At 43.6% G+C, this 236553-nt stretch overlaps 3 protein-coding genes across 11 annotated transcripts; 2 read left to right on the top strand and 1 right to left on the bottom strand.

Moving 5' to 3' along the window:
• Positions 1-30546: 30546 nt before the first annotated feature.
• On the top strand, positions 30547-34835 carry RHO (rhodopsin). Its single transcript, XM_056528326.1, has 5 exons — positions 30547-30907; positions 31185-31353; positions 32492-32657; positions 32783-33022; positions 34668-34835. Exons 1-5 carry the CDS (start codon positions 30547-30549, stop codon positions 34794-34796), a joined length of 1065 nt encoding a protein of 354 aa, XP_056384301.1. The 3' UTR covers positions 34797-34835.
• A 9259-nt stretch (positions 34836-44094) lies between these two features.
• On the top strand, positions 44095-61907 carry LOC130277613 (protein B4). Of its 8 annotated transcripts, none has more exons than XM_056528324.1 (5): positions 44095-44247; positions 58216-58487; positions 58561-58714; positions 58916-58971; positions 61662-61907. In XM_056528324.1, the coding sequence occupies exons 2-5, from the start codon at positions 58281-58283 to the stop codon at positions 61857-61859; spliced, it is 615 nt and encodes a 204-aa protein (XP_056384299.1). In that variant the 5' UTR covers positions 44095-44247; positions 58216-58280; the 3' UTR covers positions 61860-61907. The 8 variants fall into 8 exon arrangements, with proteins under 8 accessions (XP_056384299.1, XP_056384297.1, XP_056384298.1 ...); XM_056528322.1 differs by lacking the exon at positions 44095-44247 and adding an exon at positions 45244-45264; XM_056528323.1 differs by lacking the exon at positions 44095-44247 and adding an exon at positions 48705-48724.
• Positions 61908-64626: 2719 nt separating this feature from the next.
• On the bottom strand, positions 64627-216432 carry PLXND1 (plexin D1). 2 transcript variants are annotated; one of them, XM_056524952.1, is made up of 36 exons: positions 215115-216432; positions 145058-145234; positions 136544-136675; positions 135718-135818; positions 132876-133008; positions 129533-129713; positions 127561-127669; positions 127377-127473; positions 115523-115621; positions 113914-114003; positions 112040-112133; positions 109488-109651; positions 109206-109357; positions 108052-108151; positions 106677-106816; positions 106330-106503; positions 106023-106113; positions 101919-102191; positions 101687-101836; positions 98575-98689; positions 98331-98438; positions 97886-97998; positions 96987-97094; positions 93309-93439; positions 90928-91126; positions 88577-88723; positions 83947-84103; positions 82187-82290; positions 80731-80794; positions 76508-76542; positions 74466-74570; positions 74040-74203; positions 73624-73771; positions 66382-66522; positions 66175-66249; positions 64627-66095 (listed from the first exon to the last, which is right to left on the bottom strand). In XM_056524952.1, the coding sequence occupies exons 1-36, from the start codon at positions 216267-216269 to the stop codon at positions 65979-65981; spliced, it is 5643 nt and encodes a 1880-aa protein (XP_056380927.1). In that variant the 5' UTR covers positions 216270-216432; the 3' UTR covers positions 64627-65978. The 2 variants fall into 2 exon arrangements, with proteins under 2 accessions (XP_056380927.1, XP_056380929.1); XM_056524954.1 differs by having other exon boundaries at positions 215121-216431.
• Positions 216433-236553: the final 20121 nt, after the last annotated feature.

Raw genomic sequence — 236553 nt, 5'->3', positions numbered from 1 at the left:
AAACGCTCAAGTTGTAGATCAGTGTTTCCCAGCCAGTTTACCCCAGCCGCCAGTTTTCATCTTTTTATTTATTTTTCATTGTTATATCATATGTAACGATATTGTCTGACATATATGCTGTACAACAAAACAAAATAGAGAGCACTATATCTAACTGGAAACACTACATGACTTCCTCCAGGACATACAGCAGCAGATAAGAACTGGAAGGATTAAGATTTTTAAATAGAAGTTACCGTATTTTTCGCAGTATAAGACTCACTTTTTCTTCCCCAAAACTGTGGGGGGGGGGGGGGGGGGGGAGAAAGTCGGTGCGTCTTATATGGCGAATACACCCCTATCGCGGCGGTCCCTGCGGCCATCAACGGCCGGGACCCGCGGCTAATACAGGACATCACCGATCGTGGTGATACCCTGTATTAACCCTTCAGACACGGCGATCAAAGCTGACCGCTGCGTCTGAAGGGAAAGTGACACTAACCCGGCTGTTCAGTCGGGCTGTTCGGGACCGCCGCGATTTCACCGTGGCGGTCCCGAAGACCCCGACTGAACAGCCGGGTTAGTGCTTACAGGACACCGGGAGGGACCTTACCTGCCTCCTCGGTGTCTGCTCCGTGCCGGGATCCCCTGTATGGCCGGCGCTCTCCTTCCTCGTCGTTGCGTACGTGCGTAACGACGTGATGGCGGCGGCGACGGGAGAGCGAGGATACCCGGCCGGCAGCAGAGATGTTCCGGAGCGACTGGGACGCGGCGACAGCGATGGAGCGACATCCAGGGCAGCGGTGACGGTCCGGAGCGGCAGGGACACGTGAGTATTACCTCCTATCCAGTGGTCTTCAACCTGTGGCCCTCCAGATGTTGCAAAACTACAACTCCCAGCATGCCCGGACAGCCAACGGCTGTCCAGGCATGCTGGGAGTTGTAGTTTTGCAACATCTGGAGGTCCGCAAGTTGAAGACCACTATTGGTTCAGAATCTTAATTTTTTTAGATTTTGACCCTATAAATTGGATGCGTCTTATACGCCGGTGCGTCCTATAGGGCGAAAAATACGGTATTCAATTGCTTTGAAAAAAAAAATAATTTTATTTTCAAAATACCCCTTTAACCCTCATAAACTTTGTAAAGTGCTGCAGAATCTTTTGGAACTATATAAATAAAATTATTTATTATTATTATTTATTTGTTATTATTGGGCTCTTTGGTGAACATGATTCCGTTAGCCTTACCAACTAGAACTTTCTGGTAAAAAGAGGATTTATAATAATTTTTTTTTTTTTTTTATATAATCTTTATTTATTTTACAGTTTTGTAGATATTTAGTACAAAATAACAATAAAGAAATATATATTCAGTACAATATTACCCCCTCTTTTCCCTCCCCCTCTTGAGCAAAGAAAAAAATTTAAAAGCAAAATTATTTTCATCTTCTAACATCAGTTTTCCTAAATCTTCATATACCCAAGTGAAGTGAGCCTTTTTTTTTTCATACATTCGATCTCACACTTCCCGATTTTATTTTTTATTTTTTCAATAGGAGTAACCTACGTACACTAGTAACACTATTAATTTAGTATATGCTATTAATCTAAGAATAAACATACCATCTTTGCCCATTTTTTTCACATCTCCAAGAATCAAAGCCAAATTTAGATCTATATTCTTTATTATTCATATTCTTTATCTTATTCACAATTACCCTCCAAAAGTCCTGCAGTTTCAGGCAAGTCCATGGCAAATGACAAAAGTCCTGCTTCCACTACTGAACATTTTGAGCAACAGTCATTATTTCTGCACCTGATTTTATATAACTAAGGCTGAGCTCACATTTCCTTTATGCACAGTCCTGTTCTGGGTCCATTTGGCTCTTTTTTGCACTTTTTTTTCCCCCACAGAATGGCTCAGAGCACACACTGCCGGGTCCCAACAGATCCCATTGACTTGAAAGCAGTCCATCAGGCATAAGTTAAACTCCTGTTGTTCCGATGTACTGACCATCAGACCTTCATTTTCCAGGAGCACAACGGCTGTGTGAACAAGCCCTTATTGGGGTAGTAATATTATCTATGAATAATCCTTAGTTGCACTATTTTATGCATATTGTTTAATGATGACCTTTTTTTTTTTTACCAGATCTTCCACTTCCCTCTGGGACTGGACCCATTTCTTTCTCCCAACTCTTCTTCATATTGACTTGAAATTTTGTACACATTTCCTCTCATAACAGTGTATATATCACCTTAAGTGTTTTCTTGACATTATGTTCACCTATTATGTAGTCTACGAAATCATGTGATTCCACAATAAAACGTTTATCTTCAGTGCATTTCTATGCATTATAAATCTACATATACCAAAACAAGTGTTTCTCCATTACCCCATATTCCTCTCTAATCGTTTCAACAGTAAGTAACCTAAAGTTTGTGAAAAGGTGGTCTATTTTTGTTACCCCTTTATCCAATATTTCTTATGCTCTATGTTCATAAATTCATTTAAATTATTGTTATTCCAAATTTGTGTAATTTAAAGACTTCATTTTATTTTGTCTTTCTCATCTCCCTCAAAGGCTTTAAATACATTTTCCTAAATGTTAACTTATTACCCATTAATTGATTCCCTTCCAATATTTCTAACAACCCTGTGATCTCATCTCCTATATTACTAGCTATAAAGCTACAGATGTGGGAGTTCCTCCAGTTCTTTATGTCCTGTATTTTTAAAGCTGAGAAATAATGTGCAAAGTTCGGAAGTGCTAAGCCCTCTTTATTCTCAGGTAACATAAGTGACTCCTATTTGGCTTTGGCTTTTTTTCTCCCTCAAATTAGTTTGTTTAGTTGAACCTCAAACCCCTTAAAGGAGTAGTCCAATAGTGAACAAGTGGTGAACAACTTATCCCCTATCTTAAGGATAGGGGATAAGTTGCAGATCGTGGGGGATCTGACCGCTGGGGCACCCCGCGATCTCCTGTACGGGGCCCCGACAGCCCGCGCAAAGGGGGCATGTCGACCCCCGCACGAAGCGGCGGCCGACACGCCCCCTCCATACAACTCTATGGCAGAGCCGAAGCGCTGCCTTCGGCAATCTCCGGCTCTGCCATAGCGATGTATTGAGGGGGCGTGTCAGCCGCCGCTTCGTGCGGGGGTCGACACCCGCTATCTGTCCGGAGAGCCTGGCCCCCGTACAGAGAGATCGCAGGGGGCCCCAGTGGTCGGACCCCCTGCGATCTCAAACTTATCCCCTATCCTTAGGATAGGGGATCAGTTTTTCACCACTGGACTACCCCTTTAAACCACTTCTCCCCTATAAATATTGGTGTGGAGTAGAGGTAAACCACCATATTAATAATGGTGGCTCTGTCCACCATAGAACTGGGTAACCATGCTCATATAGCAATCTTTCTTTTCATTTTATTTAATAAGGGCTTGATATTCAATTCAATATACTGATTGGGATCTTTTGATATTTTAATGGCCAAATACTGTATGGCACCTTCTTGTTCTTCCCCAAAATTTTAAGGTTGGACAAGGGGACATCTATTTCTTCATCTAGTGGTAGTAGGGATGAAGTTTATTTAAAATCTGTAGAAGTTCCCAAATTCCTCCAGTGTATTAAATAGTTTGGGGATAATATTTGTTGGGTTAAAGGGGTAATCAATTGAAAACATCTTATCCCCTATTTAAAGGATAGGAGATAAGATGTTGGATCACGGGGGTCCCGCCGCTGGGGACCCCTGCGATCTACAGGCCGGCAGTGGTGGTGTCCGGAACAGGTAAGCTTGCTAGTACATAGCCATCACGCCTCGTCCCATAGACGTGAATGGAGGGGCCCTGGAAGCTTGCATTGCCAGTCATCTGGTTCGCTCCGTGCACCAAATGACAGGGGTGCTGCTCCGGAAATCGCGGGTGTCCCCAGGGGCGGGACCCGTGTGATCTAACATCTTATTCCCTATCCTTTGGATAGGGGATAATATGTTTCCAGCGGAGTACCCCTTTATGAACAACAGGACAATGTCTGCCTACATACAAATGTTCTCATTTTTACCCCCATCTCAAATCCATCAAATTCAATTCCTAACATAAATACTTTAATACATGGTGATAAAATCCAAGCTCTGATTAAATCCTTGTGAATGAATAGTCCCTAGGAACTATTAGGGTCTGTTCATGTTAGGAATTGAATTATGCACCTGCAACATTGCTTGCTATTTTAATGATGGATATTACATCGATGTTTAATTCAGGTATTGCTCTTCTTATGTAAGATGGAAGGAGAGCGCTCTGGGTTTTGTATGTATCTTTTTTCTTATCTGGTCCATATTGTATTTTCCATGCTGCCTTTTTTTTTAGTGTGGTTTGACCTAGTCATGTGACACGTTTTAAGAGTATTTTGATGTGTCTTGTAGTATGTAATTCACTTCATGATGAAGTGTGTGAAACGCGTCAGAGATTGCTGTCTTGTACCTGTTCTGTCCTGGCATCGATGTTAATAAAGCAAGAAGATTTTCCTCCATCCCAGAGTGCTTGCCATTTTTTGTTTGGATTCAAAAACATGAAAGGAAATAATTTTATTAATGGCAAATGTTATCCAGATGTAGATTTCCACTAGAGGAAAAAAATAATAGAATCCTCGACAAATAAAATCCCAGTCAGTCTTTTTTTTTTTTTTTGCTCCTCCTCAGGCTTTTATGACGCCTGAATTCTTAAAGGCCTGGATTGCACTACTATTAAATAATAATCTTCACTAAGATGGTTCCAACTTTATGAAAGAGCAACAACAGATCAGCTTTGCAGGATGGAGCCTTGTCATGGAACAATTTTTATTATTTCCACTATAAATTTTCAGTCTGAAATCCAGAATGTTTCCTGGCAATGTCATTGAGCTAAAGAAAAACTTTAACACTCTGAGGCAAGATGCATTTATTGTCCGGAAATATGACTTCATTAAGAAACCTATTTTCTATCAATAAAGTAACAAAAGTGTCCAACATTTCTATGTACACCTGTGCATTACTGGTTGAAGTAAAGAGCCAGAAAAAAGATCCACCATTGCTTGGTTAATGCAGAATGGTTATTCCTCACGGTTGCTGGGACCCCCACGATTTCTGTGCAGCACCCGCATTCTATGCGGGGGTGCTGTTCCAGCCTCGGAAACCTCTGTTTCCGGGACTGGAGATTTGACATCATGCCACGGCCTCTCTTGTCATCACGTCACGCCCCCTCCATTCATGTCTATGGGAGGGGGCGTGACACCCATCATGCCCCCTCCCATAGACATGAACGGAGGGCACGTGGTGTGACGTCTCCAGTCCCAGAAACAGAGGTTTTCGAGACTGGAGCAGCAGCCCTGCATAGAATGTGGGTGCTGCACGGAGATCGCCCGGGGGGGGGGGGGGGCTTGCGCCAGCAGTGGGCTCCCTGCAATTGGATAGGGGATAAGAGGTCTTTGGCCGGGAATACCTCTTTAAGGTGCTAGTGCTGGTTCTAGGCTGGGTTTCAACCTGTCAGTTTTTTTGAAAAATTGCCACCGCAGTTTTTAAGAAAACAAAAATGACCAAATGGAAACCCATCTTATAAACTCAAAGAGAAAAGCAGTTACCCGCACTCAACACTAGACTTCAGTAGGACGACTCTGCTACATCGGCTTCCACAGACGTCTCTGGTCTCAGACGCGCTGCAGGGCACTCAGAGGCGACTGCCGGCTGGTTTCATGCTGATTGCGCCTCGTATCAATCATTGCACTGTGCACATAGTAAAGAAAGGGAAGTTCCGATCATGTGATTAGTTCAACTACGGATAGGGATGAGAGACAAAAAGCAAAAAAAAAAAAAAAAGAAAAACTAAACACAAAAATAGCTGGTGAAGACCAAAACCTCGGTAGTGCCTATAGGTGGGATTCTAATGGACAAAGTAGATCCATACAACTGGCAGAAGGAGAGAGGACATTTCTATTCTGTCATTGGGACCTATGGGTCCCAGCGCTTCCGTGTGCAAAATCCAATAGGTTTCAGCACATCACAATAGGGTGTTCTTGTCACAGCCAGATCCTGCTTGTCTAATTACTTCTAGACCTCCAAATTTGAGACCACTTGTGTTGCCACCGTGCACTTCTCTCACATGCTCAATTAGCCGTGGTGCTCCGGAGCCTGTTTGAAATAAATGAAGGTGTTCTCGTATTCTAATAAGGAGTTGCAGTATAACTCCAGTCTTTCCTATGTAGAATCTTTGACAGTCACATAGAATAAAGTATATCGGCTGTCACGCCCCCTCCCATAGGCTTGCATCGAGGGGGCGGAGCTGTGACGTCACAATGCTCCGGCCCCGTGATCGACAGTAATCAGACCCGGAGCGAACACGGGGACTGATTTTAACGGGGTGTGGCGTGCAAGATCACGAGGGTCCTCTTTGGATAGGGGATAAGATGTCTAAGCGCCGGAGTACCCCTTTAACCCCTTAAGGACTCAGCCCATTTTGGCCTTAAGGACTCAGACAATTTAATTTTTACGTTTTCATTTTTTCCTCCTCGCCTTCTAAAAATCATAACTCTTTTATATTTTCATCCACAGACTAGTATGAGGGCTTGTTTTTTGCGCGACCAGTTTTCCTTTGTAATGACATCACTCATTATATCATAAAATGTATGGCGCAACCAAAAAACACTATTTTTGTGGGGAAATTAAAACGAAAAACGCAATTTTGCTAATTTTGGAAGGTTTTGTTTTCACGCCGTACAATTTATGGTAAAAATGATGTGTGTTCTTTATTCTGAGGGTCAATACGATTAAAATGATACCCATTATTATATACTTTTATATTATTGTTGCGCTTAAAAAAAATCACAAACTTTTTAACCAAATTAGTACGTTTATAATCCCTTTATTTTGATGACCTCTAACTTTTTTATTTTTCCGTATAAGCAGCGGTATGAGGGCTCATTTTTTGCGCCATGATCTGTACTTTTTTTTGATACCACATTTGCATATAAAAAACTTTTAATACATTTTTTATAATTTTTTTTTAAATAAAATGTATTAAAAAAGTAGGAATTTTGGACTTTTTGAATTTTTTTTCGTTCACGCCGTTCACCGTACGGGATCATTAACATTTTATTTTAATAGTTCGGACATTTACGCACGCGGCGATACCAAATATGTCTATAAAAAATGTTTTTTACGCTTTTTGGGGGTAAAATAGGAAAAAACGGACGTTTTACTTTTTTATTGGGGGAGGGGATTTTTCACTTTTTTTTTTACTTTTACATTTTTTTACATTTTTTTTTACACTTGAATAGTCCCCATAGGGGACTATTCATAGCAATACCATGATTGCTAATACTGATCTGTTCTATGTATAGGACATAGAACAGATCAGTATTATCGGTCATCTCCTGCTCTGGTCTGCTCGATCACAGACCAGAGCGGGAGCCGCACGGAGGAAGGAGAGGGGACCTCCGTGCGGCGTTATGAATGATCGGATCCCCGCAGCAGCGCTGCGGGCGATCCGATCGTTCATTTAAATCGCGAACCGCCGCAGATGCCGGGATCTGTATTGATCCCGGCACCTGAGGGGTTAATGGCGGACGCCCGCGAGATCGCGGGCGTCGGCCATTGCCGGCGGGTCCCTGGCTGCGATTAGCAGCCGGGATCAGCCGCGCATGACACGGGCATCGCTCCGATGCCCGCGGTTATGCTTAGGACGTAAATGTACGTCCTGGTGCGTTAAGTACCACCTCACCAGGACGTACATTTACGTCCTGCGTCCTTAAGGGGTTAAAGATTAGTAATTCTATGAGCGTCCTTCTGCCAGTTGTATAGATCTACTTTGTCCATTGTCCATTAGAATCCCACCTATAGGCACTTCACCAGCTATTTTTGTGTTTTAGCTTTGCTTTTTTTGCTTTTTGTCTCTCATCCCTATCCGCAGTTGTCTCTTTTGAGTTTACTATATTGGGGGACATTTATCAATGTTTGCTTATGTTTTCCTTTATTTAGTTATTTTTTTTCTTACAATTATTTTGCTTATGTGCGACTTATTTATCAACTGGTTTCAGCATTTTGATACATTTCTTTCACATAAGCAATTTCTTTTTTTTTTTTGCTTTGGTAGTGGCTTTTTCTGCTCCATGTCTGAGCTGGAGTAAATTTAGTAGGTTTTTTCATGTGATGAGACTTTTTTGTGACTTTCGCACATAAATCTCTGACCACTGCAAGTCAAAAATCACTTTTTGCTTTGGTAAGCAAGTTGTTTTTGATTGTGCAGTGCCCTAAGCAAAAAAAAAAAGTCGGACAAACAATAGAGTAGTCGCACATGCCTCAAATTTGCGACAATTTTAAGCAAAAAAACTACTAAATCCCTTGATAAATGTCCCCCATTGTGACGAAGTTCTCTAGTTCCCAGCACCACCTACCTTGCATGCCTAGCACCCCGTTCTCCAGCAGTGACATACAGAAGTGCTGTTGCCCTACAGTCCTTGTCACCTAAGCCACAATAGTGCCACTTGATCTCCCACTGTATGGAAACCAATCTTTGTTCAGCTTTCCTAAATGTAAAAAATTTGAAGTATTTTTAATTTTTGAAGCATATTACTTCGAGTTTTCTATCCTGGCTCTTTGAGGTCTTTCTTGGTCTACCTGTAAATTTTCCAGTTTTGTTTGTACTTGAAAAACTGGGGGAGATTTATCAAAACCTGTCCAGAGGAAAAAGATGACCAGTTGCCCATAGCAACCAATCAGATCGCTTCTTTTATTTCTCAGAGGCCTTTTAAAAAATGAAAGAAACAATCTGATTGCTATGGGCAACTGGTTAACTTTTCCTTTTACACAGGTTTTGATAAATCTCCCGCTAACATCTTTTGTACTGTGTGCCGCAAAGAATTTTCAACTGAAACAATGGAAATCCAATACGGAGTGTCCACGGTGGATTTCCATAAAATGGAGAAAAAAAAAAAGAAGGCTCTTGGGGGGTGTTGCTGATTGACTGGTATTTAATGGTCACAGGCCATGCACAGGACAAACTGTTTTATTATTGTAAAGCAGTGGGACAACGCGTTTCAACATGAACTTACAACTTTCAACATAACTATACGGTGTGTGTGTGTGTGTGTATGTATGTGTATATATATATATATATATATATATATATATATATATATATATATATATATATACACACACACACACACGGTGGGCCATTTATATGGATACACCTTAATAAAATGGGAATGGTTGGTGATATTAACTTCCTGTTTGTGGCACATTAGTATATGTGAGGGGGGAAACTTTTCAAGATGGGTGGTGGCCATTTTGAATCCAACTTTAGTTTTTTTCAATAGGAAGAGGGTCATGTGACACATAAAATTTTTGTTGGGAATTTCACAAGAAAAACAATGATGTGCTTAGTTTTAACGTCACTTTATTCTTTTATGAGTTATTTACAAGTTTCTGACCACTTCTAAAATGTGTTCAATGTGCTGCCCATTGTGTTGGATTGTCAATGCAACCCTCTTCTCCCACTCTTCACACACTGATAGCAACACCGCAGGAGAAATGCTAGCCCAGGCTTCCAGTATCCGTAGTTTCAGGTGCTGCAGAATGAGCAAAACAAAAATTTGAACAGGACCCTCAGTTTACGCAGAAGATTTTGTTCAGTGATGAGGCAAACGTTTATGTGAATGGTGAAGTTAACAAACAAAACCACCACTATTGGTCTGACACTAACCCACATTGGATAGATCCCTCCAAGACTGTTGGAACACAAAAATTGATGGTATGGTATGGTGTGGTATATGGTGTACAAGGATAGTGAGGCCATTCTTCATTAATGGAAACCTCAAGGCCACTGGATATGCGAAATTGCTACTTGATGATGTGTTTCCCTCTTTATGCACGAGGCACGTTCCCTGAGTTTTTCCAGCAAGATGGTGCACCACCACATTATGGGTGTCAGGTCCGAGCATTCCTAGATGAACAGTTTCCTGGAAAGCGGATTGGTCATCGTTGGCCAGTTGAATGGCCCCCAAGGTCTCCCGACCTGACCCCCTTTTATCTTTGGGGTCATCTGAAGGCAATTGTCTATGCTGTGAAGATACGAGATGTGCAGCACCTGAAACTACGGATACTGGAAGCCTGTGCTAGCATTTCTCTGCGGTTTTGCTATCCGTGTGTGAAGAGTGGGAAAAGAGGGTTGTATTGACAATCTAACCCAATGGGCAGCACATTGAACACATTTTAGTGGTAAATCAATGTTTATTGCGTAGGAAACACAAAATCAAAAACACAAGTGTCACCAATAAACAACATTGGCAATAGAAAAGTAAGGCAAGGGTAAACAGTCACCGCCTATGTGGACAGCAATCTCAGACTATATGGTATCAAGCGGCAAAAGCATACCCCAATATCAATTCACAAAAAAAGAAAAAGAAAAGACAGGAGTAGACAGTAAAGAAGACCAAAAGTAGAACAGAAAGACGAGAAGAAGCACAAACCAGGGAAGAAAAGACAAGGGAAGGCGGACAAGGGAGGACACGGGGATGGGGGGGGATAAGGGTAAGGTATAAGGGAAGCTGCAATCAGGTAAGCCAGCGGGAGAGCTCAGGGGACTCTCTAAAAGCATCCCAGGAGCACCATGTGCCGAAGAACACTTCATTGGCATCCCGGTCAAGAGCGACCAACTCCTCCATCCTACGAAACTTGTTGAGTGTCTCCACGAACTCCAGCCTGGAAGGAGCCACAGTGGACTTCTAAAGACGCAGAATCACAGTTTGAGCTGCACTCAAGAAGTGACGCAATAGGCCGCTTTTAGCATGGGGAATGGAAGAGGGATATAAGGACAGGAGAGCAAGGGTGGGTGAAGGGGCAACAGACTCAGCACAGATCCTGTGGAAAAGGTCAAACACTGCATCCCAAAACGTTTTAATAAGGGGGCATCCCCACCAGATATGAAGGTAAGTGCTCAATGCTCCGTTACAGCGCCAGCACACCGCCGATGCCGAAGGGAACATCGCGTGGACCCTGTCAGGGCATCTGTACCACCGTGAGAGGATCTTAAAGTTCCGTTCCTGAGACCGGGAGGACAAGGAAGTTTTATGGGTGAGGAGAAACAACTTAGAGATCTCAGCATCTGAAAATGAAATATTCAAGTCAGACTCCCACTTCGACAGGTAGGGAGGCTTAACGGGAGTCTCAATCTCCATTCGAAGCTCCGTATATCACTGATATTGTATGAGAAGGGGGAGAGGAGAGCACAAACAACTGTTCAAATAGGGTAAGCTGTCTATGAAGCTGGGGTCTGGGGCGTAGGGAGAGATAAAAATGGCGAAGACGTCCATACAAGAGCCATAGACTCGAGAGTGAGGAAAAGGAGGGGGGAACAGGCATTACATCATTCCCCACCAGCGCCTGCTGAATACGGGGCAAAGAGCCCGCAGGAAGACCTAACAAGGAGCAAAGGCCAGCAGCATCAGCGAAATGGGGGTTGCCAAAGAGGGGAGTCAGAGGGCCAGGGCGGCTGGAAAGGGACCAGCGAGTCATAATAGAATCCCATATAGGGAGTAAAACCCTAGAAATAAAGGGAAGGTCCAAGCCTGAAGGTCTGTGTGTCGGGTCGACACAAGGCAGAGCCGCCGGGTGAAGAGGAGACAGAGCAATTTCTAGTGCTTAGTGTGGGAATGGTGGCAGAGATCCAGGATCCTGGTGCAGACCGTGGCCATGTAATAAAGACGAAAGTCAGGGAGTCCTGCTCCACCTCTCTCCTTGCGTCTAACCAGAACGGCATGAGCTAATCTCAGGCCCCCAGGGGACCAGAGGAATTTAAAGCAAATAGACTTGAGACGTGCCAGAAAGGCGGCCGGAATATGAACTGGCAGGGTCTGCATCAGGTACAGGATACGAGGGAGGATGTCCATTTTCAACGCAGCCATTTTCCCAAACCAAGACAGAGTGAGGAGGCACCACTGTCCCAGTTCTTTCTCAATTTTGGACAATAGGGGAGGGAAATTGGAGGGGAATAGATCGTTCAGGTCCGCCACTAGGTTAACACCAAGGTAGCGGAGTGCACGATGTTGAAATTTAAATGGGAATTGGGAAGTGAGCCAAGAGAGAACATCTGGAGGCATGGATATGTTAAGCAGTTCAGACTTATGGGTATTAACCTTGAAGTGAGACAGGGAGCCAAAGACAGAGAATTCAGAAAGGATAGCCGGAAGGGAAGTGTGAGGAGAGGTGACGTATAAGAGCAGGTCGTCAGCATAGAGGGACAGCTTATGGGAGGCTCCACCCAGGGAGAGACCGGGGATCGAGGGATTCTGTCGCAGCGCCACCGCCAGATACTCCATAGAGATGACATATAGCAACGGGGAAAGAGGACACCTCTGTCGCGTCCCATTTCGGATGGAAAATGGGGACGAGAGGGTACTGTTGACACGGACCTGCGCCGTCGCCCCACCATAAAGAGCCATGATGGAGCGAAGGAAAACAGGCCCCATGTCAAGGCACTCCAGGGCTAAATGCAGAAAATCCCAACTCACTCGGTCGAACACCTTTTCTGCGTCGACAGAGAGTAAACTCAGGGTGATGCGAGATGGTCTGGCGGCGGCGATGAGAGAGATGGACTTGTGGGTGTTATCCTGGGCCTCTCTGCACAGGACAAAGCCGACCTGATCAGAATGGATCAAGGTGGGAAGCAGGGGGGAAAGGCGAAGAGCTTAGCATAGAGTTTGAGATCGAGATTAAGCAAAGAGATAGGGCGATAGTTGCCACAGCAACCGGGGTCTTTGTCGGGCTTAGGTATAACAACTATGTGAGCCATCAGGGACTGAGGAGGAAACGGAGCCACTTGAGCCACAGCATTGAAGGAGTCCAACAGGGGCCTCACCAAGAGTTCACTATGTAATTTATAGAATCTGGCTGTAAACCCGTCAGGGCTGGGACTTTTCTCATTTTTAAGATTTTTAATTGCTTCCAGAAGCTCCTCAGCCCCTAATGGCGCCTCCAGCGCATCCCAGGTCCCGGAGGGCAGAGACGGCAGTTTGTGGTCTGCGAGGTACGCCCTGATCTTATCCCTGAGGTGGTCATGGGGACAAGTCAGCAAAGTGACCCTTAATATTGTACAAGGATTCGTAAAAAGCACGAAATTCTTCCACATTATGAGCGGTGGTATGAACCTTGCCATGGGACGGGGAATTAAGGGACAACACATAGAAAGAAGATGACTTAGGGTGCAATGCCCTGGCCAGCCAAGAGCCACAGCGGTCCGCATACTCATAATAGCCCCGGTGTGCCTTCTCCCGTAAACAGAGAGATTTCTTATCAAGGCAGGACAATAGTTTCTGCCTGACCGTGGAGATCTGAGCTTGGGTGACATCGGAGTAGGCCCTCTTGTTGAGGGAGTCTAGAGACGCCAACTCAGCGAAGAGGCCCGCCAGAGCATCAGAATCCGCCCATTTAAGTCGAGCCCCATGAGAGATAAAGATACCCCGAAGGGTGCAGTTCAGGGTGCAGTTCAGGGACTTGAGAGGAGTGGAGGTGGGATCCGAAGCATGTGCCTCCAGAAAGGTAGAGATGGTCTGGCGGACCTCAGCGCTTAAGGAGGTTATCATTAAGCCTCCAGGAATAGGAACGAGGAGTATGCGGAGCGACATGAAACTTCGCTAGGACAGGGGCGTGGTCCGACCAGACCATGGTGTCAATAGAACATTTGGGGGACAAGGAGAGAAGGGGGTTGCTCACAAAAATCATATCCAGCCTACCATAAGAACAGTGTGCGGAGGAAAAATAGGTGTAGTCTTTAACAGTGGGGTGTAATACACGCCACAGGTCCATAAGGTGTCGGGAATGAAACTCCCTACGTAACCTACGGAGCGCTGCAAAGGAGAGGGAAGACTTACCGGGTGAGGAGTCTATGGCAGGATCCCAGACCCAATTGAAGTCACCACCCAATATGATCTGTGAGGATCCAGCGAATCTGTCCAGGCGAGAAAGCAGCTCAATCGCAAAGGCGACCTGACCCTGGTTTGGAAAGTAAACAGAAGCCACTGTAAACACTTGGGAGGCATAGGTAAACTGTAAAAAGAGGTATCTACCGAAGGGATCAATCAGAATCAGTAATGGTGGGCTAAAAGGATCTATGAAACCCAATAGACACCCCCTTGGACTTGGCATCAGGGTTCTTAGAATGGTACCATATGGGATAATTCCGATCTTTCATGGGAGGGCTGAAGTGGGAGTGGAAATGAGTCTCCTGGAGAAGGGCCACAGACACTTTCTTTTTGTGAAGGTGGTATAAGATCTGACGCCTCTTCTCCGGGAGATTTAGACCTCGAACATTAAAAGAGCATACCGCTAACGTATCCATGGGGCAACAGCAGAGGGAGAGGGAAGGGGGGGAGGGAAGACACAAGAGGGGGGAGGAGGACGGGAACCAAGAGGAAAAATACAAGAACGAGAACAAGAACGAAGAAGGAAAAGAACAAACAGAGGAAAAAAGAGAGAAAAACAACCAACAGTACTAGACTAGGGGAAGACCCAGTGATGGGTAGCCCGCTACACATCATCCCTACTGTGGGAAGTAAAAGCCTATCAGGAGCCATGTGCAACAACAACATACCCGCTCTCCGTAGCTGAAGAGTGCGCCTAGCCAGGTCAGGGAATAAGGAAACCGGAGCCCCATCCGTGGTCCCTTGCAGCAAGCATGATTTTATCTTTCATCTTGAAGAAATGCACCCTGCATATAACATCCCTAGGTGGGGCATTTTCAGGGGGTCTAGCTCCCAGGGAGCGGTGTATGTGGTCAAGTTCAACCGGAGCAACTGCATCTGGAGGTAACAGCGCAGCGAAAATCTTCTGTGCAGCAGCGTCCAGGGCAGCCGGCGCCACAGACTCGGGGATGCCCCTGATGCGTATATTATTACGCCGATGTCGGTTTTCTAAATCCTCCTGGTGGGAGAATAGCTCCATGATCTGGATAGAGTGCTCTTGTAAGATCTTAGCATGGGAGTCCATACAATCTTGCAGGGTCTCTTGTCGCTGATCCAAATCAGTAAGGTGCTGGCCCAAGTGACGCAGCTCCCCCTTCACGGATTCCATCGCAGATTTATAAGTGTTCTCCAGTCTGGAGATACACCGCTCAAAATCCCGTTTCGTGGGGAGTGCCTTAAGATAAGATCTTATGTCCCAATCTCCACCAGAATCTTCCTAATCAGAGTCACCCATCCCCGATACCTGGGAGAGCGGTGGGGAGGCAGGCCCCGGCCGCTCGGAGTCGCACGCCAGTGAGCGAGAACGTGTGGAGGCCACAATCTTGGGGGAGCTCGTGCCGGCATCTGAGGCCTTCTGACTGCCGAAATACTTGTCAATACCACCGGAGTCCAGCGGAGAGGGATTCAGGCGCTCCTTGGGTTTCCTGGTGCGGGGCATGGGGTGAGTCTGCGGGATTTAGCAGCCTTAGGAGCGGGGTAGAAGCAGGCGGGAGAGCGCAGCGAGGTGAAGCACGTCCTCACTCCTCCATAGGCAAGCCACGCCCCTTGAACACATTTTATAAGTGGTCAGAAACTTGTAAAAAACTTATGAAAGAATAAAGTTATGTTAAAACCAAGCACATCATTGTTTTTCTTGTGAAATTCCCAATAAGTTTAATGTGTCACATGACCCTTTTCCTATTGAAAAAACAAAAGTTGGATTCAAAATGGCTGACTTCAAAATGGCCGCCATGGTCACCACCCCTCTTGAAAAGTTTCCCCCCTCACATATACTAATGTGCCACAAACAGGAAGTTAATATCACCAACCATTCCCATTTCATTAAGGTGTATATATATATGTATATTATATGACATTTTTTTTATTATCATTGCGTATATTTCCTGAAGGTTCTTAATGCAACAATCTATATCTATCTATCTAGAAAAAGCATGAAAGCAGCACTCCAGGAAAAAAAGGGGTGAACGGGTGCCTACTGTGTCAGGTCCAGGTTGGGGACCCCTCCAAAACACAAATCATAAATGAACAGTTGCACACCAAGTGTCAAAAAAGAAAGGTGGTTTATTAAAAAAAACGTGTTAGGCAACGTTTCAGCTGGCTTACCCAGCCATTTTCAAGCAATAAATGACTCTCAGTGTTAGGTAAATATAGGGTATACAATCATTAAGATCCAATACATTAATTAGTGTACAAAAGTGTAGAAAATACATAAATAGCAATAAATATAACAATAGTGAGGTGTTTAACCCCTTCAGGACCAAGCCCATTTTGGCCTTAAGGACCGGAGCGTTTTTTGCACATCTGACCACTGTCACTTTAAACATTAATAACTCTGGGATGCTTTTAGTTATCATTCTGATTCCGAGATTGTTTTTTCGTTACATATTCTACTTTAACATAGTGGTAAATTTTTGTCGATCCTTTTTGGTGAAAAATCCGTAAATTTGATGAAAAATTTGAAAATTTTGCATTTTTCTAACTTTGAAGCTCTCTGCTTGTAAGGAAAATGGATATTACGAATACATTTTTTTTTTGGTTCACATATACAATATGTCTCCTTTATGTTTGCATCATAAAATTGACGTTTTTTTCACTTTTGGAAGACACCAGAGGGCTTCAAAGTTCAGCAGCAATTTTCCGATTTTTCACAAAATTTTCAAACTTGGTATTTTTCAGGGACCAGTTCAGGTTTGAAGTGGATTTGAAGGGTCTTCATATTAGAAATACCCCATAAATGACCCATTATAAAAACTACACCCCCCAAAGTATTCAAAATGACATTCAGTCAGCGTTTTAACCCTTTAGGTGTTTCACACGAATAGCAGCAAAGTGAAGGAGAAAATTCCCAATCTTCATTTTTTACACTCACATGTTCTTACAGACCCAATTTTTGAATTTTTACAAGGGGTAAAAGGAGAAAATTTTTACTTGTATTTGTAGCCCAATTTCTCTCGAGTAAGCACATACCTCATATGTCTATGTTAATTGTTCGGCGGGCGCAGTAGAGGGCTCAGAATGGAAGGAACGACAAGGGGATTTTGGAGAGTACGTCTTTCTGAAACGGTTTTTGGGGGGCATGTTGCATTTAGGAAGCCCTTATGGTGCCAGAACAGAAAAAAAAAAAAAACACATGGTATACCATTTTGGAAACTAGACCACTCAGTTTATACCCCACAGGTGTTTCACGGCTTTTGCAAATGTAAAAAAAAAATTATAATTTTTACCTAAAATGCTTGTTTTCCCAAAAATTTTACATTTTTAAAAAGGGTAAAAGCAGAAAATACCCCTAAAATTTTGAAGCCCAATTTCTCCCGATTCAGAAAACACCCCATATGGGGGTGAAAAGTGCTCTGCTGGCGCACTACAGGTCTCGGAAGAGAAGGAGTCACATTTGGCTTTTTAAATCAAATTTTGCTCATTTAGGAAGCCCCTATGGTGCCAGGACAGCAAAAAATATTCCCCACATGGCATACCATTTTGGAAACTAGACCCCTCGGGGAACATAACAAGGGGTTAAGTGAACCTTTATACCCCACAGGTGTTTCACGACTTTTGCATATGTAAAATACCCCTAAATTTGTAACACAATTTCTCCCGAGTACGGGGATACCCCATATGTGGCCCTAAACTGTTGCCTTGAAATACGACAGGGCTCCAAAGTGAGAGCGCCATGCCCATTTGAGGCCTAAATTAGGGATTGCATAGGGGTGGACATAGGGGAATTCTACGTCAGTGATTCCCAAACAGGGTGCCTCCAGCTGTTGCAAAACTCCCAGCATGCCTGGACAGTCAACGGCTGTCCGACAATACTGGGAGTTGTTGTTTTGCAACAGCTGGAGGCTCTGTTTTGGAAACAGTGGCGTACCAGACGTTTTTCATTTTTATTGGGAAGGGGAGGGGGGCTGTGTAGGGGTATGTGTATACGTAGTGTTTTTTACTTTTTATTTTATTTTTTGTGTTAGTGTAGTGTAGTGTTTTTAGGGTACAGTCGCCTGCGACAGAAAGTTTGCCGCAGCTCAAACTTGCAGCCAGATACTTGCTGTAAACCTCCGCCCATGTGAGTGTACCCTGTACGTTCACATTGGGGGGGACATCCAGCTGTTGCAAAACTACAACTCCCAGCATGCGCTGACAGACTGTACATGCTGAGAGTTTTAGTTTTGCAACAGCTGTAGGCACACTGGTTATGTATCACTGAGTTTGTGACCTAACTAGGTGTTTCACAACCAGTGTGCCTCCAGCTGTTGCAAAACTACAACTCCCAGCATGTACGGTGCATGGTGTACATTGACTGCTGAGAGTTGGAGTTTGCAGCAGCTGGAGGCACACCGGTCGTGAAACACTGAGTTAGGTAAAAAAAAAAACTCTAAGTTTCACAACCAGTGTGCCTTCAGCTGTTGAAAACTACAACTCTCAGCAGTCACCGACAGCCAACGGGCATGCTGGGAGTTGTAGTTATGCAACCAGCAGATGCACCACTACAACTCCCAGCATGCACTTTAGCTGTTTGTGCAAGCTGGGAGTTGTAGTTATACAACAGCTGAAGGTACACTTTTCCATAGAAAAAATGTGCCTCCAGCTGTTGCAAAACCATAAGTCCCAGCATGCCCATAAGGGAATGCTGGGAGTTGTGGTGGTCTGCCTCCTGCTGTTGCATAACTACAGCTCCCAGCATGCCCTTTTTGCATGCTGGGAGCTGTTGCTAAGCAACAGCAGGAGGCTGTCACTCACCTCCAATGATCCACGCCGGAGAGTCAGTCCCTCGCCGTCGCCGCTGCTCCTGGGGCCCCGATCCCAACATTCACGCCGGGGATCGGGGTCCCCAGCACCCGTGGTGCACGTGACGCACCCGTTCACGTCCTCCGGAAGAGGGGCGGAGCGGGTTGCGGGAGTGACACCCGCAGCAGGCGCCCTGATTGGTCGGCCGGTAATCCGTCCGACGAATCAGGGCGATCGTGAGGTGGCACCAGTGCCACCTCACCCCTGCAGGCTCTGGCTGTTCGGGGCCGTCAGAGACGGCCCCGAACAGCCTGTAATTCCGGGTCATTGGGTCACTGGAGACCCGATTGACCCGGAATCGCCGCAGATCGCTGGACTGAATTGTCCAGCGATCTGCGGCGATCGCCGACATGGGGGGGCATAATGACCCTCCTGGGTGATATGCCGGGATGCCTGCTAAACGATTTCAGCAGGCATCCAGCTCCGGTCCCCAACCGGCTAGCGGTGGGGACCGGAATTCCCACGGGCGTATGGATACGCCCTCGGTCCTTAAGGACTCGGAATGCAGGGCGTATCCATACGCCCTATGTCCTGAAGAGGTTAAGACGCATATATACATGGGGTACATAATCCAGAGAAGCGATCCTGTCCCCAAGTGTATCAGCGTTAACAATATAGGGTGTACAGTATTAATTACATAATATTAGTGCACAGGTGGAGATTAAAATCATCATTAACTGGGCGGAGAGATGAGTCCACTCACCACGAGGACGCCATTGCCAGGGGAGACAGCACACGCCGATATTCAGAGGCCGGAAGCTGCGGCTCTGTTAGGGAATCACATGACCTTGCTAGTAAAGCGCTGTAACGCATGCGCAGTACATAAACATAAACACCGTCGGCCATCTTAGTTGTGGGCACACCCATCCACATCATCGCAGGGAGCACAGCAATCTTCAGTGCGCGATCAAGCACAAGGTGTAGCCAGGCAGTAGGCGGGAGCCCATCTCTGTCTGGCAAACCTATACCTCCTGCTGTCCTGAGTGCCAGTTTCCCTGATGTCACCGGGTTTTGGGGGCGCTGTTTGACACCATGTGAAGAAGTGCATCCTCTTTCTTTAAATGTAATTCGGGTGTCTTTCATACATATTGATGGCTTCATGATGTAATGCATCCTTTGTAGTACAGTTCTTATTGTGAAGGCGTGTGCTGTTCTCAATAAAAAATCAAGAAATAAAGTGTAGAATTCTTGAGTGAGTGAATCCCATCTCCAGTGTCCAGTAATCTAGAAAAATAAAAATATTTACATAAGTATATTGTCAAAAATACAGAGGGTCAGCAAGCAAGAATACAGTCAAATTGGTTATGCATTGTAAATTTCATGTAAACATGGAAATCTACATTAAGGCCAGAGGGTCTCAAAGTGTGAAGTTCATAGATCCATCGTGACTCTTTACGTTTGAGCATTGCCACTCTATAAACGTGTCCCTTGAGAAACCTAAACAAAAGTACCTGACAGTAGCCAATAAGGGCTCTTTTCCATGTTGCACCTGCGTCAATTGCACCTTCATGATGAAGGGAAAAGAATTCATTCATCCAAAAACTGGTAAAAGGTATGCAAATCGATACTATCTTACATGTGATTCGAGCCACGTTATATATATCTAGCAACGCCCCTGCAATTTATTGTCCGTGGGTGAGACCACACTAGTTGCCAAGACAAGACTAAATTAGCATCGTTATTCTATTCGCAAACAACGGACTGATCTGCCAGTCCCTAGTCATTTTATGGAATATGGGCATTGTGAGAAAGACCTAAAATTTCTGTTAATTGATCATGTGCCGATACCCAAATGAGGTGGCAATAGAGTGGCAATGCTCAAACTTAAAGAGTTACCATGGATCTATGAACTTAACACTTTGAGACCCTCTGGCCTTAATGTAGATTTCCATTTAACACATGAAATTTACAATGCATAACCAATTTGACTGTATTCTTGCTTGCTAACCCTCTGTATTTTTGACAATATACTTATGTAAATATTTTAATTTTTTTTACTGCCGGCAGTATGGGCGACAATTTTTATATTCCGGAGTTCTCCTTTAACTACCCCCATTTGTGAGGGTCGGGGTTTTTGTTTAAAGTCCCATGCAAATCAATAGGAAATGTATGTTCCCACATAACTTCCGTACAGCTGGAGATATTTCAATAATACCTGGTACACATCTTACTTATATGTCAAATAAAAAGATATGATAGTTAAATTAACCCTTATCTACACCCTTATATAAAAGATGGGTTTTTGTTTCAAGTCCCATGCAAGTTTATGGGACTTCCAGTACCTTACTCCACAAGCTCCATTCTGCATCTCCTGGTGAATGTGTCACACCCCATCTCACAAAGATACACCCACATTTTAAGCCCCACCCATTTTATTATCTACCCTTTTTGTGCATCGGTCTTGCTTGCAAATCACACCCAGTCCCACAAAGCCACGCCCCCTTCTATTTCCAGCTTACAGTATCTTCATCACAAATCAGTCCCACTTGAGGACAGGATATGAGGATAGGAGGTCGGGATAGGAGGTCGAGATATGAGGATGGGATATGAGGTCGGGATAGGAGGTCGGGATAGGAGGACGGGATAGGGGGTCTGGATAGGAGGTTGGTATATGAGGTCGAGATAGGAGGACGGGATATGAGGTCGAGATATGAGGATGGGATATGAGGTCGAGATATGATGACGGGATATGAGGTCGAGATATGATGACGGGATATGAGGTCGGGATATGAAGTCAAAAGCTTCCTCCTTTGTTGATTTTCCTCCCCAACAAAGATTAGGAAGGAAAAACCGGACAACGCCGGGTACTCAGCTAGTATATATATATATATATATATATATATATATATATATAAAACTTAATGTGTGTATGTGTGTGTATGTATATGTTCCAGCATCACTTCCAAACGGCTAAAGATATTAACATGAAACTTGGTCACATGTTACTTATATGTCAACAACAAACATAGGATAGTTAATTTAACCCTAACATACCCCCATTTGCGAGGGTTGGGGTGTTTGTTTAAAGTCCCATGCAAATCTATGGGAAAAGTATGTTTCAGCATAACTTCTGTGCTTCTGTAGATATTTCGATAATATTTGGTCGTATGTTACTTACATGTCAAATAAAAATATATGATAGTTAAATTAACCCTTACCTACCCCCTCATGTGAAGGATTGGAATGTTGTTTCAAGTCTCAAGTATAATGGACTTCCAGTACCTCACTCCACAAACTCTGCTCTGCATCTCCGGGTAAATGTGTCAGTCCGGCTGGTAAGCCACACCCTCCCCACATGCTATGCCTCATGTTGCAAAGACACGCCCACCCTTTAAGCTGCACCCCTTTTTATTTTCTACCCGTTTTGTGCATCGGTCTGGCTTGCAAATCACACCCACCCACTACCACAAAGCCATATCCCCTTCTATTTTCGACTTACAATATCTTCATCACAACTTAGCCCTACCTGAGGACAGGATATGAGGACGACCTATGAGGTCAGTATATAAGGTCGGGATATGAGGACGGGATAAGAGGTCAAAAGCTTCCTTCTTTGCTGCTTTTCCTCCCCAACAAGGATTTGGAAGGAAAAACTGGGCAACGCCGGGTACTTAGCTAGTATATATGTATACATATATAATTTTTTTACTTACATATATGATGATTTAACATATTTTTAGAAGTGTTGTCACATTGCTTTCCATTAATAAAATCTTTTGTCCTATGCACCGTCTGTGACTGTTTATGTACTAGTCATTTGGCAACACCACAAAGACCCTTCTTTCATTTCCATTTTGAATATTGTCTACATTGATCCGCCTCAGGCTGCCATTGGATTCGGTCACAGTGCAGCAGCTGACTTATTCTTTTTTTCTGCCTACCATAGAGTTGTGCCTATTAGTAGCGCAAATCCAAAAGGTTAGTACTCCACATAGGTGTGGTGGTTGGCCTCACATAGCCTAAAATCTATACAAGGGAGTGCCCCTTTTTTCTCTTATTTTGTTTCCTCATTGTTTCAGTTGATAATTCTTTTTGTCAAAGAAGCATCTTACAGTCCTACCAGTATTTGTTCTAGAAATGCAAATGACTTGATCTGATAAAACAGGTACAATTTCATTTTATGTGTTTGAGGTTATTTATGGAGCCAAAATATTTAGCTATTGTGTTTATACCACGAAGTACAAAAGATGGGTAACTACCCTTTAAGTGTGGGGGTCACCAAGGGGAGTAGATACAGGGGCTCAGCAGACAGTATCACTCACGGTAGCTGTTGATAGCAGAATTTTGACATAAAGTTTTGTCATTATACTAAATTCATAATCTGGGGTTGTAGTTCACATTCTGTGACATCTTTTCCCTCCGGAGTCCATGAAGGAGAATGTGCAGCTATTTATCCTCAGGATGATTGACAGGATTAATGACTTAAGAGCTCCATGGACAGTAATTAAAGGGGTTTTACTGATGCTGCAGGATCTTCTCCAGGGATTGCAGTTAACATGTTACCTACCGCAGCAAACTAGGAACCTGCAGTAATGCCGGGGCTTTATAAACTGAGTGCAGTGTAACCCAATGGAAGATAAGCAATCTAATATACATACAAAGGGGAAGGTTTATTGTTACGGTCAGGAAAGACCCTTCGTAGCTTCAGCACTAACAATGAAAAAAGTCAAAAGAGGAAGCGCAGGGAAAGGATAGCGGAGGAGAGAGCAAACACTTGCCATGATCAGACCCATACAATGGGCACTCACTGAAGCTCAACAAAATCTATCTATCTATCTATCTAGACAGTCCACAGAAATCAATGGCGCAGCACTCCAACAACGTTCCAATCGCTGGACGCTGGGCACCCGTGGTAGTATTACTGGATGTGCTGCATTTTTTCATTTTATATTATCTATCTATATATAAAACTCAATGTGTGTGTGTGACTGTGTGTGTGTATGTGTATATGTTCCAGCATCACTTCCAAACGGCTAAAGATATTAACATGAAACTTGGTCACAAGTTACTTATATGTCAACTACAAGCATTTTTATATGAGTTGTTTTCTGCATGTAATATATTGATTATTTTCCATGTATTGTTTTATCATTTTACTGATACATGAACATGTATCTGCAGTACTCCTTCCATGTTACGTGCTCGATATAACTCAGCACGGCACCAAGAAGTATTATTCTCTATCCCTACAAATGATATTTGCACACCCCTCCCACATCCTTCCCTCCATGGTGACATCATAGTGACATCACCAAGCCTTCTGTCCTTTCCGCGCTTTTTCAAAGGACATAGGCCCTCATTTACTATTGCAAACCCGACACGTTTTGTCGGGTTGTGCGCCAGATTCTGGTTGCGCCAGAATTTGCGCCAGAATTGAAAAAGCCCTGACTAACTCTCCATTTTGCTAAGAAAACCCGAAAAAAAAAAGGGGCAGGGCCGTGATATCACACTACTTCGGCCCCTGTGATCGCCAGTAATCAGACCCGGAGCGAACGTGCTCCTGGGAATGATTCTAATGGGGTGCTGCGTGCAAAATCACAGGGGTCCCCAGCGGCAGGACCACTGCGATCAGGCATCTTATCCCCTATTCTTTGGATAGGGGATAAGATGTCTTAGCGCCGGAGTACCCCTTTAAATGACTTATCCTGCACTGATCCGGAATTATAGCCTGTATTAGGCTAGGTTTCCACACAGGTTTTATATCCCCCGGTATTATTCAGTGTCTGTGCTGCGATGCAGACTGACACTGTGGCCGTAGTATGGCTGGAAGCCGGGACGGCTCTTACTGGGAATGGTCAAGTGCAGGGTGGGGATCATTCCCCACAATCCAGGTTGCCTTTTGTTGGCCTTAAAGGCGGCTTGCTTCACCAGCTGAGGGGGATTTGCTAGTTGCAGCTCACACTGCCAGAGAGAGCTGAACTCAGGGAGTTCTTCCCTGAGAGTTTGGAAGCTGGTGAACAGTCTGCCCGGAGGCCTGGAAAAGACTTGCTTGATGCTGCATGGCATGGACTCAGGTGTGAACAAACACCTAAGGAATACAGGTGGACTTTTATTACGTTTTTCTTTGAACTGCATTTAAGACTGTTTTTGCTGTTTGCCAAGTGTGAATAAAACAAGGAACTTTGATTTGAAAAGTACTGTTTCCTTGCCTCTATACTGCAACCACACCTGTCTGCAAGAGCGAGTCATCACATTTGGTGGAGGATGAGGTCAGCCAACGCAGTGAGGTCAGCAATTGAGTTGCAGCATGCTGTTTGCTAAGAACTAAGCCTTAGGATGACCTGTTGGGAGTGGTTGCTAGGGGCAATGATCCTGCCGACAAGTGACTGACAGTACAGCGGGAGCGTTTTCTCCAGAGAGTCAAGGCAAAACAGTGACCGCAGTGTTGCCAAAATGGAGGCTGTTATGAAAGCACTCATGGAGGCCAACAAGTACCAGCAGGAAACCAACCAGCTGCTGTTACAGCACGCTGTTACAAACTGCATTGACAACCCGGGCCAGCCCTGATGTCCGGAAAGTCGTGCGGATGGAGATCCCCAAGATGACCCCCTCGGATGATGTCGAAGCCTACCTTGTGGTTTTTGAAAAAGTGGCCATGAGGGAGAAGTTACCCTGGAACCAGTGGGCTGAGGTCATCGCTTCGTTTATGATGTCGGGGTCCCAGCAGGCGTACTTTGACTTGCCCGATGACCAGGCTGCTGATTATGACACCATCAAGGGTGAGATTCTGGCAAGACTGGGGGTGAATGTGTGGGTCCGGGCCCAGCGGGTAAGGCAGTGGGAATATAAGCCAGCTGAGCCAGTCCGGCCACATTATTAAAGGAGTACTCTAGTGCAGAGTATTCCTGCTCCGTCCTGCCCGGGCTGCAAAATAAATGAAAATGAACCAACACTCACCTCCCTGGGTTCCCGCGGAGCGCCACTACAGCTGATCGGTCCTCCGGACCATCTCCTTCATACTTCCGGGTGTAACGAAGCGTCACATGGCGCTCAGCCTATCGCCGGCAGCTGCTATGTTCTGCCTTGGCCGGTGATAAGCTGAGCGCCATGTGACACTTCGTTACACCCAGAAGTATGAAGGAGATGCACCGGAGGACCGATCAGCTGTAGTGGCGCTCCGCGGGAACCCAGGGAGGTGAGTGATGGTTCATTTTCGTTTATTTTGAAGCCCGGGCAGGACGGAGCAGGAATACTCTGCACTAGAGTGCTCCTTTAAGACCTATTGCAATGCCTGCTGAAGTGGCTGCAGCCGGAGGTGTTGAGTCCCGCTGCCATGCTGGATTGACTCCTGGCCGATATGTTCTGGAGGGCTCTGCCTTACTCCCTCCAGAGCTGGATTGGCCAGGCGTCCCCTAGCAACACACTGGGAATGGCAGACCTCGTAGAAAGGTTCGAGGCCACCATAAAACTGTGGGAGGGGGCGGTTAAACCCAGGAGGTCCCCACCCTTGTCCAGGCAGCTGGAAAGCCCTAAAAGCCCTGCCCCATTGCTATGTTGGGACTGTCACGAACCAGGACATGTTAGGGCTAATTGTCCACAGCAGCAAGAACCTATGGACACCAACAATGCACTCCGCCCGTCCCTATATGCCCAGAGACTGTGTGCCACCGGTGTCCCCAGGGCAGGGGACTGTGATCACCTCTGCCAGGTAAAGGTGGGAGATAGTGTCGTGGTGGCACTAATAGACTCAGGTAGCATGGTGACTTTGGTGAGGTCCAACCTGGTGCCGCCTACTGAGTATAAGGGCCGACAAACGGGAGTCTTCGGCATACACGGGGACTTAAAAGACTATCCCACTGTCCTGGGGACTTTGTCAACAACGACTGGCCGCTGGACTCATGAGGTGGCCGTTGCCACAAAGTTACCCTATGCCCCAGGCCTCTACTGGATTCTCGCCCTTTGAACTTCTGTACGGCAGACATCCACTTGGTCTGTTAGACATAGCCAAAGAGGTGTAAGAACAACAGCCCACGCCGCACAAAAGTGTGGTTGAGTATGTCACTCATTTGCTAGCATGGATGGAAACAGTGTTGCCCTTGGTCAGGGAACATATGGAGGCATCTCAGCGGGCCCAGAGTAGAGGCTATAATCACCAGGATCGGGTACGGAATTTTAACCCGGGAGATCGGGTTTTGATTCTGGTACCTATGGTTGACAGTAAGTTTCTGGCTAGGTGGCAAGGTCCCTACGAAGTGATCGAAAAAGTAGGGGAGGTGACGTACAGGGTACACCAGCCCGCACAGAGAAAGCCAGAGCATGTGTACCTGGAGGCCTGGAAAAGACTTGCTTGATGCTGCATGGCATGGTCTCAGGTGTGAACCAACACCTAAGGAATACAGGTGGACTTTTATTACGTTTTTCTTTGAACTGCATCTAAGACTGTTTTTGCCAAGTGTGAATAAAACACGGAACTTGGATTTGAAAAGTAGTTTCCTTGCCTCTATACTGCAACCGCACCTATCTGCAAGAGCAAGTCATCACATTATATACACAGTGACCCCCACCCACAGAATATTAAAGGGGTACTTCGGTGGAAAACAATTATTTTCATATCAACTGGATCCAGAAAGTTATACAGATTTTTAAATTACTTCTATTCAAAAATCTTAACCCTTCCAGTACTAATCAGCTGTTGTATACTCCACAGGAAGTTTTTTTCGTTTTGAATTTCCTTTCTGTCCGACCACAGTGCTTTCTGCTGACACCTCTGTCCATGTCAGGAACTGTCCAGAACAGGAGCAAATCCCCATAGCAAACCTCTCCTGCTCTGGACAGTTCCTGACATGGACAGAGGGGTCAGCAGAGAGCACTGTGGTCAGACTGAAAAGAACTACACAACTTCCTCTGTAGTATACAGAAGCTAAAAAAAATTTCTACCAGAGTACCCCTTTAAGTACAGCTCTGGCATACAATACACAATATAACTAAGGATTAGTACAGGATAAATGATGTAATATACAATGCATTGGGACAGTTTTCAGAACCTGTCACTTATTTCACATAAAATAAAAACAAATCTATTTTTTCTCCATCATTTTGTATTCAGTGCAATGTAAAAATAGAGTTTTAGAATTGTTTCCTAATTTATTAAAAATGTAAACTAAAATTTCATTTCAACATCTTTAAGATGTTTCTACACCTTGATAGGAGTCATCTATGGTAAATTTAGTTGATTTGATATAATTTGGAAAGAAACAGCCCTGTGTATATAAGATCTAACAGATGACATGACATGACATGACAGATGATGTATATCAGTAAAAACAAATGAAGTCATGAGGAGAAAGAACTTCCTGTAGAGCTCAGAGACAGGATTGTGTGGACCACAGATCTGGGTAAAAGAACAAAACTTGTACTGAATCGAAAGTTCCAAGGAGCACAGTTGCCACCATTATCCTTAAATGTAAAACGTTTGGAGCATCCAGGACTCTGCCTAGAGCTTGCCACCCCTCCAAACTAAGTAATCAGGGGAGAAAGGCCTTCAAAGGATCTTCACAACATCGAGAGGCCGCTGCATCAGCCACCCTGCACCACTACAGACCCCAGCAAGTCTACAGGCAAGCCAAGGTGTTGTGCCCTCAGTATAACCCCCTCCGGTAAGCAAAACTGCTGTTTTTAGGGGAATCTGTGTCTGGCCATACTGGACCAGGAGTGCACCTTTTTTGTTTTTATCTTTCTGTTGGTAAGAGAGATGACCAATTGTCCAATGGCTAAGCTCCAAAAAAACCTGTGTGCAGATGGCAGAAACTTCTAGAAGTTTTGTTTTGCTTAGCTATACACGTTTATTCCCTTTGTATGTATGAGAACTAAACCAATAAATGGAGGAAAAAAAGCAAATTGGACATAATGTCACACCAAACTCCAAAAATGGGCTGGTCAAAATTATTGGCACCCTTTCAAAATTGTGGAAAAATAAGATTGTTTCAAGCATGTGATGCTCCTTTAAACTCACCTGGGGCAAATAACAGGTGTGGGCAATATAAAATCACACCTGAAAGAAGATAAAAGGAGAGAAGTTCACTTAGTCTTTGCATTGTGTGTCTGTGTAAGCCACACTAAGCATGGACAACAGAAAGAGGAGAAGTCTGAGGACTTGAGAACCAAAATTGTGGAAAAATATCAACAATCTTAAGGGTACATGTTCATCTCCAGAGGTCTAGATTTTCCTTTGTCCACAGTGCCAACATTATCAAGAAGTTTGCAACCCATGGTACTGTAGCTAATCTCCCTGGGAGTGAACGGAAGAGAAAAATTTATGAAAGGTATCAATGCAGGATAATCCGGGGATGGTGGATAAGCAGCCCCAAACAAGTTCCAAAGATATTCAAGCTGTCCTGTCAGCGCAAACTATCCATCAACATTTAAATGAAATTAATCACTATGGCAGAAGACCAAGGAGGACCCCACGGCTGACACAGAAACATAAAAAAGCAAGACTACATTTTGCCAAAATGAACTTGAGTAAGCCAAAATCCTTCTGGGAAAACGTCTTGTGGACAGATGAGACCAAGTTAGAGCTTTTTGGTAAAGCACATAATTCTACTGTTTACTAAAAACAGAATGAGGCCTACAAAGAAAAGAACACAGTGCCTACAGTGAAATATGGTGGAGGTTCAATGATGTTCTGGGGTTGTTTTGCTGCCTCTGGCACTGGGTGCCTTGAATGTGTGCAAGACATCATGAAATCCAAGGATTACAAAAGGATTTTGGGTCGCACTGTACAGCCCAGAGTCAGAAAGCTGGGTTTGCGTCCGAGATCTTGGGACTTCCAGCAGGACAATGACCCCAAACATACGTCAAAAAGCAGCCAGAAATGAATGGCAACAAAGCACTGGAGAGTTCTGAAGTGGCAGCAATGAGTCCAGATGTAAATCCCATTGAACACCTGTGGATAGATCTTAAAATTTCTGTTGGGAAAAGGCGCCCTTCCAATAAGAGAGACCTGGAGAAGTTTGCAAAGAAAGAGTGGTCCAACATTCCAGCTGAGAGGTGTAAGAAGCTTATTGATGGTTATAGGAAATTACTGATTTCAGTTATTTTTTCCAAAGGGTGTGCAACCAAATATTAAGTTAAAGGTACCAATAATTTTGTCCAGCCCATTTTTGGAGTTTGGTGACATTATGTCCAATTTGCTTTTTTTCCTCCATTTTTTTGTTTAGTTCCAATACACACAAAGGGAATAAACATGTGTATAGCAAAACGTGTGTTACTGCAATCCTTTTCTGTGAGAAATACTTCATTTTTTTGAAAATTTTTCTACATCTGTAAGGTAGTAGGGACAGTTTGGGGGGGCAGAAGAAGTTGAAAGGTTCCCTTTAAGTGGGTGAATTCTATATGTAATGCAGCATTTAAAGATGGACATATGCTTACATTTTCATGTGGCCCCCAAATCCCACAATTTTGATCATTGATTATGAGGGATATGAGACATATTATAGTGCTGGTCTGAATTGAGGCCCCTGTTTCATTGTATGACCTGGATTTGTGCCCCTGTCACTTTCCTTTCCTGTGTTTAATGGTGAGACAGGTGTAGTCTTAATACGTTTATGAGAAGCCAATTAACACTTTGCAACCTTAGCTTGGATTACAAATGATTAATAGAGACCTAAATCCTTTGGTGCTGACACTGGCAATGGCAGATTACTGAAGGTGGCACGTTATAAAGAGCTGGGGTACTGCGCTCACTCTGTAGAGCAGCTTTGTCAGGAACACAGGCTTTCTTGGGTGTCCCGGAGGGAAGGAGAAACACAAAAGGGGTTTCTTTCTAGATTGGGGAGGAGGCCTTTAAAGAGCTGCCACTATGAATGGAACAGAAGGCCCAAATTTTTACGTGCCCATGTCCAACAAGACTGGGGTGGTACGAAGCCCATTTGAATACCCTCAGTATTACCTGGCAGAGCCATGGCAATATTCAATTTTGGCCGCATACATGTTCTTGCTCATACTCCTCGGGCTCCCTATCAACTTCATGACCTTGTATGTCACCATCCAGCACAAGAAACTCCGAACACCCCTAAACTATATCCTGCTGAATTTGGCATTTGCCAATCACTTCATGGTCCTGTGTGGATTCACCATTACAATGTACAGCTCAATGCACGGATATTTCGTCTTTGGTCATACTGGTTGCACTGTTGAAGGCTTCTTTGCTACCCTTGGTGGTAAGTAATTCTTCTGGATATTCACACCCTAAGCTGGGCAATAGGTCTGGGGTCTCTTGGTTTATGAGGTGACAGATCCTTTAGTTGGGAATGTCACCCATGATGTAAAATACAAATAGTTATTGGCATGGGGTGAGTGGTTGTAAAAACTTTCAATATCTCAACCTTTGAGGAAGTAGATGCCATCTGTACCTTTATCATCTAAGACTTTGATGTGGTGTATTATGAAAGACGTTTTCCAAGATTATTTCTCAACTTCTGCTTTTCTCTCTGACAGGTGAAATTGCCCTTTGGTCCCTGGTGGTCTTGGCCATTGAACGATATATGGTCGTCTGTAAGCCCATGAGCAACTTCCGATTCGGTGAGAACCATGCTATCATGGGTGTGGCATTCACCTGGATAATGGCTATGGCCTGTGCTGCTCCTCCACTCTTTGGATGGTCTAGGTATGTCTAGATCCATATATAACTAACCATTTAACACTACACCCGTAATGTAATGTTACTGAATTATTTAAATTTAAAATAATAGCTAAAATGGTTATCCAGGAATAGAAAACAAGAGCTAATTTCTTCCAAACACAGCACCACACCTGTTCTAAGGTTGTGTGTGGTATTACAACTTGGCTCCATTTATTTCAGTGGAACTAAGCTGCAATACCACACACAACCTGAGGACAGGCGTGGTGCTGTTTTTGGAAGAAAACAGATCAGATTTTTAATCCTGGATAATACCTTTAGGGTCTATTCACACGTACAGTATTCTTCACAGATTTGATGCCCAGCTTTCATGAGCAGGATTTGAAGCTGTGTTCAGTCATTCAGTCTACATTGAAGTCTGCAGCAGAAAATCCTGTGCATCAAATCTGCGCAGAATAATGTACATGTGAATAGACCATTAATGTAGCTAGACACAGGTTTGTGTGATACAATCTGTTGAGCTTGTGCATCTAAGGTTTTCACGTGTGATAGATACTGTCTGCTTTATTATTATTGTATTTTAGCCTATCTTGTGTAAGGGTGCATTCACAAGCTATTACTAGCAGCGGGTTTCCCACTGCAGGAATCCTGCTGCGAGTTACACTACCATTGATTTAAATGGGTCCACAGACAGTCTGCAATAGTGTCAGATTTGCGGACTGTCCACGGACCCATTCAAATGAATGGTAGCGTAACTGGCAGTGAGTTTCCCGCAGTGGGAAACCCGCTGCTAGTTACTAGCGTGTGAACGCACCCTGATACTATCTACATGATCTATCTATGACCGCTGAAGGCCTGATCACTGGGGCCCCCACAGATCAAGAGAACATGAAAACTGAGTCCCCTTCTTCATTGGTACAGCTAATGGCATTGCACACGTGTGATAGCTGTGGATAAGAAATAAATGTTATTTGTGGTACAACCCCTTTAATCTTTCTTAATCTATCATGAGTAGTACTGTCCGCTTATCTAGTGTATCTAATCCCATCACATATAACATACATACACAAATAGATCACTATTTACTTGATTGTGAAAAAATATGCAAACATTTTTAAGTCATGCCTCTGCCACCAAGTGGTATTAATTTCTATATTGTTCTCAGATACATCCCTGAGGGAATGCAATGCTCATGTGGAGTTGACTACTACACCTTGAAGCCCGAGGTCAACAATGAGTCCTTTGTGATCTACATGTTCATCGTCCACTTCCTCATCCCCCTGATTATCATTTCCTTTTGTTATGGCCGCCTGGTGTGCACTGTGAAAGAGGTGAGCAAACAAGTGATAGCCCGAAGGTATGAGGATCTCAGTTTTGGTATTGCCACCACTATGAGTAAGTGATGCCTCTTTGTTGAGATATGTGCATTCATTTCACTCTTGTCCTCAATCCACAGGCTGCAGCTCAACAGCAAGAATCAGCCACCACCCAGAAGGCCGAGAAAGAAGTCACAAGAATGGTCATTATTATGGTTGTTTTCTTCCTGATTTGTTGGGTTCCCTATGCCACAGTCGCTTTCTTCATCTTCACCCATCAAGGCTCTGAATTTGGCCCAGTCTTCATGACCGTACCAGCTTTCTTTGCCAAGAGTTCTGCCATCTACAACCCTGTCATCTACATTATGCTCAACAAGCAGGTATGTATAGCTTAAAACCACCTTAAAAGTCTTCGGTACAATCTGTAGTCCAACCCACAGTCTCTTGATTATTTATAGACACAATGTTATGGATTTCTACACTCAGGCTGGGTTCACATGAGCCTACTGCAGATGTATTTTTACTTCCATGGCCATTAGTCTCTACCCATCTGTGGGTTTGATGACCTGAAGTGACAGCTGACAGTCAGACCATGTCTATAGGGTTATGTTGGGCTGTCTATTGGCAATATATTAAAAAACAAATGCTAACTTGCTTGAGCTTGAAGTAGTCGACCCCATTTTTGAGTCCCACACAGATCATACTTACATTCGAGAAATAGACCAAACATATGCAAACTGAGTCAACACCTCTGCTGTATTAAATAATACATATTTCTTTAACACCATCATGAAAAATACATGTGAGATATAACAATTGAGATCCAAATTAAAGCATGGAGGAAAGAATTGATCTATAAATTGCACATCAGTATGTTAAAATGGGTAGACATCAATATCAATACCATCCAGAGTATTTTATTTCAGATATTATTACCTCTTTATAGATGGTTTCAACATGTGCAAAACTTGTGACCATTCACCACTCCTGAGTACATGAGCCACAACTATTGGTAGTAACGGACCAATCCAAGTTTAATTTACACTGAATTCAATGAGCCTGCCGGGAGAAGGTCAGGCTGTACGTTGTCATCACTTTTCACTTTTTGCTGAGGGACAGCTGACCAAAGACTGAAAGCCTTAGCCTTAGACTAATGTGAGCTGAGCCTAAAGACTATGACAAATGAGGAAAAAGGAGTCCTCACAAAATGGGATATAAAGCCAGTAACTGAGTATATTTGCCTTATTGAGGCTCCTATCCCACAGTCAGCAATTTCCTGAGTCTTGTCACAGTTTTTAGTTACTTGATGTGTATTCTGCCCTTACTGTGATAGAAAAAATCTCTACATGTACTTACTGACTTCCTGGTGAGATGGTGCTAATCCACAGTAGTCAATATGAGCAAAAAGAGCTGCAGCGGAAATCATGGAGGAAGGACAGAGCAGCAGCCTAAGAAAATGCAGCTAAGTTGACATCACTTATTATAGATACACAGCAAAGTAGAGAAATGAAGAGGAGAGCACCACGTCATGTGATACCAATGCTGGAGGGATATATAAGCAGAGGTGGCTAGGAATCCTGTGAGATACTCAACACCTGCGGGGTGTATGCAATAAAGCTGTAGTAACAATGTAATTAACACAAAGAACAATAGTATGCACTCACCCCAACTATGGTGTCTATACATCCGGAGGTCCGGGCCACCGGGAGGACATAGGGCTGGAAGCGAAGTGCTCAGAGGCTACGCAGGTCATTTCACACATCTATGCGAGCTTCTTCCGGCCTCTCTGGAGGCTGGAAGAAGCGCGCATTAACGCGTGAATGACCGGCGTAGCCTCTGAGCACTTCGCTTCCAGCCCTATGTCCTCCCGGTGGCCTGGACCTCCAGATGTGTAGACACCATTCCAGGCTTCTGCCAACCACATTCATTCCCCCCAGTTACCTACTTATTGAAGAACTCCTGTCCCCATTTCTCCAGCTTCCTCAGATGACCACAGTCACTGACATCTCTGCTTTTCCTCCACAGTTCCGTAACTGCATGATCACCACCCTGTGCTGTGGCAAGAATCCCTTTGGTGATGATGAGACCTCCTCTGCTGCCACTTCTAAGACAGAAGCTTCTTCTGTGTCTTCCAGCCAGGTGTCTCCTGCATAAGACCTTTAACCAGACCTGTCTCAGGGTCCGCTGCCTCACACAGCTCCCACCACCCCATTTCCGTCTTCTTGCTAAGGTGGCGAATTACGCAAAGTTCCCTTTCCATTATATTAAACGTATCTGTTCCTCAAGAAAGAAGAATCCTTCCGAACCCCTTCGCTGCTGAAACCGACTTGATTGCTTTGTGATGCAATAGGGCCCTTACGGCAGCGAAGGGGTTGTCTTCTATATATACGAAGAACTCCTTTGAGACTGTACATATCTTAAAGAAAAGAAGACCCCACTAATTACTAAAAACACCTCCCAAGAAAACAAGACTCTCAGCCTGACAATGCTCCTGTAGCCGCCATTTCCCAGGGGTTGATGCGCAGTCTCGGGCCAGTTCATACCTCTAATTTTTTTGCAATGCAACAGAAGAGAAGAATATTTTTGTAACATATTTTCAGATTTCCAGTCATTGTCTTCTGCTTTTCTTGGTAAGGTCTGATAGTGATGGCTAAACCGACCCTTTGCACCTGTAATAAAGAGCACTTTGCAAGTATAAAAAAAAAAAAAAAAAATGAAATGTCTTTTTGCATAATTGAAGTTCCCACCGGACAGACCTGACCCTGCTACCCCTAAATCTGGAGATCTCTTCTGACATTTGTACTAAATATTGGTATAGAACTTCTGGCTGGGAGGAGACTACCAGAGAAACGTGGGATCATGCACCATGTCCTACTAATAGCACATCTTTAAACATCAACCCCAGGTAAATTCAATTCATTGGCATCTTACAGAATCTAAAGACATTGCTCATGAGCGCCTGTATGTCTATGCCACCTGGAACAACCCTTGTAGGTTGCCCCAAGAGATGTCTATGAGCTCGGCTTGTGCAGGAGAGGACCCTCCCTCTATTCCATGTTTAAGGAGCACAAAGAACAGCATATGGAGCAATCCATTTATGCTCATAGAGCTTACAGTCAGGACTCATGTACAGATAGTGGTTCCATTAACTTCTTCAATCAACCATAACTATTTTTTTTTCTCTTCAGGCTGGGGCCCTAAATAAGAATTTACAGATTTCCCCTAAAGTATGGCCTAAACCCCCTCTTTAAATCAAAGCCATGCCCAGTGGTTTACTTACTCCATTAGCTTCCTGCTGGAAAGATCATGGGTTTTGTGGGGCGCTGGTGGGCTCACTGTCCAGGAAATGCAAGCCAGCGAATCTGGGGCAGCTTTCATACCAACTCCATTAGTCAGCAAAGGTCATTCAAGATCACTGTAGGCCACCATTGTTGCATGTCCTCTATTCGCTTCTTCTTGCATTTCCACTTGGCAGTGACAGGAGGTGCAGACACTTTGGGCACCATGTTCTCCTTCCCCAGGTTGATGCTTTGTAGATGGATTTTGTATGAACGGAGGCAGATTTCTTCTATCTTGTAAATGCAGCATGTTCCATGCACAACAGAAGGGGTAAAGGTTCCCCTCTGTAATATCAATAAAAAAACAAGATACGGTGTCCATTTGTGATACTGTTACAATTCTGATGTAAATAGAGAATTTACCTGCAAGATTTTGTGTAGGCGTGCATGTATGCGTAGATTTCCTCTGCATCAACATGTACATGCACACTGTATACATGTGTGGATATACTGGGGGGATTATGAATGCTGTAATAATATTTCCTAAGTGTAGTAATTTATTTTCTGTACAATGTTATAGAAGATATTTCCACATAAAACGTTTCCTGCTTAAACGTGTGTCTCTTGATGTTTCTATAATTTGATACTACCAACCTATGCGATTGGTCCAGCTCTACAAGGACCTGGAGGGTGAAAGAACCATTACACTACTGGAGCCACAATGTCTCAATGGCCTCCAGAGGGTCTTTCGCTACTTGAAGGGGCAGCAATATTATAGAGGTATCATAATAATTCATCTTATTATATAATTCACAATAAGAGGAAGAATAAGATCGCACTCACCAGTCCTATATATTCGTGCTTTTATTTCTGTGAACGGGGGTTACATCTCATATGGCAGGTAAAGGAGCGACACGTGTTTCACGCTACATGCGCATCGTCTGGCTCTACTGATGAAATGACAAACCGCTCCTTTTATACATACAACTTCCTACTATTGATCACTTCACCTGTGCAACAATTGACTTCAACCAATAGGTTGCATTTACCTGTACTTTCGCACACCGGCCGGTCCTCCTTGCTACCGCGTCATGACGGGGTGGTGCGGCCTCTCCACAGCCCACTCCCAACTCCGCCCTCCTCCAACAGGATCGTGATCCCGTTGGTTCAAGCGGAGCAGAGTCACTGACAGAGAGACCGCGTCTCCCGTTGCGCGGCAACCATGGACACGGGAGCTGTGAACTCTGTACAAGTAAAAGAAATCTTGCTTTATTTCTTTAACTAGATTTCAAAGTTCACTGTGGTCCTATCTATCGAAGTCTCTCTGTAATTCCTCGGTGCATACTACAGCTAAAGGTGGAGCGATCCGGCCTCAACGACAGCTAGCCCCGCCCACCCAAAAGGGGAATCCCCTACTGGATGGGCTGTGCCGGCATCACTAAGGTGCTGAACGCACCACCCAGTCGCGCAGAAGCACCAGGGACAGGAGACTCCGAGAAAATAACTGGTCCACTGTGACAACAGAGGGTGAGTGAAAGAATATATTTTAGGGTAAAGTGCATTATAATATATGGAGCAGGTTGTTCAATTACATTATTAAAAACATGGAACTTCCAAAGTGTCTAGTATGAGTCGTTAGCTCGAACATAACTGATCTTTAGTACAACAATAGCAGATATAGCATTTAAAGAAAAACTGACATGTTCGTCTTATCGTTCAGACCCAATGGCCCCTCTGCCTCAGTTCTTAAAATCCATTTCGCTTCACATTGGAGTAGAGTTTTTTGCCTATTCCCTCCATTATATGATATGGGTACTAGTTCTAAACCAGAAAAACGCAATACTGTTGAATCACTATTATGATATTTTTGCACATATTCTATCAATCGAGTTGATCCAATGCCTGTGCGGATCGACCTACAGTGTTCTCTCACCCTTATGTGTAAACACCTTATGGTCTTTCCGATGTAGAACAATCCGCATGGGCACTGGATCACGTAAACTACGAATTTACTCTTACATGTGATAAATTGTCTGATAAAGCAATCGATCCCTCCCAATTGTCAATTGTTGCACAGGTGAAGTGATCAATAGTAGGAAGTTGTATGTATAAAAGGAGCGGTTTGTCATTTCAGCAGTAGAGCCAGACGATGCGCATGTAGCGTGAAACATGTGTCGCTCCTTTACCTGCTATATGAAATGTAACCCCCGTTCACAGAAATAAAAGCACGAATATATAGGACTGGTGAGTGCGATCTTATTCTTCTTCCTCTTATTGTGAATGATTTGGACTATTTCTGGATTTCTCAGAGATCAGCACCCCTCACCTACTCTGTGCATAGTCCAGCCGTGGGATCTCAGCTCTCCATTCATTCTGATGCATTTGGAATAAGTGTTGTAATAGTGGGCAGTGCCAGTTATTGCTCTATATCAGGACTGTTCCAAGACTCTTATACTTTATCATTAACTAGAGCACACCCATATACCTTTTCATATGGAGAGTGAAAATGAAGCAAAGGATCCCAATGTGGGGACAGCAGTGAACGGGGGACGTATAGATGAAGGGACTTTTTTTCTCATCCTGTGAAAACAAAGATGAGCTACAGATATTGGTAAAACACTGGAACATAAGATCTGTATACTGGCGGAAAAAGAAATCTTACTATTTTGGTCCATTCGTTCTTTGAATTCTTATAAAGAAGCAAACCTGGTCCCTAGAGGCCTGCGTTATTATAAAGAACCAACACAATTTACAGAAGATGTGGCCTTTGTTAATAAATGGAAGGAAGCCTATTTAGCTCATCCATACAATTTGATGTGTCTCATCCTACAAAGAGATGAATTGGAGTATGAAAAAATAACGGAGGAACTGGGCAGAGCTAAAACAGAGTTATGCACGAGATACTCTGAAGATCAGATGCTTGCCTTTTTGAAAAAATTTGATAAAAAACTACAAATTACACAATGTGAAATAAAAGAAATAAAAAAAGAAAAATTTGTTCGAGATAAATTAGATTTTGATAATGGCAAAATATTCGAATGGAATCCTAAGAAGAACATCAGACGAAAAAAGAGACAACCCTATAAGAAGTTTCTAGATTTAGGAACTACAGATTCTGATTCAAGCCAGTCTGATGATGTGAGAAATCAAAAAAGATTTAAAACAACACCCAGGAGGCCCTTTAGGAGGAGGATCCGGAGAGGACGGAAGAAGAAGATCTGCCCGGGTGCAATATGCGCAGAAGCGCAAATAAGTAACGGGGAAGGACTAACACCTCCCCAAGACCCCGCAGATATAACCATAGTGAATTTATCTGGCACCGATACCCCTGATGATAGTTTGTCATTGCTGAAAAAAGGATTAAACTATTGCTTGCACGAGAATTTTGACCCAGTTGATTTCCAGGTGGACATTTATAAGGCAGTTCGAAAAATGAACCTAAAAAAATATTTTTCCAAAATACCTGATAAAAAAATAGAAACAAAAGTGGGTGAAACTCCCTCAATAATTGGATCTGAAAGCTTTGGGTCTTTCACAAATTTTGAAGCAGATGTTCTAGAGGGGGCCAGGCTTTTAACGTCTTTAACCAAGAATGAAAATGTTGATTTGGGTGAAGCAGAGAAGGGCATTAATTTTTTCCAGGGGGAAATAAATCAACTTTTAGTCCCCCTTTACAACCGGGAGGTACATTGGACACTTTTACAAAATTGGTAACCCAAGAGGTAAAAAGTTTGGTATACACTCATCATGGGAATAATCTGTCTCAAAGAGAAGCAAGAGCTTTAAAATGGTTGAAAAACCAGAAGCACCTTATCTTCAGGAGAGCAGATAAAGGTGGAAACCTTGTCATTTTAAACAAAACCCAATATGTAGCTGAGACAAATAGGTTGTTAAATGACAAAGAAGTGTATCTCCCGTTAACCGAGGATCCCACATTCAGTTACCAAACTAAATTGAAGTCATTATTGTGTAAATATGTTACAAAAGGTGTCATATCTGAAAAAACTGCCAAAAAATTATGCCCACTATTTCCTAGAAAACCCCACTGGTACTACATCCCCAAATTACACAAATCGCTGACCCAGCCCCCGGGACGACCCATAGTCTCAGGGATTGGGTCAGTGACAGAAAGTTTATCTAAATATATAGACTGATTAGTCAGGCCCCTACTCAATGAACTTCCTTCCTATTTACAAGACACAGGAGCATTTCTGAGAGCACTTAAAGGGGTACTCCGCCCCTAGACATCTTATCCCCTATCCAAAGGATAGGGGATAAGATGTCAGATCGCCGCGATCAAAAAAGGTTTGTTTTTTTATTTAAACACACAGATATGGATACAGTGGTACAGAGGGTAGTTAGAAAACATTGGTCGCTTCTTCAAAGTGACCCTGCTCTTAAAGAGTATGTAAAAGAGGGCCCTCTTTTTTCATATAGAAGAAATCGCTCTATAGGCAGTGAGTTGGGATCCAACCAATTCAGAGAAACTAAATTGGATTGGTTAAGTAAATCTAACCCCGTTGGGCTTTTAGTCACAATACCCAGTGTTACTTCACACTTACTCTACTGCAGTTTTTCCCAACCAGGGTGCCTCCAGATGTTGCAAAACTACAACTCCCAGCATGCCTGGACAGCCTTTGGCTGTCCAGGCATGCTGGGAGTTGTAGTTTTGCAACACCTGGAGACACCCTGGTTGGGAAACACTGGTCTACTGGACCCTTTTCACATAGACACGCTATAATGCAGTTACTTCTGTGAATGTTTATTACTGCTCTTTATTTTGCAGTCCAATTATATGTTATTTAATGTTCTTTGTATGTTTAGTTCACAAATAGAGCAACTGATGGAGTGCACTTCATACAATCATAGATGCAGAGCCTCTAGTGCAGTGGTCTCCAACCTGCGGACCTCCAGATGTTGTAAAACTACAACTCCTAGCATGCCCGGACAGCCAACGGCTGTCCGTGCATGCTGGGAGTTGTAGTTTTGCAACATCTGGAGGTCCGTAGGTTGAAGACCCCTGCTCTAGTGTTATTCAAAGTGCATATATATAATTAGGTGTTACTGTTTTTTTTGTGTAAACTGCGCATTCATAAACATAAGATGTATAACTTTGCCTTGATGTCAGGACCCTTCTTGTATAATTGCACAAAGTCCTGTGTATTACATCGGGTCCCTATATTAGCACCAGGTAATGTATTCACTGTTCACTTTATTGCAGATGTCCCAACACTGCGCTATTGCATTAGTGCCCGTCACTCCATTTCCTAATCCACACATGTACACAGCTTCCTTTGTTATGCATTGGCGGCAGATTGTATTACACTATGCCATTGCACTTCGCTGTTTCCTAGGTAGTGGTAGCTGGTTTCAAGTATTTGGGCTCCGTTCACATTGCCATAGGTGATCCTACATGCTTTAATTAATCAGGGATCACGTTGTAGCGTGTATTCTTCTAATATCGCTTCACGGGCCACCAGTGACGGGCACTAATGCAATAGCGCAGTGTTGGGACGTGAACAGTGAATACATTACCTGGTGCTAATATAGGGACCCGATGTAATACACAGGACTTTGTGCAATTATACAAGAAGGGTCCTGACATCAAGGCAAATTTGTGCATCTTATGTTTATGAATGTGCAGTTTACACAAAATGTGAAACAGTAACACCTAAATATATATGCACTTTGAATAACCATAGAGGCTATGCATCTATGTTGCTCTATTTGTGAACTAAACATACAAAGTGTGAAGTAACACTGTGTATTGTGATCTGACTTTGCCTACATGCTATCTACCTAGCTATCAACTACCAATCCACCTAGCTACCAACTGACCTAGCTAGCTAAAAACCAACCTACATACCTTATAGGCACTGATTTGAATAGGGACCTTCCATATGATAAAATATACCTTTTATTAAGTTCCATTTAACTTCTTAACAACGTAGGACGTAAATGTACGTCCTGGTGAGCTGGTACTTAACGCACCAGGACGTACATTTACGTCCTAAGCATAACCGCAGGCATCGGAGCGATGCCCGGATCATGCGTGGCAGGTCCCGGCTGTTGATCGCAGCCATGGACCCGCCAGTAATGGCGGACATCCGCGATCCCGTGGATGTCTGCCATTAACCCCTCAGATGCCGTGATCAATACAGATCATGGCATCTGCAGCATCGTGGTCACTTAAATGGATGATCGGATCGCCCGCAGCGCTCCCGCGGGGTTTCCGATCATCCAGCACGGCAGACGGAGTTCCCCTCACCTGGCTCCGCTGCCTTCCGGGAGTCTTCTACTCTGATCTGCCTCCCCGCAGACCAAAGCAGAAGATGACCGATAACCCTGATCAGTGATGTGTCCTATACATAGCACTGAACAGGATTAGCAATCGAATGATTGCTATAAATAGTCCCCTATGGGGACTATTAAAGTGTAAAAATAAAAGTATAAAAAGTAATAAAAAAAAAGTAAAAAAAATGTGAAAAACCCCCTCCCCCAATAAACACGTAAATTGTCCCATTTTCCCTATTTCAACCCCAAAAAGTGTTAAAAAATATTTTATATACATATTTTGTATAGCTGCGTGCGTAAATATCCCAAATATTAATATAAAATGTTAATGATACCGTACGGTGAATGGCGTGAACGTAAAAAAAAAAAAAAAAAAGTCCAAAATAGCTGCTTTTTTATAAAGTTTTATATAAGCAAATATGGTATCAATAAAAAGTACAGATCACGGCGCAAAAAATGAGCCCTCATACCAACGCTTATACGGAAAAATGAAAAAGTTATAGGTCTTCAAAATAGGGGGATCTTAAACGTACTAATTTGGTTAAAAAGTTTGTGTTTTTTTTAAGCGCAACAGTAATAGAAAAGTATGTTATCATGGGTATCATTTTAATCACATTGACCCAAAGAATAAAGAACACATGTCATTTTTACCATAAATTGTACGGCGTGAAAACGAAACCTTCCAAAATTAGTAAATTGCGGTTTTCTTTTTAATTGCCCCAGACAAATAGTATTTTATTTGTTGCGCCATACATTTTATGGTAAAGTGAGTGAATGCATTACAACGGACAACTTGTCACGCAAAAAACAAGCCCTCATACTAGTCTGTGAATGAAAATATAAAAGAGTTATGATTTTTTGAAGGCGAGGAAACGAAAACTTAAAAATAAAATTGTCTGCGTCCTTAAAGGGGTACTCCGCCCCTAGACATCTTATCCCCTATCCAAAGGATAGGGGATAAGATGTCAGATCGCCAAGGTCCTGCTGCTGGGGACCCCGGGGATCGCTGCTGCAGCACCCCGCTATCATTACTGCGCAGAGCGAGATCGCTCTGCACATAATGACAGGCAATACAGGGGCCGGAGCATCGTTACGTCACGGCCCCGCCCCTCATGACATCACGGCCCGCCCCCGTCAATACAAGTCTATGGGAGGGGGTGTGGCGGTCGTCACGCCCCCTGCCATAGACTTGCATTAAGGGGATGGGCCGTGATGTCATGGGGGGCGGAGCATTGACGTCACGCTGCTCCGGCCCCTGTATCGCCCGTCATTACGCACAGAGCGAACTCGCTCTGTGCAGTAATGATGGCGGGGTGCCGCAGTGGCGATCCCCGGGGTCCCCAGCAGCAGGACCTCGGCGATCTAACATCTTATCCCCTATCCTTTGGATAGGGGATAAGATGCCAGGGGCGGAGTACCCCTTTAAGGCCCAAATGGGCTGCTTCCTTATGGGGTTAAATATTGACTTACACTACAAAATAAACAGGCTGTCACCTATGGTTTAGCATGCATTTATCATATTGCACTTGAGTATAAGTAGTCTCTCAGGAAAAACTCCATATAAAGTGCAAAAACTGTGTATAAAAACACACACGATATATACACAAAGGGGGAGATTTATCAAAACCTGTGCAAAGGAAAACTTGCCCAGTTACCCATAGCAACCAATCCGCTTACCACTTTCATTTTTAACAAGGCCTCTGCAAAATGAAAGAAGCAATCTGATTGGTTGCTATGGGCAACTGAACAACTTTTCCTTTGCAGAGGTTTTGATAAATCTCCCCCAAAGAATTCCAGCAGGAGGTATGGTCCAGGTTTATCTTCTATTCTGTTCTCACTATCGGTCAGAGCTGAGGTTTTTTTGTTACATGACATAAATTCCTTTATGTATCAATGTTCTCATTTATGCCACTGTTCACATGTAACTCTGTTTATTTACTGTATCTGACTACATTTATTCTGGGGATAAAGGAATTTATGTCATGTACAGAACAGAAGATAAACCTGGACCATACCTCCTGTTGGAATTTTTTGTGTGTATATTTTGTGTGTTTTTATACACTGTTTTTGCACTTTATATGGAGTTTATCCTGAGAGACTACTTATACTCAAGTGCAATAAGATAAATGTGTGCTAATCCATAGGTGATCGGTGGCAGCCTGTATATTTTGTAGTGTAAGTCGATATTTTATTGGAACGTAATAAAAGGTATATTTTATTGTATGGAAGATCCCTATTCAAATCAGTGTCTATATTATTAATGTACTGGGAGACCCACCATTTTAACCTGAAAAGTGTTAATACCTACCTAACAATCTAGCTAACAACCTACCTACCTGGTTACCTACTTCCCTGGCTATCTAACTACCTGGCTACCTACGTAGCAAGCTAGCTGCCTGCCTACCTACCTGGCTATCTAGCAACCTGAATATCTACCTACCTAACTATCCATCTACCTAACTACCTACCTAGCTATCTATCTACCTAGAAACCTAACTACATGGCTACCTAGCTAGCTAACAACCTACCTAGCTAATTGCCTACCTGGCTACCTTGCTAGCTACCCACCTAATGTTGCTCATAACCAACCTTGCTACCTACCTAGCTATCTACCTAGCAACCTAACTACCTACATGTATGGCTATCTATTTAGCTAGCTAACAATCTACCTAGACACTTAACAAGCTATCTAGCTAACAACCAGCCTAGCTATGAACATACCTAGCTACTGACATAGTTGCAACCTACCCATGTAGCTAGCTACCTACTTACCTGCCTACCTACCTACCTATCTAGCGAGCTAACAACCTACCTACTATCAGACGTATTTATCTACTGAGGGGGTCTATGGTGGGGGATAGGCCTACTTAATGGGGGACCTACTATCTTTATTATGAGAGGGCATTGCACTGGAAAAATGCAGAGTCAAACATGTTTTTCCTGCAGATGCTAAAGAGACAATTTTTACCTGGAAGAAGTTGACATGTCAGTCTGATCCAGATGCACAAGAAAAGGAAAGAGGACATCGCTGATCAGAAATGATGTTACCTGTGAGTCCCTAGATGTAACTATAATCACCTATATGGTATACAGATCCTGTGTACAGCTGGTACCTACCTTTATATGATCCTAGATACAATTACTTATATGGTATACAGGTCCTGCAACAAAGTCCAAGACCACAGCACCAAAAATTATAAACTGATATGTGCAAAAGAGCTGTAGTTTATTGGTTCCCCAAAAGTTTTTTTTGAGGAACCAATAAATAATAGCTCTTTTTTCCAATTTTGGTGCTGTGGTCTTGGACTTTCTTGCATGTTTAGTATCCGGATTGGCTATGTGGATGACTAGGGGACAATGGATTTATCTAGTGCTGTCTTATCTGTTTATGTATGTGTGCATGCAAATATATATATATATATATATATATATACGCACGCGTGCGGTGTGAGTTTGTGCTTTAGGGTGCACACCCTAATGCAATAGGCTGCGCATGCCTATGATTATAATGCACTTTACCCTAAAATACAGAGAGAGGAATTACAGAGAGACTTCGATAGATAGGACCACAGTGAACTTTGAAATCTAGTTAAAGAAATAAAGCAAGATTTCTTTTACTTGTACAGAGTTCGCAGCTCCCGTGTCCACGGTTGCCGCGCAACGGGAGACGCGGTCTCTCTGTCAGTGACTCCGCTCCGCTTGAACCAACGGGATCACGATCCTGTTGGAGGAGGGCGGAGTTGGGAGTGGGCTGTGGAGAGGCCGCACCACCCCATCATGACGCGGTAGCAAGGAGGACCGGCCGGTGTGCGAAGGTACAGGTAAATGCAACCTATTGGTTGAAGTCAATTGTTGCACAGGTGAAGTGATCAATAGTAGGAAGTTGTATGTATAAAAGGAGCGGTTTGTAATTTCATCAGTAGAGCCAGACGATGCGCTTGTAGCGTGAAACACGTGTCACTCCTTTACCTCCTATATGAGATGTAACCCCCGTTCACAGAAATAAAAGCACGAATATATAGGACTGGTGAGTGCGATCTTATTCTTCTTCTTCTTATTGTGAATGATTTGGACTATTTCTGGATTTCTCAGAGATCAGCACCCCTCACCTACTCTGTGCATAGTCCAGCCGTGGGATCTCAGCTCTCCATTCATTCTGATGCATTTGGAATAAGTGTTGTAATAGTGGGTAGTGCCAGTTATTGCTCTATATCAGGAATATTATTATATAACTCAACAACCCATATCTATATCATACAGCACCTGATAGTATCCTATTGTGCCTAAATAATACCATCATATATTGTCATTTAGCACCAGCACCCATATGCTCACTAGTAACATGGGATATATATCAAAATGCCAGTACATAACATTAGCACAGTGATCAAACAATCCCACCTTACAATGCCATATAGTAGGAAGCAGGATACAATGCCATATAGTAGGAAGCAGGATACAATGCCATATAGTAGGAAGCAGGATACAATGCTATATAGTAGGAAGCACCTTAAAATGCCATATAGTAGGAAGCAGGATACAATGCCATATAGTAGGAAGCAATGCCATGTAGTAGGAAGCACCATACAATGCCATATAGTAGGAAGCAGGATACAATGCCATATAGTAGGAAGCACCATAAAATGCCATATAGTAGGAAGCAGGATACAATGCCATATAGTAGGAAGCAGGATACAATGCCATATAGTAGGAAGCACCATACAATGCCATATAGTAGGAAGCACCATACACTGCCATTGCATAATGCCCACATGCAAGTTGTAAGGATGAAGTAAGATGTCTAGAAATAAATTGGTGAGCAGGTGGCACATATGGGAATGCACTAGTAGTCTCCTTTGACCCATGCTGTACTGACCAATTGTTAGTCAGTGAACATACGTTATGATCAAATCTCACAGTACTATGTGTACACCCGACCTATAGGCTGATAATGAGGACAAGCACATCACTGTCTCCTTTGTGTGAATAAGCACTATCATATCCATGGGCATCATGCGGAAAATGGGATGCTGATGTATGCTGTTGTGGGAGCAGCGGACGCCATTCACATCTATGGCTCAACAGAGTTACCTAGTGACTGCTTTACCGACATATGCATGATTTCAGCCCCCATTTTGAGTTTGCTTATAATAGCGGATATGTCCCAAAAGGATTCACTGGGGGTGACTGTGTTCAGCCATAGAAGTGAATGGGGTCCACTGCTCCCATTAACAGTATACCTCAGCATCCCATTTTCAGCTATGATTAACAGGGGAAGGAACACAGCATGATCGTACCCTCAAATGTGCCTCGCTGGTTGGGGGAGTGTGGCTTCACTGAAAGAGATCATGGCTTGGATAGCACCAAACATGAGCCAATATTTTGAGCCAACTTTTTGTAAAGTAATTCCAACTAACGAACTAAGGCTAGGTTCATACTGCATTTGAACGGGATGCCGGGGGAGAGCAGCAGATGCCATTTGTTGCAATGGCTCCAATGGAGTCACCTAGGGGGAGATTTATCAAAACCTGTGCAAAGGAAAAGTTGCCCAGTTGCCCACATCAACCAATCAGATCGCTTCTTTAATTTCGCAGAAACCTTGTTAAAATGGAAAGAAGCGAGCTGATTGGTTGCTATGGGCAACTGGGCAACTTTTGCTCTGGACAGGTTTTGATAAATCTCCCCCTTGTGACTTAGGGGGACATGTATCATTGCCTTTACACCATTATTCACATCTACAAATTTTGCGCAATTGCAGTTTTTTTGCATTTGTGCTGCGTTTTTTTGGCGCCGGAAAGAGGCCCAGAGAGTCAAAAATAGCACTCCTGAGCCTAGGCTGTAACAGGCTGGTGTTATTTAGGCTGGGGAGGGCCAATAACAATGGCCCTCGTCTACCCTGGTAACATCAGGCTGTTGCTGCTTGGTTGCTATACTGAAAATATGGGGAACCCTATGCTTTTTTTCTTTTCTTTAAATAAATAAATAAATAAATAACATGTGTGGTTCCCCATATTTTCAAAATTTATCATCGGGCTTGCACAAGTATTGTAAATTTGGTGCAATTTAGACCAACCAAAATGATCTACAAAAAACGTCTACCTCCAACAACATTGATACATGTCCCCCTTAGTTCGGGCCGTATAAGCTATTTGAGGGGAGATTTTTACATTGTCTAGTCTGCTTAAAATAGTGTATATGGCCCGAATGGAGTCACTAGGTTAATCTGTTCGGGCCTTTGAAATGAATAGATAATGCTGCTCCCTGTCACAGTGTATGTGAACAGGATACCTGTGACAGAGGCACTAAACACACGATGGGGGAGAGTTATCAAAACCTGTCTAGAGGAAAAGATACTGAGTTGTCCATAGCAACCAATCAGATCACTTCTTTCATTTCTGAAAATGCCTCTGAAAAATTAAAGAAGTGATCTGATTGGTTGCTATGGGCAACTAGACAACTTTTCTTCTGGACAGATTTTCATAAATCTCCCCCTATGAATCTAGCCGTAGGGTACATACATTTGGTGTATAAGAAAAGCTGGATGTATGGTGTATGGGAAGATCAGTGGGCTGCTGCAGAAAAAGAGAATACCAAACAGTACTTCCTTTTTTTGCATGCTGATATATGTCTCCGTATGGCTATATAGTAGCATGTGTCTGGTGTAGACATCGGAGCTATATGTTGGGCAACGTCCGAAACGTGGTGTGTACTTAGCCTTCGTAAATGCCTCCAACTGACTATGAATAGGGCAAATGTTGGCTTGTCAGCTCCAAGTATACAAGGATAATACCATGTTCATTATTGGACTCTGGCGCACATGTACAGTTAATAGAAGGTGAGGGATCCAGCTTCACAGAAATGTGGCTGTTAAAATCCAAACTTTAATATAGTCAATGAAACATGGAAAAAATGAAAAGAACTAAAAGCAGACACGCCAATGCATTTCGGGCTATTACAAGCCCTTAATCATGGCAAGGTATCATAAGTTTGTACTCACTTATATACTGGAGATACATGTGTAGTTTAACCAGAGCCGTGATCTTACTGACGGGATTGGGGGGGGGGTGATGACAATTTCGGTCAGAAAAAATGAAATCACCTGGAAAACAAGGGCTGAATGACAAACCATCACAAAAGCCTGATATGGATAACCTATCTTATGTGTTCTGGCATAGTGTATCATACTAAAGATAACAGAACAAAAATGAAGGTGTTCAAATACATTTTAGCACTAGAAACAGGGAAATATACCCGCACTATGTAGTGAGCTAGTATGATGTTAAACAATTAGGTTATAAAAAGAAAAAACGCACATGGAGAAAAAGACGCACAATATGGTCATGAGAGATCTGAATATGTACTGAGTTGTTATAACAATGAAAACAACCCATTAGTAGGTGCGTTCAGTTGTCCAGATCCATCATATATAGCCACCATTTTTTTTTTTATAGAAGGCAATCATGCTGTAAATAAGCCTCAAACAAGTGCAGTGTTTTCTGTGTCCTGGTAACCTATAAAGAGTGATCATAGTGCTTCTATGCTCCTCTGTACCATAGGTCAGGGCTCCGGTTCAATACGTTAGATCAGTGTTTCCCAACCAGGGTACCTCCAGCTGTTGCAAAACTACAACTCCCAGCATGCCCAGACAGCCAACAGCTGTCCGGGCATGCTGGGAGTTGTAGTTTTGCAACAGCTGGAGGCACCCAGGTTGGGAAACACTGCGTTAGATCACAGGTAGATATCGCACCAAATGCATCCCTATGTTTCTACATGGACACACAGCCATGGCCAATTTCTTAAAGGCACACAACCCCTTTTTGGTGCTATGCAAATAATCTTTGATACAATAAAGTGATCTCCAAACCGCAGCCCACAGCTGTCTGGGCACGCTGGGAGTTGAAGTTTTGCAACATCTGGAGGGCCTTAGTTTGGAGACCACTGATCTAATAAAATGAGAAGCAGGTGGTCTGTAGCTGTTACAACCCAAATCATCATTAGGCCTGACTGACAGGTGTATATAAGGTGCACATGTTTGAACAGGAGATCAGTGGAAGGAATAGGAATCATGGCTCCTAAGAAAGCAGTGGCTGCAGTAGTGGCTGTAGAGAAGGAAACTGAAAGTGAAAGTGCATCTGCAAGTGGTGAGATACAAGGAGCTAGTGTAATCCTGCAGTGATAATATGGGGCCACACTACTGGTAGATCCTGACTGCTTTTATGGAGGCAATTTGTTTGTCTTATTTATGAGCTATATGTGGAATAATATCTGCAATGGGTAAGGTCTGGGTCATGTTCACATGTGGTAGCTTTAGTACTGAGTCTACAAGTGGTTACAGTATAATGAACACCTACCTAATAGGGGTGTAAGGAAAAATGCACTGAAAAAGCTGGCCATGTATTTTAATGGCTGCATATAATACCAAACTACATAGATTTAGCTTGAAAACTACATCACAGCCTAGGTTTGTAAGAACACCCTTAGGTTAGGGTCACACTGGTGTGGTGGTTTGTTGGTCAGGAAAAAACACATGCAATTTTACTGTGTATAGATGAGGTGAAGTAGTTACTGGTAACATGGTTTACTGCATAAAGTGTTAACTATAGCACAAAGCGGTGACCAATATGCCACCTCCATGTATCTCTATAGGAGTCAGTGTTTGTGTATTTCTCCCATAGGGATGCATGTCTGCCACTGCTTTGTGCTGTGGGCCACACACTTCATTCATGTGGAGAGCTGGGGTGCCAGGCAGGAGATTGTAGGGGGTTCCCAGCAATATGACTCTTATTCTCTATCCTGTGGACTTGGACTGCACTACTCCTTTTAAAACACAATCAAAATGTGGTATGGGGTGTGAGATGCAAGGCAGATGGCATTAACCCCTTGTATTTGTGATGCCAGGGTGTGGTTTATCTTCAATACCATCCAAAGGTACACAGCTGGATCCTGGGCTAGGCACAGGGGCAATAATTACTCAGTAAAGCTACTGTTATCTGTAACTTTGTGTCTGAGGTTAGACAGGTGGGAAAAGTCTATACAGTGCAGCCAGTGCCCATGGAGGTTACCAGTGATTCAGACCTTAAATGGGCACTGTCAAATACAAAAAAATTTTGAGATGTTGTAAAGAATACAAAAAAGGTTTTTGCAATTGCTTTCATTAGAAAATTTTCAGTATTTTATACTGAAAAAGACAATTAAGACAAGGGGGTGGCCTGTTACCCGCCTCCTGCACGTCCGATCGGTCATTGATTGCTCCAAGCCTGAAATCCAGGCTTGAGCAATTGACTGCTGATAACACTGATCATTGCCATGTTAATGCACGGCAGTGATCTGTGTAGATCAGTGTGCAGTATTATAGCCACTAGAAGGGGCTATAACACTGCAAAAAGTGTGTAAAAAGCTAAAGATCATTTAACCCCCCCCCCCTTTTCCCATTAAAATAAACATGTGGTATAGCAGTGTGGGGAAATGTAAACTATAAAAATATATTAATTAAACCGCACGGTCAATGGTGTACACGCAAAATAATCCCAAATTCCAAAATGGCGTATTTTTGGTCACTTTTATAGCGATCAAAAAGTCAGAAATACAAAAATGGTGCCTCTAAACTTCAGATCGCTCTGCAAAAAAATGAGCCTTCATACCGCTCCGTACGCAGAAAAATAAGTTATAGGGGTCAAAAGATGACCATTTTAAATACTGTATTCATTTTCCTGCATGTAGTTATGATTTTTTTTTTTTCCAGAAGACAAAATCAAACCTATAAGTAGGGTATCCTTTTAATCGTATGGACCTACAGAATAAAGGGTGTTTTACCAAAAAATGCACCTTGTAGAAACAGGAGCCCCCAAAAGTTACAAAATTGCATCTTTTTTTTCTTCAATTTTGTCGCACAATGAATTTTTTTCCATTTCACCATGGATTTTTTTGGGGGGGGTAAAATGACTAATGTAACTGCAAAGTAGAATTGGTGGTGCAAAAATAAGCCATCATATGGAATTTTAGGTGCAAAATTGAAAGGGTTATGATTTTTAAAAGGTAAGGAGGAAAACAAAAATGCAAAAGGGAAACTGAGTCCATAACCCCTTGGGGGCAGAGCTCATTATAACCCTAAGGACAGGAGCATTTTTTGCAATTCTGACCACTGTCACTTTAAGCATTAATAACTCTGGGATGCTTTTACTCTTTCTGATTCCAAGAGTTTTTTTCGTGACATATTCTACTTTGTTAGTGGTAAATTTTTGTCAATACTTGTATCATTTCTTGGTGAGAAAATCCAGAATTTGATGAGAAAATTGAAAATGTTGTATTTTTCTAACTTTGAAGCTCTCTGCTTGTAAGGAAAATGGACATTCCAAATTATATATTGATTCACATATACAATATGTTTACTTTATGTTGGCATCATAAAGTTGACATGTTTTTACTTGTGGAAGACATCAGAGGCTTCAAAGTTCAGCAGCAATTTTCAAATCTGAATTTTTCAGGGACCAGTTCAGTTTTGAAGTGGATTTGAAGGGCCTTCATATTAGAAATACCCCATTATAAAAACTACACCCCTCAAACTTTCTGAATGTCATTTTGACTACTTTAACTCTTTAGGTGTTTCACAGGAATAGCAGTAAAGTGAATGAGAAAATTCAAAATGTTTTTTTTTTTTTTTTGCACTCGCATCTTCGCATTCGTTCTTGTAGACCCACTTTTTGAATCTTTACAAGGGTTAATAGGAGAAAAAGCCCCCCAAAATTTGTAGTGCAATTTCTCCCGAGTACAGAAATACCCCATATGTGACCCTAAAAGGAGCTGGAGGCTCCATTTTGGAAAAACTGATGTACAATACATTCATTTTTATTGGGGGGTGGGGGCAGTGTAAGGGGATGTATATGTGGTAGTGTTAGGGTACATTCGTACTGGCGGCGGTTTACAGGGAGTTTCCCGCTAGGAGTTTGGGGTGCGGTGGAAAATTTGCCGAAGCTCAAACTTGAAGCAGGAAACCCTCTGTAAACCCACCCGTGGGAATGTACCCTGTACCTCCAGCTGTTTCAAGACCACAACTCCCAGCATGCACTGACAGACCAACAGCTGGAGGCACACTGGTTGGAAAACATTCAGTTAGGTAACAGAACCTAACTCAGTATTTTCCAACCAGTGTGCCTCCAGCTGTTGCAAAACTACAACTCCCAGCATGTACTGATCACAGAAGGGCATGCTGGGAGATGTAGTTATGCAAGATCTGAAGGGCCACAGTTTAGAGACCACTGCACAGTGATCTATAAACTGGCCCTCCAGATGTTGCAAAACTACAAATCCCAGCATGCCCAGACAGTAAACTGCTGGGAATTGTAGTTTTGCAACTTCTGGAGGGCTACAGTGTGCAGGCCACATTGACTTGACAATTGCTGACTGGCTGACTTGACAGACTGTGGCTTATTTGTGGCTGCAGACTGGACTTGAGGCCTCCTATGACACTGGACACTCTCTAGGACTCTATTTGACCTCAGCAAAGCTAGCTCCACCCAAGGCTTATATGGGGGAGACTAGCAGGGAGCCCATAGGTCACCCCTGGGATCACCTGGTCACTGGTGCCTCCTGGGTAACAATCACATGTCACATCACATGGTAAACAGTCTTAAAGTGACAACGCTTTCCAAACATTACATGGTATAATACATTAGAAATATATTTACATGGGGGGACAGATGCAAGAGGGCCCAGGGGACACTGTAGGGAGGCTGCCTGACAGGGCAGCAAGGGTATGGGGTAACACCTTCCATACTGGATGGCCAAAAATTCATAAGCTGAACCTGGCCTTTAATAATTACATTTCCCAGCTGGTGCTCCAGTCTGTATTGAGCATCAGTAAGTTGAGGGCTTGTCTGCAACTATCAGATCTTAAAGCATACCTGTAATAGTGCAAAAAAAAAAATTGATGTTACTCAGTACCTGATCTACATGTGTCTAGGACCTATATATCCCTAACCAATATAATTTATGTTGCCCACTTGCTTTGTGCTCTTGCCTTATGGAGGGGGGCGTGTCCATCTCTCTCCCTCACTGTGGTTGAATTGGTCTGCAAATCACTGCACTCTGTAACTCTTGCCTCTCTGGGCAGTCTGCAAATCACTGCATAGTAGTTTTTATGCAAACATTTTTCTATCTGTTCCTAGTAAAGATGAATGCTAATCAACATGGCTGTCAAGGTTAGCTCTCATAGACTTCTGAATGTCTGATAAGCTTCTTTGTCATTCAGAAGTCAAAGAAAGTTTGGCTGTTCAAGCATGCTGGGAGTTGTAGTTTTGCAATAGCTGGAGCTGCAGTGTTGCCTTTAGCTGTTGCAAAACTACAACTCCCAGCATGCCCACACATCCTTTGCCTCTAGTTCTGCAAGAGCTGGAGGCACACAGCTGGAGAATACACAGCTCAAACAGTCTTACAAAAATTTTACCCCAGCTGTTGCAAAACTCCAACTCCAATCATGGAAGTTGTAGTTTAGGAACAGCTTAAGGCTGTAGTGTTGCAATGGTGATCTCCTATACTGGATACCAACAATTTATGGCTGGTATCCAGTATGCTGCAAAATAGAGTAGTCTGTATGCATAAAGACAGAGGACCCCCCCCCCTCCCCCTCGTCAGATGTATGTGCCATATCAGTAGTACTTCAAAATATAAAGTTATTCATAATGACAGTGCTTCTTTAAGTGCTAGGCCCTAGTAGAGATGAGCAAAGTTAGTGATTCGATTCATCATGAACCTTGTGGCTCGGCAGTTGCTGACTTTAGCCTGCATAAATTAGTTGAGCTTTGAAGCAGGGGTGTGGAAATTTTATTTAAAAAAAACTACTTGTCCACGGGACTAAAATGGAGCTAAATCTACTTGTCCATAATTTTCCACATACCAGGCTGTATGAGGGCAAATTTTTTGCGCCATAATCGTTTTTTGTATCGTTACCATTTTGGTATTGATCTGACTTTTTAATCGCTTTTTAACTTTTTTTTTTTTTTTTTTCTGGGATATTATAAAGATTGCAAATCTGTGGTTAGGCTTTTTTTTTTCTTTTACATTTACCGTACAGGATACACAATGTTATGTTTTAATAGGTTGTACAATTACGCACGAAGTGATACCAAGTGTTTGTTTTTATTATGTTTACGTGTTTTTTATATAGGAAAAGGGGGGTGATTTGAACTTTTAACATGGAAGGGGTTAATGCAGCGGTCTTCAAACTGTGGCCCTCCAGATGTTGCAAAACTACAACTCCCATCATGCCCAGACAGCCAACGGCTGTCCTGGCATGCTGGGAATTGTAGTTTTGTAACATCTGGAGGGCCACAGTTTAAAGACCACTGGGGGTTAATGTGTGTCTTTCAAACATTTATTAACTTTTTTTTTTTTTTTTTTTTTAAACACTTTATTACACTTATATGAGGAATCATTAGATTCCTCAGACAGATGAATAGAGATCTATTGATCTGTGTGCTCTGTGCTCCATTGATGGAGCCTAGTCCAGCCAGGCTCTATCAATGACGGAAGCAATTTACGTAGAAGGCCACTATAATCCAGGCGCTGCTTTATCCAAAGATGCAGGGAGGTATTGTAAAACCAGATACTCTTATTTGTATTACAGCATACAAGATCAGAATCGTGACGTGTTTCGGGGTCTATTGCCCCTTCCTCAGATGATCTGAAAGACTGACACATGAAAACTACAAAAAGAAATACACTTTACATACCAAGATAGTATCGCTATATTCATACAGAATGGAGCCTTATATTTACAAGAAAAAATACAGAAAAGTATAAACATGGGTTATATCTGTCACCACATCAATAGGAAATGTGTCCCGGTAGTTTTACATCAGAGCGAGGCTCCATTGAGGAAGCCGTCATGATTGTAGACAGTGTAACATGTGGGGCCAGTTGTAAACATAACGGTCCTGATGTACACAGAGCGCTGGCAGGTTATTCCATCGCAGCACGCGCCAGCGTCTCACCGACAAGCGTCTCCATGGACGCGTTGCTAGGCTGACGGCTCTGAACACAGAGGCAGCCAATCGGATTGCCGGAGGCGCGGCCTGCGCCAAAGAGCTGTCAGGAATGCGAGAGGTACGGACACATATTGTGTCTCTGATCTTACAACTTTGGGGTGTCATTCTAAAAGAAGGGGAAGAAAAACAGCTATATTGGCAAACAAAAAGGAAAAGAAAACAATTGTTTACTAAAAGGTAAGATGATAGTAGTCTATTTGGCTGCTACCTATAGTGGATATTAGTGCTCCAGAGGTGTTGCCAAGGGCAACAGCACAGTGATCCCAATAAAATATAGATACACTATGCAGGCTGGGTATTATGGCCTCAAGTTTGGCATAAAAAAAACATGCTTTATGAACCATAGGTCATAGTATGTGGGGACATCTTACTCAGTAAATATATCGCATAACAAACAATTATAAATACCATGTCATAAATATAAACAGATCGTGATTTATTTATATTTATAACATGGTATTTATAATTGTTTGTTATGCGATATATTTACTGAGTAAGATGTCCCCCACATACTATGACCTATGGTTCATAAAGCATGTTTTTTTTATGCCAAACTTGAGGCCATAATACCCAGCCTGCATAGTGTATCTATATTTTATTGGGATCACTGTGCTGTTGCCCTTGGCAACACCTCTGAAGCACTAATATCCACTATAGGTAGCAGCCAAATAGACTATCATCTTACCTTTTAGTAAATAGCAATTGTTTTCTTTTCCTTTTTGTTTGCTAATATAGCTGTTTTTCTTCCCCTTTTACAATGACAACCCAAAGTTGTAAGATCAGACACTGTGTCCGTACCTCTCGCATTCCTGACAGCTCTTTTGGCGCAGGCCACGCCTCCGGTAATCCGATTGGCTGCCTCTGTGTTCAGAGCCGTCAGCCTAGCAACGCGTCCATAGAGACGCTTGTCGGTGAGACGCTGGCGCGCGCTGCAATGGAAGAACCTGCCAGCGCTCTGTGTACATCGGGACCGTTGTGTTTACAACTGGCCCCACATGTTACACTGTCTACAATCATGACGGCTTCCTCAATGGAGCCTCGCTCTGATGTAAAACTACCGGGACACAATCTAGCCCACCAGGGAGCATTCACATGTCCCTTTAGATGCCGCTGTCAGCTTTGACAGCGGTGATATAATGGGCTAATAGCCAGCTGCGGCGATCTCCGCATGCTGGCTATTAGCGGCAGCCCCCGGCTACTGAGAACAGCCAGGGGGCTGCAGAGTATGGAGCGGGCAGGAATCCGTACCCCGCTCCATACATACTGCAGAGCGCCGCATGCATCTCCCTGTGCAGACATGCCTCCTCCCCTCAGCTCTCCGAAGCTACGGGGGAGTGAAGGCTGAGGATGCAGGTCGGCACGGGGAGCAAGAAGCCACGCCCCCTCATCTCCCCCTGCAGAGCAGGGGAGAGAAGACATACACAGCTTCTCATCTCTCCTGCTCTGCTTCGGAGGACACAGGTTTTTATAGCCGGGGGCTGCAGAGTATGGAGCGGGCAGGAGTCGGCCGCAGCTCCATACAGACTGCCAAGGTCCAGGCGACTTGTCAGGTCCGGCCCTGCTTGCCCGAAGCCAGGCTAAGGGCCAGACAAATTCACCTGCCCGGCACCCATAACTGCTTGTCCCGGGTGTCGGGCGATAGGAATTCGACATCCCTGTTTGAAGTGCTCCAGTGGCTGGAAAAGTCACTGAATCACTAACTTCGCTCATCTCTAGGCCCTAGTGCTCTTATTAGTGTGTAGGAGGCCCTAGAAATTGCAGTTCTGAGACCAAAACCAGGTGTCAATTATAAAATGTAAAGACATTATGCCACTTCTGGTGTTAAGCATCTGTTTAGATAAAAAAATACATTTTTCTTATAATCCACACTTAATGCAGCTTTGCCATTCAAGTCAAAATTATGTAAGCACACCCTCACAAAATCTTGTGTGGATGTAAATATTACAATTTTGTCTTTAGAGGAAACTAAAGCAAAGCCCAAAGTAGTAAAGCTGAAGACCCTTGGCCACCCTCCAACACTCACCATGGTGGTTGAAGTTCTCAAAAAGAACCCTGAGAGGAAGGGAACATCAGTGCCGGCCATCCGCAATCATATCCTGGCTGCACATCCCACTGTTGACGCCATAAGGCTAAAGTTCCTACTGAGGTCTGCTTTGAACAAGGGTATTGAGAAAGGGATTCTCATCAGGCCTCCAAACTCCAATGCCACAGGAGCCACTGGCCGTTTCAAGGTAAATATTATACATTGTTTGCCCTCAACCTTCAGAAATTGTGGCTGCCATATGATTATCTTGTGATCTACAGCTGGCTAAGCCTGGATTGAAATCTAAAGGGAACGTGTCTGAGAATGTGGATCCTAATGTTCAACCAAAGGAGAAAACTGTGAAGTCCAAGGAAAAGGTCAAGAAGGTGGTTAAGAAGGTCTCAAAAAAACCAAAGGCTGATAAAGAGTCAAAAGGTACTTTGTTATTGCTTCCCCCCCCAATGTTGCATAGACTCTCCAGTAGGTGTTCCCTGATATAGTGATAGGACATTATTGCTGTTAAGCTTATTTGCTCTTGGTCAGTATAGAAGTGCATTACTCTGACCAAGGGCTTATGGCTGCTTCTAGACATAGTTACCAACTAACTTTGATTACGAATCTGCATTTCTCTTACAGCAGAAGAGAATACTGAGGAGGACAATGATACAGACAAAAAGGAAGAGACTCCTGAGGTGAGAACATCTGAAGTTCACCTTCACTATTGTGTAGTCTCTACAGCATTGATCTAAAATTCCAATCTTTACCTTCGATCTGGTTTTGCAACAGTTGGGGATAATTCGCAGCCTGTTTTAAACCGGGGATCTTTAACTGTTGAAACACCACATCTGCATTACATCTCAATGAAGTCTACAGTGCGGAACTTGGTTACTAAAAATTCTGTTCAATTAACCTAATGTTAACACACCTTGTTAGCATGTGTAATCTGTAGGACAAAATCCATACCCTAAACATTAGTGTACATGTCACTTCCAAACTTTAAAGGGTAGCTCCCACCATCCTATTTTTTTTTTTTTTGGCTAGCCCGTCCATCCCCCCCCCACTATGGCACTAGCCCGTTCACTCCTCGCCCCGCATACCCCGTTCCCTCATTACACTTGCAGTTACTGCAGAGTCCGGCGGCGGCGGAGGCGATGTGCGGGGGCGATGTGCGGGAGGAGTGGCCTCCCAGCCAGTGGCCGGGGAGCCAATGCGCTCGCTCCCACCTGTCTGATAGGCAGGGAGCAAGTGCAGCCTAACTGAAAAAGGACTGATTGCCACTCCAAAATCAGTCCTTTTTCAGTAGCCGGTTTTTAAATGTAAATTAAACCTTTTTTTTAATGAAAGAAAAAATAAAAGTATATTAGATGTTGTAGTACATAAAGTACTACAACATATCAAAAAATAAAGTTGGTGACAGTGCCCATTAAACTCATAAAGGACACAGCCCATTTTAGCCTTGCCTTTTGTGCATTCAGGGGAAAAAACCCCAAAACTGATTTCTCAAGTCCTGAATGCACATACACCCTCTAAAAGGCAAGGCTAAAATGGGCTGTGTCCTTTATGAGTTTAATGGGCACTGTCACCAACTTTATTTTTTGATATGTTGTAGTACTTATGTACTACAACATCTAATATACTTTTATTTTTTTCTTTCATTAAAAAAGGTTTAATTTACATTTAAAAACCGGCTACTGAAAGGACTGATTTTGGAGTGGCACAGTCCTTTTTCAGTTAGGCTGCACTCGCTCCCTGCCTGACAATCAGACAGGCGGGAGCGAGCGCATTGGCTCCCCAGCCACTGGCTGGGAGGCCACTCCTCCCGCACATCGCCTCCGCCGCCTCGTTGCCGCCGCTGTCTCTGCACGCCCGCTGCCGGACTCTGCAGTAACTGCAAGTGTAATGAGGGAACGGGGTATGCGGGGCGAGGAGTGAACGGGCTAGTGCTGTAGCTGGGGGATGGATGGGCTAGCAAAAATGATTTCTCTTAACTAATTCTGCCCTCAGAGGAGGGGATGGTATTGCAGCTCAGTTCCACTGAAGTGAATGGAGCCACACTGTAATACCGCACTCATCCTACGACAAATGCAGTGCTGTTTTTGGTAGAAATTGGCTCTTTATTGCCTATTACCTATGCTCCCCCTCTATGCCCCGACATGGAGCTAGAGGAAGTGCACTTTTCTAAACAGGCTAGCACTCAGGTAGGCTGATCTTACATAATACAGTTTTCAGTGGCATGAGAAGGGATGACTGATGCACTAGGCTTTCAAGGTTCTATGGGAAATGAAACAGGAGCAAGAATTAAACTGTTGCTGTTGAGATGCTAATGGGAGATCACACTGTGGACATACAACTATAGGTACACTATTTACACAGACAGCTTCCCTGACCCTTTTATGGGTGGTGAGGAAAGCCTTGATTTGCCATTCAGGAACAGTGTATTGCCAGCAAGCAGACTGGCTGAAGAATAGCACTGATGGCTCTTTCCTGCACATGGTAAATCCCACTTTCTGTAATTTGTCCCAATCTAGCTGTTACCAAAGGCGGACCTCCCCTAACAGGCAGTATACTGAGGAGAAATGAGACCCCCCTAGTGGACAAGACACTAAAGTGTGTGTGGGGTGTGTCCACTTCAATATATCTGACATTTATGATTTGTTGGGAGCAGGACTTTCAAACCCCCAAAGTAATGGCAATCCTGCTGTGGGGTCTTGAGCAAAAGTTGGCTGGTGTCCTTGATGTAATTTTTTTTTTTTTTAAGATTTTACACAAAGAATATATTCCAGCATGCTATCCGTTTTCCTGTCTCCCCACTTTTTATTTCCAAACATTGCTTATTGGGTAACAAACCTTTCAGAATGCCTAATGGACATTTCAGATTGCTCCAATTTATTCTAAGTGTCTTGTATAAACCTGGCTACCCAGTGGGAGCAGACCACGTTAACTCTATATGGAGTGACTGCTTGAATCAACTACATGATTTGGGGAATAATAAATGCCATAAGATGTGGTGGACAGATTTTAGAAGTATAGGCACTTTGGACATCTTCCTCCCACTGCCTTGATAGCCAGGCATACGTGTCTTATGTTCATGTGTAAATCTGCTGCAGTTGCTCCACAGCTGAAATTCTGTCTGCAGATGTTCTGCAGCAGGAAACCTGCAGTGGATTTACATGTGACTACCCTGGGGGTTTATTCACACAAAGATCTGCAGCATCAAATATGAAGATACTGTGTGAATACACGCTTTAAGCTGTTTTCTGGGGCAAGCAGTCCCTTTCGGTAAGAAGTTACAGATAACTTGGGATTTTGATCTGCTATTGCATGAAGCACTTGTCTGTCTTGCATGTCATAACAGTATTTCTAACAACTTATGTTTTTGAAGCCCCAGGGAGCTGCCAGTAAGCCAAAGAAGCAAGCCACAGGGAATAAAAATAAAGCCCCAGCACCTGCAAAGAAGCCAAAGTCCAAAACTGTAGCTGCTGAGGAAGGTGAGAAGCCTAAAAAAGTGTCAGCCAAGAAGGCTGGATCGGCAAAGACCAAAGAGACTGAGGAAAAATCTTCAGTGAAAGGGAAGAAGTGACATCACTGGGGATAGAAAGGTTTTAACTTGTGTAAATGTGACTTTAACTTATGCTGAATAAAGTGTTTAATACTAAAATTTGTCTTGGTAGTTCTTACTCATGGTGCCATGTACTTCCTGTCACAGCACCACTTTCTGTGATCGCACTGTAGGAGATTTGTACTTTAAGGGTACATTCCCACACGGCGTATTTTGCTGCGTATTTTCCTACCCATTGACTTCAACAGAGAAAATAAAATACGCAGCAGCAAATATGCCGTGTGGGAATGTACCCTAAAGCATACCTCTTAGATCCCACAAAATTACACAATGCCTAATCCTGACCATGTACATGTAATATTTATGCCCCTATAGTATAAAAATAACTCTTAGCTCTGTTATAAATCCTCAAAGGGGGCATGCCCCTCCTTGTGGTTGGCTCTTGCAGCCTTTTCCATGACTCATGGACAAGCCTGCTGCAGGACTGGTTAGTGTCCCAGTAGGTATGGGGGAATTTCAGGAGCAGTTTTCTTCTTTCTTTATTTTTTTGGGCCAATGTTGCAGGAAAGTGATTTAACTGTCGTGCAGGGGAGGGAGATCACTGCAAGGGGCAGGGAGGACTATCGGGCTATCACTGTTCAGGCTTCAGAAGACTGGGAAACTTTCCCATTCACCTAAGGAGCTCTAATATGGCTGGGAAAGCGGAGTGTCAGACAGTACAATGCAAGGTTACCAGTACAGCCACCCAGCCAGCTTTCCCAGTCTCCAGAAGGTATCCTGTCTGGTAAAGCAGCTGTATTGGGGACATAAAGAGAAGCTGCAGATACCACATAGCTGCTGTATATCCTAAAATGGCAGATTTAATTTAAAATATAATCTTATTGAATATATTCTTGCATACTTAAGGTGTGAAAATCTCCTCAAACATAAAGCTGTAGGCCAAATGCAAGAACTGCATTGCTTTCCCTCTTCCACAAGGTTTAGGTAGTATCAGAGGACTTCAGGGGAAGACAGGATCAATCAGCGCTGTCCAGAACAAGAGCAGAACCACGGATACTTCAGGTAAGTAGCTATATTGAATCAAGGATGCAATGTGTTTCACTGTACATGCACAGCTTCATCAGGCATGTCACGTGGGTAACGCCTGGTTAAAACCCCGGCGGTGTTAACTCCTTAATAGAAGAGTCCGATATGCTTTGTAGTTAAACATGAATACCATGTGAACAAACATGACATCCTTTGATATTGCATTATCGCATGTATTAGGTTTTTAGGTGTTAGTGACATGTTCTTAGTTAAATTCTGACACATAAAACATACTAAAAAAAATACATGCAATGATGCTCAATAACAAAGTCACACGTTACCATGAAACGAGTATCAATGTTTAACTCCTGTATGTATATATATAATAAAAAAAATTTCTCTAGTCCTTTGAGTAGTCAGTATAGGATTATTGTTTATAATGTGACATCCTTTGAAATTGAGCATTATTGTGTGAATTTTTTGTACCTTTTATTCTATGTTTTTTGCTGTTGTGTTGTACTAGTGTTTAGAATTTTAACTACAAAGCATATCGGACTTCTATTAAGGGGTTAACACCACCAGGTTTTTAACCAGGCGCTATCCACATGACATGCCTGATGAAGCTGTGCATGCACAGCAAAACGCATTACATCCTTGATACAATATAGCTACTTACCTGAAGTATCCGTGGTTCTGGACAGCACTGATTGCTCCGGTCTTCCCCTGAAGTCCTCTTCTATTCGTTTCACTTCCCATTGTGGGGGGTGTGTGACACAACAAACTGGTAAGTCATCTTCCTCCCTGTGGGATTACTTGAGTCCTACACATGAGTGCCTTCTTTCCACTTTCACAAGGTTTAGGGAGGAAGATTGGACACTCAGTGGGTGCAAGACTAAACCATAAACTTGTCAAAGATGAGACTTTAAATATTTTATTACAAAGATCACAATGCCACCATAGAACTTTAATACATAAACTGAATTCTGCTTTATATACATCTACATACAGTGTGCATAACTGCCTTAGCTGTAGGGGCCTCTGCCACGAGGCAATAAAGGGTTAGTCTGAAAGTCAGACTCTGATCTACCACCCAAATTTATTACTCTACAAGTAGTGGTAGCCATCTGGATGGTTCAGCCTAGTAAAATACATGAGATTCCATTCTACAGCTTGGTCACAATATACATTACCATTCTCTGCCTAGAAGTGTCCTGCAATGCACCACAGATTCCAGGTAGGTTAAGATCAAATGTCAAACTTTCCTAGATCTGTCATTGTATCATTAAGGCCATTTATTGTGAACAGGATGCAGTACTAGGTGTCATATGTCAAATGGGGATATTTTGTATGAAGCTGCGTAGGGTTGCACCTATATTCCTTTGGTTTGAAAGGAACCAAAGCAAGTCTGTGTAGCATGTAGATGCAGCCACTTACACAACTGCACATCACTCCTGTACTTGCAGGGCCCCCAAATGTAACTTCTAATGGCTGCTATGCAACTTGAACTTGCAACCTGCATACACTTAAATGGGGGCTTCACAAAGACGCTTATTTCTAGAATGGTAATTACCAGAGGCTTTACTATTCTGCATGTCACACTTCTGCAGATCAATTGTAAAACCTTTCACTGGACCTCTAGCATCCCCCTAGAGCAATGGTCTCCAACCTGCAGACTTCCAGATGTTTCAAAACTACAACTCCCAGCATGCCCGGACAGCCAACAGCTGTCCGGGCATGATGGGAGTTGTAGTTTTGTAACATCTGGAGGTCCACAGGTTGGAGACCACTGCCCTAGAGGGTGACTTATACATAAATGAATCACCAATGTCTATTCTTGACACTTGACTGGTTTGGCACAATGGTCCTGGGCAAATCTGAATTTATCCCCTCAATGTACATCACAAAATGACTTTCCCGACCCTAGGCCATCAGGGATAATGAAACTGAATGTATCTAAAATGAGCATGGGTACCCGGTTTGTAAAACAGGACCTAAATATCTGCCCCCTGCCCAAAATATAACCATTCCTGTACATTGACTGCAGGATTACTTCCTCTCCCTTTAGCAGATTTCATATATTGCACCTTTTATTTAAGCAAAAAAAACCTGTGCTCATCCGTATCCTCTCTGCACAGCAGATCTTTATGCCATTTACTACTTGACTCATTTTATCTTTGTGGTTCGTTGGTGAAGTGAACGGTTCATGACACCAGCCACCGGTCATCATGGGTTGTCCATATTGCAGCAATTCCACTACATTGGATCAACTACATTGACTGGATTCGGCACCAAGGAGCAGCCATATTTTAAAGTGGTATGTTGATAGTCAGCAGGTAGAAGCTTCCAAGGACCAGCAGCTAATGGTTTGGCCAAATAATAAGGCAACGGGGAAGCTGTAGGGTAAAAACCCTAAGATATTGCAGAGTGCTTCCTTCTACGCAAGGGGAAAAAAAGTGCATGAAACCCGTACTACATATCTGGCTAAATCCGACCCATTTCTAACCAAAAGCAATACTACTGCATAATCGGGTATAGACCAAGTACAACGTCCCCTATTGGTAGAACTATCTGGAATGGATTTGAGTGCACAGTAATAGGTTTGTGTGTCTCGCATGTCCCTGGATATCACTACACTCCCTTTAAATATCCTGAGATCTATGACTATAAGGCACTCAGTTATGCTTGTATTTATTACCCAATGTCAAAAGTCCGTTCTACTGTCAGGGAATTACAGTTGTAACTCCAGTGGTTGTGCCCTTGCAGTGTTTTTCAGGTCTGCAGTGCAAAATTCCAAGAAAGCAGTAAGGATATAAAATGTTCCGTAGGACTACGTAAAAGTATGACGTTTCTTGGGAATGGCGCAGTGAGTACGTCCACAATATGACCCCAGGAGTTCAACCTTTCTTGGTCAAGTATCAGGCCAAAAATGTCCTTGTGTGGCCTAGCCATCAAGGAGATGTGGTGGGCAAGATGAGATGTTCAGTGCACATCTCGAGCGTCACTTATCTGTCATAAAATCAGTGCCGTAATTGGGGTCTCCATCACCACTTAAGGCCAAGAATTCTGCAACAAGAATTAAATTCCAGGAGAAGAGGGGGATCCATAGTGGTCTTTCTACGCTTCACTGCTACATGTGTAGATATCATCCTCCATCAGGACAATCACTTGCTCAAATTTGTGCTGCAGCTGGCCCCGTTTCGTTACGGGATTCGCTTCCAAGGCATTGATGATCTGTGGGGTAAAGACAGTTTAGGACCTATGGCTATCTGGCTGGTAACAGGTTAAAGAGAAGGCATTGAACAATGATTACCTGTAAGCGATATTTCTTGGCGTACTTGTAGATTTCAGCCAATGCCACACTGGTGTTAAATTTATTTTGGTACTTCTAAGATAAATGGGGAGAAGATGTAAGTGTGAGTTATAATGAAGGTGTTCCATGATGTCCCCTATAAGGAGACCACTAGATGTCTCCTATCACTTCATGATCCTTAGTGCTGGTTAACAAGCAGTCTCTTACCCGTGACTCCTCGGCGAGATGTGCGTTCATCTCCTGCTCGCTGAGAGGACTCATCTCCTTGATTTGCCGGTAATATTTCTGCACAATTTTCCTATATTCTGGAATTTCCTTAGCGTACAGCAGCTTGTTTGTGGGTGAGTCCTGGGAAAGTGTTAAAAACGTACATTTCAGTGGTGACTACAGCATTATTAAATTGAATGAGGATGCAGTGTTCACATATTATATCTATACAGATGTCTTTCCCCCCTTAAAGGATTTTTTTCAAATCAACTGGTGCCAGAAAGTTAAACAGATTTGTAAATTACGTCTATTAAGAAATCTTAATCCTTCCAGTACTTACGAGCTGCTGTGTGCTCCACAGGAAGTTGTATTTCTTTCTGGAGTTCTTTTCAGTCTGACCACAGTGCTCTCTGCTGACACCTCTGTCCATGTCAGGAACTGTCCAGAGCACAAGCAAATCCCAATAGCAAACCTATCCTGCTCTGGACAGTTCCTGTCATGAACAGAGGTGTCAGCAGAGAGCACTGTGGTCAGACAGAAAATAAATTCATAAAGAAAAAACTTCCGGTGGAGCATACAGCAGCTGATAAGTACTGGAAGGATTAAGATTTCTTAATAAAAGTAATTTAACAATCTGTTTAACTTTCTGGCACCAGTTGATTTGAAAAAAAAAATTTCCACTGGAGTACCCTTTTCAAGGGGATGTGTTGTCAGAAAATGAGTTATTGTTTAAATCAAGTTGTTATGGTTTCTTTAACAATTCCCATAATTTTATTAATGTTTTGAATAGTCCTGAAATCTTGCAGTTTTTATTCTGGCCCATAGGCCCTATTAATAATCTGACATTCCCTGATCTGTAGAGAACATTGTTCAGAAATTCCCTCCTATTCTTACAGTTACAGACATGATTACAGTATAAGATGACACCAGTAGAAAGATAAGGCTGGCTCAGGCCATGTATAATAGGTAATGGTCATGTCTCCCCTTCTACCCCTCCTTGCACAATGACCTCTGCACAGAGCATGAAGGATGTCAATGAGTCCTCTCTAATCTATGGTTTAGATATGTAAATCATATTTCTAAATGATTGAAAGCTCAGGCTGGCTCCCAATAATATGCAAAAAAATTATATATGTTAAATATTAAAATTAGAAACAGACTACAAGAAAAAAACCATGTTTCCGTATCTGGCTCTAATCGCTAAAAGAGAATCTAGATGAGACATTCTCTTTAAACAGTAGTATTGGAGTGGTGTGGGGAGGAAGGGGAGTCACTTCCAGACTGACACTCTCTTCCTGCTTGCGCTGCACTCTCACACTGTCTTGTTATTATCTGTGTGTGGCCGCATGTACTGTTAGTCTGCAGTGTTTGATGTCCCCCCTAAAGGCAGTTTCCTGCAAGTATTTATCAGTGTAGGTCACTGAACTCACCAACAAAAACATTCCAAGCTGTGCAGGGAGCCTGGTGACCCACAGAAACAAAGTCCACCCTGCAGGTTCACCAAACACCTACTTTTGCCATGTGTAGTGAGTGAGAACATAGCTTTAGGGTACATTCACACGGATGGGATCTACTGCGAGTTTTCCTCTGAAAGTTTCAGCTACAGCAGGTTTTTGGAGTCAATGTAATCTGCAGCAGATTTTCAGTAGCAGAAAACCTGCCATGGTTTAAACTCACAGTAAGAAACCAGCAGTAGGTCCCTCCCCTGTAAACATACCCTAAATTATTCTGACAAGAGCTAGATTGTGACGTCTAGACAATTCGGCCAGAACAGCTTCAAAACAGCAAATATTGTTGGGTTTTCCCAGTTAGCAGGGGTGAGTACCCAGAGCTCACTAATACGCATAGGAAATGATGGCTAGTCCATCTGATGAAATCCCACAGAAAACCTACTCTAGCATTTCTGTTAATGCTGGCTAAGGGTGCGTTCCCATCTGGCGTATACGCAGCATATTTCACGCTGCGCAAAATTTGTGGCAGCAGCAGGAAATACGCTGCGTATTCCTCGCTCACTATACACAGGGCTTTCTGGCAGCAGCCCTATATGTGCAGTGAGTTTTGGAGGCACGGCCGTGTGTCGGCGTGACTGTGACGAGTGGCTCTGCATCCAAAACTCACTGCACACATAGGGCTGCCGCCGGAAAGCCCTGTGTGTATAGTGAGCGAGGGAAACGCAGCGTATTTCCCGCTGCTGACGCAAATTTTGCGCAGCGTGAAATACGCTGCATATACGCCAGGTGGGAACGCACCCTTAACAAGACAGAAAGATGTCACAAAGTGCATCACAGATAACTGTTTTTTCGGGCTGTGTAGCTGAAGACTGACGAAGAAATAAAGACAAAAAAGACAACCGGGAGGCAGCGCCTCGTGTATTACCCTTGGCAGGTGAGGGAACCAAAAAGTATGCTGAATGTACACCCAGGACTTAAGTCAGGGTGGCCGCTCACCTTAAAGTAGAAGAATTGCGCATATCACCCCTTGATTGGGGTACCAGATAGAGTTGGATGAGCTGCCGAGCCTGATGGTCACAGGAGCGTGTCAACGCCCTGTAGAAACTGGAATACTTGTGAGAAAAAAGACCAATGGATCCAGGCGCTGCTCTATCCAGGTATACACAGGATGCAGGTAAGTGTTCTTAATCCAGCAATTTTATTGAACACAAAACAACAAAAGGATCATGACGCGTTTCGGGGTAAATTCCCCTTCCTCAGATGATCTAGGTGCTGCTACAACAAGCACCCTTTATATAATGGCAAGGTGAAGGAGGTACAGGTCAGGAAGGGGTGGGCTGAATGTGATGTCACATCCAGTCCACTTACAAAAAACTTAATTTACATGTAGAAACAGCAGAAAATAATTATTGTCTAAAACATACAGGTGTGCGTTCGATTATGATAATAATATAACATCAATATAAACAGTACTAAGTGATATAACATGGGTGGAATCGGCAATGTGACAAACACATGCGGGAGCTCTGACGAGGTAAACAACATAGCCATGTGGCTGAAAAATAAACATAAACAATGGCATCGGTCTATTGTAAGGCGCTCCACTCGCAGCACGCACCGGCATAGCAGTGACAGGAGTATCCACGGACGCGTTGCCAAGCAGACGTCTCTGAACGGAAAACAACCAATCACAGTCCACAGGGCGCGGCTTGCAGCGGAGCGCCCAACATAGTGAGTAAACAACATAGGGAACAACACCATCTATGGAAGAAAAAGGTAAAGTAAATACAAAAATAAATAAATGAAATGAAGGCAAGAGATATAAGTAATCCACAATATCCCATGTTAAAGGGTGGGAATAAAAAAAAAAATAAAAAAAAAACGCCTTAGGATGTCCATATCGGGCGTTTCTAACAGCAACAACCACAAACTAAAATGTACCTTCTGAACACACATAATAAATTATTTAACACGCCAGAATAAATTAATTGATAGAAAATAATTAATAAAAAATGCGATGATCCCTATAAACAGTACATGATTACATAAAAAATGAATTGATATATATAAATACACAAAATAAATGTACATTAAAATACTAATAAAATTAAGTCTGGATCTTAATAATAAAATAGTATAAATAAGGAGTCAACGCTGTGACAGCTACTAACAAAATGTGATGATAAATACTTAGACAAAAGGCGTCCCCATCCAGTATGTCTACACAATCATATACCCATATCTAAAAGATTTAAAAAAAAAAATAAATAAATAATGATAATTAATGGAAAAATAAAGCTATTAAGATGTTATAACCGCTGAATGTTGCAATATCACAAGGCAGTCTCCACCAACTCATTCAAACCAGACGGTACAAGGGTACGGAGTTTAAAGATCCAGAAATTCTCTCTCCTTCTCAATAAGCTGAATCTCTGGGAATTATCAAGTGCAATATTTTCTATAGCCTGAAGTTTCATGCAACTGAAATCAGACTGATGGTGGGTCAGCAGATGCCGAGATACACTATGCAAGGTGAACCCTAAATTTGCATTGCTACGATGTTTGTTGATCCTCTCCCTGAGGCATTGGGTAGTACGACCCACGTACTGTAGGCCACATGGACACTCAAGGAGATAAACAACAAACCGTGTGGAGCAATTAATGAATGTTTTAGTTTTAAAACTTTCATGGGAGACAGTGGAAACAAATGTTTTACTGCGACTCACAATTGAGTCGCAGCACTTACATCTGTTGTGCCCACATTTAAACGTCCCAACTGTGGTTAAAAAGGTCTCTGAAACCTTCTTGGGTGCCTTTAGTCTACTTGGCGCTAAAATATTCTTTAAAGTGCGGCCTCTTCTGAAAGTGATGCCAGGCTTAGGTGGTAGTAATGAATTCAAAAAAGGATCCTTACATAAAACATGCCAATGTGTATTAAAAATGTTCCTAATGGCCTGATGGTCCTGATTAAAAGTAGTAATACTACTTTTAATCAGGACCATCAGGCCATTAGGAACATTTTTAATACACATTGGCATGTTTTATGTAAGGATCCTTTTTTGAATTCATTACTACCACCTAAGCCTGGCATCACTTTCAGAAGAGGCCGCACTTTAAAGAATATTTTAGCGCCAAGTAGACTAAAGGCACCCAAGAAGGTTTCAGAGACCTTTTTAACCACAGTTGGGACGTTTAAATGTGGGCACAACAGATGTAAGTGCTGCGACTCAATTGTGAGTCGCAGTAAAACATTTGTTTCCACTGTCTCCCATGAAAGTTTTAAAACTAAAACATTCATTAATTGCTCCACACGGTTTGTTGTTTATCTCCTTGAGTGTCCATGTGGCCTACAGTACGTGGGTCGTACTACCCAATGCCTCAGGGAGAGGATCAACAAACATCGTAGCAATGCAAATTTAGGGTTCACCTTGCATAGTGTATCTCGGCATCTGCTGACCCACCATCAGTCTGATTTCAGTTGCATGAAACTTCAGGCTATAGAAAATATTGCACTTGATAATTCCCAGAGATTCAGCTTATTGAGAAGGAGAGAGAATTTCTGGATCTTTAAACTCCGTACCCTTGTACCGTCTGGTTTGAATGAGTTGGTGGAGACTGCCTTGTGATATTGCAACATTCAGCGGTTATAACATCTTAATAGCTTTATTTTTCCATTAATTATCATTATTTTTTTTTTTTTTTTTTTTTAAATCTTTTAGATATGGGTATATGATTGTGTAGACATACTGGATGGGGACGCCTTTTGTCTAAGTATTTATCATCACATTTTGTTAGTAGCTGTCACAGCGTTGACTCCTTATTTATACTATTTTATTATTAAGATCCAGACTTAATTTTATTAGTATTTTAATGTACATTTATTTTGTGTATTTATATATATCAATTCATTTTTTATGTAATCATGTACTGTTTATAGGGATCATCGCATTTTTTATTAATTATTTTCTATCAATTAATTTATTCTGGCGTGTTAAATAATTTATTATGTGTGTTCAGAAGGTACATTTTAGTTTGTGGTTGTTGCTGTTAGAAACGCCCGATATGGACATCCTAAGGCGTTTTTTTTTTTTTTTTTATTCCCACCCTTTAACATGGGATATTGTGGATTACTTATATCTCTTGCCTTCATTTCATTTATTTATTTTTGTATTTACTTTACCTTTTTCTTCCATAGATGGTGTTGTTCCCTATGTTGTTTACTCACTATGTTGGGCGCTCCGCTGCAAGCCGCGCCCTGTGGACTGTGATTGGTTGTTTTCCGTTCAGAGACGTCTGCTTGGCAACGCGTCCGTGGATACTCCTGTCACTGCTATGCCGGTGCGTGCTGCGAGTGGAGCGCCTTACAATAGACCGATGCCATTGTTTATGTTTATTTTTCAGCCACATGGCTATGTTGTTTACCTCGTCAGAGCTCCCGCATGTGTTTGTCACATTGCCGATTCCACCCATGTTATATCACTTAGTACTGTTTATATTGATGTTATATTATTATCATAATCGAACGCACACCTGTATGTTTTAGACAATAATTATTTTCTGCTGTTTCTACATGTAAATTAAGTTTTTTGTAAGTGGACTGGATGTGACATCACATTCAGCCCACCCCTTCCTGACCTGTACCTCCTTCACCTTGCCATTATATAAAGGGTGCTTGTTGTAGCAGCACCTAGATCATCTGAGGAAGGGGAATTTACCCCGAAACGCGTCATGATCCTTTTGTTGTTTTGTGTTCAATAAAATTGCTGGATTAAGAACACTTACCTGCATCCTGTGTATACCTGGATAGAGCAGCGCCTGGATCCATTGGTCTTTTTTCTCACAAGTATTCTAGCTGAAGACTGTTCAGAGTGCCCAATCTAACATTATTGGGTATGGGTCACGCCACAAGTCAGCGTTTGGAAGTAAACGTTCCGAATGCTGTTTTCACGCTGCAGGGTCGGCCACATCCATTGTGACATCATGGTCATGCCCCCTCAATGTAAGTCTATGGGAGGGAGTGTGACTGCCGTAATGCCCCCTCCCATTGACTTGCATTGAGGGGGTGTGGCCGACCCCCGCAGTGCGAAAACAGCGTTCGGAACATTTACTTCAGAATGCTGGCCAGTAGAGTACCCTTTTAACACCTATGATACAAGGCAGATTGTGCACTTAACAATAGTAGATGTGGAATTGCTGTACCAGGAATCGCAACTTGCAACAATGGCAAATCCAGCTGCAGCGACAAATATTGGTAACTTGTGAGTCCTACCCGTTCCGGCTAATGTTACGTGTACAAGCGGCCTAGTGAGTGTCAGGTATTTATGTATTAAGCAGCTGGGTTTTTCTGGCCATGCTCATAGTTATATTGGTTATAATGGAAGGAAAATAAAGCCATTACTATGACTACTAGAACGCTTGCTTACATATGAAAGACACAGCATAAAAGTCAATAAATGTATATTACAATAACGATGGATTCAATATTTGCTGACTACAAAGCATGAGGAATTAATAAGCACACACACACACATATATATATATATATATATATATATATATAACAAAATATATTGTCCAGGGTTCGTGAGTAACATCTTGTGTATTTTCCCAGAAAGGATTGGTAAAAATAAACATGTAAATAGCTGTAGATGTGGGTTCTGGGCACCATAGGTTTATGCTTCCAAAAACAAATTAGATTCATTAAGGAAAAAAATAAATAGATGGTCTGTTCTGCTCTCCAAATGTTTAACACCACAAGGTTTAGCACTGCATACATGGGACTCCATCTTACCTTGCCCAGTTGCATATCAGAAATGGAACAGGCATCAATAAAAGCTTGGGCGATGACTGACAGACAAGCGTCCATGTGGTCTGACTTTTCCATGTCAAATACAAACTCTGGATTTTTCAGGATGTTTACCCAGAAGCGCAGGGGAAGGCTGGGAGGGTAAAGAAGAATAATGTGAGTTAAAAACACATTACAAACCTAGCAATTGTCACCTCTTGTTTACATACAGAAGATCGTGTAAGATGTACTGATCGTGTCCTGCTTACACAGATGCAGGGCTTGTTACAGTGTATTACGGTTCTCTATTTCAATAAGTTGTGTGTCTGTCTCAGCTGGACATGATCGGGACAGGTTGTTACTGTTACTGTAAATGTTTCCATTCACTGGCAGCAAGCAAAGTTTTTTCTGTAACAATTTACCTGTTAGTCTTCCATATGTGCAAGGTGTCTGGGTCAGAGATCCCCCTCTTCTCTGCCTGTTCCTCAAGAAAGTCAAAGAAGTATTTAATGGCCAAGGGCGGCCGGTCATCGCGGATGCTGAGGATGGCTCGGAAAAGGTCATCCAGAAATTTCTGCAATGTTCCCTAAAAATCAAAAGTAATATAGATGACCCCAGAGAACTGAACCACCAATGAATGTAATCCTATTTAAAGCATGTCAGGAATCCCCAATATAAAGAATGCCAATGGGTATCCCTACAATGTATGCTACACTGCACCTTTCTCATCACAGCCATCTTTAATAGTAGTGTGGAGGTGTTCACCCTCCTGACTCTTTATTCATGCTGTGTCATTCTCCACTGCTGACAGAAGTGTTGGTGCTAATGACAGGAACAGATTTTCGTACCTTTGTAGAGAGGAGGCGGGTGAGATAGATTTCGGGTAGAACCTTCTTCCTATGACTCTGTCGGTGAGATTTCTTATTTTCCAGGAGGTCATCAGTCGGAAGGACCTGGAATATATTTGTCATGGTCAATATAACTGTAAACATGAAACTTTACTTATTAAAGGGGTTCTCCGCTGCCCTGCCTTCCTCCGGAGCTCCACTCGCAGCGTCCGGAAGTTTATTACGCGCCCCCTTCCCATAGACTTTCGTTGAGGGGGCGGGCATGACGTCACAAGGGGGCGGCCTCGAACACGGAAGTCCGCACACAGCGTTCGGAGTAATAAACTTCCAGACGCTGCGAGCGGAGCTCCGGAAGGCAGAGCATCGGAGAACCCCTTTAAATAGGTTCTCTACTTAAATGTATTATTGGAAAACTCTAATAAGAAAAAAACATGATTTGGGCACTTACAAGCCTTTTGTCTATCATCTACCCTCAGTTTGGCATCTGCCATGAGCTTTAGACCCGCATAATCTGACAGACTGGTTGCTTAGAAGAAAGTATGTGGTTGCTAGATATACACTGCCTGTCTAAGGATGGGGCTTATTAAAATGTTTCCAAAATTGGTTATTTATGGGAGCTTTTGTGAACGTTCCAGTGAAAGGGGTTTGAACATATACACATCAAGCTGACCTGTCATAGAGATGTTATATAGGCAATGTGCCCACCATGCAGTATATGTGTTACTTCTGTTACTATCTGTAAATATGAACATTCTGTGTGACCACAACAATAATTCAGCAATAAGAATGAGGGGGGCATCGTTGTGACCTGGAATTCTTCCTTTGACCCTGAATTCCTGTGCCCCTTTCTGGAGCTGACATGGTGTAGGCTGCTTCCAATTAAAAAGCCTTGTATACTATCTGGAAGATTATCTGGTATCCTGCCGTCTGCTTTACTTTTCTTTCTATAAATATACATGTCGCTGCTACCTTCTTTATTGTGGCCGCTTCATATTTCCTCCCTTATAAACTCCTTTCAGGAATCTCGCCCCCCTACACACAGCAGGATGCAGCTCTTGGTATAGGTAGACTCAAGTCTTGCAGAAGTTGCTATCTTAATTGCTGCAAATGCTGTAGTTCAGCTATGTCAATCAGCCGCCTTCTGCAGTGCATTGTGGGAGTTGTATTGCTCTTTTTGTCTTTTTTGTACCTCTGATTATTTACACAGTACTGTAAATACATTGCATTTAGTGCTTATTACACAGGGTATTTCTCAGCAAAATAGCCCACGTGCCACCATAATCAGCTGGCAAACAAGCAAAAATGCTCATTACTCAACTAATCTCTTAAAAGTTATGGTTAGACTATGTTCACACACACAGTAAAATTGGCCATTTTTTAATTGTTAAATGCTGGCAAAACTGCATTTTACAATAAACATTTGGGTAAACATCTGCAGATTTTCCATTATTTCAATCAGACATAAGACAGTGTCCACACACATTAGCGCAGATTTGCCAATCTACCTGTAACCACAACTGTCTTGCCCACAGCAACCAATCACAACTCAGCTTTCATTTTACCAGAGCTGGTTTGGACATTAACTCTGAGTTGTAATTGGATGTTTTGGGCAAACCAGACAGTTTAAACGAAATGAAAAACTGCCACAAAAAGGATGTGTGAAAACAACCATCCTAACATTGAGTTTTTTATGCAGCTTTGGATGTGACTAGACTTGATTGCACAACAGCAGACCATGTCTAGTACAGACAATGAAACAACCCAACTTAAAGGGGAACACTGGTACTCTTCTGTACTTGTGTATCTCCGGCTCTTCCATAGACAGTGCATGGGGGTGACCACTGCTGCTCCATGCATGAGGATAGCCTGTGGCATGAGGATAGCCTGTGTTCCGAACAAATATCTTCAGAACACTGTGGAGCGTCAGGCAGGAGATTGCGGGTGGGATCAGAGGTTGAACCCCCCGCGATCAGACACTTATCCCCTATCCTGTGGATTGAGTATAAGAAGAAAAGTACCCTTACATGCCATAAATTACTTACCAAATGAAAATACTTGTCTGTGTCTAAGTCTTTCACTGCAATAAAGAAGAAGACAATAAACATACATGTAAAATCACTTCCATTATTGCAGATATTACAGTGTCACATATTTCATGCACATATTTTGAACCTGCAAATTTCAATGTAAACTAAATGACTGAATACAGCATCAAATCCTCAGGTTCAAAATCTGTGCATCAAATATGCGCAGGATACTGTACACGTGAATTCCCTATAAGAGCTTGTTTACATGGACGGATCCACAGCATATTTTACTCTGCAGACCTGCTGGAGATGGACCCTACAATGTGCCTCCAGATGTGCCTGCTCGGAGCGGCAACACTGCGGTGTGCGAGTCGCCGTGCACATGCACAGTATACAGTACTCACACACATCGCGGCTGCTCTCGGCCTAGCTCAGGGAGTAGGGGAGCAGCCACGATATGTGCGAGTACACCGTGCATGCTTGTGACGAATCACACATCGCCGTGTGTCTGCTCGTAGCAGCGGATTGCCGCTATAAGCAGGCACATCTGGAGGCACACTGTAGGGTCCGTAGTCGGCGGATCCGGAGTGTAAAATGTGAATGAGCCCTAAAAATGTAAATGACTATGATAACTGATTGCCCTTGAAATGGGTTAAAGCCCCCTAGGTACAATTAGAGACAGGTTATTAACAATACATCAATAAGCACTTAAAGGTGTACTCCGGCAGGAAACACATTTTTTCTAATCAACTGGTGCCAGAAAGTTATACAGATTTGTAAATTACTTCTACATAAAAACTTATCAGCTGCTGTATACTACAGAGGAAGTTGAGTTTTTCTTTTCAGTCTGACCACAGTGCTCTCTGCTGACACCTCTGTTCATGTCAGGAACTGTGCAGAGCAGGATAGGTTTGCTATGGGGATTTGCTCCTACTCTGGACAGTTCCTGACATGGACAGAGGTGTCAGCAGAGAGCACTGTGGTCTGGCAGAAAAAAATTATACAAGTTTCTCTGTAGTATAGAGCAGCTGATAAGTACTAGAAGGATTAAGATTTTTAATAGAAGTAATTTAAAGCTGCAGATGTTAAGCTGTGTTCAGTCATTTAGTTTACAATGAAATCTGCAACGTAAAACCTGAGCATCAAATATGTACAGGATACTGTACATGTAAATATACCATAAGATTCCCAAACTAGGTTGGGAGAACCTGTCTCAGATAGCATTTTAGGAGAGAGAGAGAAAAAAATACATCAAGATTTAGTTTTTTTGGATTAGAGCCAGATACTGAAACATGTTTCTTTTTTCAAATCTTTTTCTATTTCCTGATATTATCCTATTATCCTTTATTAGTTTCATTTAGTTTCATTAATTTTTTTGTACATTATTATGGGAGCTGTCATCTTGCCTGAGCTGTTTTTAACAGCATTTAGAGATATGCTTTACAGCAGGAGCCATTGACATAGGCAAAAATAGACAGGAGCCGTCCCATTCAGAAATGAATCCAGCAGCGCCCCCCAGAACATTTCAGATCACCGGCTTAAGGATGCAGTAGGGATGGAAAAAATTGTAGTTAATATTTATATTTAAATATGTAGCCAACAATATTAAAAATGTATAAAGGGGCCATTTAATTGTAAAAATAATATATATTTTTTTATAATTAATTTTGTGAAACTTTTAATCAGTAATGTATTTTAATTATGTGTTTAATAAAATGTGTGTTTTTACTTTTTTTTAACATTATTTAGGCACTACTACTACTCCCAGCATGGAACAGACTGTTCCATGCTGTAAGTAGTAGTGCCTGTACTAACAGATCACCCCGGGTGTCACTTCTGACACCTGTTGTGATCATCCTTTATATTGTAGAGATGTGGAGCGGCGGGCGGACCAGTGATGTGAATAGAAATTCCCATCACTGATTCATATTTGCCGCTGATTGGCCGGATGGTGGCAGCCAATCACCGATCTGAGCGGCATATATGAATCAGTGATGTGAATTTCTATTCACATCACTGGCCGGCCGAATAGTGCAGAGATGCGGAGAGCAGAAGAAAGACACTCCGTGTCTCAGAAGGATGATCGCAGTGGGTGTCAGGAGTAACAGGCTGTGATCTGTCCTTAACTGAAGGTTCTACTGTTCCCAACATGGAGCACACTCTGCTCCATACTGGGAGCTGTAGTACCTGCATTAATAGACAGGTCGCAGCGGGTGTCACTTCTGACACCCTTTGCGATCCTCTTGTATAAGCTATAGAAGCAGGCGGCACGGCTGCATTCTCTGCTCCCCTGCCTGTACTGTATCCTTCTGTGATGTGAAGTTATCTTCACATCACAGATTTGTATATGCCACTAAGATCGGTGATACCATCTGGCCAATCACCGCTCTGAGCTGCAAATATGAATCTGTGATGTGAAGAGAACTTCAACTCACAGAAAAGTATAGTCCCAGGCAGGGGAACGGAGAAGTGCGGCCGTGCCGCCCGTTTCTATAAATTGTACAGGAGGATCGCAACGGGAGTCAGAAGTGACACCCGGGGCGATCTGTCTATTAGTACAGGTACTACTACTACTACAGACTGTTCCATGCTGGGAGTAGTAGTAGTACCTAAAAAAATAATTAAAAATTAAGAAAAAAAAAGTTTAAAAAAAGTAAAAAACACAGACACACTTTATTAAACACATAATTAAAATACATTACTAATAAAAATTTTCACAAAATGTATTATAAAAAATATATTATTTTTACAATTAAATGGCCCCTTTTAAATATTGTCGGCTACATTTTTAGGCCCCTGCCCGCTTACATAAATTGGTCCCTGTTTAAAAATTAACAAAATTTTGTTCTAAAAAAACTATACATTTCGTTAAATACAATTTTTACCATCCCTAATGTATCTTTTTTTATTTTTTTTAATGGTACCCTACAAAATGTAATAAAAAAGGTATCTCCATCCATTTTTTGGATAGCTTAAGTCCAAAAAAGAATAAAGATCGCCTGCAAAAACGCCAAGTTAAAACCCGCATGCCATTTTTCTTGGCTTTTTTTTCACTCCTATAGACTGCTATGGGAGAAAAACGCTACGATTTCAGTGAAAAAATGCCATGGTCTCAACATGCAGCGATTTTGAAAAACTGGCAAGGAGCAGGCAAACGCCAAAGAGGAGTTAAAAAACTATAAAAGGATTAAAAGAACGCCAAGTGGAAAAGGCATTTTGTGTTTTTCAATTGACTTGCAGCAAACATAAGTCGAAACTTAGCCTAAAGGAAACTATCTCTGTTTATCAGCTTCAAGGTGTACAAGCTGTATAAAGGGAGGGGTCTTTGTCCCTTGATCATGTTCATTCTTTAAAGGGGTATTCCGGCATTAGACATCTTATCCCCTATTCAAAGGATAGGAGATAAAATGTCTGGGGGCCGCCACGCTCCCTCCCACAGACATGACTCTCAGGAACAGCGCCAAGCACAGAATGCCGGATGCTGCAAGGAGATAGCGGGAGACCCCCCGCATTCAGACATCTTATCCCCTATCCAAAGATGTCTAACGCCGAAATACCCCTTTAAGTGGAGTCCAGAATCCGGAAATTCCACAGTGTGCACAGAGCAGCAAAATCCTATTGAAAACAATTGGAACTGCTGCAAGCTGAATTCTGCTTAGAATTTCTGTAGTGTGCATGGGCCCTTTAGGCGCAGGATATCATCTTCATACAGCTTCAAATCTATGAAGTGAAAACTTAAATGCTTAATTGATTGATCACCAATTAACCTAGCTCTGTTTGCTTGCTCATATGTATATATATATATATATATATATATATATATATATATATTTCGTGAACACTAGGCGCACTTCATAGCTATCAAGCTCGCGGCGTCCCTCATCCCCATGCTGTAGTCTGCCGGTTGTCAGCAATAAAGAGTCACCGTTCCTTCATCTCCAGTGAGTGCCATCATCATTCTTTTAGCTCGTATTCTTTATTTCTCTTGTTGTGCGCTTTTAGGGGGTGTGGTTAGCAAAGGCCCTGGAATTTATAACTTTTTTCCCCCCGCATACATGTGCTCTAGTAACCAGCTAGCTTTTTACCCCTTTTTTTTCAACATCCAGGGCTTCCTGTCATTTGCACAAATTTATGATATGATGTGCGCAACTAGAAAATCCAAACACTTGCACAGAAAGTTTTGCATCCCACAAAAATCTGCCTTTTACAAATGAATTTCCACTGGTACAACATCTCACCTCGGCCAAGGGTGTTATCCCGCTGATCCTTTAGACTCATCGCCAGCGATGCCCCATCACAGACCTGGCACATTTAAAATAAGTATAAAAAAGTTTATAATTATGATAATTATTATTAAAACACCATAGAAGTTTTCTATTAGTTCTGTAGTACCACTGGGCCACTACCAAAGGAATGGTTAGAAGTGTCATGTGCCTTTGTTTGTGACAATATTTTATAGTTTATGATGTTACGTTATGTTTTTAGTATGTTATATACAGGCAATGCCATAGCTGAGAAAGGGAATCCCAATTAGCAGAATTGTAGGTACCTTTTGGAAGGGAGGTTAAGGCCTAACTCAGCTCTTTCTTAAAGAAGAAGTTAGTTAAAATGGTTAGGAGCGAAGTGCAGTAGAGTGGAGATTGGGATGCTGGAGGGCACCTGGCTAGCCATACAGATAGAAGTTTGTGAGGAGATGTAAGACAAGAACCTATCTGTCCTGGACAAGGTCACAGGCCTAAGGCTTGATGTAGCACCTTGGTAGCTTAAGTGTTGTACATTTTGAGCATCAGCACCCAAGTGCTGCAAATTTTTGTGACTCTGCACCCTGCAGCTGGGAATTGCAGTACCTTATTCTAACCATGCACATCTAATTTTATGCCTCAATCACCTATATCTGTTATACAAATCCCTCTTTTCATTAGCTCACAGTGTTAGAAATCCTCTCAGGGGAAGGGAGCATGTCCCTCACTTGTGGTGGTGGGAGGTGATTGGTGTGTCTGCTCATGCAACTTTGTCCATGACTCATCTCTTGACTCATGGACAAGCCTGATGCTGCAGGTCTGGTTAGTGTCCCAGTAGGTATGGGGACCCCTAGTGGTGGGATTTTCAGGAGCCATTTTCTTTATTAAATATTCTAAAAAGTTTACAAAAGGTTTTCTTTATTAAATATTCAAAATAAATTACAAAAGGTTTTTAATTTTAATTGGTAACAAAACAACATATAAAGTTTTTGGATCTGACAGTGCCCATTTAAGGCTCACTGGAGACTTCCATCATGTGTGCAACTCCCTTGTCACTGCCAGCCATGCAGTATTGTGATCTGCAGACACATTTGCCAAGTCCCATGAAGTCTTTAGGACTTCCTGCTAAACTGTCTCAAGATTCTTTTAGCCACAGTGCAAGTCACGGAATCAGAAGCGGCTACGAAATGTCAGCACATATCCTGCTGCTGGGACCACACTTAGAGGTAAGCTTTTAATCAAACCTATGTGAGTTTCTTGGGGGGCACTGATGCACATGTATTTGATACAGGAGAGTCAAATAAAAAAAGAGTCACTGAGGGGCAGAGAGCGAGTATGCAAGGAATCAAAATATCTTAGTGCTATATAACTATGTTACTTAGATTAAATGATCAAAATGGATGCTTTATTTATCTTTTTTTCAGTGGACAAAGTGGCATGCAAAAAAAGGTACCTTATAGTGCGACAATGTGTTCAGTTTCTTCCTTCCGTCCTCCATGATGGATGAGTCATCAAGGTCTCGAAGGATGTAGCCCCTTGAACTGAATGCAAACCATTCTATGGGAAGGAGGACAAATAAAGATTAAAGGAATACGGTCATCCTGTATACCCACACTAAACCCGATACACTGGGTTACAGTGTGGGTGAACAGGAGCTGTGTCCCTCCGAAGATCCTCTTCTATCCCCATTTCGCACTGGAGGCGACCCCCTGGGTGATTTGAATATTCATTGGCGCTGGTCACGTGAGCGATTAGTAGGTGCAAGCTCTCACGTGACCAGTGTCAATGAATATTCAAATTCACCCAGCGGGCCCGCCTCTTGTGCGCAATTCAGCAGGGATAGAAGAGGATCTTCAAAGAGACACCGCTCCGGACCACAAGTATGTATTTAACTCATTGACCCCCTCATCTGTCTCCTGTTCACCCACACTGTAACCCAGTGTATTGGGTTTAGTGTAAGTAAACAGGATGACCATTTTCCTTTAAAAGGAAGACATAAGTTTCAGTATAGTCATATGTAAACTTTTTATGGACAGCATGATATAGACTGGCCATGCACATTAATATAATAGTTCCTTTCATAGCTGTGGTTATAACCAAATTGTAAAAGTCATGCCCATTTTACTCTACAAGAAGATGTCTTTAAAACAAGTGTGCATGACAAATCATATAATGCATTTGTATGAAAAACTATAGTGTGTGTTTATCCCCAAACCCCAGTATGCCTGTATACAAAATAAATAACATTCATGTGCGTGTTACCTTCATATGATATGGTCTCTAAAATCCAACTGTTTGCTCTGTGTATCATCATACCAAAGTATGTTCTAAACTGTATCTATGTATGTGTTACGTGGAGAAATATATTGGGGGACATTTATCATTGTTGCTTTGGTAAGCGGGTTCCGAAGTCCTTTTTTTTTGCTTTGGTTTGCTTATATGTGACATAATTATTATACTATCACAGGGGGGTGATAAATTTGGCTCACATAAGCAAATAACAATAAATTACTTTAGAATGCCATTTAGTAGTGTTTTGTTTCTTCTCATTTCAGACCTGTATATGCAGAGGAATTCTTTGGCTTCAGTGAATTAAGTAGATTACTTTTTTTTATATTAATAAAATGCTTAACCAGGGCTTTTGGGGGGAGTGTTTTTTTGGAATTAAAGTTTTTTAAACGTGTTGTGTTTTTTTTGTAAATGTATTTTACAGGCTTAGTAGTGGTAGCTATCTTATAGATGGAGTCCATTACAAAGATGGGGCTTAGTGTTAGCCCCCAAAACAGCTAGCGCTATTCTCCCAGTTATTACCCCGGTACCCACCGTCACAGGGGTACTGGGAAGAGCCGGTACCAACAGGCCCAGAGCATCAAAAATGTTGCTGCTGGACCTAGGTGGTAACAGTCTGGCGTTATTTAGGCTAGGGAGGGCCAATAACTGCAATCCGAAATAAAGTCAGCATTGGAAGATAAACTGTGAGTGCCCCTTCCTTTCTTTCTATGTGAATATTGCCCTTACTTCATTTCCATGGAGCACCACAGGGCTCTTTCAGGACATACATTCATACCATCACGCTGATTACTTGCATGCTGTGTACTGCTGGAGTCTGACTCTCAAGCCACCTGTGCCGGCGGCTTTCTCTCTTTTGCATTCGTTAGTGTATCTCTACTTCATTGACATACAATGCCTCCTTTGGGAAACCTCCTTATTTACCTAGGTCCACATCTTCCACTTGTGGCCACTGTGAGTATGGCAGGTTCTTGCAGAAAGCTTCCAGTATTTTCTCCTTACACTGACTGACTGTATCTGTGTCCAGCACACGTACAGTCAATGAGTCCATGCCACAGCCCTGGAAGGAGACGTTGATATTCTGGGAAGAGAAGTGATGAAAGGGGATTAGTCGCTGACCAATAAGACTGGATGGAAGTGTCACTCTTATAGTACAATGTGGAGGCACTTGAACATGGATTTGGAGGGAGATATGCTAATGGTCGGTAATTGAGAGGGAAACATAAGGAAGTCCTTAATGTGTCACTGTCAGCGCATGGCTCTGCTCTCCCCACTTAATGATTGGTGGGGGTTTAAACACCCAGACAACGACTGACCAATTTTTTTTTATATTTCTGTGACATGTCAAAAGTTGTGTTATATGACAGTTACACTTTAAGAGGTGGGTCCCGGCAACTCCTCTCCACTCGGCCAGCTGTGTGATGTGTCTCTCTATAGTGATGTATAGGGAGAGATGCTTCACTCAACCCGCCCCGAGGACTACTTACCTGGGTCCCGGCAGCATTTTTAAACTATGATTACTCTAAAAGACCGGAGTATCAGAGTAATTCATAGTGTCCTGGCCTGACAGTGCCTGCGAACCACAGGAGAATAAAACTGATGAAAATTAATCTTTAATAGTTTTCATAATGAATGGAGATGTATCAAAACCTGTGCAGAGGAAAAGTTGCTGAGTTGCCCATAGCAACCAATCAGATCGCTTCTTTTATTTAAAAAAAAAAAGCCTCAGAAAAATGAAAGAAGTGATCTGATTGGTTGCTATGGGCAACTCAGCAACTTTTCCTCTGCACAGGTTTTCATAAATCTCCCCCGATGAGTTTTGAAGGTGGGGAAGAGGTGAAAAGTAGTGTGTATTACAGAGGTTCTTATATTCACCTGTAATATTTATATATGCCCACCCTTTCAACCACACACTCTGGAGTATAATAGAATAGAGTTACATACAGGGTCAGTACTGGGTAGCTCAAATAATACATGCATACAGTGTGTGTGTGTATATATATATATATATATATATATATATATATATACACAGATGATACCGGAAGAAGCAGCACAACTAAAGGTTGCTCGGGTGCCGGGTGCAAGCTGGTATAAGCTCTGGTCCGGAGACTTGAAGTAGATATCCAAAAATAAGTAACTCCAGCAGCACACCAATGTAGTGAAAAACAGTTGTGAAGTTTATTCACCCAAAGTCTTGCGACGTTTCGGCCGTCCAATTACAGCCTTTCTCAAGCATGCTTGAGAAAGGCTGTAATTGGACGGCCGAAACGTCGCAAGACTTTGGGTGAATACATTTCACAACTGTTTTTCACTACATTGGTGTCCTGCTGGAGTTACTTATTTTTGTGTATATATATATATATATATATTTTTTATTTTTTTTATTTATTTATTTATTTTTTTTTTTTTACTTGGCTAACACATTGCAGTTCTTGTCATGTATGTCTTGCAAGTCTCATTTATTTACTTGCTATTATGAAACATTCTTGTGTAATCACATCCCAATGGGATAACTCAATTGTTATATAACCTGAATGTCTGGAATCTGATAGTGTAAAGTCTCTAACAGACGTGATATCACAAGAGGTCATCGGAGGGGAGCTGGTTGAAAGGACGTCACCCATTACTGGATATAATATAATATACAACTTGAATCCAGGCATTCTTTTGTCACCAAGACAATGGGCCTCATTTACTAAGTGTGGAATGTAGTTTTCTTTGTGGGTTTTTCTTTCCGACAGGTATTTCTCCATGATATTTGCTAATGTATCTTTTATTTGGTGATTTTCCCTATACACTTTGCTCTTTTTCCAGAGCTCAAATCTACCACATTTTATGTGGAAACATTAGTAAATTTGTAGGTTTCTTTAGAAAATGTAGTTTTTTTGGAGACACCTCCCTTTTCCTGATGGTCACGCCCCTTTGTAGGGCTTTCAGAGTAAAGTGGAGAGTTAGTAGGGATTTGGGGATTTTTTGTCACAAATTCCGGCGTATGACACATGTGACACCAAAAACCCTACAAAATCTACTCGGAAAAGCCTTAATAAATGAGGCCCAATGTATCACACTGGCATGCTGGGAATCAATAGTTACAAGACAAGAAGAAAATACGTCCTTATTTACAAAGGATGAAACCTGACAGATCTAATATTTCTTAAAGGGGTACTCCACTGGAAAACATTTTTTTTTTTAATCAACTGGTGCCAGAAAGTTAAACAGATTTGTAAATTACGTCTACAAAAAAAATCTTAATACTTCCAGTACTTATCAGCTGCTGTATGATGCACAGGAAGTTCTTTTTGAATTTCCTTTCTGTCTGACAACAGTGCTCTCTGCTGACACCTCTGCCCATTTTAGGAACTGTTCAGAGAAGGAGCAAATCCCCATAGAAAATCTATTCTGCTCTGGACAGTTCCTGACATAGACAGAGGTGTCAGCAGAAAGCACTGTGGACAGACAGAAAGGAATTTAAAAAAGAAAATAACTTCCTGTGGATCATACAGCAGCTGATAAGTACAGGAAGGATTAAGATTTTTTAATAGAAGTAATTTACAAATCTGTTTAACTTTCTGGCACCAGTTGATTTAAAATTTTTTTTTTCCATTGGAGTACCCCTTTAATGCTGTGGGTTTGCTACAATTGTACCCAGCATAGACAATTTTCTGTGAGCTAAACAGGCTAGACTGATACAATCGTTTTTATTTACTAAGAGTGTAGGGTTGTATTTGTTGTAGGTTTAATAATCCATGTATTTATTTCCTCATTTATATACTATTCTTTGCGTTTGTGTGGGTTTTTTGCCACAATTTTGGCGCACATTGGATTTTTCAGCACACGTTGGAAAAATAATAATTCTAAATTGCCTTTCAAATGAGTATTTGTACACACCTTATAATTAGGGAATCTATTACCAAGCAAAATCAATTCAGTAGTGAAGAGATTGGGTATCGTGGTTTTGTAAGGTTATTTTGGTCACAAATTTTCCCCAGAGAATTCTCTATTTTTTAGTCGGAAACCTTAATAAACATTTAGGGTTCTTATGCAAATTAGTTTCCACACGCATTTTGTTTTTTATTTTGGTTGGTTTTGTGGGTTTTTCCAGCGCATTATATCACATGCTGGTGCATGATGGCGCAACCCATGTCGCAAACAGCACGTGCAAGAAAACCTCCTTAGTAAATGAGGGCCAATGTATCTGTGAAGGTAAAATGTATCACAGAGGACTGTCTAGACTGGATATGATTGTAAGAAACTTTAAGATATGATAGTATTATTATATTCGTATACTGTACATCACTAATGGTAAGCAGAAATATTGAAAATAAACTTTTCATTATACAATAACCTTGTGAACCTCTCCTATATCTAGTTATTCTTCTTTTACTCTCCTGAGTTGACACTTTTCCTGGACCTTCTATACTCTCCATGGAAAGTCTACTTAGGAAATGAACAAGCGTCCCTTCTGTCTGTACCTCTCTCCATGTGAGGCAGAAGCCATAAATCACAGCTCTCCTGGGGAACAAGCTCCTCCAGGACTGTGCGGATGAGGCCATGGGTTAAATCTTTCCTCTGTCTGGGATATTTCAGGGAATGTTAGGAGAGACCATCAAATAACAATGGATTAGTTCCGTCATATATCAAAGGAAACCTTCAAACCTTTCTGAAATAACAGGCAATATTTTTTAGCTCATTTTTCATTATGTCAATTTGTGTTTACTCAACAATTCCCACCCACTTTGATGACATCACTTCACTTCTTTTACAGTATTTCTTATACAGTTGCACTGGAAAAGCAAGTTTTGTCATAGTATGGAAAAAAATCTACTTTATTCTACGGAGGCTTACATGAGATTTGGACAGCCCAGCTAAGGATGGTCCCATGCACTTTACCAATGTCAGGTGAACATTCACAAGTGTTCCCTCTCCATATTCCCCACAACATTAAAGGGGTACTCCGGCGCTAAGACAGCTGTCACGCCCCCTCCCATAGGCTTGCATTGAGGGGGCGGATGGTGACATCACACGGGGCGGGGCCGTGACGTCACAATGCTCCGGCCCCCGTGATCGCCAGTAATCAGACCCAGAGTGAACATGCTCTGGGGACTGATTATAATGGGGTGCTGTGTGCAAGATCACAGGGGTCCCCAGCGGCGGGACCCCCACGATTAGGCATCTTATCCCCTATCCTTTGGATAGGGGATAAGATGTCTTAGCGCTGGAGTACCCCTTTAACTAGATGGAAAGCAAGGAGCGCCAGACCAAGGCTTTCCTATAGGGGCCCCATTTTTTTTTTCTACTAAGGTGGTCCCTTCTCATCCATGTATAATCCATAATTAAAATGTATTTTCCTTTCCATGTAATAAAGGAAGTGTTCCCACAACGATATATATATATATATATATATATATATATATATATCTCTGTGCTGCTTCTCCTGTTTTATGATGCATGAAGATCAGTCTGCATTTTAACATGACAAGTATCCATTAACCACATCTAAATGACACAGGTCTGCCATATCCTAGCCCATCCTGGGGGTGGCGCAACTTACCATGGGTTTAGCTTCAATATTCTCTCTCAAAAGCCATTCCTCATTCAGTGTGTATCTCGCCTTCCCTGTGATGGCATCGATGGATCCCTTGTTGATTTGCTGTTTTATAGCACACAGCAGTAAGAAAAATGGCTCTCCTACCGTCTCCTGTGAAAAGATAAGCTTATTAATCCTACAGAACACATGGTGTGCTTTATTCTGCACTGCTACATTAGCGGTAGATGCATAAGCAAGCAGATTTGTCATTTAAGAGCTTATGGGGTATGGTACAGCAGTAAAAATGGTTGTTACCCAACTTTCCAGGAACAGATGAGCCGGCTAAATAAAAGTTTGGCCATATAGACGGAAGAGGAAGACTTAAAGAGGCACTCAGGTGGAAAACATTTTTTATAAATCAACTGGTGCCAGAAAGTAAAACATATTTGTAAATTACAATCGGAAAGGGTAGCGTGCACTCACCGCGGGTAAACTGCTGCAAGCCCGAGGTCCCGGATCACCACGGCATAGACGAGGACGGTAAGAGGCGCTCAGAGACTACACCGGCAGTTTCGGACGTAGGAACGTCCTTCTTCCAACGTCCGGAAGAAGGACGTTCCTACGTCCGAAACTGCCGGCGTAGCCTCTGAGCGCCTCTTACCGTCCTCGTCTATGCCGTGGTGATCCCGGACCTCGGGCTTGCAGCAGTTTACCCACAGTGAGTGCACGCCACCCTTTCACATTGTATTGTTTGATACTTTATCTATTGTGTGCACCCCGCAGGTGCTGCATATGTTATACATCGGGTCCGGACGCTGCCAGTGATTACCAGCGGTATCGTATATTTGCATGCTTAGCTGTACGGTGTGCTTTCTCCTCCTTAAGCGGTTTATTATATTTGTAAATTACTTCAATTTAAAAATCTTAATCCTTCTAGTACTTATCAACTGCTGTATACTACAGAGGACGTTCATTTATTTTTGAATTTATTTTCTGTCTGACCACAGTGCTCTCTGCTGACACCTCTGTCCATGTCAGGAACTGTCCAGAGCAGGAGAGGTTTGCTATGGGGATATTTTTCATGTAAGTGAGATGCTCCTAAATGTATGTTAGTGTTGGGATCAAATAATCAGGGGTCAAGTCCTGGGGGAAAAAAGTGTGGGCACCCTATCACTCAAGGGCTGGTCCTGCAGGAATCCTACTAATGGGAACGACGCTCCTGCTGTGGAAAAGTGCAGGACTTGAGCCCTCCATAAAAGTGCAGGACTTGAGCTCTACATAAAAGTGCAGGACTTGAGCTCTACATAAAAGTGCAGGACTTGAGCTCTACATAAAAGTACATAAAAGTGCAGGACTTGAGCTCTACATAAAAGTACATAAAAGTGCAGGACTTGAGCTCTACATAAAAGTACATAAAAGTGCAGGACTTGAGCTCTACATAAAAGTACATAAAAGTGCAGGACTTGAGCCCTACATAAAAGTGCAGGACTTGAGCCCTGCGTATAATGTCACCAGCAGTAAGACACATGTAACACCATTATATAATAGAACAATGTGCTGTAATAATATATCCCACGTTGCTAGCAGCTGTGAGGTAAATGGAGGTGATCCAGCAATGGCAGCACAGACGGCACGTGGAAGTGGTAATCCCACAGATCCTTCCCCAAAGTCTAAAAGGCCAATATTCTAAGACAGGATGTCTGGGTGAAGTGGAGAGAAATTTGTTGTTACTCGGTGTGATCCCCTCTACCGCCCCATCCTCCTCAGTGCCTGGGATCTCCATGTCACAGTGGTAATTACATTTGGATTTGTTTTCACAATCCAACTGCCTGGAACTAATCAATTCCAGGCCGCTCCCAGACGCCTCTCCTCACAGCTCATGCTTATTAGTGGGGGGCTTCACTATCATAACACAACCTGCCACTGGTCACCTCAGCGTCAGGAAGGCAGCAGCAAGGAATATATAAATATGGAACCTAGAAAATGCTACTGAAAAATGGTATTGTTTCAATTATTTGGACAAAGGATTTTTCCATCACTTCATGTTGTGATTATTCCTGTAGCATGGAAAGTGGACAAATTCTTTTAACAGCATTAACTTGTAGGAAGTTATATATTATTGTGACAATTCGGTCAGGCTTGTGTAGACCGTTGAAGACACGGCATCTATCGGGACATAAGCTCCAGCTTATATATAAAGGCAGGGTGGCTTGCAGTGATTTGATGGTGGGGTCATGTGATGATACCTCACTTTCCATACAAGTGTGATCTGCATATTTAACCCAAGAGACGGCATAGCAGAACCCTGCAAAAAACACAGTAAAGCCTCCACCATACAGACTGCACCATACAGACTGCACAGTATGGTCTCATACCCTCAGACAACTGTACATGCAGATGGACATCCAATTGGTCAGCATCTTCTCCACCACCGATTCTGTCCTACGCAGCATCAGTTTGGGATTTTTGGAAGCCGACGAGTCTATGAGGTCGACCAAGAGATCTTTCATAATGCTAGTGTAGTACTCCAACTTCCCATGCAGGGCTATGGTGAGAAGAGAGGCCAGGTTACACCTGAATAGGGTATAAATTATTGAGAAGAAAGGGTCAAATGAGCATGAATATGGGGTAAATAAAAAAATGGGTACCTTTTATTATGTACGTTATTTTTCAACCTTCTGCAGTTTTTTCTCTGGGTGGCATAGACTTTTGCAACAAAATACAACATATGTACATCCAATTAACAGCCTACTGCACTAACATAGGTCGCCCAGCCTCTTCCCTCCTTGACCTCTTGGCATCCATTTTGAGAAGAATGTCCTACTTCTATAAAGCTCACCCCTCCACAGTGAGCTATACCACTAACCTAAACCTCACTTCTCCATTATAGGCTATACCACTACCATAAGCTTCCACTCGATTTAAACCTTCAAACTTGACTGACCCAGGATTGTACCTAAAATAGGTTTGGTTTACTCAGATATGTCCCAAAGTGGTTGTTTTAATTTAGTAGGAGTTCCTGTGTAAATCTAAGCTAAGGCTTAAAAATGTCCTGAGTATAGGTTAACAAATCTTACGTGGTATCAGCTGTTTGATGTCTACAAGTTTCATTCCTCCTCAATAGACTATAACCCAACCTACTGGCATATACGGTAGTAAAAAAATGTTTTTCAATTAATTAAAAAATACCTGGTCATCACACCTCAACGACAGCAGCCTCAATGACAGTGAGTCATTGTGGAAATTGTATCGCCCCATGCCCAGGCAGTTCCCGGCAGGTGACTTCTTCAGGCATTTAGCCCTGCTTCCAGCAAGCAGGGTTAAATGCCTCAGGAATTCAAATATAACAGGGCAATCGGCTTTGCCCTGTAACTAAACTCCTATAGGCTGCAGCTGTGCGCTGCAGCCTATAGCAAGCCGTGCAGGACAACAGTGTCCCGGCTCAGGCGCGTGCAATGACGTCACTCATCGCTTGCACCTCCGTCCGGACCGAGGATGCGGTCCAGTACCAACAATGACCGCTGAGCCCCTTAGCCTGCCGGAACGCACATGGGGGCGGAGTACGGGTAGCAGGGGATCAGAGAGGAGGGGAGGTTTGGTAATAATGTGGTACATGAGAGGGGAGAGGGTTGGGCTGAAATATCATGACACGGGGGGCATCAGAGAAGGGGTATAATGACACAGGGCATCAGACGGGAGGGGGGAATATAATGGCACAGGGAACATCGGAGGGGGGTTATATAATGGCCCTACTTAATAAAGTGCACACCGCTTTACCCATGGGGGTATGTGCAGAGCATTGCACCCTTGTGCCTGTAGTACAGACACAAGGGTGCAATGCTCTGCACATACCCCCATGGGTAAAGCAGTGTGTATGTAGTACATGTACACTGCTATACACATGGTAGTATGTGCAGAGAATTGCATAGTGTTTGTAGTACTACAGATTCTGCACTACAGACATGGGTCGGGTGTAATGCTCTGCAGTAAATTTTTAATTTAAATAAACTGCTCCACCAATAAAAATTAGCTCCCCCCTTTTTTTTTTACATATCTGATACTGCCGCATGGCTAACTGAACTATTAAAATTCAATGTTAGTAAATCATTAACATTTTATTTTAATAGTTCAGACAGTTACCCATGCGGCAGTATCAAATTTACGCTGGTTTCTGTACAGGATCATTAATAATGACAGCAATGGGCGTAAACGTAGAAAAAAAAAAGACTCCAAAATTGCTGCTGTTTGGTCACATCACATGCTAGAAACTTTTAATATGACCATTGTACATAATTTTTCAAGTAGAATCAGCTGAACCCCTTTTTTTGGAATTCTGACTTTATTCCGATTAATCCATGAAATAATCGACAACTAATCGATTATTAAAATAATTGTTAGCTGCAGCCCTAGTCTGAACACTTAGACCCTGACCGATCAAAACTTTTGACGTGTCTTTATGACGTGTCAAAGGTTTTTTCTAATGACTGGGGAACTTTAAACCCCAGCACAATACTGTTTCATATAAATTAAAAACTAAGTGTCAAAAGCTATTAAAAAACATAAAGATTAAAAATTCATTGAAATGTAATTGATATGCAGGAAATCATCTATGTGAGATCTTGGAGGTAATTTTCACTTGCAGATTTTTTCCTTCTACAAAACACGTCCATCGAGTCCTCCGGCTAAAGTAATAAAATAACAATGTTTTTTTTTTATCTTCTGTTTGGAATACACAATGTAAAATGCAGCCAGTTACCTGTCTCGTACAGCAAAGTCCTTTTGTGCCTCAACCGCATGGATAAAAGTGACCAGGAAGTGACGGTTGCTGAGTAGAGTGGACAATGTCGCAATTCCTTCCTCCATGTTTGTGCGGCAATTCTCTGGAACCTGCCACAGTGATAGTGTGATTAAGTATTGCAAGAGATTTGTTGTGGAATTATACACACTATGATGTTTGGTAGACAATATACATTGTGTATCAGTTCCCCACTTTTTCAAGACCCCTGCTTTCTTTAAAGAGTACCTGTCACCATGTAAAGAATGCTGGTGTGTTCCCCTCTTTATTTGGTGTCCTCCACAGTTCTCCTTTTTCAATTTCTTTAAGTATTTATTTATATATCTTATTGTAAAGCTTGCTCACTGCTTGTGAGCTTTTTCAGCTGCAGGGGGGTGTTACCCGGCAGGCGCGACGTTAGCTGAAGCCTGCCGGGTAAGACTTCCGCTCTTTCCTGTGTGTGTTTTGGGGGGGGGGGGGGGGGGGGGAGAGAGAAAGAAAACTGACAGCGGGAACAGGTGAGGACAGAGCGGGTAGCAGAGGGAGCGGAGAGCAGTGACAGGGAGGAGGGGGGGGGGGGTTGTGCAGTAGCAGTGATCACACAGTGTTTATTGTAGCAGGCACAGCCGTGCATTGTAGCAGGCGGCCGTCCTGCCTGCCATTCACAGCACTTGCCGGAGGGGGGAGTGGGGGGGGGGGGGGAATGCTGGGGCAGCAATCGCACAGTGTTCATTGTAGCAGGTGGCCGTCCTGACTGCCATTCACAGCACTGTCTGATTGACAAGCAGGGAGCTGCGTTGTACAGTCCAGTGTCCCAGCTGCACTGAGAGTTCAGACTCATGCTGCCAGGCCGGCATGAGTCTGAACTCTCTGAGCCAGGACATGTAGGGAGACCCCTAGTGGTAGGTTTTTAAAAGTAAAAATATATATATATAAATTAAAATTTTTGTTAATCACATGTTACTAAAAAGTTGTTTCTAATACATTGTTTAACAAGATATAAAAAGTTTTTTTTGATGACAGGTACTCTTTAAGTGAAAGAAAACATTCAGGTTTCTATCCAGAAGCTGAAAACCCATTATGCCGAACTGAGGAGGAATAAGGCAGAATGGGACGATGTAGGCAAAATAGGGGGAGGGGTCCATATAATATAGAGCAGTGTAAGCATAAAGGAGGAAGTGACGATAAAGAAATTAAAATCCATTCACACACGTTTCGCCTGTTGTGTTACATAAAGTCATCATGATTACTTAATTTTCCAAATTCAAGTTAGAACAGCTGCAGAACCTTTAATGCCACAAACATGTGATCAGTCAGGAAGAACAGAACTAAGGAATAAGTAGTTAATGTCTGTGTTTTTTTATTAAGATCAATGTGTTTGTGTGTTGTGGAATTATATGCATGTGTATGTGCAGTATAGCTGTGTATGTGAGTGCAGCAGAGTCACGTGTATATATAATGTATGTGCAGCAGTGCTGTGTTTGTATTATATGTGTACAGAAGAGCTGGGTATATGTAGGTAAAAAAACACAACATAGAAACACAAAAGGAATAATGCAGGACAAACATAGAAGAACAATATTTCTCATAAGCGTCATACAGGGACATTTGTGTGTCCATATTACGGTTGCAAGTCCCGGTCTCACCACAAGTCTAAAAACCTGAATTGAAAGCAACATAGGGATGTATCATAGGGATCTATAATGCTGTTAGTTTGGCTGATTAGACCCGCCGTCAGGATGGGACATTAGCCTGTAATACAGACTCACAAATACCTTTGTATTAAACACATGTGAAACTGGCCTAAATTAGATAGCTAATTGTAATGACTTAAATACATGTCCCATTGCAGTTTGTATCAGTGATCAGAAGATATGACAATATCTGACGGCTGTCTGCCCCCTCCCATAGACTTGCATTGAGGGGACGGGGCATGACGTTATGAGGCGGGTGGGGCTATGACGTCATGAACTCCCGGCCCTGGCGTTCGGAACAGTTTGTTCCAAAAGCTGAGCAGCAGAGTACTCCTTTAAAGGGGCATACCATTGGCCAGTGTTCAAGCTACATTTGGAACATTTAGTTCGAAACGCTGTGCACGCGTTGCGGGGGTCGGCCAAGCCACCTCGTAATGTCAGGCCACGCCCCCTCAATGCAAGTCTCTGGGAGGGGGCTTGATGCAGCCGGAACACTGGCCTGTGGAGTATCCCTTTAACAGGAACTGACTTTTAACTCCCTCATCAATATAAGACCAGTACTGTTAGTGATATTGATGTCTCCATAGTGCAAGAAATATGGGGGGGGAGATGTATCGAAACCTGTGTAGAGGAAGAATTGTGCAATTGTCCATAGCAATCATTCAGATGGCTTCTTTCATTTTTCACAGTCCACTTTAAAAAAGAAGCAATCTGATTGGTTGTTATAGGCAACTGCACCACTCTTCCTCTACACAGGTTTTGATAAATCTCCCCCATGGTATATTTAATTCTGAAAAAATAACAGAACTCAGTTTATTGGTTCACTAGCATTTCAATTTGTCTGTCATATTTGTCACTACATCTTTCTAGTTTTTAGCTTAAAAGGGGCAGTTGGTCAAAAAACTTTGGGGCCCTCTGATATAAAAAGAGGTAGGTGGTTTAGTTTTTATTCCCCAGATGCTCCTTTCATTATGCTAATGTATGCCTCACTCATGCTGTATTATTATGACTATACCCATCCCCCTCCCCCCTCCATACCCATCTTGTTCCTGGGAATTGATGTTATTGCGTTTTCTTCTGTTCTTATGTATATTTTTTATCATATGTATGCTTGTAATCCATATCATGGCTATGTACTGTTGTTTTTGTTTCTGGTCTCGTCAATAAATATATCTTTTGACACTAAAAAGAGGTTGGATGAGGAGGTAACTTGGTTAATGTTAAAAGTGAACAGATACGGGCAGATAAAACATCATAGGCAGTGTTTGGCAAGGAACATAGGTAAGATAGGTACTGAACAGGGTCCATTGTGGTATAAGGAGGAAAGGCAAGATAGGTAGGATTTGAGGAACATAGGAATGGGGAGAGAACAGGTTGGAGAAAAATTGTAGGTAAAGGGAACATACTGTAGATTATAGGCAGGATAGGGAAAGGAACATAGGCTGGATGATGATGATGAGAGAACATATGTAAATTAGGAGAAATAACACAGGTAAGATGTGAGTGGGACATAGGCAAGATGGGGAGGAAGTGGAAGGATGTATGGGAAAGCTCCATGGATCCTATAGGCTAAAAATGTACCAGGTACCCCCCCCCCCCACACACACACACTTTTACGTGCCATTTATAGTACTGCTGTCCTCTTATGTAACAGAGGGACCTATAGACCTCCACAAAAGCATATCTGCAATCTCAGAATCCCCTACAGTTACATGACCCCTAATGTGGTTGCTTTTCTTTAGATTAAATGGTCATTGCTGCTGTACAAATAATCAAACAAGAAAGCGAAAGAAAAAATGTATGTCCTATAAATACGAGAACGCCAGAAATGACAGCAACGGAAACCCCCAAGATGGGTGGAAACAGCTGGGAATTACCATAGATCACGGGATTCTGATGAGTCTATGGGAAATTTTAGTCACATGGGAAAGAATCTGCTGTCAATAAATGGGGAAAAAAAACTCACCTTCCACTCTGAGCACAGTAAAGGATGTGTCTCTGGTACCTGTGTACCCAGCTGGTTGTTGAATTTTTTGGGGGGTAGGATGTAACATTCTTCATAGATAGAGGAACACTGTCAAAAGACAGAATACAAGAAATGTGATTAACCACAGCAATCAGTTGTTTTCTGTAAAGGGTAATGTATGACTGATATTATAAGATAGTATCCCTTTAACTGAGCATAAAGAAGATCTTTACCCTGTTTTTTTTGTTTTTGTTTTTTTTAACGTGCCCCATTTGAAAGCAATATGAAGACAGATGTCTTCAAAATGGGAAGTTGTGATGGCGACTTTCACAATATAACACTTTGTTATGTACAAGACATGTGGTTTCCTTCCCTTTTTCCCCCATTTTTATAAAAATGCCATTTAGGATATGCAGTGCCTAGAATCATCACTTTGCTGACAAGAGCTTCACTTCCTCTTCTGTATTTGCAGTCTTGTATTTTTACAGTACAGAAGCCCCCGGATCTACCATGGTCGGCATCCAAAATCCTACAATAAATATTCATTACAAAAGAAATAAAATGTGTCTGTTCTGTCTCCTGTGTAATTAGAAACCTATCTGTGTATAATCACATATGTCTCATCAGGTCCCCGCAACACATACTGTATGGAAATGGGATTTTTACCTTAGCTGCCGTTCCCATTATTACCGTAATATTCACAATTTCCCACAGAATCTTTCCTCACACAAGCTATAGGACGGTTATAACCAATTATTCCATTATCAGCCATATGAAGCCGGAAGCAACTGATAGGATAGCAGAATACAATCTATTGCTCCCTGTTTTCAATCATTACAGACTGGAGAGAAGCTGACTGTAGGATAGCTTGATACAATCCATTGTTAAAGATGCTTTACCTTTGGAAAAAAGGTTCTGGTCACAAAGTGTTTGTACTCCAAAAATGGTATTCCCTGGCTGCGGTTTAACTCCTTGGTAAGGTCAGTCATATCAGTCTGTAACTCTGCAAATCCTACAAAAACACAAAATAAAGAACTTTACTCACACACTTTGAAGTTGCACCGAAAATTTCATAGAAAACAAAAAAAGTTCAGAAATTAGGAAAGGATCTAACAGTTTGTACCTAGTGGCACCTGGCTATTGGGACATGGGTACCAGCTGCAAATGGTTACCCAAATGAGTATTGATTCTATTGACCCTATAAAGCCTGATGAAGGGTAGTGACTCAAATACAGCATTTGCTCAAGTCTTCTAGATCTCCATGCTCTGCCTGCACCCATGTGGTCATTTTTACACATTCATTGGTAACACTGCTGCTGCAAGAAAGTAATCTCCTTTCTGTACCTTTTCGGATCTCCTCTCGTATTTGGGACTCCATCTCCTCCATCTGCACCAGAGTTTTCTGCCAGTAGCGCTCAGCCCTGCGACTCCTGGTGCAGAAAACAAAGAGAGCTAAAAGATGAGAGAGATAAGAGTTAACACCCCAGTTTTAGACAGTTTCCTTTGCTGATCATTTGGTGAACTGACCCCAAAAATCACCTGGGAAGTTCGAAATGTGAAGCGTACGAGTGTTGGGTGCGCAACTTACCAACTACACAGAGTAGTAACAATATGATGAAGATGACTATTGAAACGATGATTGACATTTCTATCCCGGCCAGATGCAGCATGGTTATGGTCTGGTTAAGTTTACCTACTTGTATCTATGTAATGAAAAAAAAAGAAATATTAAGAAAAAATATATATTCATACACACATGTGTATATATATGAAACTATTCACAAGCAGATAAGGAAACGCTGCCAGCAACTGAAAGTGACACTCCTTTCAGTCAGGCTGAAAGTGACTACATACTCTAAAATGACAAGCTGACAACAGTTCACACTTGGTTTTCACAAGGGAATGTGTCAATTTCAGTTTGAATACATTTTTAAATGGTATCTGCATATTCACCTGCATATAGCAATAACCTGCATATAATAACTGTTTATACTAATATTCTGCATAATAATCTGCACACACCAATAATCTGCATATAACAATAATGTGCACATAACAGCTGCATGGTCACATGTAAATTATACAACAAATGCTGTCATGTACAATATAAAAGTATACATAATATTATATGGAGAAATATAAAGGATGTTAGATATTATTGTACTTATCTGGATTGATACTGGTTCACAATGGAGGTAAATATTCCACTTAACATGCTGCTTTGAAATCATGGCCACAAAGGACACCTACTTTACAACCTACATACTTAAAGGGGCACTCCGCCCCTAGACATCTTATCCCCTATCCAAAGGATAGGGGATAAGATGTCAGATTGCCGCGGTCCCGCTGCTGGGGAGCCCTGGGATCCCTGCTGCGGCACCGCGCTCTCATTACAGCACAGAGCGAGTTCGCTCTGTGCGTAATGACGGGCGATACGGGGGACGGAGCAGCGTGACGCCATGGCTCCGCCCCTCGTGACATCACGGCCCGTCCCCTTAATGCAAGTCTATGGGAGGGGCTTGACGACCGCCACGCCCCCTCCCATAGACTTGTATTGAAAGGGCTGGGCCGTGACGTCAGGAGGGGCGGGGCCGTGACGTAACGATGCTCTGGCCCCTGTATTGCCCATCATTACGTGCAGAGCGAACTCGCTCTGTGCTGTAATGAGAGCGCGATGCCGCAGCAGGGACCCCAGGGCTATCCTTTGGATAGGGGATAAGATGTCTAGGGGCGGAGTACCCCTTTAAAGGGGTTCTCCACTGCACTGTCTTCCGTAGCTCCGCTCGCAGCATCCGGAAGTTTATTACTCCGGACCCTGTGTGCGGGCTTCCGTGTTCGAGGCTGCCCCATCGTGACAGCCGCCCCCTTCCCATAGACTTTTGTTGAGGGGGCGGGCGTGACGTCACGAGTGGGCGGACTCGAACACAGAAGTCCGCACACAGGGTCCGGAGTAATAAACTTCCGGACGCTGCGAGCAGAGTTCCGGAAGATAGGGCAGTGGAGAACCCCTTTAACAATCCAGTAAACCACTTGAGTGGGGCAGCATAGCCTCCTCAATAAACTGGTCAAGTAGGGGGTGCAAGGTACAGCCAGCCAATCAGTATCAAAAAGACACCTTACAACGATGGCGATTGGTAGGGTCTAGACATGGGTGGGGTTTCTCTCATTCCGCAATGCCTACTTGACCAGTTAATTCAGAGGGTTGAAGGCATGTGTGGCACAAATAGTACTTAGTTTGTCTAATGGATGGACATAGCACTCATTGCATTGAATGAGACTACACTGCGATATCAAACACAGCCACATGGACAATAATGGTGCTGTTTCTGAAAAAATTAAAAATAAAATACTTTTTTTTATTTCCTGGGGAAAGCCTTTAGAACAGCAGCCCTTTTAAGAAAACAACACATCCATCAGTTTCTCTGATAACTTATTGTTCTTAGCCCAGTCAAGAGATTTCAGGATTAATAGGGTATTTCAGCTGTTACTTGCTTCTATCATCTGACTAGGCTACAGGAAAATGCTGTTAGTTTCATAGAGAGATAGTGCCAAGAATAGAGAAGAAGGATTATTTTGATCATTTCTTCCTCTATGATGACGGGTTGTGGTCACTGTCTGCCAGCATGTGACCTACTAGGGATTAACTGAGTAGCTCTGGGTCATACTAAGACAAAGAATAATTTCTTAAACTGGATAACTCAAGATATTAAAAGAGTTATGGCCAATATGGTTAAATGAAATAACTGGTTTAGTCCTGTAGCCTGTGGTGGTAATCAGTCATGTACTCATTCAAGCACACCATATATTGGATAACTATGCTCTCAACCCATAATGGATCTAACATGCCATTGAGGCTCTCTACTTTGGATAATTTCATATTTTTTTTAGACAGGTAAACAAAAATGCGTATGCATGTCCTGATAGTGAGACCTTCTGCAAATAGTTATAATCTGTAGGAGATCCTGGCAGCAAATAGTTAGTTTCACTAAAAAAGCCACTGCAGGAAAAGTGAGGTATTACACAATCCACTTTGACATCAAAGAGCATCCTAAGGACTTGTCTTGTCCTCCAGATGTAAGAAAGGCTCTTTGTGGACTCTCTCTGCTCTGGATAGTAGGGAAGGTCCCAAACAAGGGATCGGCATCTATTAAGAATTGTATAAAATGGTATTTGAGGGCTACGCTTAGAGGGATATTTTTTGCTGACCATCATAATGATCATGATGTGGTCATGTGATGACTCTTTATAGACATTATTATGACCATTTTAAAGTAGTGCTCATATGACAACCATTTGTTTAAGGTTTGCAGACTATTATCATAAAGTAGCAGTCATGTGTCACTTAAACGACTATCATGAGGATGAAGGTGTGACCACATTATGTTAACATGGCGTAAATGTAGTAAAACGCTTATATTAAAAGGGAGACTCTACTTTGGACAATCTCTACTTTTCAAAAGGCCCTTTGTGATAAGCTGATCACAATGTGTCCCCCTTTTGGGATCCTGAACTATAAGCTGTACTAAGTGTTCAATTTAACTGCAGTGCCAACACAGTGGAAGCTAAGTAATGCACAGTGTCCAGTTAAATCAATGGGTGTGTAATACAAAATAATAGTAATGGTCAATAATAGAATAATGTTATATAGACAAATATTTATTGACTAGTGTTATGAAGATGATACATAGCTTACTACTTACTGTGACAGGTAGGTAGTGGTCTGATGAACTTAATGATTCGTTGATGCTGCAGTGAATAACTTTGTCATTAAAGACAATAAGCTCACAGGGAATCTGTCCGACCTTCACTTGATATTCATCCACCCTCAAGCCAAGATCATCATGTTCTTTCTGTTAAGAAAAACAGACAATTAGACAAGAATCAAACCTTGTTAACACAATCCGTGTTAGGTCAACACATTGGATTTCTTACATGTATCACTAGAGTTAAAGGTTCTCCGACATGGTGCTTGATCAACTTCTCCTTCTTGGCAGTGAAGAACATTGGATCAGGCTGATACTCGAGGCTAAACCTGTTGTTGACGTGTTCTTCTTCAGCTTGATCATCATTTGTGTCGGTTCTCTCATCGGACACATAGACGCCATTAATATAGAAGCCCACGCTTACATTTCTTCTCTCCAGGGTGGAGTTTGGTGCAGTAGGTGAAGGGCAGGTGATCATGACGTCACTGAGAACAGTGCAGTTCTAAAAAGAGAAATATAAGTATCAGGCATGGTTCCTGTCCAGTGGGAAGTGAGCTGAAAATTTTCTTTTGTGTTCCATTATCCATGGTTCCTGTTCCCTTATACAGGAAATACTGCAGGAAATTTGTAGGTTAAAGGGGTTCTACAAGATTAGAAAAAACAAGGTTGCTTCCTCCCAAAAACAGCCGCAGTCCGTTATTGCAACTTAGCTCCTTTGAAGTGTATGCGGCTGCGCTGCAATAACACACAACCTGTGTGTTACTTTTTTGGAAGATATAAGCCATATTTTTCTTAATCCTAGAAATTCCATGACTTTCTCAAACATGATTGTTTTGTGTGCCTATCGTATTAGCCAGGAGGTGAAGAACAGGGACAGAAGAACTGGGAAGTACCCCCTTTCCTGTTTGGACACAAAAGAGAGGCACCTTGATGTTAAGGTGTATGTGTGGACCCAGCAAAAACATAAAAATGGTAGTCTAGAGGAGAAAACAGAGACAAAATTCTGACCAAGGCACTGAAGGAAATGATAATATAATAGAGAGAGAATGATAATATAATAGAATGGAAAGCATTTAAAGAGAGACTAAAAATAAAAGAAGGAGGGTGGTTGAATTATAAGAGCCTTAAAGAAATGTTTAGGTGTATAAAAGGAATGGGGGAAAGATACACTCTACTTACCCTATTTTACTAGAAAAGATAATAACTCATAGGATAAAAAAAAAATCATATATCTAATATATATAAACTGATAATGAGTACTAACAAGGGTCTTAAGGTACATAGGTCTTATAAGCAATGGCAGGAGGAGATTGGTTATATTGATAATACAGAATGGGAAATAGTGTTAAAAAATATTGGACAAGGCATAATAAATTTAAATCATAAGCTAATACAATTTAATATAGTTCATAGATTATATTATACGCCCTTATTTTTGGAAAAAATAGGTTTAAGAAATCATAGTAACTGCAATCGGTGTAAACAGAATGGGGCTGGACAGCTTCATATGTTATGGGATTGCCCTGAATTGTCCAAATTTTGGAGAGAAGTTTTTGAGTTGATTGATAGAGATATAGAGATAGGGGTCCTAATTGATTTTTCACCAAAAGTAGCCATATTGGGGGTCATTAAGGAGGACCTCGGGGAAAAAAGAAAGTGTGTATGAGAATGCTTTTCTAGGCTAGATTAATGATTGTTAGGAACTGGAAATCCCCAAAACGCCCCAGTAGTATAGAGTGGTACAGGAACATGTATAAATTTGAGTCATATATAAGGAGAGAGACAAACTATTACATTTTTTTTTCTTTTATTTTTTTTCTTTCCTCTCTGTTGTTGTTGTTACTGTAATAGGTTCTGGGAAACTGGGGCATGGGTCACTTTTAAATTTATGTGTAGTATATAGCTTGGGAATAATTATAATATTCACTGTTTTAGTGGCCTTCGTAGCACAGTGAGGGGTTATAATTAATTTACATATTATTGTAGAATTGGAAACAGTTATTGGTCAGATCCCCCGTTTCACATGATCTAAAAGGAAAGAGAGAAGGATAGGGAGAAAGAAAGAGAAGGAAAAGAGAGAAGATTTGTGTTGCCTGTGGAGGAGGGGGGAGGGGGGGGGGAGAAAAGATAAACAATTTAAGTGATGATCTGTTGTATGTTTACCTTTTATAATTATGTATTAAAATAAAAGTAATTTAAAAAAAGGCACTGAAGGAAAGAAGAGAGAAGAAGAAGGACGCTGACAACCCAAAGAATTGTTTTTCCCTAAGGTACTGTAAATTTGGACTAAGTAGACCATGTGTTGGAGTGGGGCAGCACTCTAATTTATGCCAAGTACTGGCAATGGAATTTACCCCCGAAGGGCCTGTATGGCGACTGCTGAATTAATGGCCCTATTGTTAAAGAAATTGTGAGCAATTGAGAGTTCTGCTGTTTAACTGTTGTAAAACCACAGAGATGTGACTGCAAGTATAATCCTTGCACCAACCCACCACAACTTTATACAATAGTCAAAAAACCATCTTGAGTTACTGAGGGAAATGTAATTCTGAAGCTAAGGGAGGGCGGTGGAGTGGCGTGGGTTGGCGCGGCATGTGAGCAGACGCGCGAGACCAGAGCTCCGCTAAGCATTAAGCATCCTCTATTTATCCTACTCATCTGGCTAAAATTCCATTTACTATAATACATACCTGCTAGGAAAGGTGCCTGGAGTTAGTTTGTGTCAGGATGGCCGGGTGTAGGCGCAACAGAAAAACGCAGGGAGCGCCGGAGGACAGCGAGGCCGAAATGGAGGGGGAACTGGCGCCATCTTGCGCAGAGGTGTCCGGAGTAACGGAGCACCTGCAGCGATTCGCACGCGTCACGGAGTCGGCGGTCAGTGCTCTGGTGGATGACTGGAGAGAAGAGGGGCAGGAAGGGGCTGACTGGCCTGCCGAAACCCCAGTCTCAGCTGCGGCCGCGGATCCTTCTCCTGTGCTGCCTGGGCCTGCACAACATGCTGCTGTAGGTCAGTCTCCACTTACTGACAATGTAGCTGGTGTGTAGGCTTTGTGGCCTCCAGGTGTACTGGACATAGGATCTGTGATGTCTGTCCTCAGCAGAAAGAGGGAGAATTGTAATGGCTTATATAGAGGAGGGGCTGAGCCAAAGCCATTAGTCAGGTTGCGGGTCATGTGTTAACCTGGTGCCCTCTGGGTAACATCATGTGATAACATAACATAACATGTGACATTACACAGGTCCTTCAGACATCTCACAGGTCCTTTAGACTAGCTATACATTAATACACTGACTATAATCCTATGAAAATAAATGACACTTATAATAACAGCAGGGGAGACACTGCAGGAGAGCCCCCAGGTCACCGAGGGATTCAACCTGACAGGGCCTAAGGGTATGTTCTGTACTGGGACATTACACTTTGACACCTCTATTTGCAGTGGAGCGTGCCCACAGGGTGCCTACTCGTCCACTTCCGCCTGGATCCCCACCCAGAGCTGTCCTTATTCGAATCCTACACTATAAGGATAGGGACATTATTCTCCGTAAAGCAAGGGACATGGACTCACTCCCCATCAACAGCAGTCGTGTCTCTGTGTCCAGATTTTTCAGCCGAAGTCCAGAAGAAACGGTCTAAATTTACAGATGTTAAGCGCCGCCTGCGTGCTTTAAAGGGGTACTCCGGCGCTTAGACATCTTATCCCCGAATATTTAAAGCAGTAAATCTGGTGGAATGGGAAGTTACAATTGTTATGACTCACTGCACAATCTAGGTAACCCAAGTGTTTTTGAGGATTGTAAAAGTCACCTATTTACTCAGAAAGATAAGTACTCATCATAGCCTTTTCTACCACTGCTGGCTTTATCCATCGGCACATCTTTACCACTGCATGTTCCTTCATCAGCTCCATGGGCCTCAGAGTAAGGGTGCATGGACACCGCGATTTGTGCATCCTGCAGCCGAAATGTCAAAACCGCCATCTGGCGTATCACTACCATACCCCATTTATTTTAATAAGTTGAATAGAGTCAGCTGTGACTCTGTGTATCCGGCTTTTGACCAGGACTAACAACCTTTGCTAACCATGGCTTTCTGTCATGGTCAAAATGAGATATTGACAGCTGTCAGAGCAATACAGTGCTACACATTTGGGTGCTCTGGAGCAGAAATAAGTGGTGCAATTGGCCCCTTCGAGTTCAAAAGGTGGTACAAACCTGGCCACAATAGTGGATATGCCCCACACATGATGCCTACAAACATGTAAACTCAACCCCACTCTTTGTCAAGCTCTATCCTGTGTACCACTGTTCTTTAAATAATGCAAACACTCACCACTAGTCCTCCTTTGTGATTTTTAATCTTCATCTTCATATCTTGTACCATATTGAATCTTTCCCCAGTCAATGTGATGATGCGGCCACCACTTAAGAGAACAAAACACATTTTAGGAATGACATCTTCTGCTATTATGAACAGTGTCCACCTGTCTTAGAAAGGTCATCATCTGAATGTAAGTACCATTTATGGTAAAATTACAGTGCCCTTTAGTCAATGTAAGCAAAGGAAAGGTTAATCTGTGAGCGGCCTACAGTATCATCACCTGTAGTCATCATGGTAAAAAACACAATAGACTTCCTACCTCATGTGACTGCTCCTGGGCTCCATATTGCTGATCACCGGGTTTTCCCTGTACTGGAATGTGAGGTTGCCATTTAGACATGACCTTCGCTCAAACTGGACACAGATGTTGATGCTTGTGGTGGAAAGTGACCCCATTGCTGGAACAGTACAGTGGATACTGCTCTCTGTTCGTCTGATAAGATAAAATAAAGAAGAAGAGATAAAGACATAAGAAAGAATCAGTAAAGGGGGAGACACACAGACATACTAAGACTTGTGATGGTGGTAGAGTGGGAAATGGAAAACTTCTGAGGACACATTCTGAGGGGATATATTCTGAGATTATGACATTTATTTGTAGCTCACACAAGGTCTTTGCAGTCCAGGGTTTCATTAAACAGAACACGGACTTCTCCACCAATGTCCAGTTGTTTTCCCGATATGGTGATCTTTGTTCCTCCAGCTCTGGGGCCAAGATTCGGAGATATACTAAACACTTCCGGCAACTGCAAACACCCAAAATAAGAAAAGATCTCTCGCTGGTGCCCTAAATCCTAACAACATGTAACAAATAAAGTAGACACCATTGGGAACAGGGATCCACTCTTCCCTGTCCACCATATATGACAGATGAGATAAAAATTTGGTTCGGTTAATATTCCGGTCTTCTTCTTCTGCTCTGCTTGCACAGTCCCTATTTGTCTCCCACCTTAGAGGCTCCTTTACTTGTGGACGCTGACTGCCCCAGCTGCCATGGTTGCTACTCTGGTAGCTCCTCCCAAATAATGGCTGCTTCTCCCAGAAACACCACACCTGTAAATGGGATGCATCTGGTATTGCAGCTTAGCTCCACTGAAGTGTATGGGGTGTGGTGTTCTTTTGTATAAAAGCAACCATGTTTTTCTAATCTCTAAAACCTCATTTAAAGGGGTTATCCAGGAAAAAACTTGTTTTTATATATCAACTGGCTCCAGAAAGTTAAACAGATTTGTAAATTACTTCTATTAAAAAATCTTAATCCTTTCAGTACTTATGAGCTTCTGAAGTTAAGGTTGTTCTTTTCTAATTGCTCTCTGGTGACACGTGTCTCGGGAACTGCACAGAGTAGAAGAGGTTTGCTATGGGGATTTGCTTCCAAACTGGGTGGTTCCCGAGACACGTGTCATCAGAGAGCACTTAGACAGATAAGAACAACCTTAACTTCAGAAGCTCATAAGTACTGAAAGGATTAAGATTTTTTTAATAGAAGTAATTTACAAATCTATGTAAAGTAGAGAAAGATAGTGGAAGTGGCACCTAACGGTATATCAAAAAATGCAAAATGTCTATTATAGAGGTCCCACAAATAGCAGGCTATAGTGGTAGTCCATGTACATTCTAAATGTCCTGCGTGACAGTGGTGCCAGGACAGAACCAATGCAAACGAAACGATAATAGTAACAAAGAAAGTTTAACTTTCTGGAGCCAGTTGATATATAAAAAAAAGTTTTTTCCTGGATAACTCCTTTAAAGAAACATTCTGGGCAGAACATTTATACTTTGCGGGACTTGGGTTGCAGGAGCATGACACAAGTATTCAAGTATATATGGGCCTGTACTAAGCATAGCAGAGTGCATTCCTTTTTATGGAGTATTTTTTTTTATGTGACTTGGCCTATTCCAGTTTCTCTTTGTGAATATCTTCCTAACATTCTTTATAATGCAGGACATAACATGGGTTCCAATATAATGGGGCACTTACCATAAACAAAAATTTTTCCTTGGAGCGACCTCCCCCATTGACGTCCACAGACACCCAGTCGCTGAGCTCTGTTGAGGACTCTCCAGTCACACAAACAATTCTGGACAAAAAAAGCATGTAATGGATAATGAATACAATACGTTTATACATAACTGTAATGGAAAGACGGTTTTAAGTTGTATAATATTACATTTCACAAAATAATTCTCAACATTATTAATGAGATGATAATTTGTTGCCCATGCTTTTACTCTGTGGTATGACATGCTATTTTCTGCTTTGATCATGCATCTAAACCGTAAAGCCTAGTAATGGAGCCTAGTTATAGAGTTATACAGTGATCCCTCAACTTACAATGGCCTCAGGCTACATTATTTTCATTATACAATGGTCTTTTTTGGACCACTGTAACTTGAAACCAGACTCAGCATACAATGCTACAGACAGTCCAGATCTGTGAAACATGTCAATGGCTGGAAGAACCGACTAATCAGAATGGGCATTCACTGGTAAAACCCCTATATTACTGAAGTGTATGTACTGACTGATGTCTGGTAGCGCCTCCCTACAGTACAAGGAGGTATTACATGTTCTGTACTCTTCACCTGTGCCAAGATTAGCTGCTTCTTTAGACACCAGGTGAGGACGGCTCCATTTAACTTTTTTGGGACACGGTGTATATTGTACAGGACCCTAAGGAAGCTCCTGTCCTCTACATAGACAGTGATTTCCAGCTTGCAGATGCTCTTTCTTACTTTTTCATGCTTTATCTGTATTAGTTATCTACATATTTTTCTTTAATCCTCACTTTTTTCTATTTTTGGATGACATTTTGGGGCTTTAGAACCAATTACCAGGTTTCCATAGAGTTATGGTCTCAACATACAATGGTCTAAATATACAATGGTCATCCCAGAACCAATTAATATTGTAACTTGAGGAACCACTGTATGGATATAGAAAATGCATTGCCACCTAGATAGGCAGATGTGTATTAAAGAGGTCTAAGAAATCTCAATGACATATCTTGTAATGGCAGCCCTATTGGATATCACCAAACTTTCTCAGACTCTGGAGTTACAAATCAACTCCAGGATATAGAACCCAAAATCATGATCAGAAAATGACTATGAATGACTGTATGGAGCACTTACTCTTCAGACACCCGATATCTCTCCTTGATGGGATAGCAAGGAATGTCTCCGATCTTCACTTTATCAACAATGTCGCTAAAGCGACTCCCAAGATTGCGCCCTTGAATAGTGAGCAATGTACCTCCGAGCACGGGGCCATTCACTGGCTCTATCTGCATATAAAGCAAACCAAGGTATTAAAATTACATCAGCTGTAAAATGAATCCCTAGGGCCGCCAGTAATGCTTCCATATAATAAACCAGTCTACATGAAGAAAACTTTAAATATGTAGTTTGTGCTACCTTCCTAATCTCTGGGGATGGACAAGTGTTCTGAATGGGCTGCAGTTCACCATTCAGCCTGCAGGATGTGCTGCTCTCACTCCATGCGCACAGGTGTCCTAAATCTGTTCGTCCAAGACATCGAGAACAGTCCGTGGTTTCTGCTGCACAGTTATAGACTTCAACTGGAAGACAAAATACAGATTTAGTACGGTATCAGGGAAAAGGTGAAGAAAAGTAATTAAATGCACGAAAATCAAGAAAGTGTCTTTATATATTTTGTATATATATATATATATATATATATATATATTTTTTTTTTTTTTACTCTGGAAAGGCAGTTCTGCAGTATTGGAGGGGGTTCATATTCCTGGTTCTGAGCAAGAGGGATAACAACCTAGGTGTCCCCATCCAAATATAATAGTGAGTAACTTTGCATATAATATGCATTAACTATCTGGAGTTAGTTTTTAGTTCCTATCTGTAGTAGGGAACAATCACCAAGAACCTACACTAACATTCCCCTCTGACTTCATATAGAAGTATTCTAGAAGTCCCTGCTGCTTCAGGGTCTCAGGCTCATGTTCTGCTGACATGCATTTAACCCAGAAACCAACTGTACCAGAATTCAGTGCAGAAGAGGAGACTCTCAACACAGCTACGTAGGGGAGAATCTGTCATCACAATGTTGGCCAATTCCAATTAGCACCCAGAAAAATTGTGAATGTTAGTCTTGACATGACTAGTGTATAAAACACTTAGGGCCTCATTTACTAAGATTGTCGGGTTTTTACTAGTGGGAAAAGTTGTTTTAGACTTACAGGATTCCTCTCTATTTACTATTGGGAAAAGTCGGGAACATTTTCTGACCAGCTTTTTCTAGGTTGATATTTCCAGCCATTTACCCACAGGATTTTCTGTGAATTAAATAGTAAATCCGTCGGGTTGTGAAACCATGCCCCTTTTTGGCCAGCCACGCCCCCTTTTGTGACAGACCACGCCCCTTTTTCGGGTTTGTCGTGTTTTTCAGGTGCACACTGTCGCAGACATGTCTCAGACAAAATAACCAGACTAAAACTGGTCAGTTTCAGCTTAGTAAATGAGGCCCTTAGTGTTTTAGCTTTATGGCGTTTAGCTTGGAAGAGATGGGCAAACGGCAGAAAACACCAGTCAGAGACAGTGACATGGTTCAAATGCAGGACTTCTCATTCAGTTTATTGTCCAAAAACAGAATACCGTCATATTCACATTTGCACAAAACCAAACAAAGCCTGCTTATCCAGCATTAAACGAACACTTTCCCCTTACTATACAAGTGAGCTACGGCCATTTGACAAAACAAACTTTAAAGGTGTTACCTCACATCACTGGCACTTGTCACAACGTCCCCTTTTTAAGCTGAATCCTTCTGGAGTACAACTTCATCTGAGGGTCAGATTTCTGCCGGTTACCAGCAGAATTCGGCACCTGTGCTGATCTGAGCTCATCTGAAAACTTGGCCTGGCTCATGAAGTGAAATGAAAAGCCCCGCTTCCATAAAAACCCAGGACTTATCAAAAGTTCCTAACAAGCCAAGTTTTGCAAGAGATTTAACTCTTTTCTGGATTTCCCATATCTCACCAAGCTTTCCCTGGATTAGACATGCGCCTGCTGAAACCTAGTTGTTACATATGACAGGTCCGTTGGGGAAAAATAGCAATCTCCGACCACCATTTCTGTCACTCTCTCACAGTATACATAATATCTGGAAACTGTAAAGTAATGTAGAAGGGAAGCACTGATGACTAAATACCACAGAACCTACTACATATAGTAAGAAATGTTCATATTAATGTAGGTCACTTTAGATAACTTAGCATAAAGTATATTTGGCAAACGTTTTTCTGTGTCTGTTCTTCTTTCCTGCAGACAGTCTGCCCAGAGATCATCATACAGACCATATATCCTGTGTGTTTACTGTAAAGTTCACCCCCTGTCTGCACAGTGGCGTAAAAAATTATTAGACATCACAAAAGACTGAACTCCCCAACTCTTCCTCCCACACTGATAACATTTCCTGTATCTTTCTTTCGGGTAGATTTTATGACTTGGTAAAGGGGCCAAATTCAGCAGCCTCTTATCATCCCGAGCTGTCTCCTTGTATACAATACATATCATGACAGAAGGGCCTCCGTGAAATGCATACACAAGGGGAGTGAGTGGTATATTCACATATCACACAATAAGCACAGTAAAAAAAACTTTTCCCAACATGAAGGGAATATGATATCTGTACTCCAGCCTCAGGCATTATAAAAATGCAGAATGAAAAACAAGAATTTGCTAAATCAATTGTATTAGTTGTCTTTACCACACCTAAGGGAATATTACTGTATTATTGATGTTAATATTAATGGAGTCACCCTTTAAAATGGGTCATTCCATGTTACTGCTTCATCTGGGTATGGCTGACACAGTCTTATTTTATCCATACGCAATATAATAACATAATAAATCTGGCATTTTAAATGAAATAATAAACCTAATATGCAATGTAATAAATGCAATAGCCATGATAAATGTGATTAACTCACCAGTCAGCATATCCACGTTGTCAAGAAACTGTCCAGAATAGTCCATTAGCTGCAGATTCACTGGGAATTTCTGGCTGCTCTGGGATGTGTGGAGCTTGTAGGAGGAACATAATGGTCGATTAGTGCTCGGTCATGTAGACAAACGTATATTGTCCCTTTCTAGAGATGTCATCAACCCCTAAAATGTAAGCGCCCATCTAGACTGTAAATGTTGAATTAACTATGTAATGTGTAGATGCCCATGTTTGGGTTTGCTGAGCTATGGGAACTCCCAGGTAAGGGGTGTCGAGGAGTGTCGGGAATAACCTCCTGGTGCTTGAAGGGGTGAGGCCCACCAGCCACATAACTGCCACTTAAAATGACACTAGTATAAAAAGTGGCAGGTGATGACTGGTAAGGAGGGGGCCTAGTCCTAATTTTGCAATCCACCTGTAATGACCATATGGGATAGAATTATCATGAGTGCAGATTTTTGTGAAACGTGAAACCTGCTGTGCAAACATGTTTTCCCAGATGCTGAGCAAAAAACTCATCATGTGGAACAGAAAGGCCCTGGATAGCACAAGAAATTGTGGAAAGCTCACACAAGTTCATGTGTCGGTCGGTCACTAATGTACAGTACAGACCAAAAGTTTGGACACACCTTCTCATTCAGAGTTTTCTTTATTTTCATGAATATGAAAATTGCAGATTCACATTGAAGGCATCAAAACTATGAATTAACACATGTGGAATTATAGACATAACAAAAAAGTGAGAAACTACTGAAAATATGTCATATTCTAGGTTCTTCAAAGTAGCCACCTTTTGCTTTGATTACTGCTTTGCACACTCTTGGCATTCTCTTGTTGAGATTCAAGAGGTAGTCACCTGAAATGGTTTTCACTTCACATGTGTGCTGGAGTGGAGGAGAAGGTGTCATGGTGTTGGGGGTTTATTCAAAATTGAAGGCATACTGAACCAGCATGGCTACCACAGCATCTTACAGCGGCATGCTATTCCATCTGGTTTGGGTTTAGTTGGACCATCATTTATTTTTCAACAGGACAATGACCCCAAACACACCTCCAGGCTGTGTAAGGGCTATTTGACCAAGAAGGAGAGTGACGGGGTGCTGCGCCAGATGACCTGGCCTCCACAGTCACCAGACCTGAACCCAATCGAGATGGTTTGGGGTGAGCTGGACCGCAGAGTGAAGGCAAAAAGGGCCAACAAGTGCTAAGCATACTGGGAACTCCTTCAAGACTGTTGGAAGACCATTTCAGGTGACTACCTCTTGAAGCTCATCAAGAGAATGAGTGTGCAAAGCAGTAATCAAAGCAAAAGGTGGCTAGAACCTAGAATATTACATATTTTCCAACTTTTTTTGTTCTGTATATAATTCCACATGTGTTAATTCATAGTTTTGATGCCTTCAGTGTGAATCTACAATTTTCATAGTCATGAAAATAAAGAAAACACTGAATGAGAAGGTGTGTCCAAACTTTTGGTCTGTACTGTACATTTAAGCAAAAAAAAATTTCTGCGCAAATGATAAATTCAGCATGCCAACCAGCCCACCTGCAAACCACACCCCTCTGTAAGCATACAGCACAAAAAATGACAAAGCCAGCTCATACAACATAGATGATAACTTTGACGCATGTCAAGGCGCAAAATAAAAAACACACAGCCCATGCAATTTAGGAGCCACATGCTGGTTGATAGATCTCCCCCATAGTGTTCATGAAGGACAGTCATTACTATACACAGTAGTGGACACACAACAGGAGAAGTGTACATTCTATATAGACTGTGACATGCACAGACTGATGTTGTAGCAGGATCACACATGCAGCCTCTCACTGATACATATAGAGGAACATTCTGCTCACCAGCACATTGATGCACAGGACAGACGTGGAATTTAACCATCTGGCTCGGAAAGTCTGTTCTGCTCCAAAATCACATTCCACGGCGAGATCCTAGAGGGTGAAAGACATAGGAAACATCTGCTGGGTCTATAGCGCCACTTCTTTACACTGTATGAGCCCATCTGTGTCCAGTGTCTATCTGTGTCCAGCTCTTCTATGTATATATGTTTAACAATGTGTTTGTGTGAGTTTCCAGAACACCATGGGTCTGTTCACATACTGTGGTCATTTGCATTTTTTGTCACAATTTTTGGAACACTACAGCAAAATTGTAGTATTTAATCATGAAATAATCAACAATTGTTTTCTTTCGTCATAAAAACCACCTTTGTGGGACCTAGAGAACTAAATAAGATAGGGTTCATCTGGGACAAAAGTTATCTGGTTGAGTACTGCAACAAAGGTTCCAGTTGAAGAACCTTGCACCTCTACTTCCATGTCCGTTCTCACATGCACAGTGATTTCTCTGCGTATCGGTGACACACTTAAATAGTGCTGGCTAAGGTTAGGCACTCACTACGTTTTAGCCCCAGTTAATCGTATCCATCGGCATCCCGCCGAAAACAGGATGCTGACATATACTGTTAACGGGGAGCAGTGGACCCCATTCAATTCTATGGCCGAAAGGAGTCACCTAGTGACTCCTTTTGGGACGTGTGTGCGCTATTTCAAAAGCGCAAAAGCCATGTCATGAGTCCGCTTAAAATAGCGCATATGTCCCAAACGGAGTCACTAGAGGTGACTCCGTTCAGCAGCAGAAGTGAATGGGGTGCACTGCTCCCGTTAACAGTATACGTCGGCATCCCGGTTTTAGCGGGATGCCGACAGATACGATTAACGGGAGCCAGAACAAAGTGTGTTCCTACCATAACTCAGTTCCTTAGCTAAATCAGCCTATTTCCCTGTATGTGCATCAGCTGTGACAAAGAAGGGGGGGCTTAGCTAATAAACAGATTTAGATATCGAGACCATTTATACAAGTCACTATCACAGAGGAAGGAGGGATCTCTGCATATGTCAGTTTGGATGTGGAAGTGGAGGGTCTGAAATTGGGACATTGGTGCAGTGTCTATTATACACAGTTAAACTGGCCATAGACATGCTATAGATGTCACCTTAGATGACTAACATATTAAGAAGCCTCTATGTTTTATCTTATTATTCTATTATTTCTATGGAAGGAAGGGGATTAGAAGCTGCCACACAAGTAGAAATGCAGCATAGTTGACATTCAATAACATTGTTAGTGCATCCGAATGACACTAGTCATTAGATAAAAGAATCTAGTAACTACAGTTCTACAAGTGAGGGCCTTGGACAAAATGTAATACTATTCAGTATTCAGTACAACACTGTGACAGGACCAACTGAGGTAAGGCTACCTATGACAACACTAAAGAAAAGAGATTCACCATTATAACAAAAAATAAATGAAAAAATAAGACAGTAGTCATTTTATTTGGGGATACAGTATAATCATACACATGGTAATGGCTATTTTTAGAGGCAGAAGGCCCCAGCTCCTGATCTATATAGATCATACTGATGATTGTAGTAGCGGACATGTTACCTGGTTGACATTTGCCACAGACAAGATGACATCCTTGGTGATCCCCGTAGGTGTAGGTACAATGTGCCTGGTGGTTATCTGGGGACAGTCTGTGTTATTCTATGGAAGAAAAATAAAGATGTCAGTAAGTTTCCATACAGCTTCCCTTCTCAACAGTGCTAGAATATGATTTTTTCTTGATGATGCCATCTCTCTTTTTGTTGTTTCATCTAATCGCAGCCATTTATGCTATTCTATTTGTGGCTCATGTTCTCTCAATAGGGTAACCTCTTCTGTGAAATCCATAAATTTATCATATTACGGCCTTTTCCAGCTGTGTCTGAGGTGGAGGCATTTCTGCAGTCATATTACACCACACTTTGCAATGACTGTTTCAATCAGCCCTAGTTCCCATAATGCACTACATGAAGAGAACATAACATCACGTTTGGGATTTGGATCTGATACGTATTAAAGAATAGACGTCTTGAAATGGGATTTACCCTTGCAAATTACTGTTACTGGAAATATACTATAGGGAGTTATCAGCTTGTCTCATTACGAGGCCCAGGGGTCTCAGCTGACCTTGGATTGATGAATACGTTTTTTATCCTGGTAAGAAATCTAGACAAAACAAACAAATCAGTCTGGGAGTCAAAGGACAAGGAGAAAGCATCAAATGACCAAAATGGCTTAGGACAGAGGTAAATCAGGTTTCCTAGATTTCTCATTTCCCTCCCTGATATTACTCCCTTGTAAGATCTATGTCCTAAATTTTGTTACTCCTCCTACGCTACAACTATATGAACAAAAACAGAAAAACTACTTCTATCATTTCCTGCCTTTACCATTGTAATACATTTTTATTATGCCCTTCAGCAACCAACCTGCCATTATTTTTAATATACCCACTTACCCTCCCCAAACTTCCTCTAATTTCTTTCCTCAAAAGGTAAATTTTGTCACATTTTACTTTTTTATCTTTCCTATACTATGTGGGAGAAAAAATATAGTGTTAAAGAACTATATCAAATAGTGCACGGCCCAATATAAGTGCAGAAAGGACGAACCCTTTGCCCATATAGACTTTACCACACATATGAAGAATATAACAGTATACGGCAGGAAGTGGTGTGGGCTGACATATTTCTTTATTCTCAAGTCATATGATCTCATGGGATATTATACTGTACTTCTATTGTTCAATGTCCAAGTTTCCTCCAATTCACGGCCCTCAGCAAACAATAGCAGAGTCTTTGGAGCTTCCGTATGAGAGATCGCTTCATGGACAGGTGACCTCGGCTATTTTTACATGACTTTATTTTGGATTGGGATAATGAGTTGATAGTGTGTGGTCTGGGATATAGTCAATTGAGGAATTCAAGGCTTTGTGTAAGGGAGGATGAAGACACACAGGAATGTCAGTCAGAATGATTTGGCAGAGTGTCAGAGGTAAAAGGGCACTTCATTTTTGAGTAGCCTAAAGACCTGGACTCACAGAGAACTATGTAAATGTCCTATGCCCAGATTTAAAATAAAAGTATAAAAAGTAACAAATTGAAAATTATTAATGAATTAACATTGAATTAGAGTATATGACAAGATTACCTTCCAAATTGTCAGAAAAGTACCTGCAAACAACCTGCTACATATATCACTCTACTACTTCATATTTAGAAGAGCAAAGTGAAATTCCTTTACAGTTCTTATTCCCTCAAAATATGAAATGTCCTGCTTTTATGGTGCCAGGGTCTATCGGTTCTGTCCCTGACTGTCATTTAGTCATTGGTTTACATTTATCAAACAGGGCCTGTTTTGGCATGAAATGAAGCTTTTAAAAAGAACTGAAGCAAATACACTGCTCATAAAAGTAAAGGGAACACTAAGATAACACATCCTAGATCTGAATGAACTAATCGTATGAAATACTTTCGTCTTTACATAGTTGAATGAGCTGACAACAAAATCACACAAAAAATATCAATGGAAATCAAATTTATCAACCCATGGAGGTCTGGATATGGAGTCGCACTCAAAATCAAAGTGGAAAACCACACTACAGGCTGATCCAACTTTGATGTAATGTCCTTAAAACAAGTCAAAATGAGGCTCAGTAGCGTGTGTGGCCTCCACGTGCCCGTATGACCTCCCTACCATGCCTGGGCATGCTCCTGATGAGGTGGAGGATGGTCTCCTGAGGGAGGGATGTCCTCCCAGACCTGGACTGAAGCATCTGCCAATTCCTGGACAGTCTGTGGTGCAACGTGGCGTTGGTGAATGGAGCGAGACATGATGTCCTAGATGTGCTCAATTGGATTCAGGTCTGGGGAAGGGGCGGGCTAGTCCATAGAATCAATGCCTTCCTCTTGCAGGAACTGCTGACACACTCCAGCCACATGAGGTCTAGTATTGGCTTGCATTAGGAGGAACCCAGGGCCAACCGCACCAGCATATGGTCTCACAAGGGGTCTGAGGATCTCATCTCGTACCTAATGGCAGTCAGGCTACCTCTGGCATGCACATGGCGGGCTGTCCGACCCCCCACCCCCCAAAAAAATGCCACCCCACACCACTGACCCACCACCAAACCGGTCATGCTGGAGGATGTTGCAGGCAGCAAAACGTTCTCCATGGCATCTCCAGACTCTGTCACGTTTGTCACATGTGCTCAGTGTGAACCTGCTTTTGTCTGTGAAGAGCACAGGGTGCCAGTGGCGAATTTCCCAATCTTGGTGTTCTCTGGCAAATGCCAAACATCCTGCATGGTGTTGGGCTGTAAGCGCAACCCCCACCTGTGGACATCGGGCTCTCATACCACCCTTATGGAGTCTGTTTCTGACCGTTTGATTGGACACATGCACATTTGTGGCCTGCTGGAGGTCATTTTGCAGGGCTCTGGCAGTGCTCCTCCTGCTCCTCCTTGCACAAAGGCGGAGGCAGCGGTCCTGATGCTGGGTTGTTTCCCTCCTACTGCCTCCTCCACGTCTCCTGATGTACTGGCCTTTCTCCTGGTAGAGCCTCCATGCTCTGGACACTATGCTGATAGACACAGCAAACCATCTTGCCACAGCTCGCATTGATGTGCCATCCTGGATGATCTGCACTACCTGAGCCACTTGTGTGGGTTGTAGACTCCATGCTACCACTAGAGTGAAAGCACCACCAGCATTCAAAAGTGACCAAAACATCAGCCAGGAAGCATAGGAACTGAGAAGAGGTCTGTGGTCACCGCCTGCAGAACCACTCCTTTATTGGGGGGTGTCTTGCTAATTGCCTATAATTTCCACCTGTTGTCTGTTCCATTTGCACAACAGCATGTGAAACTGTTTGTCAATCAGTGTTGCTTCCTGAGTGGACAGTGTGATTTCACAGACGTGTGATTGACATTACATTGACATTACATTGTGTTGTTTAAGGCTAGGTTCACACTGTGGAATTTCTGGGCAGAATTTCTGCCGGAGATCGAGCTGGTGGCACAAGGACCGCACGGACTACACTGCCGTCCCCATAGATGGCAATGCATTTCTGAGCAGATCTCCCAAAAGATCCTCCCAGAAATGCATTGCAGTCTATGGGGGCAGCAACGTAGTCTGCTCGGTCCTAACGCCGCCGGCTCGATCTCAGGCAGAAATTCTGCCCAGAAATTCCACAGTGTGAACCTAGCCTTAGTGTTCCCTTTATTTTTTTGAGCAGTGTATCTTCTCTCCTTGGGCTCTTCATTCTCTACCTGGGTTGGATAGGAAACATACTCTGCACTGTCCACACTTTCCCTTTCTCACCAGACATTATCTGACTACTTGAGAGATAACTGCGACTTCTGACTCCACTGACCAGTAACAATGACTAAACGTTTTGACAACCCTGACATTCTTTCTGCAGTTTGTCAGTCGTCTTTCCTAATCTGGGACAGACAATAGCACCTTTAACTCACAGACCGAAGTGAATTCAGAGCACTCTGCACTGCTGTCATTCGCAGAACTTGGTGGCTCCTAAACAGACTGACAATTATCTTGGTTGGTGTACTTGCAAGTATAATCCTATGTAAATTCCCCACATTCTCCTCAACTACTCCACCACAATCATACTCTGCTAGAAGACCTCATTTTGCAACCTGGTCCTCCGACTCATCTTTTATTGTCGCTATATCTTCTCAATATGAGCCAGACCTGTCCATGCTTGCTTTTCTGAGATCTTGGGAAAGGAAACCACATATTTATTAGCCATGAGGAATGGTGCCAGGTTTTTATTCTGACCCACAAACTCCTTATGGCTTGCCACGCTCAGAATAAGTAATATTACATTGTGGTATTGTACTCCTGAGTTGCTGCACAAAACGTTTCCCTTTGTGTTCTGTGTTTGCTAGTACTGTATAGTAATAGGGCTTAGGGAATCATTTTGCATATATATGGTGGAATTGTTCATCTATTCATGGGTTAAAGATTCTGATCTTGTTCAACATGCTTACAACTGACGCAGACAGTGGGTCTCCTCTCCTTTCCTGGTTGCTTTGGTATTTTCTCACAGTGGTAAATTCTGTCATACCTCGATACCGGAAGTCTACGACCCTCCCATCCACCTTCACCCTGGTCTCCAGAATGGGGCCCTGTTCTGAAGATTGCTGGGGGTCTCAGTGGGAACAAGATAATTTTCTGGAAGTCAACCTCAACTTTACTGACTCTTTTGGTGGTAATCTGTGACTTGACAGTCAGAAAAGTGGAAGTTCTCCCTGACTTAGCAGACAAGCTGGCACTGGTTCGACCTGAGGACCATAAAAGACCCAGTGAAAGACAGCAAGGCCCTTGGTTAGCTCTATCCTTTTTTTTTTAAATAAATCACTCTTAGGGCTGTAATGTAGACTATATCCCCACAACTGGTGACAGGTGACATGTGGCCTGGGTAGGAGGTATGCCTAACTTTAGCATTACCATTTTAACTAGACTTTGGTCTCTTCTTAAATAACAAGACTGAGGGACACAACATGTGACATTAGCAAAGGTGAGGCCTTGACTCACTAGGACTGGTTTAGGTCCTTTAGGTCCTTCTCTTCCCCCAGGAGAGGAGGGCTGACCTGGGGCTGGCTAAAGTATCTATTGGCTAGGAGTCTACATGTAAATAAAATCAACCAATGAGCTGTACAGTGTGATGTAATAACGCTATGTACTCTGTAAACCTCAGGTTATGCATTAGACTTCTGGTGCAGACAGAAAATACATGTTGCGTGAACATACAGTACTTGAGAGGCATACTATGCATCCAGCAAAACCTTCTATTGACTCAGCCATCGACTACTCTACTGGGTAGCAGCTAAAACAGCTTGTGATGGGCCACCACACATGTATCTTCTTCGCATGGAGGAGCTTGTTGCTGATAATAGGAATACACCCGACAGGTTCCATAGTACTTACGCTCCCTTGTCAGAGTTCACCGAGGACCTTTAGGGGTTTCCCCTAAAGTTGTTGTGAAAAAGAAGCTTTCCCCTCCCTCTTTTTTTTATCTTTCCCTATTTCTCCTCTTTTCTATGATTTTTCTTAGTCCACTGGCGCTCCTCTTGGAGTGATACATTTCATTGCCCATGTGTTGTTTATACATTGTTGTGTTTACCCAATTGCTTGTAAACAATTTGTACTTCTTTCATTTTATCCTACCGTTCAGTATATTGACACACATTTTTTCTTTAGTGGGCTGCGTTCTTCACTTATAATATTCATTGTTTGCCTCTTTTTTTTGTCAGTTGTTTAATAAAAAGATGTAACAAATCATAATAATAAAAAAAAAATGTGCAAAAGGTGTGACATTAAAAATGTTATGTATTTTAGGCCACATTCATCAAACTAAGGATGTATGGTGAAATTTTTGATGCAGATCTTCAATAGTAGATTTTATGTGTTGTCTGTGTTTTAAGCACCAAATTTATTAAGAGACTTGCACATTGGCCCATATTTATCAACCTGCCTGAAACTAAAACCAGACACTGAAACCAGAACACCAGCAACCAATCAAAGCTCAGAGTTCATTTTACCAGAGTTGGTTAAGATATGAAAGACGAGCTGTGATTGGTTGTTATTAGAGATGAGTGAACTTACAGTAAATTCGATTCATCACGAACTTCTCGGCTCGGCAGTTGATAACTTTTCCTGCATAAATTAGTTCAGCTTTCCGGTGCTCCGGTGGGCTGGAAAAGGTGGATACAGTCCTAGGAGACTCTTTCCTAGGACTGTATCCAGGCCACCGGAGCACCTGAAAGCTGAACTAATTTATGCAGGAAAAGTCATCAACTGCCGAGCCGAGAAGTTTGTGACGAATCGAATTTACTGTAAGTTCGCTCATCTATAGTTGTTATAGGTAAAACTAGATAGTTTTGGTTTTAGGCAGATTTATAATCTGGACCATTGAGACCATCTGATCAGCTATCAATGGGCATTATTCACATTGGATTCAATAACACTTCTGTATTATGGAGATGTATTTATTGGAATAAATTGTAAAAACAATACAAAAAATATATAAAATCCATATAGAATATCTGTATGTTATACTTTTAAATCATCTGATTTGCATATAATTTTCCCAGGGGGCACTGACAGTCTTCCCAAAAGTATTACGGTAACTACTGTAGATAGTAAAAAGAGCTAAATAGTAACAATAAAGCCAATAAAACATTTTTTTTGCTTCTTATATAACACATGAAACCCAAAACCACAGGAAATGCTGCTCGTCTTGAGTAAACTGTGAACACACTCAACCCTCTTGTATATACAAATAGCCTTAACCCCGCATACTTGATACCGTGTGAATAACATTGAAAACTTGTACACATTACAAACGCTTTTATTTTTATAATGTATGGTCAAAAAGAAAGCGAAAAACATTTCAGATGTGATGGGCGGTGATATGTTTTGCTGAATGTATATGACAGTTTCCTGCAAATTCTCACGTCAACTGGACAAAAAAAAAAAGCATCGCCCGCTACAGGGCCCGAGGCAGCTGGTAATTAGATAATCACTGTTCAGACCATCTTTTCTAATTAAGGGATAAGATTGCTTCGTAAAGAAAGATTCAATTTCAGTCCTGGTACAGGGCCCACTTAGTGGGATTAGGGCCGGGCTGCGCAGTTCAGGTAGCGGCCTCATTAGTTTGTGTCGTTTTGTACTTACACCTCAGTAACTCTAAGGGCACAAGCTAATGAGCAGCTAATCTTTTTGTTTTGCTGAGTCTCTAATGGCAGCTGTTGTGGCAGGGGATGAGTATTAGACACTAACTATAAAAGCATGGTAGGCACACCACATGCATTACAAGAGGCAATTTTTTGAAAGTGTGCAAAGGGGTACTCCAGTGTAAAAATGTTTTTAAATCAACTCGTGCCAGAAAGTTATAAAGATTTGTAAATTAGTTTAATTAAAAAATCTTAATCCTTCCAGTACCTATCAGCTGTTGTATGCTCCATAGGAAGTTTTTTTCATTTTAGAAATTTCTTTTCAGTCTGACCACAGTGCTCTCTGCTGACACCTCTGTCCATGTCTAGAACTGTCCAGGGCAGGATAGGTTTTTTATGGAGATTTTCTTGTACTCTGGACAGTTCCTGAAATGAACAGAGGTGTCAGCAGAGAGCGGTCAGACAGAAAATAAATTAAAAAAGAAAAGAACTTCCTGTGGAATATACAGCAGCTGATAAGTACTGGAAGGATTAAGATTTTTTAATAGAAGTAATGTACAAATCTGTATAACTTTCTGGCACCATTTGATTAAAAAAAATAATAATAGTTTTCCACCGAAATACACCTTTAGGCTGCGTTTTTTGGTTTGAAAAAAACGCCTGAAAAAACGCCAGTGCAATTTCCTGCGTCTGGCGTTTTTTCATTTGTGTGGAAACTGCTTTTTTGGGCCATTTGGCGTTTTATTTTGGGACCCAAAATTTGTTGGGTACCAAAAAAAAAAAAGGGATGCAGTAGTGATGTAAAAAAAATTTATTTAACAAAATTTATATTTTTTATAACAAAATTGTAATTAATTTTTAATAAAGTGTGTGTTTTTAACTTTTTTTTCTCTCTTTTTTGAAAATTTTTAGGTAGTACTACTACTCCCAGCATGGAACACACTGTTCCATGATGGGAGTAGTAGTATATGTACTAATAGACATATCGATCGATGCGATCGTCCATAATATAGCAGAGATGCGGAGCGGCTCTATGCAGTGCTCGCATCTCTGCTCTGTATTCTGGCCAGTGATGTGAACAGAACATCACTACGGTAATTCATATTTTCCGCCCAGAGTGGGGATTGGCCGGATGGTTGTAGCCAATCACAGCTCTCTGCGCGAAATATAAATAGGTGTATATATGTGTATATATACGGCAGTGCAGGGCACCATAGAAGAGTGGCCGGCCGCATCTATAAATGATACAGAAGGATCGCCATGGACCTGGGGTGTTCTGTCAGTTAGTACAGGTATTACTACTCCCATCATGGGACAGTGCGTGTTCCATGCTGGGAATAGTAGTACCACCTAAAAAATAAAGAATAAAAAGTGAAAAACACACACACTACATTTTTATTATTGTCGGCTACATTTTTAGTGTCCTGCCCGCCCACATAAATTGATCCCTGTTTAAAAATGAATAAACATTTTGTAATAAGAAAAGAAAAATTTTGTTAAATACATTTTTTTCCATAACTACTGTAACTTTTTTATTATTTTTTAATGGCACCCTACAACATTTTATTAAAAAAGGTATCTCCATCACTTTTTTGGATTGCTAAAGTCTAAAAGAGAATAAAAAACGCCTGAAAAAACGCTAAAGTTAAAACCCACATGGTGTTTTTCTTGGCGTTTTTTTTACTCCCATAGACTTCTATGGGAGAAAAATGCCATGATTTCAGGGAAACAAACGCCAGTGTCTCAACATGCTGCGATTTTGCAAAACCGCCAAAGAGTGAAAAAACGCCAAAAGGATTTAAAAAAATGCCAACCTGAAAAAGTCAAGTGGAAAAAGAATTTAGCGATTTCTCATTGATTTACAGCTAACATCTGGCTGCAGCGTTTTTTGGCCAAAAAAACGCCATGCGGCAGAATTGGTGTTTTCCCCCCAAAAAGTGGAATTCCAACCTTAACTTGCAATTGAAATGCTTTCAAATTATATCCTAAGCATGAGGGTTGTATAGGTTTCTATTTAAAGTATTATTGTCATTATACATGTTATGCAGACAGGTTAAAAGAGTGCTAAGACCCCACCGATGGCTAAACACTGCCCAGCTCAGTGGTCTTTGAACTCCATAGTGTGTGGAGCCTGTGTACCATGACGAAACAAAACTTTTCACATCTGCAGGACATGTCAAAAGTTTTTTTTTATAATGACAGAAACGCTTTCGAAGTTTACAACATTGGTTGGGATTAATGAGATAATTGCCCAAAATAAAGGAAACTGTTAGAATTTTAGATAATGGTGTAATGGGCAACAAGTATGGATCCGCTTTGTCAACAAGCCAGTTGGTTAAGGGCCAGTGTTAAGGGTATTGTCTACAAAGCTCATCTGGTTTTTACCCTTTAAACCCTGAAATGGTACTGGACTTTGCTGCAGGTGGCCCAGCAAACCAAGAGACACCAAGAGATACTGGGTGGCAGCTGACCCAATGAACCAAGCACTGAGAGGTCCGGCAGAGACAAGTACAAGCCAAATTCTAGAGCTGACATGAAAGATGCCTACTCAGGAATAGACAAATAGGTCAAAGTGGGCAAAAAAAGGTTTTCTGAAACAATCATATACAAAGGATCAAGCAGAAACATATTCAGACAAACAAAGCCAATTTCAGAGATACAATTTCAATGCAACACTATTGAACTTATGCTTAGTTAAAATGAAGTGTATGTGGCTGCCTACAATAAATGATGGTAGGGGACTGGAAGGGGGAAGGATTTTGATGCATCTGCTGGCCCTTTAAGAAACAGGAAGGAAGGATGTGCACACCCTACAGGCAGAGCCAGGAGCAGATGCCCACCAGCATAGAGAAAGGAGTACAGGCCAAGTGGCATGGATTAAAGGTAACTGTGCTTGCTGAGAGCAGTAGTGTGCCGGAAGAATGGGACTGCCGGAGCTACAATTTGACATTAGTGGATTGGAAAAGCTATTAACAAAGTCATCACACTTCTTCATCTCCTGTTTGTTCAATGTTTGGGAGGTGTCATCTAACCATGAAAAAAGGACCTACCTCTCCATATGTCATAGCTACAGTGTCCATTTTAGGACATAGTCAGTCGTCAACCGTACCTCTGTCCTCCGTCAGGTGAAATGGCGTTCCACCTCCTCCCTCGGACCAATCGCCGTCAGTCATCAGCCGCAACTCCGTCCTCCGTCAGGCTAAACGGCGTCCTGTCTCCTCCCTCACACCAATCGCTGTCATCCTTCAGCCACAACTCCCTCATTGGAAAGTCCGTCATCCAAAACGCTGTCATTCCTCAGACTATTCTCCCTAAGACGCATAGCAGAGCCGACGCTGCACAGCACTGTATAGCAGAGCCGACATTGAATAGCATGTACAGCAGAACCCGTATAGTAGAGAGCCGACACTGATTCGACTCTGCACGACACGGCAGGAAGGTTTTTTCGTCTGAGGGATGACAGAGTTTTGGATGAGAGACTTTAGGATGACAGAGTTTTGGATGAGAGACTTTGGGATGACGCCTGACGGAGATTGATCCGAGGGAGGAGGTGGGACGCTATTTCGCCTGACGGAGGTACGGCTGAGGACTGACTATGTCCTATAATGGACACCGTACATAGCAGCTCAGCTAGGCAGTTAGTTGCTGATAGCAAGCTTGCTGTCTTTTCAATGCCAACCACCAAAATTGTAAACACAGCTTTGGAGAATAATACAGACAGAATCTGGTTGGTTTGAGCCTTTTAAAGTCGACCAGGATCCTCTGTATCTTTTGGGACTTGGTGCTGCTTCCGTGAGAAGCTGTGTAAAGGACAACTTGAAATACAGGAACTGTGAGGAAAAGGGCTGCCCCAGGAAAGAATTTGGAGGACTGTTAAAAAGCTTCCCACTTTATTGCTGCATAACCCCTTTTAAGAGGTACTCTGGAGGAAAACAATTTTTTTTAATCAACTAGTTCCAGAAAGTTAAACAGATTTGTAAATTACTTCTATTTAAAAATCTTAATCCTTCCAGTACTTCTCAGCTGATGTATGGTCCAGAAGAAGTTCTATTCTTTTAGAATTTCTTTCCTGTGTGTCCACGTTGCTCTCTGCTGACACCTCTGTCAGTGAACCTCTCCTGCTCTGGACAGTTCCTGACACGGACAGAGGTGTCAGCAGAGAGCACTGTGGTCAGACAGAAAAGAACAACTTTTTTATATAGAAGTAATGTACAAATCTGTTTAACTTTCTGGCACCAGTTGATTAAAAAATATATATATATATATATATATATATATATATATATATTTATTTATTTTTAATTGGTGAACCCCTGTAAGATTTATATTTTGCCAAAATTTAGAGTGCCTTTAAAAAAAATGTGTGTAGTTTATTTATTTAAAAATAATATTTTTAATAAAGTTGATGTTCTACTTTTTAATTTATTAATTAGGCAACCAGATCAGTTATTGTGTGATATAGTGTGATATATAAATATAAAAAGTAGTGTTTAGTGATCCAGATGACCATTTTTTTTTTAATTAATTGCAGACTAATGGTATTTATCACAAATACAACAGAAAAAAACAAGGTTCAGTTATTAATACTGTACGTTAATATTTTATATTCCTAAATAAATTTGCTGCAGGCTGTAAGGGTCAGTATCAGGTAAATAATTACATTTTGCAGTGGTATTCTGTAATACCCGACAATTGGAGAATACTGGAATGTCTTTTTCTTACCTTGACAGCAAAGTCACACTGTGATGTGTTGTACATGCACTTGTGCTGCTTTTCACACCACTTACAGGGCCACGGAGATTTCACACAGCTCGTGCACCTGCAGAATTGTTGGTACTAAGGTGAGAAAACGGGTCTACATCTGGGAACATTTCTACAAGAAAACATGGGCTGTGAGGTATCTTACGATGTTTTCAGGTGGATCCTTTGTGTCCTCTCACAATCAAAGATAACAAAGTTTTGCTGAGCGATGTGGATCCCGTCTACAGTAAGAGCCATTGTGACGGTCACGTGATCTGAATAAAAGACAGGATGGTGAAGATATAAAAACAAAAAAAAATTCTGGATCTCAAAAGGTACAGGGTTACAGTGGTAAAAGACTGAATTATAGGGCAATTTCACGGTAATCTGGCCATTAACCATGACTAATCAGTGGTAATTTAGACATTAAAGGGGTTTCCTGTTCTATGTAACTAAAGCTTCCCTGTATAACGAACAGCCCTGTAAATTTCACTGCTTGCTTTCAGTGAATGTAAGCATTCTTGTTCACATAAAGGTTATGTGGAATTCCGCTCAAATTGCATTCTAAAAAGCTTGCCGTGGAATGTTTGAGGAAATGCGGCGGAATTTCTCTTTGCTCAAAACACAGAATTCTGCCGAAATTCCAAGTCCTACTGAGTTCAATGGGATTCTGCCCCCAAATCTGCAAAATGTAAAGATACGTTTTTTTTTTTGCGGAATGTGGAAATAACGAGGTGGAAATTTCTCCGTGTGAATGAGACAGAGGCATCCCATTGAATATAATGTGCTTTAAATTTTGTCAGAATTTTGCGCGGGAATTCCTTTGTGTGAACATAGCCTAAGAAGCTTAAAGGGGTACTCCGGTGAAAAACGTTTTTTTTTTTTTTTTTTTTTTTAAATCAACTGGTGCCAGAAATTTAAACAGATTTGTAAATGACTTCTATTAAAAAATCTTAATCCTTCCTGTACTTATTATCTGCTGAATACTACAGCGGAAATTCTTTTCTTTTTGAAACACAGAGCTTTGAAGCACAGTGCTCTCCGCTGACATCTCTGTCCATTTTAGGAACTGTCCAGCATATGTTTGCTATGGGGATTTCCTTTTACTCTGGACAGTTCCTAAAATGGACAGAGATGTCAGCAGAGAGCACTGTGCTCATGATGTCAGCAGAGAGCACTGTGCTCATGATGTCAGCAGAGAGCTCTGTGTTTCAAACGGAAAAGAATTTCCACTGTAGTATTCGGCAGCTGATAAGTACAGGAAGGATTAAGATTTTTTAATAGAAGTCATTTACAAATCTGTTTAACTTTCTGGCACCAGTTGATTTAAAAAAAAAAAAAAAAAAAGTTTTTCACCATAGTACCCCTTTAAAACCCCTAGTCATGTTTAGGCCTAGTTTGCATCTGCATTGGAGGTTCCATTAGGAGCCTATGTCACAAATTCCAAAAATGCCGGACATAATAGAACAGCATGCTGTTCTATTTTGATTGGAAATATGCCAGGCACCATGACGGAAACCTGATAGACCACATTAAAGTCAAAGGGGTCTGTTGGGCACTGTTGGTGTCTGGCATGCAGCAGACCTAGGCTACCATTTAGTTTGCTGTTTCTATGATATTAAAGCCTAGGCCAGTGTTTCCCAACCAGGGTGTCTCCAGCTGTGGCCAAACTACAACTCCCAGCATGCCCGGACAGCCTTCGGCATGCTGGGAGTTGTAGTTTGGCCACAGCTGGAGGCACCCTGATTGGGAAGCACTGGCCTAGGCAATTCTTCAAGCTAAACAGCTTTGCAGTACAAATATATCTCTCTTACTCTGACATTTTGATACAATGTATCAGTGCAGGTAAAATATATTAGTCTGAATTCTTTAGCTCTCCAAGCAATGTCTAGACTGGATATTACTGTAACAAATCCGCAGCTGTATAAAGGAGGTCAGGTCAGGATTTCAGGTTAAGCAGGTCAACAAGAATGTTTTTATTATTGACATCAACCAGAAATAATTCGCCATTTCACTATGAATGACAACACTGTACAATGGCTATTATAGGACTGCAGCTGGCCCTATACAAAAAGCTAAAAAAAAAAATAAGCTACCATTTCTACAAAGTTCTAAAGTGGAAGGTATTTGAAATGTACCTTGATTTACATGGAATGCTGGGATTTGATCTTTTGGAAGGAAGGAGCAGTGGGCCCAGTGCTGTGAAGCATCGGCATCATAGACAACGGTTGCCGGCATGAAAACACTATTTCCATAGTCACAGGAGATGTTCATATGCTTGAGGCTGGGAAGATTCCCTGTGATTTGTAAGAGGATGGTCTAAGGGAGAAGGTAGAACATGTTACTGTCAGTAAAGCAAATTTAATATTTTATTACAGTTATCCAGAACAGCACATCTTTATTAGTGTTGAGCGGCATAGGCCATATTCGAATTCGCGAATATTCGCGAATATATGGACGAATATTCGTCATATATTCGCGGATATTCGCATATTCGTTATACCCTCAGTTTATTTTCGCATATGCGAATATTCGCGTATGCGAAAATTAACATATGTGAAAATTTGCATATACAAAATTAACACATGCGAAATTTCGCATATGCGAAAATTAGCATATGCTAATTTTCGCATATGCGAATTTCCGCACGTCAGTCTCACACAGTAGTATTAGAGCCTTCTTTACACCACATAAGCTGGAAGCAGAGAGGGATGATCACTGTGATGTGTACTGTGAAGAAAAAAAAAAAAAAACGAATATTCGTAATTACGAATATATAGCGCTATATTCGCGAAATTCGCGAATTCGCGAATATGCGATATTCGCGAATAATATTCGAATTGCGAATATTCGCGAGCAACACTAATCTTTATTACATAACACTTGTAACATAGGAGACATGCTAGAAGAAATGAAGTATTTCTCACAGAAAAGGATTGCAGTAACACATGTTTTGCTATACACATGTTTATTCCCTTTGTGTGTATTGGAACTAAACCAAAAAAGGGAGGAAAAAAGCTAATTGGACATAATGTCACACCAAACTCCAAAAATGGGCTGGAAAAAAATATTGGCACCCTTAACTTAATATTTGGTTGCACACCCTTTGGAAAAGATAAATGAAATCATTTGCTTCCTATAACCATCAATAAGCTCCTTACACCTCTCAGTGTAAGAATGTTGGACCACTCTTCCTTTTCAAACTGCTCCAGGTCTCTTATTGGAAGTTGCCTTTTCCCAACAGCAATATTAAGATCTCTCCACAGGGGTTCAATGGGATTTAGATCTGGACTTATTGCTGGCCACTTCAGAACTCTCCAGCGCTTTGTTGCCATCCATTTCTGGATGCTTTTTGACATATGTTTGGGGTCATTGTCCTGCTGGAAGACCCAAGATCTCGGATGCAAACCCAGCTTTCTGACACTTGGCTGTACAGTGCGACCCAAAATCCATTGGAAATCCTCAGATTTCATGATGCCTTTCACACATTCAAGGCACCCAGTGCCAGATGCAGCAAAACAACCCCAGAACATCATTGAACCTCCATATTTAACTGTAGGTACTGTGTTCTTTTCTTTGTAGGCCTCATTCTGTTTTTGGTATACAGTAGAATGATGTGCGTTACCAAAAAGCTCTATTTTGGTCTCATCTATCCACAAGATGTTTTCCCAGAAGCATTTTGGCTTACTCAAGTTCATTTTGGCAAAATGTATTCTTGCTTTTTTATGTCTCTGTGTCAGCAGTGGGGTCCTTCTGGGTCTCCTGCCATAGCATTTCATTTCATTTAAATGTTGATGGATAGTTCATGCTGACAATGATGCTCCCTGCAGCCTGCAGGACAGCTTGAATATCTTTGGAACTTGTTTGGGGCTGCTTATCCACCATCCAGACTATCCTGCGCGGACATCTTTCATCAATTTTTCTCTTCCGTCCATGCCCAGGGAGATTAGCTACAGTGCCATGGGTTGCAAACTTATTGATAATGTTGCACACTGTGGACAAAGGCAAATCTAGATCTCTGGAGATGGATTGTAACGTTAAGATTATTGATATTTTTCCGCAATTTTGGTTCTCAAGTCCACAGTTCCCTCCTCCTCTTTCTATTGTCCATGCTTAGTGTAGCACACACAGACACACAATGCAAAGACTAAGTGAACTTCTCTCCTTTTTATATGCTTTCAGGTGTGATTTTTATATTGCCCACACCTGGTACTTGCCCCAGGTGAGTTTAAAGGAGCATCACATGCCTGAAACAATCTTATTTTTCCACAATTTTGAAAGGGTGCCAATAATTTTGTCCAGACCATTTTTGGAGTTTGGTGACATTACGTCCAATTAGCTTTTTTTCCTTTTTTGGTTTAGTTCCAATACATACAAAGGGAATAAACATGTGTATAGCAAAACATGTGTTACTTCAATCCTATTCTGTGAGAAATACTTCATTTTCTAGAAAAATGTCAGGGGTGCCAACATTTACGGCCATGACTGTATTTGTGTTCTGTGCAATTGGTATTGGTTACTTATGGACATATGATTTAAGTTATGATATGGATGTAGGGACATCTTTACCGAAATAGTGTTATACCAATATTGGTTGGCAGGTATAAAGTGTGTTACTTAGGACGGGGTCACTTTCCTGTGAGAGGGGGTTCATGGCCCCTCTCCAGGATTGTGCTATGCTGTTAGTGAGCATTTTTTAATATTTTTAAATGTCTCCTATGTTACAAGTGTTATGCAACAAAGATGTGCTGTTTATGATAACTGGAATAAAATATTAGAGATATATATTTATTATAGTATAGTGGTGTGCACTTTTTTCTGTGGTAGTCTATTTCTTTAGTGCATGGTGCTGTTATAGAGGCAATATGGCTAGCAACATTAGAGAGACACTGTGGCTGATAGTGATATAAATATAAATACAGTGGTCCCAGTGGCTGTTGTCGAATCCATCGTATGTTAAGGGATTCGTGCAATGTAAAAAGTGCATTTAATACTCACCTGTCCGCGCCGCTCCAGACCGCGTCCTCACTGCTCCCGATGCTGTCCCAGGGCCCCCCGATGCTGTCCCGCTGCTCCGGTGTCTTCTTCGGGATCCTCCGGCTTCTTCCGCATCTTCTCCGGTGTCCGGGCCTCGCTTTCTGGTGACGTTATTACGCTGCTGTGTCGGGAAGGCGTGCGCAGTAACGTAATAACAACGCCGGAAAGCGAGGCCCGGACCCCGGAGAAGATGCAGAAGACGCCGGAGGATCGCGAAGTGGACCCGGAGCAGCGGGGATAGGTAAGTGAACCTGTCCGGGATGCTTAAACTGCTATCCGACAGCAGCTTAAGCATTTTGCGCTGTCGGATAGCAGTTAATGCGATGGCCCCGACATATAAAAGCATCGTATAACGATTTGATCATATGTCGGGGCCATCGCATGTCGGGGGGGTCCCTATGTATGACATTCTGTTACTGATCTGTAAATAGATATTATAATCACCTGGGTATCTGAGGATATGTCAATCTCCTTAGGCATAACTTGTAATGCAGGGCATTGGTGTATGCTATCTTTGCTTGGGCCAGTCCAGAACATGGAATCTTCGGAATTTTGACATTCCTGCTGGATGGAACACCTATATATTTATATATACATAAAGAGAGAATGCATAGGTGATTATATGTAACGTGAGCACTGCATGCACCAACATCCCTTATTTCACGCTCTGGATAGCAGAGACAATGGAAAATTTCCTAGGTTAACAGAAAAAACCTGAAGTGAAATTAATGAGACTGATACAGTCTGAGCCGGAATAGTGATAAGTAATTAGCGGCACATCGGACACTTTCTCTTCCGGTGACCTTCACCACCCGGTGACAGTATCTGAGGCTCCGTTAGCTGTGGTGGCATACATTAATCTGATGCCTAATTAATCAGATGGAAACATCCAGCGAACCTGGGACTTCAGCGCTGATTTACGTCCGGTCCATTAATGAGAACATTCTATGCTATATTGCCGTCGCCGCATGATTAGTTTATATGCCGCTAACAGGTAAGAGGCTTTAGTGATAACTGGCAAATTAAGTTCTCCACAACCATGTCAGATAAGTGTGTATAAGTGGGGAAATTACTGGTTGGTCACATATCGGGGGTGGTGGAATTCTTAAAATTTGTCAATAAAAGTCTTTACAGCCACTGAAAACATTGCAGCACTACAATTGCAACTAAAGGGCTCAGGATCAAATTTTAGTATCATTTTGGGTCTGTTATTTTGTTGGAAGCTTTTGCAGTGTAGGGACCGACAAGAAAATGAGTGAGACACATATGAAAATCGTCTGAACACAAGTATTTGCTAAAGTTATAGGGACTAAATTTTTGGTGAGGTTCCTAACAGGACCACTAGGCTACCTTCTTAGATGTGGCGTGTGGTAAAAGCAGGAAAGCTGGGTCAGTGGGTGGGTCTAGGAGAGTTCAGGGGATCCACTGTGACATCCCGGAGCTGTGATATCCCAATAATAAAAGAACCAAAATGGTGCAGGCTGACAGTCAGGCCAGCTATATTTCTTGTTCATGTAACCACTTATTTCCAGGCTTAGTATCCCTTTAAATGGGCACTGTCAGATACATAAACTTTTGATATGTTGTAAACCAATAGGTTTTGCAATTGCTTTCATTAGAAAATTTTCAGTATTTCATACTTAAAAGCCAGTGAAACAACTGCGCCCCCCCCTGCCTGCTTGGACACATACTAGTCCTGCTGTGTCCATACATCATCATGTCATGGACACACTTCCTTGATTGACAGCTGAGAGTGCAGGGCTCACAGCTGGAGGAAAAATCCTCCCACTGTCAGCTTGTGTCCCGCTACTATCAGTGAGGACAGTAGTGCAGTACTGCTCAGTGAGAACACGCCCCCTCCCTTTGAGAGGAATTCAGACTAGTGAGCTAAATTAAAATTGTAATAAAAAAATTAATAAAGGTGCTAGACACATAAAAATTAGATGTACATGGTCAGGATTAGGTACTTAGTGATATATTTAAAAAAATGTTTTTTTTTGTTGGATCTGACGGGTACGCTTTAAGAATACATACAGCAGGACACTTTTCATTCCTCACTTAGGAATGTTTTACTAAGTCATCCCTAAAGAGTAATTCATCATAAAAGGTCATAAAGGAAACTGGAGCGTATCCAGTTCTTAGGCCAACACCCTTACCAACTGTGCCTTAAAGGGGTACTCCGGTGAAAAACTTTTTTTTTAAATCAACTGGTGCCAGAAAGTTAAACAGATTTGTAAATTACTTCTATTAAAAAATCTTAATCCTTCTTGTACTTATTAGCTCCTGAATACTACAATGGAAATTCTTTTCCGTTTGAAACACAGAGCTGTCTGCTGACATCACGAGCACAGTGCTCTCTTCTGACATCTTTGTCCATTTTTGGAACTGTCCAAGGTAAAAGGAAATCCCCATAGCAGGCATATGCTGTCCTGGACAGTTCCTAAAATGGACAGAAATGTCAGCTGAGAGCACTGTGCTCGTGAGGTCAGCAGACAGTTCTGTGTTTCAAAAAGAAAAGAATTTCCGCTGTAGTATTCAGCAGCTAATAAGTACAGGAAGGATTAAGATTTTTTAATAGAAGTAATTTACAAATCTGTTTAACTTTCTGGCACCAGTTGATTTAAAAAAAAAAAAAAAGTTTTTCACCGGAGTACCCCTTTAAAAGTAGGGATCGACCAATTATCGATTTGGCCGATATTATCGTCCGATATTCACGATTTTGGACGTTATCGGTATCGGCAATTACCTTGCCGATAATCCGATAATGCCCCGCACCACCGCACCGCATCCCCAACCGCACCCCCCACCGCCCCAGCCGGAGACCGCCGCTGCCCCATTGCCTCCCCCATCCCCGGTCTTATAATTACTTATTCCCGGGGTCCGCGCTACTTCTGGCTCCTGCAGGGTCCTGCGTGCTGCAAAATGGTGAGTGACGTCCTCAACGCGACATCACCATCAGTGCGCACAGTGACAGCTCAGGATGCCGCCGGAGCCAGAAGTAGCGCGGACCCCGGACAGGCAGGGGGAGAGAAGCAGGTGGCGGTCTCTGGCCCCGCAAAAGCCGCTGCAGTTCATTGATTTAAAGTGCCCGCTTTAAATCAATGATCTGCAGCCGCTTCTTCAGGGCTGGGGGGGGGGGGGGGCACTACAGTATGGGTGGTGAGGAGGAAATTATGGATATGGTTGATGTTTGGAAGAAGGTAGATTATGGACAGAAGAAGAAAAAGAAATCATCCATGAACATCACAAGGATGCTGAAGATGGTCGCCCCATCTAATTCACTGACCTGGCTTCCATGGTGCACCATCCGCAATAAGGGTCTGAAGCTTGTAGACACTCTGAACAGGTCAGAAACTTCTCACAGTCAGCTACTTTTACTCGCGTCATCTGCAAAATTAGGGAGTTACATAATGAACTTACAGTGCATTCAGAAAGTTTTCAGACCCTTTCACTTTGTTTACATTGTGATATGTTGCCTTGTGTTAAACTTAAAAAAATAAAATAATCAGGTTTTCTCCCATCATTCTGTACTCAATAACCCTAAAAAGTAAAAAAAAAGAATGTTACAAAACTTTTCTAATTTATTAAATTCATTTCATTTATGAAAATCTATAATATTGTAATGACATAAGTATTCAGACCCTTTACTCAGTACTTAGTTGAAGCCCCCAGTCTTCTTGGGGATGATGCCACAATGTTCCCAGGCCCTGGCCTGGATTTTTTCTTTTCTGACATTCTTCTCTCTTACCACAGATGACTCCGATCAAGGTGTAAAAACATCTCAAAGAGGATCAATGGTCGGCCCCCCGGGCTAAACTTCAAAGGGTATAATGTCCAGGCAAAATTTTAGTTTTTCATGAATAATAATAAAAATATAAAAAAAATGTTTTATTGTAACACAAGGTCAAAACATAACAAAATGTAAAAAACTGTCATAATGGGGAACTGGGTGCAGAACGAAATTTTTTTTTTTATTGTAGCACAAGGTCAAAACATAACACAATGGGAAAAAGTGAAAGGGTTTCAAAAGGTTTCTGAACACATTGTACTGTAGCTTTATTGTGATGTTTAATCTTTGGAATTGTACAAATGAATTGTGACAGACAGGATACCTGGTAGGAGGTCATCACATAGAGGTAGGTGGGATTGATAGCATCAAACTGCATGATGTGGTGGACCGGCTGTCCCCGAGCTATCTGTATAGACTGCCTGCTGACAATATTCATAGCAGCATCAAGGTTAATCTGCCAAAATATAAAACAATTGATAGTGATGTTAAATCTATTACTTGATTTCTCTCTATATATAAGTGAAAGTAGATGCCAGGGTGTTTATGATCCTCTAGAAGTAACTACTGATAAGTACTGATAATGATCATTTTCTAATTTTCTTCATTAGATGGTGGACATTTTCTTTGAGAAGACCACCCCCTATAGAAGACTACTTTTCAATGCAATTTTAAATGGTCTTCTTAGGGTATGTTCACATGGGCGTATTTCTTTTCAAACCCGCAGCAGATTTCCTGCTGCCAGTTTAAAAAGGGGCGGGGTTTCTGCATGCTACCCGAAGCAGATTTTCGCTAGCGGAATCTCTGCTGTTGAAAATCCGCTGCAGACCCCATTGTAGCACGTGGTGACCCAGCACCTTTTAAAACTCGCAGCGAGAAATCTGCTGATCCTTTGAAAAGAAATACGCCCGTGTGAACGTACCCTTAAAGAAAGTTTACTACAGTTATATTCTTGAACATAATGATAGTTGTCACGATTCGGCAGGCTGGATGTGGATCCTCTGTGTCAGAGAGGGATAGGCGTGGACCGTGCTAGTGGACCGGTTCTAAGCTGCTACTGGTTTTCACCAGAGCCCGCCGCAAAGCGGGATGGTCTTGCAGCGGCGGTAGCAACCAGGTCGTATCCACTAGCAACGGCTCAATCTCTCTGACTGCTGAAGATAGGCGCGGTACAAGGGAGTAGACAAGAGCAAGGTCGGACGCAGCAGAAGGTCGGGGCAGGCAGCAAGAATCGTAGTCAATAAGGCAATAGCAGGAGGTCAAGTACACAGTAAGGACAAACACAGTAACGCTTTCACTAGGCACTAAGGCAACAAGATCCGGCAGGGGAGTGCAGGGGCAGTGATCAGATATAGCCAGGGAGCAGGTGGAAGCCAATTAAGCTAATTGGGCCAGGCACCAATCATTGGTGCACTGGCCCTTTAAGTCTCAGAGAGCTGAGCCGCGCGCGCCAGCACATGACAGCAGGGGACCGGGACGGGTAAGTGACTTGGGATGCGATTCGCGAGCGGGCGCGTCCCACTATGCGAATCGCATCCCCGCCAGCAATGTCAGTGCAGCGCTCCCGGTCAGCGGGTCTGACCGGGGCGCTGCAGGGAGAGAAACGCCGCGAGCGCTTCGGGGAGGAGCAGGGACCCGGAGCGCTCAGCGTAACAGTACCCCCCCCCCTTAGGTCTCCCCCTCTTTTTGTCGGGAAGTCGCTCCACCTGGGACGAGGACATTGGGAGCGATTGTAGAGTCTCCTTCTGGGGGACAGTGAAGTCCTGGGCAGACCGGTCAGAAGGAGTGGGAAAGGGGAGGGAGGGCAGAGGGTGAGGCTTGGCACAGTCCTGATAGGCCTTGGGGAGACCAGGCACCGGAGGGGACACTGAGGCCCGACAGACGGGGCTGGGAGCAGGCGTGAGGCATTTCTTGCGGCAAGCAGGACCCCAATTCTCGATCTCCCCGGTGGTCCAGTCAAGGGTGGGAGAATGGTGCTGGAGCCATGGCAGACCGAGAAGAACTTCAGATGTGCAGCCGGGCAGAACCAAGAATTCAATCTTTTCGAGATGTGGTCCATTGCTCATAAGCAGAGGCACTGTGCGAAAACGCACAGTGCAGTTCAACTTGACTCCGTTGACTGAAGCAATGTAGAGCGGCTTGATGAGACGGATCACCGGGATGCAGTACCTGTCAAGCAAAGAGGCCAGAATAAAATTTCCAGAGGAACCAGAGTCCAAGACGGCCACGGCAGAGAAGGAGGAGTTGGCAGAAGGAGAAATCCGTACGGGTACAGTGAGACATGGAGAAGCAGACTCCGTACCCAGAGACGCCAGGCCCACATGAGCAGGTTGCGTGCGTGCGTTTTCCAGACGAGGAGGACGAATCGGGCAATCCGCCAAGAAATGTTCGGTACTAGCGCAGTACAGACATAGATTCTTATCCCTACGGCGAGACCTCTCTTCAATAGTCAGGCGAGACCGATCTACTTGCATAGGCTCCTCGGCGGGAGGCACAGGGGTAGACTGCAAGGGATACCGTGAGAGAGGTGCCCAGGGATTAAGGTCTTTTTCCTGGCGGAGTTCCTGGTGTCTTTCCGAAAAACGCATGTCAATGCGGGTGGCCAAATGGATGAGTTCATGCAGACTGGCAGGAATCTCTCGTGCGGCCAGCACATCTTTGATGTTACTGGATAGGCCTTTTTTAAAGGTCGCGCAGAGAGCCTCGTTGTTCCAAGATAATTCGGAAGCGAGAGTACGAAATCGGATGGCGTACTCGCCTACTGAAGAATTACCCTGGACCAGGTTCAGCAGGGCAGTCTCGGCAGAAGAAGCTCGGGCTGGTTCCTCGAAGACACTGCGAACCTCAGAGAAGAAGGAGTGTACAGTGGCGGTGACAGGGTCATCGCAGTCCCAGAGCGGTGTGGCCCAAGCCAAAGCCTTTCCAGACAGGAGACTAACCACGAAAGCCACCTTCGACCGTTCAGTAGGAAATTGGTCCGACAACATCTCCAAATGTAGGGAACATTGTGACAGGAAACATCGGCAGAGTCTAGAGTCCCCATCAAATTTGTCCGGCAGGGACAAGCGGAGGCTAGGAGCGGCCACTCGCTGCGGAAGAGGTGCAGGAGCCGGCGGAGGAGATGGTTGTTGCTGCTGTAGCTGTGACTGAAATTGCTGTAGCTGTGACTGAAGCTGCTGTAGCTGCGACTGAAGTTGCTGTGTCATGGTGGTCAAGTACGACAGCTGGTGCTCTTGTTGGGCGATCTGTCGAGCTTGCTGGGCGACCAGCGTAGTGAGGTCAGAGGCAACTGGCAGGGGAACCTCAGCGGGATCCATGGCCGGATCTACTGTCACGATTCGGCAGGCTGGATGTGGATCCTCTGTGTCAGAGAGGGATAGGCGTGGACCGTGCTAGTGGACCGGTTCTAAGCTGCTACTGGTTTTCACCAGAGCCCGCCGCAAAGCGGGATGGTCTTGCAGCGGCGGTAGCAACCAGGTCGCATCCACTAGCAACGGCTCAATCTCTCTGACTGCTGAAGATAGGCGCGGTACAAGGGAGTAGACAAGAGCAAGGTTGGATGTAGCAGAAGGTCGGGGCAGGCAGCAAGAATCGTAGTCAATAAGGCAATAGCAGGAGGTCAAGTACACAGTAAGGACAAACACAGTAACGCTTTCACTAGGCACTAAGGCAACAAGATCCGGCAGGGGAGTGCAGGGGCAGTGATCAGATATAGCCAGGGAGCAGGTGGAAGCCAATTAAGCTAATTGGGCCAGGCACCAATCATTGGTGCACTGGCCCTTTAAGTCTCAGAGAGCTGGCGCGCGCGCGCCCTAGAGAGCGGAGCCGCGCGCGCCAGCACATGACAGCAGGGGACCGGGACGGGTAAGTGACTTGGGATGCGATTCGCGAGCGGGCGCGTCCCGCTATGCGAATCGCATCCCCGCCAGCAATGTCAGTGCAGCGCTCCCGGTCAGCGGGTCTGACCGGGGCGCTGCAGGGAGAGAAACGCCGCGAGCGCTTCGTGGAGGAGCAGGGACCCGGAGCGCTCAGCGTAACAATAGTTATATTTTTGTGCATTCAGGGCAGCATTGTAGTAGTTATATTCTTGCATATAGTAGACAGTTGGTATTTTCTTGCACAGAGTTATCAGTATTTTGGTAGTTATATTCTTATACATAAGGGGCAGTATTATAGCAGTTATATTCTTGTATATAGGAGGCAGTATTATTGTAGTTATATTCTTATACATAAGGGGCAGTATTATAGTAGTTATATTCTTGTACATAGGAGCAGTATTATAGTAGTTATATTCTTATACATAAGGGGCAGTATTATAGTAGTTATATTCTTGTACATAGGAGGCAGTATTATAGTAGTTATATTCTTATACATAAGGGGCAGTATTATAGTAGTTATATTCTTGTACATAGGAGGCAGTATTATAGTAGTTATATTCTTATACATAAGGGGCAGTATTATAGTAGTTATATTCTTGTACATAGGAGGCAGTATTATAGTAGTTATATTCTTATACATAAGGGGCAGTATTATAGTAGTTATATTTTTGTACATAGGAGGCAGTATTATAGTAGTTATATTCGTGTACATAGAGGCAGTATTATAGTAGTTATATTCTTATTTACATGGGGCAGTATTATAGCAGTTATATTCTTATACATATATGTTATAGATATATGTAGAGATGAGCGAAGTTACAGTGATTCCATTCGTCACAAACTTCTCGGCTTGGCAGTTGCTGACTTTAGCCTGCACAAGTGATTTCAGCTTTCAGGTGCCCCGTTGGGCTGGAGACTCTCTCCTAGGACTGTATCCACCTTTTCCAGCCCTCCGGAGCACCTGAAAGCTGAACTATTTTTTGCAGGCTAAAGTCAGCAACTGCCGAGCCGAGAAGTTTGTGACAAATCGAATCACTGTAACTTCACTCATCTCTAGTTATATGCTTATACATAGGGGCAGTTGTACAGTATTTTTAATCTTTTGAAAACACACAGAAGAGGGAGAGTTAAACACTCCACATACCACTGCTGTCCCTGACAACAAAACATTAGTCTACGAGCACTAAGGAAATTCCATTAAAGCATTTCCCAAAATCCCATCCCCATCCCACCTATACCTCCCTTCCTCATTCATTACCTCCAGCTCATAACCTCAGACTCCTCATTCCTCCCTCCCCACTCCCCACATACGCACCATCAGCTATTTTCTCCTGAAGCCCCAAGTCACCTCAATTACAGCCTTTCCTTTACATCTATTATGTTATTACTATATCAGTAGGACCATGACGCCATAACATGGAGGTACCAGGGGAGATAGGTGTGAGATGAAATACAGTGTCTAGGATCCCTTATGACCAATTGCCCCTCTAGAGAATTAGAGCCTGGAGAAGCTTCCCATCCCAATTGTTAATGCATTATCACAACCTCTCCCAGAAACACGGATCTCAATTACACACTATTAAGAGGAGGTTATGGGTCTCTAAGTAGGTAGAATTGGATTAGTAATGTGTGAGATGAGAGAAAAATGTGATCGCTGTAGATAGGAGACGTCTTTTATCCAAATGCAGCAAAAGTTTATCAGATGAACATAATGACCACTGACCACTTATAGTACGTACAGGACCAAGCCAACAATGGACTGTCTTAAAGGGCCGGTACACCTAAACTGGTGCGGCATTATTACAAGGAGCGTCTAATCTCAGTCACACATAAAAATGTGTCCTTTCTTAAGATAGGTTCACACTACTGCTATGCGCTGTCCTGTTAAGCTCCTTTTTTTTTTGGGTGCTTAACGGACCCTGAACAGATCAGAGCACAATTGACACCAACGAGTCCCGACGGATCCCGTTGACTTTGCATGGGGTCCGTCGGGTGTCCATTATTTTGGAGGCATTAGCGGGAGAGAATACCGGACATGCTGTAATTTTTCCCCAGCTAAACTCCCGTCATTTTACAACGGAAGTCCCATTAATGGTGCTCAGCGGTAGTGTTAAAGTGCCCTTACCATTATGCCAGTTTCGGGAGACCCTAAAATAAGTGGCATGAGATAACCTCTATGGGAGTGGCAATGGTACCTGACTTCCTCAACTTAATTCTTAATCTTTTTCCCATCTTGGCATGAGTCTGAAGGTTTATATCAGTGTTTCCTAACCAGGGTGCCTCCAGCTGTTGCAAAACTACAACTCCCAGCATGCCCGGACAGCCAAAGGCTGTCCGGGCATGCTGGGAGTTGTAGTTTTGCTACAGCTGGAGGTGCCCTGGTTTGGAAACACTGGTTTACATAGTAAAAGCCACCATAGTGAACAGTTATAATTACTTATGTTCTGTACTCCATTCCACAGCCGCACCCATATGACTTCAAAGCTGCAAACAGAAAATGTGGCAAGCAGCATGCAAAATAATTTCATTTATTGCTAAGTGAATTTGCGGCGTTCACAGGAAAGGTATGAATCAGTGACAGATCTGTGCAATGCAGAATACACAAGTAGTGTGAATGAGGCGAGGCAGCGCATATTTACCAGGTGAGGTGAAAATATACAGTAGCAAATTGTGTGATTCTGCTATTAGCATTTAGGTAAAAAAGTAGAAAAAAAAATTACAAAGGTTTTTATGAACCTGTATATACCTGTATAACTACAGAAAATAAAGGACAATTCCAGAGCCTGGAATCCCAGTGTTGTAATCTAAACATGGACCCAACGTAATTACCTATCCAATCACATCGTGAGATCAGATATGACCTGGAATAGGTCTAGTCATTTGGTGCAAGGAAACATCTGCTACTTATGCTTTAGGGTGTGAGCCTGTGTGGGAATATGATGCACTGTTCCCCATTTAGGTCCACCCATGCTCTAATGGTGTGATACAGCTTTCTGGTGCTAGGGACTTGTCATACCCCCTGAGGATGTCATTATATGTGACAGAAACATGTTGGGGTTTGTGGGACTGTTGAAAGCCCTACTAGCACACTACACAACCTATTTTTGGCGAGCTTTTATATATTTATAGTTATGTATTAAATCACTTCCCCGCATACATTCTTGTCTATTTGTACATCTTTTTTCTGTAAATAATAACTGCCGAGCGGGACCCAAGCAGGGCCCTGACAAGTTGTTGCAGTACTATATTCTATGTTGCTTTATGACTTCCTGACCATGTGTTGCTCTGTTAGTAACATTTTGGTTCTTGATCCAGCCAAACTGCAGAATAGCAACCAGGAAAATGGGTGGAAAATGTGGGTTATACTTCAGCATTGAAGGCTGCCCTGAACCTCTCTTACAGATTCTGTCACAGCATGCAGCGCTATTCTTCCTGCTGAAAACGACTCCACAATGGAACCTAAAGAACCAAACTAGAGCTCAATAAGGTCTATCGGGCCATCATACACCGGATCTGGCACTCTACGTGAACAGAATCTAGGTTATCATAAGAACAGATGCCCTTGCTATACTGTAGATTTCTTGTAGATTTCTGCAAATAGAATTAAACTCATCAGATGTTAGACTCATCAGAAGAAGTTAACAGGACTTTTTATTTGATGGCATATTGTCGTCAGGATAGGCCATCTATATCTGTGGGGTACCAAGCTGTTTGGCACCAAGCTGAGTGGCTGTGCCTGGATGTACACTGAACAGCTCCCGAAACCTCAGCTCATTGGGTAGTGGCTGTGCTGAGTTACTGCAGCTCAGCTCTTATTAGAAGGTGTACTCCAATGAAAAACTCTTTCTTTCACATCCACTGGTTCCAGAAAGTTAAACAGATTTGTAAATTACTTCTATTAAAAAAAAATCTTAATCCTTCCAGTACGTATCAGCTGCTGTATACTACAGAGAAAGTGAGCGCAGTGCTCTCTGCTGACACCTCTGTCCATGTCAGGGACTGGTCAGAGTAGGAGCAAATCCCCATAGCAAACTTCTCCTGCTGTGGACAGTTCCTGACATGGGAAGAGGTGTCAGCAGAGAGCACTGTGGACAGACAGAAAAGAAGAACTCACCTTCCTCTGTACTATACAGTAGCTGATAAGTACTGGAAGGGTAACATTTTTTTTAATAGAAGTAGTTTACAAATCTGCTTAACTTTCTGGAACCAGTTGATTTAGAAATAAAATGTTTTCCACTGGAGTACCCCTTTAAAGTGAATGGTAGCTAAGTTGCAGTAACCCAGCACGACCACTACACAGAGGCAATGCTTTAGGCTCTGTTCACTGTTTGGACAGCTGATCAGCAGGGGTGTCAGGTGTTGGCAGCCCACAGATCAGATATCAATCGGCTATCCTGAGGATAGGCCATCCATTACAAAGCCCTGGAAAACCTCCTAAAAAATTATGCAGCCAAAAACCGCAGCACTGGGTATGTGTGAACCCAGCCTCATGTTTTCTTCTACATCAGTGTTTCCCAAGCTCGGTCCTCAAGTACGCCCAACAGGTCATGTTTTCAGGTGATATAATAATGGTCAGTGTATCAGACATCACGACAACTATATCAGCTGTGAAAGACTAAGGAAATTCTGAAAACATGACCTGTTGGCAGTACTTGAGGACCGTGCTTGGGAAACACTCCGCTCTACATGATCTGGTAAAACATATGTAGTTCATTAAAACTATTTCCTCTCATGTGTGACTAATGTTTCATGAAGCCGGAACGTTCAGTATTAAACATTGTTTTGCGTCATATCTGTGGTTTCTGTATTTGCTATGAAGTAAGAAAGCTGGGTAACCAGCCTCCAAGTGTTGGGATTCCTTAATTTTGTCAGGGGTTGTCTCAACCCATCCATGACATAACATGTACAATGACAGAGTTCACATTTATTATTCAAACAGGTGGCACGATCTTGTGAATTACCTTCTGAAGTTGTCCGCTGGCTGTGCCCAAAAATGCCACCGTGTAGCCGCTGACATTGGCCACTGCCACCGAGGTCAAACCCGGAGCCTTGAAGAGCGCGGTGGCAGACAGAGGCCGATTGATAGCTAGCGGGTGCTGGAGATGAGCCGCTCCACAATCCAACTGTTCATCCTGCAGCTGTAAAGAATAGAGAGCAGTGTGAGACAAGGGAAGTGGTCAGAGCGGCACAGAGGGCACTCAGCCGCACAACACACTTATTATAAGCAGACATTGGCATCATCATCTCAATCAATTTCATGGAGTCGCTATGAATCAGGGGATAAGGGGGTAGTCTTTTTTTTTCAGATCATAAAATACGGACATTTAATCCTTATGTAAATCACTGAGGTCAAAGGATTCCGCCATTAACCCTACGGTTGCCGGGGCGAGCGCAACAGTTGCCACTGAACATGGGATTGAATAATCAGGGTCTAATTGTTTCTGTCTGGAGTCTCTGGGATAATTACTACAAACTGTTATTTGGGATAGTGCCAAGGCGGCTGACACCCCCCACCCCCTCCCATCTGCCTCAACCCCCTCTCCTTCCCTCGCCATGCATTCTCTACTGGGGCGCACACAAATAAAACAACATGTATAAAAATACTTTCACGCTCCCAGGAGCGGAGCACAACACTGCACATTTTCAGTGCTGGTGTCCTTCAAAAAGTATGTACTGAAGAAGAAGGACATAAGATGCCTTTTTGTTTTCAACACTTTTGCCTGCTGTCTGTGAATGGAAACCTTCAATTTTCAGTACATCTAAAACAGTGGTCTCCAAACCGTGGCCCTCCAGATGTTGCAAAACTAAAACTCCCAGCATGCCCGGACAGCCAACGGCTGTGGAGGGCCACGATCTGGAGACCACATATCAAGAGGAAACAAAAAAATAGTCCTGATAATGTGCTGGTCACACAACTACATAGGCTCAATACATTGTATATCAATATACCAAATTGTACACGTGTTATTTAGACACAATCTTTAGTACTAATTAAGCAATTAAGGGGGTTCCACCTCTACATTAAATCTTATTAATTCACAGGATAGGGAATAAGTGTCTGATCCCAGGAGGTCCAACCACTGGGACTCTCCAAGATCTCTTGCATGGCACCCCGACTCCTTGTGCATGGAGCAGGCTGGACACACCCCGTCCACGCATCTTCGGCTTTCCTATAGCGATTAATGGCGGGGGCATGTCGACCCCACTCTGTGCACAAGGAGGCAGGGCGCCGTACAAGAGATTGCGGGGTCCCAGCGGTCGGACCCTCTCCGCTATCAGACACTTATCCCCTACCCTGTGGATAGGGAAAAAGATTTAATGTAGTGGAGTACCCCTTTAATTAAGCCATGTATGCCAGTAACAAGTATAGCTGTAAGGGGAAATTTTAATCATTTAGATAAAATAGATTTTAGTTAGTGGCGCACAGACAGCCAGGAATAAATTTAGGATGGTATGAAATGTAAATTCCTCCCAAGTGCAAAGTTGCAGAACCTTCAATTCCTGAGCATGTGAAAGCATGCTGGGAGTTGTAGTTCATCAACAAGGTAATGAGCTATAGGTACAGATGACTCAAATACAGCTAGAGAAGAGTGTCAGGACTCACCTTATATGATACAATGTCACATATAAATTATTAGAGAGGAGCATCCTTTCATCTATTCAGATACGGTTTCCTTCTTTCTTTCTCTCATCAAGATACATACCCCCCCCCCCCCTTCCTTTTCAGCCATGGGAAGTTTTCAGCCTAAATTTAGAAAATTCCACTGCACTTATGCTGCAGGATTCCCAAGTCTCCAAACATTTCATTCTGGGTTCATCATCACGGACTGGGGTCAGCGACATTTATAAAATCACTACATTATTTGTTCAGGCGCTTCTGACAATGAAACCAACCAAGAACTTTCCTCTAATCGGGCCAAGAAGCATTTGTTATCTCTTTGTGTGAAATTGTCCTATTTATTTATACATGGTGCTGACATATTCCAAAGTGCTGTACAGAGATTGTCACACCGCTTACATCATTCCCATTGGGGCTCCCAGGTTAACTTTCCTATTTCAGGTACACACTAAAGCCAATTTTCATAGTATATTTTGGGAATTTGCGAAACGTAGGGGGAGCAAGCAAACTGAAAGCAGAAGTTGTCCTTGGTTAGACTGTAACCCAAAACCCCAAGGCAACAGTGCTAACCACCGAGGTACCGCATTATCCTATATTAAAGTGAATCTGTCATCAGTAACAGGGTCCCACTAACCTGTTAGTACAAGCTTGCAGTGCGGGTGACACTGATGAAAATAGGGTTTACCATTTAGCGCTCCATTGCTAAGCGATGCACGTTTTTCAGAATATGCAAATGAGCTGGGTTGGTGCATGCAGGGTATTCCCATGCCCCATGTGCACCCAGACGTACAGCCTGCTTCCTCCTCCGTCTGGCATACCTTATGATTATGCATAGCGCCTCCCCTGTACATACATAAGCGGTGCATATGCAGTGCTCACTTACAGCAGGGAGTAAGTGAAGGGGAAGCAATATAAGGAGGGCCAGATGAAAGCATAAGAGGGCTGGACGTAAGGGTGCACTTGAGGCTTGGGAACACCCTGCTTGTACCAACATATACCAATGACAGATTCCCTTTAATGGAAAATATTGCAGATACATTGTCCCAAATCCATCAAAACTAATTCCTATATCGGAAACCTAAAGTATGCACAGTGTCTACCTATGTAAGTAAAAGTATCAAGACAGACTATATGAATTTCCATACTTAAGTTGTGATGCTGTTGCCATGATATCTGTATCAGACCACTGTTAAAATGAAGCACTGCAATTGTCAAGGGTTTGTCCAAGTCTGCAATCATTATTTCATAGTCTCAATTCAAAATGGGAATGACTATCATCAATCGCTGATCGGCGGGGAGCCACCACCCTGGACCCCAGCTGATTGTTTGGCACTCCACTCTATACAGTGAATGGGACTTGAAGATATGCACTGTGTTGTATAGTGGAGGGGTCTAGTAACTGCAACTCAGCTCCCACTGAAGTGAATGGGAGACGATCTACAGTTAGCTGGCGCTACCACTATACAATGAAGGGTGCAGCACTTCTGGCCCTTTTCAATGTATTGTGTGGGATGCCAAACAGCTGATCAGTCAGCGTCAATGACTGATGGCCTATCCTATGGACACGCCCTCAAACAGAAAGTCATGGAAAGTCAAGTAAGCCACAGTCTCAGTGTTGTCAGTCATCAGTCAAATGAAGTCAGTCACCATTTGTGAAGTCAAAATGGCTTGACAAATGGTGACTGTGACTGGCTTGACTTGACTGATGACTGACAATACTGAGACTGTGGCTTACTTGTAGCTGCTTGTGGCTGCAGAATGGACTAGAGGCCTCTTATGCTCTGGACACTCTCTAGGACTCGACTTGACGTTAGCAAAGACTTGTAAAGAAAAGAGAGCGAGCTAGCTCCACCCAGGGCTTATATGGGGGAGACTAGAAGTGGCCCCTACTAATACTGAGATTGGGGCAAAATTGACCACCACTAAACAGCTTGTTATCCCTATTCTGCGGATAGGGAATAACTTCTTCAGATGGGAATACCACATTAAAGGGGTTTTCCATGACTTTCTGATTGAGGGCGTGTCACAATTCCCAGCAAGCCCTTAAGGTCTCTGAGTCACTGTTCACTTCCGTGGGCCTTGGCTAAATTGTATAGACTTTACCATCTGTCTACCCTCAGTAAAACTACTGTTATCTGTAACTTGGCGTCGGATTATTGCCCCGTGCCTAGCCCAGGTTCTAGCGGTATACCTTCGGGTGGTATCGAGGATAAACCACACCCTGGCATCACGGATATAAGGGGTTAATGCCATCTGCCCCTAGGGTAATTCCATCTGTCCTACATTACACCCCGATACCACATTATAAAGACTGTTTACAACATTGTTAAATTCTTAATTTCAGATGTATCGGAGAGGTAGAAACAAATTGTAGACTTAACCTTTAAATTATAATAGGACTTAAAGGGCCCATGTCTGGACTATATCTATTTTAAAGAAAGATTAAAAAATATATATATTTAGCAGATGATACTTTCCCTTTAAGCCTCTATCCAACTACTGTACAAATGCATGTTGATCAAATAACCTAAGAGGATTATTACTATTAGGTATCACTGTTTTTCCAAAGGAGACCCAGACAGAGATTATCCTCGATATCCTATCCTTGCCTATAGGCTAGAAGAAATGCTTGCAGTGCTTACATTGCCTGGTGTGGCAATATGTGTCGGTCTGCCCAGATTATTCTGCTGGCCGCACACACCTCCCCACACACTGCGTTCTCCAGGATTTCCAGCCACAGATGTTTCCAGTTGTGTGAATATATCCAAAGTCTATGGAATACCTCCCCCTTATCCTCACAGCTGTTTGCAGACCCTGCCAGTTTAACAAAGAAACAGAGGATCTAAAACATCGATGGCGCTTACAAGCGTGCCTGGAGTTTTCTGGCACTGGCCATTCATATAGGACAAAGGGTTATATAATCTTATTAAAATAACTTTATCGAAGAGGAAACACAAGAGTAGCCAAATGATTATAGACGACTGCTGTTATGTAGGGAAAGTTGGTCCCAAACCCCTTGCATAAAGCCCATCTCCTCCACATAAATGCCAAGTCTAATCTGGCATCTATCCAGTTGTATCTCCTTGCAGAAACACTACAGTAAATCACCATTATATTGGACTTAAAGAGGTAGTCCAGAATAAAAAAAAAAAAGTGTCAGATCACAGGGGTACTGTCCATGAATGCAGTGTATCGACCATGGCACAAAGCTGTCGCTAACACGCCCCTTCATGTATCTCTCTAGAAGAGCCGGAGATACCCGAACACACTATCTCTTGCTCTCCCATAGAGAAGCACTTCGTGGTCAACACACCTCCATTCATGAGGAGAGTGGGGTACCGTATGGAAAATCGCGGATGATCCTATAGTTCAGACCCTCCCCCATGAGCTGACACTTATAAGTTTGTTGATACTCATTTCAGATGCCCATACACCTTAAGTCCAACATAACCAAAACTATGAGATTGGCGCTCATTTAGAGCATGCCTCATCCCACGTAACAGGGCCCTTACATAGAGAACCATTATCTTGTTCTACTCAAACATGGCCCATGTTGTAGACAATCAATATTAAGGCATACCCAAGTGTCAAACATAATGAGGACTTCCCCCAACTACAGAAAGATATTAAAACTTCAACTCTATTCAAACATGTAAAAAAAAAAAAAACACACTACATTGAGAAAAAAAAAAAAAAAAAAAACTTTCTGACTACAGGTAAAGTTTTCATTTTTCTGGAGCTGGAGGAAGCATCATACTAAGTACTGTCAGGAATCGCCTGCTGTGTTACCCTTGTGCCCCATTAATGTGACTGGAAGCATAACTTAACACTGGAATGGTGAGCTGATATTTTTCTGTTTTTTGCTAACTATACTCTAGTGCGATCCATATCAAGCCCAGGGAGTATAGAAAATAGGAAAATGCTGAACTTTAACAAATGCAGCTTTATTCTGGGTGAGCAGAAGGTACACAAAATCACACCTGCACATACCGCTCATTCACAACTTGATGCGTTTTGGGCGCATGCACCCAAAACGCGTCAAATTGTGAATGAGCGGTCTGTGCAGGTGTGATTTTGTGTACCTTCTGCTCACCTGGAATAAAGCTGCATTTGTTAAAGAGCTGCATTGCCCGTACCAGAGACACACCGAGCTGGGTGTCAATCCGATTTGGGATGGTTTTTCTCTGCTTTCTACATGTGAAGCCCAGGGAGTACCCTGCTTACAAACAAAGGATATATCCAGTAAGGCCCAGAAAACTGCCTTGCTCCAGCAGTACCCAGGCAACTCAACCTAACAGGACCCTGGTGGCAAACTTATCCATTTGTACCCAGTCAAGCTCAGACTATTTCCTGGTAAGACTGTTGTCAATAACACCCAGATGGCACCCTGATCCAGCCGTACAATGCCATGTTTAGAAGGTTTCTTGACCAAGCTGTCAATCAGACCCAGGTGGCACCCTACTACAGCTGCACTTTGTCCTTCCCTGGTGCTGACTTGTTGCAGCTGTTCCCAGACAGACCCAGGTGGCACACAGGCTCAGCTGCAGAGATGTGGGTGGTACAGAGCAGTGGTCTCTGGCAGCTGACACTCAGCAGATTACACGATCATGCAGTGGAGGGATATCAGGCTTTTTATCAGCGCTCATTAGATTACTAGCAGGAGCGTGGCAGGGAGATGGATTCAGAGAGTGACGGTTCCAGGCAGGCTGACGCTGCTGTTCACACGTTATCAGGGGCATGGAGCAGATGCTCTTGACACAGGTACTTGAGAGCTGAGCTGGCTTCTATCACATTCAACAGGTGACGTCTCACATAAAGCAAGGGCACAGATCCTAGCACCAGTCATCGGATGATCAGCTCTGAAACATACGAGGTATTCACAGAATAGCAGGATCATGAACTTAGACACCAGGATTTGTCTATGTTACTGGTCTTCCTATAGGAAGCATTAGGACTGAGAACCTATGATGGCTACAGGAGCACCAAAAGCAACTATACTGGGTGGAGAGGTTGCAGGTGCCTCCGAGCCCTGGAAAAACCCTGAAGGTCTATCTACCCCATCAGAAGACACCATTATTTAAATGGCACATGGTAGGTGAAGGGTTCCTAAAACAGATTATACATTGGAGCCCAGGAGCTTTAAGTTACCCCTCTGGTAGCGCCATAAACGTGTCTGAACTGTCTCATAGAAGTCGTTACTCAATACCGGAGCCTCAAGTCCACAGACTCTTTTTGAATCAATAAGGGGAATTCATTAAACTGTTTTCCCTTTTTTTTGTCTTAATTTGTTGCATACATTTTTGCAGGCAGCTTCCATGCGACATTTCTGCGACTTTTCATTTAGAGTATTTTAGAACCATTACAATGATGCACACCCAAATGCATGAAAGAAATGCATTTTTTAATGCAATTGGGTGCACTTCGTTGTAGTGTTTCCTCTTTTCTTTGGTTCCTGGTATTTGGTGTTCACACTTGCTAGTACGCCCAGAATTTATTTTGGGTTACACGCTAACTTAGACAAACTCCCGCCAGCCCAAAAAAAGCATCGAAACTGGCAACATGATTTGGCCCTGCAACAAATTTATCAAGTGCCGTGCGACATTTGTTGAATTTGACGAATGCACGACAAACGCCCCAAGACATTTCTGTTCTAAACCAACATGGAGAGTTGACCATAAATGATGAATTCCCCTCAATGTCCCCATAATAATACACCACTATAACATATCACCAGTGGTATGCAGACACCAGTGTTACATATTTTACCCGTTTACTTAAATAGCACCAGATGTGATACGGCATGTCCACGCATCCATCACACTTCCCTCTTGTGATTGCAACTCTATGTGCTCGACTTTGCCCTGTAACCCCAAATGGGAACCTGACACTGCGGCTGCCCTTGTCCTGTCCTGCTCACTTGTGACTGTCATGTGACTGCCCACAGAATCTGATCCTTACGTTAAGAGAAGTTATCATCGCTACCAGGCCACTGCTGCGCCCCGCACTTGTGTTTTCAAAGCATCTGAAGTGGGATTAGGAGGTGCTGACAGCCTGGGATGTTGGGACATTTCTATCCACATCTTGACAGCAGTAAAGTGTGCAACAGCCAAGTGCTAGAATACATGATGCTACAAAGTGCGGGTGTTAGCGTCTCATCTTATCAACCCCTTCCTTGCCAAACTGCAATCTCCTCTGCTATTACACTGTGCAGAAGATACAAGGTCCAAGTCACTTTTAATTGTCTTTACAATCGAATTCAATCACAGTAAAAATTTCTCATCAAAGTTCTCTTTATTTTCACAATCTCTGCCTGTTATGAGTACAGGAAGTCTTCACACAGCTGCGGCTATGTAGTCAGCACAAATCTCTTTACTAATCTCGTTAATAAGTAAATGTATCAGTCTAGAGACAAAGCTGTTGAGGTCACAGGTACAGTTGTACGGTAGGGTCACAAGTGCCGTATTTTGCTGCATATTTGCTGCTGCATATTTTCCTACCCATTGAAGTCAATTGGAAGCAAAGAACGCAACTGATTTTGCTACCCAATGACTTCAATGAGTAGAAAAATACGCACCAGCAAATACGCTGCAAAATATGGCACGTGTGACCCTACCCATAAAATAATGTAGTTAAGGGGGGCGTGGCCTGGACACGCATGGCGGAGGACGCTAGATAAGTGAGCTCCGTCTGTCTCCGGCTCTATAGCGGCACAAACCGGCTACATCCTACATATACTTCCTGCACTTGCGTGGCTATCTGCTCCGGAGACTGGTGAGAGATGCCTAGGGCGAAAAAAAGCAAGAAAAGCCCGTTAAAACTCACTCAGTTTTTCCAGCAGCGGACTTCCAAGATGGCGCCGGCGGCCTGCCTGCTGCTGGAGCGCTTGGAGCTTGCAGCCACCCTAACTCTCCTGCTTCCAGCGGGTCTGCTTCACCGGGAGGTCAGTCTCCTCAGCTGTCGAGCGGCTCCGGACCGCCAGCCTCATTTCCGCAGATGCCTCCGGCCTCCTCAACGCTGGCCACGGCCGCTCCCTCACCGCACTCTAGGGCTCGAAGCGGGCTGGTCCCCGGGAGCGCCTCTCCTGCCCTGACGGAGGCGGCCTTGCTGGCGGTTGCTGCTGACCTCTCAGCCACCATACGCAGCGAGATACGCTCAGCAGTGAACAGCATTCACCAAGAACTCCAGGCGCTCGGGACCCGAACTGCTCATGTGGAGAACAAGATGGGTGAGCTGACTTCTGCACACAACTCGGTGGTGGACAGCGTTACTGCCCTGGAGGATGACGGCCCTAAAGGCCAAACTTGCTGACATGGAGGATCGTTCCCGCAGGAATAACCTCCGTATAAGGGGGATTCCTGAAGAAGTTAAAGCTGAAGATCTTGCTGGGTTTGTCACTGACTTTTTTGCTGCCTTCCTTCCATCTGCCTCAGCACAGGACTTACTCCTGGACAGGGTTCATCGTCTCCCCAAGCCGAAGTCGATTCCTGCAACCTCCCCCAGGGATGTTATCATGAGGGTGCATTTTTTCCACGTTAAGGAGCGCCTAATGCTGGCTGCCCGCACCCCTACCAACCTGCCGGAGAGGTTTTCCAAGCTGGCTGTTTTTGCGGATCTGTCTGCCGCCACCTTGGCGAAGCGCCGGGAATACGCGGCAGACACTTCCCTTCTCCGGGCCCATGGTGTACCCTACAAGTGGGGTTTCCCCACGAAGATTGTCGTTACCTATTTTGGTTCTAAGCATGTGGTCTCCACCCCGGAGGCGCTTATTGAGTGCTGCCGTGCCTGGAATCTTTCTCCCACTGAGCCGACCGAGAGGGGCTCTCCCAGTTCCAATCTCCCTTTACAAAAGGTCTCAGATGACTGGTTGGTAGTCCACTATGGTAAACGTAAAACCAAGTGATGTTATGTTAATTTCTATAAGGATGTCATATTTAATGCCGGATAGGCACATGTTTAACTAGGTATGGTTTTGTTTCTCTCTCCATACCTCCCCGATGCTGGCCCTCTCCAGGGGTCACTATGGTTACCTGCTATTACTTGTTCTTTTTTTATTTTTCCCCAGTTTTACCCTGTTGTTATTTATTTCTGTATGTGTTCTCCATTAGGTACACCTGCACTTTAAATGATGTATAAGCTCTCTGACTGTCACTATGTTTGCATCACTGTACTATTGACGGTTAATCAGCTGCCACCGCGGTCCGCTCCTCCGCCTCTGTAATGGTCATTCAAATTGTTTCCCTCAATGTTAGAGGTGTGAACTCGCCCTTTAAACGCTCATTACTTTGGGCAGAGTCGAATAGGTTGGGTGCCGACATACTGTGCCTCCAAGAGACACATCTGTCGGAATTGGATTCCGTGAGGTTGCATAATAAGCGCTTCCCGCACATTTATTTCGCCCATGCGGCGCAGAAGAAAAAGGGGGTAGCCCTGGCCATTAAAAATACTATTGCTGTTTCTGACGTGGAGGTGGCGGCGGATAGCGGTGGCAGATATCTTATTGTGCATTGTTCCCTTAACTTGGTGCCGCACACCCTTGTGGTAGTGTACGCTCCCAATAGACAACAACATGCTTTTGTCCGGCACGTACTGAACAGAGTTGCAGGCTCCAACCCTGCGTCTCGTCTAATTGTGGTGGGCGACTTTAACGCTGCCCTTTGGCCGTCAATGGACTCCACTTCCCTTGTCCCTCATCCTGAACCCACTCCCATTTTTAATACCCTGTCCCGTGAAGCTTTATTTGATATATGGCGGATACAGCACCCTAGCAGCCGGGACTTTACCTATTTCTCCCATCCCCATTTGGTCTATACCAGAATAGATTTTTTCCTCATTAGTCGCCCGCTTCTCAACTCAGTCTCCAAATCGCATATTCACGCTATATCCTGGTCCGACCACGCCCCTATTTCAATTACTCTACAGGAGACGTTCTCCCCGCGTGCCTCCTTGTGGCGTGCCAGCCCATATGTCATTTCTCATCCCACATACAAGCCCCGCCTAGCCGAGGATATATCATCTTTTTTTGCTACTAATAATGGGTCGGTGTCCAACGCCGCCACGATGTGGTGTGCATTCAAGGCCACAATTAGAGGGTCTCTTTTAAGCCAAGCGGCCCACCACAGACGACAGACGAGGGAGAAACGATTGTCTATGCAATTGGAGCTTGCAGATCTACATAGGAAAAATTAATTAGCTTCTACTCCTGACCTCACTGCACGTATATCAGTCCTGACTGGTAAACTACACAAGTTGGATTTATACAAGTATGATTTGGCGCTGCGCCGCCTTAAACTTAATTCCTATTGGTGTGCCAACAAGCCAGGCAGGGTCCTCGCTAGACAGGTTAAGGTACAGGAGGCGAGAAGCCGTATAGCCTATCTGCAATTGCCTACGGGCACCAGGGTGTTTGATCCTCAGGGCATCTCTGATGCCTTTGCTTCTTACTATACCACGCTGTACAATCTTTCCACTTCTGAACCCAACTGCCTTCCTACCCCTACTTCTATCACTTCCTTTCTTGACTCAGTCTCCTTGCCCTCCCTCTCTGATTCTGATCTGTCCGCTTTGTCTCTCCCCTTCACTCTTCCGGAGGTGCTTGGTGCGATCGGGACGTTGAAGGGTGCCAAGGCTCCGGGCCCTGATGGATTGATTAACGAGCTTTATAAAACGCATGGCCCAATTATTGCCCCCCACCTCACCACTGTCTTTAATTTTATAGCTTCTACGGGATCGATCCCGTCAGAAATGTTAGACGCCACAATAGTGACACTCCCTAAACCCGGAAAGTCTCCCACTGAACCTGCTAATTTTCGCACACTCTCGCTCCTCAATACGGATCTTACATTATACTCCAAATTGTGGGCAATACGCATAGCAAACATCCTTCCGTCTCTGGTGCATGCTGACCAGGTCGGCTTTGTGAAGGGACGGCAGGCCTCGGATGGCACTAGGAGGGTGCTGAATATCTTAGCAGCTGCTCACCGCGGTCGGGCGCCTTCTTTGCTCCTCTCTTTGGACGCGGAGAAGGCGTTCGACCGGGTCCACTGGGGATACTTGAGAGCTGTACTGTCCAAATTTGGCTTCCCCTGTCCTGCTATTGCGGCATTCATGGTCCTCTATTCATCGCCATCCGCGAGGGTTTTTACGTCGGGCGCCCTGTCCTCCCCGTTTGCCATCACTAACGGCACCCGACAGGGGTGTCCCCTCTCTCCTGTTTTATTCACCCTTGTGATGGAACCATTTGCCGAACATGTCCGATGCCACCCTTTAATCCCGGGTGTTGCGGTGGGGTCTGATACCCACAAAATAAGTCTCTTCGCCGATGACGTCCTGATCGCACTGACTCATCCTTCCTCCTCTTTACCCCATGTAATGTCCCTCATAGCCGACTTTAGTGCTGCTAGCATGTACAAGCTTAATGTGTCGAAATCGACTGTTCTCCCTCGTCAGCTGAGTGCACCTTCTATTCTGTCCCTCTCCCAACGGTTCTCTTTTAATTGGGCCTCTACTGGTATTACCTATCTGGGTATCTTTCTCACTCCCTCTCCTTCTGACTAGGTCTCCTCTAACCTCTCCTCCCGTTCCACACAGCTGGCCCGAGACACTAAAGCATATTCTCGCTTTCCTCTTTCCTGGTGCGGCCGCATTGCTGTGGCCAAGATGTTCCTCTTGCCTTCTATCCTTTATCTATTTCGCACTTTACCTGTCAGGTTCCCCCTCTCCTCTATTAAGAGACTTCAATCCCTTCTGATGAGGTTTATCTGGCAGGGGTCTAGGGCGAGAGTTTCAGCTAGATTACTGTTTCTACCTACACATATGGGGGGCTTGTGATGTCCAGATCTGCTTAACTACTATAGAGCGGCTCATTTGGTCTACTTGCAGCAGTGGTGGAGGGGGGATTCAGATGCCCGCTGGGTGGCTATGGAGAGGGAGATTGTGGGTGTGCCCTCTCTTCAATACCTCTTGTGGTCGGTGGCGATTACCCATAAGACTGTGGACACTCTTAGTCCCACAGTCTCCGCTTCTCTGCATATGTGGCTCTTCATTCTGTCCTCTAAGTTGCTATCTCTTGTCTCCTTCCAGTCTACCCCGTTCTCTGTTCTATCTCTTCTTCTCCCGCATACTTCCTTCTCAAATTGGATCGATAGTGGGGTTACATGTTTGGGTGATGTCTCACCCCAGGGCTCCCTAGGCACATTTGAGTTCATTAGGTCCAAGTACGACATACCAGCTGGGGACTTTTTTAAATTTTTGCAGCTACGTAATTTTATTTCATACCATAAGTGGCCTTCTGAGTTAACTCCTAGACCGTATGATGCCTTTTTCCTCCAACACTCTGGTGCCAAGGGCGGAATATCGATCTCCTATAAAGGGTTACAGTCCTCCTTGGCACCGGAGTCATTCTCATTCCAAGCTGCCTGGGAGCGGGATCTGGGTATCTCTATTAATGCAGAGCAGTGGCATGATCACTATAGTATACCACTACACCTTTCTAAATGTAGCACTCACCTAGAGTCTGCCCGTAAAATGCTATACAGGTGGTATTATACCCCCGAACGTTTGTCTCATATTTACAACACTGTTAACCCTACATGCTGGAGGTGTGGTGATCAAGTAGGCTCGTTTTTCCATGTGTGGTGGACCTGTCCTTTGATTGCCTCTTTCTGGGATTCCATATACGCATTTTTCTCCACAATCTTACCCCATCCCCCCGTGAAAGATCCAGGCATGGCATTGCTCGCACTCAATTTGAAGGACTTACCTGCGGACTCCCAAACCATTCATAAGAGGCAAATACTGAAATGTTCTGAAATGGTCTGTTTTTCTAATCAGATTCTATTTTCTTGTTATACTTTTTTATTTCCTTTTTTTGTACATTTTTATGGGGCTGCCATCTTGCCTAAGCTGTTAACCGCATTTAAAGATATGCTTTACAGCAGGACCCATGGACATAGACAACAATAGACTGAAACTGTCCCATTAAAGGGGTACTCCGGTGCTTAGACATCTTATCCCCTACCCAAAGGATAGGGGATAAGATGCCTGACCGCAGGAGTCCCGCCGCTGGGGACCCCCGTGATCTTGCACGCGGCACCCCGTTTGTAATTTGTCCCCGGAGCGTGTTTGCTCCGGGTCTGATTACGGGCGATCACAGGGCGGGCGGCATGTGACGTAACGCCCCCGTGTGACATCACGCTCCACCCCTCAATGCAAGCCTACGGCAGGGGGCGTGATAGCTGTCATGCCCCCTCCCATAGGCTTGCATTGAAGGGCGGAGCGTGACGTCACACGGGGGCGCAGGCATGACGTCACACGCCGCCCGCCCTGTGATCGCCCGTAATCAGACCCGGAGCAAACACGCTCCGGGGACTGATTACAAATGGGGTGCCGCGTGCAAGATCACGGGGGTCCCCAGCGGCGGGACTCCCGCGGTCAGGCATCTTATCCCCTATCCTTTGGGTAGGGGATAAGATGTCTAAGCACCGGAGTACCCCTTTAACCCCTTAAGGACGCAGGACGTAAATGTACGTCCTGGTGAGGTGGTACTTAACGCACCAGGACGTACATTTACGTCCTGTGCATAACCGCGGGCATCGGAGCGATGCCCGTGTCATGCGCGGCTGATCCCGGCTGCTGATCGCAGCCAGGGACCCGCCGGCAATGGCCGACGCCCGCGATCTCGCGGGCGTCCGCCATTAACCCCTCAGGTGCCGGGATCAATACAGATCCCGGCATCTGCGGGAGTTCGCGATTAAAATGAACGATCGGATCGCCCGCAGCGCTGCTGCGGGGATCCGATCATTCATAACGCCGCACGGAGGTCCCCTCTCCTTCCTCCGTGCGGCTCCCGGCGTCTCCTGCTCTGGTCTGTGATCGAGCAGACCAGAGCAGGAGATGACCGATAATACTGATCTGTTCTATGTCCTATACATAGAACAGATCAGTATTAGCAATCATGGTATTGCTATGAATAGTCCCCTATGGGGACTATTCAAGTGTAAAAAAAAATGTAAAAAAATGTAAAAGTAAAAGTAAAAAAAAAGTGAAAAATCCCCTCCCCCAATAAAAAAGTAAAACGTCCGTTTTTTCCTATTTTACCCCCAAAAAGCGTAAAAAACATTTTTTATAGACATATTTGGTATCGCCGCGTGCGTAAATGTCCGAACTATTAAAATAAAATGTTAATGATCCCGTACGGTGAACGGCGTGAACGAAAAAAATTAAAAAAGTCCAAAATTCCTACTTTTTTAATACATTTTATTAAAAAAAAAATTATAAAAAATGTATTAAAAGTTTTTTATATACAAATGTGGTATCAAAAAAAAGTACAGATCATGGCGCAAAAAATGAGCCCCCATACCGCCGCTTATACGGAAAAATAAAAAAGTTATAGGTCATCAAAATAAAGGGATTATAAACGTACTAATTTGGTTAAAAAGTTTGTGATTTTTTTTAAGCGCAACAATAATATAAAAGTATATAATAATGGGTATCATTTTAATCGTATTGACCCTCAGAATAAAGAACACATGTCATTTTTACCATAAATTGTACGGCGTGAAAACAAAACCTTCCAAAATTAGCAAAATTGCGTTTTTCGTTTTAATTTCCCCACAAAAATAGTGTTTTTTGGTTGCGCCATACATTTTATGATATAATGAGTGATGTCATTACAAAGGACAACTGGTCGCGCAAAAAACAAGCCCTCATACTAGTCTGTGGATGAAAATATAAAAGAGTTATGATTTTTAGAAGGCGAGGAGGAAAAAATGAAAACGTAAAAATTAAATTGTCTGAGTCCTTAAGGCCAAAATGGGCTGAGTCCTTAAGGGGTTAAAGGGGTATTTCGGTGGAAAACTTTTTTTTTTTTTTAAATCAACTGGTGCCAGAAAGTTAAACAGATTTGTAAATTACTTCTATTAAAAAATCTTACTACTTCCTGTACTTATTAGCTGCTGAATACTACAGAGGAAATTCTTTTCTTTTTGGAACACAGGGCTCTCTGCTGACATCATGACCACAGTGCTCTCTGCTGACATCTCTGCCCATTTTAGGAACTGTCCAGAGCAGCATATGTTTTCTATGGGGATTTTCTCCTACTCTGGACAGTTCTTAAAGCGCAACTGTCATGAAATTTTGGTGCAATAACCTGCACACAGCCTTTGTACTGTGTGCAGGTGGTGGGTATAGCAATATTTTTACCTGAAATTTGGCGGCTTTTATGACTGCAAAAAAGGCTTTTATTTAAAGCCACTGACGGTCGGATAGGCTTGGCGCGAGGTACGCAATGCCCCGCCGCCATCACGCCCACCCCCACGCCTACCCCGTATGTCCGTGCTGGGACCTCAATGTGATTGACACACAGGTCCCAGCGCATGCACCCTTCAGTTAATCTAACCTGCGCACTGCTGTGTGTCATCCAGCAAGCGCTCGCTCCCGCCGCCGTCTTCCTCCTCAGTGCGCCTGCGCAGAGCAATGCGCAATCAGGTTAGTTCTCGATACTTGGTGCAAAGAGGAAGCACGCTCTCTGCACCTAGCACTGCGCAGGCGCACTGAGGAGGAAGACGGCAGCGGGAGCGAGCATTTGCTGGATGACACACAGCGGCGCGCAGGTTAGATTAGCTGAAGGGCGCATGCGCTGGGACCTGGGTGTCAATCACACAGAGGTCCCAGCGTGGACATACGGGGTAAGCGTGGGGGGGGGGCGTGGCATAGCGTACCTCGCGCCACGCCTATCCGACCGTCAGTGGCTTTAAATAAAATACTTTTTTGCAGTCATGAAAGCCTGCAAATTTCAGGTAAAAATACCACCACCTGCACACAGTACAAAGGCTGTGTGCAGGTTATTGCACCAAAATTTCATGACAGTTGTCAACAGAGAGCACTGTGCTCGTGATGTCAGCAGAGAGCTCTGTGTTCAAAAAAGAAAAGAATTTCCTCTGTAGTATTCAGCAGCTAATAAGTACTGGAAGGATTAAGATTTTTTATAGAAGTAATTTACAACTCTGATTAACTTTCTGGCACCAGTTGATAAAAAAAAAAAAAAGTTTTCCACCAGAGTACCCCTTTAAGGGCTTGTTCACATTGCTGCCGGGCCCTGCTATATGGAGCTCAGTCTGCAATTCCATTAAAATGAAGGGAGTTTAACAGAGAAAAAAAATGTGCATGCACTATTTGACCCGTTTTGGGGCTGTTGGAGAAAAAAAAACAGATGGGGCACAATAGTAATGTGAACATTGCCTCAGATGAATTGAAGATGCTGCTGAGCGTGCTCTGTGACCTTTTCAGAGGTCATTCTACAGGGAGGGGGAGGATGAACTGTGCTGCGAATGGTGGTGGATCTACTGTTATCTCTCTAGTGGTGTCACATTTCACTGTACTCATTGTCTGCTCTGAGAAGAAAGGAAGTCATAGCTTAGTTTTAGCCCTAGTGGCCAAAATGAAAACTGCTGGGATTTCATGATTATTTTAAAATATAGATTTTAAAATGGAAAACTAAATAATACATCACCATAAATTAGTAAAAAATATGGATAACATAAAAAAAGATGTAAACAATAGATCATTTTTTATGACACATACCCTTTCAGGTCGAAAAAGGTTTTCAGGTTCAGGACATAATCCAAGAATGTTACTATTTGCTGACAGCAAACAGCGATCTTGAAAATGGTGAATAATTGAAACAAAATATGTTGCTAAGTTGTAGAACTTTTTATCAAAAAAAGATTAAGCTTCATTTACGTAAATTAAGGCATCGTATACACATCAGTCTAATACAGAATGCCTTGTGGAAAAGAAATAGCTTACATTAAATTGCATAAAAAGGTGCTACAGCTCAAATTGTAGTATTTGGGCGATTATAACAGTAACATCACTTGATGGCTGTATTTTCCAACCAGTATGCCCCAGCTACAATACCCAGCATGCCCGGACTACCGAAGGCTGCAACAGCTGGAGGCACATTTGTTGGGAAACACTGCTTTGGGCTATTGTTAGCTTAGTGGTTGCTCATTTCTGACAAGTGGCCTCACCATACAGATGCTTGCATGAGATTAAGAAAAATGCTATCTGCAGTATAAGTTCTTAGAGGAAACCACCAAAATGCAGATGCTTTGGTCTCTGGGTTTGGAGCCGCTGCTCTTTCATAAACAAATAGTGATATTTTTTCATTAATAAAAAGCATTGAGAGGTTTAGTGTCACTACCTACAAAGACCAATAGAAAGTATAAGGAAATGAAAACGCTTGAATTTCACTGATTTTATTACTAATAGAGATTTTTAATAGAGATATATGGTATAGTGATCCTATCTTTACTTTCTGACCCCTTAGTGTACAGTATATGCACAATGAAAACATACCAAGAGTTCATTGTGTATGTACTGTATGCATATGATATTAAAGGGGTACTCTGAGGAGAAAACAAATCTTCAAACCAACTGATGCCAGAAAGTTATTATTTCTATTTAAAAGTTTTAATCCTTCCGGTATTTATCAGCTGCTGTATGCTCCAAAGGACAGTGTGTAGTTTTTTCTAGTCTGACCACAGTTTACTCTGCTGACACTTCTGTCTGTGTCAGGAATTGTTTGAAGAGGAGAGATATGCTATGGGCATTTGTTCCTGCTCTGGACAGTTCCTGACATGGACAGAGGTGTCAGCAAAGAGCACTGCGGTCAGATTGAAAAGAACTACACGACTTCCTGTAGAGCATAAGCAGCTGATAAATACTTGAAGGATGAAGATTTTTAAAAAGAAGTCATTGACTATACTGTATAACTTTCTGGCACCAGTTGATTTTTTTTTTTTTATTACCCCTTCTAAGGGAATCTGTACACTTAATTTACTGCTAAGGGCTGCAGACACTGTTGGATAACTGATATAAAAGCAAACTGTACCATTCCTGGAGCTGATGGTGCTTACTAAGCTTATACAATCTCCTTTTTGTTTCTCTCAGCCAAGTGTCAAGAAGGTGTAGCCAAGCTCTTCAAGTGCCAGAGCATGACATGCCCCCTTGCTCACTCTAACCTCACCTTGATTCATATAGAGAGCACTGTACGTCAATTAAGGAGGAGCTTGGAAGTGAGGGGGTGAACTGAAGTGTGCCAGGATGTGAAACTTGAGCAGCTCAGCCCCGTAAATTAAGTTGACAAGATTCCCATTAAATGGAATTTTTATCCCTTCTTAGGAACTCTATAAGTGAAAATTGAGGAGTACTATTAATATTGTGTGTCTTCTCTCCAATGTACAGTACAGACCAAAAGTTTGGACACACCTTCTCATTAAGAGTTTTCTTTATTTTCATGACTATGAAAATTGTAGATTCACACTGAAGGCATCAAAACTATGAATTAACACATGTGGAATTATATATAGAACAAAAAAGTGTGAAACAACTAAAAATATGTCATATTCTAGGTTCTTCAAAGTAGCCACCTTTTGCTTTGATTACTGCTTTGCACACTCTTGGCATTCTCTTGATGAGCTTCAAGAGGTAGTCACCTGAAATGGTTTTCACTTCACAGGTGTGCTGGTGTGGAGGAGGAGGTGTGATGGTGTGGGGGGGGGGGGGGCTTTGCTGGTGACACTGTTGGGGATTTATTCAAAATTGAAGGCATACTGAACCAGCATGGCTACCACAGCATCTGAAGCGGCATGCTATTTTGCGTTTAGTTGGACCACCATTTATTTTTCAACAGGACAATGACCCCAAAACACACCTCCGGGCTGTGTAAGGGCTATTTGACCAAGAAGGAGAGTGATGGGGTGCTGCGCCAGATGACCTGGCCTCCACAGTCACTGGACCTGAACCCAATCGAGATGGTTTGGGGGTGAGATGGACCACAGAGTGAAGGCAGAAGTGCCAACAAGTGCTAAGCATCTCTGGGAACTCCTTCAAGACTGTTGGAAAACCATTTCAGGTGACTACCTCTTGAAGCTCATCAAGAGAATGCCAAGAGTGTGCAAAGCAATAATCAAAGCAAAAGGTGTCTAGAACCTAGAATATGACATATTTTCACACTTTTTTATGTCTATAATTCCACATGTGTTAATTCATAGTTTTGATGCCTTCAGTGTGAATCTACAATTTTCATAGTCATGAAAATAAAGAAAACTCTGAATGAGAAGGTGTGTCCAAACTTTTGGTCTGGACTGTATATTTTTCAGCGTGATACTGTTTATTAAGTTTACTTACTTTTTCATCAATAATGGGATTTGTTCTGCGAACTGTACACTACTTAGCATTTACATTTTACATTATGTGGTTGTTAGAGGGTAGCAGGGGCTAACATAGGTAGCAGCTTGTGTGGCTTTTTTTTAGAATGTACCGTATATACTCGAGTATAAGCCGAGTTTTTCAGCACGATTTTTCGTGCTGAAAACGCCCCCCTCGGCTTGTACTTGAGTGAACTCTCCGCCTGTCAACCCTTCTCAGTGGTCTTCAACCTGCGGACCTCCAGATGTTGCAAAACTACAGCTCCCAACATGCCCGGACAGCCATCGGCATGCTGAGAGTTGTAGTTTTGAAGCATCTGGAGGTCCGCAGGTTGTAGACCACTGCGGCCTTCGTCATCATCCAGACCCCCCCCCCCCTTTAGTTTTCTACTCACCTCCCCTAAGTGGGAAGGAAGGGTGAGCTGGTCTGTGACGTCCCTGCACATGAACGTCCCTGTGCGTCGTCGTCAAGGCAACATCACTAGTCCGGGGCCGGCCCGGAGCGGAGAAGAGGGCATCCCGGTGAAGATGGACAGCCTGGAACGACTAACCCTCCCCACCGGATGGTCCCTGCAGCATGGCCCGGACCAGCTCACCCTTCCTTCCCACCGAGGGGAGGTGAGTAGAAAACTAAAGGGGGTCGGGATGATGATGAAGGCCGGAGTGGTCTTCAACCTGCAGACCTCCAGAGGTTTCAAAACTACAACTCCCAGCATGCCCGCTGTCCGGGCATGCTGGGAGTTGTAGTTTTGCAACATCTGGAGGTCCGCAGGTTGAAGACCACTGATGAAGGGATTAACAGGCGGTGATGATGGGGGGGATGATGTATTTCCCACCCTAGGCTTATAGTCGAGTCAATAACTTTTCCTGGGTTTTTGGGTTGAAATTAGGGATCTCGGCTTATATTCGGGTCGGCTTATACTCGAGTATATACGATAACTATTTGTGGACACCTCAGCATGCCAATATAAAACAGGGAGCAAGGTTTCCAACTGAGCTTTGGTAAAATCTGGTGATGCTGAAGCTGTGTTGCTCTAGGCTAAGAGAACCTAAACATGTGGTCTGAGAGAACACCAGCTGAAACATGGGGGACAAAGACAAGGATAGGTGATGTTAGGCCAAGAGACTCAGAGGGAGAAGCTTTGAGCTGCTGGAGATGATTGACCCACGACGAAAAATGATGTGGGGACTGTGGATTATAGACAGGGCATGTTATTCTTAGGCTATGTTCACACTTCAGAATGTACATAATATGCCTGCGCTAGGATGGGAATGTGGCCTCTCATAGACGGCTATGCAGTCCGCAGAAAGATTGGACAGGTTCATTCTTTCTGCGGACAAGGAAACCGGAATTTCCATGCCAAATGTTTCCATGCCGTGTGCACAGCGCAGCAGAATCCCTTTGAATTCAATGAGACTCTGCTGCTCCGGAATCTCTGTGCAGAACTCCAATTCGGAATTCTGCACAGAAATTCCGAGGTGTGAAGAAAGCTTCTACAGCAGAGCCGAGTGTGAGATGAGCAGCATGAGGGTGGACGCATTAGAGTGAACAGCAGGAGAGGGGAAACAGCTACAGGCCAAGACAGAATAAAGAACTTCTGGGGCAAGAATCAAGTTCAATTGTGAGAAGCTCTTCAATTGTGTCTAGAGAGCGCCGGTCGCTAGGGTTAAGAGACAGTGGTGTGGACCATATAAGTGAGTTTTCTAGCAACAGAAATTCTCACATTTTGGCACTTTGTGGGGGAGATTTATCAAGACCTGTGTAGAGGAAGAGTGGTGCAGTTGCCAATGGCAATCAGATCGCTTCTTTAATTTTTCACAGGTCTCTTTAAAAATGAAAGAAGCAATCTGATAGGTTGCCATGGGCAACTGCACCACTCTACCTCTGCACAGTTTTTGATAAATCTCCCCCTGTATGTCACAGTTTTTGCTGCAGTTTTGGATTCAAATTTAGGTCCATTCATAAGGCTAATCTGCAATCAGGCTACCCCAAGTAGTTTCCACTTGAAATCTATGTCAAGTAACAAACCAAGTGATTTTTCACTTATTTTGTTAACAAATCTGATGGATATGTAAATGTAAATTCCACACTGCAGATTCCCATTAAAAACAATTGGATGCATTTTTCACTTGGATTCTGTTTGGATTTCAATGCAGAAACTGAGTAGAAATCCAATTAGAATTTAAAGGGGTTTATCCAGGAACAGAAAACCAGAGCTAATTTCTTCCAAAAACAGCACCACCTATGTCCACAGGTTGTGTGTAGTATTACAACTTGGCTCCATTTAATTAAAGGGAACTGACCTGCAATACCACATACAAACTGAGGACAGGAGTGGTGCTGTTTTTGGAAGAAGTCAGCTCTGTATTTCTAATTCTGGATAATACCTTTGAACCACGTGAATATACTTTTAGTTTGATTTCAGTGTTGGCAGACTTGCATGAGTGACGTCATTAGATGCTGGAGTGCAGAGGAAGAAGAAAGAAGTAGCCATGCAGAGGGAGCCACTGGAGATGCCAGGAAGAAGACAGAAGAGGAGGTATATATTGGGGAGGGGGGAAACTGCTACTGCCTACCATGGGGGAACTGCTGCTGCCTACCACGGGGAAAACTGCTGCTGCCTACTAAGGGGAAACTGCTGCTGCCTACTATGGGGAAACTGCTGCTGCCTAATATGGGGGACACTGCTGCCTACTAGGAAGGTACTGCTGCTTACTATGGGGGACACTGCTGCCTACTATGGGGGTGCTCTCTGCCTACTATGGGGGGTACTGCTGTCTAATATGGGGGACACTGTTGACTACTATGGGGGACACTGCTGCCTAAATTGGGGCTACTGCTGCTTAGTAAGGGGGTACTGCCGCCGCTGCCTACTATGGGGAAACTGCTGCCTACTATGGGGGAAACTGCTAATTACTATGGGGGAAACTGCCACCTACTATAGGGGAAACTGCCTCCTACTATGGGGGAAACTGCCCCTACTATGGGGGAAACTGCCCCTACTATGGGGGAAGCTGCCGCCTACTATGGGGGGGAAGCTGCCGATCACTTTTGGGGGGGGGGGATCTGCCACCTACTATGCCCCCATAGTAGGTGACAGATTCCCCCCCAAAAGGGGATATGAAGGGGATTCTGCTGCCAACCTAATGTGGGGGCATCTGTTGCCAATGTTTTTTTCCCGCCATGTTCTCCAGAGATGAGCCGTAGCCGGAAGAAATCATCATGGGCGTCTGAGCTGGAGAAGAAAAAGTAAAGTGAACGACTCTGATCGGAGAAGATGTCACCAGATATAACTGTATGTAATCACTTATATGGTCTGTGTTGGTAATGATGGGGGTTATTGTCACCTGATATAACTGTATGTAATCACTTTTATGGTCTGTGGTGGAAATTATGGGGGTTATTGTCAGTCCCCTGATGTAACTGTATGTAATCACTCATATGGTCTGTAGCGGTAATAGTGGGGGTTGTTGTTTGTTACCTGATATAACTGTATGTAATCGCTTATATAGTCTGTAGTGGTAATGATGGGGGTTGTTGTCAGTCACCTTATATAACTGTATGTAATCGCTTATATGGTCTGTAGTGGTAATGATGGGGGTTTTTGTCAGTCACCGGATATAACTGTATGTAATCACTTATATGGTCTGTAGTGATAATGATGGGGGTTGTTGTCAGTCACCTGATATAACTGTATGTAATCTCTTATATGGTCTGTAGTGGTAATGATGAGGGTTGTTGTGAATCTGTCAGTATAAGGCTTCTTTGTGACGGCAGGAGAGCCGGGCAGAATAGTGGGAGAAAAATTACTGCTTGTGCCGTCTTTTTCTCCCGCTATTCATAACGGCGACGGCCGTTCAACGAGGAGCAATGGCAGTGTGAAAGGGGCATAAGAGGTCCTCCTAAACTTAGGTGACAGACTGACAACATTATTGCTGTTAAGTGGTTTTCCCATTCTGCAGGTGCAGACGTGGTTAGTGGTGTGGGTGTGGTCAGGGGCGTGGCTTGTCCCTCTTTGCTCTCAGCACAGCACTATGCTACTCCACAATGTTGTTTCTGCATATACCGGCCACTGGCCGAAAGGGAGACATATTTAACATGTATGTGGGGAGCTTTCCCCTTAAATACACACAGCTCAACAGACAGTATCACATATGATATTGATACATAATCTCAGCAGCAGAGTATTACTTTGGATAAGCCTAGATACATCATTTCAGCAGCATGTTGTCTATGTAGATATCTTTCTAATGCTGGAAACAAGTCCACTGGCGGTGTTGGCAGTGTTGATAAGCCATAGGGTGCCCAGGCTATTGTTGGCCTCCAAAACAATTTATAATAGAAGGGAATAGCCTGCCAGCTAGGGTATACCATGCCAGGTATCATTCATATCCCTTTTATAAAGTCTATGGGAATCTTAAATGAATTTGCATACCACATAAATAATAGATTTGCAATCTGACATGTGCTTCCCTGCTCTTTGGCATGTTCACCTAAGAATTCATAATGTTTCTATTACTGAAATATGTAATACACCGGAAATCTGAATCCTTCCAGCCGTACATGGTTTTTGTAATGTTTGCTTCTTCTCAGATGGCACACTGGTTTAATTTGACTCTGAAAAGTATAACAATATCACCAACAGTACCAGAACTATTAAATCCTGGTAGTAACCTTAACCCCTTCACGACGAGCGACGTACATGTACGGCACCGCGAAGTGTCACTTGGCGCGCGGCGACGTACATGTACGTTGCGGGGTTCCGGGAGCGCCGCGTCACCGGTAGTGGTGATCGGACCGGGATGACTGCTGTTATCTAACAGCAGGCATCCCGGCACATCGCCGAGGGGGGTCCTAAGACCCCCCCATGACCGCGATGCGCGCAAATCGCAGGTCAATTCAGACCTGCGATCTGCGCGATTCCGGGTCATACGGGTCACTGGTGACCCGGTGACCCAGAAAATAAGAGGGATCGGGGGTGTCCGAGACACCCTCGATCCCCCTAAAGGGATAGGAGTTTGGTGGCAGGGGTGCCACCCCTCCTATCCCTGCTTTTGGTCGGCCGAGCGACCGACCGATAGCAGACCGGGGGGAGGGGGGGGTTAAAGTTCAATTACCCCCCTTTGCCCACCTGTCGGTGTCCGGGCAAAACGGGGGAACCGTCCAGGGAAGGTCGGCGCCGCTGCGAGTCTTGGCATGCTGCGAGTTGTAGTTTTGCAACATCTGGAGGGCCACAGTTTTGAGACCACTGGACAGTGACTTACAACCTGAACCCCTCTAAATCTTGCAAAACTACAACTCCCAGCATTCAGGAACAGCATAAGGCTGTCTTGGCATGCTGGGAGTTGTACTTGCGTGCCTCCAGCCATTGCATAACTACATCTCCCAGCATGCCCTTCCGCAATCAGTACATGCTGGGAGTTGTAGTTTTGCAAGAGCTGGAGGCACACTGGTTGGAAAATACTGAGTTAGGTCATAGAACCTAACTCAAGGTTTTCCAGCCAGTGTGCCTCCAGCTCTTGCAAAACTACAACTCCCAGCATGCATGGTCTGTCAGTGCATGCTAGGAGTTGTAGTTTTGACCCCCCTCCCTTGTGAATGTACAGGCTACATTCACACTGGCAGCAGATTACAGTGAGTTCCCCGCTACAAATTTGAGCTGCGGGAAATTTTTCGCCGCAGCTCAAACTCCTAGCGGGAGACTCAGTGTAATCCGCCGCCAGTGTGAATGTAACCTAAAAACACTACACTACACTAACATAAAATAAAGAGTAAAACACTACATATACACACGTACACTGCCCCCCCACCACCCCCCTTCCCCAATAAAAATGAAAAACGTATTGTATGGCAGTGTTTCTAAGATGGAGCCTCCAGCTGTTGCAAAACAAAAACTCCCAGCATTTCTGGACAGCAATTGACTGTCTAGGCATGCTGGGAGTTTAGCAACAGCTGGAGGCACCCTGTTTGGGAATCACTGGCATAGAATACCCCTATGTCCACCCCTATGCAAGTCCCTAATTCAGGCCTCAAATGCGCATGGCGCTCTCACTTTGGAGCCCTGTCGTATTTCAAGGCAACAGTTTAGGGCCACATATGGGGTATCGCCGTACTCGGGAGAAATTGGCTAACAAATTTTGGGGGGCTTTTTCTCCTTTTACCCCTTATGAAAAGGAACAGTTGGGGTCTACACCAGCATGTTAGTGTAAAAAAATAATTTTTACACTAACATGCTGGTGTTGCCCTATACTTTTCATTTTCACAAGAGGTAAAAGGGAAAAACGCCCCCCAAAATTTGTAATGCAATTTCTCCCGAGTACGGAGATACCCCATATGTGGGCGCAAAGTGCTCTGGGGGTGCACAACAAGGCCCAGAAGGGAGAGTGCGCCATGTACATTTGAGGTGATTTGCAAGGGGTGGCTGATTGTTACAGCGGTTCTGACAAACGCAAAAAAAAAAACACCCACATGTGACCCCATTTTGGAAACTACACCCCTCACGGAATGTAATAAGGGGTGCAGCGAGAATTTACACCCCACAGGTGTCTGACGGATCTTTGGAACAGTGGTCCGTGAAAATGAAAAATTTTGCACAGCCCACTGTTCCAAAGATCTGTCAGACACCAGTGGGGGGGTAAATGCTCACTGTACCCCTCATTACATTCTGTGAGGGGTCTAGTTTCCAAAATGGTATGCCATGTGGGGGTTATTTTGCTGTTCTGGCACCATAGGGGCTTCCTAAATGCGACATGCCCCCCGAGCTAAATTTGCTCTCAAAAAGCCAAATATGACGCCTTCTATTCTGAGCATTGTAGTTCGCCCGCAGTGCACTTAAGGTCCACTTATGGGGTACCTCCATACTCAGAAGAGATGGGGTTACAAATTTTGGGGGGTCTTTTCTGCTATTAACCCTTTAAAAAATGTGAAATTTGGGGGAAAACCAACATTTTAGTGAAAAAAAATTTTTTTTTACATATGCAAATGAAACACCTGTGGGGTATTAAGGCTCACTTTATTCCTTGTTATGTTCCTCAAGGGGTCTAGTTTCCAAAATGGTATGCCATGTGTTTTTTTTTTGCTGTTCTGGCACCATAGGGGCTTCCTAAATGCGACATGCCCCCCAAAAACCATTTCAGAAAAACGTACTCTCTAAAATCCCCTTGTCGCTCCTTCGCTTCTGAGCCCTCTACTGCGCCCGCCGAACACTTTACATAGAGATATGAGGTATATGCTTACTCGAGAGAAATTGGGCTACAAATATAAGTATACATTTTCTCCTTTTACCCCTTGTAAAAATTAAAAAATTGGGTCTACAAGAACATGCGAGTGTAAAAAATGAAGATTTTGAATTTTCTCCTTCACTTTGCTGCTTTTCCTGTGAAACACCTAAAGGGTTAAAACATTTACTGAATGTCATTTTGAATACTTTGGGGGGTGCAGTTTTTATAATGGGGTCATTTATGGGGTATTTCTAATATGAAAGCCCTTCAAATCCACTTCAAACCTGAACTGGTCCCTGAAAAATTGCGAGTTTGAAAATTTTTTGAAAAATTGGAAAATTGCTGCTGAACTTTGAAGCCCTCTGGTGTCTTCCAAAAGTAAAAACTCGTCAATTTTATGATGCAAACATAAAGTAGACATATTGTATATGTGAATCCCCCCAAAATTTTTGGGAATATCCATTTTCCTTACAAGCAGAGAGCTTCAAAGTTAGAAAAATGCTAAATTTTACATTTTTTCATCAAATTTGGGGATTTTTCACCAAGAAAGGATGCAAGTTTCCACAAAAATTTACCACTATGTTAAAGTAGAATATGTCACGAAAAAACAATCTCAGAATCAGAATGATAACTAAAAGCATTCCAGAGTTATTAATGTTTAAAGTGACAGTGGTCAGATTTGCTAAAAAGGGCTTCGTCCTAGAGGTGAAAAATGGGCTCCGTCCTTAAGGGGTTAAAGGGGTACTCCAGGAAAAAACGTTTTTACATATATCAACTGGCTCCAGAAGGTTAAACAGATTTGTAAATTACTTCTATTAAAAAATCTTAATCCTTTCAGTACTTATGAGCTTCTAAAGTTAAGGTTGTCTTTTTCTGTCTTAGTGCTCTCTGATGACATGTGTTTAGAAGAGGTTTGCTATGGGGATTTGCTTCTAAACTGGGTGGTTCCTGATACACGTGTCATCAGAGAGCACTTAGATAGAAAAGAACAACCTTGACTTCAGAAGCTCATAAGTACTGAAAGGATTAAGATTTTTTAATAGATGTAATTTACAAATCTGTTTAACTTTCTGGAGCCAGTTGATATATTAAAAAAAGTTTTTTCCTGGATAATCCCTTTAATTGTGCCCTCCACAGAAATACAGTACTGTGGCTATTGCTGTTGTATTAATGTGGCTGATGCAGTTATTTGGGCACTAGTAGAGTGGGGTTCAAACTCTCTTCTCTCACACTGGCCCTGATTTCTGTTGGGAAAAGGCGCCCTTCCAATAAGAGAGACTTGGAGCAGTTTGCAAAGGAAGAGTGGTCCAACATTCCGGCTGAGAGGTGTAAGAAGCTTATTAATGGTGATAGGAAGCGACCGATTTCAGTTATTTTTTCCAAAGGGTGTGCAACCAAATATTAAGTTACGGGTACCGATAATTTTGTCCAGCCCATTTTTGGAGTTTGGTGTGACATTATGTCCAATTTGCTTTTTTTCCTCCCATTTTTGGTCTAGTTTCAATACACACAAAGGGAATAAACATGTGTATAGCAAAACATGTGTTACTGCAATCCTTTTCTGTGACAAATACTTCATTTTCTTGAAAAATATCAGGGGTGCCAACATTTACGGCCATGACTGTGTGTTGAGTTTATGTGAAAATGTCTGGGACACACCCATTTTTGTTAACTATGCTCCCTCACTGTCTGCGGCACTCCCCCCCCGTGTGGTGGTCATGCCCCTTTTTTGGGTTCTCTCAGTAAAATGGAGAGTTGGTAGGGTTTTTTGTTCAATTCTGGCGCAATTTGTTCAACTCTAGCGAAAAAAACAGGGGTTAAGTGTCTGATCGCTAGGGGTCCCAACGTTGTATCTCCGGGCTCTCCCATAAAGATACATGAAGGGGACGTGTCGGCCGCCGCTTAGTGCGGGGATTGACACTTTCTATTCCTGGGGACTGCTGGGGAGCTGGGCAGAAGATCACAAGATTCACTATTTTATAATCATTTTCAAAAAATAAAACAAAATACAAACAAAGAAGAATATACATGGATGATGCACAGGTTATTGAAAAACCAACGGGTAGTGGATTAACAAAAAAAACAAACACATAATCCACATCAGTCTGGACAAATATAAGCGGGAAGTGTACAATGACAAAAAGGGAATCCAAAGACTAGAAAACAGTTTGCTATACTCCTGGCCAAATAAAAATCGGCCCAAGTGGCTGTCTTACCCATCAACCTGAAAACAGATCCAGTCAAGTGAAAAGATTTCATAAACGTAACAAACTATACCTGTGATCTGGATAAAAGGGTGCGCAGCAGCTGCTAAGTGAATGACTCCCTGCCACTGCAAATACGTGCAACCCTGCATGTGAGTCTGTATCCAGACTACTGAAAGGAGCTGCATAGCAACAAGATGACCCCCCCCCCCCCCCTGTTTATTACCAGGTTACCACCGGAAAATATATATTTATTGGGGATAGTATGCTTTCTTCCTTTAAATCATCTGGACTGCTGTACACATCTATGGCTGACATTGACTCTGAGTAGCCACATGCCGGCACTCTCCATTACTGTTCTTATCTGATGATGTATAGATAGAATTTCCTCCTGATGGAGCTATATCTTTTTTTTTATCTAGGTACTCTTTGGATAACTGCAGTTTCTGTATACCCTCAGGTTGTTCATTGCCATATCCATCTGATATGTAGTGTGCGTTACAGCTCTGATTTCTAACACAGGATATATTAGTACTAAGGGATCTAGGTTCACTTTAATTGTGATCTTTGTGATCTTGATATAGCCTGTGTATTGATATTGTGCTATGAGTTGTTCTATTTTCCCCTGAAGACATCACATGTCGCGATAGAAACACGTAGGGGGTGGCACTAGTCTGGTTTAAATCAGGCCTGTCTGACTTAAATAATTCTTGTATGTAGTGGGATTCCACATATAATTTACATGTTTTTTATCGTTTGTACCAATAAAAGCTATGTTTAAGGCACCTCCCAATGTACTTTTGTAGACACTATGGGGGAGATTTATCAAACGATTTAGACTGTTTTTTCCTGTCTAAATTTATCGCACAGAAAGTCGCAGTCTAAATATGTGCGACTTTTCTGCGACTTTTGCTGTAGAGGATTTTTAGAACATGATGCATGCTAGTCTATTTTAGACGGAAATGCATTGGAAAATGCATTGGTGCTGAATTTATCAAGTGCGACTTTTGTGCGACAAATCGCATCTGCCCAAAATACGCTGAAATGTCAGACCATGTTGGAGCAGGTCTAAATGCAGTTTAAGCTGTAGACCCTGAAGTCTGAGCACAGAATTTATCAAGGGCTGTGAGACCTTTGATGAATTAGGAGCACAATAGACAGGAGACTACCACATACGCTGGTCTATAAGCATACCCAGAATAGACTAGTTTAGTAAATGTCCCCCTATATTTCCATTAGTACTTTTGGTTAGAGCCTAAGGGTATGTTCACACTGAGGGTTTAGAGAGGAATTTCCGCAAGTAATTCTGCTCACTTATTCCTCTCCAAATCATTCAGCAGTGAAAAACCCATAGCATGTAATGAAAATTCTGCTCCTCAGTTCACACTGAGGAATTTCCGCTAGCGGAATTCCGTCACTGAATTCCGTTCCACATGAAGAATGAACATGTTCGTTCTTCATGCGGAATTCGCATCGTAACTCCATAGAAGTCAATGTAAATGTTTTTTTCAGGCCGCCACACTTCCGCACGGAAATTGCGTGGAAGTGCCGCGGAAATTGTGCGGAATTCCCGCGGAATTTGCGCAAAATTTTTTTTTTACAATGTCTTCTATGCTGCACTGAACTTCGCACTGACTTCTGTGCGGAATCAGCGTGGAATTCCGCGCAGATTCCGCGCCGAGTCCGAGCGGAAAAAAACTGTCATTTCTGAGCGGATTTGTTCAGCGCAAATTCCGCTCAGATATTTGTCAGTGTAAACGTACCCTAACGGTGGGAGTAACCTTCACCTAGTGAGGTCAGGTCTAAGGTGGTATCAATAGTGCAGCACTTTTTTGCATTACTTATGTATGTCAGATCCCATGCTCCGGGGCTCTGTATTTTTGCTGTCACTGTGATTTTTTTGTGGGTGGCCTTTCCTTTAACAAATGGCTAATTATTATTATTATTACTAAAAAAAACTATTTGCAACTAATATGGCTCCTATTTAGTTGAACACTGCCAAATGTTTATACCATAAATCATAACAGGCCGTTGTTCACAGACACAAGTGATTGACTGGAGTTGTGCTTTAAATTAGTGGTCTGCTCTGGGTGGAGTATTACATATTTCCATTAGGGTCTGGCTTAAAACCAAATGACCTAAAATTACCTTAAAGGGGTACTCCGGTGGAAATTATTATTTATTTATTTTTAAATCAACAGGGGTCAAAAAGTTAAACAGATTTGTAAGTTACCTCTATTACAAAATCTTAATCCTTCCAGTACTTATTAGCTGTTGAATGCTACAGAGGAAATTATTTTCTTTTGGGATTTCTTTTCTGTCTGTCAACAGTGCTCTCTGCTGACACCTCTGTCCTTGTCAGGAACTGTCCAGAGCAGGAGAAAATCCCCATAGCAAACATATGCTGCTCTGGACAGTTCCCAAAAAGGACAGAGGTGTCAGCAGAGAACACTGTGGACAGACAGAAAAGAAATTCAAAAAGAAAATAATTTCCTCTGTAGTATTCAGCAGCTAATAAGTACTGGAAGGATTAAGATTGTTTAATAGAAGTAATTTACAAATCTATTTAACTTTTTGACACCAGTTGATTTAAAAAATAAAATTCCACAAGAGTACCTCTTTAAAGGGGCTGTCCATGATTAAAATAAAGCATCTGTTTTTGTCCCAAAAACAGTGCCAAGCATGTTCATGAGCTCTATCTGGTATTGTACTGTATTTAGGTGAATGGGGCTGAACAACATGGTAATGCTGCACTATTTCTGGAAAAAAGTTAAGGTATTTATTCTAATTCTGGAACCTTGGACAACTTCTTAAAGCTTCGCATACAATAACTGTTTGCCAAACACTTGTTTGTGGGTTTGTGGGGCCCCATAGCAAAATCAGGAAGGGGTCAAATTCAGATTTTGCTAAGGAGCGCCATAAATTCTATGTACACCTCTGCTCAGGGTCAGGAATATTACTAGGGGAAAATAACTCAAGGTAGGTATCAGGTAATGTTAGTCAGTGTCATGTAATGAATCACAACCTAGATACATTTCAGCCCTATGAACTGTGTCAGTGAAACGAGGTGAAGAAGCAGCTCAAGGTGCAAAACCTCCATTTACAGCTCATTTATTTTCAGCCTTTGACTTGCTGTGTCAGGAAGGTATCACCATGAGATAGAGATCTGAAGGAGGAGTTGTGAGAATATTCACAAAAAGAGACAAATGATGCAGTGTACTGCAATGATGGGAGTTGTAGTTCAAAACAGCAGAAAAATAAGAGAAATCATTTAGAAAAATTTTGTTTTATGTTGTCCAAAAAAGCACATCCCTTCCTCTATTACCCAAACCACTGATCCTCTGTATCAGTTTTCACCAATCAGAGTACCTCCAGCTGTTTTAAAGCTACAACTCCCAGTATGCAACAGATGGAGGAACCCTGGTCGGGAAATGATGCTCTATATGTAACAGATATCCTCCTGCGGGACTAGCACTCCTCTGTGCTCACTCCTGTCCTACCAGACTGAAGCATGAAAACAGAGAGGAGGGGTTACAGGGCAGCCTGCAGTGACTGGATGAAGAAACCCAGCACAGCACAGCAGACTCAGGTAGGAAGTTAATGCATGGTGAGTTAGGGCAGGCTCAGTGCTTGCCTCGGACACGCCCCTTACTGAGCAGTGGATGTAAGAATGAGGAAGCATTAGAACAGAGGGATTTGGGATCCAAATACAAAAGACACATAAAAAGACATATAAAGCATCTGCATGACCTGGTGAGAAACACATATAGGTACAATTTTTTGTCTGTGATATGACAGGTACACTTAAATGTAGGCACATCAACAAAAACGGGACAACCCCTTGAAAGTCTGCTTGCAGTCTGTGTATCATGTCTTATCTTTCTTTTTATGCAGTCATACCAGACTGTCAGGTATACTATTTTCTATTGTAATACATTCTAGCATACAGTCAGATCATCATAAAATGTCCAGTTAGGTCATTCTGAGGTAGTAATGGTGTTCCCCAGTTGAGACCTGCTGCCATAAACCAAGCTATACGTGGCCAAGCAGTCACTTGCTCTGAAGGGTGCCCACTGAATGAATCAGAAAGCCCACTGATTTGGGTGGGATACCAGCTAATGCAGCCTCCCCCACTGGTAGGAGATGACTGCATTCAGGCCTCAGCACAAATGACACTGGGGGAGATTTATCAAAACCTGTGCAGAGGAAAAGTTGACCAGTTGCCCATAGCAACCAATCAGATCGCTTCTTTCATTTTTAACGAGGCCTCTGCAAAATGAAAGAGGCGATCTGATTGGTTGCTATGGGCAACTGGTCAACTTTTCCTCAGGACAGGTCTCGATGAAACTCTCCCACTGAGTTTATTCTGACCACTAAATCTGATCTTATGTTTTTGATGTTGAAAGGGGAACGACAAAGAATGTGTGGACATAGTGATACGATAGGACATAGTGATACAATAGGGCTCCAAAAAAAAAAAAAAAAAAAAAACACCCACAACACTGGCTGCAAGGTGTTTACACCTGATGGCATGGGCAATAGATAAGGGTGTCAGCCCACCCACAGCACAGTAACACATCCGAGGTGTGATGCAATTTGGCAAATGAACGAAGCTTTGCATAAACCCCAAGTCGTTCTCCTAATAACCACTATCACCTTTAATATGGGTCAGATCTGTGCACACACTGCAATGAGAGCGACACTGACCACTTCCTGAACAAACACACAGTTATGCAGTTTAAAGATATTTAAACCTTTGCCAAGTAAAACCAACACAGTCTGCAACTCGGTTTAATGGATAATTCCAGACAGAAACTGTAAATCACCATAAACCACCTCCCCAAATACCAGAGATCACAGCCCCCACTACAGAGGCAAAGTGTCAGGATTATGTTGTCTTTCCCAGATTTGACCAGTAGTGGCTGCTGTTTCCCTGTAAAGAATTTGTGCTAGATGGGCAACATTGGAAACCATCTTGCATCTTATTGTGTCCTTTTCTTCAGGCCTTTGGATTTCAACATCGTTTCATCAGTATCAAAACACACTGCCAATCCCCTGTCCCTGTTAGGAACTGTCCAGATCAGGAGCAAATCCCCAACAGTTCCTGGCATGGACAGTGCTGCAGCAGAGAGCACTGTGGTCAGACTGGAAAGAACTACACAACTTTATCTGGAGCATACAACAGCTGATAAGTACTAGAAAGATTAGGATTTTTAAGTAGAAGTAATTTACAAATATGTATAACATTCTGGCACCAGTTGATTTAAAAATATTTTTTTCACCCAAGAACCCCTATAATTAGGAAAATCCCCAAATCTGCAGCATATCCACCAAGTGGTACGGCACCCTAAGGTAGGTATGAGAGTGCCAGCCAAAAGTACCTTCACAAACATAAAAGCTCAAATAGTATATTAATTTTGTTTGGTACAAACAAACACAATATGGACAGGGCCACACTTTGCGTATACGCAGCAAATTTCCCACTGCGAAAAATCTGCTGCGTATTCTCCTATAAGCAAGCACACAGGGCGGCCTGTGTGCGTAGTTAGGTTTGGAAGTGGGGCCAGTGCGTTGACATGACTGTGACACCCGAACCAGTCTCCAAACCTCACTGTGCACACAGGCCTGCCGCAGGAAAGCCCTGTGTGTTTGCTTATAGCTCTGGAAAGCCCTTTGTGGTGCGTATACGCAGTGTATTTCCCACACAATGTATATACAATGTGTGACCCTACCCTAAGACAATATTGTGACATATTGGGCAGACTTAGAAAAGCTGTAAAATATTCAATGTTACCAATAGTAACCTATGACACGTGCATATGTGGTGTCCCGGTACTGTACCTTGTACCGTACCTTGTGTGCTAAGTCCCCAAAGTCAGAGTTTCTATGTACCGGTAGGATCCTCCTGGTGGAATAACCCCTTGTCACCTCTTCCTTCTTTAGTTTTATTATGTTTGATGTATATAAATTGTATATATTTTATTATGTGTATAGTACTTCCAGGACCTTAGGTCACATGATCACTAAGTCTAAGGTTAAGTTCAGCTTAAGGATCTTCCAGGGCACGTGATGTGGTCACATGATGTACCATAATGCTTTGTGAAAGGACTGACAGCTGGTGGGAACAAATAAGCTCTAAGCCTGCCCCTCTCCATATAGGGGCGCTGTAACCAATCACTCGCTTTTTCCCCCGGGATATGACAGCGAGCGGAGCTCAGCACAAATCTAAAGACAGGACTAGGCCTGAAGCCTATCACTGCTGCAACTTACTAAACGTGAGTTTACCAAATCTAAATCCCATTAATTCTGCGTGACTGCTGGACCTAAACAATTCCCCTAAATCCAGCGGAACAGCATAATTCCAGACTCAGAGCTTATATATTACAAGGTCCCAACCAACTGTGAGGAACTTACAGACTACTCTTCTGTACAGACTGTTTGCCGTTATCAACCTGCGTAAAAGCTGCAGTAAAGTTATCTACAGTTTACTAAACCTCTGGTTGTGGACAATCCTTTATTCCTCCCTATCGTTCCTGGGACGGGTGGCGGTAGGACATATATCTATTAGGGATCGACCGATAATCGGTTTGGCCAATATTATCGGCCGATATTCACGATTTGGGACTAGGGCTGGGCGGTATACTGGTTCATACAGAATACCAAATTTTTTGGGCTGCGCGATATGAATTTTCCCCCATACCGCAATATTGGTTGGGCCCCTCCCCCTCGGAAATGTATTATCAGCGCAGCGCTGTCCCCACATCGGGGAACTAATCCTATGTTTACCCGCCAGCACTGTTCTGCTGCCCCCAATTAAGGATCAGCCCAGCGGGGTACTACTCACATATGTCAAGCACTGCCCTCCTCCTCTTTGTTGGGGGCCTCCGGCGATGGAACTCACTGTACGCCAGTGGTCTCCAACCTGCAGACCTCCAGATGTTGCAAAACTACAACTCCCAGCAGTTGGCTGTCCGGGCATGCTGGGAGTTGTAGTTTTGCAACAGCTGGAGGTCCGCAAGTTTGAGACCACTGCTGTACGCTGTATACCTATGCCCGGGCTGCAAAAGATACAGAAAATAAACTTTTAACTCACCCACCTCGGCCGCACGCAGTGGACTGGAACGTGGACAGCCGTCAGCCTATCACCGGCCGGAGCGATGCCCCGCCCCGGCCAGTGAAAGGCTGAGCCCACTGTCATGTAAGAAGCCGGCTTCTTACATGACAGTGGCCTCAGCCTATCACTGGCCGGGGCGGGGCATCGCTTGTTGCAAAACTACAACTCCCAGCATCCCTGGACAGCTGTTGGCTGCCCGGGCATGCTGGGAGTTGTAGTTTTGCAACAACTGGAGGTCCGCAGGTTGGAGACCACTGGCGTACAGTGAGTTCCATTGCCGGCGGCCCCCAACAAAGAGGAGGAGGGCAGTGCTTGACATCTGTGAGTAGTACCCCGCTGGGCTGATCATTAATTGGGGGGAGCAGAACAATGCAGGCGGGTCACATGATTTTTGGGGGGGGGGAGGAAGACGAACACCGTGCGCTGGTCACATGATTGGGGGGGGGGGTTGGGGGTACAGAACAGCGCTGGAGGGTCACATGATTTTGGGGGGGGGTGAGAAAATACCACTATATACCGTGGAACCGCCGTAAGTTAAAAAAATACCGTGATACACACATTTGGTCATACGGCCCAGAACTATTTGGGATGTTATCGGTATCGGCAATTACCTTGCCGATAATCCGATAATGCCCCGCCCCCGCACCGCCCCCACCGCACCGCAGCCCTCGGCCAGAGACAGCCACTGCCCCATTGCATCCCCCATCCCCAGTTTAATTACCTGTTCCCGGCTGTCGGCCCTAACCTCCACATAGTATCGGTATCGGCCCTAAAAAATCGATATTGTTTGATCCCTAATATCTAGGAGGAAGAACCCGCACCCTGGCGTCACGACAGTTAAGGGTTAATCCAACACCCTTTAATCACTGCACAGCTACACCACCTACACCCTACACCCCCAAGCTACCACACATATTTTGCTGCGTATCTAGCTACAAAATACACAGCATGACATACTTGTGACATTTTTCTGTCAAGCATGATACCTTGTGAACCCAAGTCAATGAATCTCTTCTGGTGGCCCTGTGTTAATGACGGAAACCACAATGCAAATGTGAACACAGGCTTAGGGTGCGTTCACATTGAGTAATTCAAGATGAATTTACACTACAGTAATTCCTCTTGAATTAACTGCTCCAAATTAATGCACATCTCCTCTGCCCATTGAGTTTAATGTTTTTCCTGTTCACACTGCGGAATTTCCGCTCGCGGAATTCCGATGCTGAATTCCTTTCCACTTAAAGAAAGAACATGTTCATTCTTCAAGTGGAATCCGCGAGCAGAATCCAATAGAAGTCAATGGTAAAAAAAGGTTTCCACTCGACATTGTTTTCAGACTGAATTCAAGTGGAATTCAGAAAAGTAGAATTAAATAGCCTCCTCCTTCATTCCTCTTTATTTCTGCGTGGAAATTCCGCTCGAATTCCGCCTGATGGTTAAAATGACGGAAGGCAACAATTTAATGGCCGAAATTATTCCTCGAAAATTCCTCAGTGTGAACATACACTTAGACAATGTGCATAACGGTCGGCGTGACCGTCATTTTTTACTTCCTATCTCGATAATCATCTGAAATTGATTGATGACGGGAACAGTGTTGTAACAGCAGTGAATTATTCAAGGAAGGCATGTTCTCTGCTTTCCCCCCAGGGGATAGTCCTCCAGATTTGGGAAAATTGGTTTGTGGCTTCATTTTCTCTGAGTAACTCTCTAAAAATGACAGAATGAATTGTTTACACAAACCCAGCGCATTTCAGAGACAAGGAGCCATTGCGGTTACCCGGAGCATGCTGGGAGAGGCTCATAACTCCAGCCGTGGAGAGATGCTCCCTGACAGACAGTAGAGCCCCCCTTTCCTCAACGATCCTCAGGGATACGACAGTGACGAATTTCACAAAGTGGTCATGAACAAACTCCACTAAGCTGCACAAAGCACTGCGAGGAAACATTCGTAGTGTGAGGCCCGGAAATGGGAATTTGTGCCTCATATAATTTATTTGCAATTGTGCATAAGATGACTATTTGATGACACAGTCTGCGGCGTAATTCATGTTAGCTGTATATATATATATATAAATATATATATATATACGTATGTTTCCACAAATTGTGCATTGTAATGGGAAGTGTACGAGTGCATAGCTAGAAAGATTGGCCATGCAGGAAAGGTCCATTAACAGCTGTTTATTAAAAATGCCAACAAAAATCATATTCAAACCATGGCGTTTGTTTTATTAAATTTTTCTTTAACAGCCCAACTGCTGCCATAACATGAGCACTGATCTATATGACATTTATTTAAAGAGCCTTTATATGGCTCCATAATCATGCAAGCAGGGCTGCACATATGATCTCTGAATCGTTCCTGCTGTTCTTTGCTTCCATCCTTTGTAGTCACACATCCCCTACTACTAGTGTCGCACATAGGAGAGGGTTTCTGATTTTTGTCCCTACGACAGGTCTCGATTTTTTTCCCCTCGGCTTTTCAAGACCCATTAGTGAATTCCCCACCTATTAATTTGTTCACAATGCAGATAACTGGAGAAAGAATTTAAATCACATTAATTTACTAATAGAAAAAAATGGGACCAACTGGCACTGAACCCCCTTTCTCCAGGGGCACCAAAGTAGCCACATAAGCTGCATCTATGGTATGATCACCATTGCCTAATACACGAGGAGATATGTGGCAAGTATTTTTAACCTGCTAAAATCACATGTTCAGCTAAGGAAAAAGTGTTTTTTCATTCTTTGGCTGATCACTGGGCCTATTATTACTCTGCGTAAAAATCTGCAGGAGATTTCCCTTTTTGTAGTGCGATCCTGCAACATTTTGGCCAGGTTACAGAAGGAAAAATGCGCAGACTGCCCCTAAAATCTGCAAAGATTTTGTTCCACCAAGTGTGGATGGGTTTTAAATGAAAAACATTTGACTTTCAAAGATGAGGTATTTGTAGATATTCATTAACCCTTTCATAACCAAAGTTTTAAACTTATTTTAGTTAAAGCAATTACTCATTCACTATGCAGCAATAAAATATTGACAGGGCCAAAGAAACAGTAATTCATCATGTTTCCATCATAAATGGACAATTTGGATTATTTGCTGACGATTGGCAAGGAGTTAATACAAAGTACAGGAGCCTGGAAAAGAATCTTAACTCTCCTGACAGGCCATTGCTTCCCCCAGATTCCTCAGAGCAGGGACTATTTTCATAACCCGCATATCAGGCAGATTCATTTACAATTTCCACAGAACTTTTTTTTTTTTTTTTGAACCAGGAAACAGTTTGGGCTTGAATTCTGCAACAAGACGGTGAGTCACCAAAGCAGAAGACAATGGAAAGACGTAAAACGCAACTGTCAGGAAGCCAACATACAGCATATGGTAATGTATGGCAGGCGCTGCTCAGGAGGCGGGCGGGTAGATTATTATAACCAGCTCAAACATCGTCCTGCAAACACATCTGACATAGATCTTGTAATCTATGTTGTGCTCAAAATGCCCATTTTATAAATTAGTTCCAGACACCACTCCGGCTATGGCAGCACTAAGACGGCCGAATTCTCCACAACTACTTACTAAGTTTATATACACAGAACACAGAACTAGGAACATAAGGGGTTAACATGAACTCCAGTCATTCATATTTAGGGAATTGCAACTTGAGTTGTTCACTAAACCTTTAACTCGATAACAATTTTTACAAATGTGACCAACTGCTATAATATGAATGAAGGGCTGTAAGGAAATTTACAGAACCCTTCCCTGATTTTCATCGAAAAATAAAGACACCATTTGTGGCAACTTGTATTATAAGAAGAGACCACTAGAAGTGGCTGTGGTGATGCTCACCACAGCCACTTCTAGTGGTCTCTTCTTAACACATTGCAGTCTCTTCTTAACACATTGCGACACCAGTGGGAAATCAGATTTCCCCACAGTGATAGTTCATAAGGTTGAAAAAAGACCAGAGTCCATCAAGTTCAACCGATAACCCTAATGAGTCCCTACTGAGTTGATCCAGAGGAAGGCAAAAAACCCTCATACTAGAGGTAAAAATTCCTTCCTGACTCCAAATATGGCATCAGAATAAATCCCTGGATCAACATTCTGTCCCTATAAATCTAGTATACATAACCGGTGATGTTATTATTCTCCAAAAATGCATCCGTGACCACCTCCTCAGGCAGAGAATTCCACAGTCTCACTGCTCTTACAGTAAAGAACCCCCATCTGTGCTGGTGTAGAAACCTTCTTTCCTCTAAACTTAGAGGATCCCCCCTTGTTATGGATACAGTCCTGGGTATAAATAGATCATGGGAGTAATCTCTGTACTGCTCCCTGATATATTTATATATGTAGTCCTCCCATTCCCCGTATTACCCTGGTTGCCCGTCTTTGAACCCTCTCCAGCTCCACTATATCTTTCTTGTACACTGGTGCCCAGCACTGTACACAGTATTCTATGTGTGGTCTGACTAGTGATTTGTACAGCAGTAGAATGATATCCTTGTCGTGGGCATCTATGCCCCTATTGATGCACCCCATGATTTTATTTGCCTTGGCAGCAGCTGCTCGACACTGGTCACTACAGCTAAATTTACTGTAAACTAAGACTCCCAAGTCCTTTTCCACGTCAGTCGTCCCAAGTGTTCTCCCATTTAATACATAATCCCAGCCCGGATTTTTCCTCCCCATGTGCATAACCTTACATCAATGTTGAACCTCATCTGCCCCTTCCCAGCCCAAACCTCCAACCTTTCCAGATCCATTTGTAACAGTGCACTGCCCTCTATAGTGTTTGCCGCTTTACAGAGTTTAGTATCATCTGTAAAGATTGCTACTTTTCTATTCAACCCCTCTACAAGGTCATTAATAAATATATTAAATAGAATAGGGCCCAAGACTGAACCCTTTGGTACCACACTAGTAAGAGTCACCCAATCAGAATAAGTACCATTAATAACCACCCTCTGTTTCCTATCACTGAGCCAGTTACTTACCCACTTGCACACATTCTCCCCCAGCCTAATCCTTCTCATTTTATGCACCAATCTTTTATGTGGCACCGTATCAAATGCTTTGGAAAAATCCAGATATATGACATCCAGCGATTGCCCCTGGTCCAGTCTGGAGCTCACCTCCTCATAAAAGCTGATCAGGTTAGTTTGACAGGACCGATCCCCCATAAAGCCATGCTGATATGGAGTCATACATTTATTTTTATCAAGATACTCCAAAATAGCATCTCTTAGAAAGCCCTCAAACAATTTACATAAAACAGAGTTTAAACTAACAGGCCTATAATTCCCGGGGTCACCTTTTCCCCCCTTTTGGATATGTTTGGGTGGGTATATGATAGCGCAGCAGGGGGCAAGATATATAGAAGCAGTCGGGAGCCAGACATGTACAAAAACCTCAGCAATTCTCTATATCTTTCCCCACCGCAGCTCTTCTATTTGAAAGAAAAAATAAAAGTACACTGTATATGGCCGGGGAGGAGCATGCCGCCCGCTCCCCTGCTTAATAACTCTGTGATAAGGGCGACAGATAACTTCCCTGAGACAGAAAAAAAATGGAGACGGGCGACAGATTAGTAAATCAGGGAGAAAAATACTCGGAGTAAACCAGAAATCATTCCAAGATAGATACTCCATTCTTAGTAAATCAGGGCTATCATGTTAGGTAATTGCTTACTGAGCAATTCCTAAAATATGTTTAAAGGGAATTTGTTATTTGTTTAATCTATCAACATTATGTTATAGAACAGAAGACTCTAAGCAGCTTAATATATATTTTTGTGGGACAAAGATTTATTCACTGCTCATTCAGGGCTTAGGAGTCCAGTGGGTGGTCCTACTAAGTGACTGACAAATATTTTCTATAACTGTGCATAGAGATATCTGTCGGTCACTAAGCATCATCCTTGTATACCTTCAAGGCCACAATAAGCAGGGAATTCAATCAAGTTATACTGAATGTTTTCCCACAAAATCAGCTCAACCTGCCTTATAACAAGATCTCAATGAGTTAAAAAAGCATTTTCATGGTGACCAGTTACAGATTTATTGAGAAGCCTATATAGCTGATATTAGAGGGATGATATGATTTGTCTTTTGTCTATGGGCACAATCAGATACCTCCGGAATTATTGCTTTGCCAAAGCTGGGGTGGGCACAGGCTTTAGACCAATGAGATAACTGAGGTAGTAGTCCCTATATTGCAAGGTTCCCCAGGGCAGAGGGGCTTCTTGCTATGTCCAAGATATTATGGTTCTCCACACCAAGAGGACGTGGGAAATGGAGCAGCTGTGAGCTGAGTGCGGGATTCGAGCGTCTGTGACTCATTAAGGCGCCGGGGACAGAGGACGTGGGAAAACAAACTAACTCTTTATTTCCCTCCCAGAAAATGCTTTATTGGCTAAAAGAGGAGTCGGAATTCACTCTTCTGGCATCTTTAAATCCACAGCCCTCTCATAAAGCATCAACGTAAATATAGAGCGGTATCGAATATCACGTCACATTGATACATTTCCTTTCTCATATGCAATACACTAGTAATACTGCCGTAGGGTTCTCGTGGTATGAATGGGAAGGTGTACATAAAAGGTTGGGTTAGTTTTCAAATGCTTTACCATCCTGTTTTTATAGTTCTTCATGCTTTCATACTAAGGCTGGTTGCCCTTGGAAATAGACAGCGGTTTAACTCCTCCCCTGCTGTCAGTCATACAACTTAAATATCTGAGCTCTGACCCATAACTAACATCTGAGCTCCCACATTGCATTGCTCTCTGAATAACAAGAATACAGCAGAGGTTTAGTTTTATCTCAAGATGTGAAAGGATGAGAAAATAACATTTGATTTAATTTATAGAAGTTACCCTAAGATTAAAATGTATCCCTAAGGGCTCGTTCATGTAGTGGCCCAGTACGGGAGATGTTACCCCATACCCTTGCTGTCCTGTCAGGCAGCCTCCTTCATTGTCCCCAGGGCCCCTTGTACATGTTTCCTTCCTGTACATATGTTCTGCAGTGTATTGTATAATAAAATGTGCTGTATCTTTAAGAGTTATGTCATGTGATTATTACCCAGGAGGTACCAGTGACCAGGTGATCCCAAGAGTGATTTATGGGCTCCCTGCTAGTCTCCCCCTTTTAAGCCCTTGTCCGTAACCTGGCGTCGGGGTCTTTATTGCCCCCGTGCCTAGCCCAGGATTCAGCGGTATACCTTCGGGTGGTTTTAGGCTAAACCATGCCCTGGCGTCACGAATACAAGGGGTAAATGCCATCTGCCCCTAGGGTAACAACATCTGCCCTCATCACATACATTCACATCTATACCACAGCAGTACACTGAGAGATATGTTTAAAAGGTACCTAAATATATGCTGTGGTATACCCATAGACTAACATGATGTAAAAGTTGCCTAAAGTATGTCAGTTTGGACCTGTTTTTTTCCGCTGTACATTTGTGTACCATTTTTTGTGGGATAAAAAAGTTCTGCATTAACTACTTTTTAGTACCTCAAAAAATCATATGCTGTGGTATACATTTTTCCCCATAAAAGCATATTAGTAACATATTTATTTTAAATAGTTTAACATGTTGAAAATGTATGCAAGCATATGCAAATGGATACAAATATATGCCACAAACAAAAACATTTACCACAAAAAATATGTAACATTAAGCCAAATCGGTCTTGTTTTGGGCACATTTCTTTGTAGTATACCACAAACGGATGTGGGTGGTATAGATGTAAAACTACCCTTATCCACCGGGGTTAACTAGCTGATCAGTGGGGGTCCACGCTCCACCAACCAGGAGAATGGAAGTCTCACATCTCCTGAGTGTATGGAGCTTGTTAAGAATAGAGCAGTGGCCAAGCACGAGTGGAAATCCTACAGAAGGTGAAAGGAGCCATGGCAAAGCACATGTGCAAGTCCTACAGAGGGTTAATGGAGCAATGGCCAAGCACAACTGGAAGTCCTATATAGAGTGAATAGAGAGGGGCTGTGCATGCACTTGGGGGGAACAATTGACTTTGAATCTTGGGATAACCCTTTTACAATCAATGAAGAATAACACCTTCAGGATTATGCAAAATATGATGTAATTCAGTCCGTGTAATGCTGTAAGTTGTGTGAACAGTCATCTGTGTTCCAACAGGAAAAAGGTGATAACAGAAAGCAACATTCGAACAGCAAATAGAAAATATAGAGATCTATTGCAGGTTTAATATCCCATCAATATTTGTCTCCCTCACGTTTTTGTTCAATTCAGCGTCCAATGTAATAGTTCTAATATAATTACTGACTGTACGTGTAACAAACAAGTACAAAAATATCCGCAACTTATACTCGGACAAAAATAGCGCCGTCAAAAATAATTCTCACAGGCATTTATGAGTAATTAGACGTTTAATCGAGATAAAATCTGAAATTTGACAGGAAAGCGACATGCTAGAAAAAAAGGAGACCAGACCAAATAGAGAATTTAGCAATCATTAACATAAAAAAAAATCCACTTTCTACTCTTAACAGTTTTTTGAGTTTTTGTAGCATCTATTGATACTCTATGCATTGTGTAGGGCAGCTTTACAATCAGAGCTTTACTGGTATATAGTGCTCAGTCATCTCCTGTGCATTGTGCTGTCAATAGTCCCCGACACCTGTGGTGTTCAATGTGTGACCTTGTCGTTGCCGCTGTCCTGATGCTCTAATACTAATCTGTGCAGGTGTGAGTCCATAAAGGCCAGTGAAGCAGGGCTGAGTATTTACCCACATATAAAGCCCATTGTTCCCAGGGGACAGGCTACATTTAGTAACCTATCGCCTGTGCTGATAAGAGGTCCCCATGCAAGGTCTGCCCACACAGCTGGGATCAGGGTCACACAACACATTACCTCCCCCATAAACCTGCCCTGCATCCAGCCATTATCCAAAAAAGAAAACATATACAATTCCGTATAGAATTCAAAATTCCCTATAGAATCATTCAGTCATCCTTAGTTAATAATTCTATTTAGCTGTACCTTAGTATGTCGGTTTCTGTGAAAGCTAAGTAATCAATAGGGCTGCTAGTACATCTAACATTATGGTTGCCACCCTCTAAAACAAACATATTATGTTTGTTGCCAATATTGTGACATTAAAGGGGTACTCCAGTTTAGAAAAATGTATCCCCTATCCAAAGGATAAGGGATAAGTGTCTGATCACAGGGGTTCCAAACGATGGAACCCCTGCGATCTCCTGCCTGCATTCAGACAAGCTAAACTGGACTACTCCTTTAAGGCTAGGTTTTCATCTGCGTTGGAGGCTCTGTTGGGTGGCCCTCGTCACAGAATCTTTTTATATAGGCATGCATTTTTGACAACACCATATGGAAATCCAATAGATCCTATCAAAGTCAATGAGGTCTGTTGAGTTCCGTTAGTGTCCATCATGTAGCAGACTGGACCGACACCAATTTGAAGAGAATGAATAGAAGCTTTGACAGAGGCCCCAAACGTAGCAGGTGTAAACCTAATGATCTCAGTCATTCTTCTGGTGGGATATGCAGGGAATACATTGGCCCTCATTTACTATTGCAAACCAGACATGTGTTGTCGGGTTGTGCGCCAGATTCTGGTGCATTGCGCCAGAAATCCTGTCTGTGCCACAATTTGCACCAGAATTGAGAAAAACCTGACTAACTCTCCATTTTATTGAGAGAACACAAAAACGGGGTGTGGCCGTCTGGAAAAAGGGGCTTGGTCATAAAAAAGGGGCATGTTCACAATTTTTTTTTTTTTTTTTATACAAAAAAACAACATATTTACAAAGGTTTTGTCACGACTCGGCTGGCAGGAGGTGGATCCTCTGTGCCAGAGAGGGATTGGCGTGGACCGTGTTGGTGGTCCGGTTCTAAGTTGCTACTGGTATTCACCAGAGCCTGCCGCAAAGCGGGATGGTCTTGCAGCGGCGGTAGCAACCAGGTCATATCCACCAGCAACGGCTCAACCTCTCTGACTGCTGAAGATAGGCGCGGTACAAGGGAGTAGACAAGAGCAAGGTCGGACGTAGCAGAAGGTCAGGGCAGGCAGCAAGGATCGTAGTCAGGGGCAACGGCAGGAGGTCTGGAACACAGGCTAGGAACACACAAGGAAACGCTTTCACTGGCACAATGGCAACAAGATCCGGCGAGGGAGTGCAGGGGAAGTGAGGTATAAGTAGGGAGTGCACAGGTGAACACACTGATTAAGCCTGCTGCGCCAATCAGTGGCGCAGTGCCCTTTAAATTGCAGAGACCCGGCGCGTGCGCGCCCTAAGGAGCGGGGCCGCGCGCTCCGGGACAAGACAGACGGGGAACGAGTCAGGTACGGGAGCCGGGATGCGCATCGCGAGCGGGCGCCTCCCGCATCGCGAATCGCATTCCGGCTGAGAGTGATATTGCAGCGCACCCGGTCAGCAGGTCTGACCGGGGCGCTGCGAATGAGAGGATGCTGCGAGCGCTCCGGGGAGGAGCGGGGACCCGAAGCGCTCGGCGTAACAGTACCCCCCCCCCCCTTGGGTCTCCCCCTCTTCTTGGAGCCTGAGAACCTGAGGACAAGACTTTTGTCTAGGATGTTGTCCTCAGGTTCCCAGGATCTCTCTTCTGGGCCACAGCCTTCCCAATCTACCAAAAAAAATGTTTTTCCTCTGACAGTCTTGGAGGCCAGAATCTCCTTCACGGAGAAGACGTCAGAAGAACCAGAAACAGGAGTGGGAGAAACAAGTTTGGGAGAGAAGCGGTTAATGATGAGTGGTTTAAGGAGAGAGACATGGAAGGCATTGGGAATACGAAGAGAAGGAGGAAGAAGGAGTTTGTAAGAGACAGGGTTAATCTGGCACAAGACTTTGAAAGGGCCAAGATAGCGTGGTCCCAGTTTGTAACTGGGGACACGAAAGCGGACATATTTAGCGGAAAGCCATACCTTGTCTCCGGGAGCAAAAATGGGGGGAGTTCTTCTTTTCTTATCGGCAAATCTTTTCATCCGGGATGAAGCCTGTAAAAGAGAATTTTGGGTCTCTTTCCATATGGTGGAAAGATCACGAGTCACTTCATCCACAGCGGGCAAACCAGAGGGCAAGGGAGTAGGGAGGGGGGGAAGAGGGTGACGGCCGTACACCACGAAAAATGGGGACTTAGCAGAAGATTCGGAGACTCTGAAGTTGTATGAGAATTCGGCCCATGGTAGAAGATCTGCCCAGTCATCCTGGCGGGAGGAAACAAAATGCCGTAAATAGTCACCCAGGACCTGATTAATTCTTTCTACTTGCCCATTGGATTGGGGATGATAAGAAGAAGAGAAGTTTAATTTGATCTTGAGCTGTTTACAGAGGGCCCTCCAGAATTTAGACACGAATTGGACGCCTCAATCCGAGACGATATGCGTGGGCAAACCGTGAAGGCGAAAAATGTGTACAAAAAATTGCTTTGCCAACTGAGGCGCTGAAGGAAGACCAGGAAGAGGAATAAAATGTGCCATCTTGGAAAATCGATCAACGACCACCTAAACAACTGTGTTGCCACGGGATGAGGGCAAGTCCGTAATAAAGTCCATACCAATCTGTGACCAAGGCTGTTCAGGGACAGGCAGAGGATGAAGGAGACCAGCAGGCTTCTGGCGAGGAGTCTTATCCCGGGCACAGACAGTACAGGCCCGCACAAAATCAACAACATCAGTCTCCAGAGTCGGCCACCAATAAAAACGAGAGATGAGTTGCAAGGATTTTTTGATGACCGCATGTCCTGCGAGGTGTCAGGAGTGTCCCCATTTGAGAATCCCGAGACGCTGGCGTGGAGAAACGAAGGTCTTCCCTGGAGGAGTTTGCCTGATGGAGGCTGGAGAAGTGGAGATCAGACAGTCAGGAGGAATGATGTGTTGCGGGGAGACCTCTACTTCAGAGGCATCAGAAGAACGAGAGAGGGCATCGGCCCTAATGTTCTTGTCAGCAGGGCGAAAATGGATTTCAAAGTTAAAACGGGCAAAGAACAACGACCACCTAGCCTGGCGAGGGTTCAGTCGTTGGGCAGACTGGAGATAGGAGAGATTCTTGTGATCAGTGTATATGATAACTGGAAATTTTGATCCCTCCAGCAGGTGCCTCCATTCCTCAAGCGCCAATTTAATGGCCAGTAGTTCTCGATCACCGATGGAGTAGTTTCTCTCCGCCGGAGAGAAGGTCCTAGAAAAAAAGCCACAAGTAACAGCATGCCCGGAAGAATTTTTTGTAGAAGGACAGCTCCAGCTCCCACTGAGGAGGCATCTACCTCCAATAGGAAGGGTTTAGATGGGTCAGGTCTGGAGATCACGGGAGCAGAAGAAAAGGCAGACTTGAGATGTTTAAATGCGTCTTCCGCTTGGGGAGACCAGGACTTGGGATTGGCATTTTTCTTGGTTAAAGCCACGATAGGAGCCACAATAGTGGAAAAGTGTGGAATAAATTGTCTGTAATAATTGGCGAACCCCAAAAAACGTTGGATAGCACGGAGTCCGGAGGGGCGTGGCCAATCTAAGACGGCAGAAAGTTTATCTGGGTCCATTTGTAGTCCCTGGCCAGAGACCAAGTATCCTAGGAAAGGAAGAGATTGACATTCGAAGAGACATTTCTCCATTTTGGCATAAAGTTGATTGTCCCGAAGTCTCTGAAGAACCATGCGGACATGCTGGCGGTGTTCTTCTAAGTTGGCAGAAAAAATCAGAATATCGTCCAGATAAACCACAACACAGGAATATAGGAGATCACGAAAAATTTTATTAACAAAGTCTTGGAAGACGGCAGGGGCGTTGCACAGGCCAAAGGGCATGACCAGATACTCAAAGTGTCCATCTCTGGTGTTAAATGCAGTCTTCCATTCGTCCCCCTCCCTGATGCGGATGAGATTATAAGCACCTCTTAAGTCCAGTTTGGCAAAGATGTGGGCACCTTGTAAGCGATCAAATAGTTCCGAGATAAGAGGTAAGGGGTAGCGTTTTTTACCGTGATTTTATTAAGTCCGCGGTAATCAATGCAAGGGCGTAGGGAGCCATCTTTTTTGGACACAAAAAAAAATCCAGTTCCGGCAGGAGAGGAGGACTTGCGGATAAACCCCTTTTTTAAATTCTCCTGGATGTACTCCGACATGGCAAGAGTCTCTGGAGCAGACAGAGGATAGATTCTGCCCCGGGGTGGAGTAGTACCCGGGAGGAGGTCAATAGGACAGTCATAAGGCCTGTGAGGAGGTAAAGTCTCAGCTTGCTTTTTGCAAAAAACGTCAGCATAGTCCAAATAAGCCTTAGGAAGACCGGATACAGGGGAAACCACAGGGTCACGACAGGGAGTACTGGGAACCGGTTTAAGACAGTCCTTGTGACAAGAAGTACCCCAGTTCTTGATTTCTCCTGTGGACCAATCAAGGGTTGGGGAATGGCGTTGAAGCCACGGTAATCCAAGAAGAATTTCAGAAGTGCAGTTGGAGAGGACCAAAAATTGAATTTTTTCGTGATGAGGTCCGATGCACACTAGGAGAGGTTCCGTGCGGTAACGCACGGTACAGTCCAATCTTTCATTGTTAACAGAATTGATGTAGAGGGGTCTGGCGAGACTGGTCACCGGGATGTTGAACCTGTTGATGAGAGAGGCCAAAATAAAATTTCCTGCAGATCCGGAATCCAAGAAGGCCATCGCAGAGAAGGAGAAGGTAGAAGAAGATATCCGCACAGGCAAGGTAAGGCGTGGAGAAGCAGAGTTCACATCAAGAACTGTCTCACCTTTGTGCGGAGTCAGCGTACGTCTTTCCAGGCGGGGAGGACGGATAGGACAATCCTTCAAGAAGTGTTCGGTACCGGCACAGTACAGGCACAGATTCTCCATGCGGCGTCGTGTCCTCTCTTGAGGTGTCAAGCGAGACCGGTCAACTTGCATAGCCTCCACGGCGGGAGGCACAGGAACGGATTGCAGAGGACCAGAGGAGAGAGGAGCCGGGGAGAGAAACCGCCTCGTGCGAACAAAGTCCATATCCTGGTGGAGCTCCTGACGCCTTTCGGAAAAACGCATGTCAATGCGGGTGGCAAGATTAATAAGTTCATGCTGGTTAGCAGGAATTTCTCGTGCGGCCAGCACATCTTTAATGTTGCTGGATAGGCCTTTTTTAAAGGTCGCGCAGAGGGCCTCATTATTCCAGGATTCGGAGGCAAGAGTACGGAATTGGATGGCGTACTCGCCAACAGAAGAATTACCCTGGACCAGGTTCAGCAGGGCAGTCTCAGCAGAAGAGGCTCGGGCAGGTTCCTCAAAGACACTTCGAAGGAGTGTACAGAGGCAGTGACAGGGTCATTGCGGTCCCAGAGCGGTGTGGCCCATGACAGAGCTTTCCCAGACAGAAGGCTGACTACGAAAGCCACCTTAGACCTTTCAGTAGGAAACTGGTCCAACATCATCTCCAAGTGCAGGGAACATTGCGAAAGAAAGCCACGGCAAAACTTAGAGTCCCCATCAAATTTATCAGGCAAGGATAATCGTAGGCCGGAAGCGGCCACTCGCTTCGGAGGAGGTGCAGGAGCTGGCGGAGGAGATTGTTGCTGGAGCTGTGGTAATAGCTGCTGTAGCATCACGGTCAGTTGAGACAGCTGGTGGCCTTGTTGCGCTATCTGCTGCGACTGCTGGGCGACCACCGTGGTGAGGTCGGCGACAACTGGCAGTGGGACTTCAGCGGAATCCATGGTCGGATCTACTGTCACGACTCGGCTGGCAGGAGGTGGATCCTCTGTGCCAGAGAGGGATTGGCGTGGACCGTGTTGGTGGACCGGTTCTAAGTTGCTACTGGTATTCACCAGAGCCCGCCGCAAAGCGGGATGGTCTTGCAGCGGCGGTAGCAACCAGGTCGTATCCACCAGCAACGGCTCAACCTCTCTGACTGCTGAAGATAGGCGCGGTACAAGGGAGTAGACAAGAGCAAGGTCGGACGTAGCAGAAGGTCAGGGCAGGCAGCAAGGATCGTAGTCAGGGGCAACGGCAGGAGGTCTGGAACACAGGCTAGGAACACACAAGGAAACGCTTTCACTGGCACAATGGCAACAAGATCCGGCGAGGGAGTGCAGGGGAAGTGAGGTATAAGTAGGGAGTGCACAGGTGAACACACTGATTAAGCCTGCTGCGCCAATCAGTGGCGCAGTGGCCCTTTAAATTGCAGAGACCCGGCGCGCGCGCACCCTAAGGAGCGGGGCCGCGCGCGCCGGGACAAGACAGACGGGGAACGAGTCAGGTACGGGAGCCGGGATGCGCATCGCGAGCGGGTGCCTCCCGCATCGCGAATCGCATCCCGGCTGAGAGTGATATTGCAGCGCACCCGGTCAGCAGGTCTGACCGGGGCGCTGCGAATGAGAGGATGCTGCGAGCGCTCCGGGGAGGAGCGGGGACCCGGAGCGCTCGGCGTAACAGGTTTCCACAGAAAATGTGGTGGATTTGAGCTGAGGAAAACCAGACAGATCAGAGCATGTGTAAAAAAAAGCAAAGTGTAGGGAAACCTTAGTAAAAAAATTTAGGGAATTAAAACCCACAAAGAAACCTACACTTCACTCTTAATAAATCAGGGCCAATGCCTTTCTATCGGGTGGCAATGTCTGTGCGGTCCTAGCTGGAGATTCCATAGTCTAAACCTACCCTTAAGCATTGTGGGAACTTAGATGACAGATACACAAGCACACTGGGTTCACAATAGGATAATATGGATGCAAAATCATTCTGTATTATGGTTACCTGTCCCAGCCTGTCCACAGATTTGATGACCAAAAATGACAGCTGTAAATTCAAATCATCAGATCCATGGCTGGTCCAGGACTTGTAGTCATAATTCGGATTAAAAAAAAGTGTCAGTAATATGGCAGTCTGAACCCAGGTTTACAGATAAGATGTTAGGTCACATGTCTCACAGCAGGGGTGGAACTAAAGCGCTGTCGGTTTCCAAGGGACAACCAGCAGAATTTTGAAAGGCATTCAGATTTTGAATAAATGGAAAATAAGAAAGGAAATAACTCAAAATGGTACAAAATTTGTTGGGTAGATTTACGGACAGGATGTTTTTAAGTACTGGTGACACATTTTTCAAGTCTTGTGAAATTTCACAACTTTGCTTAAAGCTCACTAGTAAACTTGCATAGCCTTAAGAATATTGCTACTTGCTCTCATTGGTGTTACAGAACCAGTGAAATGTAACAAGAAACTAAATAAATGTAATCAGAAAATAACACAAACAGTGCAAGTATTTTTGTAACTTTTTGGGGATATTTTTGTGCTACTCTATATGACACATGAGGATCAACTGATGGCTTGCCAGGTATATCATGAAAGTAATGGGATGGCCTTTAAATCCATACTAAAACTCACCAAATTTACGCACAAATATTTCTCTTTTGGCAAAGAGATATACCTTCAATGTACCAGAACCACCATGGGCAGCAAAATGGCACCACAATATGCCAACATCTTTATGGCAAAACTAGAAAATGACTTCCTGGTAAGCTGCTCCATCAAACCCTTGGCCTTGGCTCCATCAAACCCTAGATGACAGCATTATCATCTGGACTAACTCTGAACAAGAACATATAGAATTCCATGAAATGTTCAATACATTTTAGCCCATCATAAATCTAAGCAAAACAAAATTTAAATATGTGTCTGATCGTGGTGAATTCGACCGCTGGGACCCCCCCGCGATCTCCCATACTGGGCCCCAGCTCTGCACCAGTAAATGACGTTTTCCAACCAGCATATCAGTTGGTCGAAACATGCCCCTCCATTCTTCTCTATGGGAATGGCGGAGACACAGCATACGTCGGTTTCCGCCTCTCCCATAGAGATAAATGTAACATAGTAACATAGTTCATAAGGTTGAAAAAAGACCAGAGTTCATCAAGGTTGACCTATAACCCTAAAAAGTCCCCACTTAGTTGAGTTGATCCAGAGGAAGGCAAAAACCCTTATACTAGAGGAAAAAATTCCTTCCCGACTCCAAATATGTCAGTCAGAATAAATCCCGGGATCAATGTTCTGTCCCTATAAATGTAGTATACATAACCAGTAATGTTATTATTCTCCAAAAATGCATCCAGACCCCTTTTATATTCTTTTACAGAGTTCACCATGACCACCTCCTCCGGGAGATAATTCCACAGTCTCACTGCTCTTACAGTAAAGAACCCCCGTTTGTGCTGGTGTAGAAACCTTCTTTCCTCTAAACGTAGAGGATGCCCCCTTGTTATAGATACAGTCCTGGGTATAAATAGATCATGGGAGAGATCTCTGTACTGTCCCCTGATATATTTATACATAGTTATTAGGTCTCCCCCTAAGCCTTCTTTTTTCTAAACTAAATAACCCTAATTCTGCTAATCTTTCTGGGTACTGTAGTCCTCCCATTCCCCGTATTACTCTGGTTGCCCGTCTTTGAACCCTCTCCAGCTCCACTATATCTTTCTTGTACACTGGTGCCCAGTACACAGTATTCTACTTTGGTCCAACTAGTGATGGAGAGGGCGTTTTTCAACAAGCTGACGTGCTGGGTACAAAAAGCTTATTTGAACAGCAGAGCCACTTAAACAACTTTCACTGGACATCTTCTTTATATTGGACAGTTCTTGTAGAGAAAGCCACTTTTTGAACACCACTATAAGAATTCAAAACAATACAATATAGACGTCCCTGTACCGAAAACTTACTGATCGACCAACATAACTCTGATGGGACAGCTTCATCCAAAACACATAAAAAATCCAGTCTACAGCCAGGCTATTAGCTACAGTCGTGTATATTCCAACTTACCAGATAGAGATGAACAATTTCAACATCTCAAAAGGACATTTCTCAATCACTTCAGTTGAATGCCACGTATGCAGAGCCGCCATGATACCCAGAAGCCAACAACAAGGACAAAGAAAGCAACAATCGTATACCACTGGTGGTGACCTACAGCCCTCAACTACAGGAAATGGGGAAAACTGTGAGAAAACTACAACGTCAGAAAATAATATTCCCAGACCCTCCCCTGATGTGTTACAGAGAACCTGAGGAAACATTATAATAATCTGAGGAACATTATAAGAAGCTCACTTCCCTCTGAAACACTAGGAACCTATCCCTCCAATGTAAGGGCCTGCAAACCTATACATATAATAACCAGGAACAGGTTTCGTATCCCCAACATACAACAGGACTATGGGGGAGATTTATCAAAACCTGCGCAGAGGAAAAGTTGCCCAGTTGCCCATAGCAACCAATCAGATCGCTTCTTTCATTTTGTAGAGGCCTTGTTAAAAATGAAAGTAGTGATCTGATTGGTTACTATGGGCAACTGGGCAACTTTTCTTCTGCACAGGTTTTGATAAATCTCTCTATAAGATTCCTGGGACATTCACTTGCTCTATGTATATAATGTGTTCTTCCGTATTCACAGCACTAAATGTTCAGTTTGGGGTCTTAATGTTAGATAGAGACTTAAAGCAAGGATGAGGTCCATCACCACACAATAAAAGAGAAAACACATTAAAGGGGTTGTGCGCTGCCCTGGCTTTCGGAGCTCCGCTCACAGCGTCCGGAAGTTCATTACTCCGAAGGCTGTGTGCGGGCTTCCGTGTTCGCGGCCGCCCGGCCCCTCGTGACACCTCGCCCGCTCCCTCGTGACGTCACGCCCGCCCCCTCTACCAAAGTCTATGGGAAGGGGGCGTGACAGCACAAGGGGGCGTGCGAGACGTCACGAGGGGCCGGGCGTGACGTCACGCCCGGCGGCCGCGAACACGGAAGCCCGCACACTGCGTTCGGAGTAATGAACTTCCGGACGCTGTGAGAGGAGCTCCGAAAGTCAGGGCAGCGCACAACCCCTTTAAAGGGGTACTCTGGTGGAAAACTATTTTTTTTAAATCAACAGGTGCCAAAAAGTTAAAGGGGTACTCCAGTGGAAACCTTTTTTTTTTTTTTTTAATGAACTGGTGCCAGAAAGTTAAACAAATTTGTAAATTACTTCTATCAAAAAATCTTAATCCTATCAGTACTTTTTAGCAGCTGTATGCTATAGAGGAAATTCTTTACTTTTTGAATTTCTTTTTTATGTTGTCCACAGTGCTCTCTGCTGACACCTCTGTCCGTGTCAGGAACTGTCCAGAGCAGCATAGGTTTGCTATGGGGATTTTCTCCTGCTCTGGACAGTTCCTGATACGGGCATCAGCTGTCAGCAGAGAGCACTGTGGACAAGACAAAAAAGAAATTAAAAAAATAAAGATTTTCCTCTGTAGCAAACAGCTGCCATAAAGTACTGAAAGGATTAAGATTTTTTAATAGAAGTAATTTACAAATCTGTTTAACTTTCTGGCACCAGTTCATTTAAAAAAAAAAAAAAATGTTTTCCACCGAAGTACCCCTTTAAACACATTTGTAAATTACTTCTATTTAAAAATCTAAGGCTTGTTTCACACTACAAAATTACTCAGTTTTAAAGATCTGTACAAAGTTCCGTCTGAAAATCAGCTGTAAAGCGGCAGTTACAAAATCCTATACGGCCGTTAGAAAATCCCATTATAGTCTATGGGATTTTTCTAATAGCTGTTTTCACCAGTTATAGCCCGTTATTAATAACGGCCGTTATTTTCTAACCGAAGATAGTAACGGGAGAAATAGTTCATGCACTATTTCTCCTGTTACTATCTTCCGTCACAAAATAACGGCCGTTATTAATAAGGGGTTTAAATGGCTATAAGAAAAATCCCATAGACTATAATGGGATTTTCTAACGGCCGTATAGGATTTTGTAACTGCCGCTTTACAGCTGATTTTCAGAAACTTCGTACAGATCGTTAAAACGGAGTAATTTTGTAGTGTGAAAGGGTCCTTAATCCTTCCAGTACTTATCAGCTGTTGTGTGCTACAGAGGAAGTTGAGTTGTTCTTTATAGTCTGACCACAGTGCTCTCTGCTGACAGAGACGGACAGAGGTGTCAGCAGAGAGCACTGTGGTCAGACTGAAAAGAACTACACAACTTCCTCTGTAGTATACAGCAGCTGATAAGTACTGGAAGGATTAGGATTTTTTATTATAAGTAATTTACAAATCTGTTCAACTTTCTGGCACAAGTTAATTTGAAAAAAATTGCTTTCCACCAGAGTACCCCTTTAAAGCGCAACTGTCATGGCATTTTGGTGTAATAACCTGCACACAGCCTTTGTACTGTGTGCAAGTGGTGGGTATAACAATGTTTTTACCTGAAATTTGGCGGCTTTCATGACTGCAAAAAAGGCTTTTATTCAAAGCCACTGACGGTCGGATAGGCGTGGCGCGAGGTACGCGATGCCCCACCGTCGCCATGCCCACCCCCACTTCTACCCCGTATGTCCGCGCTGGGACCTCTGTGTGATTGAAACACACGTCCCAGCGCATGCGCCCTTCAGCTAATCTAACCTGCACGCTGCTGTGTTATTCACCAAGCGCTCGCTCCCGCCGCCGTCTTCCTCCTCAGTGCGCCTGCGCAGAGCAGCGCGCAATCCGGTTAGTTCTCGATACTAGGTGCAGAGAGGAAGCGCACTCTCTGCACCTAGCAGGCGCACTGAGGATGACACACAGCAGCGCGCAGGTTAGATTAGCTGAAGGGCGCATGCGCTGGGACCTGTGTGTCAATCACACAGAGGTCCAAGCGTGGAAATACGGGGTAGGCGTGGGGGTAGGCGTGGCGGCGGCGGGGCATCGCGTACCTCGCACCACGCCTATCCGATCGTCAGTGGCTTTGAATAAAAGCCTTTTTTGCAGTCATGAACGCCGCCAAATTTCAGGTAAAAACATTGTTTTACCCACCACCTGTACACAGTACAAAGGCTATTGCACCAAAATGTAATGACAGTTGTGCTTTAACCTGTGTCCAAACACTTCTGCCCAGTACATAATGAAGATCATATGAAAATTGTTGTATTAAAAGCAGCTTCAAGAAACTAAATTTATGACAATCTTTCATACACTGAAAACAGGACTGAATCTCTCCAAAGGTTTTATGGCGCACTACAACATATTAGGAATCTGATTCAGAGATAAGGTGGCATCAGGTCTCTGGGATTTATCATCAATAATAGACAATAAAACTCTCATGTCTGCTTGCTTATCTCAGAGCTCAGGAAGGATTTCATTTCCAAACTCAGTATGTTCTGATATGTTTTTTTTTTTTATGTTTTAATGTTGAATTCAGATTTTTGTCATACCATGCCAGAAGAACCCTAAGCCAAAGTTCAAAAGCTCGCCATAAAACACCATTTATTTATTTTTGTCAACCATTTAAAGGTATCATAACTGCAAGACTGCATTTTTTTCTCTCTCCAAGAGCAATAATATCATATAAAGCAGTGGTTCCAAACCTTTTTCGTGACTGTACCCCCAATGGGTGAAAGTATGTACGTGGGTACCCCTCGCGTGGAACTTACTCGCGAGGGGTACCAGTGGACAAAATAAGTCATAAAAGTACTTACTTTCATAATGGCATGTGCTAACCTTTTTAATGTGATACTTAATCCCCTTGTGCCATTATCCCCCCCCCCCTCCATCTTAATCCCCTTGTGCCATTATTCCCCCTCCATCTTAATCCCCTTGTGCCATTATCCCCCCCCTCCATCTTAATCCCGTTGTGCCATTATTCCCCTCTCCATGTTAATCCCCTTGTGCCATTATCCCCCCTCCATTTTAATCCCCTTGTGCCATTATCCCCCCTCCATCTTAATCCCCTTGTGCCATTATTCCCACTCCATCTTAATCCCCTTGTGCCATTATTCCCCCTCCATCTTAATCCCCTTGTGCCATTATTCCCACTCCATCTTAATCCCCTTGTGCCATTATCCCCCCTCCATCTTAATCCCTTTGTACCATTATCCCCCCTCCATCTTAATCCCCTTGTGCCATTATCCCCCCTCCATGTTAATCCCCTTGTGCCATTATCCCCCCTCCATCTTAATCCCCTTGTGCCATTATTCCCCCCCCTCCATCTTAATCCCCTTGTGCCATTACCCCCACCCCCCTCCATCTTAATCCCCTTGTGCCATTATTCCCCCTCCAGCTTAATCCCCTTGTGCCATTATTCCCCCTCCATCTTAATCCCCTTGTGCCATTATTCCCCCTCCATCTTAATCCCCTTGTGCCATTACCCCCCCTCCATCTTAATCCCCTTGTGCCATTATTCCCCCCTCCATCTTAATCCCCTTGTGCCATTATCCCCCCCTCCATCTTAATCCCCTTGTGCCATTATCCCCCCTCCATCTTAATCCCCTTGTGCCATTATTCCCCCCCTCCATCTTAATCCCCTTGTGCCATTATTCCCCCTCCATCTTAATCCCCTTGTGCCATTATTCCCCCCTCCATCTTAATCCCCTTGTGCCATTATTCCCCCTCCATCTTAATCCCCTTATGCCATTATTCTCCCTCCATCTTAATCCCCTTGTGCCATTATTCCCCCCTCCATCTTAATCCCCTTGTGCCATTATTCCCCCCCCCTCCATCTTAATCCCCTTGTGCCATTATTCCCCCTCCATCTTAATCCCCTTATGCCATTATTCCCCCTCCATCTTAATCCCCTTGTGCCATTATTCCCCCCTCCATCTTAATCCCCTTTTGCCATTATTCCCCCCCCCCCCCTCCATCTTAATTCCCTTGTGCCATTATTCCCCCCTCCATCTTAATCCCCTTGTGCCATTATTCCCCCCTCCGATCCCCCTGGGATACATACAATAACACCCTCCCATACTGCGGTGTTACACTAAATTTAACATGCTTACTAGGCCTGTGTTCAGCGGGAGTCGGAGGGCTGCACTGATGGGTGATGTCCTTCTGCACTGTGCCGACACCTCACCGCAACGTCAGGGATGTCACACGTCAGGCCCGGCAGCCACTGCAGCTCATGTAAAGTGGCCATGGCCACAGTTCCAGCCGCAGTACAACATAGTGAGCTCCGCATCGACTGCCGCCTCCAATCCCCGCTCTGCGCTGACAAATACTGGCAAATGCATGGCCTGTATATGTCAGCGAATTGCCGTACCCAAACATAACCCTTGGTGTACCCCTAGGGGTACACGTACCCCTGGTTGAGAACCCCTGATATAAAGGACAGACATGGGACTTTGTTAAAATTTAAAATTTTACTTTTACATTCCAAATTGTCAACAGTCTTGTGTCTGACTTGTGTGATTTGCGAGTCTTTCATAGACTATAGTTTTTTTTTTTGTCAAATCCTGCAACTTTATATCATCCTTATCCTGGTGCAATACTTCTCACAGCTGAGAGTCTGTTACAATTGTATCTAGTCTGCACACTCCTCTGTGAGGTAACTCCACTGATACCTTGTTGCAAAGACTATTACAATCATAAATCTTGGTGTCAGCATTCCCCCCCCCCCCCCACCCTACAAAGGTTCCTCCTGCAGACAGTGTCTATCTTTGCACCTATCTGGCAACATTAGCTTCTGAGATTTTTTTTTTCATGAAAGAGTGAGGGAGCGTCTTAGTCAGAGGAAGTTTGTTCAGTCCATAAAATCCACCACTTTGCTTCCTTTTTTACTAGAACAAGCAATAAAACACGATCCCATTCCTGTTAGTCTACGGCACAGTTGACAACTGTGACTGCTGCGGAAACTGAACATGCGTGACATAATTCCCTCTAAATTGAAATACTGGGTTTTATTCTTTCTCTTAGCTGGATACAAAGTAAAATTATTTTGTATATATATATATTTCCTTATAGTTCAGTTAGGTTCACACAGGGGATCTTCTAAGTGTTTTGCCACTGTGCACTGTTCTGATAATTTTATTTATTATTTATTGCAAAACTGGTTCACATTGCCGTTGGGCTCCGCTATACGGAGCTCTGTCAGCAATGCCGTCAAAACTCGTTTTGTTTAGTGGAGAAAAAAAAAAAAGTGCTAAACTGTAGTAAACTACCAGATCCCTGATTCAAGTGAATGATGTCCATTGTGCTCCGACCTGTTTCAGGGTCCTTTCTGCACAAGAAAAAAAAGCTGAGCGAACCCTGAACAAGACGGATGCAAACGCTATTGTGAACTTAGGCCTCCATTGCAGGTTCTGTCCATAAAACCAGACAAAATAGCACATAGCGTTGTTTTGTCTGGTGTCATGACCTGTTGGTCACTTGACAGAACCCATTAGGGTAGGGTCACACGTGCCGTATTTTGCTGCATATTTTCCTACCCATTGAAATCAGCTATGTATTTTGCTACCCACTGACTTCAATGGGTAGGAAAATATGCAGCAGGAAATTCACAGCAAAATACAGCACATGTGACCCTACACCTAAAGGGGTACTCCGGTGGAAAACATTTTATTTTTTTTTTATCAACTGGTGCCAGAAAGTTAAACAGATTTGTAAATTATTTACCCAAAACCTCAAGGAGAGTGTATATAGTATTTATAATAAATGGAACAGACCGTGCTTCAGTTAACAGTAGTATTTATTATAATATCACATTAATTATAAAAAAGAATTGGGGTATAATTAAGAAGATCCCCTCACAGGGCCCTATGGGAGGATCCGACAATAAAATAAAATACACTAAAATAATTCCTGTTGCCTCTAATGTGCGTTCATATAGCAGATAACATATAAAAATATCTAACAATAAATGATTCACTGTAAGGGTGTGAATCTTACTTAGTAATGTATCACAAAACTGTTCTTTCAATAAAGATGAACGACAATTATTGTGAATGGCAGTTGTTATGAAACAATGTTGCAGTATTGTCCTTCTGATATGAAAGTGTATCAGGATTGTGGTGTCCTCTTCAGGCAGAGATATTAAAAGTTCCAGCAGAGTAAAATAGAAAGTCTGTGGACTATAAGTGCCGATATTTGTCTGCGCTGGCAGGCGCTGACTAAAGATATTGCCGGTGATGGTAGCAGCTGGACCGGACTGCACCGGACCTGTTGTTTAAGCTGCCCGTCTGTGTGCACAGGATTATAGGAGCGCTTTAAGAGTAAAAGTTGTGCGCTCACCGGTATCTGATGTTAGGCAGTCCACGTTAGTACCCGATCTGGGACAAGAGCTGTTTGCTGGTTCTCTGATGAGCTCCAGTATCTCGGCCTCGTGGAGTTGGCGTGTGACGTCACTGAGAGCTCTGCTGGAACAACGGCCTCACCGGAGTGGAGATGGAATAGGAGCCGTAGGTGTTAGCCGCATAAATCCTCTGCGAGATATATTAGATTAGGACTGCAACTGCCAAGTGAAAAAGCCGCACATATAGATGGCATCCACCTCCTAGACGCGTTTCAGGGCACTTAGATATCAACCCTTTCTTCAGTAGGAATATAATCCTACTGAATAAAGGGTCGATATCTAAGTACCCTGAAACGCGTCTAGGAGGTGGATGCCATCTATATGTGCGGCTTTTTCACTTGGCAGTTGCAGTCCTAATCTAATATATCTCGCAGAGGATTTATGCGGCTAACACCTACGGCTCCTATTCCATCTCCACTCCGGTGAGGCCGTTGTTCCAGCAGAGCTCTCAGTGACGTCACACGCCAACTCCACGAGGCCGAGATACTGGAGCTCATCAGAGAACCAGCAAACAGCTCTTGTCCCAGATCGGGTACTAACGTGGACTGCCTAACATCAGATACCGGTGAGCGCACAACTTTTACTCTTAAAGCGCTCCTATAATCCTGTGCACACAGACGGGCAGCTTAAACAACAGGTCCGGTGCAGTCCGGTCCAGCTGCTACCATCACCGGCAATATCTTTAGTCAGCGCCTGCCAGCGCAGACAAATATCGGCACTTATAGTCCACAGACTTTCTATTTTACTCTGCTGGAACTTTTAATATCTCTGCCTTCAGAGGACACCGCAATCCTGATACACTTTCATATCAGAAGGACAATACTGCAACATTGTTTCATAACAACTGCCATTCACAATAATTGTCGTTCATCTTTATTGAAAGAACAGTTTTGTGATACATTACAAAGTAACATTCACACCCTTACAGTGAATCATTTATTGTTAGATATTTTTATATGTTATCTGCTATATGAACGCACATTAGAGGCAACAGGAATTATTTTAGTGTATTTTATTTTATTGACGGATCCCCCCATAGGGCCCTGTGAGGGGATCTTCTTAATTATACCCCAATTTTTTTTATAATGAATGTGATATTATAATAAATACTACTGTTAACTGAAGCACGGTCTGTTCCATTTATTATAAATACTATATACACTCTCCTTGAGGTTTTGGGTAAATATTTTTGCTACTGGACTTTGTCCTCTTGCACCTAGGGTATAGGTGCTTACCCAATTTAACCTCGGATCAGTGTATTAATTGTGAGCTGCACTTATCCTTTTTCTTTAGATTTGTAAATTACTTTTTTACCCTTCCAGTCCTTTTAAGCGGCTGTATGCTACAGAAGAATTTTTTTTTTTTTGTCTTGTCCACAGTGCTCTCTGACTAGTGACATCAGAGAAGCCAAGTGCCCCATACATATCTGATGTTACTAGTCTCTAATGCTTTTAAGGGCTGATTCCACTTTGAGATGACTTTTTATAATACAGAGGAAATTCTTCTCTTTTTTTATGTATTTTTTGTCTTGTCCACAGTGCTCTCTGCTGACAACTGATGCCCATATCAGGAACTGTCCAGAGCAGCATAGGTTTGGTATGGGGATTTTCTCCTGCTCTGGACAGTTCCTGATACGGGCATCAGGTGTCAGCAGAGAGCACTGTGGACAAGACAAAAAATACATTCAAAAAGAAAAGAATTTCCTCTGTATTATATAAAGTCATCTCAATCTAGCGGAATCACCCCTTTAAAGCATTAGAGACTAGTAACATCAGGTGTCAGCAGAGAGCACTGTGGACAACAGAAAAAAGAAATTCAAAAAGAAAAGAATTTCCTCTGTAGCATAGAGCTTCTAAAAAGTACTGGAAGGGTAAAGATTTTTTAATAGAAGTAATTTACAAATCTGTTTAACTTTCTGGCACCAGTTGATTTAAAAAAAAAAAAAAAAAATGTTTTCCACCGGAGTACCCTTTAAAGTCCCTCATGCATCGTTGGTCTCAAGCATGCAATGAAGCCACCTGCACACTTTTTCCATTGGTCTACTCTAATGACAGAGAACAATAGAATGAGAAACCCAAGTGTGAACCCAGCCTTACAGGAGTCAAATCGTGCCAAATGAATTAGTCTTTCAAAATGACTAGAGCAGCATTTCCCAACCAGGGTGCCTCCAGCTGTTGCAAAACTACCACTTCCAGCATGCCCGGACAGCCTTTGGCTGTCCGGGCATACTGAAAGTGGTAGTTTTGCAAAAGCTGGAGGCACCCTGGTTGGGAAATGCTGCTCTAGAGACTAGTGAGATCAGCGAAGCCAAGTGCCCCATACCTATCTGATGTTACTAGTCTCTAATGCTTTTAAGGGCTGATTCCACTGGATTGAGATGACTTTATATAATACGGCAAATAATCCGATACCAATACAAAGCGGAAACTTGAATTGTTAAAGAACTACAAGTGCCAGTATCACAGAACTGATGATATCTGCCTGAACCACGCACACCCACAGCTATAAATAAACTACATAAGGTCAGTTATGTTGGGCATGCCCCTGCTGCAACACAGAGGTCATTCACAGCGAGGGGTCAGTCTTCAGTTTGTAAAGGTGACGTGTGTGGGAACCGCATAACATATGTCTAACAATTATGGAGGAGGGACCTCAGCAGATTCCAAGGGAATTTTCCCATCTGTAACGTTCGGTCCTTCTTAAAGCAACAGACCTCAGGCTAAAAGGCAATTTCTTAGTAGCCCAAATTCCCTGTTCAAGTCACCCAGGATTAATCACCTAATTTTTTATGTATATATCACCTATGAAGGGCCAGAGGCAGGCGTGGATGGGCAGCGCAAATTTCCACATTCAAGTGGGTTTACAAGTTTGCCATCCTAAGGCTAGGCTCACACTACGGTATTTTTTACCGGAATTCAACTTAGGAAATTCTGTGGGAAATTCCGGTGCAGCGGAATCCCATTGCTGGCAATGCCGGCCGGCACAGTGCACACTATGGAATTTCAGCGGTGGAATTTCACCGCCAAAAGGATAAGCTTGCTCATTCTTTAGGTAGAATAAGCGTTGCAGACATTGCTGTCTATGAAGGAGGTCAATGTCCACGCAATCCTAGCGTCGACTCATCCAGTCAGCACTGCGCACGCTCGGGACCTCCCGACTGAATTTTTACGTGTGAACCTAGCCTAAATGGGGTTTTCTGTTTTTGTAAGTTCTGACACTTTTAATGTTCTTTGTTTCTATTCTTTACCATTTTTAAAATATGTATTTACTGTCAGTAAATGTTTTTGTTTATACAGTGATCCCTCAACTTACAATGGCCTCAACATACAAGAGTTTCAACATACAATGGTCTTTTCTGGACCATTGTAACTTGAAACCAGACTCAACATACAATTCTACAGACAGTCCAGATCTGTGAAACGTGTCAATGAACTGACCAATCAGAGTGGGCATTCACTGGTAAAACTCCTGTATTACTGAAGCGTAAGCACTGACTGGTGTCTGGTAGCGCCCCCTACAGTACAGGGAGGTATTACATGTTCTGTCCTACTCTTTGGGCCAGGATTAGCTGCTCCTTTGGACACCAGGTGACGGCGGCTTCATGTTACTTTTTTAGGACATTGCGTGTACTGTACAGGACCCCGAAGAAGCTCATGTCCTCTACATAGACCAGTGCTTTCCAAGCAGGGTGCCCCCAGCTGTTGCAAAACTACAACTCCCAGCATGCCCGGACAGCCTTGGACCTGTGCTCCATGGACCTGTGCTCCGACCCTTCCAGGGTCTGTTTGGCTCTTTTCTTTTTTGTGCCGAACAGACCCAGAACAGGTCGGAGCACAACTGACACTACCGGGTCCCGACGGATCCCATTGACTTGAATGGGTCCGTCAGCATCCAAAGACATGCAATATTTATTTTTCAACTTATTGGAATGAGCGACGGAGCTCCCTTTAGGGCAGAACTCCAGCAGTGTAAAGCAGAGCTTAGAGGACATCTGCAGCGTGATTAACACTCATCCCCTATCCACAGGGGGGATACGTTTTTGATCGCGGGGGGTCCGACCGCTGGGACCCCCTGTGATCTCCTGTACGGGGCCGCGGCTGTCCCGTGCAGGGAGCGTGCCGGCCGCAGCATGACGTTGCAGCCGGCACGCCTCCTCCATACATCTCTATGGGAGAGGCGGGGAGGCAGCGTTCGCGCCTCCCCGCCTCCCCCATAGAACTGTCTGGGAACGGTGAGGAGACGGGGCGACACCGTTGACCTCTAGGTCGACGCTATGTGCCTTAGCGCTCACCATGAGCCCCGTTAGGGAGATCGCGGGGGGTCCCAGCGGTCGGACCCCCCGCAATCAAACACTTATCCCCTATCCTGTGGATAGGGGATAAGTGTCATACCGCTGCAGTTGTCCTTTAATTTTACCAGCGCTGATACATTGTAATAAACTAGCAAGACAGGACAAAACTTTGATTGCGAATGTGTTTTTGTCTCATAAAGGTTTAACTAACCAGGATACAATTGTAACAAACACTCAGCTGTGGGAATTATTAGAAATGTGAATTTTTCAAAATGTGATTTTGCAAATGTTAAGCAATTGAAACACACAGTGTATAACAATATATCATTTCTTCATCTTTCTAGAGAAGGGAACTGATCACAAGTGATCCCAGTGACATCATCACTCTGCTAGAAGCCACCCATATATGCCCCACAGGTGGCTGCAGAACATCTTGGAGATGACAGCTGTCAGTCACACCTTGGCCAAAAGTAGTAAACATGTTCTGTTCTGGCTGCAGGTATAGGATATAGACTGCTGGAGATCTCTGCCATGTTCTCACAGACCTGACCAGCCCATAAAATGCAATCCTATTGTGTTCTCTACAGTGACAGATACTGAGAGCTGCACACAGGCCAAAGGAATGGAGTAGTGTTTCCCAACCAGTGTGCCTCCAGCTGCTGCAAAACTACAACCCCCAGTATGGGGGTTGTAGTTTTTCAGCAGCTGGAGGCAAACTTATTGGGAAACACTAGACTAGACAATAAAGTGGTCTGTTCACAAATGCTTGCTGGTGGCTGAACATTTGTTCGTCTGATGGGTATCTATCCAGAGGAAAGGTAAGTACTCATCAGACTCCTCTGGTGGCAGCTTATCTCTCTGGCAACAAAAGGATAAGGCACAATCATAAAAACCTACAAAATTGACACCAGGACATATACACTGGCCCCTCAATGTTACAATATTAATTGGTTCCAGGACGACCATTGTATGTTGAAACCATTGTATGTTGAGACCAGAACTCTATGGAAACCTGGTAATTGGTTCTGAAGCCACCAAAATGTCATCCAAAAATAGGAAAAAGTGAGGATTAAAGAAAAATAAGTAGATAACTAATACAGATAAAGCAAATCCTTACACATAAAAGTAATAAAGAGCTGCTGGAAGCTGTAAATCACTGTCTATGTAGAGGACAGGAGCTTCTTCAGGGTCCTGTACAGTACACGCAATGTCCTAAAAAGTAAAATGGAGCCGCCCTTACTTGGTGTCCAAAGGAGCAGCTAACCCTGTCACAAGTAAAGAGTACAGAATATGTAATACCTCAATGTACTGTAGGGGGCGCTACCAGACACCAGTCAGTGCATGCACTTCAGTAATACAGGGGTTTTACCAGTGAATGCCCATTCTGATTGGTCAGTTCTTTCAGCCATTGGCACATTTCACAGATCTGCACTGTCCGTAGTCTGGTTTCAAGTTAAAATGGTCCAGAAAAGACCATTGTATGTTGAAACTATTGTATGTTGAGGCCATTGTTAGTCAGTTTTTGTAGGTTTATGAATATAAAAAGGATAAGGCAGTTGAAACATGCTTGATCCTTCTCTCTCCTTGTGTCATCTGTCCAAGGAAAGTCTGGAGGCCCCATACACAATAGTTGGTTAGTCCCGACAAAATTGGTAGGTTTTTTCTAATGTGTATGTATGAAGGGCCTTTAAAGTCCTTCACTGCTCAATCTTTTCAGTCAATCCATTGCTGCTATACGGTGGTCCCTTTAGTTACAATAATAATTGATATCACAATGACCATTATACAGTGAAACCATTGTATGCTGAGAACAGGGCCGGCCCTACAATGGACCCAGGCTCACCTTCACAGGGGCGGCACACCTAGTCCATCATGGTGCCGTTCAGGCAGTATGGAGCGGGCTCCTGACTCGAGCCTGCTCCATACCCGGTGACCCCCAGCTGTTTTTAGTAGCGGGGGGCCGCCATTAATAGCCGACATGCGGAATCTAAAGGGACCTTTAATCTGTCCCTGGTGGTCTAGTGGAGTCCACTGTGGAGGGCTTACCTCTGCTTCCTTTTGGTCCATGGCTTTGCATTTGATAGAGCCTGGCTGTACCAGGCTCTACCAAATCATTGCAGATCACACAGATCAATGAAGTTCTATGGAACTTCATTAATCTGTATGAGGAAGCTACTGATTCCTACTAAAAGTCGCCTAAAGACCAATAAAGTGTTAAAAAAAAGTTTAATAAAGGTTTAAAAAAAATAAAAAAAAACGCACATTAACCCCTTTCTTATTAAAAGTTCAAATCAAATTTCCCATTTTTCATATTAAAAACATGTAAACATTATATAACAAACATGTGTACGGTAATTGTCCAAAGTATTCAAATACATTATATATCCCTTACAGTAAATTGTGTTAAGGTAATTATGTTCTCCTGATAATGTTTTTTTTTGGGACAGAACAGAATTTCACTCCTGGACCCAGGCAGCATGACGTCTTGGGCCAGCCCTCGCTGAGACCATAATTATGGAAACCTGGTTATTGGCCCGGAAATCTCATCCAAAAATAGGAAAAAATTAGGATTAAAGAAAAATAGGTTGATAACTAATACAGATAGTGCAAGTCCTTACATATAAAAGTAAGAAATAGCTGCTGGGAGCAGTAAATCGCTGTCTATGTAGAGGACAGGAGCTTCTTCAGGGTCCTGTATAGTACACACAGTGTCCTAAAAAAGTAATGGAGCCGCCCTCACCTGGAGTCCATAGGAGCAGCTAAACCTGGTACAGGTAAAAAGTAGTACCAAACATGTAATACCTCCCTGTACTGTAGGGGGCGCTACCAGACAGCCAGTCAGTGCATGCACTTCAGTAAGGCTGGGTTCACATCACGTTTTCAGCCATACAGGACCGCATATGGCTGGGGGGAGCTAAAACCGGGTGCTCCCGTAACCCTGCTCTATGCTGACCGTATGTAATTCATTTCAATGAACAGACCGGAGAAAAACGCTGACTCCGGTCGGCTCATTTTTGCCCTGTATGCGGTTTTCCACCGGACCTAAAAGCGTTTAGGTACAGTGGGAAAATCGCAAATGGGGCAAAAATGAGCAGACCGAGTCAGCGTTTTTCTGCGGTCGGTTCATACTATCCAGATCTGTGAAATGTGTCAATGGCTGGAAGAACTGACCAATCAGAATGGGCATTCACTGGTAAAACACCTGTATTAGGCTGGGTTCACATGACGTTTTCAGACATACGGGACCGCATATGGCTGGGGGGAGCTAAAACCGGGCGCTCCCATATCCCTGCCGTATGTGGTCCCGTATGTCTGAAAACATCATGTGAACCCAGCCTAATACAGGTGCTTTACCAGTGAATGCCCATTCTGATTGGTCAGTTCTTCCAGCCATTGACATGTTTCACAGATCTGCATTGTATGTTATGTTTAGTTTCAAGTTGCAATGGTCCAGAAAATATAATTATTTATAGAAAATATTGTATGTTGAGGCCATTATAAGATGATCGATCTCTGTACTTGATCCAGGACCCAAAAAACTACAGATCTAGGAATCTACTAGCGTCTTATTGATTCAATAATTAGCAATTGGTTTCTTTTTGACACTATTGTACCATGAACCAGGAGTACATATTTTACAACAAGGCATCCCTGTTGGCTACGGCCAGGTTGGACCAACTGACCCACTCTTCAACCGTTTTCTCGTAAAGTGGTCACTATGTGGGTCAGTCCCTCCTTCCTGCTCACCTAGCTATGAAGGATGCAGTCATTGATAGGACTAACTGATGTTACAGGCCCGAAGCCTGAGGCTGTAGTACTACTAAAAGGTTCTGGAGACAATTTGCTTCCTACTGATTCCTGTCAGGTTGTCATGGAGACCTAGTGTGGATTTAAATAAAAAAGACTTCCAGTAAGAACAATCTCTACACAGAACCAAAGAACTTTATAGAGCCCTTAAATTCTAAAAATGAGTGTGGAGGAGATAGGGAGGTGTAGGAGAGTCCCAATAATGGGGTGCACACATTTATGCAGACTACATGGGGATGCAAGGGAAGATTTACAGAAAGTGTGGTGCAGTTGCCCATAGCAACCATTCAGATCGCTTCTTTCATTTTTCACAGGCCCCTTTAGAAATGAAAGAAGCAACCTGATTGGTTGCCATTGGTAACTGCAACACTCTTACTTTACAGGTTTTGATAATTCTCCCGCAATGTACAATGCAATGCAATATTGGACTCCATGTTTACACACATTTAAAGTACACTTTTTTACCTTTACCTTGAGGTTGTTCCTCCACTCACATCTTGGTCCGCTCCCTTGCACCACGCTGGACAGGACAGACACCTCTTCATTGTCCCGGCTTTCAAAGCAGCCCTTCCGGGCCTCACGAATCTTGGCCCCCACTTCCCCCAGCCCAAAGGCGCAGAGCGCAGCCTCTCTCCTCCCCTCGAACACCCCAAAGATCCGCCCCGGCTCCGCATACACTGAGAGCAGGCGCCCATACAGCGTGCCCCGGGGCCCCTCACAGCGCAGCCTTAGCTGGATGTAAGATTCGGTCAGTTTCCGCGGTTCCCCCCTAGGGTCCGGCTTGAGGCAGATCCGCGCCAGGACGCTGCTGGGCAGGCTCTCCTTCTCCGTGGAGGCGGGGTCTACATTCATCGCCAGGTAGCCAAACCCGCCCTGCTGGAACGCGCGCACAAAGAACATGCGGTTTTGCACCTTGTTTCCCTGTTTGACCTTAAAGATGTTATCATCCGAGGGGCTAATGTCAAAGGTGAAGAGCCTGGAGGGGTGGCTGGTGTTCAGCGCCCGGATAGAGATCTCAGGGCTGTTCTCAAAGCGCAAATCCGCTACACTGCTGTTCCAAGAGAAGAATTGGCTCCCATAGCCGGTGTAGGTGGCCCCCACCAATAGCCTAGTGTCACCTTCCTGGGTTTTGAGCAGCAGCCCCACAGTGGAGGCATTGGGGTGGTTGGCAGCCACATTCAGCATGCTTGGCACCACGTTGCGCGGGGGGAATGGCACTGGGCGCTGTGTAATGTTGCCCGGGACTCGCAACTCGCAAAGTCCTTGGTGAATGGAGCCACAAACCAGCAGGAGCCCCTGGTCCGGGTCCAGCTCCAGGATCTTGTTATAGTTGGGGGTCCATGTCTTGGGGAACTCGCAGTAGGACTCCGGGATTTGGGGGGCATGGCACAGGGGGGAGTCCTGCACTGGTCCCGTCTGCTCCTCCAGCTCCAGGTGTAAATCCTTTGTCAGCTGGTACAGGTGGTTGACAGTAGCCAGGTAGACCCGGTGTCCTGCACCGTCCAGGGCGAAGTTGTTGGTGGGCTGGCTGGAGTAGAACCTGTCGAGCAGCTCAAGCCCAAAAGCCGGAGCCAGCAACAGGAGGAACCGGCTGAGCGCAATGCAAAAGGCTGGAGCCATGATGGCGCAGGGCAAGCTCAGCTGGTAGTGGCACAGCCCCGCATGGCATCAGGTCCCGCACAGCTGGCTATGTGGAGCTGTCTCTGCTCCTTCTCTGCCTGTCTCACCCTTCTGGATGACTGTGATGCTCAGTCTCAGCCCCCTACCTCTCAGCCTCAGTGACCCTCCCCCTCTCTCTCCCACTCCTCCTGCCGAACTTCTCCCCTCTGCTCCACTCTTCTCTCTCTCGCTTGTTCTATAACTTTGCAGACTGTCACTTCTCCCCGCAGCCCCCCGTCTGTCTCTCCCCTCTCTTCCATCCACTAGGTCTCCAGTTTTGTCACGTGACTATGAACACATTGTGGACTTTTTTTGTTTGCAAATGTTGCAAAAATAAATCTTTGTCATCTTCTAAATAAGTCTAAAACAGTTGGTAGTGTCGAGGGTGGAATACAGTGATCCCTCAACTTACAATGGCCTCAACATATAATAGTTTCAACATACAATGGTCTTTTCTGGACCATTGTAAGTTGAAACCAGACTCAACATACAATGTAGGCACAGTCTAGATCTGTGAAACATGTCAATGGCTGAAAGAACTGACCAATCAGAATGGACAATTTACTGGTAAAACGTGAAGTGTATGCACTGACTGATGTCTGGTAGCGCCCCCTACAGTACAGGGAGGTATTACATGTTCTGTACTCTTTACCTGTATTACTGAAGTGTATGCACTGACTGATGTCTGGTAGCGCCCCCTACAGTACAGGAAGGTATTACATGTTCTGTACTCTTTACCTGTATTACTGAAGTGTATGCACTGACTGATGTCTGGTAGCGCCCCCTACAGTACAGGGAGGTATTACATGTTCTGTACTCTTTACCTGTACCAGGGTTTCCTGCTCCTTTGGACACCAGGTTAGGGCGGCTCCATGTTACTTTTTAGGACATTGCCTGTACTGTACAGGACCCCGAAGAAGCTCCTGTCCTCTACATAGGCCCGTGTTTCCCAAGCAGGGTGCCTCCAGCTGTTGCAAAACTACAACTCCCAGCATGCCCGGACAGCCTTTGGCTGTCCGGGCATGCTGGGAGTTGTAGTTTTGCAACAGCTGGAGGCTCCCTGCTTGGAAAACACTGACATAGACAGTGATTACAGCTCACAGCAGATCTTTATTACTTTTATATGTAAGGATTTGCTTTATCTATATTAGTTATCTACTTATTTTTCTTTAATTGTCACTTTTTTCCTATTTTTGGATGACATTTTGGGGCTTTAGAACCAATTACCAGGTTTCCATAGAGTTCTGGTCTCAACATACAATGGTTTCAACATACAATGGTCGTCCCGGAACCAATTAATATTGTATCTTGAGGGAGCACTGTATGTAACTCTTTAGGGCACTGCTGTAGGGTCTTACTGGCAGAATGTTATCCTGTGCTTATAAAAAACTATTCATTGTAGGAGTGGCACAGGGTGGGTATAGTGTCATTGTCTGCTTGGCAGATTCTAATTGTACAAGGCATACTATGCAAAGAGTCATTAAAAGGGGTACTCTGGTGGAAAACAATTGAAAAAAAATCAACTGGTGGCAGAAAGTTAAACAGATTTCTAAATTACTTCTATTAAAAATCTTAATCCTTCTAGTACTTCTCAACTGCTGTATACTACAGAGGAAGTTCTTTTCTGTTTGAATGTCTATTCTGTCTGGCCACAGCACTGTGGTCAGACAGAAAATAAATTAAAAAAGAAAATAATTTCCTGTGGAGCATACAGCAGCTGATAAGTACTGGAAGGATTAACATTTTTAAATAGAAGTAATTTACAAATCTGTTTAACTTTCTGGCACCAGTGGATTAAAAAAAAAAAAAATCATTGGAGTACCCCTTTAATGCACATCATCTCAGGCAGGGTAAGCTGACAACTGCTGTTCTGCTGCTTGTAGAACTACAAGTCCAGGTATGTCAGTAACTATGTGTTGTCTGTAGAACAACTACAAGTCTCTGACTAAAGGTGCGTTCACACGCTAGTAGCTAGAAGCGAGTTTCCCGCTGCGGGAAACCCGCTGCGAGTCACGCTACCATTGATTTAAATGGGTGCGCGAACAGTCTGGAAATCTGACACTATTGCGGACTGTCTGTGGACCCATTCAAATCAATGGTAGTGTAACTCGCAGCAGGTTTCCCGCAGCGTGAAACCCGCTACTAGTAATAGCGTGTGAACGCATCCTAATGGTGTTTCAATGCTTCATGTCCATTGGCTGCAGAACTGTAAGTCCCAGCATAGTGGCTTGTCAGTGGCTTATGACTATTAGCTGTAGAACTACAAGTAACAGCTTAGCATTTTGTCAGTTGTCTGTATCTACTGTAGAAATGCTAGTCCCAACATAGTGCCTTATTAATGTTGTAAAGCTGCATCTCAGCATAGTCACTTGTAGATAGTGTATATCAGATGTAGAACTACAAGTCTCAGTTTATTGGTTTGTTGCCAGTTTTTGGCTATGCATTGTAGAACTACAAGTCTCAGAATAGTGGCTTATTGGCATATTTTTTTTTTTTTTTTTCTCTATCTATTGGCTGTAGCATAGACCAAATTTTAAGCTGCTGAGCACATTGCAGTCTATGACAATGACATGAAGTCCCATTAAAGGGGTACTTCCGTGGAAAACTTTTTTTTAAATCAACTGGTGCCAGAAAGTTAAACAGATTTGTAAATTACTTCTATTAAAAAATCTTAATCCTTCCAGTACTTTTTAAGGGCTATATACTACAGCAGTGGTCTTCAAACTATGGCCCTCCAGATGTTGCAAAACTACAATTCCCAGCATGCCCGGACAGCCGTTGGCTGTCCGGGCATGCTGGGAGTTGTAGTTTTGCAACATCTGGAGGGCCACAGTTTGAAGACCGCTGTGCTACAGAATAAATGCTTTTCTTTTTGGATTTCTCTGATGTCATGACCACAGTGCTCTCTGCTGATCTCTGCTGTCCATTTTTGGATCTGTCCAGAGCAGGAGAAAATCCCCATAGCAAACATATGCTACTCTGGACAGTTCCTAAAATGGACAGCAGAGGTCAGCAAAGAGCACTGTGGTCGTGGCATCAGAAAAATAAAAAAATAAAAGCATTTCCTCTGTAGTATACAGCCCCTAAAATGCATTGGAAGGATTTAGATTTTTTAATAGTAGTAACTTACAAATCTGTTTAACTTTCTGGCATCAGTTCATTAAAAAAAAAAAAAAAAGTTTTCCATGGGAGTACCCCTTTAACAATATTGGTGTTTTCTTATGTGGTAGAAGGGCATCAAGGGGTCCTCAGGCATCAGGGGCTGGGTTCAAGGGGTACCTCAGCACCCCCTACAGCTATGCACCTTGGCTGTGGAACTATAAGTCCCAGTACAGTGGTCACATATTGATTGTCTCCATTGAGCACCGTTCACTGATTCTGCAAAAATGACAGGAGAAAAAACCCTGCATGTCTTTTTTTTTTTCTCCGACTCTCTGAGTCTATTCACACATACAGTATCCTGTGCATATTTGCCCTGCAGGCTTTGAAGCTGTGTTTAGTCACTTAGTTTACATTCAAATCTGCACTTAAAATCCTGCACATCAAATCCTGTACCTCAAAAATGCGCAGGATACTGTACGTGTGAATACACTCTATATCTCATGTGAACATAGCCTTAGTCCTAATTCAGAGCTTTTCACCTAGTTGCAGTCTGTATCATGGCAGCTTCACTGTGTGTTTCAGGATGATGAAATACAATTTCTGGAAAGTGCCGTTGTCTTGCAATCTCATCTGTGTAATAACTAAATAGACAAAGGAGCACAAAAAAACCTTAACAATTTGTTTATATACAACAAAAATTGAAAAAAACTAAAAAAAAAATTACTTTCAATCATAGAAAATTACATTTCATACTGTATTGTACAATAACCAGCCATAACATTAAAATAGCCTACCTGCAAATCCTGTAAATTTTAAATAGGCACTGTCAGATCCCAAAACTTTTTATATGCTGTTACTGAAGAAGACATTTTGTAATATGGTTGTTGAAAATGTTTTAAATATTTAATAGAAAAAAACAGCTCTGGAAATCCCACCACTAGGAGTTCCCATACCTACTGGGACAATGACTGATGCTGCCACTTTAGCAGCATCAGGCTTGTCCATGAGTCATGGACAAGAGATGAGTCATGGACAAGAGATGAGTCATAGACAAGAGATGAGTCATGGACAAGAGGTGAGTCATGGACAAGGCTGCATCAGCAGATACACCAATCACCTTCCACCACCACAGAGAATTTCTAACATTGTGAGCTAATAAAAATAGGTATTTTTAAAATAAATATAGATGATAAGAGGCATAAACATTAGATGTAAATAAGATGAAAATGATCCAGCAGAGCGATACAGATTCCAGCTTTATTGTGTGTAAAAACAATACATCATGATAGATGGTGGAGAGAATTCTGGACGCGCTTCGAATGGCAATCCGTTCTTTGTCATAGAAAAAGAACGGATTGCCGTTCGAAACGCATCCAGAATTCTCTCCACCATCTATCCTGATGTATTGTTTACACCTGGTTACACGTTACGCACCTGGTCCGGGCGGGTCCGTGCAGAGTGCAGGGGAGGTGAGCTGACATTCATCTGCTTCACATAAACATTAGATGTGTCAGGATCCGGACTGGTATGCAGCGAGGACACTGGTGGTGGATCCTCTGTGTCAGTGGGGTGATGGCGTGGGCCGTACCAGGGGAACGGAGTCTAAGGGGTTACTGGTTTTCACCAGAGCCCGCCGCAAAGCGGGATGGACTTGTAGCGGCAGGTAACCCCCAGGTCGTTCCACCCAATAGCAACTCAACCCCAACTGACAGCTGAGACAGGCGCGGTACACAGGGACAAGGCAAGAGCAAGGTCGGACGTAGCAGAAGGTCAGGGCAGGCAGCAAGAGTCGTAGTCAGGGGCAACAGCAGAAGGTCTGGATACACAGGCTTGGGAACACACTAAACGCTTTCACAGGGCACTAAGGCAACAAGATCCAACAAGGACAGGAAGGGGAAGTGGGTTTCTATAAGCAAGTAGCAGGTAGGAGCTAATTAACACTGATTGGACCAGGCACCAATTAGTGGTGCACTGGCCCTTTAAATCTCAGAGAGCCGGTGCGTGCGCGCCCTAGAGAGCAGGGCCGCGCACGCCGGGACAGAACAGCAGGAGGACGGGGCAGGTGAGAGGCATGGGGTGCGATCCGCGAGCGGGCACGTCCCGCTAGGCGGATCGCATCCCCGCCGGGCACAGCTGAGCAGCGTCTCCGGTCAGCACTGCCGACCGGAGCGCTGCAGGGCAGGAAACGCCGCGAGCGCTCCGGAGGAGCAATTCTTGGAGTAATTCTTTCTCTCTGCCGGAGAGAAAGTTTTAGAGAAAAAACCACAAGTAATGTTACGTCCGGTAGCGTTTTTTTGAAGAAGTATGGCTCCGGCTCCGACTGAGGAAGCGTCAACTTCCAGGAAGAATGGCTTCAATGGATCAGGTCTGGACAGCACTGGTGCCGAAGCGAAGGCAGTTTTGAGACGATTGAAGGCCTCATCTGCTTGAGGAGGCAATGACTTAGGATTAGCATTTTTCCTGGTCAGGGCCACAATAGGGGCCACAATGGTGGAGAAGTGGGGAATAAACTGTCGGTAATAGTTGGCAAATCCCAGGAAGCGTTGGATAGCGCGGAGTCCAGAAGGGCGTGGCCAATCCAAAACCGCTGACAGTTTATCTGGATCCATTGAAGCCCTTGGCCAGAGACTAGGTAACCTAGGAAAGGAAGACTGTTGCATTCAAAGAGACATTTTTCAAATTTAGCATACAGGTGGTTTTCACGAAGTCTTTGGAGCACTTGACGGACATGACGACGGTGTTCCTCTAAGTTAGAGGAAAAAATCAAGATGTCGTCCAAGTAAACCACAACACAGGTATACAATAAGTCCCGAAATATCTCATTAACGAAGTCCTGGAAGACTGCAGGGGCGTTCCAGAGCCCAAAGGGCATAACTAGATATTCAAAATGTCCATCTCTAGTATTGAACGCGGTCTTCCACTCATCACCTTTCCTGATGTGAATAAGATTATACGCGCCCCTTAAGTCCAATTTAGTGAATATTAGTGTTAAGCGGCATAGGCCATATTCGAATTCGCGAATATTCGCGAATATATGGACGAATATTCGTCATATATTAGCGAATATTCGCATATTCGTAATATTCACGTTTTATTTTCGCATATGCGAATATTCGCGCATGCGAAAATTAAGTTATGCGAAAATTAACATATATAAAAATTTGCATAAGCGAAAATTCGCATATACGAAAATTTGCATATGCAAATTTTCGCATGCGCGAAAATTCGCACACCAGTCTCACACAGTAGTATTAGAGCCTTCTTTACACCACACAAGCTGGAAGCAAAGAGGGATGATCAGTGTGATGTGTACTGTGAAAAAACAAAAAACAAAAAAAAACGAATATTCGTAATTACGAATATATAGCGCTATATTCGCGAATATTCGCGAATATGCGATATTCGGGAAGAAAATTTGCATTGCAAATATTCGCGAGCAACACTAGTGAATATATTAGCTCCGCGAAGACGGTCAAAGAGTTCAGAGATCAAAGGCAGGGGATAGCGGTTTTTGATGGTAATTTAATTTAAACCGCTGTAGTCAATACAGGGTCGTAAGGATCAATCCTTTTTAGAGACAAAGAAGAACCCCGCTCCAGCAGGGGATGAGGACTTCCGAATAAAACCTCTCTTTAGGTTCTCTTGGATATACTCAGACATGGCTTGAGTCTCTGGGGCAGACAGAGGGTAGATCCTGCCCCGGGGCCGAGTGATACCAGGAAGGAGATCAATGGGACAATCGTAAGGCCTATGAGGTGGTAAGATCTCTTCTTGCTTTTTGCAGAAAACATCTGAAAAGTCCTGGTAGGCCTTGGGAAGGCCCAGTATAGATGGAGCCTCAGGGGTTTGACAAGTGGGATAAGATGTGAGGCATCGTTTGTGACAAGAAGGACCCCAACTCTTGATCTCCCTGGTGGTCCAGTCGAGGGTAGGAGCATGACGTTGGAGCCACGGCAGGCCGAGAAGAACTTCAGAGGTGCAGTTGGGCAAAACAAAAAATTACATTTTTTCATGATGCAGTCCAATGCTCATAGGCAGGGGTTCTGTGCGCTAGCGCAGAGTGCAGTCCAACTTTTCTCCGTTAACAGAAGAGATATAGAGCGGTTTGACGAGACAGGTTACTGGGATGGTGAACCTATTAACAAAAGAGGCCAAAATAAAGTTTCCTGCAGTCCAAGAAGGCCACTGCTGAGAAGGAGGAGTTGGCAAAAGGAGAAATCCGCACAGGTACAGTCAGACGTGGAGAGGCAGAATTCACACCAAGAGTCGTTTCACCCTTGTGAAGTAGGTGCGTGCATTTCTCCTGACGCAGAGGGAGGATAGGACAGTCTTTTACGAAATGTTCGGTACTAGCACAGTACAGGCACAGATTCTCGTTACGGCGGCGAGTCCTCTCTTGTAGGGTAAGGCGGGACCGATCCAATTGCATAGCCGCCTCTGCGGTAGGCACAGGAACAGATTGAAAGGACTTTGGAAGAGAGGAGGCGGGGAGAGAAATCGCCTGGTCCGAACAAGTTCCTTTTCCTGACGAAGTTCCTGGCGTCTTTCAGAGAAACGCATGTCGATGCGGGTGGCCAAATGGATTTGTTCAGACAGATTTGCAGGAATTTCTCGTGCGGCCAGGACATCTTTGATGTTACTGGATAAGCCTTTCTTGAAGGTCGCGCAGAAGGCCTCATTGTTCCAGGATAGCTCAGAGGCGAGGGTACGAAACTGGATGGCGTATTCGCCTACAGAAGAACTCCCTTGGACGAGGTTCAGCAAAGCAGTCTCGGCTGAGGAGGCCCGGGCTGGCTTCTCAAAGACACTACGTATGTCACGATTCGGCTGGCTGGAGGTGGATCCTCTGTGCCAGAGAGGGATAGGCATGGACCGTGTTGGTGGACCGGTTCTAAGTTGCTACTGGTATTCACCAGAGCCCGCCGCAAAGCGGGATGGTCTTGCAGCGGCGGTAGCAACCAGGTCGTATCCATCAGCAACGGCTCAACCTCTCTAACTGCTGAAGATAAGCGCGGTACAAGGGAGTAGACGAGAGCAAGGTCGGACGTAGCAGAAGGTCAGGGCAGGCAGCAAGGATCGTAGTCAGGGGCAACGGCAGGAGGTCTGGAACACAGGCTAGGAACACACAAGGAAACGCTTTCACTGGCACAATGGCAACAAGATCCGGCAAGGGAGTGCAGGGGAAGTGATGTGATATAGCCAGGGAGCAGGTGGAAGCTAATTAAGCTAATTGGGCCAGGCACCAATCATTGGTGCACTGGCCCTTTAAGTCTCAGAGAGCTGGCGCGCGCGCGCCCTAGAGAGCGGAGCCGCGCGCGCCAGCACATGACAGCTGGGGACCGGGACGGGTAAGTGACTTGGGATGCGATTCGCGAGCGGGCGCGTCCCGCTGTGCGAATCGCATCCCCGCCGGCAATGTCAGTGCAGCGCTCCCGGTCAGCGGGTCTGACCGGGGCGCTGCAGGGAGAGAGACGCCGTGAGCGCTCCGGGGAGGAGCAGGGACCCGGAGCGCTCGGCGTAACAGTACCCCCCGCTTAGGTCTCCCCCTTTTTTTGTTCGGCAGCTGTTTCACATGGGACGAGGACACCGGGAGTGACTGTAGGGTTTCCTCAAAGGCAGGCAGTACAGCAGGAGTGGGAATGGGGAGGGAGGGCAGAGGGTGAAGCTTTGCACGGGGCAGGGTGTCACCAGGACGGGGGCCACGAGGAGGCAAGGTACAGTCCTGATAAGCCTTGGGGAGACCAGGTGTAGGAGGAGGCACTGAGGCTTGCCTGACGGGACTGGGAGGGGGGGGAGAGGCATTTCTTATGGCAAGCAGAGTGCCAGTTCTTGATCACCCCGGTGGTCCAGTCAAGGGTGGGAGAATGAAGCTGGAGCCATGGCAGACCGAGGAGGACCTCAGAAGTGCAGTTGGGAAGGACAAAAAATTCTATCAATTCGTAATGGGGTCCAATGCACATTAAGAGGGGTTTTGTGCGGTAACGCACGGTGCAATCCAATCTTTCATTGTTAACAGAATTGATGTAGAGGGGTCTGGCGAGACTGGTCACCGGGATGTTGAACCTGTTGATGAGAGAGGCCAAAATAAAATTTCCTGCACATCCGGAATCCAAGAAGGCCATAGCAGAGAAGGAGAAGGTAGAAGAAGATATCCGCACAGGCACAGTAAGGCGTGGAGAAGCAGAGTTCACATCAAGAACTGTCTCACCTTTGTGCGGAGTCAGCGTACGTCTTTCCAGGCGGGGAGGACGGATAGGACAATCCTTCAAGAAGTGTTCGGTACCGGCACAGTACAGGCAAAGATTCTCCATGCGGCGTCGTGTCCTCTCTTGAGGTGTCAAGCGAGACCGGTCAACTTGCATAGCCTCCACGGCGGGAGGCACAGGAACGGATTGCAGAGGACCAGAGGAGAGAGGAGCCGGGGAGAGAAACCGCCTCGTGCGAACAAAGTCCATATCCTGGCGGAGCTCCTGACGCCTTTCGGAAAAACGCATGTCAATGCGGGTGGCAAGATTAATAAGTTCATGCAGGTTAGCAGGAATTTCTCGTGCGGCCAGCACATCTTTAATGTTGCTGGATAGGCCTTTTTTAAAGGTCGCGCAGAGGGCCTCATTATTCCAGGATAATTCGGAGGCAAGAGTACGGAATTGGATGGCGTACTCGCCAACAGAAGAATTACCCTGGACCAGGTTCAGCAGGGCAGTCTCAGCAGAAGAGGCTCGGGCAGGTTCCTCAAAGACACTTCGAATCTCCGTGAAGAAGGAGTGTACAGAGGCAGTGACAGGGTCATTGCGGTCCCAGAGCGGTGTGGCCCATGACAGAGCTTTCCCAGACAGAAGGCTGACTACGAAAGCCACCTTAGACCTTTCAGTAGGAAACTGGTCCGACATCATCTCCAAGTGCAGGGAACATTGCGAAAGAAAGCCACGGCAAAACTTAGAGTCCCCATCAAATTTATCCGGCAAGGATAATCGTAGGCCGAAAGCGGCCACTCGCTGCGGAGGAGGTGCAGGAGCTGGCGGAGGAGATTGTTGCTGAAGCTGTGGTAATAGCTGCTGTAGCATCACGGTCAGTTGAGACAGCTGGTGGCCTTGTTGCGCTATCTGTTGCGACTGCTGGGCGACCACCGTGGTGAGGTCGGCGACAACTGGCAGTGGGACTTCAGCGGGATCCATTGCCGGATCTACTGTCACGATTCGGCTGGCTGGAGGTGGATCCTCTGTGCCAGAGAGGGATAGGCGTGGACCATGTTGGTGGACCGGTTCTAAGTTGCTACTGGTATTCACCAGAGCCCGCCGCAAAGCGGGATGGTCTTGCAGCGGCGGTAGCAACCAGGTCGTATCCACCAGCAACGCCTCAACCTCTCTGACTGCTGAAGATAAGCGCGGTACAAGGGAGTAGACAAGAGCAAGGTCGGACGTAGCAGAAGGTCAGGGCAGGCAGCAAGGATCGTAGTCAGGGGCAACGGCAGGAGGTCTGGAACACAGGCTAGGAACACACAAGAAAACGCTTTCACTGGCACAATGGCAACAAGATCCGGCAAGGGAGTGCAGGGGAAGTGATGTGATATAGCCAGGGAGCAGGTGGAAGCTAATTAAGCTAATTGGGCCAGGCACCAATCATTGGTGCACTGGCCCTTTAAGTCTCAGAGAGCTGGCGCGCGCGCGCCCTAGAGAGCGGAGCCACGCGCGCCAGCACATGACAGCTGGGGACCGGGACGGGTAAGTGACTTGGGATGCGATTCGCGAGCAGGCGCGTCCCGCTGTGCGAATCGCATCCCCGCCGGCAATGTCAGTGCAGCGCTCCCGGTCAGCGGGTCTGACCGGGGCGCTGCAGGGAGAGAGACGCCGTGAGCGCTCCGGGGAGGAGCAGGGACCCGGAGCGCTCGGCGTAACAACGTACTTCTGAGAAGAAGGACTGGATAGTAGCGGTGGCAGGATCATTGCGGTCCCAGAGCGGTGTGGCCCATGACAATGCCTTTCCAGACAGGAGACTGACCACGAAAGCCACCTTAGACCGTTCAGTGGGGAATTGGTCCGACATCATCTCCAAGTGTAGCGAACACTGGGACAGGAATCCATGGCACTGTTTAGAGTCCCCATCAAACTGGGAGCAGCCACTCGCTGCGGAGGAGATGCAGGAGCTGGCGGAGGAGATGATTGCTGAAGTTGCGGCAGAAGCTGTTGCAGCATGACGGTCAGTTGAGTCAGTCAATGTAGTAGAAGCAAAGAAGCCTGGCACTAGTAGTATAGGCTGGAGAAGTATGTATATGTTCCTGTATATTGTGGAAAAGGCGTAGGAAGCAATGTGCCTGCTGCGGGTGGTGCTCACACTGTGCAGTATAGTCCAAATGGCAATGACAAAAGAAGATAAATGAATAGGAGCAACTCACCCAAGACCCGAGAGGCAGTAGCAAAATCTTTACTTTATTGCACATCGTGCAGACATAGATGCAAGCCACGGGGGGCAGATGTCACGGTGGGGGAGTAGCAGACAACGGCGGGCCACGGTCCGTATCGTGCTATCAAAGCACTTCGTCAGGCTGTCCTTGTTGTGCAATCTGTTGTGATTGCTGGGCGACCACCGTGGTTAGGTCAGCGACACTAGGCAGCGGGACCTCAGCGGGATCCATGGCCGGATTTACTGTCAATATCCGGACTGGTATGCAGCGAGGACACTGGTGGTGGATCCTCTGTGTCAGTGGGGTGATGGCGTGGGCCATACTAGGGGAACGGAGTCTAAGGGGTTACTGGTTTTCACCAGAGCCCGCCGCAAAGCGGGATGGACTTGCAGCGGCAGGTAACCCCCAGGTCGTTCCACCCGATAGCGACTCAACCCCAACTGACAGCTGAGACAGGCGCGGTACACAGGGACAAGGCAAGAGCAAGGTCGGATGTAGCAGAAGGTCAGGGCAGGCAGCAAGAGTCGTAGTCAGGGGCAACAGCAGAAGGTCTGGGTACACAGGCTTGGGAACACACTAAACGCTTTCACAGGGCACTAAGGCAACAAGATCCGGCAAGGACAGGAAGGGGAAGTGGGTTTCTATAAGCAAGGAGCAGGTAGGAGCTAATTAACACTGATTGGGCCAGGCACCAATTAGTGGTGCACTGGCCCTTTAAATCTCAGAGAGCCGGCATGTGCGCGCCCTAGAGAGTGGGGCCGCGCGCGCCGGGACAGAACAGCAGGAGGACGGGGCAGATGAGAGGGACGGGGTGCGATCAGCGAGCGGGCACGTCCCGCTAGGCGGATCGCATCCCCGCCGGGCACAGCTGAGCAGCGTCTCCGGTCAGCACTGCCGACCGGAGCGCTGCAGGGCAGGAAATGCCGCGAGCGCTCCGGAGGAGGAGGGGGAGCCAGAGCGCTCGGCGTAACAAGATGTAAATGGTCAGGATTAGGTACTGAGTAACATATTAACCGCTTTTTTTTTTTTTTTACAGATCTGACAGGTACGCTTTAAAGGGGTACTCCAGTGGAATTTTTTTTTTTTCAAATCAGCTGATGCCAGAAAGTTAAACAGATTGTAAATTACTTCTATTTAAAAATCTTAACCCTTCCAGAACTTATCAGCTGCTGTACTCTACAGAGAAATTTGTGAAGTTCTTTTCTATCTGACCATGGTGCTCTCTGCTGACACCTCTGTCCATGTCAGGCACTGTCCAGCGCAGGATAGGTTTTTTATGGCCATATGCTTCTAATCCGGACAGTTCCTGACATAGACAGAGGTTTCAGCAGAGAGAACTGTGGTCAGACTGAAAAGAACTACACAATTTTCTCTGTAGTACAGAGCAGCTGATAAATACTGGAAGGCTTCAGATTTTGAAACAGAAGTAATTTACAAATCTGTTTAACTTTCTGGCACCAGTTGATTTAAAAACATTTGTTTTCCACTTGTTTCCAACGGAGTTCCCCTTTAAGGGTGGGGATTGTGGATTGGACTTGGTTATCTTAGGCACATCCCACAAATGCTTGAGCAAATAAAAATCCGGGGAATTTGGAGTCACCACCAGAATTTTTTTCACGGTACTAAAACTATTCCTGAACATTTTTTGCAGTGTGATATTCTGCAGAAAGTTGCCACTTCCTTTATGTTTAGGTAGGTGGTATGTGTGAAACCGGAGGTTTCCCACCAAGACATTGCCCAGAGCGTCCCCCTGCTTTACTAGTTTGCTGTCTTCTCATAGAGCATTCTGGTGCCACACAGACATCATCCATGAAAAAACCGAGACCAATCAGGACTATGTCATTTTCCTCTATTTCTTCATAGGCCAGTTCTGGCGCTCATGTGCCCATGGTGGGCACTTTCAATGATGACAAGGATCAGTATGGGCACTCTGACCAGTCTGTGGTTACACCTTTATATCACCTTTCTATAGCATTGTCTTTTTTCAGCTATTTGTATTACAGTAGTTTTTCTATGGGATTGGACCAGACAGTCTAGCCTTAAAGGGGTACTCCTCCCCTAGACATCTTATCCTCTATCCAAAGGATAGGGGATAAGATGTCAGATCGACGGGGTTCCGCTGCTGGGGACCCCGGGGATCGCTGCTGCAGCACCCCGCTATCATTACTGCACAGAGCGAGATCGCTCTGCACGTAATGACGGGCAGTACAGGGGCCGGAGCATCGTTACGTCACGGCTCCGCCCCTCATGACATCATGGCCCGCCCCGTCAATACAAGTCTATGGGAAGGGGGCGTGGCGGTCGTCACGCCCCCTGCCATAGACTTGCATTAAGGGGATGGGCCGTGATGTCATGAGGGGCGGAGCCATGACGTCATGCTGCTCCGGCCCCTGTTTCGCCCGTAATTACGCACAGAGCGAACTCGCTCTGTGCAGTAATGATGGCGGGGTGCCGCAGCGGCGATCCCGGGGTCCCCAACAGCGGGACCCAGCGATCTTACATCTTATAAGATGCCAGGGGCGGAGTACCCCTTTAAATATGGCTGACTATAGTTTAGCTTCTTGCTTCAGCTCTGGGACACAAACTTCTTCTCCATGGCATGAAGAATACAGGAACAGGAACATATATTAATGCAAGTAAAGTTTTATTATTTGGTCTGGCCAGTAGAATAAATGAGGATGACCTCTGTGAATAGCATAGCTACCCTAGAGGGGGCACAGAACTGCTTAGAGGCCCCAGCTGTGAGGAGGCAGAGTGGACACTCAAGCAGTCTCCCTTCTATACTGTGGCACTACCACAATTGCCACATCGGCCTCATGGCAGCTTTTACATGGCATTTTGTCATTGTAAGAGTCCTTGTGTTTGACATGTGTGCCTGTATAGGATTTATACAGTTGTTATTTTCAGAAATAAGGAGTAGTAGTAGAAACTACAACAAGCACAAAACAAAACGCAAGCACAAAGATTTTAGGACCAGGTTAGATAATACCCAGCCCCTTCCACACCTCTTTAGCACTGAGCTTACTACCTTGGAGGGTGGCATGGGTGCCTATGTTGGACAGTTAAACCCTCACACTGCCCAGTAAGGCTCCCCCCACACTGCCCCTATATAGTGGTAAGAACCTGCACACTTCCTCATTTAGTAGTTATTTGTTCTGGTGCCACTCCTTCTGCCAAGAAGATGCAGGACTGCAAGGTCTGGACGACTGCTCCCTGTGCCGATACCACCCCTCTGCTTTACTGCTCTTCTTTTCTGGTGCCACTCCTTCTACAAAGAAAATGGAGGCCCAAAAGTGCCATACAGCTGCCCCCTGTGCTTGCTCTATGCCCCCTCTGCCCAGCGCTAGTTGTGTCCTCTATGCCTATGTCGCCTCTGCTTGCTCTGCCAAGCTCTGGCTGTGTCCTCTGCATCTTCTACATATGAAGCATGGCAGAGGAGGTGGAACATACACAGGGGGCAGCTGCCTGGATCTTGCGGGCCACAAAAACGTGGGGGGCTGCATTTGGCCCGTGGGCTTTGTGTTTCACATATATTAGGAGGAGCTCTCTGGATAAAGATTTATAGAGCATTCACAGAAAGCTGCATGAATAAATATGTAGTTAGCTCATTTTATGGCATCCTCATGCAGAGATGACCATTGGAAAAAAAAATAAAAAAATATATATAGATATATATATATATATTATATTTTTTTAATGCAGTCCACTGCAATGGAAACCACCTGAATATAGGCCAAAATGACTTTTTGCATTATATCCGGGGATGAATACGTTTTCCATTTGCATCGGGAGATTTCTCAATGCATACAGCAAACAGACACCACAAAGTAGGTGTGAAGGGAACCTAAGCAATGCTGCATCGGTGACTGCAATCTATGGTTCTTGCTAGAATCGAATATTTCTATTGGCACAAATTCCTTCAAACAGGGGGCACAATTGACACCATACAAGATGATGGGCACAAGTTACCCAGCCCTGTAGCCTCAAATTTGAGTAGATGTTGCCGTTTTTATCTTCTGCCCTACTATATCAGTAAATGAATTCCTGTCCATGCGTCCGGCTACATTTCTAGCAATATTTTTTGCATGATCTCATTTTATAACTGGAATATCACAAGACCCAGAACTGGCAAATGTCCCATGATTGGTAAAAGAAAATAGAATACCCTGTTGTGCAATAAACTAGAAACTTCTGCAGATAAATTTAGCCACAATAAAAAATATATATACCCTGCAGCACTGGGGTCATTGGTTCAACCCCTGACTGGGACAACTGCATGCGGATTTGTTTTTTTATTTTTTTTGTTCTGGATTAACAAATACATCTGGATTATTAGGCTAAATTTTAACTCGTTGTTTTCTTTTTTTTTTACTAAAAACATGGACTAAAAAGCCCAAATCGCCACAAAGTGTTATTTTGGTTAAAAAACTCCACAGCCAGATGTTCAATTGGAATTTATGAAATGTCATATCCACTTGTCTTATTTTGACTCCTCTTTGGCATTTTTCGGCGTTTTTTTTGGCTTAGTGGCAGTTTTTCAAAATCTATGGTTTTTTTTTACTAAATACGACATGTGGGATTTTTATTGGTGTTTTTTTGTGGCATTTTTACATCTTATTTCTTGTAAAGAGAAAGAAAAAGGGGTGCACATGGGAACAGGACAAAAAACAGCCAAAGGAAAAGAAAAACGTCCACACAATGGTAAAAACACCAGAAAAAACATGAAAATGCTGTGGCAGTTTTTCTGGAGTTTTTTCCAGAATTTATTTTTTTTGGCCAAAAAACATGCTGGCAAAAAACTAAGTGAAGACCTAGCCTTATACAGATCCCTGCTTCTCCCTTTATGTCATTCTTTACTATACAAAGCTATAGGCCGTCAACAAACAATATAGGATTTGTGGTTTACTTGTGATCAGCGTAGAACATAATATATTGCAAAACACATTTTGCAAGAAAAGCTGAGGCAGCAGAAATATTTTTCCTGATATGTAATGGCAATGATCAGTGAGCGCTGCTGCTGAGGCTGAAGTGGTTAAACTTCATTGTAGTTACTAGAGATCTGATATGACACTGCTCACAAGTTCCCAGCCTGGCCTTGGCCCTGAGATAAAAATAAATTACCTAAAATTATCTGCACATTCAATCAGCGGCCATAACATAGGATGAAGAGGGGAACAGGCAACTGCACAGAGCTGCAGGAGTGAGGCCCAAAGCAGTGGAGATCTCTTCCTGCACACAGGTTCAGGGGGCTGAGGAGATTTCATAGTATCAAAGAACCATAGGTAAAAGTAGGTTCTTTAGTTATTAAAAATTCCTTTTAACTCATTTATACTATATCTGTTTTTGGGAAAGCTAAGTGTCTACCAAAATATGTCAGCAGTTCATTGTAGCGCACCTTCTGGGGGTGCTCCAGCTGTTACAAAACTACAACTCTGGCTGTCCAGGCATGATGGGAATTGTAGTTTTGCAAGAACTCAAGAGCTACTGGTTGGGGAACGCTGGTCTAGGGCTACACTGCAACATTTTGTTGCTTTCAACACAGTGCATTGCTTTGCTCTACAGCTGTAGCTAAAATCCATCAAGTAGCTCACTCCTGTTATATTGTATATATCTGAGTTGTCACCCAGATTTTTCAGAAACAGATATAATTAAGGAATGATTAAATACAACAGACAATGATGAACTCAAGACCTATTTAAAAGGGCAATGCTCTATAAGAGGGGTGGTCAAACTGTGAACTGCATGTGGCTCTTTGCTAGGTGCTGTGCAACTTGCGGCTCTCCTCCAGCCCCAATCAGTCAGGCTGCCACACCTAAATGCAGCATCCCTGTGCTCTGCCACTTTAACAGAGCAGGGGCTGCTAGTAGCAGATGTGCTGCGCAGAGCAACATCTGTTTGGAGATGCTGGATAGTGATGTCAGCTGCAGCAGAGTCCCTCTCCCTGCCCGCCAAAGAGGAGCAGGAGCAAAACAGCTAAGTGTAAGTAACTTGTATGAGGACTACACAGGGGGCTGCTTATATAGGGGGGCTGCTGCTAACACAAGGGGTTGCTACTACTACAGGGCGCCGCTGCTACTACAGGGGCCTTCTACTACTATGGGGGGTTGTTACTACAGTGGACTCCTGCTACTACTACTACTGCAGGGGGGCTTCTACTACCTACAGGGGGGCTGCTACTACCTTCAGGGGGGCTGCTACTACCTACAGGGGGGCTGCTGCTTCTACCTAAAAAAAGGGCTGCTGCTAATACCTTCAGGTTAGCTGCTACTACTGCTTCTCCAGGGCTCCTGCTGCAAAATCTGCTACTACCTACAGCATGGCTGCAAATTTTTATGTATGTGGATGTCTTGCAGCTCTCAAACATCTTAAGTCTATCGAATGTGGCTCTTAGTTGAGCAAGTTTGGCCACCCCTGCTCTATATCATGCACCATCTTAAAACATCCAAATAAGTGTTTGGCCTTTTAGGTAGGAGGGTGCGTCAGAGCTGTGAAAGTTCTACACCTGGTGATTTACAGAACAGCCTCAAAAATAAGATTGTTTATCAATTCAACACGAGGGAATGTGTCAGGAGTACTGTGCGCGACGTCTGTATGTGTCGCTGTCTGCCGTGGGATATGTACAGGAAACTGTGTCAGTGCTAATATATGATAAGTGTATGTGGTGGTACCAGAACCTGCCAGCCTGCCCAGCACTGACACCGAGTCCAGGTAACCAGAGAGATTTATCTTAATACCTGCCTAGTGATAAATTACATAAATGTATATTTATTCACAGAATTATTGGGGAGAAGCAATGTCTATGAAATCTATATACTGTATATAGGTAGAGAAAATCAAGGAAAATGAAAATAATTGATGTAACACTTTTGTTTGGTGGGATTCTACTACAGTAATGGTATTATAGTAAAAATGATATTTATTAAGTGTCAACAAATTCCACAGCACTTAACAATTCTGAGGGTATAAATAAAGACAACTATCATACATTACAATTTATAGTTGTATTCCTGTACATAGGGGCAGTATTATAGTGGTTATATTCCTGTACATAGGGGCAGTATTATAGTAGTTATATTCTTGTACATAGGGACAATATTATAGTAGTTATTGTTACGCCGAGCGCTCCGGGTCCCTGCTCCTCCCCGGGGCGCTTGCGGCGTTTCTCTCTCTGCAGCGCCCCGGTCAGACCCGCTGACCGGGAGCGCTGCACTGACATTGCCGACGGGATGTGATTCGCATAGCGGGACGCGCCCGCTCGCGAATCGCATCCCAAGTCACTCACCTGTCCTGGCCCCCAGCTGTCATGTCCTGGCGTGCTCCTTAGGGCGAGCGCGCCAGCTCTCTAAGATTTAAAGGGCCAGTGGGCCAGTGCACCAGTGATTGGTGCCTGGCCCAATCAGTCTAATTAGCTTCCACCTGCTCCCTGTCCATATAACCTCACTTCCCCATCCCTTCCTTGCCGGATCTTGTTGCCTTTGTGCCAGATAAAGCGTTACAGTGTTGCCTTACTAGTGTACCTGACCTCTTGCTATTGTTATTTGACTACGAACCTTGCCGCCTGCCCCGACCTTCTGCTACGTCTGACCTTGCCTCTGCCTAGTCATTCTGTCCCACGCCTTCTCAGCAGTCAGCGAGGTTGAGCCGTTGCCGGTGGATACGACCTGGTTGCTACTGCCGCAGCAAGACCATCCCGCTTTGCGGCGGGCTCTGGTGAATACCAGTAGCATCCCTAGAACCGGTCCACGCCAATCCCTCGCTGACACAGAGGATCCACATCCAGCTAGCCGAATCATAACAGTTATATTCTTCTCCATAGGGGTAGTATTATAGTAGTTGTATTCTTGTCCATAGGGGACAGTATTATAGTAGTTATATTCTTGTAAATAGGGTGCAGTATTATAGTAGTTATATTCTTGTACATAGGGGCAATATTATAGTAAAAAATATTATAGTAGCTATATTCTTGTCCATAGAGGTAGTATTATATTAGTTGTATTCTTGTCCGTGGGGGCAGTATAATAATAGTTGTATTCTTGTACATAGGGGCAATATTATAGTAGCTATATTCTTGTCCATAGAGGCAGAATTATAGTAGTTGTATTCTTGTCCATAGGGGCAGTATAATAGTAGTTGTATTCTTGTCCTTAGGGGAAAGTATTATAGCAGTTATATATTTGTCCAATGTTCAGTATTATAGTAGTTATATTCTTTTCCATAGGGTACAGCATTATAGAAGTCATATTCTTGTACATAGGAGGCAGTATTATAGTAGTTATAGGCACTAGAGGAGCAAGGGAGACTGCACTACTACACCCAATGTAGAAAAATGGCACAAGTCTCTAATGGGGGTGGTAGTAGTAGTAGGGTATACAGGGGTGCATAGAAGTGAAAATAACAATGTCCAGTATGCAAATAGCGTAGAGATTGTAAACTTCAGCACTCACCTGTTAAAATTCCAAATATTTATTTCATATTATCATATAAACGTTTTTATAATAATATGAAATAAAGATTTGGAATTTTAACAGGTGAGTGCTGAAGTTTTCAATCTCTAGGCTATTTGCATTATAGTAGTTATATTCTTGTACATAGGGGGCAGTATTTTAGTAGTTATATTCTTGTTCATAGAGGTAGAATTATAGTAGTTGTATTCTTGTCCATAGGGTACAGTATTCTAGTAATTATTTTCTTGTACATAGAGGGCAGTATTATAGTAGTTATATTCTTGTTCATAGGAGGCAG

Source organism: Hyla sarda, chromosome 6 (genome assembly GCF_029499605.1).
Source record: "Hyla sarda isolate aHylSar1 chromosome 6, aHylSar1.hap1, whole genome shotgun sequence".
Lineage (NCBI taxonomy): Eukaryota > Metazoa > Chordata > Amphibia > Anura > Hylidae > Hyla > Hyla sarda.
Note: the sequence above shows the minus strand (reverse complement) of the source record. Positions and strands in the feature narration are given on the sequence as shown.

What these genes read in the sequence shown, in the direction of transcription:
- RHO (XM_056528326.1), top strand. Translation starts at nt 30,547, where the DNA reads ATGAATGGAACAGAAGGCCCAAATTTTTACGTGCCCATGTCCAACAAG. An exon ending in CTTCTTTGCTACCCTTGGTG is followed by an intron (nt 30,908 to 31,184) that starts GTAAGTAATTCT and finishes TCTCTCTGACAG; the next exon opens with GTGAAATTGCCCTTTGGTCC. An exon ending in TGGTGTGCACTGTGAAAGAG is followed by an intron (nt 32,658 to 32,782) that starts GTGAGCAAACAA and finishes CTCAATCCACAG; the next exon opens with GCTGCAGCTCAACAGCAAGA.
- LOC130277613 (XM_056528317.1), top strand. Translation starts at nt 50,280, where the DNA reads ATGGCTCCTAAGAAAGCAGTGGCTGCAGTAGTGGCTGTAGAGAAGGAA. An exon ending in GAGCCACTGGCCGTTTCAAG is followed by an intron (nt 58,488 to 58,560) that starts GTAAATATTATA and finishes TGTGATCTACAG; the next exon opens with CTGGCTAAGCCTGGATTGAA. An exon ending in GGCTGATAAAGAGTCAAAAG is followed by an intron (nt 58,715 to 58,915) that starts GTACTTTGTTAT and finishes TTTCTCTTACAG; the next exon opens with CAGAAGAGAATACTGAGGAG.
- PLXND1 (XM_056524952.1), bottom strand. Translation starts at nt 216,269, where the DNA reads ATGGCTCCAGCCTTTTGCATTGCGCTCAGCCGGTTCCTCCTGTTGCTG. An exon ending in AGCATTCCATGTAAATCAAG is followed by an intron (nt 127,670 to 129,532) that starts GTACATTTCAAA and finishes TCTTTTATTCAG; the next exon opens with ATCACGTGACCGTCACAATG. An exon ending in CCAAGAAATATCGCTTACAG is followed by an intron (nt 66,096 to 66,174) that starts GTAATCATTGTT and finishes TTTACCCCACAG; the next exon opens with ATCATCAATGCCTTGGAAGC.